The 288,358-nt window shown below is 34.7% G+C and overlaps 3 protein-coding genes and 1 non-coding gene across 4 annotated transcripts in view; 1 reads left to right on the plus strand and 3 right to left on the minus strand.

The window, feature by feature from the left end:
- Nucleotides 1-41,624: 41,624 nt before the first annotated feature.
- LOC129756816 (uncharacterized) lies at nucleotides 41,625-90,719 on the minus strand. Its single transcript, XM_055753838.1, has 4 exons — nucleotides 89,919-90,719; nucleotides 56,942-57,211; nucleotides 55,005-56,661; nucleotides 41,625-42,550 (listed from the first exon to the last, which is right to left on the minus strand). Coding segments are annotated over exons 1-4 (1,962 nt in total). The 5' UTR covers nucleotides 89,953-90,719; the 3' UTR covers nucleotides 41,625-42,549.
- Nucleotides 90,720-111,548: 20,829 nt separating this feature from the next.
- On the minus strand, nucleotides 111,549-152,429 carry LOC129756773 (uncharacterized). The gene is made up of 4 exons (XM_055753781.1): nucleotides 151,853-152,429; nucleotides 124,894-125,010; nucleotides 124,454-124,786; nucleotides 111,549-111,711 (listed from the first exon to the last, which is right to left on the minus strand). Exons 1-4 carry the CDS (start codon nucleotides 151,896-151,898, stop codon nucleotides 111,680-111,682), a joined length of 528 nt encoding a protein of 175 aa, XP_055609756.1. The 5' UTR covers nucleotides 151,899-152,429; the 3' UTR covers nucleotides 111,549-111,679.
- A 6,608-nt stretch (nucleotides 152,430-159,037) lies between these two features.
- LOC129758830 (U6 spliceosomal RNA) lies at nucleotides 159,038-159,142 on the minus strand. Its single transcript, XR_008740078.1, has one exon. It is a non-coding gene; the product is annotated as a U6 spliceosomal RNA (small nuclear RNA).
- A 65,975-nt stretch (nucleotides 159,143-225,117) lies between these two features.
- LOC129751411 (uncharacterized protein DDB_G0283357) overlaps nucleotides 225,118-288,358 on the plus strand; it is a 492,735-nt gene continuing 429,494 nt past the window's right edge. The window contains exon 1 of the mRNA XM_055746904.1: nucleotides 225,118-225,189. Within this exon, the coding sequence (XP_055602879.1) occupies nucleotides 225,123-225,189 (67 nt within the window). The 5' untranslated portion in view covers nucleotides 225,118-225,122. The remainder of the gene's footprint in view (nucleotides 225,190-288,358) is intronic.

Raw genomic sequence — 288,358 nt, forward strand, 5'->3', positions numbered from 1 at the left:
TACGTACGAACAAATTTTTAAAAAATTGTTTAGAAGAACAATTACAAAATTGGTTTTCGGAGTTCCACTGTTAATCAAAATATTCAAAGAAAACATGGATTTGAGACGAACCAACTGCATCATGTGCCCAGAAAGTTTGATAAATAGCATACAAATTGTATACAAAAATTATTTCAGTCGATGTAAATCATTTAAAGTTTTCATTAGCCAAAAACTATTGATTGATTTAAGAACGACTGAAGAACAGAGCCTGATAATTGAGCAAACTCATGAATCAGCTCATAGAGGAATTTGGGAAAACCACAGACAAATTTCAAAACGTTACTTTTTCCCAAGAATAAAATTTAGAATCCAACAATTCATCAAAATCTGCGAAGTATGCAACGTTAATAAATACGACCGACACCCGTACAAGATTCGTCTTGGTACCACACCGAATACAAAAAAGCCTTTTGAAATAATTCACATTGATCTGTTTTTATCAAAACCTCTTATATTTTTATCTGCAGTTGATAAATTTTCAAGATTTGGTGTTTTTATCCCAATTAAGTCAAGAACAATCACAGATATAAGAAAAGGGCTGCTTAAATTATTTTCAATCTATGGTACACCAGGACTTATCGTGTGCGATAACGAACCGGCTTTGAGATCAGCCGAAATAAGAGGTATGGCAAGCAATTTAAATGTCCAAATGCACTTCGTGCCCGCAAACCATAGTGAAAGTAACGGATTAGTCGAAAGATTTCACTCAACAGTGGCTGAAATTTTTCGATGCATTAAACCACAATACGCTGATTTGACGCAAAAAGAAATTTTCCTTATTGCATGTACATTGTATAATAATACAATCCATTCGGCTACTAAATTAAAACCAAGAGAAATTTTTTATGGCTTAAAAGATGGACACGAAAGGCCTCTGGACATTGAGCAAATGGTGAATGAAAGAAACAAATTTTATGATGAGGTTATTTTGGCCAATGAAAAGACTCAAAAACAAAATTTAGCCTACCACAACAAAGGTAGAGAAAGACAACCTCACATAAATGAGAACAAAACTGTCTACAAGTTAATCCAAGGGATTAAAAGAAAAACAAAAGAAAGATATAAACCGACCAAAGCTGTTGAGGACCAAGGACGAGTTATCCTCGACAGGTCTGGACGACAAATTCATAAAGAAAATGTTAAACGATTATAAACTAATATTTTTTTATTTTTCAGGATGCACTCTTCATTAATCATCATAATGATATTCATTCCCTTTTCCTATCCCAAATTTATCCAACTCCATGATATCACAAATAATCCAGGAGCGCTGACTCTCAGTGCGGGAGAGGGCAGTATTCACGAAGGGTATAACAGACTTTTTCATACGATTGATTTAAAAGAATTAGGAACTACGATAGGAGTATTAGAGAATTTAATTGCAAAAGTTAATAGTTCAACAGGAAATTTTATCAGGTTAATTAATCTCAAATTTAAACAAATCAATGAGACATACACAGCCCTCCTCCCAAATGCGAAAAGTAAGCGTTCTATTGAAATGCTAGGCAGTGCTATCAAATTCATTACAGGTAACTTAGACGCAGATGATTTACGAGAAATAAACGCAAACATAAATGATATCAAAAGATTAGACAATAATCTGATTGTTCAGAATAATAAACAAATTACAATTAATCAGGAGTTTCAAAATCGCTTACAAACCCTAACAGATGAAATAAGAAATCACGAAAATGTTTTGCTCAAACTAACTTTACAAAGGAATTACACTGTGAATGAAAATGCAAAAATTATAATACTTTTCCAATTAGACATTGTACTACAAACTCTAAGAACGCTTGAGAATGGAATAGCACTAGCCAAATTGAATATTGTAAACCGTCAATTATTGACTATCAATGAATTGAAAATTATAGCACAACAATTAGAGCAGGTAGATATTTCATTAGACAGTTTAGAAGATGTGTACAATTATCTCTCGGTCACGGTGTTCTACCACGGATATCATCTCATCATCAGTATCGACATTCCCAGAGTATCATCTACAACCTACGAAAGAATGATTATCGAGCAACTACCAATTAAAAACAAAACCGTCAACATTGAATATCATACAATACTTGTGCATTCTAATGAAACCATCGCAGTCTTACAAAACTATGAACAAATAGCCAAAACCTACGTTTACAAGAAAAATCAACTCTTGAATATTACCAACGATTTGTGTATTGCACCTTTAGTTCGAGGTCGAAGTGGAAAATGTCCCTTCAAAGAAACACCGCCAGCTACAGAGTACAGGCTTTTGGCCTATGGTACTTTAATCGTCAAAGCTACATTAGAGACGATTGTAATGAGTAGCACTTGCGGTATTAATCAAAAAGAACTTAAAGGTAATTATCTTATCAGAAGACATTTACAAAATAGTGGTTAAGACAATTTTTTTGAGAACTTGGAATTATACTTCAAACACCCCATCATCTCCCCTCTCGGAACGTATCAAATAGAAGAAACGCAACTAGAAAAATTTTACAACACTTCATACCTGCACAAAATGCACATTGAAAATAGACAACACCTGGAATCACTGAAATCTCATCATTTCTCATCAGTCGGAGTAATTATTGGAGTATTTTCGATAATCATCCTTGTTACAATCTACAGAAAACGCAACGAGATATCAACATTCTTCATAAAAAGCTCGGGACGCGCTTCTCTTCAGGATGGGCTAGTTAAAGACGGATCTACAAAATCACCGATGCAACCAACATCAGAATCATCATCAGACGCATCAAGCTTCCCACGATCGTCCATAACCAGCTACCCAACATTGCACGTGCCGAAGACGACAACAAGGTGTCATTTTAAGCCAGCCGGCCAGCCGGCCAGCCAGCCATCCAGCCAGTCAGCCAGTCAGCCAGCCAGCCAGCCATCATCGTGAGAAATAATTGTATACATGTTTCACAGGAAAGGTTAGGAATAGAGAGCTAATAAATAAGAGTGATCCAGAAAATAAAGGCAATTCGTTTAGTGATCGTCGTGCTAATTAGTTCGTAGTTATTTTTTAAAAATCCGAAAAGGCCCCGAAAGCCTTTAATTTATATATATATATAAGATTTTGATAAGTTTGTCTATGTTTTAAAATTCTGAATTTTTTGTTCTGAAAACATTAACCATCAACTTTTTCCTAATCAAAAAGCTAAACTTCAAATCGTGATAATTTTTTTTTCAATTTCAAAATACTATAACGGAATATTTCCATAAAACCTTCAGTTGAAAATGAAGTAAAGAAATGTTAATTAAGAATAATAATAAATAACCATTAATCTATTATATAAAATTCTCTTGTAACGGTGTTTGTAGTACTACTCCTTCGAAATGACCCAACCGATTCAAATGAAATTATTTTTAGATTATTCTGTGGACATGCGAATCGGTTTATATCGAATAAAAACAACAAAAAGTCGCATCGATTGTCCGTAATCATTAAATTTGTAATAAATTGAATCAAATTAAAGTCATGGCCTTCAATTTTTTCGAGATTTTCTTTCTTTGGGCGCCAGGCGGTTTGTTTTTCGTCTCCATGGTCTTGACGTCGCGAGCCAACGTCGCGAGAGGATAGTAACCATGGCATAGCATACTGATCAGTGAGGATATTTTGGCGCGTGTTTCTCAACCAAGCATATTTTCAATGCAAGTGGTGGTGATATGAAGTCTTGATGTGATTTTTTTTCTTCTTGATTCCTAGCTCATTTGTACAGCACATGGTTATGAATGACGCCTAGATGTGACTCAGATTGACATTTTGCCGATCGAAAAAAAAACAAATAAATTTTGTTTTGCCAAAATCAAGGTTCTTAGATACACTAGGTTCTCCGACTTTCACAGTAAGTATTCGAGGAGTGAGCGGGGCTCTCAATGAGTTTGTTTACTTTTTGCTCAGCTTTTCTGTGGTTTGTTGGTAACTTCATGAGTTCCGCATAGTTGCATAGCCTACATAGCCAAAATGGCTGAATCGGGAATTCGTTATTCGGGAACACCTCCTGAATATATACCCACCTTGGCCAAAATCTTAAATTGAAAAGTCAGGCATCCATTTTTAGAAAACGTCGTTGCAAGATAATAGTAACCAAAGCATACTGTTCATTGATCGCTGGAAAAATTTAAAAATTAGGCGCCTATATTTCTTATGCACGTGGGGACGATATGCAACCCAGATGTGTTTTTTCCTTGCTTATTTGTACACAGCACATGGTAATAAATGACGCCTAGATGTGACACGGATTGATATATTTTCGATCGAATCAAAACCATATAAACGATTTCAAATATTAAAACCATTTTTAATTATTGTTAATTTAAGTAGTAATTTGTTGTCCAAAAAATATGAATTTGGTAATGATGACACTTTGCGGACGTTTGAAAATAAGAAATTGGGAAGCTTTACATTCAATTTCGTATAATCCATACGCCTAGAACGCTGGACACATTAACTGAACGAGAGTCTGTTCTTTGAAATGGATTAGATAGGATTGAAGTTTTTAAAGGCCGAATGAACTTTTTGATTTTTTGCAAACGTAAGTTGAAGTTATCAATAAAATAATCCACTTTTCAATAACAAAAAGTGAGGATATGCATTTTCTGGAAGAAGTTTCAATTAAGAAAGTAAACTAGAGCAAGTGCAAACTTTCAACTTTTACAAAAAATGTATACATTATTTCTTCATCTAAAAATTGTTGGACCCAAAAACACTGTCTGATTAAATAAACTCAACTCTTTTTTTTTAATCATTCATCAAAAAACTGTTTACACGTTCACTGTTTGTTTACACACAGTTCAAGTACGAACTTAACATGGATAGTATGTTTTTGTTTAACATAGAATGGCTACATAGAAAAGACTTTTGATTCACTTTTTTGTTGCAAAGTTTTTTTGTGATTGATATTCCAGGGGCAGCAGATTTTTGTGATGAACTTTTAATATGACCTGAAAGTGTTAAAAGAAATATAAATTCCTGTAATTTCTTAAGTGGAATAAATGAAAACGCGTCATTTAGCAATGAAACATCTACAATTCAAAAATTTTATCTCCAAAATGGCCAGAAAGGATATACCGATTGTTGAATCTGAAGCGGATATTCAAAATTATTATAAAGGTCTTTGTAAATCAAGGTCTTTTGGTTGAACAGCATTCAGTGAAATTGAAGTACCAAGCCTTAATTTATTCCGGAGAAAAACTTAGGATATATCAATGAAAGTTGATAAAACAGACAAACAAGAACAAGTATTAAATTCATTTTAAAGTCTTTTCACTGACGCATCTGAAAAATACCAATCTGTTTTCACTTGCCCCAATAAATGGGACAAATGTATACTTCAATATTTATTTTTGTCAACATAACTAATATATTTTTTTGGAAAATTTTATTTTTTTCAGAAAATATGAAAGTTGAACTGTGGTTATATTCGTTTGTATTTGTCCCGGTGTTTCATATTTTAAATGAACTCACGAAACCATCGAAGCCTGACAAATTATTTCACTTCGATCTATTAAATTTAAAAAAAATCTGCTTTAAATGTAATTAAATCTTAAAAATATTACAAAATCCTAAATGAAATCACAGATCACCACCAACAATTTGGAAATTTTGAAATCAGATCATCCCAATGCTTCAATTAGAATCTTTAAAATAATGGGTGAATATATGTAAACATATTTTTCCTCTTTTCAAAACCAATCGTTTCGTTGATTCATTGGGTTAAAGTTCAAAGGAATTAATTTGCATTTTTTGTTTGAATAAAAAAAAGGAATTTGCAGTATACAAAATCGTCAGCTTTAATGCCATGACAAATGCTATTTGGGAACATTTTAAGTTGAAATGTGTAAAGTCTATAACTTAAGTATCAGGCGAAACTTTTTGGAAATGATTTTGGTGAAAATATGGATTTTAAATAAACGGAATACAGCAAGGGAAACATTCATATTATCAACATACAGTTATTTATGGAACAAGTTACAAAAATTAAAGAAAAAAAAATAAATCAAAGACCCGTTGAGTTAAAATTCTTAGGTTTAATTTTGATAGAATTAAGCGGGACGATTCGAGTAAAGGGAAAGAAGGGAAATGTAAAGAAAACTAGGAAAAATGGAAAATGGACGCCAAGTTGAACATGGTAAGACGAAGTTCACCGGGTCTGCTAGTATTTATTATAGAATTCATTTTTTTTTATCTTTGTTTTGAAAATATTTGTTTAAAATTTGAAAACAAGACTGCTTGGAAATTATTTTTAAGTAAATTTTAAGTTCAGGGTAACACTGTTTTGAAAAATTTATCAATGACTTACCGCAAATATCAATGATTCATTGCGATTTGTTTTGGAAATTTTTATTTATTCAATGAGTAATTTTTATCATTTTTTTAGTTAGTGTGATATTCATGAGTAAATGAAAATAAAAATGAAAATGAAGTTATAAATTCATGTTCTTATTTGTTGAGTTTTATTAGTATTGTTAGCAAAATTTGAATTTCAGCTGTTATATGTTTTTGGCGTTAGTTTCATCTTAATTTGCTGTGAAATCGACAACATTATTCCCAAAGTTATACACTTTATTGATTTTTTATGCACTGATCGAAACGACAGAGAGTTTAAGAATTTATCAGAAGCGAATCTACGGATCGGTGTTTCGGTGCAACATTAGGTCCAAAAACATTATTTCGACGGTGAATTTTTAATTCGTCGTAGATTCGCTCTTCACATCAATATCAAAATAGACATAATAGAAGAAAGTGGAAAAAATAGCTTATATTATATTCCTTTCCTTGAATAGTTGAAAGGGTCAATATTAAGTCGTTGGCTGTATACCATTATTCAGTAATTTTCAACTGAATAATAAGAAACCTGTTCAAGCGAGAAATAAATTCTGTTCGTTGGATTATCGTTTTGTGAATCATGAACAACCCATATCTTTTAAATCATATTCTTGAGTAGAGTAGAATTCTTGTGCATTAACGTTGAAAAGAAAATGGTTCAAGCATCTTTTTAGAATGTTACTCCAAGTCCCATTTTTTCCGCCTGATAACAGGAAACCGGAGAAATGCTAAGAGATTCCGTTTGACTTTTGACTCCCTGCTTTCGATTTACCTTCTGGCCAATCCAAACAGTTCGGATGATGGAAAAGACGAAACGACGACGACGACCCATTGATGGATTGCTGGATGGATGGATGGAATGGTTTCATGATTGGAAAAAGCCTTCGCTATCCAGAGGAAAATTTTCCGGTATGCAAAGCGCCAAGGATTTTGTATGTCTCACCGAGTTCGAATCCGATTCTTTCTGGCCAGCACACCAGTCTGTAGTCGATATGGAGATTTACTTCATGTATCCGAAAGGTTATGTTCGATACGACCAGAGCGATTACATTTACATGCCCTGGGAGCTTTCCGGAAAGTTCAATGTGTTTGTAATTCGAGGATTTTTTTTCCTTGTTGTTAGAACATGTCCGTAATGGATTCTGGTACAGATTGGTAAAATGGAAACAGTTAGACTTATAAGCATATTGTTCAAAGTTTTATATCATGAAGATTGTTAGCATTGTATAAATTTTTTTTAAAGTTGTTTCCAAAATTTAACAAGGAAGCATTTTATGTTTTTATTGCTGTTCCTTGAAAAACTGTTCTCGAGATAAACAAACTGTTAATTCTTTTCCAATATTTTGTAGTAACTGCACACAGCTCCCGTTTAGCTAGAAAATCGATACCACAAACTTCTCAAGCAAAACCACATCATTCGTTACCGGATTCCATGGCTCAATGACGACGTTTGGTAAGAATCTTCACCTTTTGGTTTAACTTTGTTTGCAGAGCAGCAAAACCTTTCCGCAACGAGAACCAGAAATCGGAGATAAAGTACACATCAGTGCATCCGAGAACGCTTAGCTAGTCGGCTGGAAGCCATCATGTCAACGTCTGTTAGACGTTATTTATTGTTCCTTAATCTAACGACGAACGACGAGAAGCGAAAGCGGCCCCTGGAAGCTCGCTAGTCGCTGCTAGTAGTATTCTCGCTTCACATATTAAATTGCGGCAACTTTTGCCATTACTAGCAGATACCTACGTTACATTCTGCCTCCGAACGAGCTGCACGGATTGGTGAGAAAATAGTAAAATGTGTGGGATTTAAGAACCACGGTAGGAGTAGCGGGCCTTGTTTTGGAAAATAACTCAAACTATATATTTATTTAAAAAAAGAGGTAGGGGAAAGTCAGGTAAGACGGACACCCTAAGGTAGGACCGCAATTAAAAAACAGAAATTGCTTATCTCATCGAAGTTTTCGTGCAGATGGACAGTTCTGGTTGTTTGCTATCGCATTAGTTATTGGAATAAGTATATTTCCTTAATCAAGACTGTTTCTATAGCAATCTAAAACATGCTTGTAAATTACACTTTTGAAAAATGGTCGGGTAAAACGGACACAGCGTAGAAAAGGTACGCTTTTCTAGAAAAACTGCTGTGAAAATACTTTTTTTGTGAGTTAAGTATTTGAGAACGCCTTTTAACCAAAGTGGAACCAACTGGTCCGAGTCCGGAAACGAAACTGTGTGATTTTCGGATTTCCGTATTTTATAGGCGCTGTTTCCACCGGTGATTCAGTATTTACAGTTTTTATTCTCTGTATGAGAAGCTGAGTGCTTTTCGTCCGACGATTGCTCTTGCAAAGGTCTTTTGAAGGCATATGGAGGATCAAACCGATGAAAATTTGAATTATCTGGAGAAACTAATGTGTCCGTCTGTTGTGGTATGAGCCTACTTGGTTGAATGGTTCAACTGAATCAAAGCAATCGAATGATTCCTTTTAATTCAACCACGGTAAATGAAAAGTTCATATACCAGTATTTCGATAGCAACTTACTACCTTCTTCAGTGAATCAATCGAAAACGTTCACTGAAGAAGGTAGTAAGTTGCTATCGAAATACTGGTATATGAACTTTTCATTTACCGTGGTTGAATTAAAAGGAATCTTTCGATTGCTTTGATTCAGTAATGTGTCCGTCTTACTCACTTAAGCAACTTTTTTTTTTTTCAAAACGTTTGTTGCTCAAACCCTTTGACCGAAATTCGTTGATTTTCCTGCAATGAGAAGCCTAAAAATCACTTCACATTTGAAAACGGTTGAAATTTTTGAAAATGTTTCGAGTAATGAACTATTTTCATAGTAGAGAAAACGACATCAAATTATGGATTTTCAAAGTTTTCGTTTGTTTTGTTTACTAATATGAGACCTTACTTGTTGAATATAAAAAAAGTGTCTCGAAAGTATTGTTACACTTAGGCAAACATAGTCCCATCATTAGATAAATGCCAAACATCGAAATTTTCAAAATATTACACAAGCCCGTTATACCCGCTGTGTCCAATTTACCCAACCTTCCCCTATATAGTTTAAAATTATCATTTGAAAGCCTTTTCTATGATAAGTTGGAGATTTTAGGTATGATGCCTAAATAAATAATGCCAAGTTTTCAGTATCAACTGTATTTCGTGTGCCGAGAATCTGAAAGCTATTTTAATAAATATGTCCACGCTGAATCGAATTATTTCCCGACTAAACAAAGCTTTGTTTAAATAAACGATCATTTTAAAAATGGATTGAACTAACAAAAGGTTTTATCTGAAAAATAATTTGAATTAAAAAGATTGTTTTGTAGGATGTTACTTTATTTATTAATAAAAATCCACATGGTGTTATTTAAACTGAACTTTCAATATTTGAATAAATTCAATCAATACATTTTGAAATTATGGAAAAATGTGAGTTAAAACTTTTTGCAGAGCGCCAAAACAAAGAAAAATGTAAATTAACTAAGAAGACCCAATTTTCCCGTACATTTAGATAACGTGCCTCTTATAATGATTATAAATAATAAAAATATTCGTTTATGAAATTTAAAAGTTACTAAACAAAAAAAACTTCGTATATATTTCAATTTAAATTATTCCTGTAGCAAATAAGGCTTATTTTAAACAGAAAGGAAAAAAGCTCAAAAATATAGAAATATGTTTGGAATTATTGATGAATTTTCTACTACGAACAAAAATTGAAGGTTTCCAAGGCATCCAAGAAAAAAGTTTCAATTGCCTTTTTTCCGATTTAAAACCTTTTTAATAAAAAGCTTAAAAACGACCTTGTGTGATGAAAAAAACAATTGAAGCTTTTTAAAACTACTTTTTTTAACTATAAAAAATTGAGATTTCAATGCGTTTTATTTTAGGTGCAAAAATATCTTGAAAATCAAATTTAAACTGAATTGAAAAGGTTGATTAGCCCACATCACATGTCAAATTCTTCATTTGGAAATACTAACTTAATCGAGAAATATAAGAATATTCAAACAAAATAATAGCTATTCTGTTATTTTCAGATATTCGAAATTGGTCGATCCTAAATAATTCTATGCTTTTGTTTATTTAAATCTCAATTATAATTTTTTCATACATTTTTTTAATATCAGAGAAACAAAAAAAAAACTATATAATTTTGGTCCTATTTGATTCGAAATAAAGAATTGATTGGACGTCAAAAAGAACACCCGTGTACGAATTTTCGTCCTGTTTGGATGCATAACTACGAAATCATTCCAAAAACATATGAAACTCAATATGAACGACTCCTTTCTCTGTCACCTGAAATAAAAAAAAATTCGATATAAAATTTAAAAACCGGATACAATCCTTCGTCTTCAATAACTCTCATGTATGGAATTTTGTCTTGATCCAATGCATAGTAACATTGGATCTTATTTCTGTCATCTAATAAAAAGAAAATTAAAAATTCAACGTTGTTTAAATAAATATGTTCACGCTGAATCGAATAAACAATTATTTCCTGACTATCGGCCTGACTATCTGGCCATCGAAACCGGGGGGGGGGAGGGGGGGGAGGGGGAATAGGGGGGAGGTTTTGAGTTAACCCCCCCATGAGAGTCAAGGAAAAGCTAGAGAAGGTTATTAAAGTGTAAGAATCTTAACTCATAACTGGTTATGGAGCCTCAAAAACTAATCCGAGGTTCAATCGAAAAGATTTTCATTCGAAATTCATATTCCAATTAAGATTCACAAGTCGGTATAAAACAAATGTTTGAAATTTAAAAAGGAGATTGAAGCCTTAAACTTCTTAATTTAAATAACGTATTCATTAATGAAGGTTCTGAAAAGAAAATTCACTTTTTTTTCTCTGATCTGGGATTTGAAACGCTACTTAAGAAACGCTGATTTTGAATTGGGGTTCAGAATTCCTAACTTAAATTAATATTTTAAATTATGATTCAGATTCAGCAGCCTAAAAAATCATTCATAATTAATTCATAATCATTGTTGTTGTAATATTTTTAATCAGAGTGAGTTTGTAAACAGATTCATCTGAAAATCAAAAATAGTTTAATTAGGAAGTTTAAAAAAAAAGTAAAAATGCAGGGAAAACTTTTTTTTCTTTGTGTATTGTTAAACATTGTTGATGTCACAGTATTCTAAAACTAAAATTTCAAACTACATTCCTAAATTTGGATCGAGTTGGCGTGAACCAGATTTGAACCGCAAAATATGATTCTTTTACTTTAACTTATGAAAATTTGAATTCATAGATTTGAAACTTGGCTGCTTTGAAGTTTGGTAGATGCAGGTAGTTCGAAATTGAAGACTATCTTAAAAAAGAGCAGATTCTAGACTCGAATCAAATGAGACCTATTTTTCAGAAAATTCAAAGATTTTAACGATCGATGTTACTAAAATACTTTTATTGTAAAAGAAACTTAAAAGTGTATAATCAAATAAAACATAAAACACTGCTTGAGCAAAATTATCATAGAAAACATTCAGTCTCCTAAACCCTCTCCCACTTATGTGGCAGTTCATCCTGCGATACTGATTCGAGAAAAACCATAAATTATTAAGATTACCAGAAGGTCACATGCCAAATTTTGGTCCGATCTTTTCTTGGGGAGGGGTTTCTTGAGTTTCAAACGTAAATAGGTTTTTACGATATCTGACTTGAAAAAAAAAAATCTGGATTTTCATTAATAACTTTTTTTTCATTGACTGATTGTTTTTTATGAATATTTTGCTTAAAGGTTAAATTGGTTCAAATTTTCAATTTCAAGACTGTGTACATGTGTACACGCAATGAATAAATTATTTTTCAACAAAATAATATGAACATTATCTACTGTTGATCATTCACAAAAATGAAGTACAGATTTTAGATAGCAAATTTATAGGACTTTAACATGCAAAAAATTGATTTCAAATCGTTGTTATGCCGTCCGAAATATTTGAATCAAAGTACAAGAAACTTTTTTTATTTTTCGAAATTGTTCTACAGAGACTTTTTGAATACCATTTACGGATTAAGCACCTAATTTCACATTAAAAGTGATCTTCAGCTTTCTTAAATAAAAAATGCTGTAAACTAGATTAAAAATCATTCTGTTATAAATTTTTTCATCAATTGATCTTGTAGTACATTATTTATTCTTATTCTGTGCGAATATTTTAATGTCCGAAGCTTCAAATTCTGATGCAATTAGTAATTTTCATTCGAATTAATTTTCTGGAAATATAAATTACAAATTTGTACACTTGATTGCAACAAGTTTATTTTGATCAAATTTATAATTCAGAATAATTTTGAAATGTTGAATAATGACTTTGCGGAACTTCGATTCTGTTTTTTTATCATATTAGAATATAGCATATTGTTTTTCGAGTTTGTGTTGGTGGTTAGTAGAAAAATGGTTCTAGAAATCAATTTCTTAATTCTTAAAATCGCCTTTAAAATTGAGTCTTGTTTTGCGTAACAAATATTATTAAATAATTTTTTAGTATTGAAGAAAGCTCCATTTTTTTCTAACTCGTTGGTATTTCAATAAGTTAAGGAATTTGATATTTGAGCTATAAAACTTAATCAAAGTGCTTGATTTCTTCTATGAAGCAAAACGATGAAACATAGATTTGAAGCTGAATTTGAATCCAAAAAACAGATTGAAATTTAAAAATACTAATGTCTTTTAATAGTCGAATTCTATTTCACTAGATTTAAGTCTTAGATAGCAGTACTATTTTCGAAAATACGGGATTAATTAGGGTGTGCTGGATGATTTTGGTCAAAAATAAGTACATAATACCGTGTGAACGCCTTGGAAGTTCTAAGATCACTAAATCCAAAAAAATTAGAATTGTATCAAGGTCACTAAAAGTGAATTTAGTGAACCGATTATCAGAATAAAGTTGTACTTTGCGATGGAGCTTGATGGACCAGACGGCTAGCAGTACTATTGGCATGAGTTGCAATTGAATGGGAAATTGAGATGAGCAGGATTTTTGGCGCGGTGGTATGTTCTTGTGCTGGTGATTTTTGGCAAATCCGGAAAAGATTTCTGCAGCGTGAACTTTCACAAAACTGTGATGGGAAAATATCTCGAAATTTTGAAAATATAAATAAACGTGGAAAATCAATATTGAGACTTCATTTGGTTTTAACTGCAAGATAGTGCTGCCATCTTCGACTTGAATCTGGAATAAGTGTAGATTACTGGGGGTTGCTTGAGTCTCAAACGTGAAAAAAATTTTCAGGTATTTTGCCCAGGAGGAACGAAACATACTGGTTTTTCATCAATAATTTTTTTCATCACTAGCCGATTGTTTTTTATGATTGATTTTATGAAAGCCTTGGTTATTGATGAAAAACCAGTATATTTCATTCCTCCTGGGCAAAATACCTTAAATTTTTTTCACGTTTGAGACTCAAGCAACCCCTCCCTATGGTCAGATCTTCCTGAAATTTGGCATGTGACCTTCTGGTTAGCTAATAAACAATTTTGACTTGGAGCGAGTAAGATTTATCATGTTTCATTTTTCCTGATAAGTGATGATAAGTGTACTGTGGTTCGTTAAATTATAAAAAACTACAAAAATCACTGTTATGGTAAAGTAGCCATAACTTCTTCAATTTTCAACCGATTATGATAAATCACTACTTGAAATCTTTGTTTTAAATTGAAATTCAAGCGCAGAAGAAACACAGATTTTTTAAATGTTACCATCGAGTCTAAAACTTCCGCTGAAACAAAATTTTCTCTAAAAAATGTGTTTTTAATAATTTTTCTATCATAAAGTCACTAAAATCGACAATACTGTTGATCATACGCAAAAACAGTATTCAAATGATCGATAGAAAACTTATTCACTTTCAATATGCAAAAGAGGGATTAAAAATTACTGTTATGCCGTCCGAGATATTTTAATCTAAGTACAAGAACTTTTTTTTATTTTTCCAAAATTTCATAATTGGAGCATAACTCAAAAATGGTTCTACTGAGATTTTTTTGAAATTCATTTTCGGATTTAGTACCCGATTTCACATTAAAAATGACCATCAGTTTACTAAGTTCAAAAATGCTGTAAACTAGTGTAATTGGTAGAAGCATTATTATTCACTTTTACACAGTAAATTTATAAAAATAATCTTGTTTTTGTTGAAAAACTCAAGTGGTACTTTTCTTATCTCGCACTCCTTTTTTCACATTTTTGGTGCTCAACGCCAATTGCTGCGTTCAAAAGAAGTAAACTTATTTCGTGATTTTCAATCATTCATATTTCAACAAGCAAAACACATCTTATTACGCTCACTATATGTAGGAGATAGACATTCATCCAAAACATAATAATTTAATATTTTTGGGTTTCTTTACCTGTGCTAAAGTCTGAGTCTAGAACGACTTAATTGAGGCCCAGGATAGATTGCAAAGCATGTACTGTGGTTTGTTAAACATTTTGTTTAAGTGTTTTTGAGAATACTAAGAGAATTAAAATGGGGTTGCAACTTGAAATTCGATCTTATCAGAATTTTTCTAACCAAGAGTAATTGTTAACACGGTATTTTCAGCTTACGGAAACAAACATATTTCTAAATGTTTTTTTGATGATCTGAAACTATGTTAAGATACCCTATTTTTTGTAGCTCAAGTATTCTCAGGCACCACTAACATACTGATGGAATAGCATAACCGGGGCTCTTCAATCCACTCAGAAAGCAGAGCTCCTTTGTTATTTAAACTTATGAGTTTTCCATCCACAAACGAGTAGAATGCACATCATGAACCAGCTAGCTAGTCAGCAGCGGAAAACCACACAACAGAGGGAAAAGGGAGGAAAAGTGTTGGAGGGAAAATGATGGCAAGATGATACTTCGGCGAAAGGTAAATGTACGGAAACGATAGTGTGAGTTTTGCAGTTTGGACGCATGTGGATTATTGATCTGCCGGTGGAAAACATTGAAAGTAATTTTGTTCCGCATCGTTGTTTTCCTACTTTCGAAGGATCAAGAACGCTTATGGATGGTTCGAGGAGTGGTTTGAAAACCATTATTTTGATTGACTCAAAGAAAGCTTTACTGATTACTAGTGCCCAGTTCCCATGGTATGTTTTTATAGGTACTTCAAATAAGCATTAGGCTTAAGTTTAAAACTAGTAGAAAATGTTTCAGAAATTGGTTTTTGATTATAGGAATGTGGTGTTTTACAGCATGTTGTACATAATTTCAATGATACAATAATTTTAAAAAAAATAATGTATGTAATCCGTCAAAGTTGATCGCTTTAAAATGACATTCATCATCTTCACTTTCAATCAAGGAAGACACAACAATTACGTCCCCCCTCCGGGGCTCATGTATTTTATAAGTTTTCGAGCCAAAACCAAAGCGTAATACATCATCCTCTGATGTACTTATTTATGACACTTTGCTGCTCGCTAGCAGCGCACAGCTTGATCCGGACTATTTTGCCACCTGGAGTGTGTGTACGGCAGCAGCGGATTCATTCCAGTTGTCATAGTTGCTTGCTCGTTTGCTGGTCGTCCCTTGGTTCTGTGTTGTTCTTGTTGTCCTTTCCTAGCCGTGTCGTTTTCCAGTCGAGCAGTCACAGCGACTCGACAGAAGATAGAGAGAAGAACACACACATCACAGCATCAACATCACAGGACAAGCGAGCGAATCATCAACAAAAACAACAACAACAGCAGGATCTGTGCTCGGTAAACGGATGACCACCAACAACCGACAGACCAACCGACGACCGAACCGGGACAAACAACGTCACACGACACCCCCAACCGGGAGCCAATTAACCTCTCCAAGTAGGTAGAATTAATTAAAAATATAAAATTAACATGATATTCATTTTCGTTTGGCTACGCGCTGCTGCCCGGCTGCCCTTTGCTCCATTCGGAAAAGCTACATCAAGGCAGTGTGGGGGCGATTCCAGCCGTAGGATGCGACGATCGACCTTCACAACCCGGCCTCGGTCGATTCTTGGTTCTGGTTGTCGGAGGAAAAAAGCTCGCCCCGTTTTATCACAGAGACTGATTCTCTGTAAAAAGTAAAGCAGAGCAGCAGCGATTTTTAAACATTTTCTCCCACCCGGTTGAATTTGTTTGCCCTTGATTTTTGTCCTGTCAGCTTGTCGAATGTCATTTACATACATCGGAGGTATTCAAAATCAAGCTTATCTCAAACTGACATGAGTGTGATTAGCATTAGGCAGTTCAGATTAACAAGAAAAAATGACTCGGTATACAGTTTTGGAATAAATTATCAAATCAACTGGGCTGATTCTAAAAATTTCTAAATTTTAGTTTATTTTTTAGATTTTCCGCCAGGTAATGTATAAAAACAATGATTTCTGTTAGATGACCCATGGTTACCTTAATACGATATGATCATAAAATGATGATCAACTTTACAAAACAAACAAGAAATTTCAAATTTGAACACCAACTAGTATAAAAACAAGAAAAGGTATTGAAACTTAATCAAGAGCCATTACCAAAGATAACTAGAATAAGGTCATTTTGAATCCGGGCAGTTACAAACGTGTGTATTTTAAAAACTATTCATTTGATCGAAAAATTTTCCTTGGAGAAAATGACGGTGTTAATATGATTTTTAATGTAAAAATCAAAAAAACAAAATTGTGGTTGATTACAAGAAATACTTTTATTTTTTCATAAAATCTATTCTAAGCTGTTATTTTTACTTGTAACTAAGCTATTATTTCTACCACAGAAGCAAAACCTTTGCAAAATCATAATATTCTACACAAATTCATCTGGAACAACCAATTCGAATTTGGTTGGAACCTTTTCATGAGTAGGCATCTCGTAAAATTCGACCTCTTAAATTAGGTTTTAACATGAATTTCTTTGTCCATCAGAACACATCTGTCACATTGCGAAAAAAACCGGTTGAACAGAACACGAACAATGGAACTGCCCACTATTATAATATTGAGCATAAAAACAATAGTTATTTACTTGGTGTCTACGAGTATGGCAACACTTTTTAGCTGCCGGAAACGGATTTACTGCATTGTTAAGGAGTCTGCATTTAGTTATCCCCAATAAACATAGACTTTTAACCAAAGTTGAGATCAAGGGCTCCACTCCGATGCTTGGTTTGAACTTCGTCAGCATTCTAGGGTGGCTCTTCATATTTCTTGACCATTTGGGCCAAAAATAATTCAGAAAAAACCAACAGTTCATGATTTTTCAAATCCAACAATGAAGAATTTCCAAGGCGATGGTGCAAAATTATTTTTACCATGTCTTTTTGCATCGTAAATATCTCAAATACATGTTAACTTAAGAATCTGAAAAAATAGGCAAGATAGTCCATTTCATAACCAACACAACTAGCTATCACCGAAGTAAAGTGCTCGAATACTAAATGATCATAGCCTTAGATATTGCTGTGGTCACAGCGAATGGTTCATTTTTTGTAGAGTGTCCATTTCCCGACCATTTGAACGCTCCCGGAAATCTGGAAATCAAACGATCCTTTCCTCGACAACTGAAAACGAAGTTGTTTCTATATGGTATTTGTTTTTTAAATTTTAGGTAGCAGTATTGCAAAATCAAATTTTTTAAATGCCTCAAAAGTTAAATTAGCGATTACAACACCCGACACCCAATAAATTAAGGGGGGCTAAGTGGGGTACTTATGAAATTTTTTTTCTGCATTTGGCATACTCACAGCCACCCATTGTTTATTACTTATCATAAATTCTTATCGCTGCCGAAAATAAATGTTTCAGTGCTCTTCCTCATTCTCTACAGCAACTTTTTTTTGTCACGAACAATCGCTTTAAGACCAAGGTTGCCGAAATCACAGAAAAAAATGTAATTTCACAAAATTTTGCACAAATTTTCATCACAGAATCTGTGTCACAGAACACAGAATTTTAAAAAATTCACAGATTTCACAGAATTTTTGAATATTTTATGGATTTCCAAAATTATAGCGCGATACGGTCAAAATTTGGTCAATATCAACTTGACGTATTTCTTTCAATTTTGCATTTAAAAAACCTGAACACCCCTCATTTTGAAGGTGTGTGTGTGTAGAATGTTGCTCCTATTTTGATTTTGGAATTCACTCTTCAGTTGTCAAAATGCCGTCCAAGGAAGAAGAGAAGCGTATCAAACTTTTGCTCGCGCATCGCGAAAATCCAAGCTACTGGCACGCAAAGCTGGCAAAATCGCCAAATATCGCCAAACCAACCGTTACAAATGTAATTAAAGTGTTTAAGGAACATTTGTCGACAGCCAGGAAGTCTGGATCGGGGGGAAATCGAAAACCGGAAGCCGCTGAGACGACAAAGAGAGTTGCCGGTAGTTTCAAGCGAAACCCTAACCTCTCTCTCCGAGATGCCGCAAATAAGCTGGATGTATCGTCTACGACCGTGCATCGAGCCAAAAACCGTACCGGACTATCGACTTACAAGAAGGTAGTGACTCCAAATCGCGATGATAAACAAAATACGACGGCCAAAGTGCGATCCCGGAGGCTGTACACGACGGTGCTGACGAAGTTTGACTGCGTGGTAATGGACGACGAAACCTACGTCAAAGCCGACTACAAGCAGCTTCCGGGAGAGGAGTTTTATACGGCAAAATGAAGGGGAAAGGTAGCAGCTATTTTCAAGCACATGAAACTGTCAAAGTTCGCGAAGAAATATCTGGTTTGGCAAGCTATTTGTACCTGTGGCTTGAAAAACAGCATTTTCATAGCTTCTGGGACTGTCAACCAAGAAATTTACGTGAAAGAGTGTTTGAATAAACGTCTGCTGCTTTTCCTGAAGAAATACGGTTGTTCCGTACTGTTTTGGCAGGATTTGGCATCTTTCCATTACGGTAAAAAGGCCATGGAGTGGTACGCCGCCAACAATGTGTAAGTGGTTCCCAAGGACAAGAACCCTCCCAACACACCAGAGCTCAGCCCAATTGAGAAATACTGGGCTATTGTCAAGCGGAACCTAAAGAAGACCAAAAAAACTGCTAAGGACGAGCAGCAGTTCAAGGCAAACTGGCGAAGAAGGTGAACAAGGTGGGTGTACAAAATCTGATGGCAAGGGTTAAGCGTAAGGCTCGGCAATTCGGATTTGGAAAGGCGGAAGCCTAACTGAATATTTTTCCTGAATTTTGTACTAATTAAACTTGAAAAAGAATTTTAATTTGATTTTTTAAATAAACGATTTCACCGATTTACACGCGTTTTCCCTTGACCAAATTTTGACCGTATCACCCTTTATATCCGAGACTCAATTCTAGAATAAATAATAATGTCTCAAAAATTAAAATACCTAGATATTTTACAAGAAGAGGAGGGAGGTTTGTAGCAAATTTTATTATTTCTTACGATGAAGGAGGGTAAGAGAGGCCTGAAAATTTCAAATTCCAGTAAACGTAATAAGTGAACGGCCCTAAGTTGATGAGCAGAACATTTGACCGTTAAGAAGCATTAAAATGTCAGGGAATGCATAGCAACATGTGCTCATAATCAACCCATAGGACCAAAACTATGCGGTAAACATGGAACTCTCTTCTGTGAACCAGTGCGGACAAAATTGTGCGAATTTTTTTCAAAATCCAGACAAAGCATCATAAACTGGAATTGAAACAGTTGAGAACAACATCTCAGCATGATTTCCTATGATCAGATATTCAAAACATTGAACACTGTTCAAAACGACTTTCTTTTCACGTGGTAATGCTTTTTAAAACAATTGAATTAATATTATAAGGGTTTGCAAAACAATCGGAAACAGCTTGTAGCTGCTAATCGGATGCCAAAATAACACTTTCGATTTTTATTTGTGCTCATTCATCCCCCGTAGCAGCGCATATGGCACTTGTTCTTAATTACCCCGTGTTCTTAATTAGCCAACTTAGTCCTGCTTTAACCGACGTCTGATTTTTGCTGTAAAAATAAAAAAAAGAGAAAGATTTTTCACTATCGATAAAAGTTATGTAGTTAGCTACGCCAAAAATTCAGCCTTTACTCCAATCATGTAATCCATAAATTAATTTTTCCACATTATCATTAATAACTTAGTTTATAGTTTGTATTTTTGAAAACTGTTTTCTCTATTTGAAAGCCTATTAATTGAGTATCAAAAAGACAAAATTTGGTTTGTATTTGAAATTGTTTTCTGTTAGTAAAAATGTAATTTCAAAATCTAAAAATATCTATTTTTCCAAGACTTGCAAACAAACTGCTCTTCTGATGATACCAAAAAGTATTTAGAAGCAAACGGGTGAATAAAAGTGAAGAACTTTCACTTTTTTTTTTTCAGAACAACTTTCATTCTTTGAATATGTATGGTTATTTTTTCTTTTTTTAAAGTCAATTAATGATAAATTTTTGATATTTCAAAAGTAAGGACAATTTCCAAGAGAAAGCCCTTATTGGACAAATTGATAGGAATCCTATCAAATGATCAATTTTGAAGGAAAAAATAAAATGGAAATTGTGGGAGGGCCTAGGGGAATATGTGAAGGTAACATTTCATTTGTATTTTGAAGTTATTTGAAATTATTAAGCAATTATTATATTTTTTGCCCCTGCAGCATCTTTGTTATTTTTTTCGGTTATAAATGTTTTTAAAAGAAAACGTTAAAATGCAAGGTAAAATTGATAAATTAGAATTTGTAAACATTTATGAAGGTCTTTTATATCCTTTATGATCAAGAAAACTCGTTAAAACCGTCAAAACGGAGACTGATCAATGTAACCCCAAAGCATCAATTCCTGAACAGCGACGAAATCAATTTTTTACTGAAATTGAAAGTAGTCTAAAAAATTTCCGCAACCATGATTTACGTTCATAGGAGTCCAGTAATGGTTTTAAAAATATGAAACATGCCACATTCCCTTAACAGGAAAAATAATCGAAAAATATTGAAAAAGTGATCAATATTACCCCGGATTACGGCAACAGATTTTGTGTAAGGAGCCGGGAAAAGGTTCAATGTACACTGTTATTTTGAAATATAGACGTTATCAAACTTTGCAAGTGGTTTAGATGAAAATTGGCCCACGGAAGTTTTCATCGTGTTTGGGTATCAAATTTGGAGTAAGGGGTCGGTAAAAGAGGTTTTGCGATACTGACATTATGGTACATTGGATTGCAATGAAAATTCACGCATGTGGCTTTTGAAAGACGGGTATCCATTTTCAGTTATCAAATATTGTATAACCGGTCGACCAATATAGATAAAAATTGCCACACGGAATGCTTACGGAACAAACAATCGATTGCAGGTAAATATTATTGAGACAGCATTAAATTTTTCTTCGGAAGTCTGGAATTCCGACTTCTGACAAAAAAAAGACATGTACTAGATTGTCGGAAGTCTGTGTTTTGTTCAATTTAAATTTCATTTAATTTAAATTGACCATATCAAATTTGGTGGAAAGGGTCCCAAGTAACCATAAGCACTAACGACTTGTCAAAATGCTATCCAAAAACAGCTTTAGAGCTTCTCTAAGCACTTTGAATCAGATTTGGTGAAATCAACTGATAGCTTAGTAGTGAGTTTAAAGTTAATGCATATGATCGACACAACTAAAAAGCGTTATTCTCATGAACCAGCAACAGTTTTCGCAATATTTTTGATGAAATTATACGCGTAAACCACAGGTCAGTGGGTAAACTTTTGAATTGAAGAACGGGTTTTGAATAGAAACAGACACGTTTGTTAATGGGGGTTTTCCAACTTTCTAAAAAGAATATTCACCTAAATGGTAAACATCATCTTATTTTATCACATTTTGTTTGCGACACGAAGTTCGTATGGGATCAGCTAGTTCACTTATAAATGGCAGAGTTTGTGTCAAATTATATCTAAAATGTGTATGGGAGCCTCCCTCCCATGAGTATAAGGTAAGGTTGCCAGAATTTTTTCAGCACGTTTCCGGGCCGGACAAACGGGGCAAAATTTTCCCGTATGTTTGGATAACGTGCCGCTATTAAGCCTACCCCCATTCTGAGGTTCCTATTATGGTTTGAAACCCCTCCCTCTCTCATGAAGAGGGGGCTCCCAAACAAAAGACATTTTTTGCATAACTGGAGAACTCATCAAGCAAATGTTATAAAATTTGGCATGGGATGGTATTTGAGAACGAGAAATATTTCTATGAATATTAGGTACCCCTCCCATATCTTAATGGGGGGATGGGAAGGGGGGAAGGGGCTACCTTACAATTTTTCAAATAACTCGAAAACTAATCAAGATATTGGAACCTTATTAGGCACGGGAAGGAATTTGGATACAAAAAACATTTCAATGATTATTTGAGACCCCTTTCTCTTTCCAGTATAAAGGGGGAGGGGCCTCTTTCATATATTTTTACACAACTCAAAAACTAATAAAGCATGGCATGGGCGGGTATTTGGGAACGTGACATGTTCTAATGATTGTTTGAGACCCCTTCTTTCTTCCAGCGGGGAGAAAGGAAAGAAGGAGGGGAGTTTCATACAATTTTTACTGCATAACTTAAGAACAAAACAGCAAATGGAACCAAAATTGGCATGGAACGATATTTGGGTACGAGAAATGCTTCTATGAATATTTGGTATCACTCACTCCTTCAAAGAGGTGGATGAAAAGGGAGAGGAGAGGTCTTCCTTACAGTTTTCAGTATAACTGGAGAGTTGTTCGAGGAAATTGAACCATATTTTTCATGGGAGGGTATTTTTGTACGAGAAATGTTTCTATTATTAATTGAAGCCCCACCTTTTTTCAGCGGAAAGATATGAAAGGGGAAACGGGGGCTTCCATAGATTTTTTTTTGCATAACTTGAGAATAATTTGAGCAAATGGAACTAAATTTGGCATCATAAAGTATTTGAGTACGAAAAATACTTTTTCTATGTGAAACAATTTCTTTCTTGCAGTAGGATGATAGAATTGTTAATACAGGAAGGGAAGAGAAGTCTTACATTTAACTTTTTTTATGAAATCCGAGAAATGGACAACACTTAACATGGAAAATCATGTTGGTATGATTCTATGATCATCTGACACACCATCCTCCTTTCAGTGAGTAGGTACATAGGAGGAGAGAGGTGAGCCCAATACAATTTTGTTAGCATAAGTTCTCAATTTATGCAAACAAGCGCTGATGTGTTCTAGTGGATAGGCTGCCGCGAGTCTGGTAACCCAGGCGTACTGGGTTCGATTCCCGGTATCGGCAAAAAGACTTTTGGGCTCGAATCCCATAAGTTGCTGACAGGTAGGATGCGTTATATTGTATAAATAACTAAAGATTTCAGAGGGAATGCATCTGGGGTTGTGAAGAGACTATTGCAAGCGGAGTGGATTGCCAACCATTGTAGGTCTCTGAAGGTTGGATGCCTTCTCTCGACGAACCATCGGCCGTGGAAGCCTGAGAAGCAATTCAAAGGCCAAGCCACACAGACATAGGCTGGACCTTGCTACCGATGGGGGAACCATACATACTTACATACATACATACATACATACATAAGTTCTCAATTTATGCAAACGAAACCAACAAATGGAAATAAATATGGCATGGAAAGATACTTGGTTACGTGATGTGTTTCTACGATTGTTATAGTCCCTCAATCTTTACAGAGTAGAGCGTTTTTTCATATTTTATTTGACATAATTCGAAAACTCTGATTAAACAAATGGAGCCAAATGTGGCATATGACATTTTTTAGATAGGTACTTTAAATATTTCTATGGTATAGTTCGTGATTCGCTCCGGCAAAGAAAGGGTGGAGAATTTATATCAATTAAACAATCAAAGAACTTATGAAGCTTAAAGAAACAGATTAAAATTATCAGGTCTTTAACACAAATTTAAAGATCAAGACTCAGAAAATTATATTAAGTCATCTTTGCATTACAAATCGAAAGTCCAGCTGCAGCTCTCATTTTATAACGATTGCTTCTGCATTATGTTATAATTTGATTTAAAATAATGCCTACAAAACGATTGAATAGTTTCTGAAAATATCATTTAATTTGAAAGGTGTGACTCAAATCCTTCCTAACTAACCGCTGTATGGGAATCCAGCTCGGCGATAGCGTATTCTTTCCATTTACGAATAGGTCAGGCGTCCCACAAGGAAGTCACTTTGGGCCCCTATTATTCGCTCTGTTCTTTAATGATCTGATTATCAGCTTAGAAGACGGGACCAAAATTGGATATGCCGATGATCTTAAAATATTTGTTCCCGTTATAGATATCGAAGATTGCGTTCGCTTGCAATCACTCTTGAATCACTTTGGCGAATGGTGCACACTGAACAAATTATCAGTTAGTGTGTCAAAATGTTCCGTTATCACTTTTCATCGAAACAAAAACCACTCCTCTACGAATATTAAATCAGCAACCAGCTTTTAAACAGGGTATCAGAAGTCGATGACCTTGGAGTCATCCAGAATACGTTTAACAGTCAACGTTCTTCAGTCATCAATAAAGCGAATCGTCAACTCGGCTTCATCACCAAAGTGGCGCGTGAATTTACAGATCCGTTATGCCTAAAATCCTGTACTGTGCGCTCGTCCGATCAATAATTGAACATGCTTCAATTGTTTGGGCCCCTTACCAGCTAAGTTGGATTTTGAGGATTGAGCGCGTGCAAAAGCGATTTGTCAGAGTCGCCTTAAGACACTTTCCCTGGCGCCGCACACAGGAGTATTTTACCCCAAATCCTGGCCAAAACCTCAAAGTTAAAATTTAAGAAAATTTTTTTTTTTTTAGGTTTTTTGGTTGTTAGATAGTTATTGTATATTAGTATTGTCGATTTTAAACCATCGGTATAGTGAGCTCGTAATGGCATAACTCGAAACATTGATGTATCAAAATTATAAATTTTGTCTTCCAAAATTTGATGTAAACACTTACAATTACAGACTGCGTAACACGCAGAATAATGTGACTATTAACAAAATTTCTTCTACAAATCTTCAGTTTTAATATGACCAATGAATTGTGGTTGAAATTGCGTTCATTTCTTGATAAACACATGTAGTAGAGAAGCTGAACAAATAGTGCAATGTTTTTTTGAGAAACCTATATCGTTTTTTTACAAATCAGTGTTAAACTTTATCTTCCGGGCTCCGCCGGGAAAAAATTCACATTACACACGAATGCTTCTAAGTTCCTTAAACATTTCCAAAAGAAAAATTGTGCGCATACTTGCGAACTCGAGCTATTTTCAATTTTGAAATCTAAAAATTTGAGCGATTTTTGTACCTAATTTTGTTTCATTGCATTTACTTTGTGTTATACAAACGTTTTTTATTGCGTTTGATTTGTTTGTTTAAAAAATGGTATTTTTCTTCATTTCTGATAGTTGATCGACTGGTTTGCTTCGAATTTACTTGAAAACAAACATTTTATAAGGGTGCAGCAAGTGACTCAAAAAGACCAAAATTTGAAATTTTGGTTAAATATAAGTTGTGAATACTTGAAAACAACGAAAAAAAGATTTTTAATCATTTTAAAGAGTAAAACGGGTTTTGGCCAACTTTAACCATAGAGTCCTCCTATGTGCGCCGCCTCGAAGATCTCCCCGCTTATCCTGAGCGATGTCAGCTTTCGGGTCTAGAAACTCTTGGATGCCGCCGAAAGACTCAACAGGCAGCAAAAATTTTCAACGGAAAAGTACAATCGCCAAATTTGCTAGGAACGATAGACTTCAGTGCTCCATCAAGGACCCTACGATCTAGCTCGTTACTATTCAATCAAACTCATCGAATTTCGTATGGCTTCAATGAGCCACTAAGGGCTGTCTCAACGGTAGATACAAAACACGGTTTTCGACCACGCTAAAACTTTCAGCTGGCACCGGTGGCGTAAATTGCTGTTTTAGCACAGTTATCGATTTCCAAATTCCCAACAGTTATACGCCTTTGTTCCAAATTCATGCAAATTTGGAACAGGATTTCAAATTATACGACAGACCGATTTAGTTCCCGGTGAGAAAATTTTAGCCAACAATGATTTCTTTCACACATGTTTGGGTAACATTGGGTGTGATAATAGTCTCTTTTTGAGATATTATTTGAATGTTCTTTTTTTCGCTTCAACCACCCTATACGTAACATAAATTGAGAATAGATGTTAATAAAAATCATATCAAGTATAAATAATAGATGTCACATTATTCTCGATTTTATAAATAAATAAGAAGCTTTTCATTAGGGCTCAACGAATTAGTTAATCCAGTCAGCGTTCTAAAATTTGAAATAAATAAACGAAAAGAAAATTTTAATACTTTTTCGATGAGGTAAAATAAATGTTTATTGTTATTGTTAATATTGAGAGATTTCTAGCGTAACATTTAAAAAGGGCGAAACTAGCAGTTGGCTAGAAACGAGAAAAACGCGTTTGAAAATTCGAAACACCTATTCAAATCCTATTTATAAAATCGACCACTTTTTGTTCAACAAAATCAAAAAATGTGCATCATATTCACTTATTGTTGGATGGTTATCAAGAACTTTAACTTTTTTCACGTAATTTCAGAGATTTTCGAGTTTCGCCCTATTATTGTTTTTGATTTCAGTTACGCCTGCAAGTTTCGCCCAATTGATCGGCCGTTTTGTTTTGGTTTTGAAGTTACGCCCATTCATCCTACACGCAAAAACTAATTAGGCCGTTTTGTCACACACGGTCAACTCAGTTACGCCTTTTGGCTCTACACGAATAGAAAAATTCACTGCATTTTGAATAGGCGTAACTTCACGTTCCAACGAAAATGCATCAACAGGAAGTTTCGCCCAATTGAATTTTATCAATTTTTTGAAAGTTTTAAGTAATTTTAAGATCAAACCGCGTTTGATAGGTAAAGTGCAACCGCGTGCATTCGGAATGACTGTTAACTCGATTTGTTTACATTTGGCAGTTTCGCCCTCTTGAAATGTTACGCTAGATTTTTAGTTTCGTGCTCGGAGTTTTCGTCAATGTCAGCATATTTTTCTGTATCCATACATAAATTTGCAAATAGTGAAACAAGTTTTTGTCAAACAAAAATGTCGACAAATCAAGGGAAAATGTCCTTTGACTTTGGGATAAACATTTCTCGTTTCCTTATCAATGCCTGCAATAACTTGAAAAAAAAAATTGCTTTTTCATTTCATTTTAACAAAATTTTATTCCATTGATTCAAAGAAATTTGATTGAATAAATTGAAGAATTGTTTCAATTGACCTTTTTTCCTCGTTGTGTAGTCATTATTGCTTTTAAATTAATGAAATCCTGGTAGAATAGTTGGAATCATTGTTCTGTCAAAAAGAATATTCGTAGAATTAATTTTAAGACAATTAACCGTGAAACTCAAAACTTATGCAATTTTTCTAATAAAATGGGTTTTTTTCTTCTCAATTATTGAGTGTCTGCAATGAAAGTGTTTCCGTTTCAAATTTGCTCCTACACCGGTGGGGAGTGGGTGTTTTAGCCGATTCTAAAATTTCAAATTTTGCTAAAACTGGTATACTTAAAACCAATATTCAGGTGGAAATATTGGTTTTAAGTATACCAGTTTGAGCACAATTTTAAATTTTGAAATCGGCTAAAACACGCGCTCTTCACCGGTGTGATAGCAAATTTGAAACGGGTACACTTTTCTTGCAGACACTCAATAATTGAGAAGAAAAAACTCATTTGATTAAAAAAATTGCTAAGTTTTGAGTTTTACACCGTCATTATTCTACCAGGACTATTCATTAACATAAAGTCTTTTTAATGATGTTTGTTCGAAACAAAGAGACATGGATTGACGATTGAATACCTTTCTTTTTCGAATTGACTTCGACCGATTTCTTCCAGGACGACCTAACTATAGTTTCGACCAAAACATTGGCTCATTAGACAATTACCAATTGGCAGAAACCAGTTGAAACCGATTTTAATCTATGATTAAACAAGCTTTAAAAGCCAAAATGACTATACGCAGCGAGAAAAAAAGCTTAATTGAAACAAAAAGAAACATTTTTCTTTAAAAAATTGACTCATTTTGGGGTGCTGATTCCAAATATTAACTAAGTTTACCAGTTCTTGTTTTCGAGATACCTTTTCAAAATAGGTAAAAGTTCATTAAACATATGTGTGCTTTTGTTTGGGCAAACTAAACAGATTGGCTAACATGCTCCGTTTATGTATTCTTAAGTAAAATTTTCATGATTGTCAGTAGTTTGTAATGTAGCAGACGGCTTTTAAGCCAGAAATTGAAAGGGATTTTTTCTAAGAATCATGTCAGTTTAGTCAATGTTATCGAACAATATATCACGGTTATTACATTAAAACCGTGAAATATGATATATTGTTCGTGTAGATTATAAATATTGTTAACAACTTTTGACAAAAATAGGTCAATACACTGATATTCAAATTTTTTTAATTATTTTAAAGTTTATTGTTGTTTTGCGTTAATTTCATTAGGATGCTTCTGTTATTTTCTTTTTCTTATTCATATAACGTTTGTAGGGGAGAGGAAGGCTATATGCGCATATTAAGGAAAGCACTCATTTTCTCCTATACTCTAAAAGATAGGAGCCTGAAAACTATATGCACATGAGCGGACATCTGTTTTATATACGTTAGTGAAATTTTTCTGTTAAAATCTCTTACAGTTTTTGTGAAAATAATTTTATAATAAAAGAAGTCAAAATAGCCGATTTCCGAAACTGGCGGGCTAAATGCGCATATTTATGTTTTTAGCTATATTTCATTACCACTTGCAATATTTTGATATTATTTAATTGAAAATGGTAGAAACGGATGTTAAGCATACGTCAAGGCCGAACTTTTGGTGAAATTTTTTACATCACTAGTTCTTTTGCATGAAACATAGTTAAGTATGCCATATGGCCATATTTCAGGGTAATATTTTGTTCATATTGTATTTTTATCGGATCAGTAGAAAGTTCTTCTTTTTTCGCTGTAAGATCGTGATTTGAGAGTAGATTTCATGTTTAAATGATAGAAAGTAAAAAATTTATAAGACTAATCTATTTTTCTTGATATAGGCATTTAACCTACCTTGATATGGGCATTCAGAACCTGTCTCTTATTCCAATATCTTATAATTTACAACTTTGCCAAAAGCTTCGATTTGTTGAATTTCCGATTTTCAGATGAATGAGAAAGAAAAACCACTAAAATTTTTGTTCACAGAATCTGTATGCACAATAATTAAAGTTCAATATATTATAACAAAACTGACAAAAATCTTGTTTGAATTTTTAAATTTTTTCGACTTTATATAATAATTTAATTTTTTTATGCCATGTGTTAAAAGCGTATTACCCTCAAACTGCACTAATTAGATATGATGAATCTCCAGCCATATCGTCAATCGGCTGTATGCGCATATTACCTAATATGCGCATATAGGGACACTTCCCCCTACTCGAGAAACGCTGACTGGCTATTTATTAAAATATAAAGTCAAGAATAGAGTGACATAATTTTTTTTTACTTGATACGGTTTTTTGTTAACATGTTTTCTCAATTTGTGTAACGTATTGACCGGTTTTGGCGGGAAAAAAACGTTCAAATAATTTCTCAAGAAGAAACAAATATTACACCCGATGCTACCCAAACATGTGTGAAAATAATCATCATTGGCTGAAATTTTCTCACCGTGAACCCCAAACGTCTAAATCGGTCTGTCGTATATTTTGAAATCCTGTTCCAAATTTGCATGAATTTGAAACAAAGGCGTATAACTGTTGGGAATTTTGAAATCGATAACTGTGCTAAAACAGCAATTTACGCCACCGGTGCCAGACGGACTGTTTTAGCGTGGTCGAAAACCGTGTTTTGCATACACCGTTGGGACAACCCTAAGCGATATGCACCGTATGTTCCAGGATGCTGAACCTACACCAGTTCGAAGATTCTACAAGTCGCTTTTTTCATCGAATACGTCAGTCTAGGTTATTCAATATTGTTTGACCGTGTTTTTACTATTCATTTAAACTTTTATGTTCGATGAAATAATAATAAAATTAATAAATAAAAAAACGAATAAAACGAGTGTTTTTTTTTCAATTGATGTCTTTAAATCCAACAAATATTCCTGTATTGTCAAATCCAAGAATAAAAAACCATTTTTTTAGATACAAACTTTTACAGCTGAATAAATTAACTATCGATTAAACCTGCAAACTGGGTTAATTTCAAAATTATCACTCTTTCTGACAGACAGACGCTGAAAGAAACAAGAAACAAAAGAATCCTCGAAACGGACATGAAACAGTCAGTTTCGACACACCACTGCCTGACTGCCTGCCGCTGATAAGCCACGTCCGTCCCGGTAGGCCACAACAACAGGTCAACTCCCTATCACTTCCATCCATTAGTCCATCCAGTCGTTTCGTAGTCCAATTTCTTACTCACAAACCTGCCGTTAGATTCTCTGCTCCGCATTCCGATCGCAATAAAGAGTTAGTTGAAAGTTTTCCCCCGTTCGCTTTTGTTTTATGTTTCGTGTGCTGTTTCTTCACTAACCGCCGAGTCAGTAAAAGACAGTAAAAAATAGCCCAAAACCTAAACCTTGAGTCGTCTCTCCTTCGTTGGCCATGCAAAGAAGCGTCAAGCACACATAGCAGCAGTGTCTTGATTTTTTGGCTCCTTTTTTTCTTCGCTCTTCTGGCTCAGAACTTTCGACAAGCGGGTTCAACTTCCAAGTTGAGAAGAAATTTCTTTTTATTTTGTTATCAGGATGGAACTTGGTACTCTTTTCGATTGTGTAAGAGCTCCCGTTTTGGGAGCGGGTTCATTAACACAGGATCAGGAAGAAAGGAATTGTTTCCTTCCTCGAGCTCAATTTTACTTTACTTCAGTTTGATGTGAAGATCGCACGATTTTTTTTATAGGTGATTTTATTGGGAAGCTGTTTCGGTCAAGAAGCTTATGACGTAGATTTTTCCCAATTTCATAAGTGGCACTACCCCCTCGAGAATCATCCCCTATAATGCAACACTTCCATCAGACTTTATTCTTCTGTGCTTTATCACGCTACAGACATCTTTTTGGCATATTTTTCTAAGAAATTTGTTGTCGGAAATCGATTTCTTTTCGTGCCAACATTTTCTGTTTTGTCTGATTAAGATTTTCCAAACAAACTCTTGAAACTTTTTCGAAACCCACACAAACTGCATAACATGACTTTTTTTTACCTGTTCACTAATGGTAGACATTTTTCTGGTGCCAACACTTCTAATCGGCCCCAAACGGCAGCACTAAACCCGCCCCAGCTTTAGACCCCACCAGGAGGGGGCTTGAAAAACTTCCTAGAACACGGCTATCCAGCACTTTGATTCGACACTTTGGCCCGGTCACCTTCTGATCGACCTCCGGAATAGAAAAAAACCACCCAGGAAAGGAAAAAAGGAACCACAATTTCACTTCACTTTTCCGTGTCACGAACCGTGAAAAAACAGTCCCGTTCCGTCCGACGATACGACACACTACAAAACACGGCCCTACTCGAAAGGACAATATTTTGCGAATTTTCCAATAGGATTCACCTACATCACAATCGGCAAGAGACTCCTTGCAGTGTACACACAAGAGTGCAACACCAACACTTAAGATACGCGAGAGAGATGAAAATTTCTCTCATCGGAACTGTCACCGTGACAGGATAATGCTCGAAAGGAAGGATACAAACTTCATCGCCAGTTGAGTCGAGCACGAATGAAATCCTTATTCGAGTAGACTGCAAACATTCCAAAGGTCGAATTCCAATGTCTCTCACAACAAATTGAAACAATCTGAATGAAAAGGTACAAACCAAGTCCAAATGACACTTGAAAAGCCCACTTAAATCAATAGTTGCTTAAAGAACAACACAAAACAAATATATGGCGCTCGGTTGAATCTGCTGGTACCGCCAAACCGAGCACGTACATGAATTTGCTAGCAATCTTCCGTGATTTGTTGATAAGGGTAAACAACTCTCAGGAGCGCCACGTCCTCGCCGGTGTCGAGAGCCGATGTGAACTAATCTAATAGGAATATTTCCAACTGGCAGTAAAACCACAGTTGATTTGGTTGGATTTTGTGAAACTTTTCTGCTCGAAACTTCGAAGTGAAACATTTCAAAGCCGAAATTTTGTTTTTGTTTTGCAATGATTTTGAATCAGTTTGTTGTTTGTGTTCAGCAAAGCAGGTAAGTGTTCGGCTTGATGGAATGATTGTTTGTTTGTTAATTTCTTTGTAGCGTCAACATAAACAGTTTGCATCGGTTATCGGCACAGGAGATATTGGGCTGAAACATTCAGACTTATTGAACGGAAGAGAAATTTCATCAACTACTGGACATATTCCGGCTATTTTAAACTGTTATAGACATTGTCAATACATCATAAAGGTGATGGCTCAATAACTTCACATAATGCAAACATAATTGTAAATTGTGCCTTACTTCTTTGGAAAATCAACAATCCAAAAGAAGGTATACTTTACACTGACCTGAACTATGAATATGGCACACAAGCAAAACAGTCACGCGAATTGTGTATCTGCCAAACGAAACCGGATATTTGTAAACAAAACGACCGGAGGATTATCTGATAAGATGCCGCTGAACATTATCCCGCGACAAGTATGGAAGAATGCTACAAAGTGGTAAATTCTCGAAATAAAGACCCCTTACACATCTCAGAAGTCTACACGTGTTTCGAGGATATAAGAGCATACCTGAATAAGCTCATCGGTTATATTGATCTATATACTAAATTTTAAAGTAATGTTAACGCTCTTTAGACTCAAAAATATGTTAGCCACCAGCAATAAAACTTACATTTTTCTGAAGCAAAAAGTATTTATGGGTTGATGTGGACTAATTTGGGGGCGCTCATTTCAAATATGCGATAAGATTTTTTCATTAGTTTTGCAAGCGTCCTTACATGGTCCCAGTCTTTTTTTTTTTTAATTTATTTGGTCCTTAGGATTTTAACATCTGGATGTCATTCATCCTTCATATGGTCCCAGTCATGATTCTCGTCCACAGTTAAGGGAACTGCTTATCCTAATAGAGAGCTAATCATAGTTTGTGCTGACAAGAATAAAACTTACTCTTTTGAAATGCAAACATTGATAGTTTTAACTAACGAAAAAATGTCTTAATTGTGATGAAAAAAATCTTTCTAACACGAAAGAAATTGTTTGCATTTTATCTATAAAAAGCAATAACTTAAAAAACTTGATTGGTCTAGTTCACGAGTGGCCAAACCATGGCCCGCGGCTGTCTCTTGGTGGCCCACGAAGCTCTTTTTGAAATTGACATGGTATAAGAATGGAATGTTTTCTTAGTTTAATGTTCTTCAATTTCTATTAATTGAAATGAAAGTCTGAGAAATCTCCTTGTTTGATATAATGTAACTCTACAAAAAAATTACCGTCACTGAATAAAGGATCAACTATAATTACAATAAAAAATTCTCAAAATTGTGCAATATTTGAAACTATTTTTTAATAAATGGTTTAAGACGATTATGGCGTCCTGAATTCATGTCTTTTGTCCGATTTTATTCATCACCTCAAGATTTAGTTTTAAAACGTGTAATAATTTTGTATTTGATCAGTATTAAATAAAATCGTTGAATAAATAGAATCGAAAATTGATAAATCAACTTAAGTATTAACGTACGTGACAACTGAAACTTGATTTTGAATCTGCTTACTATCCTTTATTAAATCATGAATTCAGATCTTGCTGAGCTATTCGTTCAAGAATTCAGAATTTTAAGAAATTGGAATAGATGGGATTGCAACTATTTCTAGCATCATTCAAGAAAATATTTGAAGATTGAGGATTCTAATTATTTTAACAAAGTTGTTGAAGACTGTGACACGATTCAACTTATGTTTTTTAAACATCTAAGATTCAAATTGGTTCGATTTTTTTCGAAATTGTGTCAAATTTTCATATTTTCGCAGAATTGAGATAAATTGATAAAAAGTTAACTACTGTAGCTTTGTCTGAGAAGTCAAAATTATACAAAATCTTCTGTAAAGTTGTTAATTGAATTGACACCTTTATGGAAAATATCTTTTAAATTTTCTATACTGCCGTTCCAAGAAAGATTGTCCCATGTGAAAAACATGCAAACGAGAAAAACGCGATTGAAATATCATCTTAATTTTCAATTTTTTCTCTCAAACCAAAAATTTACCAACAGTTTTTTCGTAGTGAAGAGTTCAGGTTACGGCCGTAGGAACGTAGGAACCCCTCACGAGGGTTTAAAAAAAGCAACCTAGTTATTCTACTCTAAATTATTTTTTTATATTCATAATCAAAATATGATAATATTCAAGAGTAACAATCTAGACAAAAAACTAATGCCAAAACCTCATAAACCCATCCCAAATTAAAAATTCACCTACAGTTTTTCAAAGTTTTTTCACTTGTTAATACAAAATCAGGTCTGAATATTAATTATTAAATTAAATCCATTTCGGAGGTTCTGACTCCATTGTCCCATAACCAAAATTGTATTTCTATTTTCGTATTTTTGATTCTGTACCCAGTTTAGGAATCTTGATTTCCAGTTCGAATAATCATGAGAAATAAGAAATGAAAAGCTGCTTTGAAATCCTGGTGCAAATTTGGTTCTGCATTTCATATCATTTAACATCTTTATGGACACGGACATCGGCTAAGGAAGCAACTGACTTGCCATCTGAGCTATATCACACGCCCAAAAATTTGAATCATCATTTTCGCAAATTATATGTATTTTTAATATTTCAATTATAGTTTTCCGAATATGGAAAAAAAATGATTTTATAATCAAATTAAATTCTTAAACTTAATTCTTACACAAAATTTATTCATTTAAAGCTTCTAAATGGAGATTCAAAATTGAAAATTCTGATTCAAATTCATCATTTGAAAACTCATTTTAATTCTGATTCACAAAACAGATTAAAAATAAATAATTTAAAAGATGAGCTTAAAAAACCTGCACAAAATTCTGTATTTTCTTGGTGTACTGTTTAACATTATTTATATTGCAGGTTTTCTAGAGCCAAATTTTAAACTTAAATCATAGATTTGGTTCAAGCTTGCATTATCCAAATTTGATCCGAAAAATTTGAATCGCTTGCCTTTTTCCTGGCAAATTTCATTTTTTTCATAAAAGGTTAGAATCTTGGAATTTGCAAAAGAGTTTGGAGGATTGGACTTGTTTGATTTGAGTGTAGAATAAGTTTTTTAAAAAGAAATTGAAGGCTACCTAAAAAAAATTTTTTTATGGTCAAATCAAATAAATTTTATCTTCCAGACTCTAACAATTTCAAAAATTTTAACCATTGATGAAAGAAAATTCCATATTTTGTTTCTTAAAGTTTCATTAAAAAGCAAGGCCACCCTTTAGGTTAAGGACCACTTTTCTAAAGTTACGAATTACTACGAAAACTTTAAAAGAGTACCTAAATATGAATAATCATATTGTTAGAGATGTACCGAATAGTGGTATTCGGAGAACGGCTGAATTCCGAATATTGACCTTTTCAACTATTCGGCCAAATATTTGGTTAAATATTCTAAAGAGTTTTCAATGAAAAAATCTTAAGCGATTATTTTAATGCTTTATATTTCTTCCATATTAATGCCCCTCATGTTTTTTGTCGATTATTTTCAACCAGATGGTAATATCGGATGATGTATTACAAGATATTTTTTTAATAGAGGTCTTTCTGATTTTTAAAATGTCACCAAAAACTGAAAAGACATCAGATGACTAGTCGCTTCTAGGGCGTTTATCACCAAAGAGATTGCGTTCCTATGAAATCTGGTGTAAAACATGTCGAAACAGGTACCAAGCTATTTGAAATTGCTTCTCTGATATTGAATTAGATGAAGGTCGAATTTGAGCAAGATATCTTTAAATAGTTGTTGAAAGGATATGTAGATTATCTTTAACCTTAAGCATACCATACTTTCAACTACACGTATCCAGACGGTCAGGCAACCAGAGAGATTTTTGAAAAAATAAAAATTAAAAGGGCAAAATTTATGTATACGTTGAAATTTTAAAAAAATGGAACACAAAATCTAATTAATTTTAAAGATGAATTTGAGTTTTTTATTTGATTAACCCTTCGTTTCATAAAGCTACAAATTTGCAACACTTAATTAAAACTGTTCTAAATTTCACATTAAGCTCAAAAGTCAATTTTTTTTTCAATGGGAATAATATTTCTAACTTCAAGATCAGGTTCAATTAAAAAAAATTACTTTCAGTGTTTAAAGGTACAAAAAAAATCAACTTGAATCTGAAAAATTTGGAATTTGGGAAAAGCCTTATTTTTCAAATTTTTGGCCTAGTGTATTTCATATTGAAAATTTTTTTTCGACTCAAAAAAAATATTTTCGTATTCCCACTAGCGTAATTCACATAATAAACAAAATTTGAGATTTTTTTTGGTTTTTTTCTTTTATATAATGGGTTTTCAATAATTGTTGCAAATTTGCAACATCATGCAACGGTAGTACCCTTGCTAGTTATATGAGTTCCATAGTGTGTTTTCGAAACTTGCAGCGTTTAAAGAGTGTATTTGTTTCCTGATGAAAGTGTTTTCGTTATTAATGATTAATTATCATGTTAAGGCCGTATTGAGAGAGGGGGAGGGGTATGGGGGAAAGTGCACCGCCCCCCCCCCCCCCCTGGATAAAGGTGGCCCCCGAGGTGAAAAAAATAAAAGTTTTGCTCTAAATCGTTATTAAAACTAGAAAAATATTATTAATAGTTCAAAATATATCACATTTTAAACTAGGACGGATCCGAATAATTGACTTATTAAGGATTTGTAATTCAGCGTATGTAAAACACATTATTTTGATTTTTTCCACGGTCCGTTGTTATAACAAATACAAGTTTTGAATTAAAAAAAAATTTCAGATGCCTTCATAACTTGCAAATAAGCATACACCAATTTTCAAAAGTTCTACAATATTGAACGTGATTCAAATTCAAGTACGGGCCTTTATCCAGAGAGTTTAAAAATCTAGAAACAAACAACGAATAAATACATTTTTTATTTTTCCACTTGAAAATTCAGTACTATCTGCCAACATTCGATAACCGAGGTTTGAAGTATCGTTTTGCTTTTTTTTCTAAGAGATGAATGAATCATTTGATTGAAAATTACAATGCTCATTATTTTTTACTAAAGTATGAGCCGTTTCTTATAATCAATCGACGAAAAATGCTCTTTATTTATACTATTCAACCTTTTCCTGGAAGCTCTGGAAGTGGATTCTAATTTGAAACTTTTTGTTATTGAATTAAGTTTTATTTTTATTTCTTTTTTGTTCTTAAACTGATTTCATGTTTGAATTCTAATTTTAGAATTATGTTCCATTTTCTAACGCTCATTCCGGAGAAATCTTTATTGTTCCTTTGATTTTGCCAACAAATGATATTTAATAGTTTAATGTAATTTGTAATTGGATCATTCCTTCAAAACTAAATTGAGACTTTGCTCTTCAATACTCAAGTTTCTTTATTAAAACTAACATATAGTAATGGTATGATTTAAGATTTAGAATCTTTATCAGAACCAATTTAAATACGATTTCGGAATTGATTTGTTTTGATTTGTTCAAGGTTATGTTCAGGAAAGTTGTATAGGTAAGAAGCTTTCCATTTATCATCTTCAAGCAAACGTAAGGAATAAGTTCCTCAGTAGGTGGTATATTATCGCATAACTACTCCTAGCTAATTTCTCGAGAGCCTTTGTAGTCTAGTGGATAAGTTGGGGCGAGTATGGTTCCGATGTGCCAGGCTGGGTTCGATTCCCGGTATCGGCGAGAAAACTTTTGGGGTTCGAATCCCATAAGTGGCCGACAGGTAAGACGTGTTTCCTCTTATAACTAATTATAAGAGGAAACACGTTCAAAATATAACTACATCAACACAATATTTCACTTCATAACAGTTCATACGAAACCATGGGGTCGGTCCAAGAATGCATGTGAGCACATACTTAGGCAGAAACTGCGGTGAATCCGTGCACCCATGGTGGATAACCAACATACATAAATACTCCCAGCTAAATTCTCAACTTTCTCGGTGTCCGGAAACCTAGATTTGCGAAGTTCCTGTGCGCAAACTATGATTAGTGCAAAAGAAATTAGGAATAAGCATTCAATTCCAGTTGTCTAGTGTGAAGAACAAAAAGGTGTAACCGTTTCATGTTGTTGCAAATTTGCAACAATTAATATTTTTGCTAAATAACCGAAATATGTGAAAATAATATTTTTTTATTATTTTTCCCTTCATGTATTCATCATTGCGCACTATTGAGAATTTTTTCGAGAAAAAATAAAAAATCATGAAATGAAGGGTTAAGCAAATAATCTGAATCAACCCGAGCAAACCTCGGGAAGTTGTAAACAATATCTGGGCATCCCGTCCAGATTTGACTTATCTGGATTCTTTACTGGATTTATGGGCAAGCCTGAATATATCCAGAGAATCTGGAATAAACTATAATCAAAGTACAAAGAGATTCTCCTGTACGATCTTCAGTGAAATATACGCGGATACACCTTAGATGTTTTGCCGAAACCATTTTAGTTTTCAATGATTGTGTAGCTTTTTCAATATTACGTTTGGATATTTTATAAATTACCAAAAATTATTTGAAAAATTTACAAGTCTGTAGTAGATATTCGGCCAAATACTCAGCTCAACTATTCGGTGAGCCAAATATTCGGCTTAGCGATTTTTCGACGATATTCGGTGCCGAATATTCGGGATGCCGGAACACCTGTAGTAAATTGAACATGTTATACATTTTGGATTGCTTGTGTATCTGCTTGAATTATTCGCCCAAATATAAATTCTTACATTCAAACATTATACATTCACTTCATAACAGATCACACGAACCCATGGTGCCGGGCATAGAGTTTAAAGCTACTTAAATAATTCATATAAATCATGATACTGATTAAGGTAGGTTACAGCGAAAGGTAAGCTTAGTGTGTCTTGAGGTAAGTTTGGTATAAAGGTGAGATTAGTGTGTCTTGAGGTAAGTTTGGTATAAAGGTGAGATTATTTTGTTGTATAACTATTTCATTTATTGATTATATTATATAAGAACGTTCAATCAGTTGCCAGCTGGGCAGGTATCTACACGCATGCGGAATACCTGTCGAAGATTCTTAACATTGAGAATGTTATGAATTTTATACGGTTGCGAAACTGTTTGCTCGTTCTACAAATAAGACGTACACATACACGAAATTCATTCATTAAATGACAGTTCACACGAAGCCATGGTGTCGGGTATGTGCTAATTTGCATTGAAGATTGGCTGAACTTATAATCTACAGAATGCAATGTAGCGCATACGTTGGCGAAACTGCGGTGAATCCGTGCACCCATGGTGGATTATCTACATACATACATACATACATATTCGGTGCCGAATATTCGGTACATCTCTGGTTACAAACATAATTTTTTGAATTTATTTTTTACTAGCTCACCCGGTTTGAGTTGCAACACCTTCCAAAAACAAATGAAATTCTAAGAAATTATTTCAATTGTGTTTTTTTTTGTAGATATCATAAGTGCTCGGATTATGCCAAAAAACTAGTATGAAGCCCCTCTTCCCCCCCATCCGCAAAAGCTGGGAGGAAGGAGGGATCCCATTTTTTCGTAATTAAAAACTCTCATATCAAATTTGATTATCTTCTCCTCTCTCCTTCCTACCCCACTGGAAGGAGGCAGTAGTACCAAATATTCATAGAAACATTCCTCGTACTTGACTATTCAAATACCCTACCAAGTGAAATTCCTTTTGCTGGATAAGTTCTCGAGTGGTGTAAAAAATTGTATGAGTGCACCCTCCCACCTTGAATTTCCTCACAGAAAGAACAGAGGGTACTCAAAATACCATGCCAAATTTAGAACCATATGCTTTATAAGTTTTCCAATTATGCTAGAAAATGTAAAGGGGCCCACTCCCCCTTTCTATCATTCCACAAAAAGAAGAGAAGGGTATCAAACATTCATAGAACCGTTTCTCGTACCCAAATATTCCTCCAAGCCAAATTTGGTTCCGTTTGCTCGAATATTTCTCAAGTTATGCAATAAAAATGTATAGAACACCCCCCTATCCCTGCCTAAATCTCCAATGAAAAGGAGAGGGGTCAAAATAACCGTGGAAACATTTCTTGTGTTCCAGTAACTACTCATGCCAAATTTGAATATCTTGATTAGTTCTTGAGCTATGTAAAAAAAATGTAAGATAGGCCCCCTCCTCCTTCCTATCTCCCCACTGAAAGGAGGGAGTGGTACCTAATATTCGTTTAAACATTCCTTGTACCAAAATACCACTACATGCCAAATTTGATACCATTTGCTTGATTGTTTCTCGAGTTATACAAACATTTGTCTTTTGTTTTGGAGGCCCCTTTCTCCTTCATGAGTGAGGGAGGGGTCTCAAACCATAATTGGAACCTCCTCCTGCCTTCAATACCCCCACTTGCCAAGTTGCACGCAAATCGGTTCAGTAGTTTCCGATTCTATGGGAAATAGATAGAGACACAGACAGAAATCCATTATATATATATAGGTACATAGATTCGTGCATTGATGGGCAAAAATCATAGGTAAACATTAGTGGCAAGAGTGACTTTTCCATGATTTTTTCTGCCATGTAGGTAATTATTTTTTCAGTGTAGATTTCCGACCTTCAATTAAAATACTGCTGATTTCGAAGAAATAAGAGCTTCGTTTGAAATAATTGATGGTAAAAGTAAGTGAATATCCTAACTTTTTTCCCTTAAATATGCACAAGTTGCAATGTATGGACGACTTACACACATTGGTAAACCCGCCTTAAGAAAAGATTTCATCAAGTTCTGAGATGGCGTGTTTTTGGAAACTGTTTTTTTTAAATGCATTTTTTTCAGTGTAGTATTTTAAAATATGTATTTTTTGTCAATAGTTTTACAGTTTCAATTATTTGTTGTTAGTTTGTTACTTTCAAAACGAAGGGTTAACAAAATAGTAGACAACCAAAAACCTAAACTAAATCAAATAAATATCAAAGCTAATTTTCATCTAAACTCCACACTCGAGACATTTCGGATGATAAAAAAAATCGCCATAGATATAGTTTATTTGCACATCCAGTAGTGCGTATATTTATTCATTCCTTTTCATACGCTTACTCTGAGCTGCTTTATTAAGTTGAACTTAGAACTGTTCCATGGGGGAAATCTGTCAGAGCTTCAGTTATTTGTATCGTAATCCTAACATACTGGCCTATAAGTATAAGTTAAGAGTAGGAAGATCTACAAGATTATGGTTGGTGACTTTTTTTCTGGCAAAGATTGTTAGTTATTATATAGACAGATGGGTTGAAATCCTTTATGTCATCCAAAGGATGATTGATTCTCTTCCTTGTTTCCTATTCTGAGCTTTAAGTTTTTCATAGAAAACTTTCTCAGTATTTCAGGTTTTAAGGTGATTAGTTTGGATAGGAATCATAAATATTTCTGCGTGAATCCTGAGTTTCGTCCAGGTTCACAAATCAGTCATTCAAACATTCATTCAGTAGTTTATCAGCTCATTCCAGTCACGTGCAGACAAACATGCATACTTTTTTCCAGCTCGTTAACCAAGTTGCATAACCGATGCTAACGAACATGGGAAATCTTACCAAAAATATAATCTAAAGGAACGATTAAAGATACACATATATGTAGTAGGAATAAATAACAAAGCGGAACGGGGAAGGAAAAAAAAAATCACCACCAAAAACCTTGCAATTAAAGGGCACTTTTCAACAAGTGGCATCTCCGAGAGCGCGGATCGAAAACTTTCCGGATCGATTACCCCACAATCTCCGGAAAATAAGACGACCGAATTCGATCTTCTCCACCTCCAATTCAATGCAGATGTGGGTTTGGGTATGGGTTTGTGTGTGAATTTTTGAGTGTTTCATAAGCCGCGTTTTCGAATCGCTGCTGCCAGGCACCAATCAATTTCACGCAGGCATTTATAATTTCAGCTAATTTCTCTTTCTACCAGCGATTTTCTCTAGTGTTTTTTTGTGTGTCTGTTATCCGGAGCGATTAATTGAGTCAATTCATTTTTCGGGGGTGCACTTCATTCAGTCGGACGACGTCACGCAGGGGCAAATCTGTTATGGGAGAAAACCAAATGAAAAATTAATGAGCGTTGGAGTGTTGTTTTTCTTTAGGCTTTTGAATGTCTTATTGAAGCCTGATACTCGATATCACAAGTAATGATGGATCATTATTGTATTTTGTGTGATTTTTTTTTATATGAGACACTTTACCATCTTTGTGGTATTCGTGTCTTGGATCACTATTGTAAGCCGAGCAACGTTTGAATTGAAAAGGTGAATAATTATGTGAACCTTCTGAAGTTAAATCTAGGCCAAAACAATAATAAACAAGTCAAGGAATCAGGTTAACATTACTTAGTAATTGGTAAAGCTCATCAAAACCAAAATTCATATGCAAAAACCATATCGTATTTTTTTTTTTTTAGATTTTTTTAAAGCTCTGTCTTAGAGGTAGGAATTGAATACTCGAAAGGATTTTGTATCACGGCAGATGTTACTTCAAAAGACATTCTAATCATAACACATCTTACAAAATAATCTAGCCATTCTGTCATCAGATAAACTCCGCCGTCTCAATTTGAACATACTGGTGTCTAAATCTTATTCCGATTATGACCGACTCCGTCTTAAGATACGTATTCAATATGTAAAAATATTTGAAAAAAAAACTTATCTATTTCTTATATATAAATAGGCGGAATAAACAAAATAATTCAAAATAAATCCTTTTATAATTCGTTTCGAGATTTTTCAAAATAAGAACTCAAAATTTCAAGTTTTTGTTTTTACTTAAAGCCCATTTACACTTCTCATGAAAATGAACGTGAAAAATCTTATTTCATCAATAACTCAACAAATCAACGAAACTAGGTTTTGCAACACGGTGGAATCTACGGATAGTGGTTGAAAGATGAAATTCCAATTGGACTTGTTCGTTGAAACCTTATAGATATATTTTTATTCCGATTTCCCCGCCATGATGAACTTTCCGTGGTGAAAACCGGGGGAATTGAAATGAAATCAGTTGTAGAAGGTTTTAAGGAATGAGTCCGGCTGGATTTTCATTTTCAACTATTCTTCATCGATTCCACAATGGTAAACATGCTAGTTGCGTCGCAACTATAGATATAATAGGTTGAACTACAAACTAATGATTGACCTTACGTAATCAACTATAAATATGTCATATTCAAATATAACAGTATAATCGATTCAACTATAGATATGACAGTTTCGAATGCAATTGTATGTTTTATTTTAGGCATTCAACTATAAATATAATAGATTCAGCTACAAACTGCTGATTGACCTTTCGAATCATCAATAATTGATTCAACTATAATGGCATCTATAGTTGATTCACCTGTAAATATGATAGATTCAACTACATTTGTAGGATTAATTTTAGGTATAAAAGTATAAATATAGTATGTTCAACTAGGTATAATATTATAACTAATTACGTTTCATTTTGATAGGTTTAACGAAAAACTGAGTATCCTTGAGTAAGCAGGTGGTGTGTGATGGAGTGTAAAAACAGAAAAACGAATGAAGTGAAAAGTGTAAATAGTTATGTAGTAAATATAAAATGGAGAAAAAATAAATATTCTGTGAGCCGAGATTAGTGTCTTCTTTCTTCTGTGCTTCGCTCCGCCGCCTTACTCCCAGGTTCAGCAGCCACCATCGGCTTCTATGAGATACCTTCCATCTGAAAGAGTTCGACGAGTTCGACAAAATTAATAAAAATATTTTAACCAGCTGTGCTGGTAGACTTGGTTAGAAACATTTTTTAACATATTAAACTAGCCAAAAAATGTCGATAAAATTCAACAACGATTAAAGAATTCAGGACCATAATCTAAAATAAAGACCAGTGTTCAATATCGGGGTTAAAATACGGATCCAGAATCAAGATCACAGTCTTAAAAACATGTTCGAGGAACAAGAACATTAAAATTGGGATTATGATCTAGGATTAGAATTTCAATCAATGATAAGGGTCCAGGGTCCGAATTTTCAAAACCAGATTTCTGAATCATTTTTGTTAATTTATTGTTCGGCATATCGCTGAAATGTATATTCTTGAAGAAAGAATATCAGAACTGAAAATTGATAAAGATGGATAGAGAAGTGAGGAGAAAATTTTACAGATGTTGAAAAGAGCGAAAGAGCATTTTTGCGAAGAAAACTTATTAACGTACACCATACTTTTCCCCGCAACATTTCATTATTTAGGAGAAGTAGTACCGGGATAGAGGTGGTACTACCTCAACCTATACAATGAAATCTATATCTTTCATATGAATTGAAAGTTACGAGAATAAGTGTTGAGAGTTTTCTAGTACAAGCTTCTAGTGTGAATGCCGGTAGAAATTAGCTGAGCTCCGATTTTAACTTGCGTTGTAGTATAAGGAATCTGCTCTCAGATTTTAACTTCCGACAAGTCTGGTGAAAGGGTTTGACTTGAAGGTGCCGAGAATTAGTGTTAAGAGTTCGCTCGTACCCGTAGAAATAAGTTTAACTCCGATTGTAGCTTGCGTTTTGTTTAATGAAAGGGTTAACTTGAAGGCGATGAGAATTAGTTTCCTAATACTTATACATCACTTATACAAACTGGTGCTAGTACACTGGTAGCAAATGGAGAAACGATAGTGAAAATATTTTTCACGAAAAGGATGCCAACTTACTCTGCACACTTATCTAGCCCCTTTAAGTAAAACATTTCACCAGAAAAAAATCAAGTTAATATATATATATATATATATATATATATATATATATATATATATATATATATATATATATATATATATATATATATATATATATATATATATATATATATATATATATATATATATATATATATATATATATATATATATATATATATATATATATATATATATATATATATATATATATATATATATATATATATATATATATATATATATATATATATATATATATATATATATATATATATATATATATATATATATATATATATATATATATATATATATATATATATATATATATATATATATATATATATAGATAGATATATCTACCGGTATTCACGCAAGTTATCGTCACATTCAAGTTAAATCCTTTCACTCAACAGGTCGCAAGAAAAAATCGGAGCTGAACTAAACGAATCATTATTTTTTTTAAGAAATATAAATCTGAATACAAAACAGTGGCTTCTTTCCATTAGTTAGAAACTAGTTAGGTAGCAAAACTTATCCATAACATAACAGTTACCGGTAATTTTGAATCGGAACGCAAAACAAATAGATTGCAAACTTGTTATTGATAAATAATTATGAGTGCAGTGTGTACTCGTGGTAGAAAATCTCTCTCGCGTTTTGATCGTGTTTTTATCGCAAACTCGGAGGATAACGGTTCTTTGATTCCCTGCAAGTCAAAAAGGGCATTGATTTATTTTTTTTCTAGAACAAAGGTCTCAATATACCATACAAACTTAAGCTTAGCTAAGCTACCCTTTACAGGTTATCAAATATCTGAAATCCCGTGCGATGCAACCTGTATACATATCTCAGGTGGCGATGGAAATCCCGTGCTAAGTGTTAGTAAAAGATTTTTTTTTGTAAACATTGTAACCATGACAATTCGTGACGTCAGTTGCATTTTCAAACAAACAACCAACAGCGAAAACTATAGAGGAAAAAAATTATTGCCAACTGCTATTTACAATTCTCGCCTAGATACATAAACATGTACCAAGTGACGTAGGCTTTGTTTATCTTTTTACTTTTCGAATAACGAGTTCTGTAATAGTGTGCGTGTTTGTTCTTCACATTCTTTGTACCACATTGCGTATGATGGACCCGTTATTGGGGGAGGGGGGGAAATTGTGGTTCGAAGCTCAAATTTTGCTAGAAATAACAACTAACCCAAAATGCATGATAAATAAGGAAATAGATACCTAAGACCATGTTTCAGTAAGACCTTTTTTCCTTGTTTATAGGAATTTAACCTATTAAGGTCATTCTTTCAGTAACACACAAACTCGAAAAAAATATGAGATTAATTGATTTAATTCAAAACTATCCAGAATCAACGATTTGAATCATTGCATTATACTTCTTTTCAATTAGAGATTTGTTTGAAAGTAAATCTTTAGCAGTCTACTTTTCAAAATTCAAATCAATGTTTCTTAAACACCAGGAAACGAATAAGAATGAAAATTTCGAATACCAAATCAAAACCACAATTTAAATCATCGGGTATAAGAATCAAAGCACAGAAATAGAATAATAATACCAGATTTTTTCAATAATAAATTAAAAACATTATATTATTTTAAAAGAAATTTCAAAACAGGTCAGAAAATAACCCTGATTGAAAATTAATTCACGATTAGGAAGTTACATAAATATCCATTTTGAACTTGGGAGAAGTTATTCAAAACACAGGCTTGAAAATTGTGTTTATTGAATTGAATGACAGTGACCATAGTCAGAGATTGTATTTTTTATACTCAAATTTTTATGGTTACCAATATTTTTTTTTTTTTTAATTTAATTGATAACTCAATGGAGCAACATTTTTGAGGTTTTTTTTTTTTCCTTTTTTCTCAGGGATTTTAAACCAAGTAGGTTTATTCATCCCGAAATTTTGAGGCCTATGTTTTAATGACTGATATGTAGAGTTTTGGTGTCTTAGACACGAATCTTTTGTCAGATTTTGTCTAACACCTCTAGTTTTGGCGATCTGACATTGAACAGTTTGAAATTGATTATTATATTTTGCGTTGAAGTTAAAAAATGAATCAGAATTGAGTGAAATAAATCTTTGTCAACTGATTAAGCATCTAATCTACAAGGAAAACCAAAACTGATTCCTGTGGCACAAAACAGCTTATCCCCTAATCGCTAATAAGTGCACTAATTTTGAGTTAACGGATCTTATCGCAGAATTTTTCATGAGCTACTGCTAACTGAAGAATTCTAAATTGATCTATGAGGCGATTAAATCACAATTTCATCATAATTCAGATTCAAAACTTAGTTTCGACCAAGTTTTTGATTTTTGTTATTCGGTTCCAGAATATATTCGTACTCAATTTTTACTGAAATGTCGATCGATGTTCGATCAATGTTAGTGATGTTTTAATATTCTATTTAAGGTTAATTTCTCGTTCTTTTTCTCGTTCTTGGGATTCCTAGAAAACAAGCTTTTTTTTAAATGTCCTACGTTTCGACCATTTTTGTAGGTCTTTCTCAAGGTTATCGTCTAACGGTTGTTTTTGTAAGATTTGTGTTTTTTTCAAGGCTTAGGTGTCTCGCTGCTCCATTTTCAGCGGGAAAAATATCCAAAAATATAATATTGATTCTACAGTTTATTTTTTGTTGAACTGAATCAAAGCAATCGAAAGATTCCTTTTAATTCTATCAATCGAAAACGCTCACTGAAGAAGGTAGTAAGTTGCTATCGAAATACTGGTATATGAACTTTTCATTTACCGTGGTTGAATTAAAAGGAATCTTTCGATTGCTTTAATTCAGTTGAATCATTCAACCAAGTAGGCTCATTTGTCTTTTCTAAATGAAATCGTAGACTGACGAAGATGAGTTGGACTGAAACTTTACAAAGCTAATCCGAAAACTGGCCCCATTCGTTCCAGTTTGTAGTATCATTTTTCTCATGAATATAATGTTTAAAAATAAATACAAAATTGGTGTTTTGTATATCTTTTTTTTTAATTTTTGGTAGGCGATAAAACGCTTTTAGGAGATAGATCACTTTTACGCAACATTAAGCGGTTTCAATTAGCGCTCGCTAGCATCTTTTCCCGAGTTAGTAGAATTATTTTAATTATAGAGATACAATGACCGAAAAATGATGTAACAAAACTAATAATAAAGATTTAAATAGAGGTTTTGTGTTATGTATAACAGTTGTGTCAAAAAAGTGCAGGAATTTTTCAAATGATTTTTACCTTTTTTTAAAGTTTTTTTTTGAAAACAAAAGCTGGTAGAAAAAAAATCTAAAGGTTTTTTTGATGCAGGTCACCTAAATTAATCAAAATAAGCAATTATGCGATATATGCGATAAATCACAGCAAAAATCAAAAAAAAAAATTCAAGCCTCTTTCCTTGCAAGTTGTGCATTGACTTTCGTAAGGAATTTCGGCATCTATCAGCAAAAAAAATCTGACATCTGTTACAATGATAAACATTGGTAATCATCGCAAATCGAAAAATGTCCTTATTCGATTATGTTTTCTGTTATTTTGAACGATTTTTAATTAACATATCTAGGTTTATCTTTAAGCATGTTTCATATTTGTTTAAATTTATATGCAGTTTTCATCACAACAATTTAAAAGATATACTTATATTTTATTTGAAAGAAAAACTTGAAACTAAACGAATATATTTAAAATAGCTAAATTAAATAAAGATTTAATCAACTATTCACAAGAATTTCAGTAAATCTGGAAGCACTGCGCCTAGCAATACATTTTCCCATCTGTAAAGTAGAATAGAAATGTCTTTATCTGGCGATCACTTTCGGAAGCGCTTGAATCAATAAACACTTATTAAACGTTAAATGGCGTACGGGAAATAATAAAAGGTAAAATTTACCGAGATTGCAAGTGAACGCTTGTGAAAGATAAAAAGGTAACTTCTACCAATTCGAGGTGAAACTTACCTCACAGCGAGGTAAAATTTACCCGAATCGAGGTTGGAAAAAAGAAACAATTCACTGAGAAAAAAGGTGACTCCAAAAAAAGTAATTCTTACCTCGTAGCGAGGTGAAGTTGACCTGAATTAAGCTGAATAAAAAAGTAAAATTCACCTAGGAAAAAGGTAAAACTTACCTCGTAGCGAGGTGAAGTTGACCAGGATTGAGCTAAACCAAATGGCACAATTCCTCAAAAAAGTAACTATTTGCCAAGCCCGTTTATAGAGGTTAAGCTGTTTTTGTCGTTCAGGAAGGAAGTTTTGTGATCTCTGTGGTTTTACTTCGTGCCCAATATGTGAAAATCGGAACAGAGTGATATGTGTTTTCTAAGATATCATTTAGTTGCACTGGTTCTCGTCATAATATTTTGCTTTTGTTTCAGATCGCCCCTCAGAGCTTCGATGTGTATTTCACGTCATCCTCCAGATAGTCCGCATTAGTCAAATGAAGAAAAGCATGAATATCCCAACAAACATTTATGAAGGTATAACGCAGGAACAACAGAATTATCCAAACAAATATACCAGATTAAAAGATTGTATTAAACTTATCAAAATAGCATATAGCTACAAAAGTGGAGGCGATGTATCTAAAATGACGAGATTCCTACGATTCGATTTTCCCACAACAAGCAAAATAAACGAAAAAAAATTTCTCTACCGAGATTTGAACTCCAGTCTTCTGAGATTGCTGTCCGATATCCTACCGCGACGCAAACTCATCAGTTGATATGATCCACGCAGTAGCTCTATAGGTGAGATTTTCTTTTTACGAACCGGTCAAAGGAAGAGACTGGATATAGTGTCAGTTGATGGACCGCCCATTTATCGTAAATCAGTTCACTCAAATCGTAAATGTCAAATTAGCATATTTTCAACTTGGAGACATACTTACGAATTGACTAAAATGCTATCTGGTTCTAATTTTTTTTGGCAAAGCTTGTCGTAAATGAATGATAGAAAAGCACTGTTTACGGTGGTCATAAAAAATTATTTAATATTTTCCTAGATGAATGCGAAAAAGGTAAAATTTACCTTTTTGCTGGGTGAATGGAAAAAAGGTAAAATTTATCTCGAAAGAGGGGTGGAAAATAATCACCTCGCTTCTCGTTAAATTTTACCTTTTTTATTTTCCGTGCGCCTTTAGGTACACACACGAAATGAAAATTATACTTTAGAAAGCCTTTCAAAATTTAACGATCAAGACATCTATAATTGGTATACGTGTTCCTGTTCATATGTATATTTCTGGTGAAGAACAGTCCCCTTTTCAAAATTATTGTTGAATTTACTGGATTGCATTCTTTATTTACGAGTAATAAAAGATTCTTTTTAACGTGGGTGTCTTAACCCCAGTTTCCCTAAACATATTTCCAAAGTGCACAGAGCAAATTAAAATTTGTTGCATTATGAAATTTATCGAAACCTCTTTGAATGTGGAGTTGAGTATAAATAGAACAAAAAACACAGAATAAAATTGAGTCTGAAATAGTTTTTTATGAAGAATACTAGCTGACCCTGTGTGCTTTGCTACACCTTCAAAAATTTTTGAAACTTGCGGTACCTAGTTGTTTAACTTGTTATTTATTTGCACAAAATTTTAAGTTCAATTTCAATATCATTAAATTTTTTTTTCAAAATGATTTTTCCAATTTTTTTATTTTGAAATCTTAATTATTTTTTTTTAATCCGTGTTTTAACCCTTTTTATGACTCTGAATTTCTTTGCTTAAAAAGTTTGTAACTTATGCTTAAATATTTTTTTATATAAATATGAAACTATGTCAAACTATCACGTGAGCATTTTCAGTAACAAAATAACATCATGGGACATTAATTTTACCTATTCATTCTCGAATTATCATACAAATTACCCCCATTCCTATATCCCTAATTGAAAGAAGGTGGGTCTCATAACATCAGAAACATAACACTTCTTGTATACAAATACGATCCCACGTCATATATGGCCCCATTCTCGATAAGTTCTCGAGTTATTCAAAAAATTTGTTTCCCTCTCCCTACTGTATATCTCCCCTCTGGCAAGAGAAGGGAGAAACTTTGCTTGTACACAAATTTGCTCCCATGATAATTTAATACTACTTTCTCGATAAGTTTTCGAAATATTAAACAAATTTTATCAATGCTTTTTTTCCCTCTATATCGTTCCACTGATTTGCGGTAGTGATGTTAAACTACCGGAAAAAACATATCTTGAGCTCGAATACCCTCTCATGCCAAATTTGGTTTCGATTGATTTATTAGTTTTCGAGTTATGTTATAAAATTTGTATCGGAGCCGCTCTTCCTACCTATCCCCTACCTGGAAGAACAGGATCAAGATTGAACATTCCGTGTATTCAAATACACTCCTATGCCAAATTCTTCCCCAGTTGCTAAATTGAATGATTGTTCCATTTGTTAGATAAGTTTTTGGTTTATGCAAAACAATCATAGCTTCCGTCTCCCCTAACTGCATTCTCAATTGAAGGAGAAAGAAGTCTCAAATAAGCTAATAACCATTTTACGTATGCATGCCAAAGTTGTTTCCATTTGCTTGATTAGTTCTCGAGTAATGCGAATAATTGTAAAGCAGCCCCCCCCCCCCTCCCCCTCCCCTTCATATCACCCCACTGGGATGTAAACGAGGGATGTAAAAATTATATGGGAGAACCCTCCTCTCTTAAGATTTTCCGACTTGAAGGACGAAAGGTTCTCAAAATATCATAGAAACATTTATCGTAATCAAATACCTTCCCACGTCAAATTCGGTGCCATTTGCTTGATTATTTATCCAGTTATGCTAAAAATTGTAAAGGAGCACCCTCCCCACTTTCTATATCCTCACTGGAAGCAGGGAGGGGTACCAAATATTCATAGAACTGTTTATCGTACCCATATACCCTTCCTAGCCAAATTTGGTTTCATTTGCTCGAATAGTTTTCAAGCTATGCAATAAAAAAGTGGTTAAAGGCCCCCCCCTTCTTCCTGTATCTCCAATGGAAGGAGGGAGGGGTTTGAAATAATCATAGAACCATTTTTCGTATTCCACTACCCTCCTATGCCAAATTTTGTTCCATTAGCTTGATTAGTTTTCGAGTTATATGAAAAATTGTAAGGTAGCCCCCCTCCCTCCTTCCTATCATCCCACTGAGAAGAGAGAGGGGTACCAAATATTCATAGAAATATTCCTCGTTCCCAAATACCACCTCATGCCACATTTGATACCATTTGCTTGATGGGTTCTCGACTTATGCAAAAAATTGTCTTTTGTTTGGAAGGCCCTTCCCTCCCTTCATGAGAGAGGGAGGGGTCTCAAACCATAATAGGAACCTTCTCCTGCCTCCAATACCCCCACCTGCCAAGTTTCACGCAAATCGGTTCAGTAGTTTCCGAGTCTATAGGGAACAGACAGACAGACAGACAGACAGACAGACAGAAATCCATTTTTATATATATAGACTAGCTGACCCGGTGTGCTTTGCTACACCCTTCAAAAATAAATGATATTTTCAGAAATTATTCAAATTTTTATTGTTTTATTAGTCATATTTTAAACCAAATTATTACATAGGTTCCTAATTCAAAAGCAAGCGTTATACAATGAGAGCTACAGTTGGAGTTTCGAATTGCCACACAAATATGAATTAAATCCTTTCTCTGTAAAGCGTGAGGGTCTATAACAATCGTAGAAAAATATCTCGTAATCAAATACCTTTCCATGCCAATTTTGTTTCCATTTGTTGGCTTCATTAGCATAAATTGAGAACTTATGCTAACAAAATTGTATTGGGCTCACTTCTCTCCTCCTATGTACATACTAACAGAAAGAAGGATGGTGTGTCAGATAATCATAAAATCATACCAAAATGATTTTCCATGTTAAGTTTTGTCCATTTCTCGGATTTTGTAAAAAAAAAGTTGAATGTAAGCTTTCCTCTTCCCTTCCTTTATTTCCAATTCTGTCATCCCACTGCAAGAAACGTATTAATTGACATGAAAAAAATTTCTCGTGTTAAAATACCATCCCATACCAAATTTGGTTTTATTTGCGTTATAAATTCTTGACTTATGCATAAACTTGAAAGAAAGTACCATCCCACTTCCGTTCTCCCCATTGCATGGAGGGGTGAGAACTTAATATTCATAAAAGTATTTTTTGTGCTCGAATACTTTTTGATACCAAATTTTATTTCATTTGCTCTATTAATTCTCTAGTTATGCCCAAAAAATTTTATGGAAGCCACCCTTTCTCCCTTTATATCTTTCCGCTGAAAAATGGTGGGGCTTCAATTTATAAATAGAAACATTTCTCGTATCCAAATATCCTCACATGCTAAATATGGTTCAATTTGCTCGATCAGCTCTCCAGTATCGTTCCATGCCAAATTTGGTTCCATTTGCTGTTGTAGTTCTTGAGTTCTTCATTAAAAAATGTATGAAACTTCCCTCCCTCTTTCCTTTCTCTTCGCTGGATAAAGAAAGGGGTCTCAAACAATCATTAGAACATGTCACGTTTCCAAATATCCGCCCATTCCAAATTTGGTTCCATTTGCTTGATAAGTTTTAGAGTTATGTAAAAAATTAAAAAGAGGGCCCCTCCCCCCTTTATATCTCCCTACTGGAGCGATGGAGGGGCCTCAAATAATTATAGAAATATTTTTCGTATCCAAATACCTTCCCATGCCAAATTTGGTTCCATTTGCTTTATTAGTTTTTGAGTTATGAAAAAAAAATATGAAAGAGGCCCCTCCCCCTTTCAACTGCAAAGAGGGAGGGGTCTTAAATAAACATTGAAATATTTTTCGTATCAAAATACCTTCCCATGCCAAATTTGGTTCCAATATCTTGATTAGTTTTCGAGTTATATGAAAAATTGTAACGTAGCCCCCCTCCCCCCTTCCTATCACCCTACTGAGAGGACGGAGGGGTACCTCATATCCATTGAAATATTCCCCGTTCTCAAATACCACCCCATGCCAAATTTGATACCATTTGCGTGATTGGTTCTCGAGTTATGCAAAAAATTGTCTTTTGTTTGAAAGGCCCCTCCCCCCCTTCATGAGAGGGGGAGGGGTCCCAAATCATTATAGGAACCTTCCCCTGCCTCCAATACCCTCATCTGCCAAGTTTCACGTAAATCGGTTCAGTAGTTTCCGAGTCTATAGGGAACAGACAGACAGACAGACAGACAGACAGACAGAAATTCATTTTTATATATATAGATTTCATATCAGCATAAAATTTTTAGTGATGAACGAGATTTTTTATAATCTATGTGTTTAATAATAAACCAATGGATATTTGGGGCTCAGATTTTTTGCTCATTCTGTTGAGTATAGTGTGAAGTAAGCACCTGTCATATGGCTTCAGATTTGAGTTTCAATACTAAAGGTTTGTTAGTAGTTCGAAATTTACATTAAAAAAAGTTTTAGTTTATAGTGTCGGAAAATGGAAAGTCATAGCCCTAGACGGCTATAAGACAAATTTCCGCGGAGGCGAGCAAATTTTCTGATACATTATTAAAAATTGTTTTTTGGATCAAGTAATTTATTGTTATGACGGTAAATCTTTATCTTAAAACTAAAAAGTTTTCTTGGAAAAATATCCATAAGAGGGAGGAACTATCATCACCCCTCCTCCTCCATTGGCACGGGTTTGCATTGAGTTAAGAAATGCTGCATTTATGGTTCGATCAGAAATATTTTTTGCATTGATTTCCGTTAAAAACACACTAGCAGCTGATTTGAAAACTCTATAAACAATGATCATTTTAAACCCAACTCACCATCCTTGTTGCCTGGCTTTCCTCGCTCGCTGGCTTGCGCTTTCACTGGTCTGCTGCTCATCGGCCACACTTTCGATCGGTTCCGCTACTGATTCTGGCGCCAGGGGAGTAATCTTGGCTACCGGCGGCGAGCTGCTTTCTACTTTCTTTGACTTCTCCTCAACCGGCGATCGACTCTGAACAGCTTTGGATTCGGCAGCCACTGCTTCTTGTGGGCCATGATCGTGTCCTTGTACCTTCAACGTCTGGCCAACGGTTTGCTGGGAAACGGAACTCTCTGGCTCGGAGTCGTGGATGGCTTCCACTACGGGTTTCACCGATTCTGGATGTCGACGGCCGAGTTTCCAATGATTCTGGAAGGTGTGAGACGGTTGCTGCTGATGGTTCTGATGGAAGTTGGAAGGGGTGGGGTGGGTTTGGTGCAGGGTTGTTGCTGGTTGAGCTAGGGGTTGGGGTTTTGGGAGTGGAAGGTAATGAGGGGCGGCAAAGGGTTTCGGTTCGTTCAGGGGACGAGGCTCTTGGGTCTTGGTTCGGTTGAAGGTGCCGTAATGTTCCGTGACGACGGTGTTCTCGTTACTGTTTGGTTTTCCGGGAAAATCGAACTGCTTGTGGATGTAGTAGGTGGATTGGGGTTCCTGGGGCTGTTTCTGGTACTTTTGTTTCGAGTGGATTGCGTACTGTTTGTAAGGCTTTTCGGCTTGATTAGAGGGCACTTCGTGAGTCGGTTGCTTGGTTATGACGTATTCGATGTGTTCTCCATTTTGGACAGCATTTGCGGGAACCATTTGGTATTGGACATGTTGATGAGGTGCGTGATGATGAACTAGAGGCTGCGGCTGAGGAAGAGGTTCAATTTCCTTCGGGAAGTAATAGCTTACATGAGTGACTTGTGGAGCTACCGGAGCAGGTTGATGAGGGTACGGATAAGGTTTTGGTTGAGGTTTTTGAGCCATATGCGCTTGATGGTGTTGTTCTTCATTGTGATTTGGTTTTGGATAGAAGAAGCTGGTTGAGATGGACAACGGACTAACCATCTGAGGCTTTTTCGGTTGTTCCTGGTACTTGTAAGCAGCGGCCGTAGGTCGTTCATAGCTAGGTTTCTGGTGTTTGACGATCTCATTCTGAGACACACTGTATCCAGCCCCAGCAATAGATGTCTGCAGAGGTCCTACTGGCACACTTTTTACTTTAACAGGCATCTCGTGTTGATATTTTTGATAGTTGTACTTTGAGACCTGTTCTGGTTTCAAATAAACGTGCTTTTCATGGTCCGAAGATGTATAAGCAGCATAGGATGGCGATCCTGGGGTTTGTAGCTTACTTAAGGCTTGATGACCCAGCTTCAGAAGTGCATCTTCCGATTTGATGGCCGGCACATAGTTTGGTGGTGGAGGAGCAGGAAAAGATTGAACCGGTACAGATTCCGTTGGCTTGTAAGAAACAGACACCGAGGGACTTCCTTGAGCCGGGGTGAACAGTTCTTCTTTAGGTTTCTGTGGCACGAAATGCACGTCGGATGGCTTGAATTGAGGAGACGGAATGAAATGAGAAGACAGATAAGGTGTTTTCTGCATTCCCTTGAAGACCATTCCTTCAAGGCCGAGGATGGGTAGCATGTGCTCCAGGGAGAAAATTTCCCCGTCGGTCATATGGATTTCTGGAAAAAAAATAGAAAAAAAAATCAATAACACTCTAATATGTGTTGTAAGCCTACATGGTTGAATAATTCTACTGAATCTAAGCAATCGAAAGAATCCCTTTAATTCGTTCCCGGTAAATGATAAGTTCTGATACCGGTATTTCGATAGCAACTTCATATCTTCTTTAGTGAGTGTTTTCGATTGACATTGTTTCCTAATGGGAGAAATAAATTTAACCCCAGTTTCCCTACGGAGTCAAACATTGACGTTTTACCCTATATTCCTAACTCAACTTACCGGGATAGTGTCCATACGAGGCCACGCCCCCGCTCATCAGCTTCATCATCGGTTCCTTGGCGTAGATCTTCTTCTTCTTTTTCTCGATTGGTCGGATGATGAGCAGCGGAATTTCTCCATTGGATCGTTTCGCCTTCCGGGAGCTCGGCACTGTCGTTACATTGTACATGAGTGCTTTATGAGCATTGCCACTGTTGTTGTTATCGTCCATCATCGTCTTCACCAGCACCGAGGCTGAGTTGGACCGATCGGCAGATAGGAACATGGGAGCTGAAAAGGAGAAAAATTAAATATAGTAACATGTTTCGATTAGTCATGGTTATTGGCAAAAATCTGGGGGTCAGTAGTTGCTGTGGCTTTTAATTCGAATGATGTAAGGAATATAATTTGCCTGCTGATTTATTAAAGGTGGCAAAAAGCAGAAAGTTTTTTTTTGCACAGTTGCACGTGCCAGTAATTGTTCTGATCCCGGGGGTAATGACTCGGTTATCAGAAAGTAGCCTGGCTGAATTGAAAATTCAAATTATGTTACAATATTTTGAGCTGGTTAACAATGATTTACTCATTAAGAAAACAGTATATACGGGCTTAACAAAGAAAAGAACTAATATGGTGAACAGGAATAACTTTTTTTAAAACTAGATTTGGAACCTATTTTGCAAAGTCAAATCAATGTTGTTTCACTTACGATTCTAGATCTTTAAAATTTAAACAAATGCAAAATATACTAAGTTTGAATTGTTTTACACATTGTGTTCGAAATTTAGGTCACATTGGAATGAAAAAATTTATTGACCACAACAAGAGTCAATCATTACTTTCAAAAATCTGAATGGAAACGCAGAAAGACCGGAATTTCCCATGATCTGAAAAATCTTCTTTATTTTCCAAGGGTAAGGTATGGTCTTAAATGTCAATTTATTTAAAAACGTTATTTGATTTTTTGTTGAAGTATGAGTAAACAACGCAGGTTTGTGTTGGAATTGAGTTAAATATCATTTATTTCCTTCGTCAAGTCCTTATACAATAACTTAATTCTATAGCGATTATCATTTTGTCGCTTAAAACTAACTGATTCCCAAACTCAGAATCAGTTCTTATTTCCTATTGGATTCTGAGATATCCTCTCAGAATAAACTGCCAACACTGCTGGGTTACTCTGAACCACATGCTGTGTTGGCTAAGTTGATCGTGTATGATGACAACATTTGTATTGTTGTCATCATCATCATCAAACGCTATTGTTCTCAGTATGCGAATTGACCGACAAAAAGGGAAAGAGAAACCAAAACAAACCAATGTGGTTTTGGTTTTTCCCCATGGAGGAACGAAGTCGTTCCGGTGTCCAGGAATTTGTGTAAAAGGATCCGAAAAACCGTAAGTATCAACATTTTTCAAGTCCACATGTCCAGTTTTTCTTCTTTTGTATTTAAAACGATTGAATTAAAACAAATATAGGGAAGAAAAGGGCATAACGAGCACCCGGGGCAAAGTAAGCACTCTTCTTTTCTACAAAAGTACGTACTTTCTTATTTAAATTTTCAGGAGGATTGGTTTCGTACTTCCTCAAGTATTAATTTTTTCAGCAAAAAAAAAAAAGAAAACCCCTAATCATCTTAACAGAAATGTATAAAAAAAACAAATATGTTCTCAAGTGATGTAAGAATTACAATTTTTGAACACCGCAAAATAAGTTCTTATGATCATTTAGATCGTCAAGATGATCTATAATGTACGCACTGCAACATGATGTACACATAGTTATTCAATTTAATTTCACTATTTTTCACTATAATCAATTTAAAAAGGCATTTTTACTTTAACTTGTTGACTCGGGCGAACAGAGCACTATTGATTGGGGCACGATGAGCATTTCTGCCCTATAATCTAGCAGTGAATTGAACTCGATGAAGTCAACTGAATTTATATAGCTACAGCTAGGCTAGTTTACATCTGGCGATTAAACCTATTGGCAAGGTGTCGAAGAGGAAATCAAAAGACTGGAGTTCGATTCCTGGTCAAGGTGATTTTTTTTTCATTTTCCACCAAGATCGGTTATTTTGACTGTTGCATAATACGGCTAGTAGCATCATCCGCCAAACAAAGCACCAGAAATATAATGTATGAGTGTGTGTGAATTGTTTGTATTCTACAAAAAGATATACATTATTTTGTTATTGCCTTTTTGATCATTAATGCAAATAATAAAAATCTCCATGACCAGGAATCGAACTCGAGTCCTCTGATTACCTCTCGGACACCTTACCAAGCGATAGCTCTATAACTCAGCTTCACCGAGTTGAATTCGATGCTAGTCTCTTCGGCTGAAAATGCTCATCGTGCCCCGATCAATGGCACGCTTATAATGCCCCCGAGGGATTCTCATTATGCCCCTACAGTGACTAATTTTCAGCTTTCAAAAAAATAAAATAAAATGCTTTTTATACGTTTTTATCTACTTTTTCAAGTTTCAGACAATTAGGAAATAGACTTTTCTAGTGTCTGAACACGAAACAATTAAGTAACTCATATGTTATATCTGTTTTTTTTTATAGAATAGCATGATATGAAGGTATGGTACTTAAGGGGGCCATTATGCTTTTAAAGGGTGATACGGAAAAATTTGATCAAGGTAAATCGGTTAAAATCGTTTATTTAAAAAATCAAATTAAATTTCTTTTTCAAGTTTAATTAGTACAAAATTCAGGAAAAATATTCAGTTAGGCTTCCGCTTTTCCAAATCCGAATTGCCGGGCCTTACGCTTAACCCCTGCCATCAGATTTTGTACAGCCACCATGTCCACCTTCTTCGCCGCAGAAAGCCAGTTTGCCTTGAACTGCTGCTCTTCCTTAGCAGTTTTTTGGTCTTCTTTAGGCTCCGCTTGAAAATAGCTTAGTATATCTCAACTGGGCGGAGCCCTGGCGTGTTGAGAGGGTTCTTGTCCTTGGGAACCACGTGCACGTTGTTGGTGGCGTACCACTCCATGGCCTTTTTACCGTAATGGCAAGTTGCCAAATCCGGGGAAAACAGTACGGAACAACCGTGTTTCTTCAGGAAAGGCAGCAGACGTTTATTCAAACACTCTTTCACGTAAATTTCTTGGTTGAGATTCCGGAAGCTATGAAAATGCTGCTTTTCAAGCCACAGGTACAGATGGCTTGCCAAACCAGATATTTCTTCGCAAACTTTGACAGTTTCATGTGCTTGAAAATATCTGCTACCTTTCCCCTTCCTTTTGCCGTATAAAACTCCTGTCCCGGAAGCTGCTTGTAGTCGGCTTTGACGTAGGTTTCGTCGTCCATTACCACGCAGTCAAACTTCGTCAGCATCGTCGTGTACAGCCTCCGGGATCGCGTTTTGGACGTCGTATTTTGTTTATCATCGCGATTTGGAGTCACTACCTTCTTGTAAGTCGATAGTCTGGCTCGTTTTTTGGCTCGATGCACGATTTTAGACGATACACTCAGCTTATTTGCGGCATCTCGGAGAGAGATATTAGTGTTTCGCTTGAAACTACCGGCAACTCTCGTTGTCGTCTCAGCGGCTTCCGGTTTTCGATTTCCCCCCGATCCAGACTTCCTGGCTGTCGACAAATGTTCCCCAAACACTTTAATTACATTTGTAACGGTTGGTTTGGCAACTTTTAGCGATTTTGCCAGCTTCGCGAGCGAGTAGCTCGGATTTTCGCGATGCGCGAGCAAAATTTTGATACGCTGCTCTTCTTCCTTGGACGGCATTTTGACAACTGAAGATTGAATTCCAAAATCAAAATAGGAGCAACATTTTACACACACACATCTTCAAAATGAGGGGTGTTCAGGTTTTTTAAATGCAAAATTGAAAGAAATACGTCAAGTTGATATTGACCAAATTTTGACCGAATCACCCTTTATCTCCCCTATTTATATAGGCGTATAGTTTGTGTAGATTTAGTAACCAGGTCACAAAAAGATAGTCGTGAGCCACATTTGGTGACCCATGCTCTAAAGCAATCACATCTTCAAAAAAAATTCGTTAATAAGTAGGGTAGTATTCTGACCAAATTTTTTTTTTTGGAATTCGGCTCGCCTCCGGCGGAATTTAGTCTTTTTCAATTTCTGGGCCTAAGGAATTTCATTTTTTGGCTCGATGTGACGTTCACGAACTGAAACTAATTTCCAATAGTAGATTTTGATTTGCAATCAGAATCTACTATTGGAACAAACATTTTGTATTGAAACTCAAATCTTGACACACAAAAACTCTATATCGTCTTTTAAATGAGTTTGTACTAAGAAGTGTGACTATATAAGTTCAAAATTAGAAAACAACCATTTGAGCTTCAAAATTCATTCATAGAATACTAATTTTACACATCACAAGTTAGTAGTCATATGACAGGTGTTGAACACTCACGACAGTCAACAGCATTAGGTGGCATTGTAGTATAATAAAAATAAAACCTATTATCGATTTCTTTAAAACAAATAGCTTTGATTGTAAAAAAGGGTTAATGTCATTCCAAATTTTATGCTGATATGAAATAAATATTCCTCAAGAAATCAATTTCAGCCTCAATTTTTTTTTGTGTTTCTCATCCTTCTGAACCATAAACTCCATATTCGAAAAGTGTTTTGATGAATTACTTAAAGACTCATGTTTTACAATTCCCAAAGTGAAAAAAATTAAGAGCTGGTTTTAGCAGTCTTCTACTTGTTCAATTTACTCAATTTAGATCGAATTGAATTTTAGATATTTCAAAACAAATGCAGCTTTCAACAAATTTGTGAAATGTAATAAAATCTTTATTTTTTTTATTTCTTCAGTGGAGTCGGAAATGTTTGTATTGATATTTTTCTTAGTTTAAAAAAACTGTAGAATTTAATTTTTAGATAATTCATCATAATCATCAGTACTATTCCGAAATTAAATAAATTATAACAAACAAATAAGGAGTCAGTTTTTATTTATTTCATGTTGATTTGATAGAGTATCAGTTATCAATGATTGATTTTATTTGAAACTGAATCATTTTTTAACTTATAAACTCCATGTAATCAAAAAAAGAAACGTATCTTTTGAATCTTCTTGTTTTATTTGAATGTTCAAATAAATTTACCGAATATAACAATTTTCACATAAATTTTCCTAACAATTTTTTGTAAATAATCATTGTTCTTAAACATTTAATTTTGGTGTTCTGAATACATAACAAGCCTATAAATCTATATTTTTGAAAAGATTAACAAAGTAACTACTTATCGATATTTCAATTAACAAACTTTAAAACTTGTTTATAAACGTTTTACTTTTTTTTGTACTTTAAATATTTTTTTTTAAATCGTTCATGATTTTTTTTATGTATGAAGAGTTCCAAAAAATATTCGAAGTAGCAACTTTGAATCAAGATTTTGATGCACAACGATTATTAAATTAGTATTTGCTTGGTGCTTCCAATATTTATAACAAAACTTAGAATTTCCTAATTTTTATTTTTATCAGTTTCTTATTTATCGTTCTAGAAACAAACTTTTTTCTCGCCTTTACTTTGACAATAGAAGCTTTCAATAATGGATTGAACTGTTTTCTAAATACATGAAGGTATTATTGTGAGTTTGAAAAAAAAGCTTTTTAAGACTTTAATGTTGAAAACTGAATGAATTTGAATATCAAAAATTATTTTACCTCTGATTTTGATCACTGACATTTTTGTAATAAAATTTATTTTTTCTTTGTTTTAAATTAAACTTAATCATCAAGTAGGTATCTGATTTGAATAAATTCTCTCAAGTTAAAAATGGTTTCCTAATGAGGAATTCAAATCGTTTTAAATATTTCTTCAAATTCAAAATATTATAGCGAAACTTTTCAATCAAGCCTTCATTTGAAAATGAAGAGAAGGCATGTTTATTAAGATGTTTAATGAACAATAATTATTATCGTTTTGCTGAACACATATCAATCATGATTAATTTCTTACTTGATCTGAAATTTATTTAGAATTCAGTTTTAGTTTCTTTTCAAATGTGAGTTTAATTAATGTACCTACTATATTCTCTGATTCTAATGTCTGAAGCCTTAAACTCAAGTTTTATTAATTTTTTTTATTCAAATAAGTTTTATGGATTTTCGGAAATATTGATGTTTAACTTGTAAACTTCAGAATAAAAAACATCATTTGAAAAAAATTATTGATGAATTGCTGGAAATAGAATTGATTCAAAACTATTATTCATATTTATTTTGAATCGTATCAGTTAAATTTATTATTCATTATTTCTTGCTGAATTTAAATTTTGAAACCCCCCCCCCCCCTCCCCCCCATGGACGGTTCCTTCGCACGGGCCTGAAAAGCATAGTTCAATTTCATAATTTGGAAATTCAGTATAAGAATTCACAAACAAATTATGAAAAAAAAATTTATGCAATAAATTGAAAAGTCAAGGCACTATTTCTAAACTCAAAATAACTTGAAAAGCATCCAAAATATTGAATTGATTGTGCTGTGTGTTCGAATGTGTTTTAAATACTATATGTAAATGTGTTTGAATAATTGGTTTTGGAAAATTTTTGCGCCTTACATTTGGACTATTTGTAAAAATTTGTCTATCATCTCTAGTTTTGATGATATGGAGTGTGGAAATTTCTAAATTGAACAGTTTCGAATAAAATCAATCACTGAAAACTGATAAACCAACAAACGTATACGAAAAACCAATACTTATTTGGACTGTGCCCTCTCATGCTCTATTTAATTAATACAGGAATGCACCTGATTTTTATCGGTAGCTTTACCAGAACACTCGTTTTATATTTGAAAAATTAAAATAATTTCATGGTTCATTACGATACAATGTTCACATATTCTTAAACTATTTCAATAATAAATGTACTGGAAAAAAGAAAGCACATCAGTTTCATATCGCAGTTTTATTGAAGGAAATGGTTATGTTAATAACGATTTTCAAAAAGTGTAGCAACTTTAATCGATCATGCGATCACTAATCTCAACGACCGGACCATTAATTTTACGCTACTAGAGAGTGACTAAAATTTATCTGATCGCAGAACTACTGTGCAAGCAACTAAAAGTCCCATAAAACAGGTACAAACACGCTTACTCAGCTTCATCATTGATATGAAGAACGTTTTGTGCAGCTCAAAATTTAAGTTCTTATTGATACTTTCAAGTTCCAAAATAAGTCTCGATGACCTTCTTTTTAGCTTCCAAAAAAATCGCAAAATGAGCAAAAAATCACTCTCTATCTCATTTGTAACTCCAAACTCGACATTTGCTCAATTGCTTCTTTCCTACATTTCCTACATATATCGCATTAAAATGGTCACTCAATTACTAAATCACTTATTGAAAAAAAAAACTTGTCCGACTCGGGGATCGAAACCCGACCATCGTGGTTAGAATCGAACACACTACCACAAGACCACGCCTAGATGTTGTTCTTACCAAAACTAAAACTCGAAGTGGTGATTTAATTTTGAAAGCACATCAATGCACTTTTTATGACTTGCCAAATCTCGTTGCGAGCACTTTTGTGCCCTTTATGTGACTAAAATCCCGTATAACGTACGTATAGATCACTTTTGCGACTTTCAAGTTCCTTAATCTATATCTATATATTATGTATATAAAAAGCAATTTCTGTATGTTTGTTTGTTTGTTTGTTTGTTTGTATGTTTGTTTGTTTGTCCTTTATAGACTCAGCCGTCTTAAGAGCTAGAGGTCTGAAATTAAGCATGGGTGCTCTTTAGGACCAGGAATGATGAAAAATGTTTTCAGATTTTCGGATGACCCCTTCTGAAGGGGGTCGTCCATACAAGACAAATATTGTTTTTGCGATATTGACGTTACTTTTTGTCGGATTGTGTTGAAAATTTGCACATGAATGTTTTGAAAGACGGGAATTGATTTGAGGTGTCAAATTTTGCGTAAGGGGTCAGCCCAAAGGGTCGTCCATATTAACTGTTCGCTGTTTTTGTAATATTGGCGTTATTGTACATAGTATTCAGCTGAAAATTGGTACAAGATAGTTTTAAGTGACATGCAATCGATTTGGGGTATTTAATTCAGTGTTAGGGACCGGCAAAAGGGGCCGTCCATATCAACTTTTCAATATCTTAGTGATATTGACGGTTTTATGCGTCGGATTGGGATGAAAATTTGCACATAGGAGTTATTAGGGACAAACAATTATTTTCACTTATCCAAATAAAAAACAGGGGTTTTCCAAAGGGGTCGTCCATATTGACCATTCACTGTTAATGCGATATTGTCGTTATTATACATCGGATTCAGAAGAAAATTGGTACACGAGAGTTTTGAAGGACGAGCAATGGATTTCAGGTAGTAAATTCAGTGTAAGTTGCCGGCAAAGGGGGTCATCCATATAAACCTTTCAATATTTTTGCAATATCGTCGTTATTTGACATCGGATTGGAATGAAAATTTGCACACGGTAGTTTTCGGGGACAGGCAATCGATTTAAGATGTCAAATGTTTTGCCAAGGGTCGACGAAAGGGGTCGTCCATGTTAATCAATTTTTCACTGTTTTAGCCATATTGACGTTATTATGCAATGTATTGCTTTGAAAATTTGCACACGGGAGTTTTGAGGGAAGGGCAATCAATTTCAGATATCAAAGATTGTATAAGAGGCCATCGAAAAAGGTTTAACTTTTTGGCAATAATTGCGTTGTTATGCAACGATCGAGTCAAAATTTCTACACGGGGTTTTTTGACACTGTCAACTGATTCCTGATTTCAAATTTAGTAGCAGACGACAAAAAAGTAATTGTCCAATATTTTTGCAACTATTACTCAACAAAGAATTCGAAGGTGCATCTGGAAAATATAAGGCAATTGACTTTCATACAAACTGTCCATGACATAATGCAAGTTCAAAACGAAACGGAGTTCGTATGGGATCAGCTAGTGAGTACATAAAATTCACTCATGGGAATTGGGCAAAACAAGTCAGATACAACGTACATATTAATCACTTTTGCAACTTTCAAGTTCATTAATGAGTACATAAATTTCACTAAAGGGAATCGGGCAATTGATTCTCTTTGTCAGCCAATATGTAACTTTCAATGCTTTCATTCAAGTAAATATGTGACTTTTGGTTACTTGGGTGTGCTTTCAGCTAAAAACAATTCTATGCATGAATCTTGAAAGACATTGAAAACTGTTGATCATGTTACAAATTTTCATGAATTTGTACATCACTGTAAGAAAGTTACCTGTACTCGATAACACAAAAACTTTACCGCTTTGGAAATTATAAAAAAATAAAAAATCTTACATCAACGCTGAAATAATAAATTTTCTAACAAAAAAAACGAAGATCGTACCACGCATCTAGACAAAATCCTGTATTTGAATCAGAATTCATGAAAATAAGAATGATATAAGAAATAAATCCAAATTTTAGAAGAAGCAATATTTTGACAAAATGACAAATCTATTAGTATAGATAGTAGGTAACGAAGGTTACATACAAGAATATTCTTTTTAGGTTTAAAATAAAAGGGAAAACCAAAGTTTTTATTTTGAAAATTGTTGTTTATTCCACAGGAGCAGAATCTTAGCTAATTAGCAGCTACATACTTCTATATGCTAGTTACACAAACAGACATGTTTTGGATTCAAAAGCTGGAATTTGTTTGAAATAGGATTTTCGTAAGTTTTGTCGTCCATCAGAAATCATCTGTCGTATAGCCTCGGTACCGGCTATACAGCTTACGAGCTCTGGAACTAGCAAAAACTAGTTGTCCGAGGTTAGGTTTCAATGACTCTTAACTAGGCAACCGTTAGTTTCTCGCTTATTCAAAATTGAAAATGCTGGTATGAGCCTTGACTTCCCTGGTAACCCTTAAGGGGGGGGGGGGGGTAGGGTCTAACGGGTGAAAGAAAACACCATTTTCACGATTTTTTTCTAGAGCTATCGTTTAAACAAATGTATTCAAATTTGTTGCATTATACAAAGCATTGTTAAAAGAACATTTAGCATTTTTTTCGTAGAAAAATATTGAAAAATGAGCCGGTGACGGAGCACTTTCGAGGATGCCTTTTAGAAAACAGTATTTGCGGTGGACACTGTATCTCAGCACAGAATCATCTGAAGTCAAAAAATCAGAGCAAAATATTTTTAATAGATGTTTTTCTGGACCCCAACGTTTTTATTTAACTTTAAAATATTTGTATGAAATTTTTGTGGCTGTTTGAAGTAAAAACTATGATTTTTCACTTAAAAATCCGCCATTTTTCACCTCTAAAATCTCCCCAAAGTAAAAAAATCAAAAAAGAAAAACGTTGGGGTCTGGTATTTTATATGTAGAAAATATGTTCCAAATTTGAAAAGAATCTGATAAGTAGTTTTCAAATGACGATGTCCACGGACTTTAAAAATGTGCTTTCGAGAAAAACGCGTTTGAAGTTTCTGCTCTTGCTTTCTTGCAGTATAAGATAGGAGGAGATAAAGGCCTATAATTTCTACAGTTTTGCTTCAATCGACTTGAAAATTTGACACAACATTCTTGAAATGTTTTACAATATGAAATTAAAAAAATAAAAAAATCGATTTTTTTAAAGTGTTAGACCCTACCCCCCCCTTAACCGTAGTTGCCGATCATTTGCTTCACTCGAATGCTTGATTTGAACTTTGTGAACATTTTTGACAATGTTTTCATACTTTTCCACCACTCACATACGGTAGTAATTCTTTGAATAATCAACGGTTTTGTCAGCTATCAATTTGATTATGACGTATTTTGAAGGAAACTGTGTAAAATAAAGTTTTTCTTTCCTCTTACATCGTAAATATCTCAAAAATTGCGTGAATTTTAAATTTTGGCAAAAATAGGTCAGAAACCTAGTACTTTTCACAGGTAGTAAAATGCTGTCAATTGAAATGTCCGGTCATTGATAAACGAGCTATTAGCAAAAGAAAGTGTTCAATTTCTTAAAGAACTAAGCTTTAGCTTACCTTTCATATAAATTTTACACAACTCAAATATCTCTCTTAGATTTTTTAGATCACCATTCAAAACAAGCCCACTTTTTAAAGCAATCGTCAATTCAAATATTCCTGAAGTCTAGCCTACGGGAAATTTTCTCCAGTGTCGTCTTCAAATAAGAAAGTGATGAAGTGTTCCGCAACTTTATGGCAGACATATTTTCATTTCACGCGTGAATGAAGTCGTACTGAGTGGTAAAATATAGTTACCTTCTAGAGGAACAAGAAGTCGAGCCACGATCGTAAGATATGTATACAAAAAAAACTAAACCATAAGAACGAAAGCGGTTTTTATGAAAATTTATTTGTCTGGAGCGGATTGAAGTGTCTCGGGTGAGTTTGTAACTTGGTCTTATCCGACCGGAGCTAAATCGAGCTAGCCACCATCAAATCGGAAAAGAAAAAATAAAAAACCAGTTGATGATGAACGAAAAAAAAAAACCGTCCAAACTTACAACGGAAGGAAGGATTTTTCTCAAGAAAATTCCTTTTGAATGGTGGCGAGGATTTAGTTCAGGATGGCCATTCATTGTTGGTTTATCCCACCTCCGCGTCAACGTTGTTGAACTGTTGGCCCGACTTACAGGTTGAACATTTGTAATTTTACTGAAGTTTTTTTTTAATCATAAAAATATTCGAAATTCTCATAATTTTAATGAATGTAATTGGAGATTCCTGAAATATTTTACCAGAGTTTGTTATTGTTACCAAAAATAACAACACCCAAACTTACTGTTCTCAATAATTTTCGGACACTAGAAACGCTGAATCGAAAACCGGAAAAAGGGTGGATGGAGCTCGGCAAACAAACAACGGATGTCTCGTGGCACTCCGGAAACTCGAGCGTCTTCTCACCGGAATAAGTAGCGCCCGGTTATTCGGAGGACTTTGACTTCTCTCTTTTTTTTTTTAATATTTTTCTTTTGCGCTAGAGAGTGTAAAATGCCGTCATTCTTGCGAATGGAAAGAAATTACCAAAGTCCCACTAGCTGATGGTGCCAGGCAGCAGGTGTTGTAAGGATCAGTTAAGTTGTGATGCTGAGTGTTGTCGAGAAAGATTAAGGAACAATGTTGCCCAAATGCTGGCTGCCGGGAGATGAAATGAGAAATTATGTTGCCAATTACCCTGAGAGTCTAGGCGAAGTAATTCGGAACTGTTAGTTGTGGATTGTTCATTGGGCAAGCTAATTCAATAAAGGAAGCATGTCCTATGAAGGCAATGTTGTTTACCTATTGTTTTTTGTATTTTTATTTTTTTTGGTTGTAACCTCAATGCCTTTTATTCATAGTTTTTTCTCTTAATTTTTGTGGTGTTTTCTAACGAGTTCAATAAATTACAATTGGCTAAGCTCTCCTTACTTTTTTTTAAAGAAAATTCAACATAGGATTCTCACACCAACTGTATTGGGCTGGAACAGATATAAAATCACTCTTATATGTGTTGTGAGCCTACTTGGTTAAATAATTCTACTGAATCAAAACAATCGAGGGATTCCCTTTAATTCAACCACGGTATAGTGAAAGTTCAGATACCGGTATTTCGATAGCAAAGAAGATAGTAAGTTGCTATCAAAGTACCGGAATCTGAACTTTTTTTTTTCCACGAATTGAGGAGTTCGATTTTTTTCAAATAAATTTTCATTAGGAAAAATTTAGTAGTTCCTACAGTATTAATTTTTCAGCAAAAAAAATCTCCTTATCTTCATCGCAAAAATATTGAAAAAAAAAAATAACTAGGTTCTCAAGTCACGAAAATATTATATTTTTTGAGCACCATCAAAATCATCTTGATCTATAAACTACATTTTTAAGTTTAAGCCACTTATGAAATAAGCTTTTAAGTGTCTGTTCAGTCCGACAAGCGGACTGAGAAAAGACGCGACGCGAGAATACAGCACCGAGAGAGTCAGACCGTCGAGATGGGACGGAGTGAAAAGTGTAAATAAAGGGTGGTACGGTCAAAATTTGGTCAATATCAACTTGACGTGTTTCTTTCAATTTTGCATTTAAAAAACTTGAACACCCCTCATTTTGAAGGTGTGTGTGTAGAATGTTGCTCCTATTTTGATTTCATTTAAGGTGATTTTTCGGCTTTCAGTCTATTCAAATAGCAAAAACGACTATTTATTTAACGTTCCAACGTTTCAATCCATATAGGATCGTCATCAGGGACTGTAATGTTTATTGTGTGTTAACAAAATATCAAAAAATCTTCACGAAATTAACTGATTCTTACCTAAAATGTGTCGTATTTCTTGTCAGGTTTGATTCGGCTGATCGGGTAAAGCTGTCATTTGTGTCTGTTACAATATTTTGTGATTAATTTGTGATTCTAGTGTTTTGTAGTGCTGTCTGACTTACTGTGAAAAAATCCGTACTTCCTCCTTTTTTCTGTATTAAATTTCCGCAGCATCGATTTTCCACAGTCACTACTTTTCACTTTTTGTTTTGCTTTGATCTGTTATTACTAGTCCGTGCTATTGTTTTCTGAATGTTGTTGGATTTGTGTTTCTGTGTTGGTAGTTTTATGTTTTTGGTTTATTTTTCGTATGTGTTGGATGGTTTTAAAAATGTTTGCGTATGATGTATGTATGTTTTCGGTGTCTTTTTTTAGGTTTATTGCATGTTTTGTTGTTTTAATGTGGCAACTCTCCAGTATTAACAATTTGTTTTCGTTGTCACATCTGTCGATGATATCCGCTTTATCGATGTCGAACAGATGATCCATAGCTATTTCATGTTCCAGTAAGGCTGTTTGTTGGCGAAGTTGTTGAATTGCATAATCCTGTTTCGTGTATCCGATGTTCCATAATCGCTTGAGTTCATTTGTTTGGGTCCTGTGCTGTGAAATCCGTTGTTTTAGTTTCCTCGTAGTGCATCCAATGTAGCATGCTTCGCAGTTTTCCGTTTCTTGTGTTTCCTCCTCTTTCCAATGTCCTTTGCAATTTATCCTGTAAATTACATTTGTTTGTTCGTCCCGTGGTGTTTTGTCTTTTATTATCGGGAAAAGGCATCCAATAGTCTTTGCTTGTTTACTTGCTGTTCGTATATCTGCGTATTCCGAACGCAATGTTTTTGTTATGTTTGCGCTTAGACCATCAATATTTGTGAGCGAGCGTGAAATTTTATTTTCTTCTGCTACCATAGCTGTTTGGATGTCACTTTTTTCGTTGAGACGATTGATAATCCCATTGATTAAACCGATTGGGTAATCATTCAGTCTCAAGTTGGTGCGAATAATTTCGTGGATTTCATTGTTGTTTGCTCGGGATGAAAACAATGAAACACGTTTTGCAAAGGCGGTTGCGACGTTTAACTTTTGATGGAGTGGATGGAAAGAGTAGAAATTCAAAAAGCGGCCAGACGCGATCGGTTTCATGTACCAATCGGTGGTGATTTTTCCTTCTTCATTTCGGTGCAACATCATGTCTAAAAATGGCAAACTTCTGTCTTTTTCAACCTCAACGGTGAATTGTATGTTTCTATGTTGTGAGTTGAAAACGCTTTGGACATATTCCACAGAGTCTTCGGGAAGAATCAGGAATAAATCGTCCACATATTTTCTTATATGTGGGAGCGGGATGGAACTTTGTGTGGCTGCTGAATCGAGCAAATCGTCAACCACAATCTCTGCGATGGGAGAAGCAATGGGGCTTCCCATAGCCAGGCCTGTTTTTTGCTTGTAGTAAGTCTGGTTGAAGCAGAAGAAACTACTGTTCACACAGAACTCGATAGTTTCTAAAAATAGATCGAGGCAAATGGGAGTATGAGCGGTGATGCGATCCCAATTGGCAATCACGCTTTTGCGTACAAGCTCTATTGGTATAGATGTAAACAGAGCCACGACATCGAATGAAACCATCAAGTGTCCGTCGGGCACAGTGATAGTTTTAACAAATTCGCAAAACTCGAACGAGTTCTTAATTGTGTATTTGGATGTGATTGATTGCTGTAAAATGTTTCCTACGAATTTAGATAACCCGTAGGTGGGAGCTGTCATACATGGGACGACTGGGCGCAGGGGGAGTCCTGCTTTGTGGGCTTTAGGTTGGCCGTATATTTTAGGGCACACAGCTTTGTATGTACGAAGTTTAACTGCTCTTTTTTTGTCCAAGAGGGTCAGCTGTTCCAAACGTTTTACAAGGTCGTTGTTCTTCGTTTGGAAGCCTGAGGTTGGATCTCTTTTTATTATTTGATAAGTTGTTTCGTCGCTAAGCAGTTGTTTCATTTTTGTGTCGTACATTTCTCGTTCCATTAGTACAGTTTTGTTCCCTTTATCAGCTTTGAGAGCTAACAGTGTGTTATTAGTTTTAAAGAACTGTTTAGTTTTGGTTTCTGCTGTTTTGAAAAGTTTAAGTCGGTGATCATCATATCCGTTGTTTTGTTGTTTGTTAATAAAGTTTTGGATGTTATTAACGACTTTGCAGCGAGTGCTTTCTTGTACGTCGGTGTTGCTGTTTGTTCGGATGATTTGTTCTACGTCGGCTATCAGGTGGAAAAACGGGGTTTCTGCTAGTGAAGTGTATGGTAGTGCAAATTTTGGTCCCAAGCTTAGGAAAAGTTCAACTTCTTTTGGCAATGTTGCATTTGATGCATTATGAAGTGCCTTTTCATTTGCCGTAGGCATATGATGTTTGTTTTCATTGAATGATCGCAACATTAATCGGTGTAATTTTGCGTTTGTGGTTGCTGATATTTTTGTAATGCGGTTCCTTCGAAATAGTTCTTGTGAGATGATAAAACTATGACGAATGTTGTTATCGGCGGATTGGTCAACGAGTGTAAGTAACTGTTGTTGTTCCGCTCTAAGTTTTCGGAGTTTCAGAAAAGCATCTTCGATTTCAATATTAAGAATTGTTTTCTGAAACTTTGTGATGCACCGTTGTAATTTCCAGGTAAGTGGGCTACGATCTTCTAGAAGAAGGAACAGACACTTGAAATTGTTTTGGATGTGTGTTGGAAAAACCCCGTTTCGGCGACACGATATCAGGAAATTCTTTCGAGTTGTGATACTAGCCATTTTTCGGTTGCAATCAGCATAATCTTTGAAGTGTTTTTTGACTGTGTTCCCGTATTCTATCTCGATGCTATTGAAAAATCCCGCCATGATTGATTTACGATGTTTTTTGACGACTGTTACTTTAATTTAAGGTGATTTTTCGGCTTTCAGTCTATTCAAATAGCAAAAACGACTATTTATTTAACGTTCCAACGTTTCAATCCATATAGGATCGTCATCAGGGACTGTAATGTTTATTGTGTGTTAACAAAATATCAAAAAATCTTCACGAAATTAACTGATTCTTACCTAAAATGTGTCGTATTTCTTGTCAGGTTTGATTCGGCTGATCGGGTAAAGCTGTCATTTGTGTCTGTTACAATATTTTGTGATTAATTTGTGATTCTAGTGTTTTGTAGTGCTGTCTGACTTACTGTGAAAAAATCCGTACTTCCTCCTTTTTTCTGTATTAAATTTCCGCAGCATCGATTTTCCACAGTCACTACTTTTCACTTTTTGTTTTGCTTTGATCTGTTATTACTAGTCCGTGCTATTGTTTTCTGAATGTTGTTGGATTTGTGTTTCTGTGTTGGTAGTTTTATGTTTTTGGTTTATTTTTCGTATGTGTTGGATGGTTTTAAAAATGTTTGCGTATGATGTATGTATGTTTTCGGTGTCTTTTTTTAGGTTTATTGCATGTTTTGTTGTTTTAATGTGGCAACTCTCCAGTATTAACAATTTGTTTTCGTTGTCACATCTGTCGATGATATCCGCTTTATCGATGTCGAACAGATGATCCATAGCTATTTCATGTTCCAGTAAGGCTGTTTGTTGGCGAAGTTGTTGAATTGCATAATCCTGTTTCGTGTATCCGATGTTCCATAATCGCTTGAGTTCATTTGTTTGGGTCCTGTGCTGTGAAATCCGTTGTTTTAGTTTCCTCGTAGTGCATCCAATGTAGCATGCTTCGCAGTTTTCCGTTTCTTGTGTTTCCTCCTCTTTCCAATGTCCTTTGCAATTTATCCTGTAAATTACATTTGTTTGTTCGTCCCGTGGTGTTTTGTCTTTTATTATCGGGAAAAGGCATCCAATAGTCTTTGCTTGTTTACTTGCTGTTCGTATATCTGCGTATTCCGAACGCAATGTTTTTGTTATGTTTGCGCTTAGACCATAACAAAAACATTGCGTTCGGAATACGCAGATATACGAACAGCAAGTAAACAAGCAAAGACTATTGGATGCCTTTTCCCGATAATAAAAGACAAAACACCACGGGACGAACAAACAAATGTAATTTACAGGATAAATTGCAAAGGACATTGGAAAGAGGAGGAAACACAAGAAACGGAAAACTGCGAAGCATGCTACATTGGATGCACTACGAGGAAACTAAAACAACGGATTTCACAGCACAGGACCCAAACAAATGAACTCAAGCGATTATGGAACATCGGATACACGAAACAGGATTATGCAATTCAACAACTTCGCCAACAAACAGCCTTACTGGAACATGAAATAGCTATGGATCATCTGTTCGACATCGATAAAGCGGATATCATCGACAGATGTGACAACGAAAACAAATTGTTAATACTGGAGAGTTGCCACATTAAAACAACAAAACATGCAATAAACCTAAAAAAAGACACCGAAAACATACATACATCATACGCAAACATTTTTAAAACCATCCAACACATACGAAAAATAAACCAAAAACATAAAACTACCAACACAGAAACACAAATCCAACAACATTCAGAAAACAATAGCACGGACTAGTAATAACAGATCAAAGCAAAACAAAAAGTGAAAAGTAGTGACTGTGGAAAATCGATGCTGCGGAAATTTAATACAGAAAAAAGGAGGAAGTACGGATTTTTTCACAGTAAGTCAGACAGCACTACAAAACACTAGAATCACAAATTAATCACAAAATATTGTAACAGACACAAATGACAGCTTTACCCGATCAGCCGAATCAAACCTGACAAGAAATACGACACATTTTAGGTAAGAATCAGTTAATTTCGTGAAGATTTTTTGATATTTTGTTAACACACAATAAACATTACAGTCCCTGATGACGATCCTATATGGATTGAAACGTTGGAACGTTAAATAAATAGTCGTTTTTGCTATTTGAATAGACTGAAAGCCGAAAAATCACCTTAAATTAAAGTAACAGTCGTCAAAAAACATCGTAAATCAATCATGGCGGGATTTTTCAATAGCATCGAGATAGAATACGGGAACACAGTCAAAAAACACTTCAAAGATTATGCTGATTGCAACCGAAAAATGGCTAGTATCACAACTCGAAAGAATTTCCTGATATCGTGTCGCCGAAACGGGGTTTTTCCAACACACATCCAAAACAATTTCAAGTGTCTGTTCCTTCTTCTAGAAGATCGTAGCCCACTTACCTGGAAATTACAACGGTGCATCACAAAGTTTCAGAAAACAATTCTTAATATTGAAATCGAAGATGCTTTTCTGAAACTCCGAAAACTTAGAGCGGAACAACAACAGTTACTTACACTCGTTGACCAATCCGCCGATAACAACATTCGTCATAGTTTTATCATCTCACAAGAACTATTTCGAAGGAACCGCATTACAAAAATATCAGCAACCACAAACGCAAAATTACACCGATTAATGTTGCGATCATTCAATGAAAACAAACATCATATGCCTACGGCAAATGAAAAGGCACTTCATAATGCATCAAATGCAACATTGCCAAAAGAAGTTGAACTTTTCCTAAGCTTGGGACCAAAATTTGCACTACCATACACTTCACTAGCAGAAACCCCGTTTTTCCACCTGATAGCCGACGTAGAACAAATCATCCGAACAAACAGCAACACCGACGTACAAGAAAGCACTCGCTGCAAAGTCGTTAATAACATCCAAAACTTTATTAACAAACAACAAAACAACGGATATGATGATCACCGACTTAAACTTTTCAAAACAGCAGAAACCAAAACTAAACAGTTCTTTAAAACTAATAACACACTGTTAGCTCTCAAAGCTGATAAAGGGAACAAAACTGTACTAATGGAACGAGAAATGTACGACACAAAAATGAAACAACTGCTTAGCGACGAAACAACTTATCAAATAATAAAAAGAGATCCAACCTCAGGCTTCCAAACGAAGAACAACGACCTTGTAAAACGTTTGGAACAGCTGACCCTCTTGGACAAAAAAAGAGCAGTTAAACTTCGTACATACAAAGCTGTGTGCCCTAAAATATACGGCCAACCTAAAGCCCACAAAGCAGGACTCCCCCTGCGCCCAGTCGTCCCATGTATGACAGCTCCCACCTACGGGTTATCTAAATTCGTAGGAAACATTTTACAGCAATCAATCACATCCAAATACACAATTAAGAACTCGTTCGAGTTTTGCGAATTTGTTAAAACTATCACTGTGCCCGACGGACACTTGATGGTTTCATTCGATGTCGTGGCTCTGTTTACATCTATACCAATAGAGCTTGTACGCAAAAGCGTGATTGCCAATTGGGATCGCATCACCGCTCATACTCCCATTTGCCTCGATCTATTTTTAGAAACTATCGAGTTCTGTGTGAACAGTAGTTTCTTCTGCTTCAACCAGACTTACTACAAGCAAAAAACAGGCCTGGCTATGGGAAGCCCCATTGCTTCTCCCATCGCAGAGATTGTGGTTGACGATTTGCTCGATTCAGCAGCCACACAAAGTTCCATCCCGCTCCCACATATAAGAAAATATGTGGACGATTTATTCCTGATTCTTCCCGAAGACTCTGTGGAATATGTCCAAAGCGTTTTCAACTCACAACATAGAAACATACAATTCACCGTTGAGGTTGAAAAAGACAGAAGTTTGCCATTTTTAGACATGATGTTGCACCGAAATGAAGAAGGAAAAATCACCACCGATTGGTACATGAAACCGATCGCGTCTGGCCGCTTTTTGAATTTCTACTCTTTCCATCCACTCCATCAAAAGTTAAACGTCGCAACCGCCTTTGCAAAACGTGTTTCATTGTTTTCATCCCGAGCAAACAACAATGAAATCCACGAAATTATTCGCACCAACTTGAGACTGAATGATTACCCAATCGGTTTAATCAATGGGATTATCAATCGTCTCAACGAAAAAAGTGACATCCAAACAGCTATGGTAGCAGAAGAAAATAAAATTTCACGCTCGCTCACAAATATTGATGGTCTAAGCGCAAACATAACAAAAACATTGCGTTCGGAATACGCAGATATACGAACAGCAAGTAAACAAGCAAAGACTATTGGATGCCTTTTCCCGATAATAAAAGACAAAACACCACGGGACGAACAAACAAATGTAATTTACAGGATAAATTGCAAAGGACATTGGAAAGAGGAGGAAACACAAGAAACGGAAAACTGCGAAGCATGCTACATTGGATGCACTACGAGGAAACTAAAACAACGGATTTCACAGCACAGGACCCAAACAAATGAACTCAAGCGATTATGGAACATCGGATACACGAAACAGGATTATGCAATTCAACAACTTCGCCAACAAACAGCCTTACTGGAACATGAAATAGCTATGGATCATCTGTTCGACATCGATAAAGCGGATATCATCGACAGATGTGACAACGAAAACAAATTGTTAATACTGGAGAGTTGCCACATTAAAACAACAAAACATGCAATAAACCTAAAAAAAGACACCGAAAACATACATACATCATACGCAAACATTTTTAAAACCATCCAACACATACGAAAAATAAACCAAAAACATAAAACTACCAACACAGAAACACAAATCCAACAACATTCAGAAAACAATAGCACGGACTAGTAATAACAGATCAAAGCAAAACAAAAAGTGAAAAGTAGTGACTGTGGAAAATCGATGCTGCGGAAATTTAATACAGAAAAAAGGAGGAAGTACGGATTTTTTCACAGTAAGTCAGACAGCACTACAAAACACTAGAATCACAAATTAATCACAAAATATTGTAACAGACACAAATGACAGCTTTACCCGATCAGCCGAATCAAACCTGACAAGAAATACGACACATTTTAGGTAAGAATCAGTTAATTTCGTGAAGATTTTTTGATATTTTGTTAACACACAATAAACATTACAGTCCCTGATGACGATCCTATATGGATTGAAACGTTGGAACGTTAAATAAATAGTCGTTTTTGCTATTTGAATAGACTGAAAGCCGAAAAATCACCTTAAATTAAAGTAACAGTCGTCAAAAAACATCGTATTTTGATTTCGGAATTCACTCTTCTGTTGTCAAAATGCCGTCCAAGGAAGAAGAGCAGCGTATCAAAATTTTGCTCGCGCATCTCGAAAATCCGAGCTACTCGCACGCAAAGCTGGCAAAATCGCTAAAAGTTGCCAAATCAACCGTTACAAATGTAATTAAAGTGTTTGGGGAACGTTTGTCGACAGTCAGGAAGTCTGGATCGGGGGAAATCGAAAACCGGAAGCCGCTGAGATGACAAAGAGAGCTGACGGTAGTTTCAAGCGAAATGCATCGAGCCAAAAAACGAGCCGGACTATCGACTTTCAAGAAGGTAGTGACACCAAATCGCGATGATAAACAAAATACGACGGCCAAAGCGCGATCCCGAAGGCTGTACACGACGATGCTGATGAAGTTTGACTGCGTGGTAATGGACGACGAAACCTACGTCAAAGCCGACTACAAGCAGCTTCCGGGACAGGAGTTTTATACGGCAAAAAGAAAGGGAAAAGGTAGCAAATATTTTCAAGCACATGAAACTGTCAAAGTTCGCGAAGAAATATCTGATTTGGCAAGCCATCTGAAAAGCAGCATTTTCATAGTTTCCGGTACTGTCAATCAAGAAATTTACGTGAAAGCGTGTTTGAATAAACGTCTGCTGCCTTTCCTGAAGAAACACGGTTGTTCCGTACTGTTTTGGCTGGATTGGCATCTTGCCATTACGGTAAAAAGGCCATGGAGTGGTACGCCGCCAACAACGTGCAGGTGGTTCCCAAGGACAAGAACCCTCCCAACACGCCAGAGCTCCGCCCAATTAAGAAATACTGGGTTATTGTCAAGCGGAACCTAAAGAAGACCAAAAACTGCTAAGGACGAGCAGCAGTTCAAGGCAAACTGGCTTTCTGCGGCGAAGAAGGTGGACAAGGTGGCTGTAAAAAATCTGATGGCAGGGGTTAAGCGTAAGGCCCGGCAATTCGGATTTGGAAAAGCGGAAGCCTAACTGAATATTTTTCCTGAATTTTATGCTGAATAAACTTGAAAAAGAAATTTAATTTGATTTTTTAAATAAACGATTTCACCGATTTACACGCGTTTTCCCTTGACCAAATTTTGATCGTATCACCTTTTAATGTTGTAAATAGATGAGCAGAGAAATGAATAAGTATTTTAGCCGAGAAATAGTGCCTCTATTCTTCGCTGCTTCATTTCGACGTCTTGCTTCCGGGTCCAGCTGCCAGAATCGGCTCTTTTCAGAGACTTCCCCTCCCCCTCATCTGAAAGAGTTTGGATCTCGGTCAACCAGGCGATCGAGATCCCCCCGAGCCTTGGCCATCAGGCAGCGTTAAGAGTACCTGCCTCCACTGATGGGACAACCATGCGTGATTTTCTCTTAAGGTCCAATCCCACGAGGGTAGCGGACTATCAGTGGTAGTTTTCCCAAGCGCTCACATATCGGCTTGGCCTTGGCCTCCAGGCAGACTGCTGCGGACCTGCCTCCACAGTTTGGCAACCACCAGGGGTTGTCAAAGCCCAGTCCAAGAAGGGGAAAGGGCAAGCAGTGGTAGTTTCACCAAGGCCCCTCCTTCCTGCAGTCCTTTGGCTTTTCATGGCCATAGGTCCAATATTTCTATTTTCACCCCCTCCCCTCCATCGACTTTTCTGAAAATCCCGAGAGGGGGAAGAAATAAAGCTTGAGGTATTTTTATGAAAAAAAATATTTTTTTTAAAATACAATCAGATGATAGATCTATTTTAGACACAATTTTTCAATTTTGTGCAACGTAGATTGTATGAAAGTTTGTTGCATGCAAGATTTGATCCAATTGATTGAAAATTTGGATTATTTCTTAGTATCCCCTTCTTGTGATGTGCTCTAACTCCAATTTCCAAGTGACAAAAGAAGGATTACAGTTTTTTGTGATTTATTGGGGTAAAAAAAGGTTAAGATACTGCCATGAGTTCGAAATTTGTATTTACTGTTGTTTTGTAAAACTATCATGATTCACAAGAATCTGCTTCTGAGGTGAAAACTCTTATTTTTGTCCAAAATTTGATGAAATATTTAACAGGCTCTTGATTTAGCAAAAATCAGCTTGTTTTTCACTCAATTTCGACTTCTGCTGCTTCTTATATGTCTTAAGACCCAATTTTACTTTGATGCTGAGAGTGGTTCCAGGTTTTTGGTCACATCCACAACTAAGATAGTTTTTTTTACTAGCGTATTTAAGCACGCATGAACTTATGGTCCAAAGTTTTGTCCAACGTTCCTGGCTTCCACCCAGGTTTTTTTTTGTCCACGATGCTGCTCTCCTCTCCATACTTCCGATTCGATTTTCAGACCGCTCCAATGCTTACTTTTTTTTTTTTGCCAACTGATTCGTCGAAATGTTGGAATCCGGAATGAGCGGGGTTGCATCAAAATCGTGCTTAGACATAATGGGACTCCCTATTATTTATTCAACAACTTTAAAAAAAATGGGATTTTTCAGCACCAGTCGAGGTTAGCCTTTTTTCAAGGAATTTAACAGCAAGCTTGCATTCTTCCCAAAAATCGAAGTTTGTCTAGGAGAATAATAAGTATGACAAATAATAAAAACTAAGAGTTTTGCAACGAGTTGCACACACAACTTTTTGCAATACCGGAAAATACCTTTGAAAATCAATTTATTACACTTCCAAATGTCATGAATTGTCATTTTTCTTCAAAATAGTGCCGAAAAGTGCTTCTTTTCATTCATAATAACCGTAAAATACTAAAAAAAATCCGTGAAGCGATTTTGCACACACGGTGTGCAATCCGTCTTTTATTTATTTAATTTATTGTTCACGGTCTTCGACAATATCATTCAGACTGATTTCTAAATCTTTGGTTAAAACCATCTTCACTTTTATTATCATCGAAACAAACAAAAACTTGATTAAACAATTTACATGATATGTCAAATGGGTTGTAAAATTTGTTTCTTCCATAATTAATTGTTTTTAGAGGCTCAAAGTTCCGTAGAGAACGAGATGGGACATGATACGATATCTTAAGCGGGTTAATACACTTGCGTTATTCCATTTGTTCAAATTTATACCGGTTCTTTGTGATCCGTAGTTTGTTGTCGCTTCCCTGACCATGTTTATAGATTTTGATGCTGTTTGATTTGTACGTTATTTGCGCTGAAATCTGAAATGGTATTCACGAAAAATTTCTGAGTTTTGCTTCAAATTTTTAAAATTGGAAAACATAATAAAAAGTACTTTATCATATATAGGGGATAATGGGGATACTTGATCCCTTTTTTTATTAGCATCATATCTTCTTGGAAAAATTTTGCAACTGGTCGTTTTTAGCACTAGCTCGAAAAACTAGAAAGATACATGAACTTGTAGATGAACTAGAAGCATTTTCGTGAGTCTTAAAAAAATTGTGATATTTTTTAAGTTATTTTTAGGAGACTTGATCCTTTACTAAAGAAGACTTTATCCTTAATTCAGGGCTCCCTGACCCTAGGCAAAAATCTAGTAAAATTCGAAGATAAAAGGTCCGTCGACTATTTTTTGCCATATTAGTTCACATTTCATAGTTTGTAAGTATCAAACAAATAGGAATCTAAAAGTTTGTCTGCTACCCAAGAGTCATTGCATATTCAAAGTCGTATTTTTTTGCAGTTTTTATGTAAATACAGTATTTTTAATCCGTTTCAACCGATCATAACTGAATGAACATTAGTTATTGGATTGATATTTGTAGTTCCATGGTAACCATTGATCACTGTCCATTCAGAAGAAAAATATATCATTTTGGACTCTAGGGATCAATTATACTCATAACATACATTTTGGAAAACTTCTTCCTAAAAAAAAATGAAAGTTCACTATTGCTTTGAAAACATGGCTTTATGAAGTTCATATTCTACCTTAACGATTGGAATATATATTTTTATTATAGTTTTTTCATGTGAAAAACAATTTAAAGTGATCAAATTAGATCTTCAAGTCACATTTTGTTTAATTTTTTCCAAAAAAGCTCAATAACTCGAATAGTACAAATTTTAAAGTTTGTTGAGATAACATTCCTGTTTCAAAAGATATAGCGAAGGAATCATGTTTTCCCAGGGATCAAGTATCCTCGGTCTCCCTAATCAAATTTCTTAAAATCCACTTGAAATCCCTTAGTTGCATACTGTAGGTGTATAAATTCGCATCCGATCATTTGAACTTAACTTTTGCATCATCGACAGTCTTAGACTGGATGCCAACATTTCGAAAATCTGATTTTCTCTGGGCTTTGAATATCAAGTCAAATCAAGGTTTTTTGCTCGGGAGAAGCAAAAAAAAAACTGGATTTTCATTAATTATTTTCTATTCACTAGCCAATAGCTTTTTATTATCATAAAGCCTAGACCAAGACAAATATTTAACTCAAAAAGACTGCAACACGTTCGGAATTAAAATAAAAGTTAATGCGGTTCGTAGATTTGCATCTTATAACAATAAGGATCAGCTAAAGCATGGGTGGTCAAGATTTTCACCAAAATTGCCTTATTTTAAAGCTTGCGGACAGCTGCAGCAATTGGATTTTCTTAACGCATATTCCGCATAATGGGTTTAAATGTATAATTTGGATTAAATTCTTTTGTCATAACGCATAAAACACCAAATGCAGTAGTTTTTTGTTTTAATCGAGTTCAATTTAAATTTTTTTTCTGTCAAAAACTTATGATAAGAAAATGTATGAGTGTGCTGCACACATTTAGGGGAAAAAATACTACCAAAAAATCTTCTAGCTGTAGTAATAAAAAAATATGTTTGAACCGATGAAATTTTTGAAGTCAACAAACGCGTGATGAAAAACAATTATATTCCAGCATATGGAAACGAAATTTAAAAGGTGAATTTTTTATTTGCATTTTGATGCATTTTAGCCCAAACTGGTAACTAAATTATAAAAAAAAGTTGTTTAAAAATTTGGTGATTATGCGAAAATTTTTTTTAAACCGACAGTGTTGGTATAGGATCATAAAAGCAATGTAATGTTTGAAGATGATACCATTAAGCTAAGCTTGCCAGATTGCCCGGTTTTATCCGGGTTTGCCCGGATATTTGATGCAAAATTTCGAGAAAGTCCGGTCCGACCCGGTTGCCCGGATATCGTGAAAAAAGTCCGGATATTGCCCGGATTTTTTCCCTATTTTCACAAAGAAACCAGTAAAATTCAATGTTTTTGAGTAAGTTTCAGCAAAATCGGTCGATTAAATCGATTAACGGTATGGAAATTTTCAACGGTTGTTTAAAATAATTTCGATGATTTACTTTACTAAACCTTTAAATATTTAAGTGTTCCAAAAAGTTTTTGGAAGTGTGCAATTACATTAATAAAATATTAATTGATTTTTTTTTTGCTTTTATGTATAATAACACCTAAATTTTGCCCGGTTTTTGCCCGGTTTTTGGATTTGAAAAATTGAAATCCATGCCCGGATTTTGCCAGGTTTTTTTGAAAAAATGCCCGGAATTGCTAGGCCCGGTTTGGAGTGGAAAAAATTCTGGCAACCTTACATTAAGCCGATCCGTCAAACTGGTAAAGTTTTTTACGACAAACAAAGAATGTAGAAATTTGTGAATATATTATTCGATTTTTGAAATTTTCTATGAGAATCAAAAGCTTTGAAAAACTATCTCACGGTTAAAATTGTTGTGAATTCAAATTGAAGAAGTTATGGTTACCTTACTTTTACAGTAATTTTTGCATTTTTGAATAATCTAACAAGCTACAGTGTGCAATAGAAACAATTATCTAAGTATATTCGCGTAAGGGCACGACTCCAGATCTTACTAAAATAAGATATAAACTTTGTGGAACCTATTGAAGGGCTTTGCGAGGCGATCGTTCAGCCCAATGGCTAGCGTGACTGGTTTGTAATCAGGTGATCGGGAAATTAATCCCACCCCGAGTTCACGGACAAAAGAAAAAAAAAAGTTATTCGCTCGAAGAAACAAAAATAGAATTAAAAACTCTCAAAATATCTTGAAGATTATTAACCTTACGGAGTATAAACAGAAATGTTGGTCATACAGTCTATGTAGCTGCTATTAAGAGCTAGTAAGAGCTAAAAGCACCTCGAAAAGACTTTGATGCCTGAATCGATAGCAGTAACAAATAGTAACCAATATGAGTTAATAATACCCAAATAATAGCATAAATTAGTATCGCATTTTTCTCGATGGCAAAATTAAGTTTCATTGAAGCATCAAAATGTCGAAAGATTATGCCCAACCAATATCTCAATAAAACATTAAGACCAAAATAAGCACTACTTGGTTTTGGAATTTTCTGTTATGGAAAATCAGATTAAATCAGGTGTTAAAAATTTAATCGAATTGAAAACAAGCAGCAAATTTGATCGTTATCAGCATAATGCGCGCATTTTTTGAGAGTTGATTTTCAAGTCATTGCATAAAATTATTGTCAGCTTTAGGAAATGGGTAAAAAAAGAAACTCTTTTAACGTCTACTTCGTGGAAAGAAAAGTTGAAACTTTTATCCTTCCTCTGCGGTCAGGGTCTATATGACCCGAAATGTAGGGGAACATGTCCTATTATGCGCCACCTAAGCGAATCGCTGATTTTCTATGTATTCCACGTACGAATTGTGTTAAAAATGGGTGCAATCGTTTAAGAAAATTGTTTTCTACAAATACCTATGAGTTTTTATTACTCAAATTGCTATAGTTGCTTCAAAAACTTGATTTTTAAAAACCTTATTCAAAGCCACGGAACAAAACTGTGTTGCAAATACGCGCCGCCGTGTATTCAATACGCGCCTAGCAGCCGAACACACCCGAAAGCAGCCGAAGACCGAAAACACACCAATACTTACAGACACTTTGAATGAAAATAAAATCAAAATGGACTAATCAAAATTAAAAAAAAAATAAAAGTAAATTTTTTGGGCTGAATTAACGCTCAAAATAAGGTTTTAGACTTTTTGTTCATTTTCAATGAAAATTGGCCTTTTTGAAAAAATAATGCTATTTTCAGCCTACTACGATTGGCGCGTTATAACGAGCGCATGGGCCGTGATAAAACATAGGAAAAGCATACCATAGCGAGTTCGGTAGGGGAACATGCCCTATTATGCGCCACCTAAGCGAATCGCTGATTTTCTATGTATTCCACGTACAAATTGTGTTGAAAATGGGTACAATCGTCGAAGAGAAGTGTTTTCTACAAATGCCTATGATATTTTATTACTCAAATTGCTATAGTTGCTTCAAAAACTTGATTTTTAAAAACCATATTCAAAGCCACAGAACAAAACTGTGTTGCAAATACGCGCCGCTGTGTATTCAATATGCGCCTAGCAGCCGAACACACCCGAAAGCAGCCGAAGACCAAAAACACACCAATACTTACAGACACTTTGACTGAAAAGAAAATCAAAATGGACTAATCAAAATTTTGAAAAAAACGAAAAGTAGATTTTTTGGGCTGAATTAACGCTCAAAATATGGTTTTAGACTTTTTGTTCATTTTCAATGAAAATTGGCCTTTTTGAAAAACTAATGCTATTTTCATCCTACTACGATTGGCGCGTTATAACGAGCGCATGGGCCGTGATAGAACATACCCATAAAAAGCATACCTTTGCGAGTTCAGTATGATTTTTTAGCATAAAATCATAGTTTAGATTCTCCTCTATCGATGTGTCAGAAAATATTGTCTTATTCGTTTTTCTCTGCTTGGTGACACCTTATTGAAAGTGTTTTAAAATTTAAATCAAAATGACGAAAAACCTAAATTGTGGAATTATCACGACACAGGGGCATTTTAAGGAAAAATTCATACTTGCCATGACCAATCACAGCATTTAGAACAAATTGGTAATATTTTGCAGGCTTCAAAAGTTTCAGATTCTTCCAAACAAAGGTGGCGCGTATTAGCCACATGGGGCGTTATATGAACTTTTCCCCTATAATTTTTTAGCATTAAATCGTAGTTTAGATTCTCCTCTATCAATGTGTAAGAAAATATTGTCTTATTCGTTTTTCTCTGCTTGGTGACACCTTATTGAAAGTGTTTTAAAATTTAGATCGAAATGAAGAAAAACCTAAATTGTGAAATTATCACGACACAGGAGCATTTTAAGGAAAAATTCATACTTGCCATGACCAATCACAGTATTTAGACCAAATTGGTAATATTTTGCAGGCTTAAAATGCTTCAGATTCTTCAAAACAAGGGTGGCGCGTATTAGCCACATGGGGCGCGTACTTTCTCGAAGCGATATTTCAGAAACGGTTAAAGCAGGATACATAAAATTTTCTGACTTTTCCTAAAATGAGAAGCTCTATAATTTTCAATTTTTAGATTTTTGAATAGGGTTACCATAGTCACCCAGCAAAAAATAAGACAACTAGCCGGTTAGGGTCATACTCGGATTTTGGTTTTAGTTATAAAATTAAAACTACTGAAAGGATTTTCATTAACTATAGAATTTTGAAACCGTCCGAATGTCTGCTATAATATGCTTTTTGAAAATTTTGGGTTTGGTTTTGGCTAAGCCAAAAAGTCTTTAAAAATGGGAGTTTTGCATAGTTTTGTTGAAGTCTTATAGAAAAACTTTTGTTTCATATGGATTGACATAGATAAGGAGCTCATTTTGAAACAATAAATGTGCTTGGTTTTACAGACCACTGCTGGTTATTTGAAAAGTTCATCTAAAAAATTTTCAATTATTTTATAACTCAATTTTTTATGATCGAAGAATTTTGATGAAAAGAATTGCTGTTCTATATAATTACATTCAATTCCATTGGATTAATGAATTAATATAATTAAGAAACTGATAGGGTGACCAACTCTAGTATTGATTCATAGAATTTCAACATATTGAGGGCCCAATCTGAGGTCCTATATCGACTATTACTTTACGCTTTTTGTTACCCTGAGCACAGAAACTTTGAAATGCAAAATTTATGCTTAAATAATATTATAAGAATTCAAATACAACACTCAAATTAACTAAAAAAATTGATATTTACAAAATCTCTAGTTGTATGTTTTTTGCAGTTCCTAATGTGATAAAAACATCACACAAAAAAACTCATTTTCCATTGATTTTCAAGTTTTTATACATTTAATTATTAATCAACCCAGTTTTATAAATATAAATAAGTTAAATATTCAGTAAAAAATACAAGGGTTTTCAAGAAGAAAATCAATGATTTTCAAATTTTCCTTGTGTTTCCATTAATGACATATGACATAACAAACAAAAAACTTTTATTACTTTTAATAAATCTTTCAATCAACCTGTATTTAGCTGCCGAAAAGAAATTTTATTATTCGAACCGGGATGGTCATGATCTTTGTTTAAAAACTTCATCTTCTTTTTGGCCATTTTGTCTTTCGGCTCAACTTTTAACAATCTATAAACTTGCTGACAACAGCTCTAATATGAAAATTACAAAAACATATTTTTTCTTTCTCATTAAGTGAATTAATCACTTTCATCAATAGCTCATTTTGAAGAACTTGTGATGTCGATAAAATAATCCGAAAATACTGTAGGCCTAAAACGCTCCGTTTTGGCATAAACAATTTTGATCACCTTCATGTATCGTTTTTTCCTGTGTGCGTTGGCTAAACGATGCATCGTTGGGGATTCAGTAAAACCTACACTTGGGATAATCGAGGTATATGGTATATGAAAAGTAAAATTCTAATTTTGGCATTGTATCACCTTGATTCGAGCAAAATAATACCAAATTTTACTTTCAAGGCATGATAGCAAAGTTAGGTATAATTTTGTCATAAAAGTCTGCTCGGGACTCTTTAGTGTTTATTTAGCCATTGATCGTGTCAACTTTTAAGCAACACTAACTGATTTGCAGCTTCCACAAATCGTCAGACTCCCCAAGTACTAGACATCAAAGTTATTATTTCGGGTACTCCTTGTTTTCCTCAGAATATTCGAGACTTGTCAACGAAAAGTTTCTGGCTTGAAATCTGTCAGCTGCCTGCTCATGAGTTCGTATGCTAGAGGTCCTTAAAAAATTTTGAGAACGATTTTACCACCGGTTTTTGATTATTTTACTGGTGAGCAAATTTTATTTTTTGTAGAAATTAAGTCAGGCTTGTCAGTCAGACGAATCAGTCAGAAAAATTTATCTTAAGTATTTAACACTTCCTCTATTAAAATACTCGGATTACGCTTGATTAAACCTCTAAAATTCCTCAACTTCATGGAATCAGTAATATTCCGTTTTATTCAAATTTTACCTCACTGTTAGATCCTCTAGGACTCCTTGCACGATTGACCATATACACTTTGGTCGAATAAGGCTATGATCATTTAGTATCCGGACACTTTATTTCGGTGAGAGCTACGTTATTATAGCTCGGATATGCAAAACTTAAGCAGCGTTGTGTTGGTTATGAAAAGGACTATCTTGCCTATTTTTTCCAGATTTTTAAATTAACGTGTGTTTGAGATATTTACGATGCAAAAAGACATGGTAAAAATAATGTTGCACAAATTAACGCCTTTTGCGCATTTTGCACATCGAAAATTCTTCATTGTTGACTTGAAAAATCATAAACTGTTGATTTTTTTCTGATTATTTTTGGACCGAATGGTTAAGAAGTATAAGGAGCCACTCTAGAATCCACACGAAGTTCAAATCAAGCATCGGAATGGTACCCTTGATCTTAAATATGGTATGAAGTCTTCGGTTATTGGGGAAAACTGAATGCAGACCCCTTAAATAATGCAATAAATCCATTTCCGTCAGTCAATAAGTCTTGTCTGACTAGTAGATACAAGTAAATAACTTATAGTGAACAGTTTCTTAGATTGCAATATGTGCAACCGGTTTTTACGCAATGTGACAGATGTGTCCTGATGGACGAAGAAATGTATGTTAAAACTGGATTTGAGAGATCAACGTTTTGAAATGCCTACTCATGAAAAGGTTCCAAATAGATTCTAATTGCATTTTCTAGGTGAATTTGTGTAAAATATCATGATTTTGCAAAGGTTTTACTTCTGTGGTAAAAATAATAGATCAATACATGACTGACACAAGTGTGCAAAGATAAAAAAGAGATTTTATGAAAAAGTAAGATTATTTCTTGAAATCATTGATAAATAATTTTTCAATATTTTTATATTAAATGTCATATCAACACCTTCATTTCCTCCATAGAAAGTTTTTCGATAAAATGAATAGTTTTTAAAATACAATCGTTTGTAACTGCCCGAATACTAAATGATCATAGCCTAAGTTGATATCCGGCTGTATTTGAGACTCCTATTGGGACTTTCCGAATGTTGACAATAAGCTTCTGCATGGACGTCACTTGACTCTCAAACCACTTGACAGATTGTCATCTAATTTTGCAGATGTAAACATTCTATTACTAGGTAGCTTCCCTTAACATTTCATTTCAATTTTCATTCATGCATCCAAAAGTTATTCACAAAATAAAGTGTGGCTTTTTTTTTGAATACACTCCTTATGTCTGATTAAGGCACTGTGCGTCTTTGACAATCGAAGATCTTCGAAATTGTTGAAATGCGATTAGTTATGATTCCTAAGTTTTGTCACTGATTAGTTTTGATATACATATTTCAGTTATTTGAAAAAAATTCTCAGATGAAAGTTCATCACAACTCCTAGGTTTAACATAGATCGGAGGCAAACTTACTCGTTAGTAATATCAGCATCAACGTCGCCAACATTTTTCGATGATTTGATTCCGATCCCGGGAAAAAGTTTATCAACCAGTGCACTTCAGTCACCTTCCGGTGTTCAAACAATCCTTTTCCTGACGACAACAGCGAAGGATTTGTTTCGCTTCCGTTTTAAGTCAACCCACCTTCCGGAAAACAGCACCAGAAAAAAAATCTTCCAACAACAGAACACAAAAATCAGGGACCTTAATCACCAGAGCGAGCTCCAGAAGTTATCCTTTCCTGATCCAACAACTTTTCTGGCTTCTTTCCAGGCTGGGGTTTGGGTTTGGGTGTAAGAAAATTAATTTCCACCTGGATGTTTTTCACCTTTTGTCACGACACTCCCACATTCACCTGTACAAACACCGTTGATTGCTAATTGTTGGAGGAGAACACAAGTAAATGCGATGATGGCTTGAGTTTGATCTTCGAGTGAAAATTACTTTCTGATTAAGAGAGTTTTGCACTGAAAAGGATTTCTTTGGTTTCCTGAATGTTCTCCGCGTTCCTTCACCTTCTCTTGAGTTTCTTCCAATTATGTCTTGTTTTAACTTCGTAGTTTCGTGACAAAGGAAATCTTTAAAATATCACAAGTCGTTAATTTCCTTCACCCCGGTCTTGGGGTAAAGATTTTTTCTCAAGTTTCCACTGGAATCACGTCCTTGGTTGACAGCTGATTTTCACAGTTCTTTAACTTTTTCGCTCATCAACTTCTGGGATCGAACTGCACTGGAGTCTTTATTTCTGGCAAAGATTAAGTCACAATTCGCGGACGAGATCCAAAAAACCGGAGGACGATGCGCGCTTTTGGCGGTCTAACGAGTGAATAACTTCATCAAGACGCAGCCGGAAAGTTTAAACTTTAATTTTTCGTGGCTTTTCAACCCAACCATTGTGGGTCCCCTGATGAAAGCTGTGCGGCGCTCTTCTTGGGTCATTTTTTTCTCGATATCTTTTTTCGGAGAGGTCTAATTTGAAAAAAAAAATCCATAAGGTCCCCCACCCCTCGGAAGCCATCGAAATCTCCCATATGGTCCCAAAAAGCCACCCGCCAAGGGGTCTTTCTCTCTTTCTCTTGGGGCCAGATTTTCCTTTCAACTTCTTTCTCTGCGATGTATCCTCGTTTTTCAGAAACCACAATCGAAAAAGAAAGAGATTAGAAGAAACAACAACTCCAAAACCGTGCAGGTGTCTGGCGACAGAGAAAGATTGTAGCAAACGTCCATTCGTCGTCTCACGGAGAGTGAAGAAAGTGTGATTATTTTTTCGAGCCCCCCGGAACCGTATAGGGGAAAAGTTCATATAACGCCCCATGTGGCTAATACGCGCCACTCTTGTTTTGAAGAATCTGAAACATTTTAAGCCTGCAAAATATTACCAATTTGTTTTAAATGCTGTGATTGGTCATGGCAAGTATGAATTTTTCCTTAAAATGCCCCTGTGTCGTGATAATTTCACAATTTAGGTTTTTCTTCATTTCGATCTAAATTTTAAAACACTTTTAATAAGGTGTCACCAAGCAGAGAAAAACGAATAAGACAATATTTTCTGACACATCGATAGAGGAGAATCGAAATTATGATTTTATGCTAAAAAATCACACTGAACTCGATAAGGTATGCTTTTCATGAGTATGTTCTATCACGGCCCATGCGCTCTTTATAACGCGCCAATCGTAGTAGGCTGAAAATAGCATTAATTTTTCAAAAAGGCCAATTTCCATTGAAAATGAACAAAAAGTCTAAAACCATATTTTGAGCGTTAATTCAGCCCAAAAAATCTATTTTTCATTTTTTGTTAAATTTCTATTAGTCCATTTTGATTTTCTTTTCAGTCAAAGTGTCTGTAAGTATTGGTGTGTTTTCGGTCTTCGGCTGCTTTCGGGTGTGTTCGGCTGCTAGGCGCGTATTGAATACACAGCGGCGCGTATTCGCAACACAGTTTTCTTCTGTGGCCTTGAATATGATTTTTAAAAATCAAGTTTTTGAAGAAACTATAGCAATTTGAGTAATAAAAAATCATAGCAATTTGTAGAAAACACTTTTCTTCAACGATTACACCCATTTTTAACACAATTTGTACGTGGAGTACATAGAAAATCAGCGATTCGCTTAGGTGGCGCATAATAGGGCATGTTCCCCTAATGATAACTGATGTCGATGGTTGAGTGCACTTGCGGCTTTACGAATTGCCGCCGATCGGAAGCGTAAGATTTTATTATTTATTACCAATTGTGCGCGGATTGATTGAGACGTAAAATAATTTAAACTCGAATCGTCGTCGTCGGTTTGGCTTTTGAACTGCGATAATTGGCCTGGTATTTGTTACTTTTTTCATGGCTCGTGCCTAGCCTAGATAAAACTCCATGAAAACTATCTTGTTTGCGGTGAATGAAAGTGATAGCAGATGATTTCATCGATTTGAACTGTATCTAATTGATCATTAATAGAATTTGTCATCACTGATATGAAAGCATTTTTTTTTAATCGGCTTGAGGCTACAGAGTAATCAAGTGTAAATTTAACATTTCAACCGAAATAGAAAATTACAAATTCATATATATCTGAATTAAAAACAAATCTGAAAACACTGCTGATCACAAAAAAATGTCAAAAATTTGGAAAGGTTGTGGTTTCTCAAAGACACACGTTTTTAAAGATTTGCATTGAGTACATTGATTTAATTTTCCAAAAAAAAAACTAAAAGAAACAAAAACTTCTAATCAAAAATTTAAATATTTGAAGTGATTAAAATAGTGCCAACAAATTGCAAATTATGTGATTTCTATGAAAATTATATATTCTTTGTTTAATAAACTTTAACAATTAAAAAGTGAAAAGTATTTAGCTCTGCTATTAACCCTCATCCGCATTAGAGTGTCATTTTGATACTATTGCAAGTTTGAAGGCTTGTAACTTTTTTCAGAAGCTTCAAAAAACAAAAATTTCTTCGGGGATTGAAAATGATTTCAAAAGTTCTTGAGTATTGTATCTTTACTTTTTTTATGGATGAACCCTGGAAGCCTGGTTTTGGAGTGTCAATTTGACACTCCAAAAGTAAAATCTATCTAAGTCGTTTGAATTAAAATAAATTTCATGCAAAACTTATATCAATAAAAACCTTGTAATGTCAGAAAAATTTATTTAGAACATTATATATAGTTTAAGCTACTAGTTTTCTCGTTATTCAACATGAAAGAAAAAAATTCGGAAAAAACATGCCTCAGGAACACTGCTGTAGTTCATATATTTCACGTTTAAAAAAATATTTGCCTTATGCATATGTAACCTAAAGTTGATGTCTACATCATGGAACCAAGAAATATTTTTTTAATTTTTTTTTAATGAAATGGTCACAAAAAGTTAAAAAAAGTGGTCTGAAAAACCTACTTTTTATCGATTGCTAGTAAAAACTGTTTGAGCGGTGGTAGAATTTTTAAAAAATATATGACTACAAGTTTTATCCTAATTCTAACATTTTGCTGTCTTTAGATTTTTGATGCAACAAAAATTGAATTTACTGGAATTTTTCCAAGTTGACTACTTTGCGCGATTTTTCACAAGTTGAAATTTCATCTGTTTTTGTGGTCCACTGTCAGAATGTACCCGGATTTTCAGTGCTTTTACTTTGTTTAGATCAATCAAAAGTATATTCATTGGAAAGCAAATTTTATCTACATTCTAGTGAGGTGCATCAATTCACGCTGCGAGATTTCACAAAAATATGAAAATTATAAACGTAAAATCATTCCAGAATTTCTAAAACCATAAGCAGCGCGTCCAGCAAAACGTGTTTGTTTGCTCTCCGATGCATCGGTTTCGAATGTGTACTTCCTTCGATTTCATCGGAAATGGTGCTAAAATCAAAATTGTGACTATTAGAAAATTGTTTTAAATTGACCCGCTGATAGAGAGAAGAGAAATGAGCCTAGAGATGGTACTAAAACTCTATCCATGAAAGCATTTCCAGAAAAACATTTGATGTGAAAGCTGGAGCGATGGTCTCCTGAAGGAGGTTTTATTTGATAATGGAAGCTTGTATGTAAGATGAGTGAATTTCATCGCTCAAAAGGAAAGTCAAGTGTAGAAACAGTATGTGTGGACATTTTCTTCCGAATAATCACTTTCATTAAAACAAAATTTGTGATGGCTTGGAATCAGTTATTTTCCTTTTTTTTCCTGGATTTTCATCCTTTAGGATGATTCATCCCTTTGTATTTTCCTTTGCTGTGCATGTGGTTTTCTAAATGTCGTCTAAATCACGGCTTACTGTGACTTTGAAGATTACTAGTTTGTTACACAAAGATAAGTATCCGTGATAATTTCTTTTGTATTGTTGGTGTGGTAAGTTTAAACAATGGTCATAATATAAATAACTATATTTCAAATAGCTTAACTCAATTACGGGGTTTAGTGGGGGGAATGGACAGCACATTGAACGATCGGAAAACTTATATACAATGGATTGTGGGTTCAAGCCAGCCGGAGTATCTCGCCAAATTTGGAATCATGAGTAGGTTACTTAGGTACCCTTTCAGGATTCTTTATTTGCTTCGAACAGTTGGAAGAAAGAAAGATGAGTCAAACCTGTCCCAAACCAGTGGTAACGGACCCCTTGGTTGTGCTGCAATTATTGTTGATGAGTTCAGCATGAACAATATTTGGATGTGCGATCGAGACTTCCCGTACCGACTCGGGTCGGAAGACCTATCAGCCACTGGTGGGTTTTCATACATACATACATACATAAATTAAAGCTCCAAATATGGTTTTAGACTTTTTATTCATTTTCAATGAAAATTGACCTTTTTGAAAAATAATGCTATTTTCAGCCTACCACGATTGGCGCGTTATAACGAGCGAATGGGCCGTGATAAAACATACCCATAAAAAGCATACCTTAGCGAGTTCAGTATAATTTTTGAGCATAGAATCATAGTTTAGATTCTCCTCTATCGATGTGTCAGAAAATAGGGGAACATGATCTATTATGCGCCACCTAAGCGAATCGCTGATTTTCTATGTAGGGTCAAGTGGGGTAATTATGAACACGGGGTAATTCCGAACAGGTGCCATACGCGCTGCTGTGGGGGATGAATGAACACAAAAAGTTCCAAAAGTGGTAGTTTAACATCCGATTGATAGCTGTAAGGTGTTTCCGATCTGTTTTTAAATCATAATGATATGATTTCAATTGTTTTAAAAAACCATTACCTCGTGAAACGGAAATCGTTTCGGACAGTGTTTGATGTTTTGAATATCTTATCATAGGAAATCCAGCTGGAATGTTGTTATCACATGTTTTAAATCCAGTCCTATTCCACGTACAAATTGTGTTAAAAATGGGTGTAATCGTTGAAGAAAAGTGTTTTCTACACTTGCCGACCGAAAAGAAAACCAAAATGGACTAATCAAAATTTAAAAAAAAATGGAAAAGTTGATATTTTTGGGCTGAATTAACGCTCAAAATATGGTTTTAGACTTTTTGATCATTTTCAATGAAAATTGGCCTTTTTGAAAAATTTATGTTATTTTCAGCCTACAACGATTGGCGCGTTATACCGAACGCATGGGTCGTAATAGAACATGCCCATAAAAAGCATACCTTAGCGAGTTCAGTATGATTTTTTAGCATAAAATCATAGTTTAGATTTTCCTCTATCGATGTGTCAGAAAATATTGTCCTATTCGTTTTTCTCTGCTTGGTGACATCTTATTGAAAGTGTTTTAAAATTTGAATCGAAATGAAGAAAACCTTAAATTGTGAAATTATCACGAAACAGGGGCATTTTAAGAAAAAAAATCAAATAGTCATTATTTCGCAAAAAAAAAATCAAAATAAATTCATAGAACTGCTAGACAGTGTACTGATCCCTTTTACGAAGGAAGTTATGGATGTTGTTTTATTTTTCTGCTAAAAATGCTATGATTCATGCAGGGGCGGTCCTAGAGTTGGGGGGAGGTTATATTCCAATTTTCAAAAATCAATCAATATAAAGGAATGTTAATATCTGGTGAAAAAACGATCATTTGAGTGAGCGGGGGTAGGGGTTGCGGAGGGAGGGGGGGGGGGGGGGTGTGTTCAGTTGTAAATGAGTCTTCAATATAAGCTACACACTTCCCCCACGAATTTCACTGAACATCAAAAAAGTATGAAACAAGAGATGAATAATGAAAACTTTATCAAAGTTTCTCTTTATACTCATTTCAATATCCTTCTACACAACTTACACATCCTTTTATAAAACAATCAGTGAATCTATAAAATCCTCTGCAAAAAAATGTTGATATTTTTTTTGTTTGTAGGTATATTTGGAATTTTAAAATTATCTCTTTAAGAGCTCTTTCTCGTTATGAATGTAGTTTTTTCAATGAAAAATAATACACACGTTGTTCAGAGATGAAAATGTAGAACAAAATATTTCAAGCTATCTTAGCTTAGCTTGATTAACTACTCACATCCACCTTAAACCGTAAAACCTGAAATGCATGGTTGAAGAAAATGTATGCTTGACTTGTTCCAAAATCATGATAACAATCATTTCGAGTTCCACGATCGCTGGCGTGGCTCAGTAGAACAAGTTCCACATCGCCAATGGTTGCTACTCCGTGATTGACCGAGGCCATCAATTTTATTCAAAGGTCAAATGAATGGTGCTTGGAATTAGCAGCTCATTCACACTGCATAAAACTGATGCTCTCTCTTTTAACGCCAATAACGGCGCCGGCCACGTCCTAGTGGTCAATGGATAGGTTGGAAGAAAGAGAAAGGATGAAAGATCTAATTTGTGCTTTAGTACCGAGGTCACCTCTGCATCCTAGCAAAATAATTTTGGTTTGGAGAGGGGTTAAAGGAATCGCTAGGGAGACACTTTTGACTAGTGTTACGGTGAACAATAAATTTTGTTTTCCTGACTCATAAAGTTTCTATAGTTTCAGTTCATTAGCAGGCATGAGTATGTTAGGTTAAATGGTGATTAAAAAAAGTTAACGACTATTACCAAGTATAAACATTAATTTTTAAGAATAGTTCTTTTATATAGTCGCTTAATCCAATGTTATATCAAGTTGACGTTTAACCGATTTTTTTTTTTATTTGAGAGCTCTCTATGAAAATCCTAACTTGAATTGCAACAAGTTAAGCGATGATGAATGAACATGAAAATTCGATAATTTTTTGATTTTTTGATTGACGATTTAAACACAAATATCATAGCAAAATTTACGATTAAAATATCAGTTTACGAAAAAAAGCTCGGCAAATGTCTCAATTTTTAAACATAGATATTCTTAATCGGGATTATCAAAACTATGACCCATCTTGACCTTAAAAAAACTCCGGGCCATTTAAGATTTATAATTAGTCAAATTTTCTGTTGTATTGTTTCTGTTCAGTTCTGTATAAATTAGCGGAAGCTAAGATGAAAAAACATCAATTTACGTGTTATGTAATGGATTGGACAAAAATAAATGAAACGACACTTAGCTTTGAATCGGGGTCCAAGAATTGTGAAATCCAAACATTCAAGCTTCGAACATCGTTAGTGTTAGTAGTCTTTAGTCCAGAGGTTCAACATGCCTGATTTAGTGCTTCGATAACAGATTAGGAGCTACAAGGAATGGATTCCATTGACCTCAAGCCGATCTGGAGATTTGGGCTGCTCTGCTGTGACACCGTAAATCTGGGTACAAAATCACCTCGGCCAAACCACAACAAATCCGACTTCATTCCACGTTGCAATGCTCAACTCCACCGGAACTTCAAGGATTTTCAGTATTCGGGGACAACTTCAAAAATTTTTAGAAAGAGCAAAAATTTTTCACGTCTTGCCAACCTGTTGGTTACTTCGATTTCAAGCTATCTCTATTTTTTTTCCTGAGCTTCTACATAGATATTAGCGCTCTGGTATTTTCTTATTTTTCGGGAGTATTTTACTTTTCACCGATAAGGCATATTGCCAAACATAACTAACGGGCATTTAACTCTTAATTGGGGTATTCTATTGAATCGTGATTTGGAAATTTAGTATTATTATTTTCAAATTTGGAAACACAATATATAATATCAATACTTTAAAATTTTAAAAAATAGAAATGAAGTAGAAAATACGATTATCTAAAACTGTTTCTGAATATGAAGCTCCTGGAACCTAATTTAATTTTATTTGCTCTTGAATTTAAAGTTATCATTCAAAATTTTCAATTTTAATTGTACTACAACAAATAAATTATAAAAAAGTGACTTGTCTTTTTTATTGTTCATGTAGGTACCTACGTTTAATTCCTTTTTTTTTAAATATATTGAATTTAATATAAAAAAATGAAATGAAGGGTTAATTCTGAAAGTTTATACTTTTCTTTAGTTAAGAGTCTAAATCATTTGCAATTGAAATAACCATGGTTTCAGATTCAAAATATCAAACCTTAAGCTAAATTTGAACTTAAAATTTCAATATTATTGTGTAGATGAGCTGAAAGCAGAATCGGTGACATAATTGCTGCTGATCTTGAAATTCAGAAGTGTTTGTTAAAAATGACGCCTTCAGTGCCAAAGCGGTATAAGTGAAAAAATTGTCGGTTTGAGTTAATGATGCCAAACGATTTTTTATATTTAAAACTGTATTTCAATTTTTTTCGGATTTTTTGAATTTTATTAACATACTTTTACATTAAAAAAAATATATAAATTCATGAAAAATATTTGGAAAGAAGCCAAACACCACAATTGAAAAGCGTGTTTTCTCGAAATAAGCTTTAATGCACTTACACACCGTTAGCTCCAAAGGCCTCAAAGCACTAAAAGATCTTCTGACTTTTCAGCATGATAAATTGCCTTGTTGCCGAAAAAAATGAAATGATAAGAGGATAGTTTTAATTCACAAGGGAAAAATGAAAACCAAGAAAAACTTATTTTGGAAGATTTTTGCGTCCCAAACTCGATTTTTTGTCAGATTTTTTCTCTCCCTTCTTATTTTCTGAAATTTAGTAATTTTAAAACTAAATAAGCAGTTAAGAATGAAATCGATCATTAATAAATGATGAAGTAACTAATCTACACGAACAACAAAATATATGTAAAATCTTTTCATTATCCTTTATTGATTCAACTATACAGATAAGAGGGAAGAATGTCAAAAATTGACATATTCCCGGAAAAAACAATACAGGTTTCGTCTAGATAATCTTCGTATTTTACAAAATGGGGAAACATACTTACTTCTATATTTTTTTCTCATAGTAAATTACACGCAGTCTTCATGAAAATTGATCATTTAGTTAAAACCATTTTTTTAATTTTTTTTTATATTTCACACTTTTACTAAAAATAATGAACCTAGTATTTTCAAAATTTATACCGGAAACAAGTGCTGATAAAAAATACAAATTTGCATTTAGTGCTCCTAAATAAGTTGAAATCAGTTTTCAAATTCTTTGCACCTCGGAAAATGTGAATTTCGTTCCCTTATGTTATAGTTTTGAATGAAGATTTCGGGTTCTTGAGATGAATTTGAATCTCTATCGCCAACAACAATTCCTTCATATTGAAACAGCTTTTATAAATACTTTTTTGTTCAATTCCAATCGAATTGGTAAAAATACGTACTCAAATGCACGATCGAACGTACATTAGCGATGCGACCATTGTTAAAATCGAGCTACCCAGTGTAGGTGCAGAGTTGTAAACAAAGCACGTAGATATTATTTCATTGACAAGATATTTATCTACTCGTTTGAAAAAATTAGATCAAAGAACAATCAATAAATATAATCATTTCTAGGGTATGCTTAAGAATGAACGTTCGTGTAAATGGTGTTCTGCGTATAAGCGCGTGACTGTACGAGATTCGTTATACCCTGACGCGGGCGAATACATTATGGTCCTCATTTCTTCCATAACTCTTGAAGGAGTGATTGACTCGTTTTGATGTCTTCGGATGAAAATTGTAAAACTAATTCGACTGTAAAATGGTATTTTTGCAGATTTTTAACTCCCGGTGCACATGCGTACGATAAGAGAAGAAGTACCTATACCTATGTGAGTGCAGTTGTTCGAAAATTGTTAGTTTTTGACGTTAAAAAAAAGTTTTATTGTTACTGTTTCTTTTATAACTCTTGAAGGAGTTTTTGACTCACTTTGGTGTCTTCAGATGAAAGTTGTGAATTTAATAGGACTATAAAATGAAATATGATTAAAAAAAACTTGGTGGTGCAGAAAGTACTTTTGGACGTTGTTTTTAACACATTTACTTTATTTTGTACAGAGAATCAATATATAATTTTTTGTAAATATATTATTTGGATAGCTGGTAAAATTTTAATGCCTTTTAATGTGCTATTTTATATTCTACGTTGAAAATTGACAAAGTTATGGGCATTTGAAAAGAGGGTAATTTTTCTTTTTCAAAAAAACTTAAACGATCTAACTCGAAAAATAGAAGGATTTGAAATCTGCAAAAACACATGTTTTTTATGGTGCTGAAACGATCATAATTTTAGATTTTGGAGAAAATCCGAAGACCCCTACCATTGTTACCTACTTTTGTCACGGTGCATCATGCACATTATATGCATTACAGAAAAATGCGATTTCAAACCCATTTCAATAACCATCTTAAGTGAGTCCCATTTTTTTTTTCTAAAGTGGACGTTATGATGCATTCCTTTCCAAAATATTACTTCTGATTTTTCGCATAATAGGGCTAATGAATAGCCAAGCATTTAACGATATGATCGAAAACACATCAAAAGATACAATCTTGTTTACAACTGCCGCCATGCAAATGCAAATGGTTGTGTAAGCAAGTGGCTTTAAATTTGTACCTTCCCTTGAATTGCTACTGCATGCAGGCTGGTCAAATGGAAACGGTCGTTAGCGCCCGGCAGGGCAAATGCCAAGCACCCTAACAACACCCTTCCTGCCTCCTACCGAGAAGGGGCCACAGATTGGTGTGAAAATCACAAATTAATCAATCTGCCTGCCTACAGGTGAAGATGCCGAAGCCACAAGCCGTTCATTGAGGGGTTCAAATTTGCGTGGAAAGTTAATTTCAGTTGAGCTTTGACCAGGCAGCATCGCACAGTTAGTAATTTTTTTTCGTATGCTGGGCTATTTGATCAAATTTTCGGTTATTGACTCGTGGACCCTCTCAATCATGAATCGATGATGAATTTGGGCCAGAGAGAGTTGTAAAATTTGGCTGGTATTATGAAATATTTCTAGCTAATTTATTTTGTTTCAATCACTTCGAGTGAAATAAACTTGACATTAGTAGCCACTTCACTTTAACGGCCAGTTAGGAAATTTCGGAAAATTGGACAACATTCGTAGGACCCCCTACTGCGAGTGAATGGAACGGCCGCGGGTGAAAATGGGAGGACGGATTAATGATCCATATGTTGAACACGAGGTTGGTATCGTAAAAGTTGTGGCGCAACAATGCAATGGCAGATATAAAAATTAAAACACCCTTGATGTTGTTGTTGAGTAAGCCCATCTCCTCCGAATCGGGTGCCGTAAATTGAATCATCCATTGCTTCATTGCGAGTTTGTTTTGGGTAATGCTAGACCAGTAGCCGCCGACTGAGCCGGTACTTTTATCTGAACCGAAAAACTATCCGCACTTTTCTGCTAATAAATTTAGATGGGTGTTTAAGTTTTAAGCAAAAGAAGTTTGAAATCAAGAGTTTTAAGAATGAAAAATCAATGTTTAATATTTGTTTATAAACTTCAAAACCATCGATTGATTTTAAAGTAACAGTAAATAGTACGGAAAACAGTCTAGGAAACCAAACTTTATCTAAATAATTACTTCTCACTCAGTGTTGTAGCTAACCACGAGATTTTGTGCACGATAACTTTATGCACTATATGAGGACTTAGAGTATAGTGACCGTCCTGGGATTTCCCGGTGATTGGGAAAATTTGAGAATTCCCGACTCCCGGGAATCATAGTTCCATTTCTGGGAATTCCCGACATGTATGAAATTATTTCTCTAGAAAAGCCTGATAGCCTCCGGAACCATTCTTATTGTTCTTTTTAAAATGTATTCATACAAAACTCATTGAGAATATGCCAATACCTGTGGCAATACACATTAAGCAACCATTTGGTGCAAATCCAAATAGATAAGTTTAAAACGATATTTCCATACCGTTTTAATTGAACGAAAACCGACAACTCTTCAAAAATATAGGAAAAGTCGAGCAGCAGAAAGGAAGATTGTGTTTTCTCGAAAGTAACAATTATGCACTTTTTTCTCTATAAATTTCAAAACTTAAAAATGGCCAAGACATCGTTTTTTTAAATGAAGAACAATTTTGTAAAGTTTTCAGAAAAACGAAAAAAGTTGTATGAATAAAACAAATTAGATGACAGTTTTTTTTTATCAACCCCCAATCGCATAAATGAAATTCATTTGACTTGTTAAGGTTTTATTATAGTTTGTTTCACTGTTTTTTATTTATCTTTGTTGAAAACAGTTTGAATTATTTGAGGAAAAGTAAGTTTAAAAAAAACCTAATGAAGAGAAAATTTTGAACAAACTATGGGCTTATATGCAGTAAAGGTTCGATAAGTTATTTTTCAAATTGAAATGTTTTTAATCAAGGTTCAGGTATTTCAAATGTTTTCAATATTTACTGGGAATTCCAGGGAAATAAACAACCAAAGTTCTTAATTCCCGGGAACGGGAAAAAGGACGGGAAATGGACACTCTAACTTAGAGCCAAAGAGGCTTAAGTGCAAAAATGATCGATTTTTCATTACTTTCATATTTCAACCTAAAAAAATCATCAAATATGAATTTTTTTATTTGTAAATTTGTTTAACCATAGTTTTTCGTTCGGGAGAAAAATGCATAATTTTGAAAAATATATGGAAAAGCCCCAAGAACTTAAAAGCGTGTTTTCTCATAAAAGCTGTTTTTTACTTGTGACCGTTAGGTCCAATGCATAAGGAACTCATTAAATGTTGATGTGATCAATTCAACACCTTCACCAAATTTTGATTTATTTAAAAAAAGGCGTTTGGTTAGTAAACTGTTATATCAAAATTCTTCATATGAACATTAATTAAACTGCACATTTTCACAAAAAGCTATCATTCATACAATAATGTGATAAACAATCAGTTGAATATATTGATACATACCACACACGTAAGAATTTTCAATACATGTTGGGTCACAAAGCTTACAAAAGTGTTAAATTTGAGATGATTTGCATGCCTGAGTTAGCGCATCAAGATTCAGTTTGGTATGGATATTTGTATGGGCGTAAGAACTTTTGTTTAAGTATAAATACATTAAGAAATTACAAATAAGCTTGAAACGAAGATTCTCTTTATTCTTTATTATTATTACACTTTATTCTTTTTTTTCTGACATTTCTTAAACTTCATTTATCGCTTACATGAGAAAAAGCTAAGTTTTACATGGATAAGTAATAATCAGTTTAAAATAAATATTCTTATTCCGATGAAAAATTTTGAAAAATGGAAAATTTTGCATGCTAGCGTTTTTTATTTTGCTGTAAATAGAAATCTTGTTGGTTATGCAAAGCAGCTTTTTGTGATTTTTAATTTTATTTCTACGGTTAACCATCCTCATAATAAGCAGACAATGACGCTAAAACTTAAAATATTTTTTTGTATAACATCAAAAATTATTTATGCGGTACAACGAGGTTTGTGGTTTATTTACAATAATCAAGTAATGTCCTTTTATAGCAATATTTTTTCGGATTTTCAGTATGTACATCTGTGGCGATTTTTGAATGAGAAAATTAGTCTTCCCTTACAAATTTCCATACATATTTAGAACTTGTTGCGTAGAAAAGAGTATTTTCAATCGTTCGAAATTCTGCTGGTTCCACCGATTTCCACGCTAATTTCGTATGGGAATGATTCCATTTATCATCAAAAATAAAAGGAAGTATTGCAAAAATGTTCCCCTGTAAAGCCTATGAAAATTATTAAAAAAATACTCTACATGCTCTCTACAGAGCTTCAGCAACTTCTAGAATAAGGTTGCCAGAATTTTTTTCCGCGCCTCTCTGGGTTGGGCAAATTTGGGCTATTTTAAAGCCTAGATGCAGACCACAATGAATTTTCCAAATAACTTTCAAATCCATCCACCAGGAACGCCACAATATGAACAAAAGCAATCTTTATCCGGATTTTTCTGAACTGTTATCATGTAAGAGGTCAACCAACATACTGTAGAATTAAAAAAAAAATAATCAAACGGTCGCCAATTAAATTTCTTTCGAAATGAGTATGATTTGATCACTAAAAAAATTGTTGTGTTTGTGTTGCGTTCGAATAGATTTGTGACGTGATTTCCCGTGTAGCAGTCGCACCATTGAAACTTCGATATAATTCCCCGAACCAACAATGCTATGTTGGTTCAGCCTGAAGGGTATGCAAACAGGTCAACACTGTTTGATCCCTTGTCTTAATCGAGTAATCGACGATCGAATTGTCTGGCTCTCTCACTTTAAGATCGTGTCCAGACAATTCTTTGGAAGGGTTGGGATGAGACATACAGGCCCAAAAGACGATCGGAAAACGAGCGACTTAATTGAATGGCAAATGTCCCGAAAGTTTTCTAAAGACCATTCGGGAAATGACGTACTTCCGTCCGAGATCATTTGCCCTAATATGAGGCTGCACACCATCGATCACTTCAATCTGGATCGTGATCGCGTGTGGAAGTAGTTTGTTCGCGCCGTTTTCTTTCTTTGAATTTTGAGTAGAGCAGCAGATAAAGAAACTGCTACGATAGGGCAAAAGTGCGTGAGTGCGTGTCTAAAAACTACATAGCAGGCACACCCTTTTTCGCCAACAGCAGCAGCCTGCACGGAAATCCACCGCCCCGCAATCATCGTTATAACAACCCGCAATCCGGAATTGAATCTGCGGTTGGTTTGAAGGGACATCTTCACCCTAGAATCAACCCGAATCCAGCCCAAATCGACCACGTTTATGCTGGGACATAAAACCGCCCCAGCATCATTCATCGTCGGGAGCAACACCAGCATCCCGAGCATCAATCGAGACGATCGACGACCCAACAGCTGTTAGGTAGGAACTGACTGCAGAAGCCGAGAAAGCCGTACCAGCCGAATAAACAGCACACACGGCTTCTGCCCAGCATCGTATGTGTTCGTCCACGGAAAACGAACCAAAACTCATATCCGACCTATTTATTGCCGGACCGTTTATCCATTGGACGCGTCCAAGATTTTTATAATGTGGATGGCATAAAAGTATGCATACTAAATTCGAACATTAATTTATGAACGCCCCACATAAAATCAGCAAACATAACACTCGAGTGTGGTAAGCGTTACGCTTGCCAAATGAATCTTCGGCCCCTTCCTTAGCACAGCACGGTTCCAGCTACTGAATCCTGAAAGAGAGTTAGGGAGAGAAAATTAGTTGCACGCACTGGTAGGAGAATGAAATAGATAGGAAACGAGAAAAATTATAATCACACACCAATGTACATAGATAGATAAGTCTTCGCCCACTAAAATCCATGGAATGAAAATGAATTACCTAATTGGAAACTAATTATGATTTTACTTACCTAAATACAATCCTGAAGCACACTTTTGTTTAAACACTCAATGATTGTATTTCTATTCTGAATATATTATGGGCTTAATTCTCCTACCCGAAAGTTTTTAGTGGATGAAACACTGATATCACATCACTACGCGTAACGTCGTTCATGTGTTCTGAGCCATGTGCTCTGATTTTGAAATTGCTCTTCCACTACCGTTCGCTTTCTAGTGCGATGTTTTCTTTGGTCCTATGATATTAACTTTAGGTATGAGTGATCTCTTACCGGATGTTTTTAGGGAATTCTAGGGTTGTTTGAGATTCTTTGAGTGAGTCCGAGTTTCACTCGAGTTTTGCGTTCCTCTTTTGTAAGCCTGCCTGAATCGATCCTCATAATCTTTCCGGACAATCTTCTTGACTCGCCCTGAAGAGAGTCCCAGCCGGGCAATTTAGACGTGGTGTGCAATCTTCGGTAACGAAGTGGCGCATAAGTTGCATACTTGCAAGGGATCGATACAGTGCTGGCCACACCCGCTAGAATTGACTATTTTTGACTTACTGACGTATTACCCTAATTTCCTGTTCTCCTTGAGGAAATGGAAAACGATGTCTTACAACAAGTTGTAAACGTATTAGTTACCCACAAATTACTATAAATTGAACAACAATAAACAAAGTAATGGCTTTTAAAAAAATTCTGACGTGAATGCACTCAGTATAAACACAACAGGGTTGATAACTGAACTCACGTCACGAAATATCAAGCTTTTTTGAACCATTCTTTACAGGCTTCAAATTTTGTGTATAATTTTAACAGCAAAATCTCGTAATTCCAACCTGTTCAATCTTAAATTGCCAGTATCTTTTTCTAACTTTTCCTTATTTTGACTCCCACTCACATACATAACAATACATCGAGGAATCAGGCGTAGTTGTAACTGTTTCTAATGTTTCTTTTATATTTTCCATCCCATTCGTAAATTTAAAAATTAACAAAGTTATGCTCTTTTTTTGAAAATCCGACTATCTGGAGAACAAAAACAACTTAATATTTTTTTTGCAAAAAAAATCAAACTTTGTGACGTGAATTTCACATACTTAGGGGAGATAAGGGCATAATGGCCACCTTAAGGAAAACGCTTATTTTAACATAGAGAACAGCTATAATTTGTAAATTACATCATTGTCTCGTGGTCATACACTAAATAGTCTACTGCCTGATTGGATAAAACTTGAAAAAGTAGAAAAAAAAAACGTTTAAAAATGCATTTTAAAAGTTTTTGCCGAAAGCTGAAAACCAGTCACTGTAGGGGCATAATGAGAACCCTCCTGGGGCAGTATAAGCAACATTAATCAAGGCAAGATGAGCGTTTTCTGCCGGGAAATGTAGCAGCGAATTCGACTCGATGAAGTCAGGAATCGAACTCGAGTCTACAGATTACCTCTCCGACACCTTACCAATAGGTCAAATCGACAGATGGAACATGTTAAGCTGTAGCTCTATTTTTCAGTTGGCTTCATCGAGTTTAATTCGCTGCTAGATTATACGGCAGTAAACGCTCATCTTGCCCTGATTGATAGTGCTTTGTTCGCCCCAGGTCAACAAATTTAAGTAAAAACGCGTTTACAAATGGATCAAAGTGAAAAATCAAAAATGTTATGATGTTTAAAATTGAGAAACAATGTGTAAATCATGTTGCAGTGCGTACATTTCAGATCAAGATGATTTAAAGGTCGTAAAAGCTTATTTGGTGGTGCTTAAAAATTATGATATTTTCGTCACTTGAGAACCTAGCTGGTTATTATTTAATATTTCTGTAAAGATGAAAAGGATATTTATTTTTTGGTGAAAAATTTATACTATAGGTAGTACGAAACAAATCCTCATGAAAATTTGTTTAAGAAAATACGTACTTTTGTAGAAAAAAGGAGTGCTTATCATGCCCTGGGTGCTCGTTATGCCTTTATCTCCCCTATGCTGTTGTAACTCATCTGGATCTCTACTAATTTGATGGAAATTCAATGTTTCAGAATTGTCTCGTCATTTTCAAAGAAGATCTATATTCTTTCTGTTAGAAAATGTAAAAGTTTCTTCGCAAAATTAATATGTTTCTTTTTTTGTGACGCGAGTTCACTCATTTGCGACTATTTTGATCGCTTCTTCAAACAACTTTATTAAAAATAAACAATATCTTTTTTCTACCCAATGAAACAGTATTTGTTGGCTTTTCAACGTTTTACGGAAATTTGGAGAATAAATCTATTTATTTGTAATTCATTATTTTGTAAAAGTTGTCAAACTCTACACTTTATCCATGAAAAATTGATTTTCAAAACTCTAAAAAACATGTTAAAAAATGTGTTTTCTTTTTTTTTGCATTGGTTGTTTTGTGATTTGAATTATCAAAATTACTATCTTTTTTGTTGTTTTTTTTTATTCAAGAACTGGCAAAAATCACTTGTGAGCGTTACAAGCGCGTGAAATATGTCATCAGCAGTTTTAAATAATATTTTAGATTCCAGGAAAAATTCCAGGAAAAACTCGTACAAAAAATGTAGTTTTTAGATACAACAAAAAAATTAAAAACTCATCATACATCGGTCTGACCAAGAACACTCTCGACCAGCGAATGGCAGGGCACAAAAATGATGGAGAAGTACAAAAGCAAGATTGACCCAAAAACATTAGAGTTGACCACAACCACCAAGCGAACCAGACAGAGTGCTACAGAGAAATCGAAGGAAGATGGAGAAAGATCAAAACAAGATACCACCGCTCTCATAGATCACTGTATCAACACAGGGCATTGTTTTGATTTAGACAACGTCGAAGTATTGGACACCTCTTTAAACTACCACACTCTTAAATTCCTTGAAATGTGTCACATCTACAACACACCCAACACAGTGAACTACAGAGCAGACGTCGCAAACCTCAGTTCAACTTACTCAGCTACTTTTACCTCTCCTAAATCACACAACTACAGAAACAATTCTTAGAATGTCAAAAAAACGAAAGGCACAAAATGAGTTACCATAAAAACACCTCCAGTTTGGTAGCCATTTTGGTAGCCATTTTAAATATTATACCGCTTAAAATACCATGGACAAACCAACAGTAGTGACAAGTTACAACTTTGAAAATTAAAAAAAGCGATAAGTGTAATTAACCAAAAGAAATCAACAATTTTTAAGTTCAACACTAATTTGTCAACTTTTACAGTGTAAACAAACAGGAAAAAAGGGAAAAATAGAGAAAAAGGTAGACAGTAAGCTTTCACAAAAAGCACACAAAAACGATCCGATTGTAAGTAGGACAAACCAATTTTTTTTGCATTTTTTGCATAATTTAGTAACAATAAAATAATTTTAGAATTCCCTGATGATGATGCTAATCAGCATCGAAAAGTCGGACTAATCAGAACATCGTTTTTGAATTAATTGTGACTGCCTTGCCGAGCAAAAAAACAGCATCATAAAATACAGTCGACATCTCTAATACCCAAATTAAAAACTCAGTTTGAGTTTTTTTGTCTGATTTTAAAGAAAAAAGCCTTGTTTTAGAGTACATTTGAAAAGATTAACTTTAATTTTCGATTGCGTTTGGAAGTTTGGTTTATTTTTTGTCAAAATCTGATAGTTTGAATAACTGGAAGGTCAAAAAAGGCCACAAATTTAGTGAAGTTTGTAGAGTAGATTGAAAATTGGATTTCAGATTCAGTAGGGGCATAATGCGCATATGTGTGTACCCAATCGCGCCATTAAACGTTTATTACGTATATATTAGTTGAAGTGCCCGCGAAAGTGTTTGACAGTTTAAAACACTTGTATTTTATTTCACAGATGAAAAAAAGTTTAGCTACGCGCAGTGTTGCCATATACAGACATTCTTGTGAAAAGTTAATTAAATCTTGATGAAATTCAGGAATTTCAAATATTTCCGTTTATATCGAAGTAATGTTTTCCAATTCAATAGAAATTTCTTTTTAAGTATAGTGATGAAAATTGAACATAAATTTTAACAAATATAAAACATGCTAAAAGATAAGCGGACATGGCGCGCTTTGCCTCGCCTCGTCATTTTTATTTAAAATCGCTCTAATAATATAAAAAAATATTGAATACGGAAATATTTTGTTTTTGTTGATATTAAAATTTGCATTTCACATAAATATGTTGACCAGGCTACAAATATCATAAATAGAAATAAGTTGCGTCTAGTTAATGTTATTCTTCCTAATCGCATCCTAATCCTGATCTTCTACCATTTTCCACCATCAATTCCAATCCTTTACATCCTATCCTTTCCTTCATCCTCAAAGGCAGCATCGAAAACCATAATTCAAAGTTAGATAGCAGCTAAGTTAAGGCGAACATATAATCACTGAAGTTGTAACACCGTATAGGGAACGTCGACAGTTTTTTTAAACTTCTTCGGTTTGTCAATACAATAAAATAAACAAAAAGTCAAATTTTGTATTTTTTCGTAACAAAACTGTTTGTTTACATTTTGTTTCATCCGGCGAAATGAAAGCTCAGAGATATGATTATGATCTTTATTTCGTCTGCTCTTTTGCACCAAAAAGTAATTTTTCATGAAATATCAATTAATCACTCAAACGCATACAATCTGCGAACCATAGCTTGTGAGGAAACATGGGCCACATAATGTGGCACATAATCCTTCCATTTCCTAACTCCATCACTGGTCCAAATTTAGTTCAATTTGCTTGATTCGTTTTTATATTATGGACAAAGTTTTAAGGCTGCCCCCTTACCCCATTCCTTTCTCTTCTTTGGAAAAACTCAAATAATCATAGAATAATTTATCGTACCCGAATACCACACCATGCCAAATTTGATACCATTTGCTTGATCGGTTCTTGAGTTATGCACCATTTGTCTTTTGTTGGTAAGACCCTCTTCTTGTAAGGAGGAGGGGTCTCAAACCGTAGTAGGACTCTTATCCGGCGTATAATACCTGGCAAGTTTTATACAAATCGGTTTATTAGTTTCCGAGTCTATAGGAAACAGACAGACAGACAGAAATTCGTTTTTATATTTATAGATTTTGTTTTGAATTGTTTTTCCAAGCATCAGTATTTTAAATTTTGTCTCGAGTGTAAATTTTTATTTCCTCTTCTCAAATTCCTTAACACTTCGTTCGAATCATCAGATTTTCCGACTACTTCTAGCCGTTCTCAAAGTTGTTTAGTCATGCTTCTGAGTCCAAAACGTGCATTACTTGTAAACCTACCTCTTTTTACTGTGCGTTTAATTGAACCTCTCAACCCGCAATCTGAAGCATATCAAATGAGCCACCTCAGCCACCATTCATTCACCCATTCGTTCATTCATTCATTCATACCGTTTCAATTGGTTGAAGTGGCTGGCTCAAAATTTCGGGGGAGCCATCCATACCGAATCGACTGGTCTCTTAAGGGGAACATCATTTAGCAAGACACACATGCTGGGAATCGTTTTTCATTTTCATTTTCCATCCACCCTCACTTTAATTCAAGAGAAAATGTTTCCATTACGAAACCCGGCGGTGAAATGTGACTAATGGGTGTCGTCCGAAGGCTAGTTGATTTATTTCGACTCACTCGACGACCTGCTGCTGGTGTTTTTGGAAGAACGTCAAAAATGCATGTTCACAACTTCACGAAACCTTCACCAAGTGATGATATTTGAGGATTATCCAAAACAAAACTTGTTTTTCCATCGGACACCAGTGTATATAATTAACCACTTTCGTTCGCCAAAAATGAATCGGAAATTCCACAAATGTAAACATTTTCTCCTCTTTATCCGGGGGCACTTTCCACTATTTTTGCGAAAACTGGGTCTGCAGAATTTATCAATAGCAATGCAAACGTCGAAGTTGAAAAGCGAAAGACGATAAAAACAAGCGCGAATTGTTCCCCTATGCGTTGCAATGGGTAATAATCGGGACGCAAGAAAAAAAGAAGCAAAACGGCAATCAATTATGGAAATACTTTATTCGACAATTCAACATTCAATTAACTGCTAAGTACCGCTCTGGCTGGCCATATTATTTGTTGGTCAGTGGCGGATTCGGTTGAACTAATTGGTCGTCTTCATACGATCTACTTATATTTCGGTTGTAGATCTACATAACGCCTCGCCCGATCTATCGGCAGCTTTTCAGCAGATTCCTGGTCTCCGCACTTGTACTCCTGCAAAAAAATGGAAAAAAATGAAATAGCATAAATTTAAATGCATAAGTTGAAAAAATTGTGCCTTTAAAACTTTGATGAGTGATAACGTTTATTTAGACTCAAAATCAAGCGCGCTATTTGAGGGGGCAGGGATGATTTTTCCAATTAAAAAAAAACGGCAAATAAAAACTAAGGTACATTTTTAAAGAGTGAGGAAGGGGGAGGGACAGCACATCGCCTCCTCCAATTTGATCTGATTAAACTAAACCATGGATATTTTCTAAAGTTTTGAAATTTGAAAAAAAAAATATTTTAGCCCATTTTCTGTATAATATTAATTTGATATCCTTTGATACAACTAAAAATCTGTGAATCAATAATTTTCCACGCGAGAAAATTATTAAAAGGGGATTTTTGTATGTGTATACTCATGGCGTAAAAAATTGTCGACTTATTAGCAAATAAAGGTATCTCTCGTTAGAAAAGTCATGCTTTGAATAAGTTACTGTTTTTTAAAACAAAGTATGATATTTTGATATTATTCTGATATATTTTTCTGAATAGTTATTATGTTTTCAATTTTTCATGCTGAATTGTGGTTGAACCATTTTATATCTAGATATGAATTAGATTCTGAAATTAGACTAAAAAATGTGATTCTGCTGCCTGGAGCATTTGAAACACTACTTTAATTGATTTGTTCTTAAATATCAAGCTCTCAAAGTATACTTTTAATTGAATTAAATTTGAAACGAATGAAATTAAATTTAAACGCTTCGTTTCTTATAGTTATAAATTTTCAACAGAGAATTTGTGAATAAAATGAAGAAAAAAATTTTTTCTTTTAAGAACACCTTGTACCTATTTTTATCAACATAAGGTTGCTTGATTTTCCAGCTTAATCCGGGTTTGCCGGATATTTCATGAAAAATTTGGGAACATGATGAATTTTGGATTTCTTTGAAAAATGCTCGGATTTATTCAACTTATTTGGTAAAAAAACAATTGTGTTGTATAAATATTTCATGTATGTCTTCAAAACGATTTTTTTTAACAAGTTTTATAAAAATAGTCATGATAGTTTTTTTTGAAGTTCAACGATTAAAAATCTGTTTATAAATTTTGTTGAATTTTTTTTTCTTGATTTTTGTATAGTAATTTCTGGATTTTGTTCATAGTTAATCAAGCCTAGCTAAGCTTAGCTAATTTGTCCGGATATTTCCCGAACTTTGTAATCAATTTTGAAATCAAACGCTTGGATTTTGCTAGGTTTTTATTTAAAATTGCCCTGATTTGCCCGGACAGGATACGTGCTGAAAAAACTCGGACGTCCTTATGTTAACATGATCACTTTTTATGGCACAGGAAACAAAATTTACATACCCAATTCAAAATAAAGTTTTAAATCAAATGGTCATTTTTTCGATGATTGTGAGTAATATTAAGTGCTGAAAAAATACGTCATGTAATTTTGTTTTTTTTTTCAGTTTTCAAAAATTTTATAAATTTGACGAAATGACATAAAAATTTTGCACCGGAATAAATCTTAATTAATTTTGGCAGCAACACACTTTGCTGTCTTCAAAAAAGTTGTTAAATATCTAAAACTCTTTAATATTAAATTAATAAATAAGTTAATTTATCAGCTATCAAGGACTGTCTTTAGTGAAAAAAAAAGATTCATTTTAAATTTCCACGAGTTATAGCACTGAAACTAGAGGTGAAAGATAAAATCTGAAAAAAAAACATTTGATAACATGACGCCAAAATATTTCAAAATCAGTTTTTTTCCTTCTTACTCAGTTACTGAAACATAACATACAGTCAGAATGAATTGCAATTAAAATAATCAATTTTTCTTATCATATCTGAAACTTAATATTGACGATATGATTACAGTGAATTTTGAAGGCCAGCAATATTGGTCAAAAATCACTCCAAGATCATTCGAATATACAACTCGAACGAATGCCTCGATGAGTTTCAAACGAACACCCACACATAAATTTTATGATTTTATTCTTTTTGTAGTTTTATAACGAACACAAGGGAATAGAATTTTTAGTGCTGGACTTCTAATGATTGATTTCGAAAGATTTTGGTGTTCTGAACTCAAGCCTTTTGTCAGATATACCTCTAGTCTTGCAGTTATGAAGCTTAAAACTTTCAAAAGAATAACTTCGAGTGAAATCAATCTTTGATAACTGATAGACGAGATAAAGTCATAACGAGCACCCAAGACGAACTGGGCACCCCTCTTTTCTAAAGAAATGCGTATTTTCTCAAATAAATTTTCACAAGGAACAGTTTTTAGTTCTTACAGTATTATTTTTACAGCAAAACAGGAATTTCGTGGAAAGAAACAGTGTTTTAATTCTCGAAAACCTGGCAAAAAGTATGTTTTCAACATTTTTAGGAAACTTACTAAAATTGTTAAATTATCATAATTATCTGAAAAAAACTTTTTTTTTTCATATTTACTCCAGAATAATTTTTTTCATTTACCGACAGAAATTTGAAAAATTTTAATAGCTCAGTTAGGTGTTCCCAGCAAGGTTTTCGAAAAAAATCTGTGTTTTTGCGAATATCAATTCCAACTTTCTGTTTTTTTTTCCTAATTATTTGTGACGGTTTTCTGTGATGGAAATTGCATAAATCTCTTAGAAAAGCCATGAAAAATTGAGCTTTTTTCAACTTGAGCAAAATCAATGAACATTACCAATCTTATTATGTTTTTCCGAAACAGTTTAAAATTTTAAAATTTATGTAGACCTGACAATTATAATTTTGGAAAATCTTACGAATTTTAAGAAATCTGTTAATTCTGTGAATATTTTCAAAATTCTGTGTTCTTAAATTTTAATTTTTGGCTGTTTACGGTCTTAGACACTTTTCTGTGACACAGAATCCGTGATAAAAATTTGCTCAAAATTCTGTGAAGTTATAGATTTTTCGGTGACTTCGGCAATCTTGGTTCCCAGTATTTATATTTTATAACAACTTGCTGTAAACAGTCTCATATCCTAGAAAGGTTCTTTGAAGCTAAAATCAACCTCAATTCTACATTAATAAATCTAAATCAAATCAGATTAGCATACATTCCAAATCTGGTGTGAAAAGTTTTATACAGTTTTTATTAAATCTTATTTAGAATCGACTGCTATTTAATTATTAAATAAATAGCCAACCAGTCAAGATAACAATACCAAAACTAGTTCTGTAAGATATCGTAAAATGTTTCGAGAACAGTTCAAATTTGAAATAATGTATACCAATAACTTTGACCTTACAGCATGTACAAATTATCAAGTGACCAATATAACGACAATTGGCTTATCATAAGCATTATTACAGAGAACAGATACATTATTGTAAGTAGGACCAAAACATAACTCACACTTTACACTATCATAAAACTTCAATAATTCTTTCAAAATCCCAGTTACCCTGAGGATAGTGAAAAACAGCACCGAAACATCGGTTAAATAAACACTTCATGTTGGGATAAATTAGACTGGTTGGCTATGTATAAGTTTGTTTATTTACTTGGTTTTTTTATAAGCCAAGGAAAAAAAATCATTTTGGATTAAAGTTTTATAACAAACTATGTAAATAAAAACAATTTCATAAATATTTATCAAAATTTTAAAATAAAGATATTAAGTTTTTTTTCTAATTTCATCATTTATTTCATTAAAGGATGTTTTTATCACCAATAACTTCATATCAATTTTAAACGAGACAAAAAACAGTTTTTTTTTAAATTGTACTTACGGATAGTTTTCCCATCTATCGTATCCATAAAATATTATGAGAGAGTGGTAAATCATGGGCCACTTTTTTCTATATTCCAATTTTTTTTTTCATTTTAAAAGATAAAATGAAGAAATATATGGTATAGTTTATAACATTTCTAACGTATGATAAGGCAATTTTTCAAAACATGTAATAACTTATTTTCCCCAAGTTCAGACTGTTTTAAAAAAGTAATATCTTTTGGATTTTTATAAAATGGTGGGGAATCGTGGGCCACCAAATCCAAATTGACCAAACAGCATGTAAAGTATGTGAGTTGACCCAAAACTGTAATTTCATGATTCATTTCGTTATTTAAAAATAATTTCAGATGAGGAATCTAAAAAGAGAATTGTGTATGATCGAAAAGTTTGGAAAACCTGGCCCGCGAACGTTTCGGCAAAATTCTGCATATACGATGGTCAACAATTTTTTATAACTCTTCATTTAGCATAAAAAAACTTTACAGATAGAAAAAAAAACGTATTTTTAGTTCTCTTGGGAGCTTGTGATATAGCTCAGTTGGCAGTGATTTGTTGTCTCCTGAGCCGATGTCCGTGAGTTCGAGCCCAAGAGTAAACATCGAACACAGTTGTACCGGATAAGTTTTTCAATAACGACTAGCCAACTGCAACGTTGATATAAAGTCGCGAATGCCATAAAGATGGTAAAATGACTATAATTGAAAAAAAAAAAAAGTATTTTAGTTCTGTATGTTTTTTAAAACATAAAATATAGGTGGCCCAAGGCAGGCCCGTGCGAAGGACTCGTCCATGGGGGGGAGGGGGGGTTTCGAAATTCAAATTCAGCCAAAAATAATAACAATACCAAAAGTACACAAGAAATAAGAAAATTGATTTCTAAACAATTTTCCAACATTAAATTATCACACAAACTAGAAAAATAGTAAATTTTACTGATTAAATTAATCACCATTTTCAAAACGAATGAACTAGAAATTTGCTTAAAAAAATTCTAAGCAGTCTAATTTTCAAATTTGAAATCAATATTTCCGAAACATCAAATAAAGAATGCAAATCAAAATTTCGAATAAAGCTTCGGGCATATGAATCAATGCACAGAAATAGAATTCATGAAATGATAAAAAAAACTGAATTCTCAAACAATATCAGATCACGTAAAATATTGATGATGATTGAAAATTGCTAGAAAAAATACAATGATTGTTATTTATTATTCATCTTGTTTTAATTTTCTTTTCTTCATTTTCAATGGCAAGATTGATTAAAAAATCCGCCGTAATATCTTGATTTGGAAAAAATTATCTCGATAAGAAGTGTAAATTCTTGATAAGGAAAAAATTTGAACTTAGAAGAATTTTCTCAAAAGATGATAAAAGTATTTTATTTGATGCTGTAAATGTTGAAAGCACAAAGATAATACAAATAAAGTTAACATTGCGCTTCAAAATTTAACTTCAAAGATACTTTTTCGAATCAAATAAATTATAGGTAAGATAAATTAAAAATCATGACAAAAACATGATAATCTAATATATAAAGATGAGTTGGGCAATATATGTTTGTATATATATATATGCACCTTATACAAATCCACACCGCTTAACCGATCAGCTTGAAATTTGGTACAATGATGTAAACGGACATGAGAAAGGTCGAGGTAATAGTTTTGAGCCCCTCCCACCTAAGAAAAGGGACCCTCCCATACAACTTACGTTTTTATTCCCATGAACCAAAAGTCATGGCACCCATTTGTCAACCGATTTTCGTTCCCTTTGGCGGGATTGTTTTCACCATCACCATGGGCCAGGCATTAGAAACGACCATCCAAAGTTCACGTGTACTGGAAAGCAAATCAAAGCTTGCTGAGCATAAAAAAATTTAAAGGAGAAATTTTGGCGGGTGTTTTTTCCTTCTACTGTTCAAAGCACGTGGTATCGGTGCAAGGTATTTGATTGCAATAATGAACCTTCATTTAGAATAAAAAAAAACTTCTCGCCTGTTAGAAATAAATTGATAAAAACAGTGGTTGAGTATCTATTAGAATATGCAGTGTGTAAAGCATGGATATATTAACTCATGTTCATTAATAATTGCATGCTTCAGTTGAATAACTATTTGGACTGAAAACTTATGTTCTGGCTTTGAGGAACCATTCATTTTCATACATTCGGAACTCTTCATAGGGAAACAATTAATAAAACTGAGGGTTGTAAGTTTGTAAGTTCAAGGCTGCGATCTCAACACTTTGATTGCCGTGTAGGAATTTAATTTACAATAGGAATTAGACAATTAAACGATCATTTTATGCAAAAAATTAAATCCAAACCCAACGCACGAGACTTTTAGTATTTTTTATTGTTATTATTGATCATTGATGTGTTCAATTCTACCATCCAATTATAAGAAAAGTTAAAAAGCAAATTGAAAACATGCAGAGGAAGTCTTTTATAAGGTTTCAGCGGAAATCTATTTAGAAATTTCTAAGTACAAAATAAAACTAAAATGGGTGTTTCATTCTACGAGGGGATCTTGAAAAGAGGTCGTTAACATTCGTTTACAAGCTTAATATATGGGATTTTCACTAGATAACCCAACGAAAAGATAAAAAAATGTTATCATTTGATAAAAAAAATGGAAATTCAATTCAAGCTTCCTAAAAAATGGGGGGTGTAAAAAAAGGTTTCCAGAATTGCGGTATCGGGACCGGACAAATCTAGCCTATTTTATCGAAAAATCTGGCCAAATCCAGCATCTGTTTTCAAAATGTTCAAACCGATATCCTGGCAATATCCGGGCTAACTTGGACAAAACCGCGCAATTATTCAGTAAAAATAATGGAAAATATACTTGCAATATTTTTTTTCAACAAACCACATCAGCAGATTTTAAATTGCTTCTAAAACTTGCCATTGGAAAATTCTTTTTGAACGTAAAAATGAAAAACTATAATAGTTATAAAATCTCAGATTATGTTACGATTTAAAAATGATGTGAATAAATCCGGGCTTTTTGCAACAAAATCCGGGAAACCGGGCCAGAGCGGACTGACCTCAAATTTTGATTCAAATGTTCTAGCAAATCTGGGCAACCAGCAACCTTAGATTGAAATGTTTTTCGTGATAGAATGGATAAGCATTCAAGGGAAATTATTTCAAATTTCTATTAGCAAACCTTAAAACCATTAGTTATTCAATAATATGAAAACTATATACTTTGCTAATAATCCCAATTAAAACTTTAAGAAGACTAACAAAACTTACAAAGCTACATGGCCAAAGGTGGTCTAATTTGTTATGATGATGAACAAAAAGCTTTCAAAATTTCTAAGAGTAAAACGACTCATTTCGATTTATATTTTATGTAAACCCGAGCAAGGCCGGGTAAAATCAGCTAGTATGATATTAAACATGATATAATGAAAACAAGAGAAACGTTTAAAAATTTTCTTCGCAATATTGCGTCCCGAAAAGGACAGAAAGTGGAAACTATGTTATTCTTATTTAAATTATAGTGTCAATGGCAGAAGATTATGTTTTCAGAACACAAAAATTCGGAAGTAAAAATCAAAGACAAACTTATGTAAAAAATTTCATTTCATTTAAATAGTTTTACTTTAAAATTTGGTAAATTTATTTTAAAATTAAAACGAAATTTGAAGATGAAAAAGATAAGTTTTTAAATGTTTCGGAAAGTTTTTTTTTTTCAAAAATTCTAATTATTTAAAAAAAATCAGAAAGAAATGCCATTGATAACTTACAGGAACATGATTTTGGTGTCTATGATTGAATGATTGATTTGGTAGATTTAAGCTTCCTAAACTCGAATCTTCTGTTAAATTTTGAAGAAGCTTTAAAATGTAGCAGTTTCAAGTGAAATAAATCATTGATAATTGATGAAGTATGAAATTTACGGTTACAGAAATAAAATTCTTATTCTGAATTTGATTGTACCCATTTAATTCAATTAAGGAATTAAAAGTGATGAAGTATGATCTAAAACAAATAAAATTCTACACTTTATAAAAATTCATGAAGATAACATTACAAGTATTTCTGACATAACTGGATTAAGTTAAAAAAATTGAATTCATTTAAAAAAATTTGTTCAAACTTACAACACATTTTAATTTTTGCTTTAAAAATATCTAAAATTTGGTTAAAAACTTTATTTTTTCTCGGATTTTCATCCAGTTGGATGATTTATCCCGTCAAAAAAAACTTCAAAAGTATACAAATTGAAAAACTCTATAACTTTGTTCGTAGTGCTCAAAATTACTTGAAGTCTTGAGGAGAATTGATAATTGGCTCATACCTTTATTTTTAAATGTTGTGTTTTTGTTTTATAAAGTTGTCAAAAAAACGCAGAGTGGTCTGAAATTATTTTAAAATATTTGCAAAAGTTATTCAAAAAACAATAGCTGATAGAAAATTTGTATATGTAGTTCCAGGGTACCCGAATAAGTCAAAATTATCTTTTAAATTCTGTACACCTCGAAGGATGTAATTTTGTGACCTAGTGTAATTTACCAAATCTATTTTGAATGTAATGTTGAGCATTTAGAAGAACAAGAAATACAAAATGAAATTGAGACTGAAATTGGTTTAATGAAGAATATTTTATATCAGCATATTTTTCGGTAAATGAAAATCCTTAGTAATAAAAAAGAGGATACTAGGTTTAAGATTTTGATTTGCTAATTCTGATGTCCATTGTAAGGCATGATACATGGCTTCCAACTTGTTGATGTATAAAATAAGTATTCGATGAATTAATTCTAAATTTTAAATGAATGGTTTGAAATAATGAATTCTGAATTCTGAATAAAAAACCATTCGTAAGGCGAAGTAGGGTTTTTGTATGTCAAGCTTAGAGATTATATGGAAAAGGTTGATTGAATTTCAAATCGGAATTTACAATTAAAAATAAGTTTCAATTCGTAAACGGAGGCGAGAAAATTTTCTAATTTTCCTGTTAACACTTATTTAACAACTTTTAAGATCAAGTAATTTCTCTTAACTTCTTCGAAAATTTTACATGTAAAAAATCTTCATGCGGAGGGGGGTTAAACCCCTAAACCAACACCCCCCCCCCCCCCGTTCGCACGGCCTTGGCCCAAGGTACCCCAAAAAATGTGGCCCACGATTCCCCACAAGCTTTGATTTTCAAAATGCTTGCTTTTGTGTGACTTATTGACGTTTCATCGAAAATTCCTTTTCCACGTGAAAGAATATTACAATTAACATGAAAGGTATGAGTTTATTTTTGTTTTAATCTTTAGGTTCCCCATCGCTGCAATAAGCGGGTGCTTGTTTAATTATGTAAGTTATTTTTTAATGTTTTTAAGCTTGGTAAATAAAAAAAGCGTGGGATGCGTATTTTTGTCAACACCATATAAAAAATATGCTTACGCAAAGCGATGGCGATTATAGTTTGATTGAGATTTTTATCTCAACACACATCTGAGATATTAAGAGTGGCCCACGTAACCCCTCTCTCTACTACTATTAAAATATCCAATTCCACTAGTTTACAGCATTTTTGAACTAAGTAAACTGAAGGTCATTTTTAATGTGAAATCGGGCGCTGAATCCGAAAACGATATTAAAAAAAAATTCAGTAGAACAGATTTTGAGTTATGCTCCAAATATGAAAATATGGAAAAATAAAAAAAAAGTACTTTTACTTAGATTGAAATATCTCGAGCTGCATAACATTAATTTGAAACCTCTTTTTTGCATACTAAAGGTGAATAGATTATCTATCGATCCTTTGAACTTTATTTTTGCGTATAACCAACAGTATTGTTGATATTCGTAACTTAATGATAGAAAAAAAAAATATAAAAACGCATTTTTTTAGAGAAAATTTTGATTTAACGAAAGTTGCAGACTCGATGGTTACCTTTTTGGTTTTAAGTCCAATCGTGTAGCAGTTTTCGGTTGAAATACTTATCTTAACTTAGACTTTAATAAAATTAATCATAAAAAACAATCAGCTTGTTAAGAAAAAAGTACTGAATGAAAAACCAGTATTTTTTGTTCCTTCCGAGCATAATACATTAAAACCAAATTCAAGTTTGAGGCTCAAGCAGCCCCTCCCAATAGTTAGATCTTTCTGAAATTTGGCTTGCGATCTTCTGGTAAAGTAATAAATAATTCTGAATTGAAGCAAATGAGATTTTCCATGTTTAATTCTTCCAATACTATGATTAGTACACTGCGGTTCGTTAAATTGAAAAAAAAATGCGAAAATTACTATTAAGGTAAAGGAACCATAACTTCTTCAATTTTCAACCGATTTTGATAAACAACCACATATTTGTTTTGAATTGACATTTAAGGTCAACAGAAAATCAGATTTTTTAAGTGTCGAGTCAAAAACTCTGCTGAATCAAAATTTTCTCTAAAAAAAAATGCGTTTTTTATTATTTTTTTTCTATCATAAAGTAACGAATATCAACAATACTGTTGATTATACGCAAAAATGAAGTTCAAATGATCGATAGAAAATTTATTCATCTTTAAATATGTAAAAGAGAGATTTCAAATTAATGCTATGCAGCTCGAGATATTTTGATATTAGTAAAAGTATTTTTTTTAATTTTTCCAAATTTTCATATTTGAAGTATAACTCAAAAACTGTTCTACTGAGAATTTCTTGAATTTCATTTTCAGATTCAGCGCTCAATTTCACATTTAAAATATAGGTCGGACATTTAAGTTCACGATTTCTTTTTTTAAAATTTGGTAAACTAGTGTTATTTTTGAAGTTTCCTTTGGTTTTCATGAATTTTGACCAGCAAATTGGTTCAATGATTTGATAAATAATCAGTAGAAAATTTCAGAAACCGTGATTAAACCATGTTTTGGCAGTTATTCCTGATAACTCCAGATTACTCATTACTGATATTAAACATAAATTTATATTGACATTGCTTAAAAATATAAAAGGGACGTTTTTGAATGAAGTGCTTCGTTTGAAAACAAATTGAGGTGTTTTCCTGACTTCTCTGCCAATTTAATCAAATAATCACTGGATTCTGCTTTGTTCCGATTTTGTGTGGAAAAATTTCAAATGCCCCGATTTTGCCAGGATTCAGGAAAAATTATGCTGATTGGCTCAGCCCACATAAATGCGGGAAAATTCTGCAATTCATACTGTAAGAGGCCGTCAAAAAATTTGTTCGCTTCAGGATAGTTATTTCATCTCCGAAAATGACCACATGTCTTGAAGTAATTGTAAAGCTCGTGATTTTATTGAAAAACGGCATGTTTTGTTTCTCTGGCGCAATGTGTTATGGCAGCCATTGTTCAAGTAAAACATGAAAATTTCAATAACTAGACTTCCGAGGGTTGGGTATATCAATGAAGTTTTTTACCGAATAGGATCGTTTAAGTTTGTGATCAATGAGGTGTTAAATTCCATGTTTTTTGCTATTATTCTTTGTTTTTCATTTGCTCCCTATGTGTTGTTATCGTCTCAATGGAGCATATATGATTCACCTCAATACCCAAATCTATAAAATGGATACTTAAAATAACTTTTAATTATGCACCTTCTGTTTTAAACTAAAGTTGTTAATCAATATTTCTAATTTTAAATCGTGGAAAATCTCGTGGTTAGGAAATAGTTAATAAGGCCTGGGTCATTAATTAGAGAAGACATAAAATTGGCAAAAAAAATGTCTACGCGGCAGTAACTTTTACATCAAAGCTACCAGAAAAAGTACTTCTCGAGTAAAAGTGGTGGTAAAGAATCTTCATCTTTTGCAGACTTCTACAGTGAAATCCTGATTTTGTCACTCTTATGATGCATTTCAGGGCGACAACTTGTGGAGAGTCACCAAATCGGCAATTTATGTGAAGGAGACTTTTTGGTGGATTGATAAAGTCAACATCAATGACGTTAGCATTACTACAGATAAAATGGGTTTTTGTGTGCTATTATTTGGTAATCCAGTAGCCAGTAGCCTCTGTTCTATATTCGAATTTCATTGAATTTATTCACACGTTCCTTTCAACACTTTGTTTTGACCAGTTTTCAGAATTAAGAACGATGGATACAACTTATAGATAATAGCTTGAAGAGAATTTCGCTGAAGACAATTCGTCAAAGCATGTATTTAGTAGGTATATGATGCTTAGGTGAGACAAACATTGATTCAACTCTACCAAGACTCGATTGAGCGGTGCCTCGATAATCCGTTTACTTTGACTTTATTATCCGATCAAAATTTTTTCGGGTATTTTATTACATTGAAAGTAAATAAGAATATAATAGTTTATAATTGAATGATATTGCAACTGAAGAAAATAAGACTGAAGAAAATTAATTTGGTTTTGAGGGCATCATTTGTCTTCAGATCATAGTAAAACTATGACGGAATGCTTCTCAGACAAAGACGTATTTAGAATTAGAGCTTATTTGAGTGATTATCGTTTATGCACTTCGTGGTTTTGTGAACATAGCTCAAGTTCCCTGAAAATTTTCAACAACTGTCATTTAGCGATGCGATGTTGTTGTAAATTTATATTTTTTTTATCATTTTCGACTGTTCAAAATGATTTTTAAGGAAAACTAACAAATCATGCAATGAAGAGTTAACTTGCTTTAAAAATAAAAACTTTTTCCCAAAAATATGAGTTGATATCGCAAACTTTCAGAGTAAATGCGGTTATTCTTTCCAAAAAGATGATTGCTTCTCAATTCAATTAAAGACATTAATAAGATATAACAAATGATAGCAATTATACTGTGTAATTTTTCAATCAGATAATCAGGAGCATGCAAAAAACTTCATTCGATTCTACTAATGACTTCCGGATACCAAATTTTAGATATCCTCGAAAAAGTTTGATAAAACCGAGTCCCCCAATAAACATTTGCTGACCCCATTTCGGAACCATAATTTTTCAAATTAATTAGCCTGAAATTATGTCGAACTCTATCCTAAATCCCAAGATGCCAAAATTCACACTTACTCGGCCTCGCACCGCATCGGTTGGCACATTCCAGCTTGTAGACGTTATGATAGGTGGTATGGTCGGTTCCACAAACTGGACTATAGTGGCTTAGGGTTAGACAGTTGGAGAGACATCCGTAGAAGTCCCGTGACCTAGTTGGCGGTTTATCCGAAGATTCGAACGCCGGAGTCTGCTGTTGGGGTCTGCTGCTCTGATGCTGGGGCCGGGTCACTCGAATCGGAGAAAACCCGCCGAGATCGCCACTGCCACTTGACGAGGGTCCATCCGAGAAGAATGTGGGTCGACCCGATGGGATCGAATTGCCGAGCGAAGGTCGGGGGCGATTTCGCACTAATTAGGGAGAAAATTGATGGGAACCATCCATAAATTTCATAAATTTTATTGAACAGAGAACAGAGAAAATGCGCTGAAACTCAAACAAAACAGGTGATAATTACCGAATTTAAAATTCGAATGATAATAGGCTAGGAAGGGACTTCGATTGGAAGACAGCTGGCGTCCCTCCCTCGGGTGAATCTCCTCGGATTGGGATGAGCTCGGCTGGATCAGGAGTGCTATTTGAGAAAATCAAAAGAAAAAAAAAACATCATAAGAAACAAGATAAGACACCGTCAATTCACACGACTAGCAAGCAAGCAAGCAATCAAAAAGCCAAACCGTTAGCGCAAAACTTATTGGTGCAGATATCACTTCATTAACAGGCGTTTTACTTTGTGTTCCGATCTTTGGGTTCCAAAAATAATATGATTTATTGGCGGTTTTCTAAGCAGTGCTTAACATCGGGTGTAGGTCATCCGAAGGCAGCACACAATGTGTGACAACAAACTTTCTTTTCTAAAGCCTTGAACTGTTTGTTTTATGGAAGAATGCTACAAAATTTTGAAAGTCAGCTGAATTGAAAAAAAAAAAGACAAACATCATCTTGGCCGATTAAGGCTTCACAAACTGAATACCATACAATTGAGAAAAGTGGTTTAATAGTTCTCAAAATTCTGGTTCTGCTATTACTTTTCCGTTCAAATTTATCATGATTTTTTGATACGGTAAAACCATACTTGTAATCACTGTACATTTTTCACATTTGACAATACGCTGAAAATGTTTAACAAAGTTGTAATTCAACTTTAAACCTTGACGCACGAAAGTTTATTTGATTTGACAGTTTTGCCAGAAGTAGTAGTTAGTCCGATACAAAGTTGAAGGTTTTGTAGGTTTAAATTTGAGTTATCCGAATAAGCTTAAACTTTGCCAGTATTGGTTTTAAGATTAATTTTATCAAGATTAGGGCAAATAACTAGGATTTAAACAAGTTGGGTAAAGAGGACATTATTTCCGTTACCGTCAAACGGGGTATCATGCAACAGCGGGGTTCGATGCAACATTTATATAACACCACACTGAATCAATTTTTAATTTAATGTTTTGTATTAAAGTTATCTTTTTATGATAACAAAATGGTGATGACATAATTTCTCGCATCTTAAGCTATTTTTTAAAAGTTTTTTTTTATTTTTATATAAAATTTGAAAAATCAAGCAACAAATGTACAAATTTTAACGATTTAGATGCCGAAAAAAACTTTACCCAGTTTGACGGATTGGCTTGATAATATTACCTACACACCTTTTACTGGTTTTCTCATGCTATATCAACACTGTTGGTGTAAAAGTATTTTTCGAACAGTCATCCAATTTAAAAAAATATATTTTTGAAATTCAGTTAGGTGTCTGGGGTAAAATGCAACAAAATGCAAATCAAAGATACACCTTGTAAATCTCGTTTCCATGTGCTGGAATATGATTGTTTGCATTACGCGTTTATAAACATTGAAATTTCATTCAATCAAACATTTATCTTTATGATTTCTGCTTTTAGAAATTTTCGTAGTACTATTTAATCCCTAAATATATGCAGCATACTTATTTTCAGAAAAAAATGCTAAAATTAGATTTTATAGATAAAAAAATTACTGCAATTGGTGTTTTCATGCGTAATGATCTTTAAGGCATCGCAAATATATTAAAAACGATAAATTTTCAAACTTGTTCATGAGAAATTTCATTAAAAATGTTTTTAGAAAATTTAAAATTACTAAAGAAACCAATAGTTTTTCTTACTACTCCAATTTGATGTCCCATCATCTCTTAAACTTTTGATGTAAGATGTAAGATTAACTGTGAACATAAGTTTTTTAGAAGCCATTGAAGTTGAAAATTCTTGCATGTTGCCCCAGTTGACGGTAAGTAATTTAGGAATCTAAGATGGTGTCTGTCTTTGGTAAAGCAAATACTCAATCTGAAATACAAATTCCAAAACTAGAACCGCTATTATAGTTTGGTTAGGTTATAGTTCGTGTAAATTTAGTAGATCTGGATTATTGAAAAAGATTAAGACATTTCACGAAAATTTTAGTCATGCTCTTTATTGGCATAATTTAAAGGTTCTGGCTTTTGACACGAATGAATTAAGAAATCTGCTACTGAAATATAGAATAAAAAATTTGAATGAAGAATTTTACTAGTCTTTAATTTTTGGCTACTTTCCGGAATTTGTACATTAGAGTTACTATCCTGGCTTGAATTAAAACTTTTAGCCTAAGGTTGCCAGATTGCCCGGTTTTATCCGGGTTGGCCCGGATATTTAATAAATAATTAGGTAATAGTCCATCCCGGACCAGTTGCCTGGATTTCTTTAAAAAAACCCGAATATTTTCCGGATTTGTTCACTTTATTTGGCAAATCTAACAAAAAAACAAATCGAGTAATAAACCTTTCATATTTATTCCTTCAGATGAATTTTTTTGAGCAAGTTTTGAATGAATTTACATTAAAGGTTTTTTAAATGCCTAAAATACGATTTGAAATCTGTCAATAAGTTTTAGTAAAAATATTTTTGGATTGGATTTTTCAAGGTTTTAATAAAGTCGTCTGGATGTGTCCAGCCTAAAAACGCGTCAAAAAAATCAGGCATCTTTTTTTCATTCAATTTCAATACGTTTGAAGGCTAAAAATTTTGTTCTATCGAAACAAACGTCCCAAACAAAGCATTCTTTAAAACAAGTTTTGCAACACTGCCAGATTTTCCGCCAATTTTCAGAAACATCAGTTTAACAAGAAAGTTAATGATTAAAAGGTCTATGCAAAGTTGTAGCCAAAGAATATTCCAGTAAGCTCCATGTATTGGAATATTTGCTTCGCGTCAATATAAGATATTATTCAAAAATTAAAAAAAAAACATTGTTCGAACGATGTTTCGTGTTTTTTAATACAAAATATCAAATCAGAACCCGAGTACCTTTATCTTTATTTAAAAATCTGCAAAAATCTGTCGTTCTTTCCACCAAAAAAGAAACCTAATAGACTTCAGACGTTTTGAAATTCGTAAAAATTTGCAATTCAACTCACCCTAATAGTTACCACACTTGACCAAACTGCCAATGATGGTTAAATGTTTCATGGCACCAATTTATGCCGAGGTCATTCGGTGGGAACAAATTCACATTTCACTAATTTTGAAGTTCACATGAAAACTAATGAAACCTCCGTTGGATATTTTCGGATACGAACAGTTGACATTACAGTAATATTTTGACTTTCTGGAATTCATAAAAATAGAAGTCATAGCTACATATTTCAGTAATTTGTTGAACTGCTTAAATTCAATTATTTATATTTTCATTTCTTTTTTTTTATTAGCTATGATTTTGCTAGCTTGAAGACATCGAACCAAAATCCAGAAAGGTTAAGGTTTATGAAAGTGCTTAATAATACTTTTGTATGAATTTGTCTTTCTTCATCCTGCCCATAATGAAATTTCCATTCAAAGCAAGATGCCAATAAAACCCACGTACTCTAAATTTTTTTAAATCAAACGTTCCAGTACCTAAACAATCCAAAAATAGTTGAAAGCAGAAAGACGCATAAAAAAGTTATGAGATCAATTGCTCAGTTATGAAAATTCATCAAGTTTTCTCAGCTTAAATGTTTGAATATTGAAAATTTGTTCATGCGTCGTGGGCAAAATTGATAATTAATATTTGAACAGTTAAAATATCATTGGGAAAAAATAAGAAAACTATAAAAACTTCCTAATGTCATTAAAGGGCTTGGGATAAGGTTGCTAGATTGCCCGGTTTTATCCGGGTTTGGCCGGATATTTCATACAAAGTTTTAAAAAGTCCGGGCCAGTCCTGTTGCCTGGATATTTTTTGAAAAAAAAGCCCGGATTTTGCTCCGATTTATTCAAGTTGATTGGATTTTTCCCGGATTTTTGGTCGTCAATTTTGAAATTATATGTCCGGCTTGATACGTGCTATAAAAATTCTGGCATCCTAAGCTTAAGATTAGATAGGTAATAGATCTTCAATAATAGTTTCTAGGAAACGTGATTTGGAAATACCTGGGTGCTATGTTTTAATTTATTTTTTTGCGTATGTTAGTACATAGTTTTGATTCAATAGGGAAAGATTGTTAAAAAAAATTTTAAAAATCAAAAATTTAATATTGTTTTAAGTATTAAAAAATGTTCGACGAAAAAAATAACTTTTTTTTTGCAGATTTAATTTATCGGCCTAGCGGTGAAAAGTGATGTTTTTTTAGTAGGGACATCTAAAGATTATCTAAAGAATACAAATTACGGTGATTAATCCATCATAACAGTAAAAAATAAAAATTTATGGTTTTAGCATTTACCCACTTCTGATCCTGAGGCTCCTCAATTTGTATGCAGAAACATCCAATATTTCTCTTAGAGATTTTTTGAGCTCTTTTATAAAAATACTAGCTGACCCGGCAAACTTTGTTAAGCCTGTAATTTTTGAGTATTTTTTTATATTTTAGCACTGTTCCTTAGTCAGCCTTCCTTTTAAGTGTATAAAAGCTAGTGGATACCTTTGTATCAAAAAAAATCCAGAATTATGGTTCGTTATTCGAATTTCGTTATTTAAAGTTCATTAAAAAAACTGCTAATCGAAAGGAAATATCATACATAAATTTACATTCAAAACCGGCATTTCGTGACACAAAAACTCTCATACGATTTGCTCTAATAAGTTCGCTAACTTTTGTTTAGCGAACTTATTTTCTTGTTGAGGTAGCGTATAATGAAGTTCTGCTAATGATCAGTTCCGGCAACTTAAGAACGCTTAATCTATCAAGTTTCAATTTAGTTTAGTCATCATTCCTATTCAAATACTTCTATCTCATAAAGTATTTCAAAAATGTTGAAGAATGTTGTCAATAGAAAATGGGTCTTTTTGCTAGAGTCGTCAGAGTTGTATTTTGGATTTGTGTTAACCTCTGTATTTAAATACATTACAGTTTTCTCATGGTCGTCAGAATAGAAAATTTAAAAAATGAACCCGGAACATTTAAAGAATAAAATTTATTTTTTTATTTATTATTTCAAATGTCTTTTTTTGGACTTTGTACTAAATGCACATTTGTGTCATCATTATCTTTTTTTCAATTTTCTGTCAGGGATTGCCAAATTGCACTAGGAATTAAAGAATTTAGAAAAAAAAGAATTTAAACTTTCTTGTATTTAAATTATTTTTCTCTTAACAGATAAACCCTGAATGAAAGCAAATCTATTTTGAGTATTTGGAAAAGAAATTCAAAATATTCACAAATTACTTAAATTTATAGTTTATGATTGTAAGATAAGAAACTGTAATCCAGACAGTTAAATTTAATACTGAATTTTATTATTAATTTGAATCAATATTCGAAATTTGGCTTTATGAATCTAGATTTTCAGTTATGTTAAAACGTTAATATGAAAGCTAGATTTTCATTGATCTTGACTTTATTTTTTTGATCAAATTTAAGTGTTTATATTCTTTAATTTACTTATGCTTGACAGATTGTTTATTTAGATCTTATATCTGATACGAAACTTATTTTTTATTTTTGTGCATTGGTTTAGATTTTTCTCCATGCTTAAATGTTCGAAATTTTAGGTGGCATGCTTTTTACTTAAAAATTAATTTTTATAATTTTTCAAGTTTTTAGTACTTGATGATATTATTGATTACGATCCTTTTTAATGACTTTTGAAACTGGGAGTTGGATCTAATATCAGGATAAAGTCCTCTATAGCTAAAATTTCAAAAGTTCAGTTTAACCACTAAGCATGAAAGGTAGTGTGGATTTTCCAATGTTTCCTGATCCTCCAATCCGTTTTTATGAGAATGATTCAATTTACTTGGGATCACAAAATTAATAACCTTCAATTCTCAAACTAACTTCATAAAATTAACGAAAAATAAATTAAGGTGATCTTTTACCAGTTATATGACTTTCTATTGGTGTTACCAAAACTCATCAAAAATGATTTGATAATGAAATGTTTCAATTCAATCTCATTAAGTTGTTTTGAGTCTATTGGAAATTTTACAGCCATATTGCTTGAGTTGCTAAAAGTATATGACATTTCAAAAAAAATTAATGGTGAACGAACAAACATCTAAAAAAATCTTAGAATTGTCTTGATTCTGGTGCAAAAAATTACAAATTTTGTCAATATTTTTCGTACAGGCTTTGCTATGCTTCGTAGTTGCAGATCCCCATACGGAAAATCACATCCAAGTATCCATTTTACTGGTGCCACGTGAAAAGTAACACTTACAAAGAAAATGGGCGCAAAAACTTCCTATAGAGAGATGGATGCACATCAGTAAGCCTTGATTGCTTTTGGCGCCTTCCTATTCTGGGTGGTTCGAATGGAAAAAAAATTGAAATTGGGTGCCATGACTTTTATTTGATACGAATAAAAACTAAAAATTTATTTTCAAATTCCACAAAAACATTTTCAAAATTATCTCTCCGTTGTGTTATTCTTCGCGTGAAGACGAACACAACAAAAAAACCCGATTTAATACACTTAACAGTGGATTGGAGCCTTTCTAACAGAGTTTAAATTATATTTGGAAATATATAAAATAATATAGAATATACATGATAGATTCCTTCCCTCTGAATCATATAAGTATGATTTCAGATATTCAAACACGAAAAATTCCAATCTCAATATAAAAAAATAATGCCTGATACGTTTTTTTGGGGAAAAGCGAACTGGTATGTAAGGAGCTCATTTTATGTATGGAAAGAATGGTATTTAAACAGTAGAATTTCCAAGATTTATAACACGCTGAAATGGTGCCGTGGTAGCAACCAGAACTTTCACGTTGCTGGTCACGGTTCGAATCTTACTGTTTTTTTATGCTTTTTTTTTACTGAATAAGTAAAACCAACTACAATATTGATGGATAGCCGTGACGCGTGCCCTAGCATGATACCTTTTTTAGAGCTCAACCATGCATAGAGGAAAAATTCCCACAAAAGGAGGGGAAAGTAATATGACTATTAAATGATTAATCTCATTCTGTAAACTAAATCTGAAATCTTATTCTGATTCTAAAGTTTGAATTTTGAGTTACAACACTTAGTCTAATATTTGAATATAAGTTCCAATTTCAAATTCCAGGTTGATCTTTAATCCAAATTCTTAATCAGAATTCTAAATCTGAATTCTCAATCTGAATTCTGAATCTGAACTCTGAATTTGAATTCTAAATCTGTATTCTGAATCTGAATTCTGAATCTGAATTCTGAATCTGAATTCTGAATCTGAATTCTGAATCTGAATTCTGAATCTGAGTTCTGAATCTGAATTCTGAATCTGAATTCTGAATCTGAATTCTGAATTCTGAATCTGAATTCTGAATCTTAATTCTGAATCTGAATTCTGAATCTGAATTCTGAATCTGAATTCTGAATCTGAATTCTGAATCTGAATTCTGAATCTGAATTCTGAATCTAAATTCTGAATCTGAATTCTGAATCTGAATTCTGAATCTGAATTCTGAATCTGAATTCTGAATCTGAATTCTGAATCTGAATTCTGAATCTGAATTCTGAATCTGAATTCTGAATCTGAATTCTGAATCGGAATTCTGAATCTGAATTCTGAATCTGAATTCTGAATATGAATTCTGAATCTGAATTCTGGATCTGAATTCTGAATCTGAATTCTGAATCTGAATTCTGAATCTGAATTCTGAATCTGAATTCTGAATCTGAATTCTGAATCTGAATTCTGAATCTGAATTCTGAATCTGAATTCTGAATCTGAATTCTGAATCTGAATTCTGAATCTGAATTCTGAATCTGAATTCTGAATCTGAATTCTGAATCTGAATTCTGAATCTGAATTCTGAATCTGAATTCTTAATCTTGTAAATCTCATTTTGATTGTTTTGCATCACACGGTTTTCAACATTGAAATTTCTTTCATCCAAATTTTTTTTTATGATTTCGGATTTTACAACTTTTAATAGTATGGTTTTACCCCTAAAAGTATGCAGCAAACTTAATTTCAGAAAAATTGTGACAAAAAGTTTTCACAAAACAAAATCGTGTTTTCATGCGTAATGATCTTTAAGTCATCGCAAATTTATCAAAAACTGTGCAAATTGGTATTCTTGGAGAAACAATTCCAGAATTGAAAATTGATAAAGTGAGGAGAAATTTTACGGATGATGAAAAGAGCGAAAGAACATTTTTGCAAGGAAAATTTATTAACGTACACCATACTTTACCTCGCAACATCCAGCTTCATCAATTTTTAATTCTGATATTCTTTCTCCATGAATCTAAATTTTTCACCGATATGCCGAAAATAAATTTACAAAAATTCTGAATCTGAATTCTGAATCTGAATTCTGATTCTGAATTCTGAATCTGAATTCTGAATCTGAATTCTGAATCTGAATTCTGATTCTGAATTCTGAATCTGAATTCTGAATCTGAATTCTGAATCTGAATTCTGAATCTGAATTCTGAATCTGAATTCTGAATCTGAATTCTGAATCTGAATTCTGAATCTGAATTCTGAATCTGAATTCTGAATCTGAATTCTGAATCTGAATCTGAATTCTGAATCTGAATTCTGAATCTGAATTCTGAATCTGAATTCTGAATCTGAATTCTGAATCTGAATTCTGAATCTGAATTCTGAATCTGAATTCTGAATCTGAATTCTGAATCTGAATTCTGAATCTGAATTCTGAATCTGAATTCTGAATCTGAATTCTGAATCTGAATTCTGAATCTGAATTCTGAATCTGAATTCTGAATCTGAATTCTGAATCTGAATTCTGAATCTGAATTCTGAATCTGAATTCTGAATCTGAATTCTGAATCTGAATTCTGAATCTGAATTCTGAATCTGAATTCTGAATCTGAATTCTGAATCTGAATTCTGAATCTGAATTCTGAATCTGAATTCTGAATCTGAATTCTGAATCTGAATTCTGAATCTGAATTCTGAATCTGAATTCTGAATCTGAATTCTGAATCTGAATTCTTAATCTGAATTCTGAATCTGAATTCTGAATCTAAATTCTGAATCTGAATATGAGTTCTGAATCTGAATTTTGAATTCTGAATTTTGAATCCTGAATTCTGATTCCTAAACCTGTATCCTGAATTTGAAAACTGAATCTGAATTCTGCATCTGAAATTGAATCTAAATTATGTATGAGTATGTAGAAATGAAAAAAAAAACATAAATTCATTCTTCAACACGAGTAAAAAAAACGAGGGTCATAAGATCTTCATATAAATTCCCCCCCAACGCAGTTTCCTGTACGGCTCTGCATTTTGTTGACACCCGGCATGGCTTTAGACACTATAATTTCATAAATGAAATTATAATGTCTATAGGCATGGCGGACTCTGAAGGAAACGCCCATCCGCCATTTGCTGCATTGAAAAGCAAGAAGTGTAAGATATAAACACTGTTGCCGTATTTGCCCCAGCAGACTGAGAAACTGCCCAGACCACGGTGCGTCTTAGTAATGCCTTTTACCTATTTGAGTTTGAGCCGCTTTCAATCAAGCGTGCCGATGGTTTATTGGATAGCGCTTGCAACTTGGGATCTGAAGGGTTTTGGTTCAATTCTCGAGTTAATAAAAATATTATTTTTTTATTTTGATTATCTTCAATTTATAAATGATTGCTGGTGCTGCTGCTTCGAGGCGCCACTAGCAACTTTTTTTTATGCCATAATAAGTATGATATGTATTTGGTAAAGAAAACGGTTTCAACTATTTTGTTTTTTTCCCGTTTTTGAAAGGGTTGTGTAGAAAAAAAAATGCATTCTTTTGAGACTAAAATCATTTTAATTGTGCAGCCCAGTTTCGCAAAAACGTTCTAGACATTTTTAAAATGGCACATACAAATCCACGGACATCAACAGAACTCGTCGAGCTGAGTCGATAGGTACCTATAAAGGTATGTCTAAGACCCATAATTAATGATCTCTCAAATCGACCGATAACCAAACCTTTCTGTTAGAAAGGCAAAAATCGCATGCAAATCGGTTGATCCAGTGAAGAGTTTTGCGTGTTCTTACATTTCTGTATGGGCTGTCTCTCTCCCTGTTTTATATATTATGTGTATAGCACCAAACCGAATAGCGACAGTAGGACTAGCGACGCTTTTTTACTAGCGAGATTCCTGTCATTCGAAGGTTTGTTTTTCTTTTTTCAGGCCAGTAGGCGATTTCAATGTAGTACTCGAACATTGTTTATGTTATTTACTGTACATTTTCCATAGGCCATCAATCGCATGCCTTAAGTCTCCTAGGAAACTCGCGCTGCGTTATTATTATTTTCAACGTCGCGACGTATGCGACGTGTCGCTTGTAGGCAAAGCTGCTATGATTATCATCGCTCATATTTTGGATGTTTTCTGCATGCATAATATATAGATTATTTCTATCCACAATTTTGTTGAAGAAATTGAAAAATTTTCCGAAGAAATTAACGATGTATGAACCATGTAGAAAATATATCATTTTCGAAACATCAGAAATTTTCAGATTGTTTTGTAAAACAACTGAAGAAACAAAAAGCTTCATTGTGGTGAGAACGGAAAATATTCTCGGAAGGGTTTATTAGTTTTAATGTAAACTTTATAACTAGCGAAGAATGAATATGTTTATAATATCAGTGAAACATGCTGATACAGTTTGCTGAAAGGAAGATTTTTTTTTCATCAAAATAAAAAATTACAGGTTAAAAAATACCTCATGTTTATGTTCTAATATAATAACAGTAATTTTTAGATTTTATCACGGTCAAAAAAAAAAAATCACCGTGAATATGACGAATCCGTGAATTTGGTGACAGCAAAAATTAAAGTGGAAAAAAGTATTTTTATTGTCTTCAATCAATTATTTATGATATTTTCAGTGGTGGAAACGTTAAGTTTCAATAAATTTTGATCATATGATGTAATTATCAAAGATTACTTAACACAAAGAATCGATTTCAGTTCAAATTCTTCTTTTCTTTAGCCATTTTTAGATTTTTTCTTGAAATAAAAACATGTTGAATATCAATTTGATGGTCTACATAAATCTAATTAAAGTGTATTATTTAACATTTATGAAAATTGTCGTTATCTCTCATGTCGATTTTGAAAAAGAGTTCAAAGAAAAATGTATTAAAAAATTTCTTCTGCAAATTTCAAATTTCAATAATTTAATATTCGCATTTTCGATTGACTAGAAGTTTACTTTTTCGTAAAATATTTCAAAATTTGCCTAACTTAGTATTTTAAAGTGTGTTTCTCGAAATTGTTTTATGGGAAGATAAGCACTTTTTACCATAGGTAGAAAAACAAAAATCTTAGTCCTTTTTACATAGTTTAAGGCAAAGCTAGCAGAATTTCATGTTAATCTTCCTAAATTATCCATTCAGACAATACTTAGGCTGTTCAATTAGGATTGCGCACGCCACCATTTCAAATAAAGAAATTTAACAAAGAAATCAGAGGCCTCTTTTTTATTTTCAAAAACACTTAAATTCATTCACATATTTATATGATTCGCATAACCTAAGTTTTACTTTTTAGAGCGGCTAACCAAGCACAAATAACAACACAAGCATTAGCAGACGTTAAAATACTTATGACGATTATTACAAGTGTTTTTAAAATACAAATGACGATTTTTATACTATACAGCGAAAATAAGCAGTTCAATGGCATTTTCAGATTTTTCAATACCTATTGCAATAACATAAACCATTAAAAAACATCATGAACAAAGACGCTCTACTGCCAGTATTGATAAAATCGAACAGTGTTAAAATCTAAAAACTACTGTTTTAACCTAAAAATTATAAGTGATTAAGAAAAGTTTTCGTACGAAAAAAGTTAAATTTGTATTTTAATCAGAACTTTTTAATACCATTGCTGAAGACAGGAAAGAAATGACGAGTTAGTACTAAACTTTAAAATTGAATAATCAAATCGTTTGAATAAAAATGCTTATCGAGAAAAAAGTTTTCATTTACTCCAAGTTTATATCAATCTAAAATTTTTAAGGTTTTAAAGTAATCCAGAAAACAAATCTGATGAGCAGTTTGCAAAAAGTTTCCTTGAAGTTTGATTTCTCATTATAAATTCAGAAAATCTCCTAAAAGAAACAAAGATGTTTGCATAATTAAAGCATAAACATCGGTTCAAGGCTTCAATGTTGAGCCGTTATCAGCCAAGCGAATCATCATCAGCTTTTAAATCAGGCCTTTTTATCATGGCCACGTGTTTAGATTCGGCAATGCGGGAGCACAGGTGAGATTTATTTTCTACGCTTCAAACTGCTTACAAATGGTTTCGTTTTGAATGAATTAACCAACTTCGCAAAAAATAATGGATAATTAAAAATCAACATTGTCAAAAAATAGGATCTGCTAACTTTTTAGTTTGGTAAGATAAAAAAAAATTGTAGCTCTTTTAAAAATCAAAATCACAAAATCTATCATACTTTTGTTTACCTGACCAAACTTTTTTTTTGTAATTATAGGAACAAACTTGTAGGTCGTTTTCAAACATAATCGATTAATAGAATTTGATTGAATTCAGCTATTTCCAAAGCCCTTTTTGCATTTCTTATACCATGAGCATAATAAAACTGCTATCATAAATCACACAAAGATTGTGTAAGATGAAAATACAAAGCTTATCCGACTACCAGAGGTAGTAAATCCTAATCAGCATCTATTCCATCCGTATGATCAATCAAATTGGAATCAACTCGAACAAGCACCTCAATGAATTGAATTTTTTTAGAACCCTCAAAGTGACGATAGTTGATCATAAATAAAACACTTCTCTGTCATACATTATGTCATTGATTATGCTAAACAAGAGCCATAATCTAATTTAAATGTAGGTACTGGACCCATAAGATTTACTTCTATTGACGATCAAATTTTTTTTAAGTAAAATAAAACAATTGCTTGAGTTCATAGCGAAACAAATTCCGAGAAAGATGTAAAAATTTTAAATCCACACTTTCTAGTAGTTTATTATGTATTCACTCTTTAATAGGCGAATTTCTGAATCAATCTTTTGATTATAAGACTAGCATACATAATTGAATATATGATAAGAAAACCTATTGACATAGATCGAAACTGTTTCAACGAGGCATTTTCGAGTAAACTCAATTTGTCATTGATCAATCATATGTTTCATCACACTACGATATGACGATCATCTTTGATGACGCCAATAAATTCGGCTGCGAGTTTTGAACTTTTTGTTTCAACGAATGACCCGGAGCCATGATAAACTTCCTACCGATCCTACTCCGGTGGAATTAAAGCGGCTATGCTTTCTAGAGATGAATTAAATTCGACACCAATTTGCACGCGATGATGGTGGAAGTCATGAGCTTTGAAATATGATTTTCAGTTTTTCTTTAGTTCAATCCATATCGGGTATGTTTTTCGCTTTTTTGTTTTCTTACATGTGCACTCTATAATCATCGCCCACCGAAGTAAGATTTAAAATGATTTTCTATTTTTATTTCTGCAGCGATGCTGGTTTCGGTCAGTCAGTAGTTATCGATGCTTTTTGGGAACCAAATGAAGAGAAAATTCGGAATCTTTGAATCATGGGGCTATCGAAGGTTTTCGATAGCAAACTCAAAAACAAATAAACAATTAAAAAGTGAAAGCACTATTGAATACTTAACTTTCGATTCTTATTAAGTAAATATTATCAAAAGTTTAAAAAAATCAATTATTGTCCACGATAAACTTGCTGTCGAATTCGTGCTTTCGCCTAGTTTAATGAAAAATTTTGTATTTGATTTTTTATCAACAAGATTGAACGCAACCCTATAAAGACCGAGTCATGCGATCGTGACTTAGAGGATAGCGTTCAAGTCTTCTGTGGGATGGTGTTAGCATCAGTATGATGCAAACAGTTTTTTGGGTTTTCTTAAGGTTCTGCTTAACTATCGCCAAATATTTTTCGATTGGGTAAAGTTCTAGTGTTTTGGGAGGGTGCTTATCCTTGGGCACAACTTAAATGTTGTATGCAGCAACATTCAGGTAATTTCGTGAAAAAATTATTACGTATCAGCAAAGACTACCCTACGTAGCCTTAGTCGAAATCAGATATCTTTTAGTAAATTCGACAAACGTTGGTACAAATTTTTGAAAAACCACATGAATGGCATTTCAATTGATTGTAAAGATTTAAATCTATCATTTTGTATATAAAATATGGGCAAGTCTGATGAAAACTTTTAAGAAATCACGAATAACAGTAAAGGGGAGATAAGCGCATAACGAGCATCCAGGGCATAATAAGCACTCATTTTTTCTACAAAAGTACGTATTTTCTTAAACAAATTTTCATGAGGTTTTGTTTCGTACTTTGTACCTATGGTATTAATGTTTCACCAAAAAATAAACATCCTTTTCATCTTAACAGAAATCTAATATATAAAGATGAGTTGGACTATATATGTTTGTTTGTTTGTATGCACCTTATACAAATCCACACCGCTGAACCGATCAGCCTGAAATTTGGTACAGAGATGTAGTTGAACCAGGGTAAGGTTTTAGTAAATTTGTTGACTCAGGGCGAACAGCGCACTATTAATAAGGGCAAGATGAGCGTTTTCTGCCGTATAATTTAGCAGCGAATTCAACTCGATGAAGTCAACTGAATAAAAGAGCTACAGCTTGACTTATTTCATCTGTCGATTTGGCCTATTGGTAAGATGTCGGAGAGTAAATCAGTAGACTCGAGTTCGATTCCTGTTCGAGGGGTTTTATTCACATACCATTCATGATTGATTTTTTTTATTGTTACATTATACGGCTAGTAGCATCATCCGTCAAACAAAACACCAGAAACATAATGTTTGAGCATATGTTTATTCTTTGAATTCTACAAACAGACCTAGATTATTATGTTATTGCTTTGTTTGATGAATCTACGCTTCACCGTTTAGTGTAAAATGCATCGATCATGAATGGTAAATGAAAAAAAAATCACCTTGACCAGGAATCGAATTCGAGTCTACTGATTACCTCTCCGACACCTTACCAATTGGTCAATTCGACAGATGGAACAAGTCAAGCTGTAGCTCTTTTATTCCGTTGACTTCATCGAGTCGTATTCGCTGCTAGATTCCCCGGCAGAAACCGCTCATCGTGCCCTGGTTAATGGTGCTTATACTGCCCCAGGGGGGTTCTCATTATGCCTCTACAGTGACTGGTTTTCAGCTATCGGCAAAAAAAAATTTAAAATGCATTTTTAAACGTTTTCATTTACTTTTTCAAGTTTCATCCAATTAAGCAATAGACTATTTGAGTGTCTGAACACGAAACAATGATGTAATTTACATATTATAGCTGTTCTCTATGGTTAAATAAACATTTTCCTTAAGGTGGCCATCATGCCCTTATCTTCCCTATTTGTGCTACTATGTGTATCGGTTAAATTAAGAATGAGATACTGCGCTCCTTAGAAAAAGTCTAACCTCTTTTTAAAAGTGAGAATTTTTTTCCGGTAATTCCAGGATAGTGGCCGAAACTCCCATGTGAATCACAAATTTTTACATATGATTGAGAAGATAAATTTTTCACAATTTAAATAACCTAAAAAATGAATCTCAAAATATAAATATCGGTCGAGATATGCAACGCGAGGAACGAAATCAATTTACTAGTCAAAATGTTCGATAGTTTTTGTAAAACTATGCGAAAGTTATGGTAAAGTTAGTTTTCTATAGAAAACCGCCCCCCCCCCCCACCTCCCCCCTTCCTTTTCAGTCGGAGCAGTTTGAAAATATCTTTGAAAACCGATTCCAACAGCTCTTACCAAATTTAACATTGATAGTCATTTTCTCCATACAACGAAAAGGCCATAAGCATCCACTATTGGACAAAATGAAAGCACTAATTCTAGAAATTCGTGTAGCTCGTGATTGTGTGTTTTCCGGACTTGACTTAATCAGGGATGCCAGTTATAACAAATATTTTGTTTAATTCCTTTTCTTGGAAAAGAAAATATAAGAAACTTGAATAAATAAATTGATGAAAATATAATTTAAGAAAATTCGTCACTGTTATGAAAACATTTTCTCACAAAGTGTGTATCAGAGCAATTGATTTCGATTGATTTTAATGAGATTTCATTATTGATCACTATATGCCCTGTTAATTTTACTTGCAACAATACTTCATTTTCGGAATAAATCACTTTGAAAAATATCTCAATTTTTTTTCCAAATATATTATTTAAAAAAACTGCTCAACTTTGCATAAAATGTTTGAAAACTAACAGTTTAGAAAACTAATATTTATTTATTCTGTTGCCATATTATACCCAATACGTGTCATAACTTTTCTATACTAGATGACGGAGGAGTTATTTTAGTTTAACTCAAGCTAGTAAAACTTAATCAAAATTAATAAAGTATGTATTGGTTGGAGTTACAAAAAAGTTATTCAAAAATTTAAAATTTATAATTGGTAAGAAATAAAATTCTGAAAAAAATGTGCACTGATGCATCTAAATGTTTGGCTTTGAAATTAAGCCAATAATAGGTTTTTCAACGATTTTGAGCTTGAGCTTGAGCTTAGATAAACCGTACATTTCAGTAGTTGCTACTCCGTGATTGATAAGAACCATCAAAATTGTACATAGATCCAAATAAATGGGGCTTGGGATTAGCTTACCATTTTCTGTGTACACGTTTCGAAGGTTCCTTATCTTATATGGTCAATAACGGCGCCGGCCACGTCCTTACGGTTCATCGGGGAAAGGGAAGGATTGTTAGTTCGACTTCCGTTGCTACTAGAGACCGAATACACCTCTAAATCTCCACGGTCGTCACAGGAAGGGTGGTTTGTTAGTGGGGAAGGTAAATATGTATGATCTGGATTCCCTTTGGGAAGGGATGTGATCAAAGCAAAGTTAAATATTTAATGATCGTCGCGTCGCACACTGTCGAGTACATCGCGTTATTATTTAGAGCAAATACGTCCTAACGTGGCATTGTCATACAAGTACAATGCCCTTGGCACCGGTGCAACTCACCGAATTTTATCAATAATAGGTTTTTCAACGATTTTAGATCAAAATACAAGGCAAGTGTTTGTTTTGATTAAGTCGTATGAACCAATATAAAAAAAACTGAGTTATTTGCTGCAAACGATTGATAAGCATGTACTTTATCTTTGGTAAAAAATTGGTTTCATTTTATCATAAAATAACTTTTACACAATGATTTGAATTAAGGACATATGATGACTTTTTCATTTTTCAGTTGCGTTTTTGCGTCATTTTCCGTTTTGAAAATCCCGGAATAAGAAAACAACAACAAAACGTCATTTTGCGTTGCCGTGTATTTGCCGGGGTGCAATAGGTCGCTAAAAACATTTCGTTAGGTTGGTTTTTACGACGTAATGCTTCGTCGCGAAATTGTCTTTGTCAAGTTAAAAAAATTCGTGTAGGTTTCAACGAAAACTGTGTCCGGAAGTGATTTTGGCTGTCCTGATAAAATAAATTACTCCAAATTTGTGTTCGGTGAATACCATCAGTTTCTCTATTATTATTATTCATAGTATTATTTTTTTTCATTACAAAGGCAAACGAAATAATCAAAACAAATGTGCGATGCTTTTTACACTTCTTTAACGGCCAGTAGCGCCAATGGTAGTGGTCGGAAATGTCCGGGTGGACTCCCAATGGCAAGTCCTACAACGCAATAATTACAAATTCCATCGCTCAATGATTTTCGCGTACTAATTGGACAGGATTACCATTTGAAACCTTTCTTCAAACATCTCCGAACGAATAACTGAGGATTTGGGCCAATCAGATCAGTTTTGTAACCAGAATTATCAAATGATCAAAAAGACTTTTGCGCCAGAAGTGAAATGCAGTATGTCGTAAGTACATCTTCATTGATAAGAACTGATTTAATGCAAGTTTCAAGTACATCATCATGTTCTGCAGGGCTTGTGATATAGCTCAGTTGGCAAGTCTGTTGTCTCCTGAGCCGATATCCGCGAGTTCGAGCCAAATAGTAAACATCGAACACAGTTGTACCGGATAATTTTTCAATAACGATCCGCCAACTGCAACGTTGATAAAGTCGCGAATGCCATAAAGATGGTAAAACGACTATAATCGAAACAAAAAAAATCATGTTCTGCGTTCAGTTTTACATTACGTTTCGATTTTGCAGACGAATTTGACCAGTAATAACAAAGCAAGAATTAAAAAGGTATTTCAGAACTTAAAAATTGATTTAACGTGCCGGGTGGTTCGGGTGGAACAAAACCAAATAAATAAATTTTTCTATGTTCAACTAGGTACTATAAATTTTAGAAGCTAACACATCTCCATCGAGTATAAACCGAAGAAAAAAGTGATGATTTATCCGGACGGCATCCCTGAACTTTATGCAATTGTCCAACAGAGGTGCCAGCCCAAGTAACAATTTTAGCTTTATTATGGTCAGCAAAATGTCGTTTGGACCATAGCATTAATCTTCATAAAAAGCTAAAGTACATTCTATAACATCACCTGGACTCTAATAAAGCCAAAATTAGGCTATTTGGCCCTATCCTAGGAACGTCATTATGACCAATCATTGTTAGTCATCAATATTGGTCACCAAAGCTTTTAAAAAGCTATTATAAAACATGTTAGAAATTTTTGTTTTTTTCGGTTCTGTCAGTTCTCGGAGTTTTTTTTATTTTTTCCAGCAACCGTAATGGTTGATGAATGATGATTGCATTATTCAGATATGAATCTGGTAAAATTAATAGCTAAAAAACCAATGTTTTACCCATATAATGAGCGTCTTTTCTACTGCCAGTCAAGATTTTAGGTAAAATGTATATGAAATAGTATCTTAAAATAAATGCGCCTCGTCAAATCTGATGGTCAATCATGATGGGATTGAAGGAAAAAAGGCCTGAAAAAATATTTTCCAATGCTGGCATTGTGAATCCATCAACATGGCGTCATTTTGTACCCTTCGATTTTGCAACCAACATGGCGTGAGTCAATTCATAGTTTTATTATGGTTTAATGATGACCCCAAAAAAAGCTACGATTTGACGTTTCTCTCGCAAGCAAACCAATTACACGCTAAGGTTGAGTTCCTCATTTCTGAGTTGTTAATCATTACTACAGTAAATGAGGACAGACTTTTTGAATGAAAAGGGATTGGTTTTCAATGACCCGTGGAATAAATCATGAGTTGAAGTCAAATTTCGTTGTCTGACGCCATCTTGAAATCCAAGATGGCGGATTCCGCTGAACTTTAAAATGGTGTAAATGACTTGAAATCGCATGAAACCCCAACAAAATGGGTATCGGGTGAAAGTGCTAAACGAGTAGAAGTCGAATTTCGCTATCCGACGCCATCTTGAAATCCAAGATGGCGGCATCCGCTCAACTTTAAATGCTTAATGCTGACAAAAAGTCGCATTAAACCACCACTATACGAGTATTGAATGAAAAGGCTAAGCTAGAAGATGTCGATTTTTTTCTTTCCGACGCCATCTTGGAATCCAAGATGGCAGCTTCCACTGAATTTAAAATGCTGTTAATCAATGAAAATCGCTTGAACACAACTTTTTTTCACGTAATACTACATTAAAACTACTATTTTTAAACAATTTAGATCATTTTAAATCACTTTTATTATTTTTTCATTATGTTTCTAATGCATTTAGAACTTTTCTTGTTTTGTTTATAGTTTTTGATTGTTTTTGCCATTTATGTAATTCTTTTATTCCTATCATGCTATTATGTCTAAATTGTGTTGGTCTTATTCTAGCGAAAACTATAAGGTTATGTTGTTTCTGTTAACCGTCTGATTTTGGCACATGTGCCAAATTCGATGTTTCCAAAATCGAATGTTGCCAAAAACGAACGGGGTCTGTATTGTGGTAGTTTTTGTGGGATTTTCAGTCACTTACAGATTTTTAGAGAAACGCGAAAAGAGATATTTGACTTCTATCATTTAGCCTGAGCACCCAATACAATATATTTGAGAGTTTCATGCTATTTTCATCCATTTACAGTATTTTTAAGTTCAGCTGAAGCCACCATCCTGGATTTCAAGATTGCGTCAGAATGCAAAAATAAAAACTTTTTATAGCTTATCCCAATTGACAAATATCCATATTTTGGAGGTTTCATGCGATATTCAATGATTTAGAGCATTTTTTAAGTTTATAGAAAGCTGCCATCTTGGATTTCAAGATGGCGTAAGATAGCAATATTCGACTTCTACTCGTAAATCCCTTCACCCACTACCAATTTGGGTTTCATGTCATTTTAAGTCATTCACTACATTTTAAAGTTTAGCGGAAGCCGCCATCTTGGATTTCAAGATGGCGTAAGATAGCGTAATTCAACTTCTACCGGTTGATTTCTTTTAACTTATACCCCTATAATATAGGTTTTATGCAATTTTCAGTCATTTACAGTATTTTTAAGTTGAGTGGTAGCCGCCATCTTGGATTTAAGATGGCGACGGGCAACGAAATTTGACTTCTACTCGTTTATTACTTTCACCTTATAACCATATTGTGAAGGTTTCACGATATTTTCAGTAATTTACAGCTTTGAAAATAAAAAAAGGAAGCCGCCATCTTGAATTAATGATGGCGTCAAGCTTTTTTTTCCTACTATTTGGGCCCTTTCACTCAATACTCATATTGTAAAGATATTCATACCACTTTCGGTGATTTCAAGTTTTCAAAGATGTATTTTTTTAATTTAAACTCAAAACCAACACGCATAACTTACCAAAAATGTGTAAAAATGGGAGTTCCAATTCAAATATGTGCTATCTAATCTGAGCGTGTCCTGTTTTGACATTTTGATCGAGAACTGTCACTAAGTTTTATGGCGGTTTAATAATCAGGCACTGAGTGCTATTATAGAACATGCAAAAAAAAGCTTAGAGCAAACTTCTAAGTTTGTGTTTTATTATAGTTTTAAAAAAGCATTCATAACTCTTTCAAAATAACTAAAACAGTATGTTTAATAAAAGTTTTATTAGCGTTTTCAAAACCATCTGCAAACATATGTTCGAAAAAAAATATAAGCATTCTGCATGACCATAATAAAACCGTCATAAAACGAGCTGCACAAAAAAAATGCCATAATTAAACCATAATAAAACTTCCTAATGCTAGTTGGCATAATCTGTGTTACTTGGGAGGTGGCGATGTCAAATAACAGGATTAATTTATTTTTCAGGACATCGCTAGCATAAACAGGTGATGTAGACGCCTGAATATATGCAACAAAAGATAGCATCTACTGGGCTGGACTGCAGTTCATATCGATAAACACCATTCATCTGAACCGATGGTTTTCATCGGTTAAATGGGTTCAACTACTTATATTTAGATTTGTTCGATGATTTCATCCTTATTGAGTTTTTTTGGAAATCAGCAAAATTCAGGACATTTTAAAGATCTTTTTTTTTTATAAAAAAACAGGATAATTCGGCAGTTTTCAAAATGGTCTTGGAAAATAAGGACTATTTCTGAAAAATAAGGACACCTGGCATCTCTGTTACGAGCTTTAAAAAAATCGCAGTGTTGTAATTCCATTTCTGTCGCCAGATAGCACTATTCGTGTCTCCAGTTTCCTCGTTAAGTTGTGTATATCGATTGAAGAATATCTGCAATATTAACCATGCGCATTTTTATGTTTTAACTGTACATGGGTTTTATATTATGTAAAAAAGTGTGGTTGAAGTATTCACAAAAAATAGACGCAAAAAAATATGACTTATTCCCATTTTTTTTTTTGGTAATACTTCCACGAAGTTATTACCATAACAATCAATTTTGGGATTTTTTGAAAATTTGCAACATTATAGAAGAGAATCTTCTCTATTCAAAAGTTCAATCGGGGTCTAGAGAATTTGTTTCTATTAATATTATTTCATAGTTCATTAGTTATTGTAACTTCAGATAACATATCATTTTGTATTGTTACAATGTGGTGTAATATGTGAATAAATTACCATTCTGTTGGTGTGTGATAGAAAATCTAAACTTACTTATTCTAATTGCTGATTTAACCTTAACTTGCAAAAATTGTTAAAAGAATCCACTTGAAATCTGACTCCGAAGTAGTTAATCAGCAGGTAAAGAATTTCAGAGAACAAAATGCCTCTAACTAAAACAACTTATTCATATAAGCTGAGCAATTCACCGAAACAACAAGGATATTGGTACGTGAAGTAAGAATAGATCATAAATAGAGTGGTTTACTAATTTTAATTATTCTATTGATGATTAAGTATGTTCTTTATTTGTATAACCGGTTGAAAGAACACACAATCAAAATTTTCTGGAAGTGTGTCACTCTATCATATCTATTAAGATTGAAAATATATCTACAACAGGAGTTTAGAGCAACCACGAAGTCTGTTCAAATCATAACAAGTTTAAATATAAAAAAAGCACTTAAACAGTTTGGACATTTGTTCGAACATCATAGCATTTAGTGGTTAAATTTAAAATTTTAAATTCTTATCAAGAGCTGTATATTTTTCCATATTGAGCTGAGATAAAAGGATTCCATGAAAAGTTACTTTCGAAAATGATGCCTTAATTATTCTCATGATCGAAAACAAATATTTCAGAATTGTTTAAATATAAAACCGATTTTTGTATATATTTTTCAAATTCTGAATAATATTGCTTTCGTTTTAGACAGAATCATTGGAAGTAAATTAACTTTAGACCATTGATAAATCCTTTCAAGATTAAAGTTGATCTTTCTACCAAGTTCTGATACAGAAAAATTGCTTTCAGTTCCTAAATATATTTGAACGTCATCTGCAAACAAATGCACTGAACAATACTCAAGCACCGAAGGTAAGTCGTTTATAAGAAGTAAGAACAATATCGGACCCAGAATAAAACCTTGAGGCACAACAGACTCTATTGGAATGAACGGTGACAAATCACTATCCATTGACACAGCTTGATATCTTTCTTGCAAATAAGACCTCAGTAAAACAGCAGCTGATCTCAGGAAGTTAAACTGTGTTATTAGCTTATTTATGAGTTTAGAGTGAGATAGTCTATCGAAAGTTTTAGAAAGATCAATGAGCATCATAATAGTAATAGTTTTTTTGCCAATCGAGTCTGCGATGTCATTGTGAACCTTAATTAATGCAGGCCCGGTTCTATGAAATGCTATAAAACCTGATTGATATTTAGTTAAAAATTAAATTCATTCAAACAATTAATTATCTGTTGGTTCAAATGTTATTCGATTTTTTTTTTTTTCAAATCGTGCATAAAACACTTATGGCTCTAAGATTCGTTATATCAGTAGAGTTATTTTTTTCGGAATTGAAAAAACTTTCACGTTTTTCTTCTTGTCTGGACTTTGTAATAATTGTGTTAAAGTTTCGTGACAAAACTGATAAAAGATATGGTAATATAGTTTTGACTGACTTAATGGAAATTTTGTTAAGTCCAATAGCATCTGAAATAATTTCAGAGACCGCATTAGTTATTCCAGTGTCATGGACTGTACTCAATGAGAGACCGTTAGGGCTACCTGATGGACATCGCTCTTCAGTAGTGCTTCGTGTAAAGTTCGAAGAAAAATATTCATTCACTTCTGGGACGATTGGATAGACAAGAGTTAGCTAGATTTTTAGATTAGCCATAATTTTAAATAATGTTCCCAAATTTTCTTGAGGTCAGACTCATATTCAGTTGTTTTTGATCATTTTTCGTTTTAGCTTTCTGGGTTAGGAAGGTCACTCGATTTCTTAGGACTTTAAGATTATTTCAATTTTCATTAGTTTTGAATCGTTTCCAGGCTCTATACGCTTGATCTCTTTTGATCATAGCAGTTTCAATTTCAACATTAAACCATGCATTTTTCCTCAATTTCATAAATTTAAGACGAAAACAGGGCTCATTCACTTCTATTCGAAATGCATTAAGTATTTCAATGAGAATATTGGAATATTCAATGCTATAGTATGGTCACCTATCAACATTATCGAGGTAATCAAATAGTTCATAGTTAACATTTTCGTATTCATTTGTAATGTCAGAAACCCTCACATTCTGGAGTCCTAGAAAAATTAAATAATAAAATCTGTTAAAATCAGATCATGTTCAGGAACTCCTGGTAAGGAAATTTATGGCATATTTCAACTTGGCTTTATACTACGACGACTTGATACAACTTAATATGATCGTGGCAGTTGGCTCGAACTCGCGGAAATTGACTCAGGAAGCAACAGACTTGCCAACTGAGCTATATCACAAGCCCAAAATATTTTTGGATTCCAGAAAGCAAACAAAAAAACAAATATTTTCAAGATGCAAAAAAAAACAAGAGCTACTTAGGTGCTGATTAAAAATGTGAAATAAGTTTATTTCTATAAGCTCGAGTTTTTAGATAACTAGGAAAATGGGTAAAATGGTTTACTATAGAAGACTACAAAGGTTTTAAAATCAAAGTTTCGAATTCTCTTCTCAAGGACTCAAGGATATCAAATACTGAAAGACTGTTTTAAATGATCTCAGAAATAGTCATAATTTTATATATTCAAATTTGAAAAGTTGTTGAATATAATTTCATAAAGCGCTGTGTTCCATAAATCTAAATAACTATGCGAGATCAGAATCCTTGGTTGCATGAAGGATAACAAATAGATAAAAATCTTTTGTAAGTGTTCATATAGATTAACTAGTTTAGCATAAGGTTGCCAGAATTTTTTCCACTCCCATCCGGGCCTAGCAATTCTGAGCATTTTTTTCAAAAAAACCTGGCAAAATCCGGGCATGGATTTCAATTTTTCAAATACAAAAACCGGGCAAAATTTATGTTTTATTATATATAAAAGCAAAGAAAAAATGCAAAAAAAAATTAAATTAATATTTAATTAATGTAATTGCAGACTTCCAAGAACTTTTTGGAACACTGAAATATTTAAAGGTTTATAAAAGTAAATCAGCGAAATTATTTGAAATAACCGTTAAAAATTTCCATACTGCTTATCGATTTTGTCCAAATTTATTAAAAAACTTTGATTTTTTTTTTTGTTACTTTGTGAAAATTGTGAAAAAATCCGGGCAATATCCCGACTTCTTTCACGATATCCGGGCAACCGGGCCGGACCGGACTTTCTCGAAATTTTGCATCAAATATCCGGGCAAACCCGGATAAAACCGGGCAATCTGGCAAGCTTAGTTTAGTAGTTATCAAAGATCGTTTATACTCAGAACTGATAAATTATAAAATTCCAAAAATGCATGTAAAAATGATCGAAAAAATCAGACGGATAATTCTCAGACTCTGGACGTTAAAATCTTCTAAAACTAGTTGTCAGATCGTATAGACACCAAAAATACTGTTCCTTGAGGTATTATTTATTTTTGAAAGAATCTGAATACAATGAGGATTAAACATTTTATGTTTTGAGGAATAATTAGACTAGCTTACAATTTTTTAAAAAAATCGTGAACTTTATTGGCTGACCTATATATTTAATGTGAAATCGAGCACTGAATCCGAAAATGAAATTCAAAAAAATCTCTGTGGAACAGTTTTTGAGTTATATGCTCTAAATTTGAAATTTCGGAAATATTAAAAATGTACTTGAACTCTTTTTTTTTCATACTTAAGGTGATTAAATTTTATATCGATCAACTGAACTTCATTACTGCGTATGATCAACAGTATTGTTGATACTAGTTACTTTATGGTAGAAAAAATTATAAAAAACGATTTTTTTAGAGAAAGTTTTGTTCCCGCAAAAGTTATAGACTCAATGATAACTTTAAAAATAAATGATTTTTTATTGGGCTTAAATATAAATTCAAAACGAAGGTAAATATAAATTCAAAACGAATGGTTGCTTTAGCATAACAGTAATTTTTGCAAATTGAATAATTGAACGACACGCAATGTACTTATCATAGTATAGGAAGAATTAAACATGGCAAATCTCATTCGCTCTAAGTCAAAATCAGTGATTAGCGTTTTTTCAATTTTTATCCGATTTTGTAAATTCGTTTTGAATTGATATTTATGCCCAATAGAAAATCTTTTTTTTTAATGTTATCAATGAGTCTAAAACTTTCTCTGAAACGAATTTTTTTTTTTATAAAATCGTTTTTTATAATTTTTTCTATCATAAAGAAACTAATATCAACAATACTGTTGATCATATGAAAAAAATAAGTTTAGATGGTCGAAAGAAAAATTATTTAACTATAATATGCAAAGAAGAAATTCCGAATTAATGTTATGTATTCCTAGATATTTGAATCTGAGTACAAGTATTTTTTTAATTTTTCCAAAATTTCATATTTGGAGCATATTACTCAAAAACGGTTTTACTGAGATTTTTAAAAATTATATTTTCGGATTCAGCGTCTAATTTCACATCAAAAGTGATCTTCAGTTTACTTAGTTCAAAAATGCTGTAAACTGGTGTTATTTGTAAAAAATTAAAACATTTACTCGTGTAACTTATCCACAAATCTGTTAAAAAAATTTCTTTAGTCAATGAATTTTTACGTGAATAGTACTTAGGATTTGGAGCAGTCTTCTTTATAATGTGCATTTTTTTCTAAAGATATCTGATACCTATGATAATAATAACTCTGTACTATTCATTGACCTTATCATGTGTAAACCAATTTTTAGGTTTTCTACCAATGAATGATTTGTAAATTTGTAATTTAAAGGGTACTTGCTGTTATTTAAAAAAAAAAACAGTTACCAGCCCAGCGAAAGCATAACGATCAAGTGGATGATCGATTACCGAATTTCTCGAGAGATGGTATAGGCGACATTTCGTAACAGCAAATGCCTCGTTTCAGGGTGCTGATCACCCTTACCTAGCATTAAGTGACGAACCTAACGAACGATCATCTAAGGGAGTGCCCTCAACCTAAACCTGCCTGAACTCAATAGATCGAAACGCCCTCCTTGATCGGAATCACATTCAAACGGGGAGGTTACATAAATCATGAATTTAAGTACCACTTACCGATCATTGCGAACGCCAGCACCACCAAAAGTTCAATTTGTCTCATCTTACGGTATTGGACCCCACGAATAAATTGCCGTGCCGCTTCTTGGAGAAACCCGATGGAAATTCAGTCAACTATGTACTTCAGTGGCTTTTTTTCTTTCCTTCAACCGTGTGTGGATTTGTCCAAATAAGCGAAAAACGATAAGCTTCGGCTGTTTCATAAATGTGGCGCTTATTCGGGTGAAAACTTGAACTCTCTCTAAATCACTCTCACTTTTCACCTGCAAAAGGCGGTAAATCTTCACATATAGGCTGCACAAGATGAGCCGAAAAACTGAACTCGCTCTGAAACTTTATTTTTGCTGCTTTTTCGTCGCTTTTTCCTGCTTCGATTTCTTCAGCTGAAACTGTCAGACATAGGCCTTGGGGCACGTTTGATAATTTCACGGATTTCTGCGGCGGCCTCGACTGATTGCTGCTTGGTGCCCCAACTATTTACAGCATTCGTGTGTGACCCGCACCGGATGTTGGAAGGCAAACAAATTTCCCAAACATGTGCTAGCCAAACAAATTCAAAGCAAATTCCGGCAAAACGTCCAGCCCCAGCGAAGGATCAGCGTAAACTAATTTTAATCCGTTCCGTACCTGACCAAGAAGCCTTAAACTTAAAGAAAACCGCCCCGGCAAACAAAACCGGACGCATTGAAATGACGGATGATGCCTAACGATCATTGAAATGACGAAAAACTCCATCCGCCTGGCGATCGTCTCTAACAAACCCTATTTAGTATCTTTTTTTCCCAAGGTGATGACGTTTCCCATGGTCCGGTTGAAAAAAATCGAACACCACCCGCCCATTCAGCAGCGACTGATCGATCAGCATATCTAGGTACTGGTACTGAATGAAGGCTTGGCTGTCTATAGTCGATTGATAGACAGACAGGTGGGCTTCTGCCCAGAAATCGCTGAACCATGCTGAATAAGCATCAAACGAGATCTAATCGATCTCCTCGAGTTTTCGGTAGCGGTAGCAGTATCTCGGTGTGCAGTTTTTCGTTTTTCAGTGGAAATTAGAGTTGAGTCTCTGAAAAATCGAAAATCTTCAAATGATGCTATTTACTCACTAGAACATTGATGGTTCTGAAATCTTTACTCACAAAACTCAACTTAATTTTGCTTTAATTTTTTTTTTAATGTGGAATCAATTACAGGTATTTGATCTGATCTGAACATTTCCGGTAAGATAAGGAAAATAGACATCTAAGATAGTATAAGTTCACAAGATTGTGGTGATAGATATTTATTCTCTACCCAAGCAACCAAATGTCTCGTAAAAAAGGTCAAACACAGCTTAATCAGCATAATAAATGTGCTGAAGTTCGTTCAATTCAGCCCAAAATTTAGGTGCTTATTGAAACTTTGAAGCTCCATTACAGATTTGAACGGCTTTCTGTTCAGCTTACAAGTAATCGTTTAATCAGCAAAAAAAAATCTTCTATCCTCTCTTACTTCGCTCGCCACTAGCCCATGTGGTGCTACCGATTTCTCGGCATCCATCTGTATTCTCTCCCATCATCTCAATTCATTTGACTTAACTAATTGCTTTGTATTTGACTTTTTTCGATACATGCCAGCACGCACGCCAGTTCTGCAATCAAACAACGTAATGAAAAAAAAAGCCCAGAAATCAGATTTGAACCGCGACCCTTCGAGATGATAGCCAAAAACGCTGCCACGAAATTTGGAGTGGTATGAGGCTTTTCTACAATATCTACCTTGTTGCCTAACAAGCGGTTAGCAGCGAAGACGCATGTTAATTATTACTAAGAAACGGCATATACATCAAAACATCCGTTAAAATAATATCGGTTTAAAAAAAATGGAATTCCATGTATGTAACTTTAACGCATAAATTATACAAATTCTTCAGTTTATCTAGATATTTAATACATGAATTGATTCTACTGACTTTCAATGTGTGATAAATTCATGGTAAATACAGTTGTACGAAATTTATTAAAGGGAAAAAAATTATTCTTTTCATAATCATAGTCACGGCGAAATAATTGTCTACAGGAAGTGTGCGAATGTGCTCCAAAGTACAGTAAATAGCGGCTCGCTCAGTAGTGTAAACTATGCTTCGTCTCGAAGCTTGAACGAAGCTTCGAAGCCCTCATTGTACACTGCGAAGCCGGTTGCACCGTCGATTCTAGAACCATCAGTGAAGAACATTTTTATAGGATCAATTTCACATCCTTTAGATGCAAAGATAGAAGGAATTACGTTGGGTCGGACAAGATCTGGAATTCCACGGATGTCATCGGTCATGGACAGATCGAATTTTATCTAGGAACGTCTAATCGGGTAAAAGTGACTAGTGTCCGAATTTAATAAAAAAGTATTTATTTTTAATTGACTAGAAGTATGGTAATTGTTCACAGCAAAACCTTCATATTCTATGACCGACAGTATCGTTCTTTGGTATAACCCGATGAGGTCCTGTGGATGAGCACCCCACCAAGTTCCAGTAATCGTTCGAAGGAAATTGATTCTTTTTTGGCATTTGTGAGCCAAGTACCTAATGTGTTTCCCCAGAGGCATTTAGAGTCGAATCAGATACCCAAATATTTATAACTAAGAGATTGAGTTAGAGTTCTACCCATCAGAAGGAGCTCTATTTAAGGAGGGGAATGCTTCCTTGAAAAAACTACTAACTCGGTTTTTCTAGGTGAAAACTGGATATCTTGATTCCTGGCCCAATGTGATAAGTTATTTAGAGTTTCTTGCAACGGAGGTTTTATTTGAATGTCTGTTTTGCCTGTGATATGAAATTCATAGTCATATGCAAGTTGTCTAAGCGTGCAATTTTGTGCGATTCAAGCATCGATTTCTCGGACATAAAAATTGTATAGCAGGGGGCTTAAACATGAGCCTTGGGGTAGACCTATGTAACTTATTAGTTCAACGTTGGTGCCTTCACGACTAAAATGCATGATTTTTTCGGACAACAAGTTAAATAGAAAATTGTTCAATATTGGTGAAAGCATGGCCATAGGAACGGGGGGGTTTTGGGGGTTAAACCCCCCCCCATGAGGGTCCAAAAGAGCAAGCGAGATATTCTACTCTACACTCAAAATTTACCGGTATCTGAACTTTTTGTTTACCGTGGTTGAATTAAAAGGAATCTTTCGATTGCTTTGATTCAACAATTCTGCTAAAGTTTTTCAAAATTTTCTCACTTGTTCATAGAATAAGGTTGTCAGATATTTTTCAGCACGTATCCGGGCCGGACAAATCCGGGCTGTTTTATATTAAAACCTGCAAAATCCGGGTATTTGATTTCAAAATTGTCGAACAAATTAACAAAACCGGGCAATTTTGGTCAAAACTAAGGAATTGCTCATCAAAAATCTAAAAAAAAACTTAAAAAACCTTTCATGATAATTTTTTGAAACTTGCTGCAAAAATTTTGGACGCATAAATAAAAAAAAGTTACAACACCTTTTTTTAAGTTTGATTACAGAATGACAATGAGAACCATGACAAAAACCGGGCTTTTCCAATGAAATCTGGGCAACCGGATCGGACCGGACTTTTCCCAAATTATATATTAAATATCAGGGCCAATCCAGTAAAAACCAGGCAATTTGGCAACCTCAACATAGAAACTCAGGTCTGAATATTGAATGTTAAATTAAATCCATTTTGGAGGTTCTGGTTCTATATTCCTATAATCAAAACCATACTTTACCCTGCAACATTTCATTATTTAGGAGAAGTAGTACCGGGATAGAGGTGGTACTACCTTAACCTATACAATGAAATCTGGTTGGTCCGAAGTCTACATGTGGTGAACACGTATACTCCGGACGGGCAAAATATGGCGTACGTTAAGCTCCAGAAAGCTTCCCTATTGTCCGGAGTATACGTGTTCACCACATGTAGACTTCGGACCAACCAGATTTCATTGTATAGGTTAAGGTAGTACCACCTCTATCCCGGTACTACTTCTCCTAAATAATGAAATGTTGCAGGGTAAAGTATGGTGTACGTTAATAAGTTTCCTCGCAAAAATGCTCTTTCGCTCTTTTCAACATCTGTAAATTTTCTTCTCACTTCTCTATCCATCTTTATCAATTTCATAACTACTTTTCACCGATATGCCGAAAAATAAATTTACAAAATTAATTAACGGTGGTTAACTTATCTTAAAAATTATAATCAAAACCAAAATTGTATTTCTCCATATTTTCGTATTTCTGATTTTATATCAGGTTTAGGATTCTTGATTTTCAGTTCGAATAATCATAAGAAATTAGGAATGAAAAGCTGATTTGAAATCCATGTTCGAATTCGGTTTTGAATTTCATATCAAATTTGAATCATGTTTTGCAAAAATCAAATGCATTTTCAATATTTTGATAAAAGTTTTCTATTAGATAAGTTAACCACCGTTAATCGATTTTTGTAAACTTATTTTCAGCATATCGGTGAAATTTATATTCTTCAAAAAAGAATATAAGAATTGAAAATTGATAAAGATGGATAGAAAAGTGAGGAGAAAATTACAGATGTTGAAAAGATAATAGTTTTCCGAATATGGAAAAAAATGAATTTCATTTTATATTCAAATTCTAAGTTCTAAAACTTTATCTTAACGCAAAATTTAAACATTTAAAGCTTCTGAGTGGCGATCGAAAATTGAAAACCAGATTCTGATTCATCATTCGAAATTCACATTTTAATAGAATCATGAATGATTTGATTAAAATTCGTTTATTTGAAAGGGTGCCGTGCGCTATTCCGATGAAGCACCCTTAAATTCATGAATGAGGCCTCTAAGATTTGGCTCATGAAATTCTGATCTGGAATTAAGATTCTGAAATCGTATTTTTTTTTGCATTCCGGAAATCGTATAGAAATTGGGAAACAGATTCAATGTTAAATTTTTGAATTCAGGTTAAGAATTCAGATTTAAAATTCAGAAAATGATTCAGCTTGTGAATGAGTTTTTCAATCAACATAAAATTGTTGAGAAATTCAAGAGAACACGAACTTAAAAATTTGCTTGTCATTTCAATTTCCAGATTTCAAAGTTTTTAATCAGAATAAGTTTGTACACACAATTCAGCTGAAAATCACAAATATAAAGTACAATTTGAGTTAATTTTCTAAGTTTTGATTCATGAAAAAAAAATCCAAATTATATTAAAAAAAAATTATCCACAAGAATTTTAGTATAGAATTGATTCTTTAAGAAAAATATTTCCTGTTAAAGAAACATGTAACTTATCTTCACCTAAAAAATCTGCACATTTTCTTTTACTTTTTCGGTTTATTGTTTAACATTATTAATATTGCAGCTTTTTATTTAAACCAAATTTCAAACTAAAATCATAAATTTAGTTCATGTTTGCATCAAGCAAACTAGATTCGAAATTTTTTTATCTCTTACTGTTTTTTTTGGAAAATTTTATTTATTTTCATCAAAGGTTAGAGTTTTGTAATTTGCAAAAGAGATTGGGCTTGTTTGATTTGAGTATAGAATAAGTTTTTTTTAAAGAAAAGAACTTATTCTATGCTCAAATCAAATAACTTTGATCTGTCAGTCTTTTAAAAAAAATCATAAATTTCAACCATTGATGAAAGCAAATTTTATATTTTGTTTCTAGAGGTATCATTAAAAAAAAATTAGTTCACCCTTTAGGCTAAGGAACACTTTTCTAAAGATACTTTATTTTAAGGTTTTATTAATGACACTTTACCATTCTTGTGGCATTCGTGTCTTCTCTTAAGTTATAATTTCATTTAGTTACAAACATAACTTGTTTTATTTTTTTTATTCGTATTTTGTTAGACAAAAAACATAGGTAAAAATTAGTCACCAAACCCCCCCCCCCCATGAGTCGGTTCTTCCTACGTCCCTGGGTGAAAGTCCGCAAGCGTTAAGATTCCTAGACAGCACTTCTATGGAGACAGAATAGAATACCCCTATTATGTCCAGAAATACTGTCCCCATCTGCTCTTTTTAGGCAAACGCCAATTGAATGTCTGATGAAAGTTATGCTAGACATTCGTTCGTACTCCTGCCTCTAGGGAATCCAAATTGTGTTCTTGACAACAAATGATTCGATTCAACCCATTTATCCAGCCGAAAGAGAATAATTTTTTCGAGCAATTTCCGGAGACACGAGAGCATTGCAATCGGCCTATACGAATTGTACTTGGAAACTGGTTTTCTTGGTTTTTGAATGGCGTTGATTTTCACATGTCTCCAGTAATGCGGAACAATGTTCAGCTCAAAACACTTGTTGAATAAATTCAATAAACATTTTTTAGGAGAGTCTGGAAGATTCTTCAACAAGTTTAATTTAATCCTATCCAGTCCGGGAGCTGAATTGTTGTAAGACCAGAGCGCAAGTGAAAAATCGACCATCGAGAATTCATCCTCCGTTTCAGAGCTATTCTCGGTTTCCCGATATACTTTCTGAGCTGGTGCTTCGTTTGGACAGACCTTTTTCGCGAACTGTATCAGCCATCGACTCGAGCTTTCCTCAATTTCATTTGAAAGAATGTGATTTCGCATGTTTCGAGCTGTTTCCAAAGCGTGTGCAGAGACGTTTCTTGAGATAACCCTCCACCTCCATCGCCTCCAGTACCCACGTTTCATGGCCCTGATCAAGTTCTTGAACTTGCGTTCCAAGGCCAAGTATGATTGGACATGAGACGGGAAATATACGAAAAAAATCTCAACTCAAGTTCAATCTATTAAACCATGGTTTGCGATAATCGAGTGGAGCCACCGATCCAACTCATCCTCGTCCCATTTGCGCTGCCAGTTGACAAGAGAGTTTCTTTGAACTAAAAAGTAAAAATCGTTGAAGGCAATTTCACGCTGATACGTGTCTCCTTTCATCACCCCCACCTTTGCCAGAGAGTCAGGTTTACCCTCTTTCGAGCAATACGAGGGAAACCAGACAAAGGTGATGGTAAAGCACGTTTTGATAAAGCACTCAAGCTATCTCGTATCTTCTCGAAGAAGTATGGCGAGTGCTTTCCCGGTTTTATTGAGTGGATTGCTTCAACAGAACTCCGACTATCCGTTATAGCAGTGACTAACAGGCCTTGAAGCGATACTGTCCAAAACTCAATGAATTGCTGCTAACTCCGCTACATGAACAGAGCATGGTGACTGCAGGGAAAAATGTGGAACGCTTCACGATTACGCGTGTCATCCTTGCGTTGGGGCCATGCTAATCTTCTCTGTATCGTTCCAATTTTAGCAGCCGAAGCTAAGACAATGTCAAATGACTTAAAAATGCTTAAAACATCGAAATCTGGCGTTATAATTTTAAAAAAAATTTTTTTTGACAAAAATTGATTTTAAAATTTCAAAAATCGCCATAGAAGGGTGGGGGTTTGAAAGGAAATTTTCCGGAAAACCATCCTTTAATGGAAAACCGACTAATGTAAATTATTTTTCGGTGAAACACCCGATCTAAACGATACATGCATTTCTAGGCAATGTGGCATCAAATCTCTAGATGAGTCGAAACTGCAGCATTTGGAGGGTTTTACGTAAGTTTTTAAAATGCTGGATTTTGGAAGATTTTGCCGAATTTTATTCGCATCTTTTGTCAAATTTTGTCTATCACCTCAAGTTTTTGTGATCTGACGTTTGGAACTTTAAAAAATGATCAACCTTTGATAACTGATGAACTTCTCCTGCATGCCGCCAAAGATGATTCTTAACACTCGTTGCTCTAATCCCCTGAGTGTGTGCAGATGCCCTCAAGCAATATCCACGTCTCGTGCGTACAAGTCAGCCAAAGCAGCCACCCGCTTACGATATGCGGAGATGGAAAAGACAGTTAAACGAGCTTGTAGACGAGACAAGAGAGCCTGGACAAACTCCCTAGCCGAAGAGGGAGAAAGAACCGCCGCCAATGAAGATATCCGATTACTTTTCTCGCCGCCTCAGTGGTGCAAGGACTAATGCAAGAATGCCGCTGAAAGACCAAGCAGGTCAGCTATTGACCGATCCAACAGATCAGCTCAAACGATGGACTGAGCACTTCGAACAACTCTTCCGAGTCACGAATAGCGATGGCCAACAGAACCCGCAGCTTGAAGCGCCAACAGTAAGTCGCATAAATGGCGTCAACTCGGAAGCGCCCTCGCTGGCTGAAATAGAAGCGGCAATCAAAAACATGACATCCAACAAAGTACCTGGGATCGATTGCATCCCTGCTGAAATGCTGAAAGCCGACCCTGCCCTGTCAGCACAAATGTTGCACCGTCTTTTCGCTGACATCTGGGATACTGAAACATTCCCGGCCGATTGGATGCAGGGTATCCTCGTAAAGGTCCCGAAGAAAGGAGACCTGACAGATTGCGGTAACTGGCGAGGCATAACGTTGATCTGTACAACCCTCAAAGTACTCTGCAAAGTGATCCTGAACAGGATCCAGGAGAAAATCGACGCTACACTCCGATGTCAACAAGCTGGATTCCGATCCGGACGATCATGTGTGGACCACATCGCTACGAATCATACTGGAACAAATAAACGAATACCAGGACTCTCTTCTGCTGGTTTTCGTTGATTTCGAAAAAGCATTCGACCGACTTAACCATGAAAATACCTGGGTGGCTCTAAGGCGAAGAAGAGTACCAGAGAAACTAGTCCATCTCATCGAAGCACAATACGAGGCGTATTACCGACTTTCTTTAACTCTTATTCGTGACCAAAATGTTTTCGATTCTCGACATATCTGACCATAACGCTTGACATGTGACACAATTATGACATTGACTCTCTGCAAGAATTATCTTGCCGCTCAAAATATCTTCGTAAGTTTGGTTCGATTCTCAGTTATTATGTTTGTGTAGATTGAATGTGAATAAAAAGATGTCATTAATTCACAATTGTTTCGATTGTGTCGATTTCATGACTCGACAAATAATTTTTATTCATCAGGACAATCAATTCGAAATACTCTTCCTACCTTTAGGGTACGAACACAGTGAGCGCGAAGCGAACTGCGAAGCGAAATATTCATTCACCGGATGAATTTCGCAAGTTCGTTTTTCAAGGCCGGCCACAGTGTACGCGAATTGCGAAGCGGTCAACACTGAAAAAAAACCTTCGGTGTTTTGCAAAAATTAATCACTCGTGAAAAAATCTTTGCAAGAAAAAAAAATCTACCAAAATTATGACAAAAATACAACAAAATAATGAAAAAAAAAATTACAATATAATAACATGAAAAATTACGAAACGCTGACAAAACTTTGATAGAAATATGGCAAAGATGACAAAAATATTACAACAATATGATAAAAATATACCAATTCTATGATAAATTTGACATTAAAATGGCAAAGCCTTGACCAAATTTTAAAAAAATCTGACAAAAATTAATAAAATTGACTGCACAATAACAAAAAATAAACAATAATTTCAAAACTCGAAATAAAAACTTTTAGAAATATTTGACAACATTATGGAAAATATGAAAATTGAAATAATAATATGACAAATATAATAACTTACCAAATTGAATTGTAAAAACTTTTAGTAAACGATTATTCAAACCGTGAAATACATTGGTTGAACCGTGAGTTCCGAATTCACAGTATTTTTAATATGTCGTTAGGTTATGTAATTGTTAAAAACTGTTCACACACTTATATGGAGGAACTGTTCTACAACCAGTTGAGATAATGTACAAAATCCGCTTGTAGAAACGTTTTTCATGCATCGAACTGTTTTTGCTAGTTTTCCTTAAAGTTCTATTGTATCCTTACATTTATGTCTATAGTTAAGAAAGGATTTGACAAAACGTTCTTCCAACTTACAAAAACGGTATTCGGAACCGTGCGTGGATAAATCACGCACACATACACAAATGTGTTTGGAGTTTTAGGATTCGAATAAATAAAAACTTTTGGAATATGGAGAGCCGTAAAGAACGAACAAGCTTCGTAAACAGTTGGAACAAGAGAGAATTTTATTCAAATTTAAAACATGGGTTACTATGATTATTTTGCTACTATTAAACGCCTGCTGCGTTCAACAAAAACACCATTTCTTTTCACTTTTTACATATTATTTTAATTCACATTTTCGTTCAGCTTTAACTCCTGCTCAGATAGGTACCGCATGCGTATTTTGTTAAGAAGATACCAATGGTAATATTTAGACATCCTACGAGCATGATTAATTGAGCCAGAATCTTCACTGACCGCACACGGCTCACTGTAGAGGGAGGTTCCTACGGCTGGGGAACTCGGATTTCAGGTCCTTATATTAGTTCTGTCAGGTAATTTTATTGTCAAATTTTGATTATAATTTTGTCATAATTTTTTTTTCTCATTTTTCAAAGTTTTGTCATTTCTGTGAATTTTTTCTCATATTTTTGTCTAATTTTGTAATATTTGTCATGTTTTTGGCATAATTATTTTACCACATTTGACGTGTTTTATTCAAAGTTTTGTAAATTGTTACTATTTTTTTTGTCATATTTTTAAATTTTAGTAATAATTATTCATATTTTTCCACAGTTTTGTTATATTTTTGTCAATATTACTTTAGTTTTATAACACTTGTCATATTTTTGTTTATTCATTTCAGTGCTTTTTTGCAGTTTTCTTAAATTTTTCGTTGAATTTTTGTCAGTAATTTTTCATCTACTTTTTTATCCCTTTCACTCATTTCTTATATTGTGGATGTACCATTCGATTTTCAGTTATTCATTGCATTTTGAATTAAGCGGAAACCGCCATATTTTATTTCAAAATGGCGTCGGACAGCCAAATTCGACTTATTACTTATTGAGTACTTTCATCCAATACCCATATTGTGGGAGTTTCATGTGCTTTTCAGTCACTTCCAACATTTTAAAGTTGAGTGGAAGCGGCCATATTGGATTTCAAGATGGCGTCGGATAACAAATTCCAACTTCTATCCGTTCAGTCCCTTCACCCTATACACATATTGTGGGGCTTTCATGCCACCGGTCGTTTATTGCCAGTTAGAATTTGTTTCAATTGAAAAAGACTGAAACCGCGTTTTTTTTCGAAAATCCACGCTAAAAAACCGTGCCTTTTTCATTACCAACACAGCAACGGCAATGATAATTAAATAAATAAACTTTTGAAAAAGTTTTTTTTGATAAATCATTTTACGATAAAAAATATCCGAGAGAATATTTTCAGTGTATGTCCGGATGAACAGGATGAATTCGTGCGATGCAGCCGGGTCTTCGCATGAAAATTCGCTTGCACTGTGGCCGGTCGATGTTTTTTTCAACGTGTTTCAAAGAGAAGCGGTTTGCCGCGCGAATTGGAAATTCGCTTCGCACTTCGCTTCGCGCTCACTGTGAATTCGACCTTAGGCAGCATAAGCTCTAGAGTGTATTGTGCAAATGTATGTTTAGAAAATCGTTCTTGCTCGATAGCAAACATCAAAATTTAGATTACTAATAACTGCTTATTTATATGTTTTTTTGCCTAATACTAAATATTACCTTAGCCTATTGAAAACTCCACTTCGATGAATCCGCATGCAGGTCAGCTGTGTTGCTGCTTCAGATCCAATCCTCCTAGCTCTGCATTATCGGCAGATCAGCTGATTTACTTTGTTCTCCAGCAAACATGCACTGTCGATTCTGTCCATCTTAATCCGGTGAAGAAAGACGAGTCATAACAAACTCGATAACTGGATCATGCAGGCGTGTTGGTGAGATCGAGCTTCTTCCTTATTTCATCACCCGAACACTGAGGAAGACGAGCAAGTTGCTCAATTCTCTATTCACGCTTCCCAGCAGCCATAACTGCCATTCATGCACACCTCTTCACAAATCACTTCCCTGGACCCCTTTTCAATCACCAACTCTGCTTCTTTCCAAGACACTCGTCTACACTACACCACCGATGAAGAAATCCACTCAAAATTCGGACACGTAAGACTCTCGTTCGCGGCGTAAATATTGCTGGCGATCATACACGTCGAACGCGTCGTCAGCTGCGCGACGACTGACTTTGGCTCTCGACTCTTTCAACTGAGCTACTTCTCGGTTGGCAGAATTGCTGCACTTCCACTGTGATCGATGGTTGTCCAAACTTCAAAGTGTTGGTAACGTGATGGATGATGGTGCTACACGAATGCTCCGTAGCTGCTTGGAGTTGAACCTACACCAAAAGCCCTGAAGGCAACGGAATGAGTATGAGGTGCAATGCAAAAATTGAATGTTTGTTTACCTCTGTTGAGGGCTTGGTTGTTTGTAGCTGCGGTAGCTGTTCTTATTGGATTCCGATTTTTGCGCTACGTGCCTATGAGAGGTTTTTAATTAAAATCCCGTTGGAATCTTAATAGTTGGAGCTTACCTCGAATTTTAGTGTTCTGTTGAGCACGATGCCAGGGGTCCTAAGTCGTTGGCTCGACTATGAATATTTTGTAGTACGTTTCACTTCGCCAAATCCAATCGTGATCCTTCGCTATTGCTCCTGTCCTAATTGTTGTTGCTCCCGGCTAATATTGCGGAGTTACAACGTGCAGTCGTCAGTGCCTTGAGAACGCGAAAAGATTGTATGAACTTCACACAATGTTGAATTTGGATTAGAGGTTACCTTGACTGTCAAATGGTGCTACTGCGTTTGAACTGTGCGGCAGACGTTCCGAGGGTGCGACGTGCTGTCATTAGTTCCCTATCATTGAAAGTAGTTTGTATGAATATTCACACAGTGCAGAATTCTGATAAGATGTTACCTTACCATTCCGAGTGGAGGTACTACTTTGGAACTATTCGGCAGGCGTTCCAGAAGCACGATGTTTTCAGTTCCCTGAGAACGCAAGTTATTTTCATGAACTTCATAGCATAAAATTATTCGGTTTGCATGTTACCTTACAACTTTAAGTTGTATTTCAGCAGGTGAACCTTGTTCTTGCTTCAGCACTATTAGGACAGGTCTATCTTTAAACTGTTTAACGACTTTCTAATTTACAAGTTAAAGATGTCGTCTGTTCGCTTAGGCCACGAGAAGTGAAGTGCTTTTAGCGGAAGTATCATTTCTTAATATTTGACAGTTTGTCTGATTTGTCAGAGCAATCATTAGGTTTGGTTAATTATAGTACAGGCAGCGTCCGATTTTCTCAATTTTCATTTATGTGTAGCGAATTTTGAGCGATAATAATAAATGGAAATGCTGCATGATGCGATGTAATAAGCACACGGTAATAGGCATTTTCGTGCAAGGTCTTGCACGATGGTGTCTTGTCCGAACCAATCCCGGTAACTGCTGGAGTGAGACATGGATGTATCTTATCACCGCCACTTTTTCTAATCGTAATGGATGAGATTCTGACTGGATCGATCGACTGTGCACCGAACCGAGGATTGCCGTGAAATCCTTTAACCATGGAGCAATTTAATGACCTTGACCTGGCTGACGATATTGGTTTGCTCACCCAAACACAACCGGACATGCTGAGCAAACTCGACGACCACACCGAAAGTTCCAAGGCAGCAGGTCTCAAAGTCAATGTCGGAAAGACCAAGTCGATGAAGATCAACACAAGAAATCCCTTCAGTTTCATGGTAGCTAGGCAACATGTTGCGAAAGTGGAGTGCTTCCAGTACCTTGGTAGCCAGATAACGCCTGCTATGGGGCAGTTCCTTACAAGGAGGCGGCAAAAAGTATGATTAGGTGTTTTGAACTATTTTGTTATTTTGTATGAAAAGTACTATTTTAACTAACTTAAAATAAATTCTAACAAGAATTTTGCATAAATAACTTTTAAAGTACGATGCTTGGTGTTATTTTTGACCCCACTTTTTATTTCTTTTGAAAACCGGGTTTTGGACTAATTGATCATTAAATGATAAATAACATCAAGACATTTCAAGAAACTCAAGAGAAAAAAGTGTGAAATGATTGATCAATCATGAGGAACATTTTTTTTGACATACCAACATCAACTTTGTTGAATTTTTACACATTAATGGGTAAAAATTACCCATTTGCATGATAATTTCAGATTAATTTGACTATAACTCAAAAAACGGTGCTTTAAGGTGCCTGGAATCTCTTTCATTGTATTTTTAGGATTTTAAAATAGATCTTGATAGTGAAAAGAGTATGGGGAAATGCGGGGATTTTTTTTGGCGAGGCTTTAATGTTTTTTACTTTTGAAAAAAATAATTATTTACTCATTTTTATTATGGATCAATTTAGTGTGTAAAAATTTTAAATGGTTCAAATGATAGCTTTTAATATAAGCTTTCATATGGTGTACTTTGAATTTAAGAAAAAAAAATGTTTTCCATAGAAATATATGTGATTTAAATTCTTTTCTTCATCATATAAATTTTTCAATTTTTCAAAGTCTGATGTCTGTGGTGCGTTCAGTATTCAAGATAATGAGTTGAGAAACTGGAAATATCTTAGTTAAATATTAAGTTATTAAATAGTAAAAATAAAAAAGCGATCCGATAAAGTTCAGTTTTTGACTTTTTGCCGCCTCAAACCCCATAGTGGCCTGATGGTGGTACCAGGAAAGACATCGAAACCCGGATCAGAAAGGCCCGTTTTGCATTTGCGAGTCTCCGGAACATCTGGCGGTCAAGCCAGATCTATCTACGAACAAAATCCGAATCTTTAACTCAAACGTTAAATCCGTATTGTTGTACGGGTACGAAACTTGGCGCACATATGCGATGACGACGCGAAAACTGCAAGTATTTGTAAACCGCTGCCTGCGGAATATCATCCGCGCTTGGTGGCCTGGCAACTGGATCTCAAATGAGGAACTGCATCGCGGTGTCATCAAAGGGCGCTAGAAATCGAGATTCGGGAACGTAAGTGGAGATGGATTGGCCACACGCTGCGGAAAGATGAAAACGAGATTTGCAGGGAGGCGGTAGACTGGAATCCAAACTGTCGACGAGAACCTTGACTGGGACCAGGTGAAGACGCTGGCTCCGGATCGTCAACAGTTGACTACTTTTACCACGGCCCTATGCACCGGAGGATCGGCGCCGGATCATTAAGTAAGTGAGTAAGTAATCCTTCCTGCTTCGCGTTTCAGTTTACGGTAGATCTATTCACTGGCAACAGATGATCTGCCGATTATATCGACGTCTTTGGCAAAGCAAATAAGTTGACGGGATCTGTTGAAAATCGTGTCCCGCATTCCGTCCAACGAAATTATCCTATCAAAATTTGCACTGTACGCTCAGTTACCAGTTCTTAGTCTTCATTAGTAGTTTTGTCCAGAATTTGACCCAGAAAAGCACTGCCTTACTGAGGGAACAAAACATGGCATTCTAGCAACGTAGCTAGTTTCAAATGTTATCGCTTCAACTTGAAGATCATTTCACACATGTTCCAGCCGAATTTCCTCAATTTTAAAAGTTTTTGGAACCTTGAACTTCAACCTATGTGAAAAAATAAAGTTTGTTTTGTAGGTATTATTTCATTACCATTGTCATGAGTCAGAATGGGGGTAGGCTTAATAGCGGCACGTTACCCAAACATACGGGAAGATTATGCCTACATTTAGAACGTATGGTGCGACCAGGAATAAAGGGTGTGTAAGATGAAATTGCAGCACACAAAAATGATTTGTAAAATTCGAGTTTTCATCCGATTGCCATCAAATTTTCAGGGATTGAAAAATAACTATTAAAGATCATTTTACCATTTTACTCATATGTGCAGTTCATACGCAAATGCCCGCACCTTGGCCTTAACCCCAGCCATAAGATTCTGCACAACCTGTGAAACAACCATTTTTTGCATGTAAACCCATACTTTCTTCAGTCATTCAGGACTGTCTTCAATACCTTAGGTCATTTATTTATTTATTAATTGGATGGTTCCGGCCATATACAGTACGAAGATAGGGTATCCATAGGAACTGACGTCGCCGAAGTGTTCTCGTGGAAACATATATATTGACACGTTACAGTATGTATGCATAGTCAACACGGTGGGTTAAGGTATCAAAAATGAAGGCTTGCTGCAGTTCAATACGACGCTTTTCTAGTGTAGTTAGGCCTATCAGAGCACACCTTTGCTCATAAGGCGGTAGTCGGAGCTGGTCATTCCAGGGAAGACGCCGGTATCTTACGAAGCTATGTTGAACTCGTTCGAGGCGGAAGCATTGAGTGTTCTGAGAGGGAGCCCACATCTGGACAGCATACTCCATGATACTACGAACGGACGAGCAGTAGATGGCTTTCAGTGCATAAATATCGTCAAAATCCCTTGTGTTTCAGCGAAGAAACCCAAGTGCTGCAAATCCCTTTGCCACGGTTAGCGCGATGTGCTCAGCGAAAGTGAGCCTGTTGTCGATTTTAACCCCTAGATCGAGAATAGATTTTGTATTTTCCAAACAGAGGCCGGATAGCTGGTAGTCAAAATTTATAACTAACATTTCTTGATCGGGTCAAATTAATGATCTTTTGCATTTGCGCGCACAGGTCGTTTACAAAGATTAGAGAAGCGGTCCAAGGTGACTCCCCTGAGGAACTCCAGATGGGATGGCAAACGTTTCCGAGCGCGAGTTTTTAATTTTCGTGAAGGCACACCGGTCCGTGAGATATGACCCAATCCATTTAAGAAGGTGCTGCTTCATAATAGCGCAGTTCTTTTCGATGGGGCGAAGCTCCGGAGCTTTGGGAGGGTTCGGCATTTTTGGCACGAAATTACCAGATGGCTTGCCAAACCAGGAATTTCTTCGCAAATTTGGACATCTTCTGAGTGAGGACATGCTCCGGAACGCTGAACTTATCCGTGAGCGTGAAAAGCAGGTTGCCGGGGATCTGTTTTAAGTCGGCCTTCACATATCTTTCATCGTCCATGATGCAGCATTTATCTTTCGTCAACATGTTGAGGTATAACTTCCTGGGACGGGTTTTGGCGGACTTGTTCTGCTTCTCGTCGCGATATGTGGCCTTTTGTACCTTGAACGTTCGAAGCCCAGCCTTAGTTTTGGCCTACTAGACAAAACTTCGGCTTAGGTGCAGCTTCTTAGCCACATCCCGTACGGAGGCGTTCGGGTTTCGCTTGAAGGCCTCAACTACGCGGTTGTGTTTTTTGGTGTTGTACGGAATACTTTTTCCTCCACTCCTGGGCTTCCAATCGGTGGTCAATCGTTCCTCGAACCGCTTAAACACACGCGACACCGTGGGATTCGCGATTCCCAACGTTTTAGCAATGGAAAGATGCAAGAGATCCTTGTTCTCGAGATGAATGCGCAAGTTTTTTTTCACGCACGAGCTGTTCTTTCGACTCCATTTCCGCGAGTTTTGATCATAGAACTTTAAACTTGTGAGATGTAAGCAATGCACTATGAATGAAATCCACCCAATTTTCATAAAATTCTACTATGGTTAAAAAATTAGAGCAATTTCATAGTGTGGCAATTTTATCGTGGACACTCTTTTTGATTCGTATAAACTTTCCAAATAACACTCGAATACTCCTTTGAAGTAACAGTCAACCAATGCGGTACATTATACAAGTCCTGCATTTAAATTTATGTGAAAGACAGATAGTAGGTAATTTTGTATCAACCATTCTAACACCCTACTTCCTTACAGCTTTCAGTAGTGTTTACTATTTTCCTTTCTCATCCGACACTACCGTGAACCGCAATACCTTATGATGCCGTAATAAATGCTTCGAAAATGTAAACGTCATCGAGCCCGACTGCTGAAGACGGATTCGTCGGCAAGTGAATGGAGCCATCATAGGCGGATATAGTTCAACCGCTCAGGCCGCAATAGAACTTTGACATTGCCCCGGTGCGGCAAGTCGGGCGATCGAGTGTATCGACTACCGGGCATTAAACCGTTCGATGCCGGTTCTGAGCCGGGTTTATCGATGATGATCGAGGAAGCCTTCAATGAACGGATTATGACCGCTATATAGATGCATTGATCACAATCATTGGATTTGTGGTTTTTTCTGGTTTAGTTTTAGAGCACGATGACTGCTCTGAGAATGATCGTTATCGATTGAACCATTATTCTGTTCAATGGGTCTGGAAATGCGTGTAGGGTGTTTCTTGATTTGAAATTTTATTTTAACAAAAAAATATATACAAAAACAATCAAGACATAATTTTCCAGAAGCACAAAGCTTGATAAAGCGATAAATCTAATAATTTCTTAAAGATACAACTTTGTAAATCAACAGAAAAAACTCCTTTAGAGGATTCAAAATTGAGATATCAAACGTGTTGTTGGTATTCTCGTCTAATTTACTGGTTCAACGCTTTAGTGATTTTTCGGAAACAAATTTCAGATAAAGATTGTTTACGAGTTCATTCCACAAAGCATAAATAATTCCCCAAAATAAAATCCATGCAAACTGAACAACTCACCTGAAGTCAGCCTCTCAGATGCTATGGCTAAGTCAAGCTGCTGCTGCCCATAAATCAGTCTATCGATAATCGATCTTCACTCGGTACCATTAAGTTGGTCAGTTTGCTTTTTCGAGTGGACTTTTGAGATTGAGCCCTCTAAGTAGTCCTAATGAGCATGAAGATGGTGGCGTGAATGAAGAATAATCGGACATTCGGGTGTTTTTGCTTCAGGCGTGCGTCGTCAGTAGGAAAAGTCTCGGTCAGTGCCAATGATTGGACTTGAAGAAACTCTCGCACATGCACCTGAGCCAATGTCAATGTCTTTCGAGTGATATTGACTTAAGTGTTTGAGCTTAAAAATTAATACCTTTGGATCAGTTAAGGCTATGACTGACTTAACCCTATTGAAACCGTGTAATGCAATTAGGCATTCTTTAAAACAAAAATTTAAAAAAAATAACAGTTTTTTTTTGTATTCAAACATTTAACCAAACTTAAAAGAATCAAAAAAAGAGTGTCATTTGAGAAGAACGCGGTATCAAAAAAGAACGTCCAACTGTAACTGACCAGCCCCATGGTTGAGAAAAATTTATGCGTAGGCATTTCATCCTTTTTCAAGAGGCAAAACGGGTTTCATTCAATCGTCGCCACGCGTTTGAATAAATTAGAATAATTTTGCTTTCATCCTTTTATTTTATTTGAATGTGCTCTTTCGTTGATGTCGATGAAGATAATGGACCGAGTTTCTGGTGACATTTCAGACTTCAGGGGGTTTAAGATGTACGGTTGATATAAAATGATTAAAACTGACCAGCCATAAATATCGGTCGTTGAGAATGGTTCTGGAGAGATGAAAAATGATCCATCAATAAAAGTTGAAACTGTGCGCGACGCCATATCATATTCAATATTAAGTTAAAGTTAAAATATCTCAAATTTGAGATGTACCCATAAATTTTGAGTATTTAAAAAAATTACTTTTTCTCTATTTTTTATTTTTGGATTTCCAAAAGTGTGATTAATCCTTTGAAACCTAGCCCCTCCTTCAGACGAGGTTTACTAAAGTTATTATTATGTTATGTTATGTTGATTATCCACCATGGGTGCACGGATTCACCGCAGTTTCTGCTTAAGTATGTGTTCACATGCATTCGTCAGATTAGTTCGACAAATCTCCAATGCAACGCTTACATCATACCCGAACCCCAGGGCTTCGTATGAACTGTTACGGAGTGAATGTATTGTGTTGATGTAGGTATATTTTGGAAGAACGAGTCAATCAGGTGGGCTAGTTTACTTACAAGTATTCCGGCATCCGTGTATATACCTGGCCAGCTGGCAAATGATTGAACATTCTCATTATATAGTCAGTTGTATGAGGAAACACATCTTACCTGTCGGCCACTTATTAGATTCCAACTCAAAAGTTTTCTTGTCGATACCGGGAATCGAACCCAGAACGTCTGGCACACCAATACCAGACTCGCGCCAGCCTATCCACTAGACCACATCGACGCTCAGTCAGACGAGGTTTACTAAAGTCACCATAAAACCAAAACAAAACATCATTTTATCTTTCTGTTCTACTCAGAATGTTTCAAAACATATTGATTTGTCAAAAGTTACAGGTAACAAAAGCTTAAAAATAAAAAAAAAACTGGAAAAGAAACGATTTTTGCAAAATTATCATCATTTCGATAATGAAATCCTTGGCCCAGGTTTAAAAAATATTGACATTTAGGTCTAAAAATTTATACCATTCAAGATTGATTTTTTAAGACAAAAAATGATCCATAGGTAGGTGGAAGAGATGATATATGAATTCCGTCTAAATGCGAGTTTGGAAAACATGCGAATCGACAAATTTCCTTCTCGTTATAATTGAAATATCTGAGTAATTTCTGAAACATTAAAAATTCAAAATTATAGTTATGAGCTAACATTTGAAAATTCAGAAAATGGAAGGCAGAAGTGTTAAAAAACTAAAAACGAAAAAGTACAAATGGGTCATTCCATATCAAGTGTGCACAGCAAAAAAAAATCTTATCGAATATTCGCCAAACTTCTCCGAAAGACTTTCTGAGGCCAACAAAATAAATCCTCAAATTTTGGGAATGATCCGCCCTCTTCTCGTTCCAGAACCCTCTCTTCTTTTTTAACGATTTTGAAAAATTCATCATTATTAAAATACTATATCTCCGGACTGAAAACTCATATCAAACTGACAAAATATGCGTTGTGTAGATTTTATTAAAATATATTAATTGATGTTATACATTTTTTGAAATAGTGACGTTTTAAACGTCAAAACAAAGCTCTAAAAATAAAACGTTATTTTTCGCAAAGAAAGTATACTTTTTTCTTGAATTTTATGATTTGATACTGCCTGATTCAGAAGAGATCCAGCCTAAGCCCTCGATTCCCTGGTCGTTCCTCTGGAGACTCAGTGGAGGGTGGGCACACAAGGCCTTCTTTTGATTGGCTGAGCTCGAGTGTTAAAGCATGTTTTCATAAAAAAACAACGATTCTTTTCCACGTGACGCAAAAAAAATTTAAGTAACGTCGATCCCACCAAACATTTTTGTGGGTATATTTTTCAACAAACTTTGTTATACGTCTCATAAACATTATAGAATCATCGCATAAAACTCGAAAAAATAGCATTTACCTACCAAAGTGGAGGCAATATGAAGCATATTTTTAACTTCTGGCTTAAGCGATAAGAATTATACAAATTGGTAGATATTCAACACCTTACCAGTACATCCTGAAAGTATGCGAGAGAGCGCAAGTTTTGCTCTCAATGCATGCAAATCGTTACCAGCAATAATATTTGCTGCTTCTCTCATTGGACTATTTTTTCAAATGAACTATCTGAGTTTTAGCAAGTTGGTTGCACTGCTTATCGCAGAGAAAACAACAAGGTTGATTTCTCACTTGAATCCCGCGCGGGAGAACAAATTTGCAAACAAGGCGGACTTTTTATCATTTACGATTTATGAGTAACAATTTTTACGATCGGTTTTTTATTTGATATGAATTGCGATTCGCATTAACATTGTTAACGATCTGAGTTATCATTTCAAATGCGATTTTGTGTTTGATGGGATTAAGTCCTTTCAAGAATATAAACTTATTAAACCGTTTTATTTTGCAATCAATATATTTCACAATCGTCAGGTATGACAAGTTCTGTTAAACTGAGAAGAGCAGAGTAGTTCACACTTGGGTGAAACTACGGTGAATCCGTGCACCCATGCCCAACAAACATGCATACAAAAACAGGAAACATTCGAATTATTTTTCTTTTAACCGTATATATTTAGATTTTCTCTTTAAGGCAATAATGAAAAGGATAGAAAATTGGTATTTTCCCAAGAATTTTGGGTAACCCAAATCACTTTATCGGTGTCATAAAGTCTGTTATCATGCAACTAAATTATCCCTTTTGAAACATTATCCCAATAATTATTCAGTTCCTGGTACCAAACTTTGAAGAAAATTTTTTTTTGAGGCCCGGCTACTAAAACTACGAAAATGAGCGTGGCGACAAACGGGTTATACAAGGTGTCAATAAAGTTCTCGTATATTTGTCTTTGCTTAAAACCGTTATACTAATTACAAATTTACCCAATCGAACCACTTGAACATCTACATTACTAACAAAAATAAATCAAGAAAGGCTTGAACTTGCTTCCCACGACCACAATACATTTAAATTGACGATGCTCGCTGGCACTTTTTCCATAAATGTCGTTCCAGACCTACAATGTCATTACCATTTTTGGGTCATCTCCGGTACGTCATCTTAAAGTTGAGAGTTTTTTCTACAAGATGTTCTACACAAGGTGGTTCTTTAAGTATGTGTGAGTTTGGCAGACGAATATTTATGACCCCAAAGCTCGGTTTTATTAAAATCCGAAAAAAATGTGGAGGTAAACTCTTTGCTATAAAATTTTTCTGTTGACTCTCTTTGAGTAGTTATGCTGAACCAGCTGAACATTCACCAACACATCGAAAATCAATGTGTCTATCTATAGGAAACATGAACTTCAAAGCTGTGTTTGTGCGTGAAGAGGGACCTCGACCCAAAAAAACCGAAAATATTCTAAGTTCGGAATCTCAAAGCCGCTGCGCCATCGGAAAATCACCCATTTGTTCATTTGGAGGTGGAATTCATTATTTTTTTTTTCTTGCTGGGTAATGGCAATAAAGTTACTCAGTTGTCAAATCTTGGCGTTGGGAAAAAAAACCCTGTAGTAAACCCTTAGATTCAGTGGCGAGCATTGTCGAATTAATGTTCCACTTACTGAAAACATTTATTGGAGTCTATTTTTTTTTGTGAATCAACAACCCTTGGGCCTTCCTAAAAGTGAAAACTACGTTGGGCCTTTAGGTATTGACGAGGATCAAAAACCGTAAATCGGATCCGGAATTAACATCCACAACCTGATTTCAAAATCAACATCTAGGAGTAGGATCCGGAATCAGGATTCAAGATTCAAAATTAGTTCCCGGGATCCAATCCCGGGATCCATGTACACAATCTTCAGGAAGCTGAAATCAAGAGTACATTCCGGGATCTGGATCAGATTTCAGTATCAGGATGATAGATCCAGGATTTTTGATCAGAATGAGGTATCAAAACTGTACCATTCATGAGAATATCCGAGATTAAAATCATCGTCAAGATGAGAGGTTTAAGGTACTTTATCAGAATTTGAGGTTAGGATCAGATTCCAATATAAGTATCCTTAACCCTTCGTTTCATAAAGTAACAAATTTGCAACAATTAATTAAAGCTGTTGTAACTTTTGCAGAAAACCAAATAATCAACTTTTTTTCTTCCTGGCAATAACTTCAAGATAACCTTCAATTTAAAAAAAATGACTTTCTGAGTATACATATAGAATCTAGACCAACTTGGATCTGAAAAATATGAAATATTTAAAAAGGCTTTTTTTCAGAGTTTTGACCTAGTCCAATTCATACTGCGAAAAAAAATTTTGTCTGAAAAAAATATTTTCGCATTAACACAATTGAATACAATTTGAAGGTTTTTTGATTTATGTCTGATATAATGGCCTTTTATTAATTGTTGCAAATTTGCAACATCATGCAACGGTAGCACTTTTAGTTAGGTTTATGGGCTACGAAGTGTGCTTTCTAATGTTTCATCGTTGGACAGTGTATATGTTTCCTGATGAAAGTATTATTATTTTTAATGTCATATTATCAAGTTGTCGAGATATTTTTGAAATAATGCAGATGAATAAGCCTCTAACTGAACAAAATGGCTGACAACTGTGAAAATATTGGGGAAAACTAAGAACAAATTCTTTTGGCTAGATCATCAACCATGCGTAACATTTAGTACAAATTTGTGACTTTTGAGTAGTTAAAGTGTTTATATTAATAATTTGAATCTTTAATTTTTCAAATGCAACCAACGATGATTTTAAATATAATTTTATGATCCCTGGAAAAGATTGTATTTGTTCGTAGAAAATATTTTCAAATTTTTAGAAAGTAATAACTAACATCTTTTTTCTGCTCACTATTTAATAATGTTATAGTCTAGTTTAAAACATTAGTCCCATAATGTTCTTCAAATACTTTTTATCGTTTGTATAGTATTTATGATAACAGTTTTAATGTTTCAAGAACGACTTAATCATCATGGTGAAACGAAAATGGCAGTTCCATTTAAGTCCTACTTATAATTCTGTTTACTCTTCCAAACGCGTACCATATTCAAAAGTGTCTTACGGGTAAAACCATTTTTAAAGTATTTTACCCATCGGATTTTTATTATTAAGGAATAATAAAAATATTTTTTGTTTTTTATTTAAGGTGTTTGAATAAAAAACGCAAATTGTTTCTTCAACAATTTGTATTTCCTGATTTTCAAGTTACTTGATTCTTTGAATCTAAGTATACCATTCACAATAATCACTTTTTTATCGCTTTTTTAAGTTTTTTAATTCAAACATTGTTGTCAGTCGAAAATGAACTTGTTTCTAGATTGCTGTATATTGCGCTAAAAAACTATTAGCACGAAGATTACCATAAAACTTTTCACAAAAAATGAAGTTACTGAAAGAGAACTGAATACAAGTCCAAAGCTTGAATGTTATATTATTAAAATATTGCTTTGACAAGGTTATTTTTTAAAAAAAGTTGTATTGGAAAGACGTTTCAGCTTTCCATATAGCACCTTCAAGCAAACGTAATGAATATTATCGCATAACTACCCCCCCAGCACCCAAAATAATTCTGTGCCTGGGAGATCTAGCCGCTAGCGAATACGCTGGCGTGAGTCTGGTTTTGGTATGCTAGGCGTAATGGGTTCGATTACGGGTATCGGCAGAAAACTTCTAGGTCCAAATCACATAAATGGCCAACAGGTAAGATGTGCTTCCTTGAAATTCTCATATATAAGAATGTTCAATCAGTTTTCCAGGTCAGCTAAATACACGGATACCAGAATTCATATAGTAAACTAGCCCACCTGATTGACTTGTTCTTCCAAAATATACTTTCATCAACACTAGCAATACATTTACTCGATAACAGATCAAACGAAGCCATGGGGTTCGGATATAGTGTAAGCTGCATTGGAAATTTGTCAAACTAATTGACCTAAATAATGCATGTAAGCACATACTTAAGCAGAAACTGAGGTGAATCCGTGCACCCATGGTGGATAACCAACATACTTAGGTACTAACCCCAGCTAAATTGTGTCTAGACACTAGGTTTACGAAGTTTTTGAGCTTTAACTACGATTAGTGCAAGATAAATTAGGAATAAGCATTTATTTCTAGCTGTCTTGTCTGAGGAACAAAAACGTTCCTCCATTTCATATTGTTGCAAATTAGCAACAATTAATATTTTGGCTAAATATTCGAAATATGTGAAAATAATATTTTTTCATTATTTTTCTCTTCATGTACTCATCATTGCGCACTATTGAGAATTTTTTCCAGAAAAAAATAAAAATCATGAAATGAAGGGTTAAGCAGACCAAGGATCAGTATACCTGTTTAGTCAAAAAAGTGAAAGTCAAAATTGATCAATTTAAAATTATGTTACACAAGAAAATAAAGCGAGTAGATGAAAAAATTTCAAAGCTTCGTTTGCTGGTTTTGATAACTGTTTTGAGAAAGCGTTTAGATTTCTTCGACGCCCATGGCCCCTTCCTCAATCCAGGCTTGAAAATGATCCAAAATCCAGATACACGAACCAGGATCAAAAATCAGAATCAGGTACCGAGAGTAGCAATAGCAGTATGGGCAGTATCAGGATCTGGGACTCGCGATCCGAGATCAGAATCGGGATCATAATACAGGATCTAAACGCTGGATCAAGATCAGAGTTCAAGATACGTATCCCGAATCAGGTTTAGGATCGGAATTAGGATCATGCTAAGGATAAGAACATTGAACGTATTTTAGATTAAAGTCATTAGTAGGTTTGAGATTATTTTTTTTTAAACTCAAAAAATTCGAGGTTTTTTAATATTTTTTTTATATTTTGAAACACTTTGTTATTTTTCATCAATAATTTAAAAAAATCAAATTTATTCATTAAAAAAATTAAGGTTTGTAAGTTATTTAAAAAGATGTATTGAAATGTTTTGAAGCACTTTGTCAATGTTTATAAAATATTTACAAAATCATTTTCTCGAAAAGAACTCTTCAAAGTCTAAGCACAAGTTCAAGAGCCTGATGAATTTTGGAATCATTTTATCGATTTATTGCCTCTGAAGTTTTTCGGCTGCATTTCCCCCTTTCAGAACTTACACTCTCAACGCGTAGCACTTGTTTTACAACGTGTCATCAAACTACGCTTTCGAGCTACCCTCGAATTTACATAATCACTAAAAGTTGTCCGCCATTCCAGCTGTCGCCATCATCGCCGGGAAAAGCATCTACACTTTGGCTGACCACATGAAATCCCATGACGGGACCACCATCTGACTGCTTCTGACTAGTCAGTCAGTCGTTTTTTTTTTTAATTTGGGAAAATCCATGGGTTAGAATAAAGGGAAAACGTTTTTCTATCAACAGCAGCAGAAGTCGCAGTGGCTGCCTTTTAAATCTTGTCTATCGCAAAATCTATGGGTGATTGTGGACTCAAGGATGAGAACCACGATTCGCTTTCCTTGAACTCCCAAGAGCTGGAAGAAACGAAAAATCTATCAACACTAACTTTCGTAATCGTTGGATGGACTTTTTTCGACTTTACAACAATGGACAATCCGGACGGAACCGTACTTCCTTTGAGTGCAACGACCGAACCCTTTCTAGTTAAAACCCAAATTAAAGCTAGTGTATTTGATTCAAAAAAATCTAACTTCCGCCTGACAATATAGATTCCTAATATTTCTTCAATGTAGTTATACTGTGCCTTATTTATATCTGATGCATATAAATCATGATAACAGGTTCATAAACTTATTCAAGCCTATCCATGACAATCTCAACAAATAAAATTTTGACCTGGTCAGTAACTAATCTTCTGAAAATAAAACCCGATAGATCAATCTTGATTGAAAAAAAAACCGTTGACGGCGGGGTAGCGAATATCATCTGAAAATCGAAAAAAAACTTAATTTATTCCAACACGTGCCGCCGAAAAAACTTAAGCTCGGCTGAGCTTCCACCGCAGAAAATTATCACTTATGAGATTGGTTAATTTTAATTGTCTCTCTTGTTGGAATTTTTTTTTGTAACTGCAATGAATGGATTAGAAACTCAAGAAATTTGTACAAAAGCCAATTCATTTCAGTTCTTTTATCAGTTTGGTGGTTTCTATTTTCTTATTTTGTGTCAAGAGAATTTTTCATAATAAAAAATATATTGCATTGATCGATCTAACCTACATTTTGAGCCTCAGTTTCCATCAAATAGAGCATTGCTAGAATATTTATCAATCAAAAAATTTGTGTGATTACTTAAACAAGTTGTAACACCTTCATAAGTTTGATATTAATTAGAAAAATCTTCTTTATTAAATTTCAACTTCGGTAAACAGAATATATTTAAAATTTTTGAAAGAAGTATCTGTTTAGAATATTTAAGCTATCCAATACATGTTTCATCTTTTAAATGATCACTATATTCTTTAAACTATGAGCTTCGTATGTTAAGACTATTAATGGCATTCCATTTTCTCTGCAAAAGTGATTTCGTTTTTTTTATATTCCCAGTAGGTAATTTTTAGTTTGGATATTTAAAAGATCGCTGAATTTTAAATTTTCAATATTGCCAAACAATTTTTTTTCTAGTGAAATAAATTTTTGGGTTAAGGAATTGATCGTTATTTCTCAATCCTTCACTTGGAACATGTAATATTGAATACAAAAGGTTGGAAAATGTGATAAAAAAAATATCAATAACCGAAATATTCTGTTTGGAATGGAATTAAGTTAACAATCGCGGTTCAAGGATCGCCTAACAAAGAATAAAAATAAACTTGTGTTTCATTGATTTTCAATAAAATCGTTAATCCTCTTGATATTGAAAATATTTCCTAATGGTCTATGATTGGTTTGAATAATTCTGAAACTTCTTAAAACTTTTGAAAATCGTCCATTATAATAACATCACTAGATTTTCTTAACAATTTTTGTATCTTACTCGCCAATTTGGTCGTTTTGTGTCATTTTATGTGATGACCTCGTAAAGTTTTACAATACAATTAATCATCTCACAAACTTGATCGTGGATTTAATTTGAAAAAAAAAATTATTTTTAGAAGTGGAAGGTTTTTTTTATAAATGCAAAAAAAGAGAATTTATTTTGCGTTGAACCAGTAAATTAAGTAAAAAAACTCATAACAAACATTTTTCCAAATATTGATTGAAAATTTAAGAAAAAAATAGTTAAGCGTTTTCTGAAAATTTTGTTAAGTGTTAAGAGTCTATAAGAACTTATTCGACAAAAAAATGTAATAAAAGGATATGAGTAGTCAACTAAACTAAGTTTAAAAATGTGTAATATTTCTATGTAACAAGATAATAACCAAAGCTGAAAAAACCACCATTGAATTTGATAATTCAATTCCATCTCTTATTTTCTTTGAATTAATCGATATCTGTGCCACAAATTTTGTGTAAAACAAAAATTTATTTATTTTAAGTTTTAGTTTAAGATAAATATGAAAAAAGTACATAAGGATTCAGGGTGCTCAAAAACGATTTTACTTTACAGATTGATATTGTGACAATACTCATAGAAAGCATTTGTAAAATATTATCATTTTATGAAAAAAAAGTTTTTGACAAAATTTGCTGAAAGACCATCAATTTCAATTTTGTCAAAACTTCTTAAATTCTCTTATGGCGACGGTAGCTGCCACATGATTGAAAATACAACTACACTACAAATAGAAGCTGTAATTTGTTTAAAATAATATTATTCAGATGAAGTTTTATGCGATCTTCAAAACAATAATATATACAAAAAATAAAATATTTTTAATTCGAAAATTTACATTCGAATGTAAGAGCCAAGTTTATCTTAACTATTTTTCTCACCTCAAATTCGAAACTCTTCAAAATCAACCGATATTTGTCGGCCTTTTAGTTGATGTTTTGAATTTAAGAAAAAGTATTAATTTTTTTTTAAAAATTCATTTTATGTCACTTTGCACGTTTAAGCTAAGTAAGATATTTTTAGAAAACTTAACATAGAAGACTAACTTATTTGCAGCAACTATGATTGTTGCAAAGGCAACTAAAAAACAATTTCCGTTTTTGTAACTCGATTTATTATCGGTCAAAAAAATCCTGATGGATACAAATTTAGTGTTAGTGATTTACTATAGAAAAAAAAACCTTTGAAAGGACTTACGTTTGTGGGTTTAGTGGTCGCTTTTCTACTGTTTTACCCAGAATATGAGCGGATTTCCACTTTTGAGTTGCCTATATTTTGAAATTATTTCAGGGATTAATTAGAAGGTTTCTTTTTTTACAGGTATGTTATTACCTCGCTCAAGTGGTCACTGGATTAAGTCCAGATTGCACCGGTTGCATTCAATGCGTGGATATAGGAGCGATTCTAACCTAGAATGAATTTACGAATCTGTTATCCCGTCTCTAAGTACGAAAATTATACCTACAGTGGTCTACAAATCCCTGGCGAGTTAAAGTCGTATAATATTACCACTTAGAAGAATCTAATTCAATCTCACTTTCGAATAAACTGACTTAGCAAAATCTTATAAAAACACGTGTGTAGGTATCGAAAATATCCGCCTTTCTTCTCCGATCCAGAACTTCTATTCACGTACGTCATCAACGAAAGTTTACAGGTGCATCTAGTTAGATTTGTTGAGTTGTGTTGGTTTGCAAGGTGAATTGTCGCACAAGTGACAATGATTTTTATTAGGCTTATACTGTTTAGTTAGTTCAATTGTTCAGCAAAGATTTATGTAAATTCCCTTATTTAGCACTTTTCTGCCTTTAGCAATGTAACGAATATTTTAAGGTTCCCAGTTACTTTATACCCTAAATAAATAGAGTTGACAAATTAGAAACAGCCCAATCTAGATAAAACTAACGATTTTTCTGTTGTTTAAAATACGAATAAATATAATCGAAACTGGTTATTTTATAATAGACTAGCTGTTCCCATACGAACTCCGTTTCGCTTTCAAATTGGAATATGTTATGAACAGTTTGTATGAAAGTCGATAGCCAAATATTTTCCTGATGCATTTTCGAATTAATTGTTAAGTTAAACTCCTTTTGGTGGCCTCTTATACTATCTTTGATATCTGAAGTCGATTGTCCGTCTCTTAAAACTACCGTGTGCAAATTTTCATCCCAATCCGATGTCAAATAACGACGATATTTTTAAGAATATTGTAAGGTTAATATGGACGACCCTATTGCCGACCCCTTACGCTGAGTTCAATACCTGAAATCGATTAATCGTCCCTCAAAACTCTCGTGTACCAATTTCCTTTAAATAGATGTATAATTACAATATCGCAAAAACAGTGAATAGTTAATATGGACGACCCCTTAGGCCGATCCCTGACTCTAATTTGGATAAGTGAATTCAATTGTTTGTCCCAAATAACCCCTATGTGCCAATTTTCAACCCAATCCGATGTATAAAAACAGCAAGATGACTAAGATATTGAAAACTTAATATAGACAAACATCATTTCTTAGGAAGCTTGAATAGATTTGGCCTAATAGTTTTATCTTTAAAAGATTAAACTGCTTTTTTTCTTTTCCATCCCTTATCTAATGAAAATATCTGTTGAAGATTATCCCACTTTTCAATATGGATGATTTTGTTGAGCATGTTGAAAACTCACTATGCATGTTTTCAACTGCATGTGTGTATTTTTTTCGCTTTTCAATTTCGCACTGTTTGATTTAGTTTACCTTAAATGTTGGAAGTTCTACTAATAGCTTTTTGAAGTTATCGAAAACAAATCATTTCGAAAATACCATTTCTAAATTATAAAAAAAGTTTTTTTTTAGTTCTGTTTTTTGTCATGGGCACAAACATCCCATTAATAGATGGTAGAATGGACCACATTGGTCATCAATGGTAACTCAAAAGTTAGAAATTGGTCAGTGAAATCGAATTGGATAAAACTCAAAACCTCAAATTTTATTATCTTATCAATTTTCTAATCCCCCATCAAAATTAAAAACTCTGAATCTAAAAAAATTTTCTTTCTCTATGAGGAATTCCAAAATTATAAAAATGGTTGACCTTCAAAGCCTCCCAGCAGCGGTAAAGAGCACTTTGAAAGCCACTCTAGTCAATATATTCCTAACAGGCTAGTTGTATTTTTCAATCAAAATGTAGGCTTATAATTGTATTCAAATATCTCGTACCGGTAGCATGTGCTTTGAACAGTAGAAGGTACAAAAAACACCCGCCAAAATTTTCACTTTCAAATTTTTAATGCTCAGCAAGCTTCGATTTGCTATCCAGTACATGTGAGCTCTGGATGGTCGTTTCTAATATAACCTGCCCATATGGTGATGGTGAAAATAATCCCGCCAACGAAACGAACGGAAACGAAAGTCGGTTCACAAAATGGGTGCCATGACTTTCGGTTCGGGGGAATAAAACCGTTGTTGTATGGACGACCGCCTTTAAAAGGGGTCATTCGAAAATCTAAAAACGTTTTTTATCATTCCTGGTCCTAATGAGCACCCATGCCAAATTTCAGCTCTCTAGCTCTTAAGGCAGCTGAGCCTATTGAAGACAAACATACAAACGAACAAACGGAAATTACTTTTTATATATATAGAGCTAGAGCTAGAGCTGAGCTAGAATTAATAAAAGAGATAAGTTCTTGTTTTCTAAAATATTCTTTTTTTTAAACCTGTCCTAAAATTTGGTTTTCCAATAATTTTTTTTTACCCTAAATCAAGATTCTGTATTTATTTATTCATAAGTTTCTAAATTCTTGAAAAAATTCTTCTCCCAAGCCAAATTTGGTTCAATTTGCTTGATCACTTTCCAAGTAATTTAAAATAGAATTATAAGAGCCCCCTTTTTAAAAATCAAGAAAACGTTTCGTACCCTTCTATGCAAAATGTGCTCGATCATTTCTGGAGTTATTAAAGTAAGAAAGCCTTCACTGAAAAGAGTTAAGAGTCTTATATTCTTATTTCCATATACTCTCCTATGATAAATTTGACCCCTTTTTTTAAAAAATGTTATCGAGTTATGCTAAAAATGTATGAGAGTCCCATCTTCTCTATTCATCCCCCCATTAAAGGGTTTTCGAATAAGCATAGAAACATAGAGTCTCTCTCCGTATCTAAATATCCTCCCATGCCAAATTAAGTTCCATTTGCTCGATCATTTCACCAATCCTGCAAAAAAAAATGTATGGAAGCCCCCTTCTCTTTTAAGTTTCTTTAAAGACAGGTGGGAAGAATTTCAAACCATCTTGGGATCATTTTGTTCACCCAAATACTCTCGCATGCCTAATTTGATTCTCCTCTCTTGTTAAGTTATCGAGTATTGCTAAAAATTGTATGAGCCCCATCCCAATGCAATTCGGTAGGAGTTTCAAACAATCATAGAACCTTTTCCCATATCCAAGTATCCTCATAAGCCAATTTGGTTCCATTTGCGAAAATTGTGATATGAAAATTGTATGGAAGCTCCGTTCCCACTTTCAATCTCTCCACTGGTAGGAGGGAGGTGTCTCAATAATCATTGAAACATTTTCGTATTCAAATATTCTAAACTTAACTAAAACTATAGATTTTTTCGGTAGATTAAAATGCGAATAACTATAAACAAAACTGGTTATTTTATAATAGACTAGCTGAGCCGGTGTGCTCTGCTACACCTTTAAAAATCAACCTTCTTACGCTTTGTTCTATAAGAAATGGGAAACTTTCTTTTGCTGAGAACTCATTACGAATGCGCGTGTCTCAAAAACACATGCAAAATCTGGTTCCATTTGCTTGACTAATTCTCGAGTTATGTAAAAAATTGTAAAAGAGTGCCCCTCTCCCTTTCCTATTGTCTCTCTGGAAAAAGAGAGCCATTCTTAGAAATATTGTTGCCAATTCCATTCTCATGCCGAATTTGGTATCAAATGCTTAAATGGTTCTCATGTTATGCAAACATTTCTTTTTTTTTTCGTTGGAGACCTCCTCTCCCGTTCCAGTAAGAGGGAGAGGTTTTAAAATGTAATAGGAACCTTTCTTGGCCTTCAATACCTCATTTGCAAAGTTTTCCGCAAATCGGTTTAAGAGTTTCCTAATCTATAGGGAAAAGACAGACAGACAGACAGAAATACATTTTAGTATATATAGATTCAAAAATTATTTCACTAGATAAGAGTGGCAAACACGTTTTCATCACACATTTCTATTCTGAGTTCTGGCAAACAAGGGTGAGTGCTCCTACTTTGGACCTAGAACCTTCTTTAGTCCTAAAATGTCGATAATTGTCAATAATTTATAATTCTTGCATAGCATTAAGATACTCCTATGCACACTATGAACTCTAATTCTTCCTGAATCCTACCATTCCGCTTTCTGCCATTAAAAGTCACATTTTCAGAGGTGATGATGAGAAACATGAAAAAAAAGAAAGAATTGTAAATATCATGAATATTTCGAAAAAAAAATACAATGGCTTACCAACAGGCCATGAACGCGCAATTTTCGGAAACCAACGTTTCCGTCTAAATGAACTTCCTCGTCAATGGTAAATAAGTGAGTTCAATTAGCGAAGCACGTTTTGAGAAATTAGTATGAATAAGGGAAAATCACGTTTTTGACAGCCAAGCCAAAATTTATTAGGAAAATACTTTCAATGTGAAGAATATAAACCATTAGACCGCAATGCTATGTATGAAAATTTTAAATTCTTTAATTTTTACGCCACCCATAAATTTTTTTGATTGCTTTTGCTGCCAGAAATAGCAATCAAAATTTTGAAAGCGATCCATCCAGTCCTGAATGAGCGCAACGAGTTTTAATTTTGTATGGAAATTTGTATGGAAAAACAAAATTTGTCATTCAAAAATCGCAAAAGATGTGCTGAAATTTTCAAAAAATATAACTTTGGATGAAATTTTTTCCTTGATTCTTGCAGTACAAGACAAGTGAACGTAGCACAAACCTTACTGGTACCCTTGAAAAGATATTTAATGTTATGTTAATTACTTTTTCAATATTTTTTTTTATTTTTGCGGTTTTGGCTACTTATTTAAAAGCTGTGTAACCGTAGAGTGATCATTAAAAATTTCAAAAACTTTTTCGCATAGCTAGGGATTTAATTAATTTATATAACCTTTGCAAACACATTTCATCAATCTAATACAAGCTTTAGCAAGCAAAGTCTGTAATTTTTCAATACTTGATTGAGATTCAGATTTTTTGAGATTCAGATTTTTTATTTTGAAATGGTTACAACTTTTTTCATGAAATGGCTGCTTGTCATGTGAACAAAAAAAGAAGCTTAAGAATAGTCAAAACCAAAAATCAAAAACCAACTTCATTTCAGGCTAAATTGAGTTTTCTGGATGATTTAAAGTGCAAATATTCATACAAATTTTCAGACAAAATTGAAACGAGTTGCGCTAACTCAGGAATTGACCAAATAATCTCAAATTTTACACTGCTTCTTGAAGACCTAAAAGGCATCGAAAAAAATATGGGAGAAAAATTAATTTTTTTGCAGCGGTCTAATAAACCATACTACCTATTTTTTCGAAAATAAAAGAATTTGTAAACGATTTAGAAATAGGAGACTTTTGACTTTGAATGTTCCATTTTGAGACATGACATCACCATAACTTTGTTGCAATGCCAACTAATCAAAAAAGGTGTAAATTTTGAATTGGGGCATAATTTAGAGCCGTTATTCAACATTTTTTAAAGCTTTCCGCAAATAACCTGCAAGTAAGTAAATACCAAAAAAAATCAGCAATTGTGCTGCTGATAGAGCTGACGGATAGTGAAAGAGTTTGAGATATTCATAACAGAAATTAAAGTGTTTTTAATCGTTGAAAAGCCGTGATACTTTTTCAATGATAACATTTGATTAAAGATTACATTTTGAATTAATTTATTTTTTTTTTTCCAAAAACCATACTTTTATTAAATTGTGTTGATAATTTTCGAAACGGATAATAAATTATTTTGAGTTAATTTTGAATAACATATTTATGACTGGCGCAATCAATACAGTCATTTGTTATAAAACCTATATATTTTGTATTTTTCAACTTTTCCATAAGCCCAAAGTTTGTGACACACTTCATATAATAGTGACACGAAAAAAGGAATTTGAAACCCATAAAATTTTAATTTTCTTTACTCCTTTGACTCCAAGGCATTTTAAACGTTATTACACTCTATTTCAAGTTTCAGACAGTTAGTGTCTGAACACGACACAAAGATGTAAATCACATATTATAGCTATTTTCCATGGTTAATTAATTTTATTCAAATTGAAGCTGTCAATAGTCCAAACTAACTTTTTTTTTAAATTTTTTATTGAGTTACGAGGTTATATGAATAAAACACTAGCAATGACTTTTGCTGTTTTCGAGAAGTCTCATGAGGTTAATCCTTCGATAAGCTGGAATTTTATTTCTGTAGCAGTGTAAAGTAAATATTTCTTTGGGATTTTCATTCATAGTTTTTAAAAATTTTTTCAAATTATGCAATATGTATTTTAAGAAAGTGAAAGCTAGTGAAGCAATTTCTAGTTTCTTATTCTTATCACCTATAGTATGAAGTTTGAGAATGCTCCTGAAGTTTTTCCTCAACCATTATTGTCAAAACTGCCATTTTGATTATTTTTTTTTAAACATTAACAAAATTTTTATTCCAGATTGAACTGCAGTTTTGATTTAGTCTTATGCCGTATTTGTTTTTACCCTGATAGTACACTAGTTGTGAACTTAGTGCTGTCAAAGCGTTTTTTTAAATGAAGATGACAGCAATTAGTTCCCCACTGGTTGGCAGTGAAAAACAAATACAGCGTTAGTCAAGTTTCAAATGAATATTTAACTCTTGATGAGTTTATAAACATCAGTTCATTGCTTAGAAATTGTTCATTAAAATTATATTATTTAATTTTTTTATTTAATTTTTAGTGTAGCATGATTTTCAATCTGTTCCAACTTTAAAGCTTTTCAGCTCTTGCCAACGCTGTTCTTCGAACAGTTTCAACCTTTCAGCTAAAGCGACCTCAAGTTTCATTTATAACGAACCAGAAGACCCCAACAGCAAATTAATATCAATTTCACGACCAACCGTTACATCGACTAACCGCGTCAATCTACGAAAAATACGCGCCCAACGGGTAGTCAATGATTGCATACCAACAGGGGCATTCGATCATAGCTCCCCGAAGAAGCTTCGGTCGACAAAGATGCAAAAGCAGCATGGCAAAAGTCGATCATTAAATAGGGTTTTGCTTCTCGTTTTAATTTTGTTTTCTTTCTACACTGGTGCTTTGATTAAAGCTGATAGATTCGCATGTTTCTTAAATGTTTAGCTGGATTTGTGATTTTTCTCCAAAGAGAATTTTATTGGTGAGATTAAATTTTCAGATCACATACGGTAAATAAATTTGAAAATGTTTCCATGAGTGGATTGAAATACACTAGTTTGGAAATGAAAGAGTCATGAATGTTTAAAAACTCAGAAATTCAATCTATATTATACTATAATTTTTAACAGAAGATTGCCGATTGCCGTCACATGCATCCTTCCACAGAAGCCAAGATCAATTGAGCATAAAACATGAGTCTGTCAAAATGAACTGTCTCCGCCAGCCAGCAGCTTAAGAGACAATGATAATTCCTCAACAAGCTCTTGGCCGGTGTGCCCTAGAGTGTGCGGAAAAGGACCAATTCAAAGCTCAACTCATCATCTTCATCCCGGCTGCAAAGAGTTGAAAGTGGCGGGTATGGAAAATTTGAAAACCAAACCGAAGCTGAACTGAGTTGTAGGTACCGACTCTTGTAAGAAGAGTACGGCAAAACCAAAAAGTGCATGATGAAGTTTAATCCTGGGAAAGCACACCCGTTAGGAGATATCAAGAATGGGAGGCCACAGGAGGATGAATGAAAAAAAAGCACCAAAACTGCGGCCAGACGTCCAAAGAGTATTTGCTCGGCACAAAAGCAAAACCAAGAGTTAAAAAATGATAGTAGAAAAAAAAGTGAACTGCTCCATCCAGCTCCAGCTCTAAAAACTCTCGTACCGTGTATAATAGTAGCCGAAAAGCATTTGCAATCAGCCGGGCAAACCATCCGAAAGTAGTGATATGTAGGCAAAAACGAGAATTGAAGTATTCAGTGTCTAGACACCGACTAGACTGTTTAACTACCATCGTCACTCTCTTTTATTCGGAGTGTTTGCGCCATGCCACCCCCTCCCAAACTACCCACTTTGAACCAGCCCAAAAACGAACGGGTGGATCCTTTCAAAGCCTCACTGGCTGCCGAGCGACGGCCGTAGGATTTCACAGGCTGTTTTCCTTCACCCGTTCATCCCCCCATTCCATTGAGTCCCTGCTCCAGCTGCCGACCAGGGAATTATTTCCAGTTATCACTACTGGTGAACAACCAGCACCCGCACCCGCACTTCTCATTGCATGTGCTTGTCACTTGCCGGCACCCACTTGAATGAGTGTTTGTGTATGTGTGTCGCCTATCTGTTTGTGTGGCTCCCTGGAAAGCCTCCTTTCCTTACGCTTGACAATTCAACAGCGGCAAAACATGACGAGTCCAACTTTGCTGCTGCGTTTGCGTTGCATCTAAGTCCTCTGGTTACAGTATTGTGTGGTTTTATGAATGAAATCTTATTCTCGTTTGAAAAGCAAAACATTTACATGAGCCACTTCCAAAGCTTTGAAATAGGATGAAATTCTCACTTTTACCCAAACTAAGTGTGTTCGTTTTTTTAGTGAACTTCGTTCACTGAACGATCAAGTATCTTCTCATTCATTGCTTTGAAAATTTAAAATTTTTCGTCTATGAACTGTCATGTTTTAATAGGGGCTTCGACAGAACTCAACGACGCAGGCAAGAAGTGCCAAATTTAGGTTTGTTTTAACCCTCATCCATCCCCTAAATCTTTACACGTTACAGTCCCTGGAGTGTCAATTTGACACACAAACCAATACATTTCTCTTGATCCTTAAGTTTTTTTTTACAAAATTTAAAGCTTTGGAAGCTTCGTAATGTAACTCAATTTTTTTCTCAGATATTATTCACCAACAGCACTTTAGTTTTCCATTGTCCAAAGTCTAAGAAAAAAAATACGATGAATACATGCTTCGGAAAAGAGACTGTATATCTGCTAGGAAATGCTAAAAAAAATTAACTTTGAGTCCAAGAAAGCTTAAGTTAGAAACTATTCGTTGCACTTAAAATATATTTTTTTTAAATTTATAAGATCATGGCCCCAAAAAATGTAAAAAAGGTGATGTAAAAACTGTACTTTTCAATCAATGAACCGTCAAATTTTGTTTGAGTCAAACCAGATAAATTTCGAAAATAGGATTTAAAAGCTTACGTAATTTGGAACTGTTTAACATCATTAGATTTTAAAAATATGAAACACAAATTTTTTGACGTATTTTCAAACGTAGCTGTTTTTTTTTTTTACTTTTTGTCATGCATTTTAATTAAACTTTGCGTTGAATTTTGAACAAAAATAAGCCAAATTACGTAAACTTTAAAATTCTCTTTTAAAAAATTATCTGGTATGACTCAAACAAATTTTGACGGTCCATTGATTGAAATGTACGGTTTTTACAACACTTTTTTACCCATTTTTTGTAGTGATGATCTTAAAAAAAATAAAACCCTTATGTAAAACGTATAGTTTTTAACTTCAGCTTTCCTGGACTTTCAGTGATTTTTTTTAACAGTCCGTTGCAGATCTACAGTTTTCTTCGGTACATATTTTTTCGATTTTTTTATTTTTAGACTTTGAAAAACAGAAAACTGAATTGTTGTAGGTGAACAACGTCCAGGAAACACATTTGAGTTACAGTGAGGGGCAAAATAAAGTGTCCAAATTATTTTTTTCAATTTCTTTTATTTTTCTGGTTAAAATTCAACGAAAACACATCGTAATCATTTTTAAAATATTGTTTATTATGTTCTTTTCAATTTTTGTTAATGTTGCACTGAAAAAAAAAGAAAGTTTTTCTGATAGATAAAAAAACAGTTAATATTCCAAAAAAAAAAATAGGGGCAAAATAAAGTGTCCAGATCAGTACAGCTTCAAATAATTCAAACTGAAGGCAAACGAGAACGATTTAATAATGGGTATGGCCTCCTTTAGCCTTCAACACCTCCTGCAAGCGCTTCGGTACACTTTCAACAAGGTTGTGCAAGTGTTGTGGGTCGAGTTCCTCCCACGCATGCTCCAGGGCATCAAAATAAGTACTTTTATTTGTCACACCAGTCTTATCAATCAGAGCATCGAGGATGGCCCACAGATTTTCGATGGGGTTCAGATCAGGACTTTGTGAAGGCCATTCAAGGGGTTTGATGTGGCAGAAACGGGAAAATGACGTCATCAGATTGGCCGTATGCTTCGGATCGTTATTCTGCTGTAAAACGAAGCGCTCTTCGAGGCCCGTCTTGATGAGGGATACCTCGAGGTTTTCCGGCAGGATATTGCAATATGGCTCAGCTGTCATGATTCCGTCAATTTTTACCAAATTGCCCACCCCACCCCAAGAAAAGCACCCCCACACCATCACGTTACTTCCTCCGTTGCTCCGTGCTCGATACCAATCGAAAACGCTTACTGAAGAAGATAGTAAGTTGCTATCAAAATACCGGTATCTGAACTTTTCATTTACCGTGGTTGAATTAAAAGGAATCTTTCGATTGCTTTGATTCAGAGGAAAACATTGTTGTGGGCTGATGAATCCAAATTTGAGCTATTCAACCGGAAGAAGCGGGATCATATGTGGCGCAAGTCGGGTGAGGAGCTCCAAAACCGCCATATCCAAGGAACAGTCAAGCACGGAGGAAGTAACGTGATGGTGTGGGGGTGCTTTTCTTGGGGTGGGGTGGGCAATTTGGTAAAAATTGACGGAATCATGACAGCTGAGTCATATTGCAATATCCTGCCGGAAAACCTCGAGGTATCCCTCATCAAGACGGGCCTCGGAGAGCGCTTCGTTTTACAGCAGAATAACGATCCGAAGCATACGGCCAATCTGATGAGGTCATTTTCCCGTTCCTGCCACATCAAACCCCTTGCATGGCCTTCACAAAGTCCTAATCTGAACCCCATCGAAAATCTGTGGGCCATCCTCGATGCTCTGATTGATAAGACTGGTGTAACAAATTAAAAATACTTATTTTGATGCCATGGAGCATGCGTGGGAGGAACTCGACCCACAACACTTGCACAACCTTGTTGAAAGTGTGCCGAAGCGCTTGCAGGAGGTGTTGAAGGCTGAAGGAGGCCATACCCATTATTAAATCGTTCTTGTTTGCCTTCAGTTTGAATTATTTGAAGCTGTACTGATCTGGACACTTTATTTTGCCCCTGTTTTTTTTGGAATATTAACTGTTTTTTTATCTATCAGAAAAACTTTCTTTTTTTTCCAGCGCAACATTAACAAAAATTGAAAAGAACATAATAAACAATATTTTAAAAATGATTACGATGTGTTTGCGTTGAATTTTAACCAGAAAAATAAAAGAAATTGAAAAAAAATAATTTGGACACTTTATTTTGCCCCTCACTGTACGTTACAAGGTGTTCAAAACTTTAAATTTTGTAAAAGTTGGTTGAAAAACAAGATAGATAAAGCGGTTTTAGGTTAGCGGTTTCATTGAGGATCTCACAAGAGTTTTTTTTATTGAATGCAACCGAATAAAATTACAAGCCGCCAAACTTTCAATACTGGCATTTTGACACTAAATAGCGGATTTGATTGATCGTTTGGAATGAATATTATTTACAAAAATTCTTCCAGAAATGTCGTCACAACTGGAGATAGGAAAAAATGCAATTTCAATGAGGGATCATCATCCAATTTTTGGACATTGTATCTTTGTTGAAAGGTTAAACATGGTAGCATCTATGAATACTTTTTTTGTATTTTTTTAGATACCATTAAAAATCTGATGCCGGAGAAACTTTTTCGTCAATCATTCATTCTAGGAATCGGAAGATTTTCTCCACATCGGTACTGTTGGACAAAACAATTGGATGAAAAGTTTTCCTTTTTTTTTCGATTATAGTCGGTTTTTATATCTCTAAAAATCTGATTGATTCAAATAGTTGCTAATAAAATCCTTTAAAGAAATGCATTCTGGGCATGGATTGTTTAATAAACACATTTTGAAATATTCTGTACTAAAAGCTATTTGAAGTAATAATTGGCTTTATATTTCAGTGTGTATTTCAGCTGATTTCAGTGAAACACTTCTAGAGGCGGAGCTCGTTTAAAAAAGGGTGAAAAAAATTAGATAAAGTTTTATTCGAAGGAAAATCGTGTATTTAAAATAAAAATTTTAATATTAAAACAAAACTTTGTTTTCAAAATGAAAAGTGAATATATTAATTTCAAAAAAGAACACAACGTTGATTTATTATCAGCGATCAATGAAAAAATATTTGATACAAAAAAAAATATTATCACGAGCTGCAAAGAATTTTTTGGTAAGCTCTTGTTTTTAAGATAAATTCTGAAACTAGGTTTGCAACGTGGTTTTCATCATGGGTCCAAAAAAATCTACCTCTGGGGAAAAAAGATATGAAACAAAGAAAAATATTTAAGAAATAAGGCATAAATTCGATACAAAGCTGATTTTAAAAACGATCCTCAACAAAATAACTCGTTCCATAACTTTTTTTCTCCCACGGTGGCCTTTTTTGTTCCCTCAGAGACTCGTCTTGTCTGGTCAAGAACTTTCAAGCCGTATATTAAATATTCATGTACACCAGAAAACTAAATTGATAATTCTCACTTGTGCACTTATATTTAGCAAAATTGTAGAATATTATAAAAGTTTTGAAAATGCATGTAGTAGTTCATGGATCAACTTTTCCGGGGACCACGAGTCATTTTGTCTTCCGCGAAAAAAGATTTTGCAGTTTCAATTTTGTTTAATTAACCCAATCGCAAATTAAAAAAAAATTAAGGAAGTCTTAAACTCAATTGAATCTGATATATTTTAAAGCATGATTAATACGTCCAAGACGAAGTACATGCTGGCCTGCGGATCCGAGACCGACCGAACCCGCTTGTCCAGTAATAACAAGGTCACGATCGACGGCGACGAGCTGGAGATAGTCGAAGACTTTGTCTATCTCGGCTCACTGGTGACCGCAGACAATGACACCAGCCGTGAGATCCGGAGGCGAATTATCAGCGGAAGTCGTGCCTACTATGGACTCCACAAGCAACTGCGGTCGAGAAGACTTAGCCCTCGCACGAAGTGTAACCTGTATATGACGCTTATTAGACCGGTTGTTCTCTACGGGCACGAGACATGGATATTGCTCGAGGAGGACCTGCGTACACTCGGAGTATTCGAGCGACGAGTGTTAAGAACCATCTTTGGCGGCGTACAGGAGAACGGAGTGTGGAGGCGAAGGATGAACCACGAGCTCGCGCGACTCTACGGCGAACCCAGTATCCAGAAGGTGGTGAAGGCTGGCCGGATACGCTGGGCGGGACATGTTGCGAGAATGCCGGACGACTGTCCTGCAAAACAGGTGTTCGCTACGAATCCGGTAGGAACAAGACGAGCGGGGGCGCAACGAGCGAGGTGGTTAGACCAAGTGGAGCGTGATCTGACGAACGTGGGGTGCCCGAGAAATTGGAGAACGGTAGCTATGAACCGAGTGAATTTTAGGAATTATGTTCGTCAAGTTATGTCGTAAGACGGAATACTATGTAAATAAAATAAAATAAAATAATATTTTAAAGCATAAGTCAAATTGTTTTGCAGTCATCAACACAGCTGATAAATGAAAGCAAATCTTCAAAATCTAAGTTATATTATTAAAACTTGAAATTTAAAGTTATCAAATTTCTAAACATAAGACATTTTTTTTTAGCGATGTATATCTGAAACTAGAAAATTTAGACAAGATATGAATTATTTGTTGAACATTTTATATTTAGATTTGACCTAAGTATTTAAATAAAAATTTTAATATAAAAATAATTTTACCAAAAATACAAAGCAAACAAGGAAATGAATTCCTAACATCATTTTCTTACTCAAGTTTTTTAACATTTTTTTGGAACCTGCAAAACGATTAGAATTATGCTATAAAAAGTATCTAAAATTCAATTTTGTTTGAACTTATTTAAGGATTTGTACAATAAGGAAAAATAAAAATAATAGAAAGCTACCATAACTTTTTTCGCAGAACTCAAAATTACTTGATGTCTTGATGAAAGTAGATACTTGATTCAAAATTTTTATTTTAAAATGTTATATTTTTGTTTTCAAGTTTTGTCAAAAATTTGCAGAGCTCCCTTAAATAATTTTTTTTCTCCCTTAAATAAAGTTATTTTTTTAAAACAAATGCTGTTACAAAAATAGCATATCAGGGCACACTCAAAAGTACGTTTTAAGTTCCTTGCACCTCGGGAAAAAAATTTGAGGCCTTGTATAATTTATCAAAGCTTTTTAAATGTGATGCTGAGCATTTAGAAGAATAAGAAATACAATATATTTATTTTTGATATCTTTATTGTAGATATTTTCAGCTGGTTCACCTCTTAAACACAACATAAAATTGTTACTAAAATTGGTATCTCATAGAATATTTCTTATCAGCATAACATTTTTAATGACATAAACGTTTTTGTAATCAAAGTCTTTAGCTATAAGGTAAAGGATATTAGATTTTATATTTCTTTGCTAATATTGTTGACCATCGTGAGAGGTAAACGCGTGTTACATGGTTTCCAACTTGTCGATGTATAAAGTTAGTAGACGATGAATTAATTTTGAAGTATTAATGGTTCGTTTCAAACTATGTTCTTGTTTAATTACATTTCTTAATAAAAATCCATTCTAAAGACGAGGTAGGATTTTTGTATGTCATGTAAAGAGTTTCAATTCAAAACATTATTTAAGTTGCAAACCAAAATTAACAATTAAAAATAAGTTTCATTTCGTGGGTGATTTAGGAGTAAATAGCGACGAAGGCGAACCAAATTTCTGACTTAAATACCTTGTAAGATTTCGCTGAACAAAGGTTCCAAAGGGAATGGGTACCGAATTTTCTCGAATGCGAGTATGAAAGTTACAAAATGTTCCTCAAATCGCCTTTTTGTGACACGTTAACCGTATCACAGTTACAAATAGGGCCTCAAATTGCCTTCTATTGACTTGAATTTCAATAAAAATCCTTAATTAGCATTTTTTGTGACATGTCAATCGGATCCCTTCTGTATAAAAGTTACAAATTGTATAAATGTATCAAATAGCCTTCCGTGGACTTGAAGTTACAAAAAGTTCCTCAAATAGCCTTTTTGTGAAAAGTCCGCTATTTTATGAATATGAAATGTGAACATCACAAAAAGGAATATAATCAATAAATCATTTTTTGTTGCTTAGAAATTGTTGAAATGTATTTTTATTTTTTATTTACATAGTATTCCGTCTCACGACATAACTTGACGAACATAATTCCTAAAATTCACTCGGTTCATAGCAACCGTTCTCCAATTTCTCGGGCACCCCACGTTCGCCAGATCACGCTCCACTTGGTCTAACCACCTCGCTCGTTGCGCCCCCGCTCGTCTTGTTCCTACCGGATTCGTGGCGAACACCTGTTTTGCAGGACAGTCATCCGGCATTCTCGCAACATGTCCCGCCCAGCGTATCCGGCCAGCCTTCACCACCTTCTGGATACTGGGTTCGCCGTTGTTGAAATGTATAATTTATACTGAAATTTCAACTGAAAACAATTTCAAGCTAACTCGCAAAGGATGGTTTTCGAAAAGAGTTTTTTTTTCATTTTGAAAAATAATTTTGTCCAACTGTATTTACTTACCACGAATTTATCACACAATGAAAGTCAGTTGAAGCAATTCATGAATTAATTATCTAGATTAACTCAAGAACTTTTTTTAAACTTTTTTACGTTTCGTAATGTTCCTGAATAATAATTAACATACGTCTTCGCTGCTGGCCGCTGGCTAGCTTGCTGGTATTCTAGGAAGGTTTTTTATCCCTCAGAATTTTAGGTGCTGCTAAGCAAACATCTAGGCGTGACCTCTTGGTAGCTATCATATAAAAGGGTCGCGGTTCAGATCTTGTATCAAGACTTATTTTTTGTTTCATTAGGTTGTTCGATTGCTTGAGTAAGCAAATAAAATAGATTTGTAGCAGATTTGTAGTGGAGGGAGAAATAAAGATGAATGCCGAGAAACTGACAGCACCACATGGGCTGATGATGACCGAAGTAAGAGAAGAGAGCAGATTTTTTTTTATGTTTTTGCTGATTAAACGGTTACTTGTGAGCTGAACAGAAGGCCGTTCAAATCTGTAATTGAACTTCAAAGTTTCAACTAGAACATAAATTTTGGGCTGAATAGAACGAACTTTGGCAAATTGATTAAGTTGTGTTTGGCCTTTTTAACGACACTTTTGGTTGCTTGGGTATCCTAGCATCGAAAGAAGGCCGGTTCAGGACGGCTGACGGTCCTGGGCGATGCTCCAAAAGATGCTGGCGTTGGGCCAGGAGGTCGGTGCAATCGGCTAAACAGTTAAAAAATGTCTGTCGAAAATGGACAACAACGCTGTATGGCAGCGGCCTAGGGAATACTGCCACTGGGATACTGGTCCATGTCGTACCAGGTGACTTATCCACACTTCCAATATACGTTTATCTCATAATTCTGTCTATTAGAATTCTATGAGGTTGCATCTGGGAGGGAGAAAAAATAGGTCAAGTTTAATTAAAAAGTGCAGTATTGTTTTAAGTTCAAAATTGTGGAAGCCAATGTTTTGAATCTGAATCGGTTTTGAATTCTTGCTGGTATATTCAAACGTTTTGACCTATTTTCTCTCTGGGAGGATATACCAATAGCGCATGTTGCCATACATGCATTGACACAAGCTATATTATTCCATATTCATTTCCTTGTTTTGTCAATTTAGGAATGATCTATAAGTTAACAAATCTCTTTGATTTCCTGATAACTCTTTTAATAAAATCTCTACACATGTGGTCCTTAAATGTGAATCTCTTTTATAAACACATCGCTTACAGCTCAATTGAGGAGTTTTTTTTTGGCAATCTGTCCTCCTTGGCAAAAGTTGCTATTTACTGATCATTATGAATTGGTAACGAAAACAAAAATGACTAAATTATCGCTTCTATCGTCTTTTGTTTTGTCTGAAGATGGCTCAAACAGTACAGTTGGCCGAAACGATAAAATAAATTGTGTTTTTTTAAAATATGAAATACACTGAAAAATATCATCCAAAAAAGTTAGCAAGCGGTAATCAAAAATAACATACAAGAAAATTTTGAAGTTTGTTTGAGCAACATCTGGACCTTCGATTACGATATTCGTATAACCTAAATAGACTAAACACTGATCCTTTAGAAAAAATACATGTAAAGCAACCCTGCGGTCAGATCCATCAGATGCAAGCATTACTGTCACTTTCGTTTCAAATCTTAAGCGTAACATTTCATAAGGGCGAAACTGCCAAATGTAAACAAATTGAGTTTACGGTTATTCTGGATGAATTTTCGTTAATGCATTTTCGTTGGAACGTGAAGTTACGCATATTCAAAACGGAGTGTTACAAAACGGCGTAACTAGTTTTCTTTTATCAAAAATCAAAGGGTAAAACTTCAAAACAAAAACTTCACCTAGGATGTCCTGGAATTTCAAACGCGTTTTCTCGTTTCGAGCTAACTGTAAGTTAAGTCCTTGTGAAATGTTTGGGAAGATCTGTTTCAATAATTTATAAACAAACGAACTTTACACATCTTTTGCTCGATTGAACTGAGACTGGCAGTTAAAAGAAAATTCCAATTACACACTGCGCCTTTTTAGATGTAGCGGTCGCACCTTTGGTTAAGCAAAAATTCTTCATTTAGCTGAACATTGTTTCGGGTCGCCTTTTAGTATGCAAGCAGCTCTGGTCGATTCGATGGCTTTGTCGATTTCGATCGAAGAATGAATCCCATGCTTACTTTCTTCAAAGTTTTTTCATCTAGTTTGGCGACATGATGTGGAAAGGGAAAGCAAAACCCGAATCACAGTCAATAGAACGTGCGACGAACTGAGATCGTCAGAACCCCGAAGAGTTTCTAAAGACTGTTCGGGATTAACGTATTTCCGCTTGGGGTCAACGCCCGATATCGCTTTCCCTGAACTGAGGGTGCACACTTCCAATTACTTGGATCCGATTAGTGATCGCGTGTGGAAGTGCCTTTGATTCGCGATTCGTTTTCTTCACCTTTCTTAAAGAAAAGGTACTTAAATAGAGTGATGTAGTTTAGAATTTGTGAACTTTATAACTTTTTATTTTGTGTAGCCCCGTCTTTAGGCTACACATCGCGCCCTAGGCAAAACAGTGCGTGTGGGAAAGGGTTTTAATTAGCCAGGTAAAGACGTGCGAAGATACCGTGCCCGTGCAAGTGCTAATTTCGGTGGCTGCCATATAGGCGCACCTGTTTCATCCACAGCAGCTACACCCAGCATACTTCAGCCACGAACCGGATTCAAGATCAATCACTCGGTTGGATTCCACGCCACGAGGTCGGCCTACAAAATCGCACCGCCAGTTCTATTGCGACCGATCGCCCAGCGGGTGTCCGAATCCACGAGGGTACCGAGAGCGAAGCATTGGCAAGAGCTTCTTCACCATACATCATCATTTTTCGTTTGGAAAAGTCACCGCCAAAACCTCACCTAGCTTGCCAGCGGATCAGGAGCGCATACTTATTAAGAGCTCCAACAGTGTTCGACGTCAGCAGAGACACCGACCGCCAAGCTCTCGCAGAAAGTCGGAGCCAGCTACACCACGGCCACAGGTTTGAACCTTATGCTTAATCGGTGAGTCAATTTTGCATTATTCGCTCTTGCCTTCTTCCCAACAGAGGCCGTACCACGGCAGCCGTAACTTCAGCACATGATTTGCTGTTTTGCCATCATAGCAAATGTGGCATGGAAAATTAATGTTTCGAGCTTTTAACATATCGAAACATAAATCGTAGGCCTACGTCACTTGATTTATAGACGACCCCTGCAAGACAACATAAATTCTCGCTGTACAGCATTCGATGGATTTTGCCAACTGACCATCGGCAAAAGCACTGCACGGTAGATAGGGAGTAGAGTTTAAAACATCGCACGCACTGGTAGGAGAGGATAGGATGAAAAATATGTACATATAGACTAAGTTTAAGAAATGAAAATTGAATGAATTCCAAAATCAAACCAACTTACCTCAATTAAAAAAAATGAACACAAACTCATTGTAAATACACCGTCTTTTCAACTCTACCTGAATTTCCTCATTATGCTAAATACATGTATGAACTAAAACTCCCAGAAAGTTTGATTTTTATGATTTCTGAATTCCATCACTCCGCGTGGCGTGTTCTATTTTGAATTTTGAATGATCTTAGTTTTGTGCACTTCCACTAACGTTCGCGCGTTGGTGATGGGTTATTGGTAGTCCTATGATGATTATCTCAGGAATGAGTGATATCGTACCGAATGTCGTTAGAAATATCTTCTAGGATTTGATAATTTTTGGGAGTGTGACCGAGAATTTCTCGAGTTCTATTGGCTTGCTGATACGGAAGTCAACCTTGATCGGTCCGTTATCTGATCGGATAAATTACCTGGACTCGCCTTGAAGTGGGTCTCAGCCGGGCAACTCAATCTTGGTGTGCTGTCCCTTTTAGGGTGGCGCATAAGCAGCACGCTTACTTCGAATCGATCGAGGCTGACTACATAGAGTAGTCTTTTCGGTATAACCGGGTCGGAATGGAGTTCAATAGAATTTTTCTTTCAACATACCCAAGCCTGAACATCACACACTTAGAAAAATCAGCGTAGATTTACATGAAACTACATGGGTAGAAAGGAATCGGCCATTTGCATGCGATAATACTGGTTGTTTCATGTAAATTTTCGTCGGTATTTTATGCTGTTATTAAATGTAGGTTTACATGATCTATCTCATCTCATGAATCTTATTAGACAGGGAATGGTTGCTGAAGAAAAAAACACTTTTTGTGCAGCGAAAATTTTTTATTCCACTTGAATCACACTTACACTTTGAATTGAAAAAAAAACAACACTTGTTTCGAACACTCCTGAACACTGTTTAGTTTTCGCTGATTCCCCCGACGAAAACAACGGCTGGTGCGAAATGGCAGCAGAAAATATGCTGTTGCACAGTTGGAGCTCCGAAGATTGTTAAATTTTCAGGCATCTTATTTCTCAGCTTTGGTTTCCTGCAAATGACATAAAGCAGTGTAATTATAAGTTATAAGTCAGACTTATTTTCAAAATTGTTTACCTCAAATTAAACACAATTCTATTGAATGAAAAACTGTCAACTATTGCCGACGCAGAACGGGACGAGAATCTAACAGGAGTAAAAACAAAACAAAACTGACAAACTGACGCTGGCGCTGGATTTAGCATGCATTTACATGTAATTTCCCTTGAAAAGGTCAAGATGCTATACTCTTTTTCAATATTCTTCTAGCTCTGGTGTTAAAATGTAAAATCACTTGTAATGTAAGGTTACATTTTTTTATCTGTGCAGTGATGCAAGTTCTGAAGGTCCTCAGCGATCTAGAATGCTGAGGACCTTCAGAACTTGCATCACCTCGGTTAAAATATTCATTTTGTTTTAGTGATTTTGACATCAGAAATCAATAAAATAGTTTTTTTTATACAAAAAGCTGCTAAAATAGTATTTTTCAGCATGATGTACGATGGAAAAATCGAATTTTGCAAGCAACTATATTTATGTCGTTTTGTCCGCCATTTTTAATATGACGTGAACTGCGGGAAGGTCACATTCACAGCCGCCGATTCCTTTATCTTATATTTTCACTCTTCTCTTTATAAAACGAATCAATAAAGATAGTTGTAATCTCAAGCTTAAAGCTAGCTGATGTGTTTTACTTTCATTCGTCTTACCAAAATGAAAGAAGCTGTTGGACATAGCAATCACCTTTCATGGTAAAGAAGACTAAGCAAAAATGAATGAAACTTTGTTTTCTGGTGTACACTTTGTTCAATACACGGTTCGAAAGATTTTGAAGAGACTAGAAAAATCGCTTCTAAAACCAACAGCATGTCGACTAGATTTGAACATTTGAACATTTTTACAACTTCATCAATCCATAACTTTATTTTTCCACGGTAGATTTATTTAAATCAAATATTTCATAAAATATATTTAAAACTCATCAAGAAATAATGATATTCAATCCTTTTTAAAAATCAGTGGTTTTTAACATTGCTGATAATGTTCATTTGACTGTAGGTGCTCTCGGGAGCTGTTCAAAGCAATGGCCAACGGGCATGAAAACCGTCCGACTGGCGGCGTTGGGCCAAGTTGGAAGTCCCAAAATCCAAAAACGGATGATAGCACCAAACTGCATATTCGGTCGGACCCAATTCCGTGTGGTTTTGTCTATTGTCTCTGCTGGAGTTTGTGGTTAGATTTCCTTCTTTTTTCCTATTTTGTAGAAGAGATGATGACTTCTAGGCTTTCTGTGCACCAAACAATACGTAAATTCAAACGGTCCCACACAATAACGCTCAAGAGTGCGGTCAGCTTTTGTACCGAGGAGCCGAGGCTTCGTATTGTTGGAATAGTTGACATATCTTTGTTGAATTGATTGTACTGAAAACACAAACCTTAATGAATTTTAAATTTATTTATTTAAGTCAAGTCAAACTATGTAGACCACAATACTTAAAACTACTTAAAACTAATGTAAGCTATTGTTTTGTTGTTCTATGAAGTTGTTTTTGAATGCCTTTTTTAATTGTGTTTTGTTCATCGCTACGTCTAAAATTTCACTTTGTAAATTGTATTTGTACATCATTTGATTAATAGGTTGATGTTTTGCATAGTCGTTGTCGTAAAGTTTAATGTAGAACAAATGTTTATTTCTCAATGGACGGGAGGGTGCGTAAAAATTTAGTTTTGAAAGTAATTCAGGACTGTCTATTCTTTGTGTAACAACATCATTTACAAATGCTTTCCAAATTGCATTTGTAAATGATGTTGTTGATGTTGATGTTGAAAAATTGAAAAATGATAGAAAAAAATTTGAAAATACTCAATGGTTCTTAGGAATTTTATCTTCACAAAAATCCAAAAAAAATCTAAATTTTATCGAGATGAAATAAAATTTGAAGAGTGTGGTTTTTCATAACTCCATTAAAAAAAAAACTAGTTGTTAGGTGCAAAACTTACCAAAACAGCGCATATGAAACGAAGAAGGACCAATAATCGTAACGCAGATCTATATCAATTCCCAGACCAAAAAGCGAGAATCAAGCGACGTTTCGTGACAATGTTTGTTTTCCTGCTTTCCGTGCTTATGTTTTGTCATCTTATTGAAGACATTTATTTTTCTTGGAGACAAACCGAGCGACACGTTCAATTTTGCATGTCAGCAAACGATATCTGACAGGAACGCAAGATGTGTGGTTAACTGACATTGATTAAACCAGACAGTATGAAAAGTTTGAAACGTTTATTCGTAAACTAATGCTTCGTAACCCATCGCAAATTGATGAAAAAAACTCTCCAAATATTCCTTTAGTTTACTGATCTATATATTTATTTCTATTAGAGTTGTTCTAACAACATTGTGCATTTTGTGACTTTTAAACAGCTACATTATAAAAATGCATCGTTTTATTGATAATTGATACTTGTGATGAAACAAAAAGGATTGAAAAGAAAGAAATCAAGTAGTTTATTTGATAGATTGATGGTTTAATGGCTTTTAAGATTTAATCAAAAATGGTTGCAGTTAGCATAGTTTTTTTTTCTTAATTCGCAAAAGATCTGCATATAAAGTTGTGCTCCATAAACGTTTCTAGTGAACAATTATCATAGAGCTGCGGTGTGGAGCTCTAACTTTGAAGAGAATTGCAAGAGATAGTATCGCAAAAGGAGACAATTAGGGATGCCTCGAATTAAAAAGTTGTTCAAAATTTAGATGGAATAAATAAAATGAAAACAGGATGCATCCTTTCACATGTATATCAACATTTGCTTCATCTTATATTTTGCGATCAATTTCATCGTCGCTGATGAATTTATTTCTCAATAAAAAGTTTTAATACTAACTGTTTGTCTAGGCCCACCATTGGGCAGTATTAATAAAAAAAGTACGTTGTTCAAGTTATGGTTTAATTTTAACTGAATAATATTCGAACCAATACTACATCATAGTTTCACTTCAAATTGTATTACAATATGTTTGAATTTTTTTTAACATACTCAGGAAGGGCAGCAGCCAAATGAATCATGTTGAATTTATTAAACCGACAAAAACTGGGTAAAGTCTGGTAAAAAGGGCACAGCGAGCCATTGATGACAACTTTGGTGAATTATTTCGTAGGGTACGGACAAAGACAACACTTTTGAAAATGAGTGGAAACTGACATAAAATGATTTCTCTTACTACATCAATATGTTCTAATTTTTTATGTTATTAATATACTTTAGTTATCATAATATTGATACTCTTTAAATGATTAGATGAACAAATACATTCGGGAAATTATTGCTACAAAACTTTAAGTGTGGAAGTAGACAAGTTCACCCTATGTGTTTTCAGTTTTCACAATTCGATTATGAATTTTTTTCTGAACATATTTATTTGAATCCAGTTTTGAAAAATCTATTTCTTGGCGCGTCAAATCGATCCTGCTGCTTTCCTGTCGGCATTTGTTTTTGAATCTATTTAACTACTTTTCAGTTAAGTTAATACTTTTCAGATGGATGATTTTTAAAATTACTGTGCTTTGCTTCACCTTCTAAAATTGATGGAAATCTAATACATGGGATTAATTTTTGTTTTCTCAAATAATAATTTTTGTTTGTATCTCCAATTAAGACTCTGTATTTATGTATTCATAAGTTCCGAGTTTCTGCCAAAATGAATGTTTCACTTGTATAAAATTCCTTTCCCTAACCAAATATGGTCGTCGTATGAAACATCTTAAGAATTCATAGAAAACTGCTGCAAAAGTTAGCAGAACAACTTTTAAATTTGTATTTCACGAATAGAATATGTTGTCCAGGCTATATTTTAAATGACTAGTTTATGTCAGTTTTTGATTTTTTTCGAGATAAAACTCTTTGTAGACATTTTGTTTCTTACGACGTAATGAAAGCTCACGCGAGAATTATGGAAGTCCCCCTGTTTAATATTTAAGAAAACGTTTTTCGTACTCTAATCACTTCAATGCCAAATTTGCTCGATCATTGCAAAGTGATTTAACAATTCTGCATCCCAAAGACTCTCCTCTACTAAAGTTGGTTCCTTTTTGTTGAAAACGCAGGTTTCAGTGGTAAAAAAGAGTTATCTTTATTCAGTTTCGTCAGAACAGTCATAACATAACTACATAATTCATTAGTGATTGCTATTGTCACACTCACCACTTATCATATTCCCTAACCGGGAAAATACTCATTTCTCAATGAGTACTTTGATACTATTACCCAGAATATCTAGCAACACTGTTGTGTTACCAGAAACCCAAATTGAGTATTCTCGCCTAACCGTGTAATGCTGTAAACATTTGCACCGCGTTTATCATCATCACCTGTCATCAGCAATTATTGATCTATTGTTCTCGATTGCGAATTGAACAAGCAATAGGAACCAAAACAAACAATGTTTTGGTTCTGCCCGTGGCAGCAGAAGTTTGCCGCTTGCTGCTGTGCTGCTTTTGAATGACTAATTCAATAGATATGCAACAAAATTGTATGAGGCTCTTCCTATCTTATTCAATGGAAAAAAAGGAAGAGTCCAAAATAATTATAGAAACATTACTCGTATCACAATACAATCCCATACCAAATTCGATGTCTTTCGACTGATTAATTCTCGACATATTTAAAAAAAAAACTGGCTCCCTCTTCTCTTCCTATTTGGTAACTGAGATCAGGAAGGGGTCTCAAACAACCACGGAGTCTTTTTCTGTATCCAAATATTCTCCCATGCCAAATTTTGTTCTATTTGCTCGATTATTTTACCAGTCTTGGAAAAACTGTATGGTTGCCCCATCGCCCTCTTTGTTTCTCTAATGAAAGGTGCAAAGAGCTTCGAATCATCTTGGGAACATTTCGTTCACTCAAATATCTTCGCATGCCATATTTGATTCCCCTCGATTGATCAGTTATCGAGTATTGCAAAAATTTGTATGGGCCCCATCCCCTCTTCCTCTGTCTCAATGCAAATAGGGGGGGGGGGTGGAGTTTCAAACAATCATAGAACCTTTTCCATATCTAAATATCCTCCCAAGCTAATTTGGTTCCATTTGCTTGAATAGTTACCGAATTTCGCAATGGAAGCTCCCATCCGCCTTTCAATCTCTCTACTGCAAGAAAAGAGAGGTTTAAGCTTATCATTCAAACATTTCTAGTATCCAAATACTCTCACATGCCAAATCTGGTTCCATTTGTTCGTCTAATTTTCGAGTTATGTAAAAAGGTTTAAACGAGCTCTCCTTTCCCCTTCCTATTTCCTTTCTGAAAAAAAGAAGGTTTCCGAACATTCATAGAAATATTTCTTGTTGCCAAATCCCCTCCCATGCTGAATTTGGTATCATTTGCTTGAATGGTTCTAAAATTATACAAACATTTCGTTTTTGCTTTGGAGACCCTCTCTTTCTTCCAGTAACATATTGTATGCCAAGTTTCAAGAAAATGGATTCAGTAGTTTCCGAGTGTATAGGAAACAGACAGACCGACAGACCGAAATTCACTTTTAGGGGAGAATGAGGATACTTGATCCCTGGGGATAGGAATGCCTTTCAAATATCAAATGTTCTAGAAAAATGTGCTAATAACATTTTTAAAAACTGTTAAACATCTTGAAAAATTAAAAACTTGCTATCTTCACTTTGCTCTCCAACATAATATCTGATACATTTTAAAGATATTACTAAGACCAGGCTAACTATTTGGAAACTACCGCAAAATATACTAGAACAAAGGGAGAAATAAAACGTGGAGTTCCCTACCACACCTTCAGAAGACACATTCCACCGTGACGTGAAATCGCTTTTCCGGACTTTTCTGCACTGTTATCGTTCTAGAAGTCAACCAATTTACTTGAAATTGAAAAAAATTGTAGCAAACGGTCGCAAATTGAATTTCCTTCAAAATGAATACAATTTGGTCATTTGAAAATTTAAGTTGTTTTTGTTGTGACTAATAACTTTTGTGACGTGAATTCACGCTAGAATTAACCATTTCGGACTTTAGTACATACATCCTTGAATTCCTGTTCTCTCTGTGGAAATAGAATATCGGTGTCTTCGAATGAGTTGTAAAGAAAATAATTACCCACAATTTGATGTACAAAGCTTCTCGATTGAACAACAACGAACGAAGTTATGCTGATTTGAAGTTGTGACGTGAATTCACTCAGTTAAAACAGAACAGGGTAGTTGACTGAATTCACGTCACGGAATATAAAGTTATACTGCGGCTATACTGAACCATTCTTTGGAGTCTTCAAATTTTATGTAGACTTTCAAAAACGATATTTTGTTGTTCCGACTTTTACAATCATAATTTTTTAGTATCTGCACCTAACTTTTTCCTTATTTTGATTGGCACTTGAATAGAAACATATTGAGGGATCATATGTTAAAATAACTACTGTCTTTATTTAAAGATTCACCAAAAAAAAAATTTTTTTTATTTTTTTTTCAATCTTTTTACATTTTTAATTGAAAATAATGAACTTATTAAAAAATCAACTAAATTATGCTCGATTTGTCAAAATCCGACCATCTGGAGGGTCAAAACAGCTTTCAGAGCACATTTTCATATACAATTTAACGAAAAATCAAATTTTGTGACGTGAATTCACTCATTCGCGCTGTTGTAACTCAGCTAGATTCCAACCGATTTCTATAAATTTGAGTGTTTCAGAATCGTCTTATCATTTTTGAAGAAAATCTCATTTTTTTATTTAAAAAAAAGTCAGAGTTTTCTCGAAAAATTAAAAACTACCCCTTTTTTGTGACGTGAATTCACTCATTTGCGACTGTTTTTGTTCACTTTTCAAACCAACTATATTGGATATAAAAAAAATTCTTTTTTCTACAAAATGAAGCCGTGTTTTTTGGCATCTGAACATACTAAAAATATTTCCGAAAAAAAATCATCCATATATTAAAATTAATGATTTTGTAAAAGTTGTCAAAAACACCACTTTTTTCAACAAAAAAACTGATTTTCAAAATCATCTAACACATGTGAAAAAAAACTTTTTTCTCTTTTTTCGTTGGTTTCGTGTGATTTGAATTATCAAAATTATAGACAATTTTGAGATTTTTTGATACGCGAACGGATAAAAATCACTTTTGAGCGGTACAAGCGCGTGGAATGTGTCAGAAGATCTATGAACACACCTATAGGGTGTCCTATTATGTCGAAGCACGATTCAAAATCAATAGTATAAATAAACACATTGAGGAGCAAATTTGTTTTTTAGCTTTTATGTGCTGTTAAGTATTCTTTTACAGTGAATAATTTTTTTTGTTTGGTTTTGATCTCCGCACTTTCTTGTGGTTTTCTTTGATTGATATTTTTCGGTGATTTACGACGATAAATATAACTGCTGTTTTTTACGTTTCGGCTTACTGAATTTCAGCCATCCTCAGAAAAAAACTTGTTTTGCCGCGTGTCTCCTTCAAGGCTGATATTTTGAATAAATAAAAAATTGGATTCCAGTCAATGGTAGGCCAGGGACCGAGTATTTTATCGAAGACTGCTTATTAAGCCACTTTTTTAAGGCTTTTGAGTAATTTTCGATAGAATCTGGAAGTTTCATTCGGTCTCGCTTGATTCATCTCCTTTGGTAAGATCTCGAATTTGTTGGATTGGTACCAAGTCATCGTGTGGGCAGCAGGTGACAGATCAAGCACTCTCGGACGTAACCAGATGTATCCATGCTTTCAGTAGACACGAATTGCTCGGGAAGCATACCAAACTCATATATGGCTTGCCAAACCATAGCCTTTTTACCGAATGTTTCGGTAAAAATTAATATCTCCGTGTTGTCAATACTTTGGCCATCCCGATCAGTGTAATACTGATCATCCGAAAGCGTTTGTAATAAAAATTTGCAATAGGTTTCATAATCGATGATAACGCACATCGCTTTTCCACATATCATTTGATCATATAACTAACGAGATCTTGGTTTGACAGAAGCAGCTTGATTTTGGCTCAGCTTCGGCTTCTTCTGCTTTTTATGTCTCTAGACCCAATATTACTTGGGCACGATAGACAGTGCTGATAGGGGATCGTTTTTGGACAACATCTTGAACTGAAGCAGTTTTCTTACTGGCGTTAGCAAGCATGACTTTTGGGTACCAAGTTTTGTTCACCGTACCCGGTTTCCGCCCAGATTTTTTTGTCCACAAAGTTCCTCAGCATTCTTTCAGATTGAATTTAAGTCTACTCCAATGCTTACTTCTTCCATTTTTGCCAACTTACTCGGCAAAATGTTGGGGATAGAACACCATTTGTGCACGATGTTTTTGCGCTTTTCCGGGAAAATGCTTCTCATTTTCACGGAAATTATGAAAAGTTGAGCAATCAGCAATTTAAAAGCCATCCGGAATGAGCAAAGTTGTATCAAAATCCTGCTTAAACAAAATGGAACTCCCTATAACGGGAGAATATTCCACTTAATCTGAAAGAAAATCATCCAATTTTTCTAAATCCTTTGACCTCAAGGAAATCCGAACTCGGAACGACCATGTACACTGAAAGCCAGACCACGGAAGTAAGCAGGTCGACGATTCAAGGTGCAGATGGTTGTCTGGAAAGCACAAAATCGCTAAAGATGTCAATTGTAGGCTCACCCAAGAGAAGAATTTGAGATCCCGAATAGGTTAATTTGTACGGAGAATACCTGAACCACACCTGACCGAATATCTGCTGCAAATTCGCATCCACACGAGCTCCAACTCCAAGGATAAGAACTGGTCGGATATACGAATCCTGAACGGGATCGTCACAGGGATCCCCTTTTTAGCCCACTTTGTTTCTCTTCTGGATCCTGGCCGTCCCACACGATATCGCTTCTTAAGTCGAAAAGAACCTCTGAAGGAGATGAACAGTAAATTGGCCAAATGTAACGTTTTGGTGTTGCAAAAGTGACGTAGTTTTAAAGATTGAGTTTGAGACCAAACAAGGTTTAAAAAAAGTATTGGCTGTAGCGCCAAACTTCCTTCAAAAAAAGTTTGCCAACACTTCGTTTGTTAAGTTGCCCGGCGGCTTGCGGGAAGTCGTGGTCCGCTGCTTATTCAGAAGACGCTATTTCAGCTCAAATTCAACACTTTTAATTACACTCAGTTCTTTCTTTACAATATCTTAATTTGGTCAATATTACAAAAAAAAAAAGTGGTTTCGACTTACTCGACCCTTTTCCGTTGTTTTCTCCGGATGGCGAGAGCGATCTTTTCTTTTAAACCTCTTTCAATAAAAGTTTTTGGCAATGAAAATTGCCGATCCCGCGATAAGCGGTTTCCAGTAAAGTGGGTTTCAACATGATCGCTCTCGCGACACTTCATCCCGTGGTGCGATCGGCAGTGGGATGTTAACTGAAGAAGGTTGCCTCGGTGAACCTCCAGGCACGACCAGATACAGCAAGGCACAGCAACAAACGATATCACACCGCACAGCACTTAGTCGAAATTTCGACTGATCGGGAGAAGGCCCAAAGATACAATGATCCTCGCGTACCGCGGCTGCTGCCTTTTTAAAACTTCTAAATTCTAATTGATTTCAGTGGTGCCCAATGTTCGGAAAATCGCTCAAGAAAAGCAATCAGGACTCGTTTCAAGCTAGAATACTTACACCTCCGTGTGCTGTGATACACACGTGGTGAAAGTATCCGTTGAATGTTTGTCGAACATCAACACTAACTAGATACATAAAAATATACAATGCCCCGTCGGGGGCTACCGTAGCTATTCGTCACCTGGCTAATCAACGGTGATCGACATACTTGATGATAAATTTTAAACGTCGTTCCCACAATCATTCAATAACGCCTGTCCTCGCATCATTGTTGATAATGTTCGTTATTGATAGACGATCATGAATGTCTCAGAAGGAAAATCTGAAGGAATACCAGGACCAAATGTAGAAAAAAGCCGTAGCACATGCTGGACAGTTCATTGCGGTTACTTAGTAATGATTTTGTTCTTCTACGCAAAGCGAAAAATTAAAAATCATATTGAAACCTTTATGCATCGCTCAGAACTGATAGAACTGAAGCCAAAATCAGTTGTGATCCTAGAAGGTTAAAAACTCAGGCTCATTCGTTAGAGAAAAAAATTCTCTTGGCTCTCTCAGCAGCAGATGATAAAATGCTCATTTAAAATCTCCTCACAAATATTAGGAGCGAAAAAGTTCACTGTCTCCTTTTGGGCAAGATGAGCAAAATGAAGCCTGTTAAAAACCATCAAGGAAGGCAATCACCATCGAGACGTTCGTTGCTGATAGTCCGCGTCTTTCTTTACCACATCATGTTTTGCGGGAATGTTTCAAATACAGAAGCGTCGTTGTCATGCATGATTGTTTATATGATTTGGTTGAAGAAGGAAAAATTGACTGCTTCGATTTTTTGACTCTGAATGCAATAAAGCATGGCTGATCAAAAATGATTGATTTTTGGAATATTGGTGGTGCCCAATCTGACGTGAACTTAAAATGCTACAAAGGTAGTGGCTAAATCGCGGAATCAGCTGCACAGCAATCCCGAGAGTTTCGGCTACTCCAACAACAATCCTTCTGCTGCACCCGTATCAGCAGTATCAACTGTAACAATCTTCCGCACACCACCATCGAGAGTCCTGACTGTGCTTTTCGATAGCAACGGCAGTTTAGGCTGGTAGCGATAACGGCAAACATTTCAGCGCCAAACAGCACTGGCCGAATCAACTGTGGCGTCCATTGCAAGCTACATTGCATCGGTGGCACCAGCAATAGTATCTTCTGAGGCTCGGTTTCCTGGTATTGAAGGCAACGGACGTGATCAAGATGGGTAGTGAAGACGGTAAATGAGTTTTGCTCCCAGATTGAGCGAGGCAAAGAGTGACAGAGGGTGCTACAACGCCGGGAGGAAAAACGATGTAAGTGCACGCAGGTCTAAAAATTTGTTGATAACATTGAAATGAGGAAGTTTTTGTTAAAAATTGCCGAATTATAAGCCAATTACAAAACAAGATTTCAATTTGCGTATTAAGTTTGTGCTGTAGACAATAAACCATTTCCGGTACAAAAACTCTGACATATCTCCGCGGAAAACTTCAATGATCATAGGATAAAAGCCTTGGTTTTTTAACGGTTTCGGCTAACCCTATGCAAGGCTCTCAACTGGGATTGCTTGCGGACAATTAATAGCTACCGCATCGGCAGGAGCCGTACTCTTCCCTTTGGTTTCATGAGATCACTACCACTCCAATCAAAGGAAGAAGAAAGGCTCACGGCCTACTTGTACGAGCTCAATAAGAAGTGAGACAATGCAGTCACGGAGAAATGATCAATACTAGCAAGCACAGAGAAGTCGAAGGAACGGCAGCCAAAATTCCGAACCAATTCGATATGGCACGAACGAATTCACTTCGAAACAAAAAAAAAGATTACAGAGAGTCACTTGATTTAAAAAAATTGAATAGATATAAATTTGTTCATATGAAAACATGTTTTTTATGATATTAGACAACAAAACAAGCAACATCCTTTCTACGCGAGAAAACTACTTAAAATTGTTTGAGCATCTCCACCTTCAGTGAGGGAAACCCTCTGCGCATTTCGCCGCAAACAATTTCTTGTGAGAACGACGAAAGCGCGCGCGCGGATCTAGCTTCTGTACCTTCATGCATATCTGTTCGTTGGCGGCTTCTTTGAACGACATCAAACAAATAAAGCAAAAAACCCGAAAAAGTCAACCCAACGCGGCGGCGCGCAACTCATCAGAAGAGCAGATAGCTAGTAGCTAGGTTCTGTCACCGAAGTCGCCAAAATGCGCGAGAAAGTGTATACACACTGTAGGGGAACTGGGGGTATAATGCCCAGTGTGGGCAAAACGCCCAACTGCAATATCTAGCTAGATATACACTTTTTTAAAGAATTCTGTACGTTATGCCCTTCTAATTAACAGTAGAAACCTTTTAAACAAAAAATTAGCATAAAATTTGCAATAAATTCCTGCAAAAATCCAAAAATATTTTTCAAGCCATATTTCTTGCAATTTGTGCCTTGACTTTCGTAAGGAATTACGGCATCTATCGTCAAAAAAATTACCTGACATCTGTTACAATGATGAACATTGGTCTTGAAAAGCATCACAAAACGAAAAATTTCCTAATTTAATTATTTTTTCTGTTATTTTGAACGATTTTTAATCAACATGTCTAGGTAGGGCAAAATGCGCCATGCCCGTTTATCTCTAAGCATGTTTCATACTTGTTTAAATGTATATGCAGTTTCATCATAACAATTTTAAAGATATTTATATGTTGTAATGGAAAACATAACTTGAAAATAAACGAATATATTTAAAATTCCTAAATTTAATATATATTTAATTAACTATTCACAAGAATTTCAGTATATCTGGCAGCACTGCGCGTAGCAATACATTTTTTCCATCTGTGAAGTAGAATAGAAGTTTTTTTACCTGGCAAACACTTTCGGAGGCACTTGAATCAATAAACACTTATTTAATGTTAAACGGCGCGATTGGGTACACACATATGCGCATTATGCCCCTAATGAATCTGAAATCCAATGTTCAACCTACTCTTCAAACTTCATTAAATTTGTGGCCTTTTTTGACCTTCCAGTTATTCTAACTATCAGATTTAGACGAAAAATAAACCAAACTTCCAAACACAATCGAAAATTAAAGTATATCTTTTCAAATGTACTCTAAAACAAGGCTTTTTTCTTAACGTGGGCGTTATGCCCCCTCTTCCCTATAGATACACTTTAACCCCCCTATAGATACACTTTAACGGCGCGACAACATCGCCCATCATCTTACGCCAGCCAGGACGTTAGTAATCGGATAGAAGTGTAAAGTCGCTCTTCTACTAGCTTAGCGCAGTTCTTGGGCCATCTAGTCGACGACGGCGGTGGATCGTAAACGTGAAAATTTGTGTGTTGGCCAAATTGGCTTGAATCGCGGCGTGGCGTTTGGGGCAAAAACGGTTCCATTTTCGGATAAAATTGTTATTCACTCGTTCGATCGGCGCGGAACGTTTCTTTTCTCCGACGGGTGCGTGGATCTCGTTCGGTTCAGGGGTCAAATCCGGATACGGTGTGGGCTTGTCAGTGTTGTGGATGCTGCGGCCATCAGCTGATTGGCAAGTTTGTCAAATCAATCGCGGGGGTGCGCACATTGTATGTAAGATTTTTTGGTAGGCACCAGGGTGAAATGTATCAGTGATTGGAAATTACCTTGAATGTTGTGCTTTTTCGAATGATTTCTTTTGCCATACGGGGATAAAAGGTTATAGTTTGATCCAACACATGGAAGAAGAAGAGTGAGAAATCCTAACCTCACTTTTGCATCGATGTCACCATAATTAAAAGGCTGTTATCAGCGATCACGAATTCTTTGGATCAAAATTAAATCAGAATCTCTATTGGAATATCCTCAGGGGTTATTGAAGAAATGTAAATAACGAAAAAAAGAAAAATTTTCAAATGAGTATCAATCGTACCATATTGCTCCCCCGGAAAATCAGAAACTTCCCGTGTGCGTGAAGTTAAACGCGAAGATTTACGCGAAAATGCGTGTAGCAATTTATTTATATGTGCAGAAATAGAAGAAAATAAAATGGTTTAAAATATTTCAGCAGCACAACATTCGCTCGGTCGCGTCAACTTGCGGCAGTCAGCGGCGTCCTCTTCCCCAAAATTTCTACCACGTTACAAGTGTACGCATAAAATATCTACACATGTAAGGGGCGCACAGTTCAGGATTTAAACGGATCGGGCCCGCCGACGGTATATTCGCGCACACCTAGCCGTTGGATTTTGAACTAAAAGGGGGGAACTTATGATGATCATGAATCAGCCAAAAGTCTCGCGGCAACATTAGCAAGAACGAACTTGCAAGCAACGGGAAAGTCATCAGACGACCAAATATTAATGAACCAAAATAAAAATAAACATGAAAACGGCGCGGCAGCAGCAGCAGCATAATAAAACTCCAACTAAAGAACAACCACGAGGAGACCGGGAGCATCATCATCGACTCGGCGGCAGTGCTGAGGCACGTTGAAGTGCGTTGGGAGTAAATTGGTAGCGCGGTGTTTAGTAGATCTGGTGCTCTCTCGAGATAGAATCAATCTACTAAGAGATGGTTAGCGCTAGATAGTGTGTTCATGTCGCGTAAATATTGTTAACGAGAGGGAAGCGTAAATATACGCTTAAGCTGACGGTTTCTTTCAAGTGAGAAGTGCTGCTAGGTGATATTATTGCGCATCAAGTTCCTGGTTATGAAAACTCAAATCGTGGAGCATAGTGAAAAAGGTAAGATATCAATAATTGACACGGATGGACTTGATTCTTCCATTCATGAGCAACTGCTTCCTTTTTTTCTAGGTTTCATAAGTGACACTTAATTTTATCGGACTTATCGGTGCAAAGTGATTTCCTATTTTGTAAGGACATCTTAGGATTCTTAAATTTTTATAGACGGATAGAAAGTTGGATGAAATGAAAGATGGTGAAATTTTTTATTAATCGCTACTAAAATGGCAAGTGTTGACATTTTGGCACACTCTATACTTGCTCAGATATCTGATCTCTTCATGTAACCACAGGTTAAGTAGAGTAGTGAGACCCCGTCTTCAAATCTATGGTGATACTCCATGAGACATCTTTAAAATAGTTGAAAATTGTGTCACGTCATCCTCTAGCAGGCAAGTAGAATCGAGATGGATAGAACCCTTCAGTTAAACAGGCTAGTTGATCATCCACGCGGTAAATACTGTTTACGGATTGCATTCCAAGGCACGGGAACCCACAGCGCTCACCAGTATGCTACTCTGGCTCCATGGGTGCAATTTGTCGACTCTAGATACTATGTTTCAATACGCCATAAAGTTTTTCTGGGGCCTCTGGCCATTATTTCCATCCGGACCTGAAACATAGGCTGTATCCGTTTCTCATCACGGTCCGCGCTTTTTCGCTCATCGGCTTGCTCGATTTCGATTCAAGACTAAGGACCTCTCCTCTGAAGAATTGAGATCCAGCATTTATACATAACTCGAGGCTTCCTTGGTTACCACGACTATCGTGCGCTCCGCCTCTGTTCGTGACCAATGACCTATCTCAAACGACTTGAGGTCTTGGCACCGCTTGGTTTGGCTGGAGGCCCTCTCCTCTTTACCCGTCCCTGTGCCGATCGAGAGCAGCTTATTCTAGACTCACACCTGTAACAGCCCACGTCCGGGGCTTTACGGAACTACTCGGATGACTCTCGACGAAGACGTCATCCTTCACCGACTCGAGTGACTCACCCGCCGACGACGTGAAGTCACTCCATCCGAAAGTATTCCGTGGCGTGAATACTCTTCTCCTTCTCCCTACAAGTTCAACCGCGAAAAAAGTCTTATCTCCGCAGCCTCCATCGCAGAGGGCGTGTTCTACTCGGATACTCCACGGCGGTAACGGTGGAGGTATCCTGCACACGCACGCGACGTACCAAACAGCACGGCATACGCGGAAGGTAAAGCCTTATCTTTGTATGCTTAACTGCTAGGTTCGGATGCACTCTACTAAGATGCTCCCCGGTGTAGGAGTCACCCTTCATCGGCTGACCAAGCGCCAAGTATTGGCATCCTCAACCATACTCCGCACGATGTTGTTGGCTGTCTAATCGGGTGCACAGTCTTCAAGCATATTAATGCGTACTCCTTCGAACCTCGGACAGTTGAACACTAAGTGCACTGGTGTATCAATTGTGTCACCGCAGGTTGGACAAAATGGCGAGCCCACATGTCCAAACCGAAGGTGGTACTGCATGAAGCGACATGCAGATATCCACCTCTCCATGTGTCCCATCCAACCAAAATCTGACGTTATGGATCAAGCGATGGGTCCACCAGCCGCTTTCCGTGCTGTCCCCCTTGTACTGCCAGTTGGACATCGAGGCCTCTCTGGCATGTTTCCGCACATCGAACATGTGCCTGTGCTCGTAGCAGAAGATATCATCCTCTAACAAGACCGAGATGGGCATGACCTCTGCTACAACATTAGCAGCTACCGAGGACACTGTTTGGTATGCGCTGATAACCCGCAGGTTTATCAGCCGCTGCACGCTGCAGAGCTTCTACAGATTGTACTGTCTGCTCAAGGCGGCCGCTCCGTACCGCAAAATGAACGAGGTCACGCTCGATAGGTAGGACCCTCCTTATGCTGCAGTGGATCGCTGAATTGTTCAGCTTGGTCTGCGAGAGGGCTGCTGTTGCCATTGCCGCTCTTTTACAGGCGTAGTCGATGTGGGCCGTAAAACTAAGCCGATCGTCGATCATCACCCTCTAGTACTTGATTGCACGCTTGGATTCGATCGCGCACGTCTCAGTTTGTGATCAGCACCATCTCGATCTTGTGGTGAGCCAAACGCAGCTTCTTGGAGCGCATCCAACTTTTCACCTTCTCGATCACTACTGTGGCGAGTCTTAGCTGGAACTCCTCGGTTGATGGGCCCACGACCACGTCATCGGTGAATCCATGTCATTCCAATTGGGAGACGCTGTCTCAGCAGTTCGTCGTAAACAATGTTCCACAATACCGGGCCAAGTATCAATCCTCGTTAAACCCCTGCCGAGAAACTTACTGTTTCCAGTCCCTCGTTGGTCATATACTGTAGTTGGCGGTTACGGAAGTAACACTCCTCCATCCTATAGATATATTCTTCATATGAATGAGCGACGATGTAATCGCTGCCCAACTGACGCTGTTGAAGGCGTTTTTCATGTCAAGGGTGACCGCTGCGCAAAACCGGTATTCTCTTCTCTTTTTCAGTCTGGTTTTGTCTGCCCCTTCGATGACACGTCGAATGACATCCACCGTGCTGTGGTCTTTCTGAAAACCAAGCTGATTATCGGAAAGGCCGTTTACGCCTTCTTTGTAGAACTGTATCTTGCTCTGGACCACCTTCTCTAGCACTTATCCAGGAGATATATCGGGCGATGGGCCACCAGGTGGATTTCTCGGTTTTGGCAGGAGCACTTATCGTTGCCGCTTCCACACATCTGGGAAGACTCACGCATCCACATACTGTTGCAGTGATGACCGGAATATTAAAGGGTGTTCCATGAGCGCGGCCTTCACCGTTACGTTAGGGAGGCCATCCGGACCAGAAGAATTACTCAATTTGAGGAACTTAGTAATGTACCGCAGTTCCTACAACGAAATCTACTCCTTCTCGCGCGTATTTCAGTCATATGAGACCCTCGGACACGTTGCTTCCGCGTGCTGAAGGAACAGTTTGTTGATGATTTCGCGCAGTTTATTCGGGCACGTTTCCTACGGCACACCCCATCTTAATATCTTGGCCATGACAATCCTATAAGCGTAAAGCACCGCGCGTGTGCCGTGACAGGCGCGAGTATAGGATAAGCTGCTCTCGATCTGACACACGACAGGCAAGGTGGCGAACCTCGAACCCTGGAGATAAGAGGTCGGGCTTCGAGTCGTTAGAGGAGAGGTCAAGCCTCCAACCTCCAGGCGGAGAGGTTGTTTGGTAAACCCCAATTCTATATAACGCCCTCAGAGCCAAAGGGGTATAAGTGACAAAATGATCGATTTTGAGTTAGTGATGCCAAACAATTTTTCATGTTTCAAGCAATATGTCATGTTTTTTTCGGATTTTTAGAATTTTGTTTACATACTTTTACATTCGAAAGAAAAATATAAATTCTTGAAAAATATATGGAAAATAGCCAAACATAACAATTTAAAAGCGTTTTTTTCAAAATGAGCTTTAATGCACTTATACCCCTTTGGCTCCAAGAGCCTCAAATGATAGAGGGTCGGGTCTCGAGTCATAACAGGAGGGACCAGGCTCTGTATCAACAAGAGGAGGGGTACAAGTGGTCACCTCGAGTCGTTACGAGGAGAGGTCAGATCTCAAGTCGTTAGAGGATAGATCGGGCCTTGAATCGTGCAGAGGAGAGGTAAACCTCGACTCTATGCGAGGGGAGGTCGGATCTCGAGTCGTTAGAGGAGAGATCAGGCTTCAAGTCGCAAAGAGGAGAGGTTTGTGTGGGAATCTCGAGTCATTGCGAGCAGATGTCCGTTCTCAAGTCGTTAGAGGAGAGTTCAGGCGTCGAGTCGTAAGGAAGAGAGGTTTTGCTGAAAGTGGTCTCGTTAATGAGTATTGCCTTGGAGCGCACTAGCGCGAACAGACCTCCCACTATTGAAGTATAGTGTGCTTAACAGTTCGAGGTGGGAATCAGGTCTGCGGCCCCAGGTGGAGTTTAGGGAGTAGGGGGTATACACGGAGTATATGATGAGTCTTCCCATTGTACCCATGAACCCAAAGTAGCAAACTGAGGGGACGTGGTGGCTCGCCGTGCATTGGAATACAATCCGTAAACCTGGATTTACCACCTGTGGTTACCAACTAAGAGAGTTGCCTGAAACGTGCCTTTTTGCTCACCTTAATTGCCCTGCAGAGGGCAGACCTCACACTTGCATAGGACACTTTCAGCTCCTTTCTCACTCGCTTTCTGCATATATTGCCTAGCCCGTAGGCAACTAGTACGCAGGTCCGCGATTTTCTCGAGTATCTTCCCACTTAGCGCTCCTCGTCCTTTCAGCGTCACATGCGCATGAGAGTACCCTCGCTAGGTTTTCTAAGCTCCGCTCTTACTTTAACATTTTGACGAAGACGTTCCGGTCGAGTTGTGTTGTCTTCCTGAGGCATGCTCCTGTTGTCGTACTTCTTCTACCTGTCCGCGTACTTGTGCCCATACGATAACGGATCGCCAAGTGTGGTGACAATTCCTGTAGTAGGTCCTCGCATCGCCTTGCTAGCGCTTCCAGCAGTAATTGTCCCCTGGGTTTTTTAAGATGACTACCCCATTCTTCGGGTCACGCGTTGAAGTCCCCGCCGATGACAACGGGACTTCTACCCGTGAGACCCTCAACGATTTTGTCCATAATACCGTCCCGAACCTCTCCAGGGACCATCTGGGGGTAGCAGCTACATACGAAAATTTCGACAACTTTGGCTATCACGAAGTCTTTCTCTCTTGCCGTCACTACCTCTTGTATGGGGTATATACTTGTAACCAATATCGCGGCTAGTTTGGCTTTATCGGTTACTTAATAATTGCCATCTGAGGTCCTGCACTACGGGTGTGCCACTAACGCCACGTCAAACTTTTCCACATATGCCATCTGCAGCAATAGCTGGTGTGCTAAGTGGCAGTGGTTAAGGTTGAGCTGAACTGCTTCTATCCTCGCAAAGGTACAGTCGGATTTTGGAAGGCGGGTCACCTAGGGTTGCCAGCCATCTGTCGAAGTGGACACAAACCACTTCTATCGGTATCTTTGTAGGCAAACGTTTTTTGTCAACCTTTGCGGTCGTTGGAGGATGGCTTTCTGGCAGATATACCACCCCACCTTCAGCCGCCCACACTTCAGTGTTGCGTTTGCTGCCGCTACCGTAAGTTTTGCAAATGCCACCTGTTTTCCGGATTTGGGAGGACCTTCCCGCATCCTGATCGATATCTGGTCCGTATCGATTTTGCACAGGTCCTTTAACGCGTTCTTGACCTCGTTTTCGATGGTTATCTCGTCAAGATTTTTTATCCTGACGTGATAACCATGGTGTTCAGGGCACGGATTTCAACCATCTCTCCGAGTATCTCCTGCGGAAGTATGCTATAATCCGCACTCTTCATGGTTGAGCCGCGTTTGAGGATCATCTTGCAAGAGCGTGTTCGGCGTATTCTCCTTACGTCCCCTTCTAGGCCCACAAGTCTATCACTCGTCTTCATTTGGTGAAGGACATCGACTTAGGTGCCTACCGGTGCCTTTGCCATTAGCGCGCTTTCCCTTTTCCCTGACTCGGTTAGATTTGCGTTTGGCTTTCATGGCCTTTTTCCTTTATTGCCCAACTGCCACCCATAGCGTTTTTGGGAACTTGGCCTCCCACCTTTTTAGAATCCCGGGCCCATTTCATCGGGTCTCCAGGCCTCGTCTCCCCTGGAGACCCTCTCTTCCTTTTGCCGATTCCGATTTTTCAGCCGAATAGTTTCAGTCCGCACCACTTCACGTGTCTTCCTCCTGCATCCCGATGCCGTAAGAAGGCTCGTCACACCGATCGGTTCGCCGTGACGAAGAGTGCCATCACGTAGACGAATTTCTCGCGGACTTCCTTGTGGATGTTAGACTTCTTCATAACACATTCCACCAGGTCCTGAATGCCCACCATTGCTTATTCAGCAGGAGCCTCAGCGCTTACAGCTTCAGATAATATGGCCTGGAATCCACGAATCACCCACAGGTACATCAGTAGATATGAACTGTTAAGTCTCCGCAGGATTCACTGCTTGTCCAGCGCCGCTTTTTTTTAGGCTGCTCAACCCTATCAAATTGATCTTTGATCATCACACACAGGTTGCAGTTCTTTCTCTGTAGAAAAACTCGTTCGTTGATAGAAGGAAGATCTTGTTTGACTTCCACTGGGGCTCAAAGAAGAACAAGTTATGACCAGAGTGGAACATCCGATATGACCTCAGTATTTTCATCCTTTCGTTGATCAAGTACTGTAACTAGCGATTGTGGAAGTAGCTTACCACCAAAATACGAGAGATAGACTCGGGTGTGCGACGACGTTGAAAACGGCGTTTCTGACATTTAGGAAGACACGCGCGAAAAAATGGTTCTTCTTTTGGTCTGATTCTGTTCAATACCTCTGTCCGCTCATGTTGTAATTGGTCCAATAAACAAGGGTATTGTTTTGGGGTATTGGAGTAAGCACCCCGATTTTCTTAAATGCGATAAAAAGCAGCCATAAATGTACAAGATTCAGGGATCAGGTACTATTGCAGACGGGTTGTAGTAAGGGGCTCGAGTAAATTTCCCGTAGAAGTTTTCCGAACCAAAGTCTTTGGAATTTGGTGACAAGCGCGGGTCCAAAACAGTCTGCTCTCGATTCGGCACACGACGGGTAGAAAAAAGCCGCGGGTCTAATATCCTAGAGATGCAGCCAAAGAGAGAAAAGAAGACCAAGCAACGGTTGAAGTAGACTGACCCCATCGACGTGGGGCTGTCGAGTAGAGTGCGTCCGATCAAGGCAACATCGCGTTCGTGCGTCGTAGGATAATCCATCTTCGGGAAGTACCTGAGTAGTGCGGCTCTCAATGATCAAAGCTACGGGAATGATACTCTACCTTCATCGCTGTGTAAATTTTTGGGAAAGGGTTATTCCTCGGCCAGGGAATACCTAAGAGTAGAGTGAATCTCGACGCTGGGCGTTAAGTAGTTGTTTGTTAGTTGTAGTAGTTGCGATAAGTACCGATCGTGTGCTGTGAAAGGCGCGAGTTTGGGATAAGCTACTATCGAACGGCACATGACGGACAAAAGGTGGCGAACCTCAAATCCTGGAGATAAAAGGTTAGGTTCCGAATCGTCAGAGGGGAAGTGAGACCTTGAGTCTCCAAGAGGAGGCATGTGGCAACCCCGAGTCTTTAGAAAAGAAGTCGGAACACGAAGGGCAAGAGAAAATATCAAGCCTCGAGTCAATAAGAGGAGGAGTATACGTGTTTACTTTGAGTCATTACGAAGAGAGGCCAGATCTCGAGTCGTTAGAGGAGAGATCTGGCCTTGAGCCGTGCAGAGAAAAGGTATATGTACATGAACCTCGAGCCGATGCGAGGAGAGGTCGGATCTCGATTCTTGAGAGGAGAGATCTGGACTGGAGATTTTCGTAGAAACCTCGAGTCATTGCGAGGAAATTTCGGTTCTCGAGTCGTTAGAGAAGAATTCAGGCTTCGATACGTAATGATGTGAGATATTGCTGCAGGTGGTCTCGTTTATGAGCATTGCCTATTCGCGGTAGTGTGCTTCTAACTACCGTGAATAGACTTCCAACTATTTATCACAGGATAGTTTGTTAAACGACCCGTAAAAATGATTTACTACCTGGGTTAACAACTAATAAAAAAAAGGCTGACTGGGCAATCCCATTAATATCTTAAACATACAATTTAAGATATTAGCATGTTCGGCATCAAATCGAAGTTTCATGATAGAAAATTTCCAATAAAACAGATCGGTAGCAATGCTGCCAGATTTTTAATTTGATTCCTTAGAATCAATAAAAAAGCACATGTTAAGGTGTTGATCGCATTTTTGTATTTTAAATCGGACTTGAAGTATGAAATGTGTTTTTGACACCCCGTTTAGTTTATTTATACAACAACAAAAAATATCCCTTCGCTAAACCATTATCATCAGAATCGTCACCACGCGATGCCGCGAGCTATTTTTAGCCGGTCGTCTCGTGAAAATTGGCAAAATTACCGCCCAGTGACAAATGGAAAACGGCCGCGCCGGTGTAACCCATACACATACACACACACATGATCCGTTTGCATCCCATCGCTAGCTGCATCTTGCGAAAAACATCATGCGGTGTGAAATAAAGTTGCTATTTTTTTGTTCATTTTTGCATACCTTAGGATGAGTCTGTACGTATCGGCGATAGGATGATATTCGTGAAAGAGCTAGGATGCTATGCATTGGATTGATTCGATACGGCTAAGTAGGTAGGTCAGGGTCGAATCGATTTATTGTGAGTAAATGCACAACATATCGAGGGGGGAAATACATCTCTTTTAGTCGGAGGCTTGGCCAGTTTGTTCGATGGCAGACGTGTATCGTTCTATGGCTAAGATTATTTCTTTTAAAGCTGAGTGTTTTTAAGAGTTTGATTACTGACTACTTCTTTACTCGATAGCTTATACGAATCTGTATGCAAGGTCTTAAAATCTAATGATGTTTTTATTTCTTTCTTCCCTTTCCAGTGATATGTGTACCATGTTGATGCAGAATAGATATCCTGGGCAGTTATGATGATAAGTAAAGTAAAAAATCTGTGTAATACTGTGTTAGTGTTGGTGCAAATAGTGCAACGTATCCAGAAGTTAGTGTCCATTGGAAAAGATCACAACCATCCACGGTGGGGGTTTTGGGGTTGTTCTGTGACTACCGCTTAGTGGGTTATCCCTCAAGAGGAAGAAAGAGGTTTCGTGAGTGCATCCTCCCTGGGGAAAAAGGGTGCTAGGGGGAGGGTATCGTGTCATTTTATTTCTACCGAAAACGAGGGCACCGACAACGGCTCGGTGAGTTTCGGCAGCCGAAGTGGCCCCCCGAAATGTGTCCAGTGGTGCCGCGGGGGCCAGCCGAACGTTCGGGCTGATTTCGTTGCTGCTGACAACGTGTCTGCTCTCGGTGGCAAATCCCCTCGCGGTGCCGCCAGCTTCGGCACAGGTTCAGCAGATTCTCCGGCGGCATCCCGGTGAAGGTCGATCCTTGAATAGTGCGGCGCGTAGTGGTGCGAAATTGTTAGCCGGGTTTTCGTCCTCGATGTCAACGAAGCTTTCGTCGCAACGATATGACGCGCAACGGAGAGTCGATTCGGTTGGCTCCGTTGATTTGGCCCGCAATTGGCCGGATATTCCGCCGGATTTGTACAACATTACTCTCAGTGCAATGAAGCAGTACATCCGCAGTCAACTGAATTCCAGTCGGTTTGAAAAGGTTCCCCGGAAACGGTCACATCATCATTCGGATGCCGACATCGATTTCTACCAAAAGCTTAAAGAGTTCAATAATTCTCAGTCGGCTTTAATGCTTGGTCCGATCGATCCCCATATCAATAAATCCTCTGCCACTTTCCTTGATCTTCCTCTAATTGATAATCACGGCAATCAGCACCAGGATCCCAGTCTCCAGATTGACGATCCAACGGTTTTATTGGGGCAGCATGGTTGTGGTGAAACTGGGAGTGATGACAGCGTTTCCGGGGTCGAAGTTTCTGCGACTGCTGCGGGTAGCGGTGCCAGTGCTATCAATGCCAAGGATTACAACGTGCTGATGGATGATCCTCGAGGGTACATTATGCCGCAAGATACTCGTCGACCGGAAAAGACTACCCACTGGGATTCGGCGTTCGTCAAACATAAAGGTGTGTGTTGTTTTTGAAATAGTTTGAATTATTTTATATTTTAATAAGCAACGAATTCAAATGTCAGTAATTGTTCAACGAAACGAACGAGGCTATGCGTTGGAAATAGCATAGATTCCTCTTCTTCAACTGTTCGTTTAAAAGTCGTTTCTAACAGAGTACAAGAACTGGATAAGGATCTATGGCAAACAATATCACGTTACGGAGGCCTACTCCATCGCTCTCCTTGTAATACGGCCTTGCCAAATACCGATCGTATTTGGCTAATTTAGCAATCCACCCTCGGTGTTTCGAACTACAAAATTTGATCTTAATAATTTATCTGTTTAGCCTGACTTGCCCATTTTTTCATGAAAGTCGGTGTGGGAAGTCTGTTCGCAAGTTATCGGCTGAAAGGACGGCTGAAAAGACGGCTGCAAATACGGCTTAAAAGACGGCTGAAAAGACGGCTGAAAGGACGTGCATCCTGCCTCACTAGAAATCGTTTTCTAACTGAGGACACGTTCCAGCTGAGTGCGGACAGTGAGGCAGAATGTTAGAGGGATACGATATTCTCTCGTTAAGACCTAACGGTCGAGAGACGTGATGAACTCTCTGGGAGAACACACTGTAATCCTTGGCTACACATCTCCCCCCTAAACAAAGGAGTTGCAAAAAACATAAGCCAATCTCAATTTTTTTCATTAATTTTCAACCTCAAAATACTAGAATAAAATAAATCAAAAGAAAACTTGCAACCTTTACCTGCATTAACTTCTATCTTAATCAATACAAAATTAAAAAGTAAACTCCATTATTTCTATTTTTCGAATAACTAAGAGAAGATCGACATTTGATTATACGTTCCACAAAGAAGAACAACTTTATACCTTGATGGCAAATTTTCCGATATTCAATGGAACATTTAGTTATGATTTCAAATTCTGAGTGTCAAACCAGATCACATTGATTTTATGTCTAACAACAACTGAAAATTTCAATTCTTGACTTATCTTCAGCTAGACATACCCTCGCATCTGGGACCTTTGAATTTTTCAAACGGTGTAAGTATTTCTTATGGAATTTTTAATACCATGTCGAGCTCAAGCCACTGTTCTGATATGCATTACCAGTCGAACATCTGGTTTTTACTCTATTAAAACTAAAAAATTGTTTTCATAGTGGAATTCTTTAAATCATATTGAAATTTTTCTTTTGTTGGACCTACCATCGCATCAATCCGTAAATTGGAAAATTTTCAAATATTATCAAATTGTATACTAAAATTCCTACTATCCTGAATTAACATATAAATGGACGTACGAACTTCTCACCTTCTTTATGCTTTCATGCCTTTCTAAATGCTCGGTACTCAAAGGCCCTGATTGTTGACAAGTCAAATATTTTTTTCGCAAATCTTTTAAGCTTTTAAGAGATAGTTGATTTTATCGTCTTCTTTATTTTTATTATTTTACAGTCAAGTTGATTTATACGAGCTTCCATGAAAGGTTATCTCCAAGCTTTAATAAACTTTCGTCCGTACTCAAAATTTCACTCTTGGACGAGATGTGCTGGAACGACTTAGAACTCCCATTGCGATAATACTTTGCTGATGGTGTTCCGTTTCAACGCTTGCTTAGTTTATCTCTTTTTCATCGAACATTTCGTCTCAACACTTCCAAGTTTATCTAAAATGATCTTTAAAAAAACTCTAGAAAAATAGCCTCTAGATCCTATTGTTACAATTAACTCACAAAAAACTTTACAAGTGGACCTTCAAAACACTCTTCAAGTTGGTCCTCCAAATCCAACGTAAACTCGTAAAGTGAACCTTCAAAACACTTTTCATGTTGGTCCTCTCAATCCAACGTAAACTCGTAAAGTGGATCTTCAGAACATTTTTCGTGTTGGTCCTCCCGATCCAACGTTAATACGTAAAGTGGACCTTCAGAGCACTCTTCATGTTGGTTCTTCCCAATCCAACGTAAACTCGAAAAGTGAACCTTCAGAACACTCTTCATGTTGGTCCTCCCGATCCAACGCAAACTCGTAAAGGGAACCTCCAGAACAATTTTCATGGTGGTCCTCTCAATCCAACGTAAACTCGTTAAGTGGACCTTCAGAATGGCCGATCGACTCACGAATATGCCGATTGAGATTCAAAAGCAGCATCATCAACGTGCACAGTCCTCACCTAGGAAGTATCGATGACGACAAAGACGAATTCTACGCGCAGCTGCAGCATGAATATGGCCGCTGCCCAAATCATGATATCAAGATCGTCATCGGGTTCTTAACGCTCAGGTCGACCAGGAGGATGAATTCAAACCCACGAAAACGGTCTAAGACTCATAGACTTCGCCACCTCCAAACGATTGCCCGTACCTTTTTCGAGCACCGTCTCCCATACAAGTACACCTGGAAATCACCGTACAAAACGCAATCACAGATCGACCACGTATTGAAAGACAGCCGGCACTTCTCGAACAAGTTGACCGCCTACACCGGTTGATGGTCCGAATCTGGGACACAGAACAGATACCGGAGGAGTGGATGGAGGGGCTAATATGTCCCATCTACAAGAAGGGTGACAAATTGGACTGTGAGAACTACCGAGCAATCACTGTCCTCAATGCCGACTACACAGTATTGTCCCGAATTTTCTCCGCCGCCTAACGCCACTAGCAAACCAATTCGTTGTAAGTCATCAGACCGGCTTCATGGAAGGATGGTCAATGACGGATTAGATCTACACATTACGGCAAATCCTTTAAAATTGCTGTGAATACCAAGTCCCTACGCACCAGCAATTCATCGACTTCAAAGCCGCAAACGACACGATCTACCGTGAAGAACTATGGAAAATCATGGACCGGAACGGCTTTTCCGGGTAGCTGACCAGACTGATCAAGACGATGGTGGATGGAATGCAGTGCTGTGTGTAGATTTCGGGTGAATTGTCGAGTTCTTTCGAATCGCGCAGGGGGCTTCGACAAGGCGATGGCCTGTCCTGCATGATGTTCAAAGTGGCGCTAGATGGTGTTATTCGACGAGCGATGGGCGAAATGAGGCGCACGATGTTCAACAGATCCATTCGACTTATCTGCTTTGACGACGACATTGATATAGTCTGAGAATATTTGTTAAACTATTTCACGTCATGTTAAATTATTTCACGTCAATTTAAACTACAAGTTGAAAGTTTAAAATCTGCAGAAAATGAGAATGAGAAATTTGATTTGATAAAATATTTTTCATTCAAGTTTTCTCCACACCAACTTGTAAACTAGTTATTATATTTTATTCAATCACGTTCTTCAGATTGCATGAACCTTAAATTTGGATAGGAACACAATTACGAATTAAAAACTGATGCATTAATATTTGAAAAACTTTGCTCATATTCTTGCGATAATTACATTTTAAACATCAAATGAATGGTTATAAACAAGTTTGTTAAAAAAATGTTTTTCGTATTTACTGCAGATTTGATACTTTAATCTTGTAAGTAAAATTTCTTAACAAGTTGGTTATGGTTGGTTTGAATACGATAAGACATTGCTTGCCAGATTGCCAAGATTTTGTTCATTTATGAGCTAAATCGAACATAAAATTGAATTCATTCACAATAAATATAATTACGTAGGTATTTTGCGTTCAAATTGTTTGAGCAAATTTACATGTGCCTTTTCATTGAAAATTTTAAACATGGTTAAAAATTGGTTGATGTGTTTTCATAAATAAAAAAACAGTTTTTTAATTCCTTTATTCATTAATTTTGTGAAATAATTTTAATATTGGTGGATATTGGAGAAAAATACTCGAAATTGCACGGCCCGGATAAAAACGGAAAAATATTTGATAAGCTTAGGTTCGAATAATTCCAAATTTTGTGGAACCAAATTTAAAAGTAAACATTAATATTGAATGTCTGTGATCAGATTTCGGATTCTACATTAGGTTTTGAGAGAAGGAACCTGATTCGAAACTTTGCTTTTAATTTGAAACCTCAACTAGATACATTTTCATATTCGGAATTCATCATTTCAAAATGTGGAAAAAAAAAATTAAAATAACGACTATTACAACATTTTAATTTTTAATTCTTTTGTAGAATTGGAACTGAAGAAAGTTTAATAATGGTGATCCAGGATTGAAAATTGAAATTTTTATTCAGAATTAATTGAATTTCGAATAAATAACTGAAGAAAGACTTAATATTAGGCCGGAACAAATTTCAAATCCTTCTTTTGTCACTCAGAGTTGGAACTTCACGAGGGGGGGGACAATAAAAAATAATGCGAAAAACAAATAAATTGGAATAAATTGCCCAAAATCTTGCGTGCAAAAAATTGCATGCTATATCATAGCACAAAACCTATAAAATAATGAAATTTTTTATTGAAAAATTCTATAAATTCAAGAATACACATGGTGAAATTACTTCCATCTTCCATAATTTCTTTTTTGGTTTTGTAATCTTTCGGATACTTGATTTTTTTTATCAAAATTTTCATGAAATACTAAAAACTTAATTTATTTCCCCCTTCGGGTTTTTGGAAATTTCGAAGGGGGGGGGAGACATGAGAAGAAATTGATATTTGTTCCAGCCTTATTACGCAAAAAATCAGATTTCAAATAAGAGATTTTTTTCTGAGGGTTTTGATACAAATTTCGATAATTGGATCATAATTGAAAGAAATTCTTATCTGGAACTTAAATTTAAAAAAAAATCGTAGTCAGATTCGGAAATCAGATTTTGAACTAAGGCAGGATTTAGATTCGGAATTCAAATAAAAAATTCAGATTCAGGTACAGCTCGAAGTTATGTTTTATAATTAAGATGAACATATCAATGTGAGAATTTCATTAAAGATTCAAATTGTAGGAGGTCGCAGTTTCATAGTTTTTAAATTTAAATTTAATATTTCATCATAGTCAGTTTGGAAACACAATCCAGCAGAAATCACAAATATAAAATAAAATATCGGTTTTTTTGAAGATTTCCTTCTTTGAAAAGTGAATTTAATTTAAAAAAATCCCAAGATTCTAATTATAAAATAATTTTTTTTATGAATTTTTATTCGTCAAAGAATTTGTACTTTATCTTTAAGCGAAAATTAGCCTGTAAATATATTTTATTGGATTTCATATTGCAAATTAAAAACATACACCGTGTTAGACGGTTGAGGCTTTACAGACTGAATAAATTATTCAAAACTGCTTAGTTATTCAAAAGAAAGTTATAAACTAATGTTTTAGATTTCAATCGAGTTAACAAGAATAGAAAATGAACCTGATCTAAACACTTACATTATCTCTTACTTTTATTTCTAAATAGTTTGTAGTTGAAATGAATTAGGTTATTATTTACTTAAATATTCATTCATTCAGAAAGTTTTTCTCTTAAATGAAACCATTATTTATTATTTGAAGAAGTATAATTACTCAAAGCTGAATAATTATACAGAAACGCAGAACCTACATATTTTTTACACTTCTAAAGTATGACTTGTTCAAGCAAAACTGATATGAGAAAAAATTGTCACCAATTCCCCCCCGTGATCCAGTTCTTCCTATGGCCCTTAGTGGGCTATTTTTATTTTGCACCTTTTTTTCAAACTTTCCAATCTATTCTTGAATTATCATTTTGAGCAATCCTTTGAGCGGAAAAACATCAGAAAGAAAATTTTACACTGACTAATCAAACAATTTAAAACAAGTAGAAAACAAACTTTTTTCTCTCTTTATTCAACCTGAAGAAGGATTTTCTTTTTTGCTGAAAATTTGACTTACTTACATACTTAATGATCCCACGCCGATCCTCCGGTGCATATGGCCGTGGTAAAAGACCTCCACAGTTCGGATTTCAGCGGCTAGGCTTCGCCGCCACGAATTTCTGGGTCTGCCTCTTCTTCGATGACCTTCTGGATTCCAATCTAGCGCCTCTCTGCAAATCTCGTTCTCATCTCTTCGCAGCGTGTGCCCAATCCATCTCCACTTACGTTCCCGAATCTCGATTTCTAGCGCCTTTTGATGACACCGGCGATGTAGTTCCTCATTCGAGATCCAGTTGCCAGGCCACCAACCGCGGATGATATTCCGCAGGCAGCGGTTTACAAATACTTGCAGTTTTCGCGTCGTTACCGCATATGTGCACCAAGCTTCGCACCCGTACAGCAATACGGATTTGACGTTTGAGTTGAAGATTCGGATTTTTGTTCGTAGAGAGATCTGGCGTGACCGCCAGATGTTTCGGAGACTCGCAAACGCAAATCGGGCCTTTCTGATCCGGGTTTCGATGTCTTTCCTGGTACCACCATCAGGCGTTATCTGGCTACCAAGATACTGGAAGCACTCAACTTTCTCAATTTGTTGCCAGCTACCATGAAACTGGAGAGATTTCCTGTGTTGATCTCCATCGACTTGGTCTTTCCGACATTGACTTTGAGACCTGCTGCCTTGGAACTTTCGGTGAGGTCGTCGAGTTTGCTCTGCATGTCTTGTTGTGTTTGGGCGAGCAAAACAATATCGTCTGCCAGGTCAAGGTCGTTCAGTTGCTCCATGGTTGAAGGATTCCACGGCAATCCTCGGTTCGGTGCACAGTCAATCGATCCAATCAGAATCTCATCCATTACGATTTGGCTGGTAAACGGTGGATAATGTGCAACACGAGACCCCATAGTGGTCATATCACCTCTTATTCACAACTCCTATCTCTACCTTCCCGCGGTGCCGGCTGGGGTGCGAGTAACCTAAGCGGAGATCGGGTACCCAACCCCGGTGGATGCTTTGGTCGCATGCAGACTGAGAAGGTGGCCGCACGCGTTTGTTCCCCAGGTCAGGGGCGGCGTGCAACAACAACCGAGCGTCTGTTCTCCAGGTCAGGGGCGGCTCAAACAGCGTCTGTCTTGTAGCAAGCGGCTGAATTTATGAAATGCGGCTCCCGCTAGCTATGTCCAAGATGGCAGCCCCATCGCGCGATAGGGACTTTAGGCTAACAACCTACTGCTCCCGATTTGAAATTGTTACGGAATCCGAAAGAATGAAAATTTGACACTATTTTAAATTCAAAACTGCTCCTCGTGAAAATTCATTTAGAAGAAAAGTATTTCTCAAAAAAAAGTGCCCAGTTTGGCCCGGGTGCTCGTTTTACCTTTATTTCCCCTTCGTAAAATTATTATTGGATGATACGAACAAATATTGAAATACTATAAAAGAATCATTTAAGTTGAAAAACTGTCCAAGTTACAATTTCAACAAAACTTTCTGCTTCATAATTTGTTTCCTGATGGTATAAATTTCTTCAGATGTTTCGGTCAAAAATGTTTAAGAGTGTTTTTTTCATCCATACAAAGATATATCTATGTACAAAGCTATTTGCTTCTCGAACTCATTGATTATACTCAGCAATTTAAGGACAGACAGACCGATTAAAAATCGTTAACCAAATTGGTTCCTTAATAACCATAAATTTGGTTTTACTATCCCAAACATTAATGCGAAATTTTACTGATTGCTAAATGCTCGACATTCCCGGCTGGATCAGTATTGAAAATCACTTAACGGGCCCAGTGATTAATTAAGTACATTAAAACACCAAAAGCTGAGCACAAGTTTTTGCTTGCCTACCGGTTTGAGCAGCAGCCAGTGGTATGAGATATTTGTGTAGGGATGCAAGAAAAAACATCCAAACCGCAACAATCAAAAGTAGACACATAAACATAAACCATTTAAGAACTCATTTGGAACGATTTGCCTCGCTCCTCGGTCCGGTAATGACTCGAATCAATTTGAAGAGATTTGCGGGTGTTAAATGGGAGCCATAAATTTACCTGTCAGTCTTAAACGGGGGTGCACTTTTGCATCGAACCAATCCGGACGACAGAAACTGAGCCGTTTGAATGATGAAAAAATAAAAGTGAGAGTTATAAACAATGCTTAATCCTTTTAAAAAGATCCACGTCCACTTCTCAAGCTGCTGAAGCGATGGGGTTGACTTGGCTTGAGGTACAGATTAAGGCTAAAAATGGCCACCAGCTGATTTGATGGGCTACCCACCAAAAAGTGTCCTCGTCAATTTCATCAGAAAACATGCAGAAACAGAAGTGGTCATCCAACTCCTCAAAGGATGGATACCGGTCGTAAAATCTTCATCGAAACTGTGTTGCAAACCTCCTTCTCTGTCGTTCAATCAGACAATGCTGCCATAATCCGCTTGGATTTGTCTTTCTCGTCATTATGCAGAATTTCAATTACGTGACGTGCGATGCAAATGAAAGTGCGATAAAATCTGTGGCTATCCTTTTGGGCGTTTTATTTCCTTGGCGGCCGGGTTAATGGACAGAAAATAGCGCTTCTACAGAAGGTAGAAGTGGTTTGGCTTTGCTCGCGTGTCGTAAAATCGGAAAACAAGGATTCGTGAACCTTTGGTTCAGATGCGTTTCTAAGGAACGTTCAAATCTACAATAATATTGTACTTTAGTTAGAGCTGTTTTTTAACGACAGGATCAATAATTGATCTAAATAATTTTATTTATGATTCCTCTAATATATGTATTTCAGAATATATAGGCATAGGCGAGACGGGATTTTTTTTGACAAACCTTGCAATAACCGGGCAGTTGATTTTAAAAATTTCATTCCAAAAACCAGGCTATGTCCGGGTAATATTCGGTCAAATTCGGGGCAGTTTTCTAAAATATTGGGCATTCTGGACTCGTGGTCTTTTTTTCACGAGATGGAAATTTGACTTCAAACCATAACTGCCGGGTGTTTGCTGCCGTGAGTGGGTTCGTTCCACTAAAACCACCTTGGGATTCGTACGCTAGATGGGCACCTTGGTTTCACCCTATGATACTACATCAAGGGGTACGCTGTGCTCAAGCACTTATACATCTCACCCTTTTCCTTTTCATCTTTCTCATTTTTGGTCTTTCTCCTTTATCTTCTTTCTCCTTAATCCTATTTCTCCTTTTTCCTCTTTCTCCTTTTGCTCTTTCGCAAACTTCAGACTGGTACACAAGACCCCGAAACGTTTGCCGATTAGGTAACGCTTTCAAAGTATCTCAAGCCCCTCAAGTATGTCACAGCCACCACTTTCGAAGGGATTCTAACCACCAAGGCATCGTCGATTGAGAAACTACCAAGCTAGAATCTCGTCACGACAACCCCGGATGTTTTCTACGCTTCATTCTGCTGCAGGAAAGATCTAAGTTGAGTACGTGGGATTTTGTAAGCCCCCTTACACATAAGAGCCCAGATGAGGGATAAACCGCGCCCTAAGATTGTGTTGCTTTTGAATTGTGGTGTCATACGAGGTCAAAGACCTTCCTTTAGCTTGTCAAGTTTGGTTAACTATCTCTGTTTCTCTTCGTTCATCATCTCTCCTGATTCGTGCTCGATTGCGCATGATTTGCGAAATTTCGTCGTTTATAGCACGCTACAAAGTTCTTCGCAACATATTCACTTACAACATTTTCAGCGTTAAAATTTAGAAGTTGTTGACCAAACTTGGGGGAGAAAAAGATAGCATGTTCTGTCGATTCCTCCATATCTACGCATTTTGGGCGATATGGCGAGCTGATAAACTTAAACCGATGAACGTATTGCTAAAAGCATCCACGACCTGAAAGAAACCGTCAGGTTGAAGTTGACCGTTATTCGATGCGTCCCATGGCTTCTGCCACTTGAGCATTGACATTGCTCGTTAAGCTTAATGCACTCCTCTAACAGCTTTTGCTTCGTAACATTTCTAATCCTTTGCCAGAGTTATGTCAATGGGAATCATGCCCGCGATGACAAAAGCTGCTTCTGCTGAGATGGTATTGCATGCACAGGAAACTAGCATGGTCATCAGATGATGTATACAACCGAATTTGTATCAGTTTCGCTCCTCGGTATCGTAGTTTCTACAGTGCTACGCTTGCAAAAAGCCATCTCTTGCTACTCTTTGGACCAGGACACTTCGGCATAATCGAGGTCAATGAGTCGATGACTTTCGATGCACTCTCATAACAGTATTTGACATGCGCAAAAAAACTGAAGTACCATTACTTCGAGGTTCTCAAAGGGACTCATGGTCTTACTTACTTACTTAATGATCCCGCGCCGATCTTCCGGCCGTGGTAAAAGACCTCCACTGTTGACGATCCGGAGCCAGCGTCTTCACCTGGTCCCAGTCAAGATTCTCGTCGACAGTTCGGATTTCAGCGGCTAGACTTCGCCGCCACGAGTTTCTGGGTCTGCCTCTTCTTCGATGACCTTCTGGATTCCAATGTAGCGCCTCTTTGAAAATCTCGTTTTCATCTTTCCGCAGCGTGTGCCCAATCCATCTCCACTCACGTTCCCGAATCTCGATTTCTAGCGCCCTTTGATGACACCGGCGATGAAGTTCCTCATTTGAGATCCAGTTGCCAGGCCACCAAGCGCGGATGATATTCCGCAGGCAGCGGTTTACAAATACTTGCAGTTTTCGCGTCGTTACCGCATATGTGCACCAAGTTTCGCACCCGTACAGCAATACGGATTTGACGTTTGAGTTGAAGATTCGGATTTTTGTTCAAAGAGAGATCTGGCGTGACCGCCAGATGTTTCGGAGACTCGCAAACGCAAATCGCAATCGCCTTTCTGATCCGGGTTTCAATGTCTTTCCTGGTACCACCATCAGGCGTTATCTGACTACCAAGATACTGGAAGCACACCACTTTCTCAACCTGTTGCCCAGCTACCATGAAACTGGAGGGATTTGCTGTGTTGATCTCCATCGACTTGGTCTTTCTGACATTGACTTTGAGACCTGCTGCCTTGGAACTTTCGGTGAGGTCGTCGAGTTTGCTCTGCATATCCGGTTGTGTTTGGGCGAGCAAAACAATATCGTCAGCCATTTCAAGGTCGCTCAGTTCCTCTATTGTTGAAGGATTCCACGGCAATCCCCGGTTCGGTGCACAGTCGATCGATCCAGTCAGAATCTCATCCATTACGATGAGGAAAAGTAGCGGTGATAAGATACATCCTTGTCTCACTCCAGCAGTTACCGGGATTGGTTCGGACAATACACCATCGTGCAAGACCTTGCATGAAAATGCCTCGTACTATGCTTCGATGAGATGGACTAGTTTCTCTGGGACCCTCGTCGTCTTAGAGCAGCCCAGATGTTTTAGCTTAGCTTAGCTTAGCTTGATTGACTACTCACATCCACCTTTAAACATTGAACCCGAAATGCTTTATTAAAATTTCCCTGTAATAAATATAATAATGAACATTTCCGTTCAATTTCTTCAATAGGCCTTTTAACTCTTTATTGGTTAAATGCATTTCGAATCCCATGATCGCAGGCGTGGCTCAGTAGAACGAATTCCACATTGCCAATGGTTGCTACTCCGTGATTGACCGAGGCCACCAATTGTGTTCAAAGGTCAAATGAAAGGTGTCTGGGACTGACAGCACATTCACAATGCCCAAAACTGATGCTCTCTCTTTGAGCCGTCAATAACGGCGCCGGCCACGTCCTAATAGTCAATAGATAGTTTGGAATATGCTTCGATGAGATGGACTAGTTTCTCTGGGACCCTCGTCGTCTTAGAGCAGCCCAGATGTTTTCGTGGTTAAGTCGGTCGAATGCTTTTTCGAAATCAACGAAAACCAGCAGAAGAGAGTCCTGGAATCCGTTGATTTGTTCCAGTATGATTCGTAGCGTTGTGATGTGATCCACGCATGATCGTCCGGATCGGAATCCAGCTTGTTGCCGTCGGAGTGTAGCTTCGATTTTCTCCTGGATCCTGTTCAGGATCACTTTGCAGAGTACTTTGAGGGTTGTACAGATCAACGTTATGCCTCGCAAGTTACCGCACTCTGTTAGGTCTCCTTTCTTCGGGACCTTTACGAGGATACCCTGAATCCAGTCGGCCGGGAATGTTGCAGTTTCCTAGATGTCAGCGAAAAGACGGTGCAAAATTTGTGCTGACAGAGCAGGGTCGGCTTTCAGCATTTCAGCAGGGATGCAATCGATCCCAGGTGCTTTGTTGGATTTCATGTTTTTGATGGAACCTTCTATTTCAGCTAGCGAGGGCGCTTCCGAGTTGACGCCATTTAAGCAGCTTACTGTTGGCGCTTCGAGCTGCGGGTTCTGTTGGCCATCGCTATTCGTGACTCGGAAGAGTTTATCTCATGGTCTTCCTACGTACGTACACCCCCTTCTCTTTAAGCTCCACCTGGAACTTCAAAGTTCGATCCCTTCCAGAACCGCGAATAAACTTTTGATTCTAACGCTGCAAACATGTTAGCACATACTTTTGAAAGCTGAGCCACGTGTTCAGTGTTCAGGTGTCATCATTAGTTGAGCAAAGTGGCAAAGCTACGTACCTGAACCGGTGCTGTTATTTCATGAAACCTCAGTGTTCAGGAAGAAACTGCATCATGTAGAAGCCCACCGTGTGTACTACTCACCCAATTCCTAACGAGTGTGATTGGAAAAAGGAAATGTCTTCCCCGAAGCTGGTTCGCAGCTGCAGGTTCTCTTCTGTTTTTTCTTCTTTCAAACGTTGGATGACCATAAAGGCACTGTAGTAGACCTATCTTTCTAATAAAACTAGTTTGGGCATGTCCCTTGCTCTACACAGGGCTTTTCATTTTAGAAAACCTGTTCCCCAATACATCTTCGGGTATTAATATCAGTAACAGCAAGTTACACTTCTTATCCAAAATAGATTGCATTTTCGCTTCAACATTACTTATGTAAGAGTAGGCGGGTGAGAATGATCGCTCTCTCACAGGCTCAAGCTATTTTCCGAAACTCTACGTGGCTTTTGAAAATAAATTGACGATTGATCATTACAACCGGCAAATGACTTTCAACCAATTCACAGAGATATACGGTACTCTGGATTTTGAGAGGCGACTACTCCACTCCTCGGCCCGCACTATGACATTTTCGGAGATGACTATGAAGCTCTGCATTGTGGAAGATGCCTATTATCCTCCCTAGCGACAAAACTTCTCATAGCCCTCTGCATTCGACGACGACACTGTTTTGTGAAAGAAACCCTTCCCGGTTCCTTATTTACATACTTATATATGTATGTCAGTTATTGCTGCCCTACTATATGGCTCTGATAGCAACACTTCATCCATCTTCTCCTCAATACAGATGATTAGCTGCTGGTGTGCTGTATGGTAGTGCTTGAGGTTTATTTTATCCATTTCCATGCTCTCGATGCCATAATCATCCGTTGGTAAATGAAGCACCAGAGGTTGTCTTGTCAGTCAAGCAGATCTTCAATTTTTAACTTTGGAACGAGTTTTCTAACAATACGCATCTAACGTACACAGCAGAAAAAGTAATGCGATATTACATCAAATACCTGCACATAACTTGAGTCGCAAAAGGTACCTAATTTAACATTGTCTTGATGTACCCGGCTGTTTGGAGACAAAGAATATGTTTCGTACCGCTGATCCATATGGGCCAAATTTCCTATAAAATGAAAAATAATGAAAATATTTTTCAAGCTGTTGGTTTGCTTATATTTTTGATTAATTTTGGCAGTACTTACAAGCCAAACAAATACAGCTGAGGTCCATAATCTGTTTCTTAATTTTTGAAATGAAATCAAATTTGAACGTCAACAAAGGAAAACATTGACTACTGGATGAGATATCACATAGAAGGTTGTGATATTACACTTCACGACGTATTGCAACAGAAATCTGTAATCCCCAGAAATTACATCGTCCATCGTTACATTTTTTTTATGCTGTGTAGTGCACCAGCGTAATACGATGTGAGCCCAGCAAACATGAAATCGTACCAGAAATGATAACTTAAGTCGTTTAAAATGGTGTTGCTTATTGCAATTCCATTTGCATAGTGTAAAGATCGTATAAAATATCGTCTGAAGTCAGTTTGAATCGGATATGATCGGGGGACTGAGATGAAGGGAGAAAATCAATGATCACGCAAATTGTGCAGATTGAATTTGTGGCAATTAGTTAGATAAAATTAAAAGGTTTGAGTTAAAATGAGAGAAACCTGTGCTCAGAGAGAGTAAAAATGTGCTAATTGTTGTAATTTGTGAAGCAGTTGTGGAATTTTGATCATTACCATTCCAAATGCAAAGAATTCTCTCTCGATTTCAATCCCTTGGATATGATAGATAGTCCGCGATGTTTGTTGATTTTAAATGATTTTTCTCCCACGCGAGCTTCAAGTGAGAAAATCATCATCTTGTTCTCTCTGCAACCAGCAGTGCATCCAGTTCATCCGTACATTCCCATCAGATGGGAATTGAGTAACATAACGAGAGGACTGGGAAATATTGTCTCTAGCAACAATTAGAAGCATATTAGAACTAAATCTTGCGGTATCTTGCATTCTTTCGATAGGTACGAATAAAGTGTCGGATAACGGATAATTGGTGTAGTTTGCGTCGCTTTAGAAAGAAATGACTTTTATGTATGTATATTGCCTCCACTTTGGTAGTCAAATGCTGTTTTTCAACTTTCATACGATAATTCTATTATGCTCATGGAACGTATTTCGAAACAGCATAAGAAAATAGCTACAAACATGTTTGGTTGGAGGTGCTTTGACCAGTATCATCCACCTTTTGTCTCTAACAAGAGTAATATTGCAGGCTTCGTAGCCTTCGGATTCTAACTCTTCCGTGCAACTGTCTGACTGGTTTTCTCAGTATGGCCATCGTTTCCTATCGGACTGCTAGATCCACCATTTTTCAAGGCGCTTGATCTTAGGAACCCTGGTCTAAGCTAAACCTTCTTGCTCCATGAGCTCTCAGAGGTGACAATTTCGTTTCCATCTGTTCAAACAATGGAGTCAATGGTCCTTATTCTGCACCGCGCGTGGTTTGACGACAGTCGATTCACCCGAATCACTTGATTCCAGTTGTCTTTTTAGCCATCAAACGTCAAACGTCACTTTATGAGATGTTACCTTATTCCCGAAGTCACCGTGGATGAGAATGGTTCCATTCAAGTTAAAATTTAAGCACAGACAAACAGACGGGACACTCTTTTTTCATTCTTCGCAATACCTCAAAGCTAGGCCAGAGAGCTAGGCAATGTCGCCACCAGATAGCACCACTTCAACTTTTGAAAACTTATTAATTTTTCATCATAGTAGCCATTGCAACTGATAACTGTTTTGTGACAATCAGATTTTTTTTTGTAAACAAGATCAATGTGGAAGGTAAATAATGTAGAGTGATTTGTGGACTGTTCCTCGATTCCACTTGATTCCTCGGCAAACGTAAGTAGATTTATATTTCATTTTTAAAGCATTTTAATGATTATTTGAAAATTTTACTAAGACATGATTTAAAGTTTTGATATTCCAGAATAGGAAAGCATAACAAAGTAAATGTTTTAAAGTTAATCGTCTGGTCCGCAAAACCATATGCTTGGGATCATTCAAATCCTTATGAGAACTTTTAATATATTTGATGTGTAAGATCAGCGGGGACCACGTATATTCAATTATCTGCTACTGCAAAATATAAAAATGCATTTAGATAAACTTATATTAAACTTACGAAATATGGAGAACAAATTTTGAACCTTTCGGATTTCAGAAAATCAGACCTTTTCAGGATTTTTTACGCTTTGCTGCTATCATTCTTCTGCCGTGAAGAACCTTTTCCAAGAGATTTATTGCAATTCCGCTGAACTGTTGCAAATATTTCAATTATTTCTTTGCACTTAGTTATCTAAATCTATTTTGAATTGAAGGGAAAAGCCCGGTGCAAAGGAGTAATTGTTTATTTACACTTTTTGTGGTATCACAATCTCATAGGCATCCTGGATCATTTTGAAGAATCCTCTTTAATTGGTAAGCAATGTCGCCACTAGATGGCAATGCTATCTCTTGCGAAAAATCATACGAATTTTCTTCTGAGTGTACTGTCTGTTTGTCTGTGATTTAAGGTTAGAATTATCGATACCATTTCAGGTGGTAACGAGATAGAAATTTGATGTAAAATTGACGACACCGGGACTTATTAGGCTTTGAATATTCAATTACAGTAAATCACAGAAAGTTTTGTTATTTTTAAAACAATCAGATAAGAATTTATTAACATTTAAAAAAGTTCTTATGATCGGTAAATCATGATCTATTATGTACGCATTGAAACATGATATACACATTGATCCTCAATTTTCACCAGTATTAAATTTTTGATTTTTTCAATATAATCAGTTTTAATAGGCATTTTCATTTCAACCTGTTGACTCGGGCTAAAGAGAGCACCATTGATCGGGGCACGATGAACGTTTTCTGCCGTAGAAGCTAGTAGTTAATTGAACTCGATGAAGTCATCTTATTATAGAGCTACAGCTTGACTAGTTTACATCTGGGAATATCGTAAGAATGTTGGAGAGGTTATCAGAAGACTTGAGTTCGATTCCTAGTCTAGGTGATTCACACTATTTATGATCGATTATTTTAATCTTTAATTATACGGCTAGTAGCATCATCCGCCAAACAAAGCCTCTGAAACATAATATATGAGTGTGTGTGAATTGCTTGTATTCTACAAACAGACAAACTTTATTTTGTTATTGCTTTGTTTGATGGATCTACAACTCGTCGTTTAGTGCAAAATTCATCGATCATGAATGGTAAATGAAAAAAATCGCCTCGATCAGGAATCAGACTCGAGTCTTCTATTATCTATCCGATAGGGCAAATCGTCAGATGAAATTAGTCAAGCTGTAGGCTTCAGTTGACTTCATCGAGTTGAATTCGCTGCTAGATTCTACGGCAGAAAACGATCATCAATCTCCGATTAATGGTGCTTATGCTGCCCCAGGACGGGTTCTCATTATACCCCTACAGTGACTGATAGGGTTATATGAAATTTTCCTCCTAGTCTATTTCTGTGTTAAAACTACAGACTTGCATGGCGGATTTGACACTTTATCTTCAAACTACGCTTTATTGAGACAGGATACAAAGATTTTTGTCTCTTCAGTCGAATATTGTTCAATGCGGTTGAATAATTTTAAGATCAGTTTTAGATAGCAATAGGAAGGTACAGGGTATTTGTTGCTTTCGTAGATCCGTAACTCTGGTAGTTTCTATGGTTATTCATGACATATTTATGTTGGTATCTGTTTAACCTCTAAGCCATTTCCGCTTAGAAAATCGAAAGAAATCGCTTAGAATTCGAAGATGATCAGTGACCTATTAGCATGGATCTTTTCCAAGCTTATTCCTTAGAATAAAGAACTGGAAAATTTTCTGGATCCCGTCTGATCCAATGAATCAATGATTGAATGGAAACCATTCAAAGAAACCTTTTCTACCACCTTCCATCCTTATACTTGTTTAGTACTTAGCAATTAGATGGTCTCAAATGAACACGCACCGGTTGATTTTAAATTTTTATTACATGGCAATATTATTGTTCAGGCGACTTACTAGCTGGATTTTTTTTTTAAAGTATGGTATATTATTCCAAAAAAATACTATCAGTACCTAGAAACGTTCCTGCACCATTGCAGTTTCAATAAAAGTCAAATGAAAATACAAATCCGCCCATTATCCTACCTCTGCTCCGTTCCAACTGAACTGTATAATGATCCAAAGACTCAAAGAAGACACAACAGCACTGGCAAGGGGACAAATTGACCGAAAAGCCAAAAACGAAAACTCATATTAATGGCTGCGTTAATTCATTGATCGCATTACTGGCTGGCTGGCGGCTTGGCCGATTGCAGCAATGTGAATCCTTTTTTATTGCCGCCTCTTTGATTGGTACCCCACACACAAACATTTGCATGATTCGTTCACGATGTTTCAGAAAAAGTAAAAAGCAACCCCACCGTTGAATGGGGTCATTTTGTTTCGTAGCAATTTTCGACTCGCGATGATGGCGCCCTCCTTCAGTAATTTTGTTTTCCCATCATGCTCACACCGACATCATTCGGTCCTAATTGTTGTCTTAAAAACCTCGGATCGAACGAGCTGCGAGTAAGCAAATCACACACCGGACAGACACCGGGGTAAAAATTGTTTATTAACGTTTTATAGCCGTATGTCCGTCGATTCATAAACGTTGCAAAGAGAGAGACAAAAAAAATTCGCGCACACCCACCGAGAGCAGGACCAAAAATAAAGGATAAAATACCGAAACACAAAAAAAAAAATAAAACACCCGACTGCACGTAGCAACAACTAAGTGGCACCGCAAAATCTTACCTTTCTTTCGACCGGCAGACCGAAAGCACCCAAAAATCAGGCAGCGCACGGTTATTTTGAAAAATGTCACGTAAATAAAATGGCTATAAAATGATTTTTTAATGACACAAACTGTCCGGTCGATGACGCTGCTGCTGGCGGCTGACCTCTTCTGAGTCGGAATATTGGCTGGTTTGTTGGTGATTTTTCGGGTCTTATTTTGGCGAAAGGTATAGCTTAGTGGGTAGTTTTAATTCTTGATGGTTTCAATCACTTTGGAGAGCTGTAAATGAATCGTCGAGGAATTTTTTTTAAAGGGTTTCATTCATCAAATATTGTGGTTTATAGATTACGTTTTGAATAGTAGAAATTTTTCAATTTTGAAATAATATCATCACATCGAAAGTTTTATTTGGAGTTTTTTTAATTGTTTAACATTTTATATTGGTATATACTTAAAGGTTTGAAAGAAAAATTCAAATTTCCGAGTAATAAATACAGGTCTGGCCATAACAGCTTTAAAAAATACCAAAAGTGACAAAATCCAATTGGGAAATTGTGAAAAATGACGAAATCTACACATTTGACAAAATAAACAAAATTGACAACACTAACAAAATTGAAAAAAGTTTTAAAAAAATTACAAAAATTACAAAAATGTCAAAATGCGAAAAAAATACCAAAAATTTCCAAAATTATTAAAATTATCAAAATGACAAAAAGTCAAAAATGTAAAAAATGACATAAATAACAATATTACAACGCAACATTTAAAAAAAAAAAAAATAAAGAAACAAAAATACTGAAAAAATTAATAAAACTTCAAAAATGACAAAAACGATTAATTTGATTAAATTGATTTTTTAAAATTGAGTTAATTTTGCCAGTTTTATCAATTAAGTTAACTTAGTCAATTTAGCATGTCAGTTTTTAATAGTTTTGTCTTTTTTATAAATTTTCTTCTGCTTTGTTAGCTTTGTCAATTTTGTCATGTATGTCAAGTTCGTAGGTTTTGTCATTTTGTTTTCCTTCTGTAGGTTACATCAATTATATCAATTTCTGAATTTGAATGATTGAGCTAAGAAAAAAAAATATGCAAAAAAGACAAAAAGGCCGACAATACCAAAAATTCCACAATTTATAAAATTGACAAGACAGAAAAATTATAAACATGATAAAATTTAATAAATTAAAATAAAAATGGAAAAAAAATTACATTAGTTGTACAAATGACCAAATAAAATTGTTTTCAAAAAAATGACAAAAATGCAAAGACATGACAAAAATGACAAAAATGACAAAAGTGAAAAAATGACAAAAATGACAAAAATGACGAAAATGACAAAAATGACAAAAATGACAAAAATGACAAAAATGACAAAAATGACAAAAATGACAAAAATGACAAAAATGACAAAAATGACAAAAATGACAAAAATGACAAAAATGACAAAAATGACAAAAATGACAAAAATGACAAAAATGACAAAAATGACAAAAATGACAAAAATGACAAAAATGACAAAAATGACAAAAATACAAAAATAACAAAAATGACAAAAATGAATGGATTGAAAATTGACAAAAATGACAAAATTGACAAAAATGACAAAAATGACAAAAATGACAAAAATGACAAAAATGATAAAAATGGCAAAAAATGACAAAAAATGACAAAAATGAAAAAAATTACAAAAATGACAAAATAACATAATTGACAAAATTAACAAAACAATTTACAAAAATTAAAAAATTAACAAAATTGACAAAATTTACAAAATTTACAAAATTTACAAAATTTACAAAATTTACAAAATTTACAAAATTTACAAAATTTACAAAGTTTACAAAATTTACAAAATTTACAAAATTTACAAAATTTACAAAATTTACAAAATTTACAAAATTTACAAAATTTACAAAATTTACAAAATTGACAAAATTGACAAAATCTACAAAGTTTACAAAATTTACAAAATTTACAAAATTTACAAAATTTACAAAATTTACAAAATTTAATAAATTAACGTAATTTACAAAATTTACAAAATTCACAAAATTTACAAAATTTACAAAATTTACAAAATTTACAAAACTTATAAAATTTACAAAATTGACAAAATTTTAAAAATTACAAAATAAACAAAACATTTGAAATTGACAAAATTGACAAAATTAACAAAATTTACAAAATTTACAAAATTTACAAAATTTAAAAAATTACAAAATTTACAAAATTTACAAAATTTAATAAATTTACAAAATTTACAAAATTTACAAAATTGACAAAATTTACAAAATTTACATAATTTTCAAAATTTACAAAATTTACCAAAATGACAAAATTGACAAAATTTTAAAAATAACAAGTTAACAAAATATTTAAAATTGACAAAATTGACAAAATTTACAAAGTTTAAAAAGTTTACAAAATACAAAATTTACAAAATTTTCAAAATTTACAAAATTTACAAAATTTACAAAATTTACAAAATTTACAAAATTTACAAAATTTACAAAATTTACAAAATTTACAAAATTTACAAAATTTACAAAATTTACAAAATTTACAAAATTTACAAAATTTACAAAATTTACAAAATTTACAAAATTTACAAAATTTACAAAATTTACAAAATTTACAAAATTTACAAAGTTAACAAAATATTTAAAATTGACAAAATTGACAAAATTTACAAAGTTTAAAAAGTTTACAAAATTTACAAAATTTACAAAATTTACAAAATTTACAAAATTTACAAAATATACAAAATTTACAAAATTTACAAAATTAACAAAATTTACAAAATTTACAAAATTTACAAAATTTACAAAATTTACAAAATTTACAAAATTTACAAAATTTACAAAATTTACAAAATTTACAAAATTTACAAAATTTACAAAATTTACAAAATTTACAAAATTTACAAAATTTACAAAATTTACAAAATTTACAAAATTTACAAAATTTACAAAATTTACAAAATTTACAAAATTTACAAAATTTACAAAATTTACAAAATTTACAAAATTTACAAAATTTACAAAATTTACAAAATTTACAAAATTTACAAAATTTACAAAATTTACAAAATTTACAAAATTTACAAAATTTACAAAATTTACAAAATTTACAAAATTTACAAAATTTACAAAATTTACAAAATTTACAAAATTTACAAAATTTACAAAATTTACAAAATTTACAAAATTTACAAAATTTACAAAATTTACAAAATTTACAAAATTTACAAAATTTACAAAATTTACAAAATTTACAAAATTTACAAAATTTACAAAATTTACAAAATTTACAAAATTTACAAAATTTACAAAATTTACAAAATTTACAAAATTTACAAAATTTACAAAATTTACAAAATTTACAAAATTTACAAAATTTACAAAATTTACAAAATTTACAAAATTTACAAAATTTACAAAATTTACAAAATTTACAAAATTTACAAAATTTACAAAATTTACAAAATTTACAAAATTTACAAAATTTACAAAATTTACAAAATTTACAAAATTTACAAAATTTACAAAATTTACAAAATTTACAAAATTTACAAAATTTACAAAATTTACAAAATTTACAAAATTTACAAAATTTACAAAATTTACAAAATTTACAAAATTTACAAAATTTACAAAATTTACAAAATTTACAAAATTTACAAAATTTACAAAATTTACAAAATTTACAAAATTTACAAAATTTACAAAATTTACAAAATTTACAAAATTTACAAAATTTACAAAATTTACAAAATTTACAAAATTTACAAAATTTACAAAATTGACAAAAAATACAAAATTGACAAAACTTTAAAAATTAACAAAATATTTAAAATTGACAAAACTTACAAAATTTACAAAATTCACAAAATTTACAAAATTTACAAAATTTACAAAATTTACAAAATTTACAAAATTTACAAAATTTACAAAATTTACAAAATTTACAAAATTTACAAAATTTACAAAATTTACAAAATTTACAAAATTTACAAAATTTACAAAATTTACAAAATTTACAAAATTTACAAAATTTACAAAATTTACAAAATTTACAAAATTTACAAAATTTACAAAATTTACAAAATTTACAAAATTTACAAAATTTACAAAATTTACAAAATTTACAAAATTTACAAAATTTACAAAATTTACAAAATTTACAAAATTTACAAAATTTACAAAATTTACAAAATTTACAAAATTTACAAAATTTACAAAACTTAAAATTGAAAAAATTTACAAAATTTACAAAATTTACAAAATTTACAAAATTTACAAAATTTACAAAATTTACAAAATTTACAAAATTTACAAAATTTACAAAATTTACAAAATTTACAAAATTTACAAAATTTACAAAATTTACAAAATATACAAAATTTACAAAATAAACAAAATTTACAAAATTTTCTAAATTTACAAAATTTACAAAATTTACAAAATTTACAAAATTTACAAAATTTACAAAATTTACAAAATTTACAAAATTTACAAAATTTACAAAATTTACAAAATTTACAAAATTAACAAAATTTACAAAATTTACAAAATTTACAAAATTTACAAAATTTACAAAATTTACAAAATTTACAAAATTTACAAAATTTACAAAATTTACAAAATTTACAAAATTTACAAAATTTACAAAATTTACAAAATTTACAAAATTTACAAAATTTACAAAATTTACAAAATTTACAAAATTTACAAAATTTACAAAATTTACAAAATTTACAAAATTTACAAAATTTACAAAATTTACAAAATTTACAAAATTTACAAAATTTACAAAATTTACAAAATTTACAAAATTTACAAAATTTACAAAATTGACAAAATTGACAAAATTTACAAAATTGACAAAAAATACAAAATTGACAAAACTTTAAAAATTTACAAAATATTTAAAATTGACAAAATTTACAAAATTTACAAAATTCACAAAATTTACAAAATTTACAAAATTTACAAAATTAACAAAATTTACAAAATTTACAAAATTAACAAAATTTACAAAATTTACAAAATTTACAAAATTTACAAAATTTACAAAATTTACAAAATTTACAAAATTTACAAAATTTACAAAATTTACAAAATTTACAAAATTTACAAAATTTACAAAACTTACAAAATTTACAAAATTTACAAAATTTACAAAATTTACAAAATTTACAAAATTTACAAAATTTACAAAATTTACAAAACTTAAAATTGACAAAATTTACAAAATTTACAAAATTTACAAAATTTACAAAATTTACAAAATGTACAAAATTTACAAAATTTACAAAATTTACAAAATTTACAAAATTTACAAAATTTACAAAATATACAAAATTTACAAAATATACAAAATTTTCTAAATTTACAAAATTTACAAAATTTCAAAATTTAAAATTTACGAGATTTACAAAATTTACAAAATTTACAAAATTTACAAAATCTACAATATTTACAAATTTTACAAAATTTAAAAAATTTACAAAATTCACAAAATTTACAAAATTTACAAAATTTACAAAATTTACAAAATTTACAAAATTTACAAAATTTACAAAATTTACAAAATTTACAAAATTTACAAAATTTACAAAATTTACAAAATTTACAAAATTTACAAAATTTACAAAATTTACAAAATTTACAAAATTTACAAAATTTACAAAATTTACAAAATTTACAAAATTTACAAAATTTACAAAATTTACAAAATTTACAAAATTTACAAAATTTACAAAATTTACAAAATTTACAAAATTTACAAAATTTACAAAATTTACAAAATTTACAAAATTTACAAAATTTACAAAATTTACAAAATTTACAAAATTTACAAAATTTACAAAATTTACAAAATTTACAAAATTTACAAAATTTACAAAATTTACAAAATTTACAAAATTTACAAAATTTACAAAATTTACAAAATTTACAAAATTTACAAAATTTACAAAATTTACAAAATTTACAAAATTTACAAAATTTACAAAATTTACAAAATTTACAAAATTTACAAAATTTACAAAATTTACAAAATTTACAAAATTTACAAAATTTACAAAATTTACAAAATTTACAAAATTTACAAAATTTACAAAATTTACAAAATTTACAAAATTTACAAAATTTACAAAATTTACAAAATTTACAAAATTTACAAAATTTACAAAATTTACAAAATTTACAAAATTTACAAAATTTACAAAATTTACAAAATTTACAAAATTTACAAAATTTACAAAATTTACAAAATTTACAAAATTTACAAAATTTACAAAATTTACAAAATTTACAAAATTTACAAAATTTACAAAATTAACAAAATTTACAAAATTTACAAAATTTACAAAATTTACAAAATTTACAAAATTTACAAAATTTACAAAATTTACAAAATTTACAAAATTTACAAAATTTACAAAATTTACAAAATTTACAAAATTTACAAAATTTACAAAATTTTCAAAATAAACAAAATATTTGAAATTGACAAAATTTACAAAATTTACAAAATTTACAAAATTTACAAAATTTACAAAATTTACAAAATTTACAAAATTTACAAAATTTACAAAATTTACAAAATTTACAAAATTTACAAAATTTACAAAATTTACAAAATTTACAAAATTTACAAAATTTACAAAATTTACAAAATTTACAAAATTTACAAAATTTACAAAATTTACAAAATTTACAAAATTTACAAAATTTACAAAATTTACAAAATTTACAAAATTTACAAAATTTACAAAATTTACAAAATTAACATTGCCAAAATTTACAAAATTTACAAAATTTACAAAATTTACAAGATTTACAAAATTTACAAAATTTACAAAATTTAAAAAATTTACAAAATTTACAAAAATTACAAAATTTACAAAATTTACAAAATTTACAAAATTTACAAAATTTTCAAAATTTTCAAAATTTACAAAATTTACTAAATTTACAAAATATACAAAATATACAAAATTTACAAAATTTACAAAATTTACAAAATTTACAAAATTTACAAAATTTACAAAATTTACAAAATTTACAAAATTTACAAAATTGACAAAATTTACAAAATTTACAAAATTTACAAAATTTACAAAATTTACAAAATTTACAAAATTTACAAAATTTACAAAATTTACAAAATTTACAAAATTTACAAAATTTACAAAATTTACAAAATTTACAAAATTTACAAAATTTACAAAATTTACAAAATTTACAAAATTTACAAAATTTACAAAATTTACAAAATTTAAAATTTACAAAATTGACAAAATTTACAAAATTTACAAAATTTACAAAATTTACAAAATTTACAAAATTTACAAAATTTACAAAATTTACAAAATTTACAAAATTTACAAAATTTACAAAATTTACAAAATTTACAAAATTTACAAAATTTACAAAATTTACAAAATTTACAAAATTTACAAAATTTACAAAATTTACAAAATTTACAAAATTTACAAAATTTACAAAATTTACAAAATTAACAAAATTTACAAAATTTACAAAATTTACAAAATTTACAAAATTTACAAAATTTACAAAATTTACAAAATTTACAAAATTTACAAAATTTACAAAATTTACAAAATTTACAAAATTTACAAAATTTACAAAATTTACAAAATTTACAAAATTTACAAAATTTACAAAATTTACAAAATTTACAAAATTTACAAAATTTAATAAATTTACAAAATTTACAAAATTTACAAAATTTACAAAATTTACAAAATTGTGTCAATTGACAAAATTGACAAAATTGACAAAATTGACAAAATTGACAAAATTGACAAAATTGACAAAATTGACAAAATTGACAAAATTGACAAAATTGACAAAATTAACAAAATTGACAAAATTGACAAAATTGACAAAATTGACAAAATTGACAAAATTGACAAAATTGACAAAATTGACAAAATTGACAAAATTGACAAAATTGACAAAACTGACAAAATTGACAAAATTGACAAAATTGACAAAATTGACAAAATTGACAAAATTGACAAAATTGACAAAATTGACAAAATTGACAAAATTGACAAAATTGACAAAATTGACAAAATTGACAAAATTGACAAAATTGACAAAATTGACAAAATTGACAAAATTGACAAAATTGACAAAATTGACAAAATTGACAAAATTAAAAAAAATTGACAAAATTGACAAAATTGACAAAATTGACAAAATTGACAAAATTGACAAAATTGACAAAATTGACAAAATTGACAAAATTGACAAAATTGACAAAATTGACAAAATTGACAAAATTGACAAAATTGACAAAATTGACGAAATTGACAAAATTGACAAAATTGACAAATTGACAAAATTGACAAAATTGACAAAATTGACAAAATTGACAAAATTGACAAAATTGACAAAATTGACAAAATTGACAAAATTGACAAAATTGACAAAATTGACAAAATTGACAAAATTGACAAAATTGACAAAATTGACAAAATTGACAAAATTGACAAAATTGACAAAATTGACAAAATTGACAAAATTGACAAAATTGACAAAATTGACAAAATTGACAAAATTGACAAAATTGACAAAAGTGACAAAATTGACAAAATTGACAAAAATGACAAAAATGACAAAAATGACAAAATTGACAAAAATGACAAAAATGACAAAAATGACAAAAATGACAAAAATGACAAAAATGAAAAAAATGACAAAAATGACAAAAATGACAAAAATGACAAAAATGACAAAAATGACAAAAATGACAAAAATGACAAAAATGACAAAAATGACAAAAATGACAAAAATGACAAAAATGACAAAAATGAAAAAAATGACAAAAATGACAAAAATGACAAAAATGACAAAAATGACAAAAATGACAAAAATGACAAAAATGACAAAAATGAAAAAATTGACAAAAATGACAAAAATGACAAAAATGACAAAAATGACAAAAATGACAAAAATGACAAAAATGACAAAAATGACAAAAATGACAAAAATGACAAAAATGACAAAAATGACAAAAATGACAAAAATGACAAAAATGACAAAAATGACAAAAATGACAAAAATGACAAAAATGACAAAAATGACAAAAATGACAAAAATGACAAAAATGACAAAAATGACAAAAATGACAAAATAACAAAAATGACAAAAATGACAAAAATGACAAAAATGACAAAAATGACAAAAATGACAAAAATGACAAAAATGACAAAAATGACAAAAATGACAAAAATGACAAAAATGACAAAAATGACAAAAATGAAAAAAATGACAAAAATGACAAAAATGACAAAAATGACAAAAATGACAAAAATGACAAAAATGACAAAAATGACAAAAATGAAAAAATTGACAAAAATGACAAAAATGACAAAAATGACAAAAATGACAAAAATGACAAAAATGACAAAAATGACAAAAATGACAAAAATGACAAAAATGACAAAAATGACAAAAATGACAAAAATGACAAAAATGACAAAAATGACAAAAATGACAAAAATGACAAAAATGACAAAAATGACAAAAATGACAAAAATGACAAAAATGACAAAAATGACAAAAATGACAAAATAACAAAAATGACAAAAATGACAAAAATGACAAAAATGACAAAAATGACAAAAATGACAAAAATGACAAAAATGACAAAAATGACAAAAATGACAAAAATGACAAAAATGACAAAAATGACAAAAATGACAAAAATGACAAAAATGACAAAAATGACAAAAATGACAAAAATGACAAAAATGACAAAAATGACAAAAATGACAAAAATGACAAAAATGACAAAAATGACAAAAATGACAAAAATGACAAAAATGACAAAAATGACAAAAATGACAAAAATGACAAAAATGACAAAAATGACAAAAATGACAAAAATGACAAAAATAACAAAAATGACAAAAATGACAAAAATGACAAAAATGACAAAAATGACAAAAATGACAAAAATGACAAAAATGACAAAAATGACAAAAATGACAAAAATGACAAAAATGACAAAAATGACAAAAATGACAAAAATGACAAAAATGACAAAAATGACAAAAATGACAAAAATGACAGAAATGACAAAAATGACAAAAATGACAAAAATGACAAAAATGACAAAAATGACAAAAATGACAAAAATGACAAAAATGACAAAAATGACAAAAATGACAAAAATGACAAAAATGACAAAAATGACAAAAATGACAAAAATGACAAAAATGACAAAAATGACAAAAATGACAAAAATGACAAAAATGACAAAAATGACAAAAATGACAAAAATGACAAAAATGACAAAAATGAGAAAAATGACAAAATTGACAAAATTGACAAAATTGTTAAAATTGACAAAATTTACAAAATTGACAAAATTGACAAAATTGACAAAATTGACAAAATTGACAAAATTGACAAAATTTACAAAATTGACAAAATTGACAAAATTGACAAAATTGTTAAAATTGACAAAATTGACAAAATTGACAAAATTGACAAAATTGACAAAATTGACAAAATTGACAAAATTGACAAAATTGACAAAATTGACAAAATTGACAAAATTGACAAAATTGACAAAATTGACAAAATTGACAAAATTGACAAAATTGACAAAATTGACAAAATTGACAAAATTGACAAAATTGACAAAATTGACAAAATTGACAAAATTGACAAAATTGACAAAATTGACAAAATTGACAAAATTGACAAAATTGACAAAATTGACAAAATTGACAAAATTGACAAAATTGACAAAATTGACAAAATTGACAAAATTGACAAAATTGACAAAATTGACAAAATTGACAAAATTGACAAAATTGACAAAATTGACAAAATTGACAAAATTGACAAAATTGACAAAATTGACAAAATTGACAAAATTGACAAAATTGACAAAATTGACAAAATTGACAAAATTGACAAAATTGACAAAATTGACAAAATTGACAAAATTGACAAAATTGACAAAATTGACAAAATTGACAAAATTGACAAAATTGACAAAATTGACAGAATTGACAAAATTGACAAAATTGACAAAATTAACAAAATTGACAAAATTGACAAAATTGTTAAAATTGACAAAATTTACAAAATTGACAAAATTGACAAAATTGACAAAATTGACAAAATTGACAAAATTGACAAAATTGACAAAATTGACAAAATTGACAAAATTGACAAAATTGACAAAATTGACAAAATTGACAAAATTGACAAAATTGACAAAATTGACAAAATTGACAAAATTGACAAAATTGACCAAATTGACAAAATTGACAAAATTGACAAAATTGACAAAATTGACAAAATTGACAAAATTGACAAAATTGACAAAATTGACAAAATTGACAAAATTGACAAAATTGACAAAATTGACAAAATTGACAAAATTGACAAAATTGACAAAATTGACAAAATTGACAAAGTTGACAAATTTGACAAATTTGAAAAAATTGACAAATATGACCAAATTGACAAAATTGACAAAATTGACAAAATTGACAAAATTGACAAAATTGACAAAATTGACAAAATTGACAAAATTGACAAAATTGACAAAATTGACAAAATTGACAAATTTGACAAAATTGACAAAATTGACAAAATTGACAAAATTGACAAAATTGACAAAATTGACAAAATTGACAAAATTGACAAAATTGACAAAATTGACAAAATTGACAAAATTGACAAAATTGACAAAATTGACAAAATTGACAAAATTGACAAAATTGACAAAATTGACAAAATTGACAAAATTGACAAAATTGACAAAATTGACAAAATTGACAAAATTGACAAAATTGACAAAATTGACAAAATTGACAAAATTGACAAAATTGACAAAATTGACAAAATTGACAAAATTGACAAAATTGACAAAATTGACAAAATTGACAAAATTGACAAAATTGACAAAACTGACAAAATTGACAAAATTGACAAAATTGACAAAATTGACAAAATTTACAAAATTTACAAAATTGACAAAATTGACAAAATTTACAAAATTGACAAGATTGACAAAATTGACAAAATTGACAAAATTGACAAAATTGACAAAATTGACAAAATTGACAAAATTGACAAAATTGACAAAATTGACATAATTGACAAAATTGACAAAATCGACAAAATTGACAAAACTGACAAAATTGACAAAATTGACAAAATTGACAAATCTGACAAAATTGACAAAATTGACAAAATTGACAAAATTGACAAAATTGACAAAATTGACAAAATTGACAAAATTGACAAAATTGACAAAATTGACAAAATTGACAAAATTGACAAAATTGACAAAATTGACAAAATTGACAAAATTGACAAAATTGACAAAATTGACAAAATTGACAAAATTGACAAAATTGACAAAATTGACAAAATTGACAAAATTGACAAAATTGACAAAATTGACAAAATTGACAAAATTGACAAAACTGACAAAATTGACAAAATTGACAAAATTGACAAAATTGACAAAATTGACAAAATTTACAAAATTTACAAAATTGACAAAATTGACAAAATTGACAAAATTGACAAAATTGACAAAATTGACAAAATTGACAAAATTGACAAAATTGACAAAATTGACAAAATTGACATAATTGACAAAATTGATAAAATCGACAAAATTGACAAAACTGACAAAATTGACAAAATTGACAAAATTGACCAAATTGAGAAAATTGACCAAATTGACAAAATTGTCAAAATTGAGAAAATTGACAAAATTGACAAAATTGACAAATTTGATAAATTTGACAATATTGACAAAATTGAAAAAAAAATGACAAAATTGACAAAATTTGTAATTAAAAAAAATGGAAAATGAAAGCTCGCCTTTTTACAGATAACATCCGATGCTAGAGACAAAAGTCATCGTTTTACGGTGTTTTGCGTTGTCCACATAAAAATGTCCAAATAATGAATTGAATGCATAAAATCGTCATGGCTTAGAAAACCTGGGTTTTTAAAATCAAAACATCCTTGCACTGTTATCTTTCGTTCAAGGTTAAGTTTTTATGAGAAAAAAAAGCATGTATTTTAAAAACTGTTACGGTTTGTTTCTTGTTGAACTTTTTTTTCAGAATTTCTCTTACTCAACATTTTAGGACTTAAAAAAGCATGTTTTACTTGAATTAATTCGATACAGAACACGATTTTTGTTTAAGTTAATCAATTTTCCCATGTTTATCGAAAAACGAACCTTCGGCATTTGCCCAACTCAAACTTAATGCAAATTTGTATCGTTAAACGTTTTGCGATTGGCATGAGTGATCATGCTGGTACTGATTAATCAGGTTTTTTCCCCTTTCTTATTCGCTGAAAAGGAAACTTTTGCAAACCATCTTCGACTGGCCTGTATGTCATTGATGCTCCGATGGATGCAGCAGGCAACATTGTTGCAAAACGGTGGGAAAGAGGTTGGCTGTTTAATTGCAGCTACGGAGGCGAAAAATGACTCGAGTCCGATATGTTTCCCGCGGTAATTTCGCATCTCCAGGGTGATTGACAAGTGCTGGACGTTGAGTGGCAGGTGTAATTGAATCAAAATCTGCCTCCACACATTGTAGGTACCTGTTGACTTCCTGTTGGGACCCTACCGATTGTGAATTACTGTGAGAAACGTTTTTCGATTTTTGAACTGGTATTTTTTCCCAAAAGTGGTTTTTGTTATTCAGCCCTGACCCAAAAGAATTTTCCAACTGCTAAAAAATCTGTATGCAAATTTTGCGGTAACTGAGCTTTTTTTAAGAATCGATTTCGGTCTTACATTCCAACAGCCAGAACCAATAATCATCAAAATTTCGTTCTCACTCATTGGCTTGAGTCAAGACGACCGAACGTCTTGGTCCGCTCTGGAAGTGCTTCAGCAAATCGGAATGGGGTAGCCAATGAGGAGTTGGAAGGAATCCTGAATCCAGGAACGCTGGCAGACGTCTGGCTGGAGTTTAATTTTTTATGCTCATTTCACTTTTCAACTCGTTTGTTCATTTGGGGTTGGCTGTGTTGTCATAAGAATTTAATACGCGCGCCCAGACTAAATCGTCGTTTCGTCTCATTGCACCCAATCATGGAATGAAAAATTCAGAAACTGCACGTTTTGATGAATGAAGGCAGCTAGCTTACCTTTCGAAAGGTTGAATTTGAGTAGTTTTGGTTTTATTTTTCGACTTGTTTCGATTGCTTCTTAGGGCATTTTTTTTCAGAGAGAGGGAATATCAAATTAATTAAAAATTCGATTCAAGGTTTGCCGATGCATTGCTCATCATTGAGTGACTCGAATGGAACGATCCTTCTATGGTCTGGAGTAATTAATTGGACACGAAATTACAATCATGTGCAGTCACTTGTCAAATTATCCGTCAATTAAAATCAACTAGATCATGACTGGCAGCTAGTTTTGCGCCGACGATCGTCTGAATTGCATCTGCATTATCGGAAGCAGTAATTTTAACCGGCTACCATGTCTTCGATAATGCACTACTTTTGAGTCTTTTTCCTCTCTACTGTCTTTATCAGACACACGCAGCGAGAAACATTTAAAAAGGGTGTATAATTATAGATGGAATTTTCCACCACTATAAGAGAGAGAATGCTTTTAAACCCAGATTTCTGATACATCTTTTTCAAAAGTTAGCCCCTCGAAATGCACTTGCAAGTGGCAACAGCAGCATCTATCCTACTATTATGAGCCCCAGAGAGCAGAGCAAGTGGGCAAGAAATGCGTTCGTCATTGGACTGGAGCCGAGATCGTCTAGACGGGGGCTAGACGTCATAAAAACAAGCATTACCGTTACACTTGTTGTATGATTATGAGTAAGAAGCCAGCAAAGCGGCGGCGATGATGGCCTTCAAATTGGCACATTGAATCTTGCACAATTGCACCACAACACTCAATGAACGAACATGTTCTGCAGCTAGATCTGAGGGTTTGGCGTTTGATATGTCAATAGTGGGTAGATACTATCAATTATTTTGATCCCCACCCTTTGGTTTGACCTACAACTATTTGTTGGTTAAAAAATCTAAAAAGTAAATCGTCAAAAAAAAAACTTCAAACACCGACTACACAGATATGTCTCTTACAAAAAAATACCGATCATATTTTGGCTAATTTAGACACCAGTCCCCTGTATTTCAAACAACAAAATATTGATATAAAAATGCCATGTTGGAAAAACTAGCATCAAATTTACCAGTTTAGCTTGATGGTATCTATTTAAATTGCCAATTTTTTTCATGAGACGAGTGGCACTTTCTAACTGGGATAACATTTCATCGAGAGCGATCAATGCGCACTCTAGTGTTGACATAGCGTGATTCCGGAAAACTTAGACAAAAAAAGACAACCAGTGTCCATTCACGCTGTTCAGTATATTCAGTGCTTCAAGTTAAATAGCTATTGTTGGGGTTCAAAAATTTAGTGTCAGTAACTTTACCATACATATTATTATTCAAAAACATATTATAGCGTCTGAATTTTCTTAACGTTTATCTATCAATTTGACGTCAGCAGGTGAGTTGTTTAAGGGGGGGGGTAGGGTCTAACGGGTATAAAAAAACATCATTTTCACGATTTTTTTCTAGAGCTATCGTTCAAATTTTTTGCATTATACAAAGCATTGTTAAAAGAACATTTAGTAATTTTTTCGTAGAAAAATATTGAAAAATGAACCGGTGACGGAGCATTTTCGAGGATGCCTTTTAGAAAACAGGATTTGCGGTGGACACTGTATCTCAGCACAAAATCATCAGAAGTCAAAAAATCAGAGCAAAATATTTTTAATAGGTGTTTTTCTGGACCCCAACGTTTTTATTTAACTTAAAAATATTTTTATGAAATTTTTGTGGCTGTTTGAAGTAAAAATTACGATTTTTCACTTAAAAATCCGCCATTTTTCACCTCTAAAATCTCCCCAAAGTAAAAAAAATCATAAAAGAAAAACGTTGGGGTCTGGTATTTTATATGTAGAAAATTTGTTCCAAATTTAAAAAGAATCGGATAAGTAGTTTTCAAATGACGATGTCCACGGGCTTTAAAAATGTGCTTTCGAGAAAAACGCGTTTGAAGTTTCTGCTCTTGCTTTCTTGCAGTATTATATAGGAGGAGATAAAGGCCTATAACTTCTACAGTTTTGCTTCAATTGACTTGAAAATTTGACACAACATTCTTGAAATGTTTTACAATAAGAAAATAAAAAAATAAAAAAAATCGATTTTTTGAAAGTGTTAGACCCTACCCCCCCCCCCCCTCCCCCCTTAACTCTAAAAGGTGATACGGTAAAAATTTTGTCAAGGGAAAACGCGTGTAAATCGGTGAAATCGTTTAACTTGAAAAAGAAATCAAATTAAATTTCTTTTTCAAGTTAAATTAGTATAAAATTCAGGAAAAATATTAAGTTAGGTTTCCGCTTTTCCGAATTCAAATTGCCGGGCCTTACGCTTAACCCCTGCCATCAGATTTTGTACAGCCACCTTGTCCACCTTCTTCGCCGCAGAAAGCCAGTTTGCCTTGAACTGCTGCTCGCCCTTAGCAGTTTTTTTTGGTCTTCTTTAGGTTCCGCTTGACAATAGCCCAGTATTTCTCAATGGGACGGAGCTCTGGCGTGTTGGGAGGGTTCTTGCACGTGTTTCTTCAGGAAAGGCAGCAGACGTTTATTCATACACTCTTTTACGTTAATTTCTTGGTTGACAGTCCCGAAAGCTATGAAAATGCTGCTTTTCAAGCCACAGGTACAGATGGATTGCCAAACCAGATATTTCCGGATATAAAACTCCTGTCCCGGATGCCGCTTGTAGTCGGCTTTGACGTAGGTTGCGTCGTCCATTACATCGCAGTCAAACATCGTCAGCATCGTCGTGTACAGCCTCCGGGATCGCGCTTTGGCCGTCGTATTTTGTTTATCATCGCGATTTGGAGTCACTATCTTCTTGTATGTCGATAGTCCGGCTCGTTTTTTGGCTCGAAGTACGGTTGTAGACGATACACCCAGCTTATTTGCGGCATCTCGGAGAGAGAGGTTAGGGTTTCGCTTGAAACGACCGGCAACTCACTTTGTCGTCCCAGCGGCTTCCGGTTTTCGATTTCCCCCCGATCCAGACTTCCTAAGACAATAAACTAGTTCTTATCGTTAAGCCAATACGATAGCACGACATTGTTCTTGGTCCGAAACTCCAATACTTAATATAGGGCAGTCGTTACCCAGTGATGGAAGCTAAAAATTCATCATCAGACGACCGGAAAAAGGTTGATCTCCGAGTCCTGTTGAAGCAGCCCTAATAGTTGCAATGGATAGGCGAAGTAGAAAATTTTATCGCTCAGCAAAAAGCGCAAATTGGAACATTACGGAAATTTGGGCAAGATCGTGGAACATTGTTATCTCTGCTGGGGCCACCACTCCTGCCTGCAGTTTCAATCGGGATGGACAGTTTCAAGCGACCTGATGCCTTGGACTTATCTGGAAACGTAGCTGAGCACTGGAAACGCTTTGAACAACAACTGGATTGTTTCATGATAGCGATCGGCTATGATGAAAAATGTGACAAAGTTAAGATCGCTACCTTACTTAACCTCATCGGTGATGACGCATTAAATGTCTATAACACCTTCGTCTTTGAAACTGAATCCGACAAAGCTAAATTTGCAAAAGTATTGGAGAAATTTGAGCTTTATCAAAGATCTCCAAGTATCAAGATGTTGTTTTTTCGAACAAATCGTTGGCGTCACCAATACAATGTTTATGGTGCTGGTGCCCTGCGAGGTGGAATTTAAGCTTTGCAGCTTTCCACGCAAGCATTGCAGCTTTGCATTCAAGCTTTGAGTGGAAGCACATCATCACACTAATACTTTGAAAATCAAGCGTACTCACACAACGTTTATATTTACATTGTTAACAACAATGCAATTTGCACTGGTGCATGTGTGTGCGTGAAAAAAGTTCAAACTCGAGCTTGGATCTAAACCCTCAAAATTCCGTGGAAGCCGATAGCGCCTGGCTTTACTATAATCCCAGGAGCAATGAAATATAATCTCGGTGGAGATTTTTCGAGAGGTCTCAAGGAGAGGATGAACCATTCGAGCACTTTCTCACTGATCTACGCACATTGGTGAAGGAGTGCAACTCACTAGAAGCTGATAAGATGGTGAGAGATCGTATCGTCTTCGGGTGTCGGAGCACTTCTCTTCGTGAGAAACTGATAACAAAAGACTGCACCGAGAATCTCACCTTAACACGTTCGTCGCCACGTCACCCATATTCGGCAGACGGGTGTATTTCCTGGGGGGCCCCGTCACATCAAAAAGCAGGTGACGCTCTCTTACTTGAGTTTACCGCTCAGCTTCGCCACACGTTTCAAATATGGGAGATCTCCCTCTTTGCTTTCTCTCTCTGAAAATTTCTTTGGGCCCGGCTTGCAAAACTACCAAAATGAGCGTGGCGACGAACGTGTTAAGCGATGTTGTTGATGCTGCTAGAGTCGATGAGATCAAATGAGGGAGATGAATAATCGGGCGACTAGCAGTGCTGCAGTTGGTGCTGTAAATGAACAGGAATGGACCACAACGAGCGAATCGTGTCTTCAATGATAACCAAGGTATGATCCAATGCCGATACTGCGCAACTGCACATCTTAGAGGTCGGTGTCAAGCTTCTGGTCAACGGTGCCGTAAATGGAACAAGCTAAACCATTTCGAGAAGTGGTAGGGCGCGCATCTTGGAAGTGAGAGCAGAGCGTCTTGATGAACTTCAGCCGTCGCAGGATGAATACGATGATGTCATCGTGAGCTCTACAGTGCGAGAGCTCCCTTCTGTACATTTGATAAATATTAATAGAGAAAGATGGTACGAACAAATTAGGGTAGAAGGAAAACTTATCAATTTTAAACTTGATAGTGGTTCTGATGTGAATTTTATTCCATTAGATATCTATAAGAGAATACATTTGAATATCAGACCAAAACCATTGTTAACTTTTAGAACATATGGGGTAGTGCGTACAAACCAATAGCGATTGTAGATTTGAACTTTTCTTACCAAAACATTAGATTTAAAGATGAATTCTGGGTTACAGATGTAAGTCAACAGCCTATATTAGGACTCACATCATGAGTTCGACTAGGATTAATACAGCGATGTTCACCCAAGACAGCCAACATTGATTGTGACACCATCCAAGATCTGATTCTAAGCAATCACCGAGTTTTTGAAGGAGTTGGAAAATACGACAAGAAATGCCACTTGCCAATCAAGCCGAATGCAGCTCGCGTTCAGCAACCGCCGCGTCGTATTGCACAAGCACTGAGGGAGAAACTAAAAACAAAACTGCAGGAGATGGAGCAAGGTGGTATAATCTGCAAAGGCAATGAATCAGGAGATTGGGTAAATCACATTACGATAGTCGAAAAACCGAATGGAACAATTCGTGTGTGCCTAGATCCCATGGACCTCCACGCTGCCCTTAAGAGAGAATTTATAAGATGCCATCATAAGATCGCTTGGCATCTTCACTATGTGGTATGCAGTTTTATACGGTTCTAGATTTGAAAGAGGTATTTTACCATATTTAGTTTGATCAGCAATCGAGTGACTTGTGTGCATTCAGTACACCTTTCGGTATTTACAAATTTTTGCGTCTTCCCTTTGGCTTGAACGTTGCGGTGGAGCTTTTTCAAAAATGGAAAGAGCTATATTTTCCTCGGAAAAAAATTTCTATTAAATACTGGCCGATTACTTTTCGAAATGGATTCATGTCACCGAAACTAAAGGAAAATTTAGCGAAGTAGGTCTGCGAAACATTTAGACGAGCTTTCGCTATTTTCGGAATACCCCGTTAAATTTTCTGTGATAATGTTCCTTTCAACTCCGCAGCTGTAAGAGAATTTTGGAAGAAAAGGAATAGGGGGAAGTGTCCCTAAATGCGCATGTTGGGTAATACGCGCATACAGCCGATTGACGATATGGCTAGAGATTCATCATATCTAATCAGTGCAGTTTGAGGGTAAAACGCTTTTAACACATGGCATGCAAAAATAAAATTGTTATATAAAGTCGGAAAAATTTAAAAATTCAAACAAGATTTTTGTCAGTTTTGATATAATATATCGAACTTTAATTATTGTGCGTACAGATTCTGTGAACAAAAATTTTATTAGTTTTTTTTTCTGATTCATCTGGAAATCTGAAATTCAACAAATTGAAGTTTTTGGCAAAGTTTTAGATGATAAGATATTGGAATAAGAGACAGGTTCTGAATGCCCAAATCAAGGCAGGTTAAATGCCTATATCAAGAAAAATTGATTATTCTTATAAATTTTTTACTTTCTATCAATTAAACATTAAATCTACGCTCAAATCACGATCTTACAGCGAAAAAAGAAGAACTTCATACTGATCCGATAAAAATACAATATGAACAAAATATTGCCATGAAATATGGCCATATGACATACCCAACTAAGTTTCATGCAAAAGAACTAGTGATGTAAAAAATTTCACCAAAATTTCAGCCTTGACGTATCCTTAACATTCGTTTCTACAATTTTCAATTAAATAATTTCAAAATATTGCAAGTGTAAATGAAATATAGCTTAAAACATAAATATGCGCATTTAGCCCGCCGGTTTCGGAAATCGGCTTTTTTGACTTCTTTTATTATAAAATTGTTTTCACAAAAACTGTAAGAGATTTTAACAGAAAAATTGCTCTTACGTATAGAAAACAAATGTCCGCTCATGTGCATATAGTTTTCAGACTCCTATCTATTGGAATATGGGAGAAAATGAGTGCTTTCCTTAATATGCGCATATAGCCCGCCTCTCCCCTACTGAAATCGGTAATAGCAGCCCAAACGACCCTCAATCGAATGGGTTTAGCGAAAGGTGTGTTCAAACGACCAAAACGATGATGAGAAAATGCGAAGACGCTGGGGTAGATTTTTACTACACCTTGTTGGTGTACAATAATACTCCAGCTGCAAATCTTGATGTGTCGCCAGCGGAAATTGCGATGGGAAGGATGCTTCGAACGAAAGTGCCAGTTGCAGAAACCACCTTGGAAGGAGTAAAAGACGAAAGTATCAGGCCAAAGTTGGAGAAGTACCAGCAGATCTACAAGCAACATTATGACAAAACTGCACGTGAAAAGGAGGATTTCCAAGATTGTAAGGAGGTGCTGACTCAAGATCCAACTTCGAAGGAATGGGTGCGTGGTCAAATTTTAAGGAAACTAGTCGAACCTATATCATATGTTTTGAGAACCAAGACATCCAATTTAAGGCCAAACTCGGAAATCATTATACATCGTAAATGAGTTAAAAAGGGAAGATGTTAGAGATATTAGGCATTCACTGTACGTTATCCATTCATCTAATTGTAACGCTTATGCTTTGATTTGAATGTATTCCTAAGACAATAAACTAGTTCTTATCGCGAAGCCAATACGATAGCACGTCATTTTTCTTGGTCACAAACTCCTATACTTAACACCGGGAGTGCAACTTCTCTGAAAAAAACCTCTATTGAGACTGCATCAAAAGTCCCTTTGATGTCTAAAAACACTGAAGCCATTTGTTCACGTTTTGCATAAGTCGTTCGTATCTCTGAAGACAGTAAAGCAAGACAATCGTTTGTCCCTTTGCCCCTGCGAAAACCAAATCAAGAATCAGAAAGGAAGCCATTCCCAAGTTACAAGAGTTTTTCAAAACCTGGTTTTAAAACAACGTGAAGTTATATAAGCCCCATTAAAACATCTATAAAACACTTAAAAGAGTATAAAGGCCCACCTACAGGAGGTTCTGAAGAGAACATTACAAGAACCTTGTTCAACCAGAGCTGGTTAGATAAATAATTCTCGATGCAGATTTTTTTCTGCGTGAATTATTTTTATCCGAAAAAGGTTTTGAAGTTCACTGTATTGAAATAAGACGTTTCAACTCAACAAAAAAAATCCTCCAGGACTGAAAAAGGACTTTAATGTGCTATTTTTTTTATACATAATTCGATTATCCGATAGCTTTTTGAATAAAATTTATTCGCTTTCATTTTTATCGATAAATATTCCGAAAAACTGTAAAATGAACCGTGCGCCAAAAAGAGAATGACGAAATAATAGAAAAGCTGAATACAGAAATTTATGCTTTTACTGGATTAATTGTTGTGTAATCTTCACTATTTGGCTGACAAAATGAACAATGGCTAAACAAAAGTTTAAACTCACTGGTAGTTCATCAAATTTAAATTTATTAAAAAAATTTACTTCTGTTGAAAAAAAAAAACACTTTTACCCAAACATAGCTGCCGCAAGCTAAACTTCAAAGGTATCTCTCTAATTGATTCCGTACACTCCGTAGCCGCTTCCGCTTAATTTGGCCCGCATTCTACTGATCCCTGGAAAGTTTGGCAAGGTACAGTTAAATTAGCAATAATATCTGTATTGGGGAATACCGATACCGATCATTTAGGCACCAAATCGAATGTTTACGACGATTAAGGGAACTGATATACGTCTTACTAAAAAGAAAAATAGCGATAAAAACACGGCTTGATGATATTTTTGTAAAAAAAAACACACATCAGATAAAAACACACCGCGGGGTAGAACGCCAACATTACGCGACAAACATGTCAGCAGATGACTATTTCAAATCAAATAATGCTGAGCCGTTTATGCTTAAAAAAAGAAGGACATTTGTTATACTTATACATTCTTATCGCCATTTTGTAATCAGCAAATACAAAGAATGACATTTTGTTTTGATATTGGGTTTTTCTCAAAAGTTATATACCAGCATTCAAAATTTGAGCGTAAAACAGGTGGTCTTGCGGGTATTCATTCCCAAATTTGATACAATTGTTTTACGTTAAAATTTGTGGGAAGTAAGTGAAAAATTACAATTTTTTTATAGTCTTCCGAAAGTGCATACGAGTGTTTTAACCTCTCCTTGCAGAAACAGATTCTAAAGTTATGATACCCTTGTAAAAAACAATAAATTTACAATAACTTTTCATTCAAGAGACATCTCAATCTTTTTCAAAAAGTATTAATTTTAAACAGTTATATTTTATCGACACTTCCCATGAAAAATAAACATAAGGCTATGATCATTAGACCGCTGCAAAAAATGAATTTTTGCTCCCATATGTTTTTTCGATGCCTTTTGGGTCACCAAGCATCAGTGTAAAATTTAAGATGATTTGATTGATTTCTGAGTTAGCGCAACGCGTTTCAATTTTGCATGGAAATTTGTATGGAAGAAGAAATTTTTGCACATTAAATCATCCAGAAAATTCAAAAAAGCTTGAATTGAAGTCGGTCTTTAATTTTTGGTTTTGACTTTTCTTAAGCTTTATTTTTTGCAAACATGACAAGCAGCTAAGAATTTCATGGAAAAAGTTATAACCATTTCAAAATAAAAAATCTGAATCCATTGAAAAGTATTTGAAAATTGCGGATTTTGCTTGCTAGAGCTGTTAATGATAGCATGAAATGTTTATGCAAAGCTGTTTTTTGAGATTTTTTATTTCCATCCTATGGTTACACAGCTTGCAAATATGCAGAAAAAACGCAAAAATTAAAAAAAAAAATATTTTGAAATATATTTTTTATATAGCATCGAATAACTTTTCTGGGGTACAAGTTAGGTTTAAGCTTTGTTCACATGAATAGTACTGCAAGAATTAAGAAATATTTTTCATCCTAAGTTAAATTTTTTGGAACTTTCGGTACATCTCTGGCGATTTTTGAATGAAAAATTTTGTTTCCCAATACAAATTTCCATACAAAATTAAAACTCGTTGCGCTAATTCAGGACTGAATGGATCGCTTCCAAAATTTTAATTGCTATTTCTGGCAGCAAAAGCAACCAAAAAAGGTTAAGGGAGGTGTTTGAATTTGAAATTTCCTTACAAAGCTTGAAGCGGTCTAATGATCACGTAGTATCCGGACACATCATTACCTAGAATCAATCATTCATTTGTAGTTGAATCTATCATATTTACAATTGAATCAATAACACCACTACAGTTGAATCTTTTATATTTTTAGCTGAATAACTAAAACCAATCATACAGTTGTAGTTAAATTTATCATATTGACAGTTGAATAAATTAAACCACTACAATTGAATCTATCGTATTTATAGTTAAACTAGCTGATTTTACCCAGCCTTGCTCGGGTTCACATTGAATATAAATCAAAATGGGTCGTTTATCTTTTTTAAAATTTTGAAAGCTATTTATTCATCATCATTACAAATTTGACCAGGTTTGGCAATTTAAGTTTTGTGAGTTTTGTAAGTCTTTTACTCTTTTTAAAGTTTTATTTGGAATTAAAAGCATAGTTTTTCGTTTTCATATTATTGAATAACTTATAGTTATAAGGTATGCTAAGATAATTTTAAATAATTTCCCTTGAATGCTTTTTCATTCTATCACGAAAAACACTTAAATCTAAGGTTGCCATGTTGCCCGGATTTATCTGGGAAAATTTGAGGTTATTCTGGTTCGGCTTGGTTTCCCGGATTCCGCTGAAAAAGCCCGGATTTTACCCGGATCGTGCCCGGATTCATGCACTTCATTTTTAGAGTGATACATAAAACTAAAATTGAATTATTATAATTTTTCATTTTAACGTCCAAATAGAAATTTTTAACGGCAAGTTTTTTCCAAATAATCCTGACTTGTGTTTGGAAGCATGATATACCATTTAAAATCTGCTGATGTGGTTTGATGAAATAAAAAATCAATTGTGTTCTTCGTGATTTTTGCTAAATAATTCCGCGGTTTGACCAAGTTGGCCCGGATATTGCCCGGATATCAGTTTGAGCATTTTGAATTCAAATGCTGGATTTGCCAGGTTCGATCAAATTGGCTTGGTTTGTCTGGTCCCGATACGCCCGAAAAAAAATCTGGCAACCCTCTACTGAAGTAAATATTCTGTACACCCAGTAAATATTCTGTACACCCATAATTTGTTTAAGGAAGCTTGAATTGATTTACCCTTCTTTATCTTCAAATGATAACAATTTATTTTTATCTTTTCCGTGTGTTATCTAGTGAAAATCCAGTATTTCTAGCTTGTAAACATATGTGAACAACCTCTTTTCAAGGTGGACGATCTCCCCGTAGAATGGTTTATCTTTTTAAGTTGTATCTTGTACTTAAAAATTTCTGATAAATTTCCACTGAAACCTTATAAAAGACTTCCTCTGCATGTATTCAATGTGCTTTTTTAGTTTTTTTTTTCTAATTAAATGGTAGAATTAAACATATCGATGATCAATAATGACTTTAAATTAATCATCTGACCAATGAAACTAAATTGTACAAAACTTAAAACTTCAGATTTAATTATTAAAAAGTTTCATGCGTTGGATTTGGTTTTAACGTTTTGCATAAAAATGAACGATGATTGTCCAATTCCTATTGTAAATTAAGTTCCTCCACGGCAATCACAGTGTTGAGATCCCAGTTTTGAACTTAAAGCCCTCAGTTTAGTTAATTTTTTTTCCCTATGAGGAATTCCAAAAATATGAAAAAGGTTAGTTTCTAAAAGTAGGAATATTAGTTTTCATTCCAAATAGTTTTCAACTGAAGAAGTTAATTCATAATGAAGATGAATAATTGTATCCATACTTTACACACTGCATATTCTTGTAGATTCTCAACCCACCCCGGTTGAGACCGATTTGAAAACCATTGTGCTTATCAATATATTTATAAGAAGCGAGTATTTTTTTTAAATCCTTAATGAAGGCTCATTATTACAAAATTTCTCCTTTAAAATTTTTAATGCTCAGCAAGCTTTGATTTGCTTTCCAGAACACGTGAACTCTGGATGGTCGTTTCTAATGCCTGGCCCATGGCGATGGTGAAAAAACAATCCCGCCAAAGGAAACAAAAATCGGTTGACAAAATGGGTGCCATGACTTTTGGTTCGTGGGAATAAAAACGTAAGTTGTATGGGAGGGTCCCTTTTCTTAGATGGGAGGCTAAAAACTATTACCTCGACCTTTCTCATGTCCGTTTACATAACTGTACCAAAATTTCAAGCTGATCGATTAAGCGGTGTGGATTTGTATAAGGTGCATATACAGTACCGTTCATAATTGTATAGAAATTGGAAGCACGCGCACTGTCACTTCGACTTTGAACTTCCATAACTTTTTACTCTGATAATATTTTTTGATCAAATTTTTTGCGTTAGATAGATCAACTGTCACACTATTATATCACAAAATTTGAGCTTTATGGAGTTTGTGTGGTCTGAGATACAGTAATTCTACGAAAATTGGGCTTTTTGGACTTTTCTCGTTCAAACTACAATATCTCTGAAACTACGCTACATTTTTTATTGAAATTTTGCACAGTGATTGTTGAAATATAAAACTAGCATGTCTGAAGTTTTCGAAAAGTTCTATCGATGAAATCAAAAGTTACGCGAGGTGCAATATTTCAGGCATGAACCTTGAAATGCGATTTCTTTATAATTTTGGACGATTCATGAGAAAAATATCGTTTCCTCCACCAATCAGACAAAAAATGTCTGGCAAAAGCAATGAAGAAAAGAAAAAAATGGAATGATCCATTTGTTTTTTTGAATCAGAATCTCGCGATATTTTTGTGATTTTTCGGTTGAAATAGTTGTTAAACAGAGAATATGATTTTCCTATGGAAACATTCGTCCGAAATTTTATAGAAATCGCATTTTAGGGCTCATTGAAGAATTGTACCTCCCGTAACTTTTGGTCTCATCAATAGAACTTTTCGAAAACTTCAGACATGCTAGCTTCATATTTCAACAATCACTGTGCAAAATTTCAAAAAAAAATGAAGCGAAGTTTCAGAGAAATTGTAGTTTGAACGAGAAAAGTCCAAAAAGTCCGATTTTCGTAAAATTACTGTATCTCAGGTCACACAAACTCCAGAAAGCTCAAATTTTGTGATATAATAGTGTGATAGTTGATCTATCTAACGCAAAAAATGTATCAAAAAATATCATCAGAGTAAAAAGTCATGGAAGTTCAAAGTCGAAGTGACAGTGCGCTTGCTCCCAATTTCTATACAATTATGAACGGTACTGTATTTATACAAACATATATAGCCCAACTCATCTTTATTTATTAGATAGTTGATTGCGTAAAGTCAATCATCAATTTGTAGTTGAGTCGATTGAATTTAAAGTTGGATGCGAAAAAATCAACTACGTTTAGATAATTGGTGTAATCAGCTGTAATAATTGGAACAACTGTGGCCTTTTTTCTTCAAGAACATTTAACAACAATGTTCAAAACTGTGTGAATAATTATCCAAGAAATTTGAGCTGTGAAATTAGGAAAATTGAGAATATTGAGAAACTTACAATATCACTGTACGGAAATTTTTGTGGCTTTTTTTATTGGACTCACTGTAGTGTATTATTCATATTGAAAAAATCACTTCTACGAATGAGTGAAGTGATTAATTATCTAAGAAGAGAACTTTTTTTACACTAAATGAAAATATTTATGTTCCACTTTTGCTATCTCTGTTGATTGAAGTACCTGTTAAAAGTATTTTGATTCAGCAGATTTTTTTTTAAATGGCTGTATATGAATGTGATACTCTTATCTTAATTATCATATTTTGTAAACAAAAACTTTAAGGTAGGCGTTAGAGAATTGTGAACTATTTTATGAAAATATGATTTTGTATATCATTATTTTTTGTGAAAAATATATATTTATATCTTTTAAAAAGCTTCAAGAACGCATGCCAAACGTATGCCAAACGCATCAGCCATCTCGTCATTCCTATTAAGAGATCCCCATGGAGACACATTCGTTGTCCACGCCAGCCAATCCAGGCCACACCGTCCCGCGATCGCAGGTTTGTGGCATGGTAAGCCAAAATATAACAACAATAATCAGTCGCCCGAAATTAATATGAGAATGAGTACCTAACCGCAAAAAAATGCTCATCAAATAATAAGCCGCCGAGACAGACGAATGAACGAACAAACTACACCGGACTAGCTGCATCCGCGAAACTGAACCGGTTGGCATCGCCAAAATGCTGGACCGCAACTCGCCAGTAAAAAAACACCAGACATACAGGCGAATATTTTATTTCATGAACAGAACCGGGCGTCAACTTCATTTGCATATATACACCGTACGTACAGCCAAAATTACGATTGACTTCATCGAAGAGACAGCATCATTGACAAAATTTGACAACGACAGCATCCAATGAGAAGAGAAGAAGCAGAAAAAAACCCGACGGACGACGTCTGGACTCGTTTTATTCCCGCTGTGGACGCTTCAGTCGAATGATTAAATCAATTTCATATATTTATTGTTATATCCGCGGATCGCGAGTTTTATCAACTGAAGCGAATCGCTAACGAGATGATAGGGTGACAGATTTTATCTGACATGTTCGCGTTTATAACATAAACATTTTTCAGAAAGCAATTTTTCATATAAGGGCACAAGGGTAGCATAGCATTAGCATAGCATTAGCATAGCATTAGCATAGCATTAGCATAGCATTAGCATAGCATTAGCATAGCATTAGCATAGCATTAGCATAGCATTAGCATAGCATTAGCATAGCATTAGCATAGCATTAGCATAGCATTAGCATAGCATTAGCATAGCATTAGCATAGCATTAGCATAGCATTAGCATAGCATTAGCATAGCATTAGCATAGCATTAGCATAGCATTAGCATAGCATTAGCATAGCATTAGCATAGCATTAGCATAGCATTAGCATAGCATTAGCATAGCATTAGCATAGCATTAGCATAGCATTAGCATAGCATTAGCATAGCATTAGCATAGCATTAGCATAGCATTAGCATAGCATTAGCATAGCATTAGCATAGCATTAGCATAGCATTAGCATAGCATTAGCATAGCATTAGCATAGCATTAGCATAGCATTAGCATAGCATTAGCATAGCATTAGCATAGCATTAGCATAGCATTAGCATAGCATTAGCATAGCATTAGCATAGCATTAGCATAGCATTAGCATAGCATTAGCATAGCATTAGCATAGCATTAGCATAGCATTAGCATAGCATTAGCATAGCATTAGCATAGCATTAGCATAGCATTAGCATAGCATTAGCATAGCATTAGCATAGCATTAGCATAGCATTAGCATAGCATTAGCATAGCATTAGCATAGCATTAGCATAGCATTAGCAGAGCATTTTTTTAATTTGTTTCCAAAATCCATGACATTTAACACTTCCCTTAACAATAAAATATGTTAGATTTTCAAAAACCAATCAGCTTTTAAAATAACTTTTTTAAATTTTTAAAATTTTTTTTTTTTTTTTAATATTTTCATAACGTTATAATGCAATTTATCTCTCCAAAAGTTGTCTTCACATGAATTCATCGCATTTCAGTTTCCAACATCAACCCGATGCAAACGGCCATCGATAAAGAGTGAAACTAAACCATGAGTTAGTTGATCCCAAAATGCAGTGTCCTTAAAGTAAAGTCTATCTATATCCATAGATTCTCTGTGCCAAAGGAATGGAGCAGCAATGCATTACAAAGTGAAAGACACTGGAACTTTGTGCTGGCTACGTGCATTCTACGCTACCGAATGGGAGAGAAAGGTTGAATGAACCTCAATTGCTTTCGTTCGATGTCATATTTTTATGGGTTTTACTTCTTCTAGGATCTGCTAGATAGATTGAGATTGGTTGTAAGATGTTAAACTCATCTTTGCTAAAGTGACAGCCAATAGCGAACTGAAAAAACTTTTAATCTTCTTAGGTTAATACATACTTTTTTCCTGAAATTGAGTTACTCATACATTTTTTGTGAAATAATTTTCTCTATGTTGCAACACCATAGAACATATATGATCTTATCTATAACAATTTTTATCGTCTGACCCCCTCTGTATAGTATGTAACCACTTCCAAGTTCTCATGAGTAAAAGACACCGACTCGAGTGTCGTAAAGTGCACAAATTGATGTAACTAAGTGCGCCCTGAGAGAAAAGTTCAAAACCCTCATGCTAGAAGAATCGGAAATGCATTTAATAATGCATGGGAAGCTAATGAAGCTACTGGGTGCTTTTGCTGTGTACAAGGGACCAATGATTTTTGGGTTGAACTTTCTTCCACGAAATCTATAAAAAAGGAAATCATATTTCTTGATGGCTGTGCTGTAATTGAATTGTTTTTTTTTTGTTTTCAATTGAAATGATTTTTAAAATGAACCAAAAATACATAATTTAAAATATGTTTTTCCAAGAAGATAATCCTGCAGCTTTTAAGAAGAAAAAACATTCTGGACTACTATACGATTATTGGATATGATTAAAAATATTGAAAAAAAAAATAATGAAATCAATGTTACTGTTAATAACATCTGATCTTTTGTTTTTTAGACCCATTTTTCTATCAAGTGGACACAGTGGACAGTGATTTGATCAAACAAAAAAAAATCTTGAATGCTGTCAGAAATACTTTCAATTTTATCTATTTCAATTTCTCTAATTGTTGAATTGATTTTTTTAAAACGTTGAATTTCTGGAACAAAAACATCTAGACAAGATCGAAATCCACGATTCTCATAATGCTGGTAAAGTGTCAAAAAACCTTAAAAAAGTAATCCATGATTAAATAAAGGAAAATTAATTGATTAATTATCTTTTTTATGTAGGTATATTAACTTATTATATATCGAATATCTATTTTATTCAAATAGGCTTGTGAAATAGATCAGTAGGTAAGTCAGTATTTTTCTGAGCCGATATCCGTGGGATCTAGTCCAAGAGTAAACATGAACACAGCTGTACCGGATAAGTTTTTGAGAAACTTTCCGTCAATTGCAATGTGGATTTAAAGTCGCGAATGCCATAAAGATGGTAAAACGACTATGATCGAAACAAAAAAAAATACCAAAAACTGATCAATTTTGAAATTTCTACGTGCCAATTCACCTAAACTAGAGGTGATAGACAAAATCTGACAAATGTTTGATTTCAGAACGCCAAAACCTTTCAAAATCTGTTATTAATACAAAGGCATCCAAAATACTGTTCGGCTGTGTAGTATTTAGTATAAAGAAATAAAAAGCATAAAATTACTGAAAAATATAAACATTGATAATAGTGTTAAGAGTGAATAACACAATATAGCTGCAGTGGACTGTCTCTAAAACAGAAAAAAAGATGTTTTTATTCGCAATACTAGCAAAATAGCCATTTTTCAAAAGTGAAGTGTGGGGATACTTGATCCCCTTTTCTTATTTTTACCATATCTTTTTGGAAAAATTTAGCAACTCGCACTCTTTTATATTTTCTGACAGTGTGTAACTTCAAGTTTCTATGCTCCTAAAACTAGAACGATACTTGAACCCGTAGATGAGCTAGAAGCATTTTCGTGGGAGTAAAAAAAATGTAATATTTTTGAAGTTAGGGGAGACTTGATCCTTTATTCAAGAAGCCCTAATTCATGGAAAAAATCAAACCAAAACGCCAAGATATCATGTTAATTGACTATTTTGGTCATGTTTGTTCTCATTTCACAATCTATAATTGTCAGAAAAAAAATTCTATGCCTTATTCTCAACCCTTATGACATTGCATACTAACGGGCGCAATTTTTTATAAATCAAGAGAAAATCAATTATTTTAGCCCTTTTCTTCAGATAATTGATGGATGAATATTAGCAATTGGATAATAATTAGTAATCTCGTAATCAGTAATCACCACGATCCATTGAGAAGAAGAATATGCCGGGATCATTTGTACCCATATATTAGGGATCAATTGTACCCAAAATCAACATTTTAGAAAACTTTTTCTGATAAAAGTTGAGAGTTTTCCATCGCTTTGAAAATATTGTATTTTGAAGTTCATTTTACACTCGAAAGATTTATGTATTGGAGTAAATATTTTTGTTATAATATTTCCATGTTAGGAACATTTTAAAATGATGAAAAAAGATCATCAAGTCACATTTTGTGAAATTTTTCAAACAAAGATCAATAACCCAAAAACTTATTTTGTTAAAATTTTTAGAGCTTCAACCATTGCTGTTTTGTTCCATTTGGCACATTTTTCTAGAACATTTGATCTTTGTACGACATTCCAGTTTGGAGATATAGCTAAGGAATCAAGTATCCCCAGGGATCAAGTATCCTCATTCTCCCCTACTGGACTCCTATGAACTTTAAACATTGTTGCAAAATTTATAAGACAATTTTAAGTTCGATGTAAAAATCTATTTCGTCCATGTTCAGAATTTGATGCTTTGGGGTAACATTGGTGAGTCTCTATTTTGACGGTTTTACGAGTTTTCTTAATCATAAAGGATATAAAACACCTTCATTTTATTTACAAATGCTATTAAATGTTAAGCTAAAGCAGTATCGAACAAACTCAAATGATATCAAATTAATCATGAATCTCTACAAAACTGAACACAACATTTTCGGTGGCTCAAAGAAACTAAATTTGTAACTTTTGGTCCAGTGAATTCTGAGATAATGCTGAATTTCGGTGTTTCTTGATTAAGATTTCTTCGTGGTCTAAAAAAACAACATCGAGGTCCTTAATGTGTTAAGGCCAAACATCAATGAAAATCGAAAGATGGACAATGATGCTGCATAAATAAGGAGCTTTTTTTTAAATTACTTACTAAATTTTAAATACAAAAAAAAATGAAATTTTACCCTCATTCAATTCTCTAAGCCTTCACACTTTGTTATTTGACAGGGTTTCTAGCCATTTATCCTAGACAATTTTACTCTTGGAAAACATCCCTATTTTCAAATATCAAAACTTTATCTCAAAATACAACAAAATCTACACCAAAACTATAAATTTACTAAACAAAAAAGTACAACTGTCACATAAAACAACCTGCTGCTTCTAAACGCTTTGATTTCATCAGGAAGGGTGTTTGTTAACGAGCCTTCGAAAAAATGGATATTTCAAAATATTGAAATAACATTTTTACTTACATTTGAAATTTTCAAAAACAAACCAAGTTTTTTTCCAACTTGAAACTCAACTTCTAGGATTTAAAACGTTAAAAAAAAGTTTTGAGATATTTTAACTCTAGACTTTTGTAGTTATTGACAATTATGTGGGAAAATTTTATGTTGATCAAAGCTACCCGTGTGATCAATGTTACCCCGTTTTACGGTACCGATTTTTCGGGCTTAAAAATGCTCTCCCTTATTCTGCGCCGCGCGTGAGGCGACGATAGTCGAGTCACCATAGTCACCCGATTCCAGTAGTCGCTTTAGGTGAGAAACGTCTTTTAGAATGAACTTTTTGAGTTTTTATCCTAATCTAGTAGTCAGCTGGGCATGAACCTCCGTCACATCGGCTTCGGGAATAAAGTGACAAGACTCACGTGACTCCGACTCGACTCGACTATCGTCACCTCACGCACGGCGCAGAATAAGGGGGACTGATTTCAATGTAGCATCACTGATTACGGCAAACCCGAAGTAATCGACCATGTGCGCACTCGGCTTCATCTTGAGTCGACAGGTGGTGGCGTTGCCAGATTACAAACGGCTCAAATCCGTAGATTAGACGAAGAACGAAAATGTACTGATTTTAGGCATAACTATACTTGATGAGTTTTTTGTTGGTCGTCAGTTACAATTTTCGTTTATTCGTATTATTAATTAACAATTTTTGTAGAAAACGCATGTTTCAGTGGTGGAATAGAGTTACCTTTATTCATGTTTCGCCAGTCTAGTCATCACATTACTACACAATTCATTAGCGATTGTTATCGTCGCACTCTCCACTTATCATTTTCCCTTTCCGGGAAAGTATTAATTTATAAATGAGTAATTCGATAAATATTCTTATCTGCCAACACTGCAGTGTTACTGTTAACCTCAGTTTGAGTAGGTTTGCTTTACAGTGTGATGATGCAAACATTTGCGTTTACCGCACGCTGGGCCACATTGAACCATTAATGTTTGAAAAATAACCATAATGGAAGTTTTGTGGATCAAGTCGTTTTATGAGTTTTCTGGGAAAACTCATAAAATGAGATTTCACCGAGAACTTGGATTATGGTTATTTTTCAACCGTTTGTTAAAACTGATAAAACGGTTATAAAATAACCGTTTTTCTACAAAATTAAGGAGGGTTCGTTTCACTGCAGCCAAAATGGGAGATTTTCGAATTCAATATAAAAGAATGAAGGACTAAAGAAGATATGCCGTTTTTGAATGGTGTTTTTATTGTATTTTATAATAAGTTAATTTCTGTTGAATACATACATAATTAACTTATATATATATATACATCAATTTATAGATATTTTAAACCGGTGCTGAATTTATTTGGTCTGATGAACAATCTTCCGGATAAAATAAAGATTGCGCATTGTGGGATTGCGCTAGCTAAGGCCTACTAGCCTGAATATTTTCCTGGAATAAGCAAAGAAAGCTTATAAATATCCGTGTTAAAATCAGTGTTCTAAATTTTTACCTGTTCCGCCGTCCGGAAGGTAGATGAAATCAACAACTGGCACATTGCTGATTGCGGATATTGCTTCAGAAATCTCATCCTATTGGCTCATCCGGCTGTAGTTATTTGATGCGGTCAATATATATTCAACTGCTGCATATGGGTTCTCAGGAGGCAGCTTCCACCAGAAAGTTTGGCTGTTTCCCCCATTCGCCGGAATTGTCCATGGGATTGCCATCATCGAAACTGGAAAAAACGGATTGTAAATAACACGGATGAGTGGAGCACAACAATGTTAAAAATGCAAATTACTTACCCGTGGCGATTGACTTTACAGATTAATTTGCACCAAAAAAATTTTGAACTAGCGAATCGAAATAACAATGGCGGAACGCTTACTAAAAACAACCAATTCATTTCTGTTATTACGGAATTTTCAACCATTTTTTTGGTTTTCGACAAGAACTTAGAAAATGGTTAAAATTCAACAGTTCATTCTGGTTGAAAAACAACAATTATCAAAGTTTTCGAAAGAAACCCAAAAAACGGTTGAAAAAAATACAAAAATGGTTATAAAAAAACGAGCGTGCGTGTACATCATAACAAATGTCATCAATGATCAATCGCTTTTGTTTGACCAAATGGAGAACCAAAACAATGTGTTTTGGTTTATCGACCGTGCAGCAGAATCTTCTGCTGCCGGGATACGTTATCTTCTGGAGGATCCGAAAACCGTAGGTTCAACAATTTTCGATAATTTCGTAGATTTCAAGCATCGATCCGTAGATCCGTAGAAGTGCTCAAAATCCGTAGATCTTTGGAGAAATCCACAAATCTTCGGAGAAACCCGTAGATCTGGTAACACTAGTGGTATTGGAGAAACAAGAGAGATCACATGCGGGATAAATATTTAAATGGTATGCGGGTATACATGGTTTCAATAGAAGGCCCAGCTGTTGATCAGCGGAGCTCGACTTGTACGCTCGTTAGTTAACCGTTAGTACGCTACGTTAGTTTACCGTTGAGCGTAAATAGAATCTTAGTTTAAATTACGAAACACGCCATCATGATTCAAGTAGGGGCTTTGGGGAGGAATGGAGAATGGCCAATCCAAGATATTGTTACCGTTGCGATATTCAACTCATTTAAGTTTGGCTTAATTTAATCTTTCTTTACTTTTTCATTCAAATTCAATATACATTGGTAATTGTTATTTGTTTTTTGTTCATTTATTAATATCATCAGAGCAAGATAGTTAACTAGGTTTAAAAATGCAGGACTCACTAGAACACAACTTGTTAACAGAGGTACACTGAAACAAATACACGAAATGGAGGTACTATAACGGAACGACAGAGAACACACAAATTAAAATATTTTAGTCCAGAATTAATTGGTATAATTTGTATGGGTCAAGAGGAGCTACCGATAACAAGAAAAAGAAGATTTCTTTCCGCTTTAGCCGCCAAGACGTAAGGATCGTGATAAAGATCGTTATTTTTTTAAAACCTAACCTAAAAACACAAAAACAGGTGAAAAGACAAAGTTGAAAGTCTTATATATCTAACAAGAAACGTGCACAGCGGAACACAAGAAGTGATTGTGCGAAAGTACGAATCAGGTAAAGCGCGAGTTAAAGGAAATACCGGTAGCCCTCGTTGAAGACTCAAAATTTGTTATTTCCACTAGGACCCAAAAGTCTTATCTGGTCCATGCATTCTGGGACTTCGTCCAATCGTCGAGGTACGCATCTGAGACCAGAAGAACAGGCGCCCAGCCGGGACTATTTGCATTCCGTACGCCATGGGTAGGCTGAACGGATTCAACGGATCCGTTCCGGCCTGAGGAGCTGAAGAGAGTTACAGCCAATTCTCGACAGTTGCCTAGCCACATCATATCTAGATCCCAGAGCGTTCCGAGAAGTACCATCAGCAGCGAAGGCCGGCCCAACGAAGTACACGATACACGACACACACAGGTATTCTAATAAAAAAATTAAAAACGCTAATTTTGCAGAGATAGTGTGTTTAATTACTCCGAAGAGTCCGCGATCAGCAATTTTGTAAAAGCCGACCTTGAGGAGCTCCGTTCCTGCTCAAGATCGAGTTAGCCAGAAAAGAATACCATGTGTGCCCACCCTCCACTGAGTCTCCAGAGAAACGACCAGGGACTCGAGGGCTTAGGTTTGGCCCCCTCTGTTCCAGACAGTAATGATACCGAACGTGAAGAGGCAGCATGACCAGGTCAACAGAGCGCTAGTAAACATCAGATGGAGCTGACGGACGCATTATGGTAACGGTAATACTAACGCATCGAGCCGTAAAAGGACATGACGGGAGGAATTATTGGATGGACCCAAAATATCTATGACTGGAGTACGGGGTCAATAGTCTAGCTAAGAAACAGGCTCATGGAACCATAAGTTCGAGACGTCGACATTACCAAGAATCAACCACACAAAGCAAGTAGGCAATCCAGCGAGTTATCTGGGACACACTGTTTATCAGGTATCCGCCATTTTTAATCCCGTGCCCATCATGTGCCTTAGGACCCCTTAGATTCCTTTTTATGAGTGTCTATCATGAAGCTAGAAGGGGGGGGGGGGTATTCTTGCTCCACTGAGCAGTAGATTAGATGTTGGTTACAACCGTTACCAGCGTGTTCACCGTGGTGGAATTGGATAACGCGTCGTAGTGTTTACTGAAACGAAGATTGCGATTAAGTACCGTCGGTGAGCTGTAGTATCTTTTGCGAAAAAATCATGGTAATAACGGCTAATTTTCTTTCACTCTTTGAACACGGTGCTTTTATGGAAGATGTTTAAAAGAAAAAATACAGTAACTCTAATTTTTTCAGAAATGGAAAATTTAGCCTTTTCTGAATCATTTTCAGGCAAAATTAAAATATTTGGTCGGTGAGTCCTCATACGTTTTGTTTTTTTGAAGATTTGTAGTCCATATTTAGTAATTATTACCTGTAAATTTATTCCAATGCAATGGAATAGTAACTTTTTTCATGGAAAACTTATTTTTTTAGTTTTACTGAAATATTTTGTCATTATTAAACAATAAAAAATTTCAACGCCTGGAAAGATAAATGATTTGGACTTCCTGAAAAAGTTATTTTTATATGAACATTTTATTTTAAATTTTATTAATTGGAATATCCTTGTTATTATTGGTGTTATCCAAATGTAACATGAATTTATATTTATATGTGTGTATCTGGAGAACTAATTCTGGTTAAAAAAAATGTTATGATACATGCTACATGAACAGTCCAACACCATTTGATTGGTTTCCAACAAAATACTCAAAATATTTTTTTTTTTAAATTGTTCTTTGCAATATTTCCACATTGTTTGCAGGCTCTGATGCATATGGGTACGCACTTTTGAAAACAAAAATTTAATTTTTGATGATGTCACTCGTTTATGGCATTTTTAAAATAAATTTAAAGATAAATATTAGATTTAAACATATCTAAGAAGACCAGTTTTTAATAAAATTTTGTTAAAAGTTATAGTACTTGCACTGAAATCTGCTTATCTTCCGCTACATAACATCTATTTTTAGTTTCTTTTTCTCACATTGATGGTGAATAAATTTTCTATTAATCATTTGAACTTCACTTTTGCTTAAGAATTGAAGTACTGCTGATATTTTCATATTCATGATCAACAAAACGATGAAAAACGATTTTTTTTTCTAGAAAAATTTCTATTGTATCTTCGGTTTTGGACCTGATTTATGCGTTTTATTTTTATTTTGTTTCAAAGAAATTTCTATGGTTTATTCAAATCAATGATTTCTATACTTTTTGCCATAATTGGTATACAATTGTAGAAGTTATGATTGTTTTACTGTAACATAAATGCTTCATTATGGTTCTATTTAATAATAAAGAGACCTTCAGTGTACAGTAGAATAATTAAAATAAGTAAGGGATGAACAAAATATGATGAATCCGACGAGCTGCAGGCTAGTTTGCTATCGATAATCTGCAATTCACTTTTGCCAACAATACTGATAATTTTTGTACATGTAAGATCGACAAAAACATTAAAATGCATTTTTTTTAGAAAAATTCCAAATTTATCACAGTTTTAGACTAGATTCATCCATTAAATAAATTTATTTCCAAAAAACTGTAAAATTTTATTTCAAACAATGAATTTAAGAGATGATTTAAATAATATAGTGGGTTGGAAATCGTGGAAGCTAAGATTATTTAATCTTAACAGTAATGCCAGCTATTTGAATAAAATGGAAGAATCACAGAGTGCAGCAGGGTTACAAAACTTGGGCTAGAAAATAATAAAAATAAAAAAGTTAAAGCAAACTCCAGGCTTATAATGAGAATTGTATCAAAAAACAGAAACAAGCAAAATTTAAGCTAGATTGAACTGGTGTAGCGATTTGCATTGAGTCTGAAGTGCGATTGGAATTTTGAGACATTTAACTCAGGAGAAGTATAAAAACGGATTTCTCATCAAAGATGTCATTTAACGTATCGTTAACTTTCCAAAATTCATTATCGTAATATTTTTTTCAAAGCTTAAATTAAGACAAACGTTTCTACTCCTGAGCGCATTACGATAAGAGTTATCATAAAAAAGTTATAGCGGTTCCTAGTGTTTACTAATGTTCTTAATCATTGAGCTTTTTTTCAATAAAATATTCTCCAGTGTTGCCACAATCAAAAAATCTAAAAATTATGGATTCAAATGGATTCATATTATTTTAGATAATTCTAATAATTTCAGATAATTTGACCCTCTCAGACTACTGACAGGATTTGCCAGCCAATTCTTAATTTTTTTTTTTTAAGATACGAAAATACTTTTTAAGCATTTTTTATGTGAAACAGCTCTGTAAATAGTTTAAGAAAATTTGAAAATTTTTCAAAGTTTTTAATGACATTTTTGAGTTTAATTTAAAGATATTAAAAGTTAAAACTAAGAAAATTAGCTCCTCTGAAATTATAAAACACTAAAAATATATTTATTTTTTAAAGATTTCAAATAGAAAATTTTCAAAAAAATATTTTGTATGGGGGGTCACCGACAAAATATTTTAATTTTCGGTGAAAATGAACCGGAAGAAGCTCTACTTTCTACCCATGCAAAAATTAGCGTTACTGTATTTTTTTTCTTTAAGGCCTTCTACGAAACACACCGTGTGAAACCTTATGTTTCTCTAATAATTTAAAAAATAATGGCGTCTTTTTTTTCAAATTCAACAATTAAAAATTCATTGAATAGCTGAAATGACCGATTTGTTTTGAACTTCGTCATGCGCTGTTACATTTTTCCTTTTTTTTTTTTTGGTTTTCGACACCCACGTAAAAAACCCGACGTGGTCGGGTTAATAAATCGCGAAATCAGTAAAAATGTTTAAATCGACCATGTGCAGCATTCCTAAACGTTTCCATGAGATGCATACTATCGATCGGCAGGTTCATATCAGGAACTAAGGATCGGAAACTGCATTTGAAGGTGTTGAGAACGATCAAGGTAATCCCAGGATGTGCCCGGAAGTTATACAACAAGGTTCTTACGAAGTACGACGGATGCGTTCTTATGGATGACGAAACGTTCGTAAAGATGGATTCTGGGTAGCTTCCTGGCCAAAAATTTTATAAAGCTACTGGTCTGGGTGATGTCCCCAGCAGGTTCAAATTCGTTTTTGCCAATAAGTTTGCAGGAAAGTGTTTGATCTGGCAAGGTATTTGCAGCTGCGGGTGAAAAACCTGGTTTTTGTGACAAACAAGGCCATGGACTCCAAGATGTATACAAGGAGGAGTGCCTGGAAAAACGTATTCTTTCGTACATAAGATCTCACAAAGAGCCAGTAAGGTTATGGTTAGATTACAGTGGTATCGGGACAACGGGTTGATTTTATCAAAAAAAACATCAACCCACCCAACTTCCCTCAAATTTTGGGCAATTGTCAAGCAGAAGATGAAGAAGAATGGTAGGACTCAGGATGCAACAGAGATGAAGAGATGGTGGAACAAAATGGTTACTGAGGTCAGCGAATAGGGTGTCCAAACTATAATGAGTTGTATTCGACAAAAAGTTCGTAATTTAATCAAAACCACACCGGAATATTTTTAAAATTATTTTTCCTTCAAAGTACAATAAGAAAAGTACATTTTGGGTACAAAACATTTGTATTTCGATAAAATAGCACCAATAAATCTCTCTTGTTTCTCAACCGATTTTTTACAAAATTTATAGTTTTGGAAACCTAGTGATTTTACTCAAATATGTTTTTCAGACATTATTCCCCTACAACACTTCATATTTCCTTTATTCAAAGTCTTAGAAAAACATGCTCCGGAAAAAGACTGTGTATAGCTACAGAATGTTAAAAAAGTTCACTTATGGCGTATTTTTTTTTATTCCGGATTTGGCTCTGGAACCGTCAGAATAAAAAAAACGATTTTCGGGTTTCGAGCTATTCCATACGTAGGTGTGCGTGAGAACGATCGCAATGTTTACATGCAGCTGTCATTTTGTTCTCCCTTCTAGATTTCTTCATTCGGTTCTTCACATCCGGATTGCCTTTTTTCGTGTCCGGATTGCACTGGACAGCAGATAGTACGATTTTGCTTGGCTGAGAGGTTCAAAATCGCGGCAATCATCATTTTCCCGTTCATTATTTCAACTGTTTTACTTTCAGCCAAAAACAGCTATTTAATGTTTTGACAACAACGTTGAGAGTATTGGTGAACTTCTCGCAAAACTGACTTTCTTCTCAGGGCGGCTCCGTCCGTTTTTCGAGCGAACCGAGGTTGCCTCTAGTTTGCTCCAGGTTTCAAACTTTTTGTCAATTTGTAATTTCTCTGATTTTTTTGCACTTAAATTCAGTTTTGCTCTGTATTTTGAGTATATTAACTCAAGATTTCCGCATGAAATTTATGTTCACCAGAAAGCAAATTTCATACATATTCTAACGGTGTAATTACAGAAGCGTTGCGATACTGTACAAAAATCATAAGAGTTTTATATAACTGTAAAATTTATAAAAATCGGTTGAGCAACAAGAGAGATACAGAGGTTTTAAGCGAAGAGAGTCAAATTGACACTAAAGGTGTGATTAGATAATTTTTTTTTCCTGGGCATGTACTGTGTGCGTTCATAAAAAAGTAAAGATGCAAAATTAAAGACTTCATAAATTCATTGAGGGTCCCGAAGAAATTGTATTATTTGGATGAATCCGAATAACGTAACAAGCCGCAAAACTTTAAATTGTGTCATATTGACATTCAAGAGCGGATTAGTGTTTGAGAAATTTGGAAATGACTCCAAATCGATTTAATCTTTTACAACAAATCTTTAAAAAAAACGGGAGATTTTGAGAAAGTGGGCAAAGCTCAGGAAAGTGGGATCAGAAAAAGGGTAGGCTTAATAGTGGCACGTTATCCAAACATACGGGAAAACTGTGCCTAAATGAATTTCTAAACTAAAGCTTAGAAAAAAATTCCCATTTCGCGATTGCATCGACACGGGGTCAATTGCTCCCCCCTGAGACAGTTCAAATTACAACTTGTTCTTGATTCTTTCACGATCCAGTCGGGCAAAGCCAGACGGGTAAAATGTAGCCTAGAGCCTGCAACAAAGTTCATGTTCAAATCGCTTTTTGTTTCTGAGGTGCATACTGCACTTTACCAGAAAAAAAATCAATTTAAGATATTTTTGCACATTTTGGTGCAACGTTACCGCTTGTGTGAACTCGAAGTTTCGACCATAGAAGACAATTACAGGAGAGCGAAAAAAAAGTAAGTGAAATAAAATGCTACACGCTTGGTCAACCCGAGGAGGGAGGAAAGATAAATACCGAACACAAGAAATTTGTACATTGTAGAATTGAATTTCGTCATTAATCTCGAGCCTGATCCCTCCTGTTAGAGTACGGTGCAGTCAGTGCGGTCTATCCCTTTCACTTGATGAGAAAAGAGGGTCCCGGGAGACGAAAGACAAGTACCCAAAGCCAAATAAATTCTTGTAAATCTAACATGAAACGAAATGGTGGAAGTCAAAAGCAGACAAGAAAAAAAACCGGACCCAGACAGGAAAAAGGAAACTTTTCAGCAGACGAGCTCAGGATGGAATTAAAGATCATGTAACTTTTTTTTCGACAGTGACGAACCACCGCAGTTTGGCTGGAAGTGAGTGGAGTCGGTTGGTCGAAAAATCATATCCGATGGCCGACAAGAAATATGAATATTTATTGTGGAACTCAAGTTTCACTTACTCTTTCAGACTAAGAATATTTTGAGAAGAAAAAAAAGCAAGAAAAAAAGTTTATGTTTTAGTTAGCAATCACAAATTGAAATGCACTTGAAGAGTAAAAAAATCTTATCTTCGCCACATTACTCATAGCCCTTAACGGATACTTTAGCAACATTCCACTATATTATTGATCTGAAATACGTTTCGATGCAGCTCAAAATTAAGGTTCTTATAACCTACCTACCTAAGGGACCGGCGCCGATTGACCGACGCATAGGGCTGAGATAAAAGATCTCCACTGCTGGCGATCCGGAGCCAGCGTCTTCACTTGCTGCCAGCCAAGGTTCTCGTCAACTGTGCGGATTTCAGCGGCTAGACTACGCCGCCACGAGCTTCTGGGCCTGTCTCTTCTTCGATGCCCATCTGGATTCCAGTCAAGCGCCTCTTTGAAAATCTCGTTTTCATCTCTTCGCAGCGTGTGCCCAATCCATCTCCACTTACGTTTCCGAATCTCGATGTCCAGCTCCTTTTGATGACACCGGTGATGAAGTTCCACGTTTGAGATTCAATTGCCAGGCCACCAAGCGCGGATGATGTTCCGCAGGCAGCCATTCACAAAAACTTGCAGTTTTCGCGTCGTCACCACATATGTGCACCAAGTTTCGCACCTGTACAGCAATACGGATTTAACGTTTGAGTTGAAGATTTGGGTCTTAGTTCGTAGAGAGATCTGGCGTGACCGCCAGATGTTTCGGAGACTCGCAAACGCAAATCGGGCCTTTCTGATCCGGGTTTCGATGTCTTTTCTGGTACCACCATCAGGCGTTATCTGGCTACCAAGATACTGGAAGCACTCCACTTTCTCAACTTGTTGCCCAGCTACCATGAAACTGGAGGGATTTCCTGTGTTGATCTCCATCGACTTGGTTTTTCCGACATTGACTTTGAAACCTGCTGCCTTGGAACTTTCGGTGAGGTCGTCGAGTTTGCTCTGCATATCTTGATGATGCTCTGCATGATCTTGATGATAAGTTGATAATGTTCAAAAAGTCTCATTTTTCCACATTTCATTTTTGGAGACATGTTCTGCGGCAACATTAATGCTCCAGCATATAACAAGCTACGTGTCGCACTAAACTCCTGTGTTCGCTTTGTTTACGGCCTCACCAGGTATGATCACGTCACTCATCTGCAAAAGAACCTAATTGGATGCCCGCTTCACAACTTTTACGCCTATCGAACCTGTGTCTTCATTTGGAGATTAATTGCCAGGAAAACACCGGAAACGCTCTACCACAAACTTCGGATGTCACAAAGCAGGAGACTTTCCCAACTGATTATACCATCACATAATACGGCTAACTACGCAGGATCACTATTTGTTAGAGGAGTGGTCAATTGGAACTTGTGACCAACGGGGATACAAAGGGCGCCAACAGAAGTAGCTTTCAAGAGGGGCTGTTTAGCTTTTTTTAATCGATAATAGTTTTAAAACGCACAATTAATCGGATGTATTAATTTTAAAAAGGGAAACCTAACGCTACTGGACAATAAAGAATAATAATCTGGTTGTGTTTGGGCGAGCAAAACAATATCGTCAGCCAGGTCAAGGTCGTTCAGTTGCTCCATGGTTGAAGGATTCCACGGCAATCCTCGGTTCGGTACACAGTCAATCGATCCAATCAGAATCTCATCCATTACGATTAGAAAAAGTAGCGGTGATAGAATACATCCTTGTCTCACTCCAGCAGTTACCGGGATTGGTTCGGACTAGACACCATCGTGCTAGACCTTGCACGAAAATGCCTCGTACTGTGCTTCGATGAGATGGACTAGTTTCTCTGGGACCCCTCGTCGCCTCAAAGCCGCCCAGATGTTTTCATGGTTAAGTCGGTCGAATGCTTTTTCGAAATCAACGAACACCAGCAGAAGAGAGTCCTGGAATTCGTTGATTTGTTCCAGTATGATTCGTAGCGTTGTGATGTGGTCCACACATGATCGTCCGGATCGGAATCCAGCTTGTTGCCGTCGGAGTGTAGCGTCGATTTTCTCCTGGATCCTGTTCAGGATCACTTTGCAGAGTACTTTGAGGGTTGTACAGATCAACGTTATGCCTCGCCAGTTACCGCACTCTGCCAGGTCTCCTTTCTTCGGGACCTTTACGAGGATACCCTGTATCCAGTCGGCCGGGAATGTTGCAGTATCCCAAATGTCAGCGAAAAGATTTCATGT

The sequence above is a fragment of the Uranotaenia lowii genome, chromosome 3, assembly GCF_029784155.1.
Source record: "Uranotaenia lowii strain MFRU-FL chromosome 3, ASM2978415v1, whole genome shotgun sequence".
Classification (NCBI taxonomy): domain Eukaryota; kingdom Metazoa; phylum Arthropoda; class Insecta; order Diptera; family Culicidae; genus Uranotaenia; species Uranotaenia lowii.

Excerpts from the sequence above, each read along its gene's own strand:
- LOC129756816 (XM_055753838.1), bottom strand. The coding sequence starts at position 89,952 with ATGTTGGCGACGTTGATGCTGATATTACTAACGA. Across the intron at positions 57,212-89,918 it reads GATGCTGATATTACTAACGA|CTCCCATGTTCCTATCTGCC; the intron begins GTAAGTTTGCCT and ends TCTCCTTTTCAG. Across the intron at positions 56,662-56,941 it reads CTCGTATGGACACTATCCCG|AAATCCATATGACCGACGGG; the intron begins GTAAGTTGAGTT and ends TTTTTTTTCCAG.
- LOC129756773 (XM_055753781.1), bottom strand. The coding sequence starts at position 151,898 with ATGAGACAAATTGAACTTTTGGTGGTGCTGGCGTTCGCAATGATCG. Across the intron at positions 125,011-151,852 it reads GCTGGCGTTCGCAATGATCG|CACTCCTGATCCAGCCGAGC; the intron begins GTAAGTGGTACT and ends TTTCTCAAATAG. Across the intron at positions 111,712-124,453 it reads CCGATGCGGTGCGAGGCCGA|GAGTACAAGTGCGGAGACCA; the intron begins GTAAGTGTGAAT and ends ATTTTTTTGCAG.